At 47.0% G+C, this 279170-nt stretch overlaps 5 protein-coding genes across 9 annotated transcripts; 1 reads left to right on the forward strand and 4 right to left on the reverse strand.

Annotated features, from left to right (window-relative positions):
- Positions 1 to 3944: 3944 nt before the first annotated feature.
- On the reverse strand, positions 3945 to 28323 carry LOC141047125 (uncharacterized). 4 transcript variants are annotated; one of them, XM_073542084.1, is made up of 6 exons: positions 22268 to 23403; positions 22112 to 22192; positions 21852 to 21986; positions 15738 to 15897; positions 15529 to 15627; positions 3945 to 5209 (listed from the first exon to the last, which is right to left on the reverse strand). In XM_073542084.1, the coding sequence occupies exon 6, from the start codon at positions 5058 to 5060 to the stop codon at positions 4275 to 4277; it is 786 nt and encodes a 261-aa protein (XP_073398185.1). In that variant the 5' UTR covers positions 5061 to 5209; positions 15529 to 15627; positions 15738 to 15897; positions 21852 to 21986; positions 22112 to 22192; positions 22268 to 23403; the 3' UTR covers positions 3945 to 4274. The 4 variants fall into 4 exon arrangements, with proteins under 4 accessions (XP_073398185.1, XP_073398183.1, XP_073398184.1 ...); XM_073542082.1 differs by having other exon boundaries at positions 21745 to 21986; XM_073542083.1 differs by having other exon boundaries at positions 3945 to 5212; positions 21745 to 21986.
- Positions 28324 to 58370: 30047 nt separating this feature from the next.
- LOC141047128 (uncharacterized) lies at positions 58371 to 93129 on the reverse strand. The gene is made up of 3 exons (XM_073542090.1): positions 93000 to 93129; positions 70084 to 70241; positions 58371 to 59346 (listed from the first exon to the last, which is right to left on the reverse strand). Exon 3 carries the CDS (start codon positions 59195 to 59197, stop codon positions 58580 to 58582), a length of 618 nt encoding a protein of 205 aa, XP_073398191.1. The 5' UTR covers positions 59198 to 59346; positions 70084 to 70241; positions 93000 to 93129; the 3' UTR covers positions 58371 to 58579.
- On the forward strand, positions 93022 to 184661 carry LOC141047127 (uncharacterized). Of its 2 annotated transcripts, none has more exons than XM_073542089.1 (7): positions 93022 to 93133; positions 158343 to 158492; positions 158622 to 158801; positions 158884 to 159007; positions 159091 to 159188; positions 159387 to 159477; positions 183435 to 184661. In XM_073542089.1, exons 2-7 carry the CDS (start codon positions 158415 to 158417, stop codon positions 183869 to 183871), a joined length of 1008 nt encoding a protein of 335 aa, XP_073398190.1. In that variant the 5' UTR covers positions 93022 to 93133; positions 158343 to 158414; the 3' UTR covers positions 183872 to 184661. The 2 variants fall into 2 exon arrangements, with proteins under 2 accessions (XP_073398190.1, XP_073398188.1); XM_073542087.1 differs by lacking the exon at positions 93022 to 93133 and adding an exon at positions 158011 to 158173.
- LOC141047126 (uncharacterized) lies at positions 127767 to 138502 on the reverse strand. Its single transcript, XM_073542086.1, has 3 exons — positions 138455 to 138502; positions 138201 to 138256; positions 127767 to 128592 (listed from the first exon to the last, which is right to left on the reverse strand). The coding sequence occupies exons 2-3, from the start codon at positions 138205 to 138207 to the stop codon at positions 127841 to 127843; spliced, it is 759 nt and encodes a 252-aa protein (XP_073398187.1). The 5' UTR covers positions 138208 to 138256; positions 138455 to 138502; the 3' UTR covers positions 127767 to 127840.
- On the reverse strand, positions 139183 to 150544 carry LOC141047217 (uncharacterized). The gene is made up of 3 exons (XM_073542168.1): positions 150373 to 150544; positions 141892 to 142977; positions 139183 to 139300 (listed from the first exon to the last, which is right to left on the reverse strand). The coding sequence occupies exons 1-3, from the start codon at positions 150542 to 150544 to the stop codon at positions 139272 to 139274; spliced, it is 1287 nt and encodes a 428-aa protein (XP_073398269.1). The 3' UTR covers positions 139183 to 139271.
- Positions 184662 to 279170: the final 94509 nt, after the last annotated feature.

A 279170-nucleotide genomic window follows, 5' to 3' on the forward strand; every position in this document is an offset into this window, starting at 1 on the left:
TGCCGTACATATCGTTCTGCTCCCGATGCCGTACATATTGTTCTGCTCCCGATGCCGCACATATTGTTCTGTTCCCGATGCCGTACATATTGTTCCTCTCCCGATGCCGTACATATCGTTCTGCTCCCGATGCCGCACATATTGTTCTGTTCCCGATGCCGTACATATTGTTCCTCTCCCGATGCCGTACATATTGTTCTGCTCCCGATGCCGTACATATTGTTCTGCTCCCGATGCCGTACATATTGTTCTGCTCCCGATGCCGTACATATTGTTCTGCTCCCGATGCCGTACATATTGTTCTGCTCCCGATGCCGTACATATTGTTCTGCTCCCGATGCCGTACATATTGTTCTGCTCCCGATGCCGTACATATTGTTCTGCTCCCGATGCCGTACATATTGTTCTGCTCCCGATGCCGTACATATTGTTCTGCTCCCGATGCCGTACATATTGTTCTGCTCCCGATGCCGTACATATTGTTTTGCTCCCGATGCCGTACATATTGTTCTGCTCCCGATGCCGTACATATTGTTCTGCTCCCGATGCCGTACATATTGTTCTGCTCCCGATGCCGTACATATTGTTCTGCTCCCGATGCCGTACATATTGTTCTGCTCCCGATGCCGTACATATTGTTTTGCTCCCGATGCCGTACATATTGTTCTGCTCCCGATGCCGTACATATTGTTCTGCTCCCGATGCCGTACATATTGTTCTGCTCCCGATGCCGTACATATTGTTCTGCTCCCGATGCCGCACATATTGTTCTGTTCCCGATGCCGCACATATTGTTCTGCTCCCGATGCCGTACATATTGTTCTGCTCCCGATGCCGTACATATTGTTCTGTTCCCGATGCCGTACATATTGTTCCTCTCCCGATGCCGTACATATCGTTCTGCTCCCGATGCCGCACATATCGTTCTGCTCCCGATGCCGTACATATCGTTCTGCTCCCGATGCCGTACATATTGTTCTGCTCCCGATGCCGTACATATTGTTCTGCTTCCGATGCCGCACATATTGTTCTGCTCCCGATGCCGTACATATTGTTCCTCTCCCGATGCCGTACATATCGTTCTGCTCCCGATGCCGCACATATCGTTCTGCTCCCGATGCCGTACATATCGTTCTGCTCCCGATGCCGTACATATTGTTCTGCTCCCGATGCCGTACATATTGTTCTGCTTCCGATGCCGCACATATTGTTCTGCTCCCGATGCCGTACATATTGCTCTGCTCCCGATGCCATACATATTGTTCTGCTCCCGATGCCGTACATATTGTTCTGCTCCCGATGCCGTACATATTGTTCTGCTCCCGATGCCGTACATATTGTTCTGCTCCCGATGCCGTACATATTGTTCTGCTCCCGATGCCGTACACATTGTTCTGCTCCCGATGCCGTACATATTGTTCTGCTCCCGATGCCGCACATATTGTTCTGCTCCCGATGCCATACATATTGTTCTGCTCCCGATGCCGTACATATTGCTCTGCTGGCAGCTAAGAAATGTATCTTGAGACTCTGGGTGGAGAACATAGTAACATAGTAATATAGTTAGTAAGGCCAGAAAAAGGCATTAGTCCATCCAGTTCAGCCTATAAAATTCTGTCAGAATAAATCCCCAGATCTACGTCCTTCTACAGAACCTAATAACTGTAAGATACAATATTGTTATGCTCCAGGAAGACATCCAGGTCTCTCTTGAACCCTTCGACTGAGTTTGCCATCACCACCTCCTCAGGCAGGGAATTCGAGATTCTCACTGCCCTAACAGTAAAGAATCCTCTTCTATGTTGGTGGAAAAACCTTTTCTCTCCTCCAGATGCAGAGAATGCCCCCTTGTGACCGTCACCTTCCTTGGTATAAACAGATCCTCGGAGAGATATTTGTATTGTCCCCTTATATACTTATACATGGTTATTAGATCGCCCCTCAGTCGTCTTTTTTCTAGACTAAATAATCCTAATTTTGCTAATCTCTCAGGGTATTGTAGTTACCCCATCCCCTTTATTAATTTTGTTGCCCTCCTTTGTACCTGCTCTAGTTCCATTATATCCTTCATGAGCACCGGTGCCCAAAACTGTACACAGTACTCCATGTGCGGTCTAACCAGAGATTTGTACAGAGGCAGTATAATGCTCTCATCATGTGTATCCAGACCTCTTTTAATGCACCCCATGATCCTGTTTGCCTTGGCAGCCGCTGCCTGGCACTGGCTGCTCCAGGTAAATTTATCATTAACTAGGATCCCCAAGTCCTTCTCCATGTCAGATTTACCCAGTGGTTTACCGTTCAGTAAATAATTTTAAAAAAATAGAGATATACTTACCCTCTGTCAGCCCCCGTAGTCCTCTCGGTCCTTAGTGATGCTGCTAGCAACTTCCGTTCCCAGGGATGCATTGCGCGAATGATGTCTGATGACGTAGCGGTCATGTCACCGTGATGTTGCAAAGGTCATTTGTGCAATGCATCCCTGGGAACGGAACTTGCTGGCACGCCGCTGAGGGCCGGGAGGACTCCGGGGGCTGACAGAGGGTAAGTATATCCCGATTTTTTATTTTACTTCTATTTTTCACAGGAATATGGTACCCAGGGCATGGAGGAGAGTCTCCTTTCCTCCAGACCCTGGGTACCATCCGCACATGAAGCGCTCACTTTACGCATGGTGGGCATAGCCACATGCGTAAAGTGAGCATTTCAGTGCAATCCTATGGTGGCGCAATTGCCGCGATTCCACAAAATTAATGGACATGCTGCGGATTTTACCGCGATGTGATTCCGTAGAGAAAAAATATGCGGCATGGGCACAGCAATTGGTGATTCCCATAGGATTGCATGGGAATGCGTTTTTATAGCGTTTTTTAAGTTTTTCCGCCGAGGCAGAAACGCTTAAAAAATGCAACTTGGGGACACAGCCTCATGCTTGTAAGCAGCACATGGCAGGGACGTCATGCGTTGCTCATAAGCAGAGCACAGCTGCCGGAGTACTTACCGGGACTGTTCATTGGAGATAGCGGTGATTATTCATTGCTCTTCAGTAGCGCGCAGTGTCAGCCACTGGCTTCCTGCTGCTGCCGCCGGCGGTCACGTGTGCCGCTACTTAAGAGAAATGAATATTCATTGGATTCATTCATTCATCAGGAGACTATTTAATATTGAACTATATTCAAGCGGAACTAGACGAAGAAAACCCTGAAATCATGTATCATGTTAACCAAAACAGTCAGAAAACTAGCCTCATATTGGGCGACCTCAGACTATATACTGTGTAAGTTTATAAGCCCCTCCAGTGTCAGGAATAGATAGTATGTGAGAATACAGTATATACCACTCAGGGAACACTTACCTTTCAGAGATAATTTCCATATTCATACTAAATAATGGCACATATCTCCCAGACATTATGACTGCACATATCCCTAGTCTGTATAACGATATTGCACTCATTCCCTGACAGACCGCAGCATGGCCATTAGTTAGAAGCTGCTAATGATCTTTGGAGCAGGTAAGTTTTCCCTGAGTGGTACATATTGGGCCGTCTGAAGACTGAGTTTAGTCTAGGATAATTTGTCTGCACTACTAATTATCAGCAGTTACATTACCAAACTAGGGCAGTCCCTATAGGAGAAAACACAAGAATTATACTGTATTTTCACATACTATCTATTCCTGACACTGGAGGAGCTTATAAACTTACACAGTATATAGTTTGAGGTCTGGGATCTGCCAATATGTGTCTAGTTTTCTGACTGTTTCGGATAACATGATACATGATTTTAGTTTTTTTTGTCTAGTCTCGCTTGAATGTAGGTCAATATTAAATAGTCTCCTGATGAGTCACCTTTGGTGAGGACGATGAAACCTGTAGAAATGAGAGGCTTGGAGAGTGAGTATGTATACGTCACCTCACCCTATATACTGAACTGTGGGGTACATGTTTTTTCTATTAGTCACCTACTGACTAACCTTCAGGGGGTGAATTATGGGTATAGTTTTACATTTGGAATAAAGTTTAGTTTTATCCTTTTGTCAGCAAACATGAGGAATGACAAGAGACAACCCATTTAAGAAGATTCAGTTTTGGTTAAAATTATTCCAACACTATGAACATAAAAAAGGCTTCTCCCCATGTGAAGTCTCTGATGTTTATTAACAACTGATTTCCAAGTAAAACATTTTCCACATTAAGAAAATGAAAAAAGCTTCTCTGTGTGACTGCTCTGATGTCTAACAAGAAGCACTTTCTGGTTAAAACATTTCCCACATTAACAGGAAAAAGGCTTCTCCCCTGTGTGGGTTCTTTGATGGCTATCAAGACTTATTTTCCATTTAAAACATTTCCCACATTCTGAACATGAATATGGCTTCTCTGCTGTGTGGATTCTCTGGTGCTTAACACAATTTGATTTATTGTTAAAACATTTCCCACATTCTGAACAGGAAAAAGGCTTCTCTCCTGTGTGGATTCTCTGGTGCTTAACACAATCTGATTTATTGTTAAAACATTTCCCACATTCTGAACAGGAAAAAGGCTTCTCCCCTGTGTGAGTTCTTTGGTGAGTAACAAAATGTGATTTACGTGCAAAACATTTCCCACATTCTGAACAAGAATAAGGCTTCTCCACTGTGTGAGTTCTATGGTGATTAACACAATCTGATTTATTGCTAAAACATTTCCCACATTCTGAACAGGAAAAAGGCTTCTCCCCTGTGTGAGTTCTCTGGTGATTAACAAAATGTGATTTCTGGTTAAAACATTTCCCACATTCTGAACAGGAAAAAGGCTTCTCCCCTGTGTGTGTTCTATGGTGAGTAACAAAATGTGATTTACGTGCAAAACATTTCTCACATTTTGAACAGGAAAAAGGCTTCTCCCCTGTGTGAATTCTCATGTGGTTAACAAAATGTGATTTCCATGTAAAATATTTCCCACAGTCTGAATATGAAAATGACTTCTTTCCTGTAGGAGCAGTTTGTTTTTTATTGCCTCTTTTGTGACTTTGATTTTCTTTAGTAGTCGGTAATGAATCTGAAGATGGGACCTGTTTCATAGGATCAGATGACAGATCTTTGCTGTGAATGGATGATGGTATATCTGGAGTAATATCAATCACTTCAGTTGTATCTTGTAGGATCTCAAGATCATCAGATTTAAAAATTGAAGATGTCAGCTGTCCCTCTGATCTCCTGGTACAGTCATCTGCTAAGATAAAATACAATTATTATTTTTAATAAAATATCCCAGTTTTATATTTTTGAACATTTCTGCTTACACTGTCCATAAAAATGGCAAGTTATGTAAAAAACTTTATTTATTTTTATCAAGACCATGACAGTTCACAGTCTAATAGAAAACCTTGTTGGATGAACCAGAAGTGTGTGGTGTTTAACTGTTTGTTCATTCTGCCTCCCAAATATTGAATAAAAAGAAACCAATCAATGTTATGTGGGCGAAAATAATACCAATTCTCATCTCACAAAAAACAAGTCCCCACTCAGGTCCATCATCTGTCAATGGAAAAACAGAGGTTCCCACACTATTAGTGGCTCAAAGGCTGTTGAAAAGCAACAAGGTTTCCATAAACCAATCCAGCAAAATCCGCTCTCACTTCGGAGTCTTGCAGTGTGCGCAAACAACATTTAGGATCCCTGTATTTAGTAATATTATAGTGAGAAGAATCTGCTTAATTTGCGGTGTGTGTCTCCTGGAGCACAATCTGGGCACTATGTGCTGGGTAAGAAAATGGCAAATGTGTGATTTTCACTCTCCAACATCCACTGCGTACTCATTTCTGGAAAGTGGCTGTGGAGTCAAAATATTCACTCCTCCTACACACGTGGTCAAAGTTGTTGGTACTTCTCGCTTGATGACAGAAAAACCCACAATGGTCACAGAAATAACTTGAATCTGACAAAAGTAATAATAAATAAAAAATCTATCAAAATTAACAAATGAAAGTCAGACATTGCTTTTCAGCCATGCTTCCTCAGAATTTAAAAAAATAAAACTCATGAAATAGGCCTGGACAGAAATGATGGTTCCCTTAACTAAAATATTTTGTTGCACAACCTTTTGAGGCAATCACTGCAATCAAACGATTTCTGTAACTGCCAAGGAGACTTCTGCACCTCTCGACAGGTATTTTGGCCCACTCCTCAAGAGCAACTGTCTCATGTTTGAAGGTTGCATTTTCCAGACGGCATGTTTCAACTCTTTCCAAAGATGCTCAATAGGATTTAGGTCAGGGCTCATAGAAGACCACTTCAGAATAGTCCATTGTTTTCCTCTTAGCCATTCTTGCATGTTTTTAGCTGTCTGTTTTGTGTTGTTATCCTGTAGCAAGACCCATGACCTGCGACTGAGACCAAGCTTTCTGACACTGAGCAGCACATTTCTCTCTAGAATCCCTTGACAGTCTTGAGATTTCATTGTTCCCTGCACACATTCTAGAAACCCTGTGCCAGATGCAGCAAAGCAGCCCCAGAGCATAACAGAGCCTCCTCCATGTTTCACAGTAGGGACAGTCTTCTTTTCGTGATATGCTTCATTTTTCTGTCTGAGGACATAGAGCTGATGTGCTTTGCCAAAAAGTTCAATTTTTGTCTCATCTGTCCATAGGACATTCTCCCAGAAGCGTTGTGGCTTGTCAACATGTAGTTTGACAAATTCCAGTCTGGCTTTTTTATGATTATTTTCAACAATGGTGTCCTCCTTGGTCGTCTCCCATGAAGTCCACTTTGGCTCATATACTGATGGATGGTGCAATGTGAAATTGATGTTCATTGAGCTTGAAGTGCACCTTTAATATGTTTAGGAGTTTTTCTGGGTTCTTTTGTTACCATTCATATTATCCGTCTCTTTGATTTGTCATCAATTTTCCTCTTGCGGTCACGTCCAGGGATGTTGGCTACAGTCCCGTGGAGCTTACATTCCTGAATAATATGTGCAACTGTACTCACAAGAACATTAGCTGCTTAGAGATGGTCTTTTAACTTTTACCTGTAACATGTTTGTCTATAATTTTTTTTCTAATCTGAGACATCTCTTTCCTTCGCTTCCTCTGGTCCATGTTGAGTGTGATACACCCCATGTCACCAAACAGCACAGTGAGTATCTGTAGCCCTCTATACAGGCCATTCACTGATTCCAGGATTGTAGACACCTGTGATGCCAATTAGTGGACACACCATGATGTAACATGTCCCTTTTGTCACATTATTTTCAGGGGTTCCATCATTTCTGTCCAGGCCCATTTCATGTATTTTATTTTTTTTTAAAAAAAATCTGTAGAAGCATAGTGGAAAAGCAATGTCTGACTTTCATTTGTTCATTTTCATAGATTTTTTATTTATTATTACTTTTGTCAGATTCAAGTCATTTCTGTGACCATTGTGGGTTTTTCTGTCATTAAATGAGGGGTAACAACAATTTTGACCACATGTATATAGATTATAACCCTCAGTGAATTCATTTATAAAATGGAATCACTTTATGGGGATTTTGACTATTCTGTCAGGCTACTTTCACACTTGAGTTTTCTTGCTGCGCGTTTTTTGCGCATAAAAACGCATGGAAAAAACGCATACAAACGCTGCATTTTTTTCAAGCATTTTTAAGCGCATGCAGGAAAAAACGCAGCGTTTTTATGCGTTTGTATGCGTTTTTAGTGCGTTTTTAGTGCATATGCGTTTTTTCAAGATTGTTTGTCCACACCCAAAAAAAAAAAAAAAAACAATCTGCCAACACACCCGACCAATGGGACGTCAGTGGCGGTGTGGTATGTTAATATATAGACTCTGTCTACAGTATTCTTCACATTTGCTTGATTTTTCTCGTGTCAACATGGATCTGCGCTGGAAGAGTTTTCACTTCAACTTGGATTTGGACATCGCGATGGCTCAGGCGTATGCAGTTGCTTGCCATGAACAAAGGAAGAGAGAGAGGCAGTGAAGACGGCAACGGTGGCGTATGTGGATACATCCGATTGTTGAACTCCGGGAGAGCCATGGCGCATACCACACCCTCTACAGTGAGCTACAGGCAAACCCGGAGAAATTAACAGATTATATCCGGATGTCCCAAGAAAGCTTCAGGGATTTGCTTGGTCGTGTCCAAGAATCCATACGGAGACAGGACACACAGTTCCGTCGTGCGATTCCTCCTGAGGAACGGCTACTGGTGACATTACGGTACGTAATATTTTTAAAAACCAAGTGGTTGGGTCTGATAGTTTTTTTTTTTACATGTACTATTCAAAATCTTGGCTAATTATTTTTCGTGAATGTACTAATATTTTATTTTATAGTTTTACAAAACCATATACAGAAATATTAATTTTAATTCTTTCTCTGTTTTGCAGATTCCTGGCGACTGGAGAAACCCTATCTTCACTCCACTTCCAGTACCGTATTGGAATCTCTACCTTGTCTGGAATTGTTGCGGACACCTGCCGGGCTCTTTGTCCAGAATTTATGCCCCTGCCCACCACTGAAAAGTGGATGGAAATTGCTGACAAATTCTGGACAGGCTGCAATTTCCCCAACTGTTTGGGAGCTGTTGATGGTAAACACATCCGGATAATCAAGCCCAAAAGGACTGGATCTGAGTACTATAATTACAAAAAGTACTTTTCAATAGTACTCATGGCCATTTCGGAATCATAGAATCATAGAATCGTAGAGTTGGAAGGGACCTCCTGGGCCATTTGGTCCAACCCCTTGCTCAAAGCAGGATTCGCTAAATCATCCCAGTCAGATGTCTGTCCAGCCTCTGTTTGAAGACTTCCATTGAAGGAGAAGTCACAACTTCTCGTGGCAGCTTGTTCCACTCATTGATCACTCTAACTGTCAAAAAGTTTTTTCTAATATCTAATCTGTGACTCCTCCCATTCAGTTTCATCCCATTGCTTCTAGTCTTTCCTTGTGCAAATGAGAATAAAGTTGATCCTTCTACAATGTGACAGCCCTTTAGATATTTGTAGACTGCTATTAAGTCTCCTCTCAGTTTTCTCTTTTGCAAACTAAACATTCCCAAATCCTGCAATCTTTCCTCATAAGACAGGGTTTGCAAACCGGTCACCATTCTGGTCGCTCTTTTCTGAACTTGCTCCAGTTTCTTGATGTCTTTTTTAAAATGTGGTGCCCAAAACTGGACACAATATTCCAGATGAGGTCTGACCAAAGAGGAGTAGAGGGAAATAATGATTTCACGTGATCTAGACTGTATGCTTCTGTTAATACATCCTAGAATTGTATTTGCCTTTTTTGCTGCTGCATCACACTGTTGACTCATATTCAGTTTGTGATCTATTAGTATACCCAAGTCTTTTTCACATGTGCTGTTGCTTAGCCCTATTCCTCCCATTCTGTATATGCTTTTTTCATTTTTATTGCCCAGATGTAGTACTTTGCATTTTAACCTATTAAAAACCATTCTGTTAGTTGCTGCCCACTTCTCCAGTTTATTTATATATTTTTGAATCCTCTCTCTCTTCTCTAGTATTAGCTATCCCTCCTAGCTTTTTGTCATCAGCAAATCTAATCAGTTTACCCTCAATTCCTTCATCTAAATCATTGATAAAGATGTTGAACAATACAGGGCCCAGGACAGAGCCCTGTGGTACCCCACTTGAGACCTTCGTCCAACTGGATGTGCAGCCATTTACGACCACTCTTTTGGTCCGATCACTAAGCCAGTTATGAATCCACCTAACAGTTGCCTTGTCCATTCCATACTTAGTCATTTTTTCAATAAGGATTGTGTGAGATACTTTGTCAAATGCTTTGATGAAGTCAAGATATAATATATCTACAGCATTTCCTTGATCCATCCAATCAGTGATTCCGTCATAGAAGGAAATTAAGTTAGTCTGACATGACTTATTATTAGTTACAAACCCATGCTGACTCTGTTTAATCACTTCATTCTTATCCAGGTACTGACATACATGTTGTTTAATAATTTGTTCAAACATCTTTCCTGGTATAGAAGTCAGACTCACCGGCCTAGAGTTGCCTGGGTCCACCTTCTTCCCCTTTTTGAAGATAGGAACAACATTTGCTCTTCTCCAGTCTTCTGGGGCTTCTCCTGTTCTCCAAGAATTTTCAAAGATTATGGAGAGGGGTTCAAAAATTTCTTCTGCTATCTCCTTCAGTACTCTGGGGTGTAATTCATCTGGACCTGGAGACTTGAATTCATATAGGTTAGCTAAGTGTTTCCTCACTTTCTTTCTGTTTATAGATATCCTGGATTCTTCTATTCCCTTAATAGGACAGTGAAGAACAGTTGATGTTACATTTCCTTTCTGAGAGAAAACAGATGCAAAATAGGAATTTAAAATTTCGGCCTTCTCAACATCCTGTCTTACCATTTCATCATTTTCATCCTGTAAAAATCCTATAGCATCTTTGACTTTTCTTTTCCTTTTGACATATCCCCAAAATCCTTTATTATTGCTTTTGACATCTCTTGCAAGCCTCAATTCATTTTCAGCTTTAGATAATCTGATTTGTGCCCTGCAGGTTCTGCAGGCAGCATTATATTCTTCTTTAGATATGCCTCCCTCTTTCCATTTCATAAACATTTTTTTCTTCCTTTTTAGCATGTGCTTAAGTTCTGTGTTCATCCATCCTGGTTTCCTTAAATGCTTCCTATTCTTCCGTCTTTTCGGAATTGTTAACAATTGTGCTTTGAGAATTTCATTTTTCAAGATTTTCTGTATTGAGCTTATCTGTACATTCACCGTTTGTGTCCGAGGATCACCCTCTTCTGGTGAAGGAATGTAGTGAGGCTGATTTGGATGAAAGAAATCAAACACCTGATCAGGTGGATTGTGACTGGGTAACAGGAACTTCAGATTAGATATAAGGCAGCCGACGCCCTTCTGAGTGGCTGGTGATTTCTCTGCTGGATTCTTGGAGACCAGTCTGATTTCTGCTTCTCAAAGATAAGTTTTTGCTCTGCTATTGAACTTATTAGTTTTGGTTTTGTTTACCTTGTTTTTTGAGTTCAGCCATCCCCGGCTGGGGATGTGCTGTATTCTTATTCCTTGATCAGTGTTCTCTTTTGCTCTGCTTTCAGAATATTCTGAGTGCTGATATAGGGTTTGAAGTCTAGTGACTTCAGGATCCTTTTTGCTTATTAGTTGTGTAGGTAATATTTTTAGCAGGGCTTTCTCGGATTGCAGACAGCAGCTTTTCTGTCCTGTCCTTTTTAGTTAGCTTGGGCCCCATCGTTTGCTCAACCTATCTTTCTATCTGTGTTAGAGTTTTCATCTCATTTCACCGTCATTATATGTTGGGGGCTGCCTATTGCTTTGGGGTCTGCTCTGGGGCAGTCAGTTTTTCCCTTTTCTCTCTTTAGGCTTATTTAGATCTCCGGCTGTGACGAGGTGTCTAGGATCACCGTGGGAACGCTCCACGGCTACTGCTAGCTGTGTGATAGGATTAGGGGTCTGCAATCCGCTAGTTTCCAACCTCTCTGATTTTCTGGGCTGAGCTTGTGTTTTGTTTTTTCCTCCTCGGTGACTCAATCATAACAATTTCCCATCCTTCCTGGACATTTTTGTCTTTAAGGATATCCAGCCATTGGATCCCTCCAATTCCCTTTCTGAATCCCTTAAAATCTGCCTTTCTGAAATCTAACCTTGACGTCTGAGTCTTCACAGGTCTTCCTCCTCTAGTTATCCAAAATTCTAAAATAGCATGGTCACTACCTCCTAGGGTCCCAGCCACTTTTACCTCCTCAACCATTTCCTCCCTGTTTATAAGGATTAGATCCAAGGTAGCAGTTCCCCTTGTTTTCTCCCCTACCTTTTGGAAGATAAAGTTGTCAGCAAGAGAGGATAAGAATTTCCTTGACCTGTTAGTTTTGCCTGAGAGAGATTCCCAACAAATGTCTGGATAGTTGAAATCTCCCATGACAACTACGTCATATTTTTTGGAGAACTTGGCCATTTGATGCATAAAGAGTTCATCCATATCTTCAGCTTGCACAGGCGGCCTGTAGTAAATGCCTACAATGGTGTCCTTTCCATTGTTCTATCCTTGTATTCTTCCCTCTGAAGCTTCAATCTCTGTGCAGATATACGCGTTTCTAACATACAATGCAACACCTCCTCCTCGTTTATCAAGTCTGTTTCTTGCAAATAAGTTGTATCCTTCTAGTCTTGTATTCCAATCATGTGTATTGTCCCACCAAGTTTCAGTGATTCCAATGACATCATATTTCTTTTCCTGTGTTAGTAGTTCCAATTCTCCTTGTTTGTTGCCCATGCTTTGTGCATTAGTATAGAAACATTATAGTTTGTGATTGGTTTCTCTTTCTCCAATATTTTTATTAATTAGATTCTTTCGTCTTTGTTCTTCCTTTCCACTTCTAATAGCAGAGTTCTCAATAGCATTTGTCAGGTGTATGGCTTTTTCTGGTCTTTTGCTTCCCTTCCCATGTTGTTCTAGTTTAAAGCTCTCCTTACAAGTGTAGCAAGGCGACTTCCAAATACATGTTTTCCAGTCTTCGTAAGGTGCACCCCATCTCTAGCAAGTAGTCCATCGTAAAGGTAATTCACTCCGTGATCCATAAATTCAAATCGTTGCTGATGGCACCATCGACGTAGCCAGTTATTCACCTGCAGAATCTTATTCCACCTCCTTGTTCCATGGCCATCCACTGGGAGGATGGAAGAGAAGACCACCTGCGCTCCCAGTTCTTTCACTTTCTTGCCTAAGTCTTCAAAGTCTCTGCAGATGATTTCCAGGTCGTTTCTTGCGGTGTCATTTGTCCCCACATGTAGTAGCAGGAATGGGTAGTCATCTGTAGGTCTGAAGAGTCCTGATATCCTGTCAGACACATCTTTAATTTTTGCACCTGGAAGACATCCGGATGCCGGATGTATGTTTGTAGCAGTGGACATTGGAGCATTTGGCCATGGTAATGACTCACAGGCTTTTAAAAACTCAGACATGGGCCGGAGGTTGTATGGCAAACAATTTAATTTCCCTATGCCACGGCCTCTTCCCCACACCGAAGCTCTGCCACTGCCCTTTGTAATGGTTGGGGATGAGGCTTTTCAAATGTGCGCAAACCTATTGAAACCCTACTCCAGCCGGGACTTGGACCACACCAAAAAAATATTTAATTACAGGCTGACCAGGGCCAGAAGAACTGTCGAGTGTGCTTTTGGGATTCTTGTCTCAAGATGGCGAATTCTCGGCACAGCCATTAATCTTAAACTTGAAACAGTCGATGAGGTGGTGAAGGCCTGTGTGGTTCTACATAATTTTGTGATAGCTAAAGAGCACCCGACCTTTGAACTCCATGATGATGCTCCTAACCCATTGCCTGAATTCACTCAGCACCCTCTCAGGTCATCCGTTGAAGTTGGCCAAATGAGGGACCAATTTGCGGTCTACTTTGTCTCTGATGTAGGACGGGTGCACTGGCAAGATGAAATGGTGTAAATGTTTTTGTTTGTTAATGTTAATAAAAAACCTGATTTGCTACCAGTACCGAGTGCACTATGCTTTTTACACTCCAATAAAATAAAAAAATTCCCATGTATACCTGTGAATTCATGATGTTCTCACACCTGGGCAGGTAAATACACATATGAGTTAAAATGCAGCATCGCTAGTCTGCGTGAAATATATTGGTACGTAAGCAAAGCTGCAGGTTAAATATGATATGTGTATTAACCAGGCCATGATTGATCAATATAACCAGGCCATGATTGATAGATAAATAGTTATGATTATGACATTTGAGCGACTTTGGTAGGATCGGGTTTCAGGAAACCAAATTTTTTTCAAATGAAACTTGTAAAACTAGTGTTAAAAAAGGATTTGTTCAAAACCTAACCCGAATGCAAGTCAATGGGGAATAAAAGTCTGCATTGAGTGGATGAATGTAATCAGCTCAATTCCAACTTTTATTTCCCATTGTGGTAATGTTTCGCAATAAACTTGCCTTTTTTTGGCCCGAAAACCAGATCCTAGTCGTTAAAACTCTAGTTATAATACTAGGCCTTGGTATTTAACAATTATACTAGGCCTTGGTATGACTATACTAGGCCTTGGTATTTAACATATGATGTGTATTTTACCCATGAGTGGATTCAACACACAAGAGTATGTTGTTAATTACAAGGTATATCAATAATCCCCCTTGCCTAGAATCACAGTAAGTGAAATGAGGATGGTAAAAACAGCCAATCCTCCAAACATTTTTTATGACACCTTGCAAAGTTAAAGTCGCATTGTGTGTACGGTGCAGTGTGTGTGAGCGGCGCCAAAAACATTAATCAAACTTATGGTGAACCAGAAATTTTAATTTATTTTGAAACAGAAAAATTAAACAAAACTTTATTTTTTTCTGCGTTTGGGGGTAGATGGTTGCAAGTTGGGGGTATGCAGGGAAGATGCAGAACTTACAGTTGAAGAAGGTGTTCTAGGGGAAGGGGCAACAAAACTTGTGGGGGAAGGGAGTCCAGTTATGGGACTTGAAGTAGAAAAGGTTGAGGAGATGAAAGAGGTTCAGGTACATTGGTCCGAAGTGCTTGTTTACACAAACTTTTCTGCCTGGACCTATTTGGGCCCAATTCCCGCCTTGATTGTTGGCGCATTGAACTTAGAGCAAATAACGAATGTGGGTCCCCCATCTGCTGCTGTGGCTGCTGCTGCTGTGGCTGCTGCTGCTGTGGCTGCTGCTGTGGCTGCTGCTGCAGCTGCTGATGCTCTGTGGTGGCAGTGGCAGTGCTCGTCCTTGCAGGAGGACTGGTGGCGGCAGTGATGGTCCAGGTTTGCGGAGTGGTGGTGGCAGGGCTACTACATGTTGTAGTGTTTGTGGCAGGGCTGTTCCACATTTGCGTAGTGGTGGCTGTGCTCCAAGCATGCATGGGGGTGGCAGTGGTGCTCCAGACAGGAGCAGCGCTTGCCATGGTGGTGTTGGTGAAGTGACCAGCTGCACTCAGACTTGTGGTGGTGTAACGGTGGGTGTCCTGGCTTTGAATAGAGGTGTCCGTGCAGTGTTATGCAGCACAAGTCGGTAGTGAGGTGAAGCGAGTCAATGGTGGCACAGGTGGAAATGACACCACTGACTGCTGCCCATACCGATTATGCTGCATAGCCTGCAAGAAAGCATTGTTGCAGGCCTGCAGCACAATCAGCTGTTGCTCAGGACTAAGGTGTTCCGCCATGCCCTTTTCAATCTTACTAAAAAAATGGTGCGCTGGTCTGTTGAGGTCGGCCTCCAGACGGTCAAGGCGCTGTTCGACAGAAAGGAAGCGGTGTTGCATGTGGTTAAAACCACGTTCCATGAGTGAAAAACCGCTTTCCTATCTGTCGGACAGCGACTTGAGGCTGGCATTAAAGGCCTCGCTCAAGTGCATAAACTCAGGCAAGACATTCCTGTCCAAGGCCCTCTGCCGCTGGCAGGTAGTGCCTGCATAACCAGTGGCAGAGACCTGGGACAGGGGAACACCTGATGGACCAGCTTCCTGGTCACTAGCTGTCTGTGTGGCTGACCTGCAAGGTGCTTCCTGGCTGTCGGATGGCTGGGACAGGTCAGAGGACGTCCGATGAAGGACCGCTCCAGGGCCAGGTTGCAGGGTGCTGCTCCAGGTGCTGTGGAAGAAAGGAAAATCATTACTATCATGCCTTTACAAGAAGCATCAGCTGTGGATTAGAAAAACACAGATTAATATAAATAAAAACCCAAAAATTATAATACTTACGATCTGGTGGCAAGGACCGGACTTAGGAACTGCAACGCGTGATAGTGACGGTATCTTGTTCTTGTCCTTGACGCAGATCCACTGCGAACCTGGCCCTCAGCACGAACATCACTGTTGAAGCGGTCCTTGATCGAGCGCCAACGTGTTCGGACTTTGTCCACTGTTGGAAAAACAAACCAACAACATGAACAATTGTGTTTCATGCACGACATATGCTATCACTAAACCCAACAGTGCCATCAAGGACAATAGTCACAGTGGCACAATACAGCAATACAATACCCAAAGCAGTCACTGTTGAGCCAGATGACACTGTTGGGTTTCCTGCTAGAATATATCTAGCCCAAAACCCAACAGTGCCATCAAGGACAATAGTCATAGCGGCACAATACAGCAATACAATACCCAAAGCAGTCACTGTTGAGCCAGATGACACTGTTGGGTTTCCTGCTAGAATATATCTAGCCCGAAACCCAACAGTGCCATCAAGGACAATAGTCACAGCGGCAAAATACAGCAATACAATACCCAAAGCAGTCACTGTTGAGCCAGATGACACTGTTGGGTTTCCTGCTAGAATATATCGAAACCCAACAGTGCCATCAAGGACAATAGTGTCATGACACTGTTCGCACCAGGGTGTCCGGCAGATAGCGGAAAAACCCCATCCTACCACATGGTTCTCAGCGGTGCTGGTTGGTCTTTCGATCCGGCTTGGATTGGGTTAACCAGGTTGTCATTCTGGCTGAGGGCTTAGCCACGCCCTCTGTCTTTAAATTGCCCTGTGTGACTATGGGCGTCGCCGACTATAGCTCTTGCCTTGTGCTAAGCGATACCGGTCTGGAGTGGTGGTCTAAGGAGCATACGGTTGCTGGTGTAGTATATTCCATTGTTGCCATTTTGCCTCCCTGTGTTGTATTATTTGGTTGCCCTTGCACATTACTGTATTCCCCTGTATGTACGCGGTGTGGTGCATTTTCGTTATCCCTGTCCATACTTATTTGTGGGGTCTGGTGTTTGGTCTGCTCACTGGGTGGAGGGTGGTGGGTTCAGCTTAGGGCTGGACAGGAGACAAGGACAGGGTGGAGGCACAGGCAGGCACACCTTCAGTGTAAACCCTGGGTTGAGGGACAGACAGGGTTTCCCCTAGTCTGAGGGACACCGCAGGGGCCCCGGGGTTTCAGCCTAAAGTTACCTAGGCTTCCCATGACATTATAGTCGGCCCAAAAAAAAAAAGAAAAAAAAAAGAGGATTATTTACCATGGATCCTATAGTCTCCATAACCAAGCAGCTGGAGGCTCTGTCCATTCAGGTCACTGAACTGAGGGGGGCGGTCCAGCAACAAGGCCTCTCAGTTCCTGCTGTGCAAACTGAGACAGCAGTCAGGGCAGCTGAACCCAAGTTACTCTCCCTGAATGATTCTCTGGTGATCGCTGTAAGTTCGTTGTATTTCGTGAATCCTGCAAATTGTATTTTCGCATGCGTCCTCTCTCCTCAGGAAATGAGGCTCAGCGTGTGGGCTTGGTAGTTTCCTTGCTGGGTGGTGACCCACAAGCATGGGCGTTTTCACTACCTTCTGATTCACCAGCATTTGAGTCTGCAGACCTTTTTTTTCTGCTCTGGGTTTAATCTATGACGATCCTGACAGACTGGCGTTAGCAGAGTTTAAAATACACTCTCTACTCCAGGGTGAGCGACTGGCGGAGGATTATTGTACGGAATTTCGTCGCTGGGCTGTGGACACTCAATGGAATGACCCTGCACTAAGGAGTCAATTTTTGCATGGGGTTTCTGGAAGGGTTAAACAAACTCTGCTAATGTATGAGACTCCCGCCTCTCTGGAGGCTGCTATGGTACTTGTTGTACGCATTGATCGCCGTTTTCGTCAGAGGTCGCAGGAGACATAGCCTGTGGGGGGAGGGGCAGTCTCTGGTGAGGTCGCCCCAGGTGAATCCGTGGAACCTATGCAGATTGCTGGTATATCACATACACATAATAACAAGCATAAATGTCCCTTGCCCAGAAAGCAAGGGGTCTGTTTTTTTTGTGGCAAAAAAGGACATTTTATTACTGCTTGCCCCCTGGTACCTAAGAAAGACATGCCGGCGGAAAACTGCTAGGCTCAGAGGGTTTGGAGGAGTCTAGTCTGAGCCTTTGCATATCCTCCGTGGTGGTCTCCCAGTGTATGCTCCCTGCCAAGGTAGTTATCGGGGGCCAAGAGCTGTCGATTACTGTATTTGTAGATAGTGGTTCAGCCGCTAATCTCATTGATGAAAAGTTTGCGCGTACTGAGGGATTTAAGGTGGAGACGCTGCCTAATCCTATCCGGGTGGTTACCATCAATGCCTCCCCTCTCTCACAAGGGGAGATTAAAGAGTTTGTGGCTGATGTAAAACTCCACATTGGGGTCCTACACTCTGAGCGGGTAACATGTAAGGTGCTCAGTAATTTACCTGCTGATAGTTCTGGGGTTTCCATGGTTGTCTATGCACAATCCGGTGATTGATTGGAAAACCCAGGACATAATTCAGTGGAGCAGATACTGCTAGGAGAGTTGTCTGGCCACGTGTATCTCCGCTGTGACTCCCAGCATCCCGGAGCCACTGCTGGACTTTGCTGATGTATTTTCTCAAAGAGGTTGTTCAGAGCTGCCACCGCACCGACCCTATGACTGTGCTATTAGGTTAAAACCGGGGGCCAAGTTACCAAAAGCCAGGATGTTTAATATCTCAGGTCCTAAGAGGCAAGCTTTCAAAGAATACATTGCAGAAAGTCTAAGCAAAGGGAACATCAGGCCTTCATCATCTCCATTGGCGGCGGGGTTCTTCTTTGTCAAGAAGAAAGATGGCGGATTACGCCCGCGTCTGGATTTCAGGGAACTCAACCAGATTACGGTTCATGACCCCTACCCGATGCCACTGATACCCGATTTGTTTAACCAGGTGTCTGGTGCCAAATGGTTTTCCAAGCTTGACCTCAGGGGGGCGTACAATCTCATAAGAGTCCGTCAAGGGGATGAATGGAAGACGGCATTTAATACCCCTGAGGGTCATTTTGAGAATTTGGTGATACCATTTGGGTTGACGAGCGCGCCAGCAGTATTTCAACATTTCATAAATGATGTCTTTTCTCATCTCTTGGGGAAATTTGTTATTATATACCTTGATGACAGTCTTATTTACTCACGCGACCGTGATGCACACATAGAGCATGTTAGGCAGGTGTTGAAGTTGCTCAGGGAAAACAAGCTCTATGCCAAGCTTGAGAAATGTGTATTTGTCGTCCAAGAATTACCTTTTTTGGGTTATGTAATTTCCACCTCAGGGTTTAAAATGGACACCGCTAAGGTGCTGCAGTGGGATCGGCCTGATAATCTCAAGGCGCTTCAGCGATTCCTGGGTTTTTCCAACTATTATAGGAAATTTATTAAGAATTTTTCTATGATTGCTAAACCGCTCACCGACATGACGAAAAAAGGTACCAATTTTTTTGACTGGTCTGAGGCTGCTGTGCGCGCGTTTGAATTCCTCAAAAACAGTTTTGCTTCAGCTCCCATCTTGGTTCAGCCTGATGTCTCCCTACCATTTACCGTGGAGGTGGATGCATCAGAGGTTGGTGTGTGGGCGGTACTGTCTCAGGGTCCATCCTTGGGCGAATTGCATCCGTGTGCCTACTTCTCCAAGAAACTGTCGCTGGCCGAGCGTAATTACGATTTTGGTAACAGGGAATTGTTGGCCATCAAGTTGGCATTTGAGGAATGGCGACACTTCTTGGAGGGGGCTGTCCATCATATTACTGTTATAACAGACCATAAGAATCTGCTTTATTTAGAGTCTGCTAAACGCCTGTCACCTAGACAGGCTCGCTGGGCGTTATTCTTCACCCGGTTCAATTTTTTTGTGACACACCGACCAGGTTCTAAGAATACTAAGGCGGATACCTTGTCCAGATGTTTCCCGGGTGGAGAGCCACGTGAGGATCCGGTGCCTATCCTCCAAAAGGGAATTGTGGTCTCGGCTCTCACGACAGAGGTTGAGGCAGAGATTGCTGATGCTCAGGAGGAGGTACCGCCAGATCTGCCTCCTAATAAATCGTTTGTGCCACTACACCTACGCTTAAAAGTGTTAGGGGAACATCACGATACTGTCCTGGCAGGTCACCCAGGAGTTAAGGGCACTCTGGAACTTGTATCACGTCGTTTTTGGTGGCCCAAAATCCGGCAGGACGTGGCCTCATATGTGTCAGCCTGTACCACGTGCGCACGGGCCAAGACACCACGCTCCCGTCCTGCTGGCACATTGCATCCTCTCTGTGTGCCCAGTAAGCCATGGACTGAGATTTCCATGGATTTCATTACGGATTTGCCCTCCTCGGCTGGGAACACGGTCATTCTGGTAATAGTTGATCGGTTCTCTAAAATGTCGCATTTCGTTGCTTTGCCATCTTTGCCCAATGCGAAGACCCTTGCTCAGGTATTTATTCGCGAGGTGGTCAGACTTCATGGTGTCCCGTCTGACATTGTATCTGATAGAGGTACACAATTTGTGGCAAAATTTTGGAGAGCTTTTTATTCACGCCTAGGGATTAAATTGTCTCATTCATCAGCTTTCAGTCAAATGGGCATACTGAGCGTATGAACCAAAACCTAGAACAATACTTACGCTGTTTTGTGTCTGACAATCAGGAAGAGTGGTCGGCGTTTCTTCCTCTGGCTGAATTCGCGATAAACAATCATTATCAGGAATCGTCTGGGGAATCTCCTTTCTTTTGTGTTTATGGTCAACATCCCCAATTCTGTACCTTGCGCCAAGGGAGCTCTGCAGGTGTCCCTGAGGAGGACCAGTTGGGAGCACAATTGTCATCCGTTTGGAGGAGAGTAAAGCAGCGCTTGCTGAATGTAGGTTCTAGGTATAAACGTGTGGCTGACGGTAGACGTGTGCCTGGTCCGGACCTGTGTGTGGGTGATTGGGTGTGGTTGTCTACAAGGAACATCAAACTCAAAATACCATCGCTTAAGTTGGGGCCCAGGTTCATTGGTCCTTTTAGGATCATTCTCCGCAATTATTAACCCTGTGGCATTTCATTTAGAGTTACCTGCCGTATACAAGATACAATGTGTTTCACAAGGCGTTACTTAAGAAAGTCGTGGGTGCTGTTGATGTTTCTCCCGTGCCACCACCTCCCATCTTGGTGGATGGCACATTGGAGTTTGAGGTGTCCAAGGTGGTTGACTCTCGGGTAGTGCGTCGCACTCTACAGTACTTGGTCCACTGGCGTGGCTATGGTCCTGAGAAGAGGACTTGGGTGCCGGCCTCGGACATACATGCGGACCGACTGATTACAGTGTTTCATCGCCGCTATCCGGACAAGCCGGGTCCTCGACATTGTGAGGTTCCTGGGGTCCCTCGTAGAAGGCGGGGTACTGTCATGTCGGATACTGTTCGCACCAGGGTGTCCGGCAGACAGCGGTAATACCCCATCCTACCACATGGTTCTCAGCGGCGCTGGTTGGTCTTCCGATCCGGCTTGGATTGGGTTAACCAGGTTGTCATTCTGGCTGAGGGCTTAGCCACGCCCTCTGTCTTTAAATTGCCCTGTGTGACTATGGGCGTCGCCTACTATAGCTCTTGCCATGTGCTAAGCGATACCGGTCTGGAGTGGTGGTCTAAGGAGCATACGGTTGCTGGAGTAGTATATTCCATTGTTGCCATTTTGCCTCCCTGTGTTGTATTATTTGGTTGCCCTTGCACATTACTGTATTCCCCTGTGTGTACGCGGTGTAGTGTATTTCCGTTATCCCTGTCCATACTTATTTGTGGGGTCTGGTGTTTGGTCTCCTCACTGGGTGGAGGGTGGTGGGTTCAGCTTAGGGCTGGACAGGAGACAAGGACAGGGTGGAGGCCCAGGCAGGCACACCTTCAGTATAAACCCTGGGTTGAGGGACAGACAGGGTTTCCCCTAGTCTGAGGGACACCGCAGGGGCCCCAGGGTTTCAGCCTAAAGTTACCTAGGCTTCCCATGACATTTAGTCACTGCAGCATAACAGAGCAGGTAAAACGCCCTTTTGGAGGCTGCAGTGGCGCTGTCCCAGCCATCCATCAATGCTGCGGCCACCTCATTCCATAGCCGCCGGGTCACCACATTGTCCTTGTACAGCCGGTCACAGCTGTCCCACAACGGACCACGCTCCTGGACCAGGCGGATAAGCTGCTCATTATCCAGGCAAACGTCTTCATCTCGTTGTGGAACCTAGACAAAACACATTCATTAGAATATTCGAATTTTGAGTGAATAAAAAGTTATAAAAGAGATACAGAAAAGAGGAAATATAGAAGATAAAAAATAAAGAACATCACAAATAATTTGATACTTACATTACGTATCACCACCGGGACTTGGCTTGGCTGCTCCTGCTGTTCGCCCTCAGTAGTCACGTCCGCAGAAGATGACGATGTCTGAAAAAAAAAAAAAAACCGTAAGAGATTTGGAGAAGCAGCAGATATACTTACCAAACGCACGAAAATAATCACCTCACGGTCTGCTTGCGCCAGTTCCTGCCGGGATGGGGAATATTCAGATTCCGAAGACATACTGCATGTAAAAATAATAAAACGCATTAGTACATATACAATTTAAAAGGACAGGCATACATTATTATATGTAATAATACTCACATTCTTGACGCTGAAGCTGGGATTGAAGATGGGTTCGTTTCTTGCAGAATTTCTGCTCTCCAGTGTGTCTGTATAGTTGTGATACAGTGTTGGCAGACACCTCCTTTATATAGCCTTTTTTTAGGTTGGGAATTTTATAACTAGTCTAACTAGTGGACACCAAAAAAAACGCATGCGCCAAAAAAAGCATACATGCGCTTGCCAATGCGCACGTATGCTCATCCATAGGCCATAATGGTCAATTTTTGCGCAAAACGTGCGCATGCGTTTCTTTTTAAGCAGTTGGTCGGACCAAAAAATGCAACATGTTGCATCTTGAAATTAAAATCGCACACCCCAAAAAATGCAGCGCACAAAAAACGCATACGTGCGTATGCCAATGAGCACGTAAGCGCACCCATGTTAAATATAGGGGAAAAAACGCATGCGCACGTATGCGTTTTTTCCAGCGCAAAAAAACGCAAATGTGAAACCAGCCTCATTTAGTTATATTAGGGCTTCTGCATATAGTGTGTCTAATCTCATCTGGGATCTGTTCCTGCTGTCCAGCTGGAGTAATCTGCTCCCTACTTCAGCCAATTGGAAAGTACCACACCCTACTAAAGCCCAAAGCACATGGCCGGAATCTGCCAGATACAGCGTTGTTCTCCTCTGGTTCAGTCCTCTGTGCTCAGCTCCCGGCTTGTGTATTTGTTTTCTGCTGTGACCGTGGCCCGTTTACTGACAACTCTTGTGTCTTCTGATTCTGTATTCTGTCCTTCTGGGTCTGACCCAGCTACCTGACTATTCTTCTTGCCATCTAACACCACGGAATAGCAGGTAACACCATGGTCCAAGCCTAGGGGTCCCTGTGTAAGTCTAGGTCCATGTAACGGTGTTAAAGGGCGATGAGGAAAGCAATCCTTGGGATATGTAAAGCAGAGAAGGTAGTGCCAAGCATGTTCATGGTGGATATCTTTTGATGAGCGAGTATACTCATTGCTCGGATGTCCTCCAAGTATTTTGGTGTGCTCGGAGATTTAGTTTTTGTCGTCTCAGCTGCATGATTTGCGACTGCTAGACAGCTTGAATACATGTGGTAATGCCTGTTTGTTAGGGAATTCCCACATGTATTTGTCCTGTCTACAAGTCACAAATCATGCAGCTGAGATGACGAAAACTAGATCTCCGAGTACGACAAAATACTTGGAGGACACCCGAGCAACGAGTATACTCGCTCATCACTAATTGTGTCTGCAAACTATTTCAGCAAGATCTTTATTCAAATAGCTAAATGGAGCTCCTTCCCTTCTGAACACTGTCAGCACATTCTACGTACGCTGTTATTTGGCTTTGTAGTTTATAGATCTGAGCAGGTAACGGTATCATATAAATCTTACTTTAACCCCTTCCTGACATCAGACGTACTATCCCGTCCATGGGACCCGGGCCCCTATGCCCATGGACGGGATAGTACGTCTACCGCGATCAGTGGCGCCCACGTGGTGAGCGCCACTAATCGCGGCCGGGTGTCAGCTGATTATCACAGCTGACACCCGGCACAATGTGTCAGGGGCGGTCACGGACCGTCCCCGACACGTTAATCCCTTGCACACCGCGATCAAACATGATCGCGGTGTACCGGGGGTTAAAGGGAAGCATCAGCAGGGAGGGGGCTCCCTCCGTGCTTCCCTGAGCCCCCCACGGCAGCGCAATGTGCAGCGCTGCTGCGGGGGGCTCCTTTCCTGCAGGGCCCCGAATCCAAGATGGCGACGGAGGCCTTCGGGGGCCTGCAGGAAGCTGGCTTCCTCAGTGCCTGCAAAGCGCAGGCATGAGGAAGCCTTCTGCAGTGCCTGTGACAGATCGCTGATCTGTCACAGTGATCTGTGATGTGACAGATCAGCGATCTGTCACAGGACAGTGATGTCCCACCTGGGACTATTTAATAAAGTTAAAAAAAAATAAAATAAAGTTTTAAAATAAATTTAAAAAAATCGCCAAATAAATTAGAAAAAAGAAAAAAATATTCCCCCAAATAAATCCATTTTTTGGAAATAATAAAAAAAAAACAATAAAAGTACACATATTAGGTATCGCCGCGTCCATAACGACCCGCCCTATAAAACTGTCCCATTAGTTAACCCCTTTAGCGAACCCCTTAAAAAATAAAAATAAAAACAAAGCAAAAAATAATTATTTATTTTCATACTGCCAAACAAAATGTGTAATAACGCGTGATCAAAAAGACGCATATAAATATCCATGGTACCGCTGAAAACGTCATCTTGTCCCGCAAAAAATGAGCTGCCACACAGCATCATCAGCGAAAAAATAAAAAAGTTATAGCTCGCAGAATAAAGCGATGCAAAAATAATTATTTTTTATATAAAATAGTTTTCATTGCGTAAAACCGACAAAACATAAAAAAAACGACCTAAATGAGGTATCGCTGTAACTGTACTGACCCGAAGAATAAAACCGCTTTATCAATTTTACCGCACGCGGAATGGTGTAAACGCACCCCCCCAAAAGAAATTCATGAAACGCTGGTTTTTGTTCATTCTGCGTCCCAAAAATCGGAATAAAAAGCGATCAAAAAATGTCACGTGCCCGAAAATGGTACCAATAAAAACGTCAACTCGTCCCGCAAAAAATAAGACCTCACATGACTCGGTGGGTCAAAATACGGAAAAATTATAGCTCTCAATATGTGGTGATGCAAAAACTATTTTTTCAATAAAAAGCGTCTTATAGCATGCGACAGCTGCCAAAAATAAAAAACCGCCATAAATAGTAAATCAAACCCCCCGTTATCACCCCCTTAGTTAGGGAAAAATAATAAAATAAAAAAAATGTATTTATTTCCATTTTTCCATTAGGGTTAGGGTTAGGGCTAGGGTTAGGGCTAGGGTTAGGGCTGAGATTAGGGTTAGGGTGTGTTGGGGTTCGGGTTGGAGTTAGCATTGGGGATTTCCACTGTTTGGGCACATCAGGGGCTCTCCAAATGCAACATGGCGTCTGATCTCAATTCCAGCCAATTCTGAGTTGAAAAAGTCAAATGGTGCTCCTTCCCTTCCAAGCTCTGCCATGCGCCCAAACAGTGTTTTACCCCCACATGTAGGGTATCAGCCTACTCAGGACAAATTACCCTTAGGAAAATAAAAAATTGGGGGCAAAAATATAATTTTTGTGGAAAAAAATGATTTTTATATTTTCACGTCCGAGCATTATAAACTTCTGTGAAGCACTTGGGGGTTCAAAGTGCTCACCACACATCTAGATAAGTTCCGTGGGGGGTCTAGTGTCCAAAATGGGGTCACTTGTGGGGAGTTTCAATAGTTTAGGTACATCAGGGGGTCTCCAAACACACATGACACCCGCAGACCATTCCATCAAAGTCTGCATTCCAAAACGTCACTACTTCCCTTCCGAGCCCTGACGTGTGCCCATACAGTAGTTTTCTCCCACATATGGGGTGTCAGCGTACTCAGGGCAAATTGGGCAACAACTTTTGGGGTTCAATTTCTCCTGTTACCCTTGGGAAAATAAAAAAATTGGGGACTAATTGATCATGTTTGTGGAAAAAATACGATTTTTTTATTTTCATGCCCTGGCATTATAAACTTCTGTGAAGCCTTTGGGGGTTCAAAGTGCTCACCTCACATCTAGATAAGTTCCTTAGGGGGTCTAGTTTTCAAAATGGGGTCATTTGTGGGGGGTTTCCACTGTTTAGGTACATTAGGGGCTCTCCCAAGGCAACATGACACCCGCAGACCATTCCATCAAAGTCTGCATTCCAAAACGTCACTACTTCCCTTTCGAGCATCGACGTGTGCCCATACAGTAGTTTTCTCCCACATATGGGGTATCAGCATACTCAGGACAAATTTGACAACAACTTTCGGGGTCCAATTTCTCCTGGTACCCTTGGGAAAATAAAAAAATGGTGACTAATAGATCATGTTTGTGGAAAAAATACAAATTTTTTATTTTCATGCCCGGGCGTTATAAACTTCTATGAAGCACTGGGGGGTTCAAAGTGCTCACCACACATCTAGATAAGTTCCTTGGGGGGTCTAGTTTACAAAATGGTGTCCGAGCTCTGCCATGCGCCCAAATAGTGGTTTACCCCCACATGTGGGGTATCAGCGTACTCAGGACAAATTGCACAATAACTTTTAGGGTCCTGTTACCCTTGGAAAAATAAGAATTGAGGGTGAAAAGATCATTTTTGTGGAAAAAATATGATTTTTTTAATTGTGCGGCTGTATGTTATAAACTTCTGTGAAGCCCTTGGGGGTTCAAAGTTCTCACCACACATCTAGATAAGTTCCTTAGGGGGTCTAGTTTCCAAAATGGTGTCATTGGTAGGGGGTTTCCACTGTTTTGGTACATCAGGGGTTTTCCAATCGCGACATGATGTCCGATCTCAATTCCAGCCAAAAACGTCAAATGGCGCTGCTTCCCTTCCGAGCTCTGCCATGCGCCCAAATAGTGGTTTACCCCCACATGTTGGGTATCAGCGTACTCAGGACAAATTGCACAATAACTTTTAGGGTCCTGTTACCCTTGGGAAAATAAAAATTGGGGTGAAAAGATCATTTTTGTGGAAAAAATGATTTTGTAATTGTACCGCTGTACGTTATAAACTTCTGTAAAGCCCTTGTGGGTTCAAAGTTCTCACCACATATGTAGATAAGTTCCTTGGGGGGTCTAGTTTCCAAAATGGGGTCACTTGTAGGGGGTTTCCACTGTTTAGGTTCATCAGGGACTCTCGAAACGTGACATGGCGTCCGATCTGAATTCCAGCCAATTTTGCATTGAAAAAGTCAAACGGCGCTCCTTCCATTCTGAGCTCTGCCATGCGCCGAAACAGTCGTTCCCCCCCCACATATCAGGTATCAGCGTACTCAGGACAAATTGCACAATAACTTTTGCAGTCCAATTTCTCCTGTTACCCTTGGTAAAATAAAAAAAATTGAACCTGAAGTATTTTTTTTGTGAAAAAAAATTAGATGTTCATTTTTTTTTAAATATTCAAAAAAATTCCTGTGACACACCTAAAGGGTTAATAAACTTCTTGAATGTGGTTTTGAGCACTTTAAGGGGTGCAGTTTTTAGAATGGTATCACTTTTGGGTATTTTCTATCATATAGACCCCTCAAAGTGGCTTCAAATGTGATGTGGTCCTAAAAATAAAATGGTGTTGTAAAAATGAGAAATCGCTGGTCAACTTTTAACCCTTATAACTTCCGAACAAAAAAAAATTTTGGTTCCAAAATTGTGCTGATGTAAAGTAAACATGTGGGAAATGTTAGTTATCAAGTTTTTTGTGTGCAGTATCTCTGTGATTTAAGGGCATAAAAATTCAAAGTTGGAAAATTGCGAAATTTTCAAAATTTTCGCCAAATTTCCGTTTTTCTCACAAATAAACGCAAGTTATTTGAATGAAATTTTACCACTAACATGAAGTACAATATGTCACGAGAAAACAGTGTCAGAATCACCGGGATCCATGGAAGCGTTCCAGAGTTATGACCTCATAAAGGTACAGTGGTCAGAATTGTAAAAATTGGCCCGGTCATGAACGTGCAAACCACCCTTGGGGGTGAAGGGGTTAAGGGATCACCCTCACACTAATACCAGGAGGTAGGTGGATCCTCCAGGTCGTAAGTTCTATAGAAAAGGGCTTTCAATGCCCAAAGTCATTTGAACAGTTTTGGGTGGAGGAGAATGTTGTGGTCTAGAGGCAAAATGGTGATCATGGTAATACGGCCGGACTACACCACCGATAAAGCAGCCACAGCCGCTGACTGAGAGGAATCTGTGACTTCTCTGGATTCATTGTTTACTACTCACCTGGGTAGTCATATGTGGTTATCTCCTCTTTACACCACTCATCATCTCTCACATATGTCTCTGTAGTATTAATATGGGTCAGATCTTCACCCTGAAACAAATATTGTAAAAGTCACAGACAGATGGAGAAGTCCCATCTATGATCGGCTCTAATCCTGCCATCTCCACCGTTCTCATTACACAAGTATAAAACATATAATACTGGTGGATAAAACAAGACTGAGCACAAGACCTTCACAGCCGTCTACACATCATAGGGGAGATCTCCTGACACCTTCTCTCCATCTACCTGATGATCCTGAGGAGCACTGGGATCTTCTTGGTTACAGTCCTGTGGAAGAAGAGGACGGGGACATCTCTCTGGTGTTGTCCTCTTACTGGATAGATCTGGAGGAAACACATACAGGGACTGAATTCATTCTCTACATACAGATAATTATAGGCCGTGTGTATTTAGTCCTGTCTATTACCTGGAGATGTGAGGGGCTGGGGAACCTCCATTATGATGTTCTTGTACAGATCTCTGTGTCCTTCTAAATACTCCCACTCCTCCATGGAGAAATAGACAGCGACATCCTGACACCTTATAGGCACCTGACACATACAATGATACCGTCATCCCCCCGATCCCTTCATAGTGTTACTGTATAATGTCCCAGCATTCCCAGCAGTGTCACCTCTCCAGTCAGTAGCTCAATCATCTTGTAGATGAGTTCTAGGATATTCTGGTCATTGATGTCCTCATGGATCAGGGGGAGAGGTGGAGGTTCCGTGATTGGGCTCAGGGGTCTTCCACATCCCTCAGACACAGGGTCCTGACAGCGATCACTAGAGGTCTTCTTCACCACTGTGTAATCCTGGTAATGGAGAGACACATTAATAAATCTCACTACAGATATTTCCAGAGTCCTCACCTCTCTAGTTCTGTCCATCTATGTTAAGGGCTGGCGGAACGGTATGGTGGTATGTGGTGCGTTAACATCCCGGGGTCCACCGTGCAGAGAAGGAAACCTGCTGCGCTGTAATGGCGGTGACTATGCGGCAAATAATAAAGAGACACACGAGGGTTAGCGTCACCTAGTGTGTACAGGAGCGAGTTCTGTTGATTCACAGAACAGCACAATGTAGGTGCCGAAGCCTGTTAAACTCACAGGGCTTGGCCGGATGAGCACTAGTATACAGACACAGGACTCCGCCCCAAGGACACGGGGTTAGAGCCCCTCTAGCGCTCGGTGCCACTGTAGTGGAGCCAGCAAGAGACCAAACGAGAGATAACGCACCAGTGTGCACTGCACCAGTCTGGCGGAAGCTACTAACCACCGAGAGTGGGGAGGTAAGCGATAGCTTTGCGCATGGTGCCGCACTGGCGGTTACTGCTACCTGGCGTGGTAGGACAGTGCCCTAGGCAGAGAGGCACAGTCGGAAGCTAGCAAGTGCAGAGGACTGGGATGCACTGTGGCATATAGCTTGGCCACTGACAGACCTGACTTCAACCACTAGACCCTAACAACATACACAATCAAGGGTAGGGGTTTCATGAGTCATTCGAAGTAACAAGCATCCGTCATCATACACACCATAAGGCACAAGAGTCTATACTAGCACATGGCCGAGTGGCCATGCGACTCTTTTATAGCGGTGACCTTCCCAGTAGTGGACAAATCAGAGCAGGAACGGGACCTGCGCATGTGACCTCTGACCTCCAATGAGAGGTCGTCCCACAGGCATGCTCAGTACCCAAAAGACAGGACTTAGTCCCAGAAGTGTCTCCTTGCTGCTGACTCAAGCATGGAGTTATAGCAGAGCCAGAAGGAGAAACCAGATGCCTAGCATCAGCCTGGGCAAGACGCCTGGACCGATGCCTCTGCTGAGCAGGAATCTCTGTGGCTGCAGAGGAATGGGAGACAGCAGAGGACATGGCTTGAGATTCTCCCTGTACAGTGGGAGAAATTCGGCACCTAACAATGTGTTATTCCCATAGATAAGAATAATGTAATGTGACGTCATCAGAATCTCTCACCTCTCCAGTGAGACGGAAGAGGATCGCTAGGGTGAGGTGTAACATCCTCTCCACCATCTTGTCTCTGTCCATATCCATCCTTGATGGGTAAATCAGGAAAATTCTCTTCTGTAGAAGATCTTCACTGAGAGGATCCGATATTGTAGAGACCTGAATGAGAAGAAGATGATCTGATGTAACATCATAAGAATCCTGTGTAATAATACAATTACTGGCGATAATAAGGGAAACATATGAGGAGATTTATTATCTTACAGGGTTTAGTTTTCTTCCCTGACATCTACTAATAAAACCTATATATTTAGGCCACAGACAACAAGCAGTTTCCTCCTCGGAGTCGGCAGCTGAACACGTTCCTCATAGACTCATCTTCCATAACGCTAATTCTCGTCTCATTACCGACACTGGAATCGGCATTAGCAATACTGCAGGAGATATTCATTACACGCGACATGAGAAATAACTCCTTCATGATGAGGACGACATCTTCATCTTCTACTACGGCTCTGGAGACAGATTTGGCCAGAGTCGGTCACTGCCTCCATCCCCACCGGCCGTCTATATGAAGGTTTCCCGTCTTCCCCGCACTGGAATCTTCTATCCCGTTAGATCTCAGCTCTGAGTCACACACAGAAGTTTGAGGCTTTTAGAAAAGATTTTTTATTTTCACAAACACAACAGACAGAAATGATCTGATCCCAAAGTCTCCATGTAGAGTGATTTATGGGGTTTATTTCTGGCCTTAGTCTTTCCTTAGTCTTCAAGCAGAGGCCGGACAGACATCTGACTGGGATGATTTAGCGAATCCTGCTTTGAGCAGGGGGTTGGACCAGATGGCCCAGGAGGTCCCTTCCAACTCTATGATTCTATGATTCTATGATTCTATATTACAAGAAAAACTCCAGAAAAAGCCGATATTAAAATGTTTCTAAAGAAAATTGGCTCCAACAATTCTTGTAAGAAGAAAAAAAGCAGAAGACACAATTTATAATTTTTAACATGTTAAACATTTATTAAAAAGAAATGAATCTTTTTGAGCCCCAGAACATAGATGTACACCGCAGGGACGGCACAGATGAGGCTGCAACAAAAACCCTGACAGTTTAACCCCTTGCTGCTGTGAAAAGCAAACATGGCATCTAAGAAGGTGTGACAGAGTTTGGCTGAATGCCCCCCGCCTCCAAGTACTCGATAGTATGGGGCGGCCTAGTTACTACGATACTTACATGCCTAATAATGAGGTCTGGGCTGCAATGTATGAAGGTCTATTAGCCCAGGCCAGAGGCAGCGTCCAATAAGTTACCTTATAACGCCCCCATATACATTAGGCTAAAGTTCCATGAAAGCACTGATTTCGGGGGGTTTGGCCGACCATATAATGTATTTGGGGGCCTCCCGACAGATGATGTCAGGGCAGAGAAGGATCCGGCATCCTGAATTTCAGAGGATAATCTGTTTGTTCTTCCTGTAGATAATCCTCCTCTAGAGGAGTCTGGAGGCGACTCTCTCATATAGACCACAGGAAAGGTGGAATTTTTGTGTGTATGGCGGAGTCGGGAGAGATCGCCGTCTGCCAAATGACCGTTCAGCCAACTCTGATCTCATGTGTATGGGGCCGTTAGTATTACACTGACAGGCAGTGATGATACACGGCACTACAGTAGTACAGGGCATCACCGGAGCCATCAGAGGCTTGTATGTTGTATGATCGCACTGATCAGAGGGGTTTAAAAAAGGTTTAAAGTGGAAAAATATCACAGTTTCAGCAACAAGAAATATCCGTCACTATATGGAAAGCAGAGTCACTGCACAATGTTAGTTACGTCACGTCCATAACTACTTTATTATACTCTATTATCCTGTACACAGTGGAGTAGATAGAAATCACAGATCACACAGCAATAGCTGGAATTGGACCCTCCAATGCAAAGAAAAAAAAAAATCTATCTATCTATATACACGGTTCAAAAAATAAAGGGAACACTTAAACAACAGAATATAACTCCAAGTAAATCAAACTTCTGTGAACTCAAACTGTCCACTTAGGAAGCAACACTGAGTGACAATCAATTTCACATGCTGTTGTGCAAATGGAATAGACAACAGATGGAAATTATTGGCAATTATCAAGACACCCTCAATAAAGGAGTGGGGAACACAGACCACATCTCTGTACCAATGCTTTCTGGCTGACATTTTGGTCACTTTTGAATGTTGGTTGTGCTTTCACACTTGTGGTAGCATGAGACTTACTCTACAACCGACACAAGTGGCTCAGGTAGTGCAGCTCATCCAGGATGGCACATCAATGTGAGCTGTGGCAAGAAGGTTTGAGGTGTCTGTCAGCGTAGTGTCCATAGGCTGGTGGTGCTACCAGGAGACAGGCCAGTACATGAGGAGATGTGGAGGGGGCTGTATGAGGGCAACAACCCAGCAGCAGGACCGCTACCTCCCCCTTTGTGCAAGGAGGAACAGGAGGAGCACTGCCAGAGACCTGCAAAATGATCTTCAGCAGGCCACAAATGTTCATGTGTCTGCACAAATGTTTAGAAACTGACTCCATTAGGATGGTCTGAGGGCCCGACGTCAACATATGGGGGTTGTGCTCACAGCCAAACACCGTACAGGATGCTTGGCATTTGCCACAGAACACCAGGATTGGCAAATTCTCCACTGGCGCCCTGTGCTCTTCACAGATGAAAGCAGGTTCACACTGAGCACATGTGACAGACGTGACAGAGTCTGGAGACGCCGTGGAGAGCGATTTGCTGCCTGCAACATCCTTCAGCATGACCGGTTTGGCAGTGGTCAGTAATGGTGTGGGGGTGGCATTTCTTTGGAGGGTCACACGATGTTGGGCTGTGAGCACAACCCCCATGGAGACACAATTGTGCCTTTACCTGGAGATAAATTCCCAGTGGGGGCAATTTCCAAAATGCAATAATTTAAGTTGGGAATTCAGCTCTTTTCGTACTTAAGGGATCTGTATATGGAGTCTACAAACTACAGTGGGGGAAATAAGGATTTGTTACGCTGCCAATTTTGGGGCTAAAGTCACATTTTTGTGAGGAAATAAAGTAAAATTGTCATTTTTTCCTTCCACATTGCTGAAATCCCTGTTACACTATCCGAATTCAGATATTGTCCTGTCAGAAAGGAGAATACAGGGGGCGAAAGGGTTAATAGGACTCACAGGAGGAACCGGCCCAGAAAGCAGAAGATCCAGGAGTGTCTGCCACATATATGACTGCTCTGTGCACAGGACCTGTGATGAGGTCACAGGAGGGGAGGAGTCAGGGGTCACATGATCAGGGGCCTCAGTGTGTGCAGGACTCAGTGTGCTGGAGCGCTCCCGATAATCAGCTGCGTGTGTCGCGCTGTGTGATAGTCACAGCACCTGCATGGAGAGCGACACATGCAGCTGATTATCGGGAGCGCTCCAGGGATCCGGGGTCCCGATGCAGCTATTCGGTAAGCGATATTAGCCAATAACAACTTCTCCGACGATATTCGCTCATCTCTAGTAATAACAGCTCAAAGACATTCACCAAACTTTTCATTAAGTTTAATAGCGAGACCCTATTAAATATTGAGCACCAGTGGGATGAAGCATTGACAGCGGCATGTAAAAGTGTGGACGCCCCAGGTCAAAATGACTGTTATTGTGAGCAGTAGTAAGATGAAGATGAAATGATCTCTAAAAGGCCGAACCTCTAAGATGACACATGGCCTTTGTATTTTAGGCAACAATAATAATAAAACATATATTTATATAGACTTTTTTGCAATTTCATAATTGCAAAAAGAAAAAAGGGGCGATGCAAAACTTTGGGCACCCTGGGAGATTTGTGTACTGAGATAATTTTGACCAAGATTCCACATGTTAATTAGCTTGTTAGGATTACGGTGAGATCACATGGTGACCAGGAGCTACAGTCTGAGGAAAGGGCTAAAAAGCCTTCACTAGACCCCTGTTATGATTGGGTCACCGAGGAAGAAAGCAAGACCAAGCAAATCCACAGAAAACTAGAGAGGTTGGTAACTAAGCGGATTGCAGACCCCTGATCCTATCCACACAACTAGCAGTAGCCGTGGAGCGTACCTACGATGATTCTAGATGCCTCGACACAGCCGGAGAACTAAATAAGCCTAAAGCAAGAAAGGGGAAATCTAAACTGCCCCAGAGCAGACCCCAAAGGAATAGATAACCCCCAAACATATATTGTCGGTGAGACAAGATGAAAACACAAACGCAGGTAGGAAAATAGGCTGAGCAAACGATGGGGCCGAAACTAACTAGACAGGACAGGAAAGGAAAGACACTGTCTGCAATCATGCAAAAAACCCTGCAAAAAATGCCCAACACGTCTGATAGAAAAAATACTGAAGTCACTAGACTTCGCCCACTATATCAGCACTCTGGTATATTCTGAAAACAGAGCAAAGAGAGGTCAATCTAATAAGGGACAAAAACAAACTGGCACAAGCAGTAACATAATGAAGGAAATTCAGCACAGCCCCAGCCGAGACTGGCTGACCACACAAAACTGAAATAGACAAAACCAAATCAAATGTGAACAATAGCAAAAGAACACTTAGATTGAGCATGCAGGGACTGAGCTGGAAAGTTGGAAACTAAGACCTCAGGAGCAACCAGAGGTAGGCCAGAAAGTGAATTCACAACAGACCCCTGTACAGCTGCATAATGAGGTCCAGGCTTTATAGTGAAGGGACAGGAGTGAGAGCCTGTGCCCAGGAGCTACAGTCTGAGGAAAGGGCTAAAAAGCCTTCACTAGACCCCTGTACAGCTGTATAATGAGGCCCAGGCTTTATAGTGAAGGGAGAGGAGTGAGGGCCTGTTCCCAGGAGCTACAGTCTGAGGAAAGGGCTAAAAAGCCTTCACTAGACCCCTGTACAGCTGCATAATGAGGCCCAGGCTTTATAGTGAAGGGACAGGAGTGAGGGCCTGTGCCCAGGAGCTACAGACCGAGGAAAGGGCTAAAAAGCCTTCACTAGACCTCTGTACAGCTGTATAATGAGGCCCAGGCTTTATAGTGAAGGGACAGGAGTGAGGGCCTGTTCCCAGGAGCTAAAGTCTGAGGAAAGGGCTAAAAAGCTTTCACTAGACCCCTGTACAGCTGTATAATGAGGCCCAGGCTTTATAGTGAAGGGACAGGAGTGAGGGCCTGTTCCCAGGAGCTACAGTCTGAGGAAAGGGCTAAAAAGCCTTCACTAGACCCCTGTACAGCTGTATAATGAGGCCCAGGCTTTATAGTGAAGGGACTGGAGTGAGGGCCTGTGCTCAGGAGCTACAGTCTGAGGAAAGGGCTAAAAAGCCTTCACTAGACCCCTGTACAGCTGTATAATGAGGCCCAGGCTTTATAGTGAAGGGACTGGAGTGAGGGCCTGTGCTCAGGAGCTACAGTCTGAGGAAAGGGCTAAAAAGCCTTCACTAGACACCTGTACAGCTGTATAATGAGGCCCAGGCTTTATAGTGAAGGGACAGGAGTGAGGGCCTGTTCCCAGGAGCTACAGTCTGAGGAAAGGGCTAAAAAGCCTTCACTAGACCCCTGTACAGCTGTATAATGAGGCCCAGGCTTCATAGTGAAGGGACAGGAGTGAGGGCCTGTTCCCAGGAGCTACAGACTGAGGAAAGGGCTAAAAAGCCTTCACTAGACCCCTGTACAGCTGTATAATGAGGCCCAGGCTTCATAGTGAAGGGACAGGAGTGAGGGCCTGTTCCCAGGAGCTACAGTCTGAGGAAAGGGCTAAAAAGCCTTCACTAGACCCCTGTACAGCTGTATAATGAGGCCCAGGCTTTATAGTGAAGGGACAGGAGTGAGGGCCTGATCCCAGGAGCTACAGTCTGAGGAAAGGGCTAAAAAGCCTTCACTAGACCCCTGTACAGCTGTATAATGAGGCCCAGGCTTTATAGTGAAGGGACAGGAGTGAGGACCTGTGCCCAGGAGCTACAGTCTGATGAAAGGGCTAAAAAGCCTTCACTAGATCCCTGTACAGCTGTATAATGAGGCCCAGGCTTTATAGTGAAGGGACAGGAGTGAGGACCTGTGCCCAGGAGCTACAGTCTGAGGAAAGGGCTAAAAAGCCTTCACTAGACCCCTGTACAGCTGTATAATGAGGCCCAGGCTTTATAGTGAAGGGACAGGAGTGAGGACCTGTGCCCAGGAGCTACAGTCTGAGGAAAGGGCTAAAAAGCCTTCACTAGACCCCTGTACAGCTGTATAATGAGGCCCAGGCTTCATAGTGAAGGGACAGGAGTGAGGGCCTGTTCCCAGGAGCTACAGTCTGAGGAAAGAGCTAAAAAGCCTTCACTAGACCCCTGCACAGCTGTATATGAGACCCAGGCTTTATAGTGAAGGGACAGGAGTGAGGGCCTGCTCCCAGGAGCTACAGTCTGAGGAAAGGGCTAAAAAGCCTTCACTAGACCCCTGTACAGCTGTATAGTGAGGCCCAGGCGTTATAGTGAAGGGACAGGAGTGAGGGTCTGTGCCCAGGAGCTACAGTCTGAAGAAAGGGCTAAAAAGCCTTCACTAGACCCCTGTACAGCTGTATAATGAGGCCCAGGCTTTATAGTGAAGGGACAGGAGAGAGAAAAGTGGGGAAAGGAGCCAGAAGAGCCGGACTGCCCATCACTAACCTGCAGAGCCGCACTCCACATATATGGCTGCTCTGTGCACAGGACCTGTGATGAGGTCACAGGAGGGGAGGAGTCAGGGGTCACATGATCTCCGGAGTGCAGACCTCCATGGAGCCTTCTCCTCAGTCAGTGACAATACCGCCATTATTTGCCCCTCACTACTGGCACAATTACCCCGCGCCGCCTTCTCTACACAGTGTTATGTGTGGAATGTAACGTGTGGTTTCTCTGGAGGGAAATAGACCCCACACAGGAGGGAATTCTCCCCAGTTACCGGCCGTCTACTATATGGCGGCATATGATTGTGCTATCGACTCCACTCCAGGAGCTAAAATGCCCAAATCTCGGTTATTTCCCCCCTTCCAGAGTCCGGCTGAGGCCGGGGTCACACTTGGGAGAAATTCGCCCGAGTCTCGCTCCTCAGTGTCCTTGTGGATTGGCCTCTGTAGGGGAAACGACACCGGCTGTCAGGGACAGGGGGTCCCAACATAAATCGGATATTCGTTGTAAGAAAACCCAACCTGATGCCGCCATTCGGGGTAACCAATGCTCCGGCAGTCTGTGACAATGTCAGTAATTGTATTTTTCTCAGTGATTGGTAGATTTGTGGTAATTTTCCTGGATGATATAGTGATAGTGTTGAGCGATACCATCCGATATTCAGAAATATCGGATCGGATTGGATTGGCCCGATATCCCAAAAAGTATCGGTAACGCCAATTCCGATACCGGAAGTCCCATTCAAGTCAATGGGACAGAAATATCGGAATTAAAAAAAACCCTTTCTTGCCTTGTACATCCTGTTCGGGAGGGGGGAAGAGTGTGGGCGGTGCATGGACGGACACTGTGCGTGTCTGTGTGTGCGGGCGGGGTCTGTGTGGGCCTCTCGGGGGTGTGTGCCGACTGTCGGGGGCCTGTGCCGGCTGCTGGTGGTCTGTATGTGCCTCTCGGGCAGAGGCGTATCTAGGCTTTCTGGCACCCGGGGAAAGAATTCGGTTCGGCTCCCCCCCCCGCCCAAGTACATATGCGACTTGCACACTTAGCCATGTACCTGCGAGCTGCTCTCCCTAATGCTCTCAATGTTCAGTAAAAAACTGAAAGCAGGAAGAGAAGCTCGTTGTCACAGGACCATAAGTATGAAAATCGCATATGAGTGAAGTGTCCGTGTGACGACTACTGGAACCTGCAGAGCTGAATCCTGACATTGCAGCTTCTGAATTCTCACAACGAATGCATTGCACACTTTTAGGATTCTCCCTTGCCGATGTACAGACATGTCAGCACAAGTATGTGATTTATATACTTCTGGCCACATTCCGACTAGACGTGCCCGGCCTCGCTCCGTTCATTTTCATTGAGTGAGGCCACACACGTCTAGTCAGCATGTGACCGTATGTATGTAAATTACCAGCATGAGAGAATCCTGACAGCGTTCAGTGAGCACTGTGAGAATTCAGAAGTCTGCAGTCACAAGGAATGACTGCAGACTCAGCACAAACCTGGACAACCCCTTTAATGTTCCTGACAAATAAAAACATGAGAATTAGTCAGTATCACAAATAACATTTATATCCAGGTACCTTATAGATGACGTCGTCTCTGCAGTCAGTCACCTTTTCTTCTAGACCCCATGATGAGTTTTCTCATCCACATCTCTTTTCTGCAGACTTCCATCTTCTCCGGTCTTCTGCAGAAAATCTCCACACGACGCCCTTAAAGATAGAAGTGTCATTATAATGCTCCTAAATAAAAATGTCTGCAATATACTGTCACCTCACACTATTCCCCTCTAACATCCCACCTGTTCACCATACTGTCTCCTCATATATTTACCCCCTCACTCTCTATACTGTCTGTTCACACATATCCCCGACTCCCCATACTGTGTCCATCCACATACATTAACCCATTTGCTCCCCATACTGTCTGCACCAATCCCCCATACTGTTTCCTCATACATACTCTTTATTTTGTGTCCTCAAATCTCCCCACACATTAAATCCCCCCATCCCCAATCCCCCACACACATTAAGTACCCCCATCCCCATTCCAAATCCCCCCCACACATTAAATAACCCCCCATCCCCACTCCAAATCCCCCCACACATTAACCCAATCCCCACTCATTAACCCCCACCCCCACTCCAAATACCCCCAAACATTAACCCCAACCCCACTCATTAACGCCCCCACACATTAACCCCCATCCCCATTAATTAACCCCCGCACACATTAACCCAATCCCCACTCATTAACCCCCATCCCCACTCTAAATACCCCCACACATTAACCGCCATCCCCTCTACAAATCCCCCCCATCTCCACTCATTAACTCCCCCTGATCTCCCATCTTCGGTGGTTCTTCAGCTCCACAGAGGAGCACACTTACCACCAGCGTTTGCTTTGGGCGCCGGGGAGTGACGTCAGCAGCGTGATCACATGACCTGATCACGCTGCTGACGTCGCTCTGGCCCGGCGGTCAGAGCTTCAATTGTACTGGTGTCTGTATAGACGCCAGTACAATTGTTCCCTGGGAGCCGGCACGGCCTCCTTCTCTGCCTCGGCTGTCAGCTTGATAGCTGACACAGAGAACCGCCGACTCTCAGGCGGGGGGCGGCAGAACGCAGCCGCCAAGGAGGACACTGCGGACCGCTGCATTAGGCGGCCCGACTCCGCCCCCCTGCTGGCTGCGCCTGGGGCAACTGCCCCGGCTGCCCCCCCTAGATATGCCCCTGCTCTCGGGGGTCTGTACAAGCCTGTCGGGGGCCTGTGCCGGCTGCCGGTGGTCTGTACAGGCCTCTCGGGGGTCTGTACAAGCCTGCCCGGGGCCTGTGACGGCTGCCGGTGGTCTGTACGGGCCTCTCGGGAGCCTGTTCCGGCTGTCGGTGGTCTGTGCCGGCTGCTGGGGGCCTGTGGCGATGGTCTGTACGGGCCTCTCGGGGGCCTGTGCCGACTGCCGGGGGCCTGTGCCGGCTGCCAGTGGTCTGTGCGGGCCTGCCGGGGGTCTTGTGTGTGTGCAGGCATCATCCGATGGGACTACAAGTCCCATCGGGCGATGCCTGCTACAATGACAGTGATTGACACATTAGCCAATGATGGGACAGTAGTAGTCCCATCATCCGTCTAATTTGTTGAATGTAAAAAAAAAAAATACTACATACATACTACATATATACTACATTCATACAACATACATACATACTACATACATGCTACATACTACATATATACTACATTCATACAACATACATACATACTACATACATACTACATATATACTACATTCATACAACATACATACATACTACATACATACTACATATATACTACATTCATACAACATACATATATACTACATACATGCTACATATATACTACATTCATACAACATACATACATACTACATACATACTACATATATACTACATTCATACAACATACATATATACTACATACATGCTACATATATACTACATTCATACAACATACATACATACTACATACATGCTACATATATACTACATTCATACAACATACATACTGTACATACTACATACATGCTACATATATACTACATTCATACAACATACATATATATTACATACATGCTACATATATACTACATTCATACAACATACATATATACTACATACATACTACATATATACTACATTCATACAACATACATACATACTACATACTACATACATGCTACATATATACTACATTCATACAACATACATACTACATACTACGTACATGCTACATATATACTACATTCATACAACATACATATATACTACATACATACTACATGTATACTACATTCATACAACATACATATATACTACATACATGCTACATATATACTACATTCATACAACATACATACATATATACTACATACATGCTACATATATACTACATTCATACAACATACATACATACTACATACTACATACATGCTACATATATACTACATTCATACAACATACATATATACTGCATACATGCTACATATATACTACATTCATACAACATACATATATACTACATACATACATGTATACTACATTCATACAACATACATATATACTACATACTGTACATACTACATGTATACTACATTCATACAACATACATATATACTACATACATACTACATATATACTACATTCAAACAACATATATATATACTACATACATACTACATGTATATTACATTCATACAACATACATATATACTACATACATAATACATATATACTACATTCATACAACATACATATATACTACATACATACTACATATATACTACATTCATACAACATACATACATACTACATACATGCTACATATATACTACATTCATACAACATACATACATACTACAGACATACTACATACATACAACATGCTACAGACATACAACATATATACTACATTCATACAACATACATAGATACTACATACATACATACATACTACATACATACATACATACACACTACATACATGCTTCATATATACTACATTCATACAACATACATGCATAGTACATACTACTACAGACATACAACTTACATACAACATACTACATACATACTACATACAATGCATTCATACATTCATACAATACATACATATAGACATACAGTACATATAACATAGAGTACATACTCACCATCACTTGTCGCTTTGATCCCCAAAGCCAGTGTCATCTATAAAAAATTAGAAAATAACAAACAACCGATATACTTCCTGATCCGCAGAAATCCACGAGTGTCCCACGCCGATTTCCCGTGGAGAACAGCAGCATCAGCTGATGCGACCGCTCTCTAGGGGCTTCAATAATCCAATGATGGGAGGTAGGTATCCTTCCGCACTGTATTCCTCCGCCACTGTAAAAAAATAGTCCCTAGTCTCACTTTTGGCATTGCTGTGTGAGAAAGTTCCCACGCAGCTTTTGCCATAAAGTGAGACCAGGGACTATTTTTTTACAGTATGTATGTATGTTGCATGAATGTAGTATATATGTAGTATGTATGTAGTATATATGTATGTTGTATGAATTTAGTAAATATGTAGTATGTATGTATGTTGTATGAATGTAGCATATATGTAGTATGTATGTATGTTGTATGAATGTAGTATATATGTAGTATGTATGTATGTTGTATGAATGTAGTATATATGTAGCATGTATGTAGTATGTATGTATGTTGTATGAATGTAGTATATATGTAGCATGTATGTAGTATATATGTATGCTGTATGAATGTAGTATATATGTAGTATGTATGTAGTATATATGTATGTTGTATGAATGTAGTATATATGTAGTAGGTATGTATGTTGTATGAATGTAGTATATATGTAGTATATATGTAGTATGTATGTAGTATGTATGTATGTTGTATGAATGTAGTATATATGTATGTTGTATGAATGTAGTATATATGTAGCATGTATGTAGTATGTATGTATGTATGTTGTATGAATGTAGTATATATGTATGTTGTATGAATGTAGTATATATGTAGCATGTATGTAGCATGTAGTATGTATGTATGTTGTATGAATGTAGTATACATGTAGCATGTATGTAGTATGTAGTATATATGTATGCTGTATGAATGTAGTATATATGTAGCATGTATGTAGTATGCATGTATGTTGTATGAATGTAGTATATATGTATGTATGTTGTATGAATGTAGTATATATGTAGTATGTATGTAGTATGTAGTATGTATGTATGTTGTATGAATGTAGTATATATGTAGCATGTATGTAGTATGTAAGTATGTTGTATGAATGTAGTATATATGTATGTATGTTGTATGAATGTAGTATATATGTAGCATGTATGTAGTATGTTGTATGAATGTAGTATATATGTAGCATGTATGTAGTATGTAGTATGTTGTATGAATGTAGTATATATGTAGCATGTATGTAGTATGTATGTATGTTGTATGAATGTAGTATATATGTAGCATGTATGTAGTATGTATGTATGTGGTATGAATGTAGTATATATGTAGCATGTATGTAGTATGTATGTATGTTGTATGAATGTAGTATATATGTAGCATGTATGTAGTATGTAGTATGTTGTATGAATGTAGTATATATGTAGCATGTATGTAGTATGTAGTATGTTGTATGAATGTAGTATATATGTAGCATGTATGTAGTATGTATGTATGTTGTATGAATGTAGTATATATGTAGTATATATGTATGTTGTATGAATGTAGTATATATGTAGCATGTATGTATTATGTAGTATGTTGTATGAATGTAGTATATATGTAGCATGTATGTAGTATGTAGTATGTTGTATGAATGTAGTATATATGTAGCATGTATGTAGTATGTATGTATGTTGTATGAATGTAGTATATATGTAGTATATATGTATGTTGTATGAATGTAGTATATATGTAGCATGTATGTATTATGTATGTATGTTGTATGAATGTAGTATATATGTAGCATGTATGTAGTATGTAGTATGTTGTATGAATGTAGTATATATGTAGCATGTATGTAGTATGTATGTATGTTGTATGAATGTAGTATATATGTAGCATGTATGTAGTATGTATGTATGTTGTATGAATGTAGTATATATGTAGCATGTATGTAGTATGTATGTATGTTGTATGAATGTAGTATATATGTAGCATGTATGTAGTATGTATGTATGTTGTATGAATGTAGTATATATGTAGCATGTATGTAGTATGTATGTATGTTGTATGAATGTAGTATATATGTAGTATATATGTCCCTGATGAAGAAGGCAGTTTGCGCCTTCGAAATGCGTTGGTTTGCTTTTTGGCCTGTTTACTGCCCCGTACAGGCTGTGACGTCAAACGCCCAGGTACTCTCGGGTGGCCGTTTCTAAGCGGGTTTCCAGGGAAGCCTTCGGCCAGGGCTTTCCCTTCCCGCTCCTTTCACTTCCTGCTCTCCCCTGTGCCTTGTGCACACGCTTCTTGTTTTGGCAGCACGCCATCTGTGCACGGACTTCCTAAGTCATTATCGTCCTGTACTGTGCTCCAGTCACTTCTGCCTGGTATGTAACCCCTGCTGTCTTTGTAATATATGTCCTTGTTTATTCCGAGACACACTCAGCTTTTTTTCCACAGTGTTGTTTCATGCACAAATCAGCATTGTTACCGCCACTGTGTGATTGACCCTCTGCAGCTCTCATGACGTTGGTATTGTCAAGTATTTACCTCGTGGGGATAGCAAGCATCTTGACTTACCCCCAAAAACCCCACCGTGACCATAAAACCACCACCACCACCTCGGCGCCAACTAATACACAGACACCGGTATTTCTTTTGGAATTTTATGGCCACAGCAGCCTTTTATTATAACAACAAACAAACAATAAACACTGTATCATAAATAACATAAGTACAATGAATTTAACCCTGGAAGGAGAAGTCCTTGAAGCCACAAGATCATGGTGAAATAGTCCAAAATATTGTGAACAACCCCCGACCATTTGCTCCCAGCCGTTACCCCACAGGCTCGGGAGCACCAGCACACCAATAGATGTTGTCCACAAACTCCTTGGAGATCCGCCCTCTTCCGACGGAAAACTCCCCATCCACCTTTCACCAGATCACGACCAGCATACCTTTAAACAAAGGAGACCCTACCCACAGTCTCCAAAACCAATTTCCACCGACTTCAAGGACTCCCCCCTCCCCCAAAACCGCCATGACCCAAAATAGAATCACGCACCACTGTCCCAAAAGAAAAAAGGGAGGGTGGGACTGTTCTGGAGCTGGGAGAAACAGGAACAGAGGGCGGGCACCCCCCAGTCACCGTCTTAAATACCCCCTAGCTCCCCCTCCCCTTTAACCCTTCCCTCACTAAACTTACAACCCCCCGTCATGATGGCCTCTGCCCACGCCTCCTCCAGGGGGTCGGGAGGCTCACTCCGGCCATTTCTTCATCATCATCCCCCTTTTTTCTGCTGAGTGCATGCTTGTTTCCTTGATGATGAGTGTTTAGTGCTATTGTTTTATGTGTGATTATGTATAGTATTTATAGTTTGTACCTTTATTGAACTGGTACATGTTTACTTAGGTGCCTTTGTACATCATTTGTCCACTTTTGCTGCCTCTATTTAATCCTTTTAGTGCAGGTCTCTTTGTTTGTTTTGGATTAGTATATATGTATGTAGTATGTATGTAGTATGCATGTTGTATGTATGTAGTATGTATGTAGTATGTATGTATGTTGTATGAATGTAGTATATATGTAGTATGTATGTTGTATGAATGTAGTATATATGTAGTATGTTTGTATGTTGTATGAATGTAGTATACATGTAGTATATATGTGGTATATATGTAGTATGTATGTATGTTGTATGAATGTAGTATATATGTAGCATATATGTGGTATATATGTAGTATGTATGTATGTTGTATGAATGTAGTATATATGTAGTATATATGTATGTTGTATGAATGTAGTATATATGTAGTATGTATGTAGTATATATGTATGTTGTATGAATGTAGTATTTATGTAGTATGTATGTAGTATGTATGTATGTTGTATGAATGTAGTATATCTGTAGCATGTATGTAGTATATATGTATGTTGTATGAATGTAATATATATGTAGTATATATGTAGTATGTATGTATGTTGTATGAATGTAGTATATATGTAGTATATATGTATGTTGTATGAATGTAGTATATATGTAGTATGTATGTAGTATGTAGTATATATGTATGTTGTATGAATGTAGTATATATGTAGTATGTAGTATGTAGTATATATGTATGTTGTATGAATGTAGTATATATGTAGTATGTATGTTGTATGAATGTAGTATATATGTAGTATGTTTGTATGTTGTATGAATGTAGTATACATGTAGTATGCATGTAGTATGTATGTATGTTGTATGAATGTAGCATATATGTGGTATATATGTAGTATGTATGTATGTTGTATGAATGTAGTATATATGTAGTATATATGTATGTTGTATGAATGTAGTATATATGTAGTATGTATGTAGTATATATGTATGTTGTATGAATGTAGTATTTATGTAGTATGTATGTAGTATGTATGTATGTTGTATGAATGTAGTATATATGAAGTATGTAGCATGTATGTAGTATGTATGTATGTTGTATGAATGTAGTATATCTGTAGCATGTATGTAGTATGTATGTATGTATGTTGTATGAATGTAGTATATATGTAGTATATATGTATGTTGTATGAATGTAGTATATATGTAGTATGTATGTAGTATGTAGTATATATGTATGTTGTATGAATGTAGTATATATGTAGTATGTAGTATATATGTATGTTGTATGAATGTAGTATATATGTAGCATGTATGTAGTATGTATGTATGTTGTATGAATGTAGTATATATGTAGCATATATGTGGTATATATGTAGTATGTATGTATGTTGTATGAATGTAGTATATATGTAGTATATATGTATGTTGTATGAATGTAGTATATATGTAGTATGTATGTAGTATATATGTATGTTGTATGAATGTAGTATTTATGTAGTATGTATGTAGTATGTATGTATGTTGTATGAATGTAGTATATCTGTAGCATGTATGTAGTATGTATGTATGTTGTATGAATGTAGTATATATGTAGTATATATGTATGTTGTATGAATGTAGTATATATGTAGTATGTATGTAGTATGTAGTATATATGTATGTTGTATGAATGTAGTATATATGTAGTATGTAGTATGTAGTATATATGTATGTTGTATGAATGTAGTATATATGTAGTATGTATGTTGTATGAATGTAGTATATATGTAGTATGTTTGTATGTTGTATGAATGTAGTATACATGTAGTATGCATGTAGTATGTATGTATGTTGTATGAATGTAGTATATATGTAGCATATATGTGGTATATATGTAGTATGTATGTATGTTGTATGAATGTAGTATATATGTAGTATATATGTATGTTGTATGAATGTAGTATATATGTAGTATGTATGTAGTATATATGTATGTTGTATGAATGTAGTATTTATGTAGTATGTATGTAGTATGTATGTATGTTGTATGAATGTAGTATATATGAAGTATGTAGCATGTATGTAGTATGTATGTATGTTGTATGAATGTAGTATATCTGTAGCATGTATGTAGTATGTATGTATGTATGTTGTATGAATGTAGTATATATGTAGTATATATGTATGTTGTATGAATGTAGTATATATGTAGTATGTATGTAGTATGTAGTATATATGTATGTTGTATGAATGTAGTATATATGTAGTATGTAGTATGTAGTATATATGTATGTTGTATGAATGTAGTATATATGTAGTATGTATGTTGTATGAATGTAGTATATATGTAGTATGTTTGTATGTTGTATGAATGTAGTATACATGTAGTATGCATGTAGTATGTATGTATGTTGTATGAATGTAGTATATATGTAGCATATATGTGGTATATATGTAGTATGTATGTATGTTGTATGAATGTAGTATATATGTAGCATGTATGTAGTATGTTGTATGAATGTAGTATATATGTAGCATGTATGTAGTATGTAGTATGTTGTATGAATGTAGTATATATGTAGCATGTATGTAGTATGTATGTATGTTGTATGAATGTAGTATATATGTAGCATGTATGTAGTATGTATGTATGTGGTATGAATGTAGTATATATGTAGCATGTATGTAGTATGTATGTATGTTGTATGAATGTAGTATATATGTAGCATGTATGTAGTATGTAGTATGTTGTATGAATGTAGTATATATGTAGCATGTATGTAGTATGTAGTATGTTGTATGAATGTAGTATATATGTAGCATGTATGTAGTATGTATGTATGTTGTATGAATGTAGTATATATGTAGTATATATGTATGTTGTATGAATGTAGTATATATGTAGCATGTATGTATTATGTAGTATGTTGTATGAATGTAGTATATATGTAGCATGTATGTAGTATGTAGTATGTTGTATGAATGTAGTATATATGTAGCATGTATGTAGTATGTATGTATGTTGTATGAATGTAGTATATATGTAGTATATATGTATGTTGTATGAATGTAGTATATATGTAGCATGTATGTATTATGTATGTATGTTGTATGAATGTAGTATATATGTAGCATGTATGTAGTATGTAGTATGTTGTATGAATGTAGTATATATGTAGCATGTATGTAGTATGTATGTATGTTGTATGAATGTAGTATATATGTAGCATGTATGTAGTATGTATGTATGTTGTATGAATGTAGTATATATGTAGCATGTATGTAGTATGTATGTATGTTGTATGAATGTAGTATATATGTAGCATGTATGTAGTATGTATGTATGTTGTATGAATGTAGTATATATGTAGCATGTATGTAGTATGTATGTATGTTGTATGAATGTAGTATATATGTAGTATATATGTCCCTGATGAAGAAGGCAGTTTGCGCCTTCGAAATGCGTTGGTTTGCTTTTTGGCCTGTTTACTGCCCCGTACAGGCTGTGACGTCAAACGCCCAGGTACTCTCGGGTGGCCGTTTCTAAGCGGGTTTCCAGGGAAGCCTTCGGCCAGGGCTTTCCCTTCCCGCTCCTTTCACTTCCTGCTCTCCCCTGTGCCTTGTGCACACGCTTCTTGTTTTGGCAGCACGCCATCTGTGCACGGACTTCCTAAGTCATTATCGTCCTGTACTGTGCTCCAGTCACTTCTGCCTGGTATGTAACCCCTGCTGTCTTTGTAATATATGTCCTTGTTTATTCCGAGACACACTCAGCTTTTTTTCCACAGTGTTGTTTCATGCACAAATCAGCATTGTTACCGCGACTGTGTGATTGACCCTCTGCAGCTCTCATGACGTTGGTATTGTCAAGTATTTACCTCGTGGGGATAGCAAGCATCTTGACTTACCCCCAAAAACCCCACCGTGACCATAAAACCACCACCACCACCTCGGCGCCAACTAATACACAGACACCGGTATTTCTTTTGGAATTTTATGGCCACAGCAGCCTTTTATTATAACAACAAACAAACAATAAACACTGTATCATAAATAACATGAGTACAATGAATTTAACCCTGGAAGGAGAAGTCCTTGAAGCCACAAGATCATGGTGAAATAGTCCAAAATATTGTGAACAACCCCCGACCATTTGCTCCCAGCCGTTACCCCACAGGCTCGGGAGCACCAGCACACCAATAGATGTTGTCCACAAACTCCTTGGAGATCCGCCCTCTTCCGACGGAAAACTCCCCATCCACCTTTCACCAGATCACGACCAGCATACCTTTAAACAAAGGAGACCCTACCCACAGTCTCCAAAACCAATTTCCACCGACTTCAAGGACTCCCCCCTCCCCCAAAACCGCCATGACCCAAAATAGAATCACGCACCACTGTCCCAAAAGAAAAAAGGGAGGGTGGGACTGTTCTGGAGCTGGGAGAAACAGGAACAGAGGGCGGGCACCCCCCAGTCACCGTCTTAAATACCCCCTAGCTCCCCCTCCCCTTTAACCCTTCCCTCACTAAACTTACAACCCCCCGTCATGATGGCCTCTGCCCACGCCTCCTCCAGGGGGTCGGGAGGCTCACTCCGGCCATTTCTTCATCATCATCCCCCTTTTTTCTGCTGAGTGCATGCTTGTTTCCTTGATGATGAGTGTTTAGTGCTATTGTTTTATGTGTGATTATGTATAGTATTTATAGTTTGTACCTTTATTGAACTGGTACATGTTTACTTAGGTGCCTTTGTACATCATTTGTCCACTTTTGCTGCCTCTATTTAATCCTTTTAGTGCAGGTCTCTTTGTTTGTTTTGGATTAGTATATATGTATGTAGTATGTATGTAGTATGCATGTTGTATGTATGTAGTATGTATGTAGTATGTATGTATGTTGTATGAATGTAGTATATATGTAGTATGTATGTTGTATGAATGTAGTATATATGTAGTATGTTTGTATGTTGTATGAATGTAGTATACATGTAGTATATATGTATGTTGTATGAATGTAGTATATATGTAGTATGTATGTAGTATATATGTATGTTGTATGAATGTAGTATTTATGTAGTATGTATGTAGTATGTATGTATGTTGTATGAATGTAGTATATATGAAGTATGTAGCATGTATGTAGTATGTATGTATGTTGTATGAATGTAGTATATCTGTAGCATGTATGTAGTATGTATGTATGTATGTTGTATGAATGTAGTATATATGTAGTATATATGTATGTTGTATGAATGTAGTATATATGTAGTATGTATGTAGTATGTAGTATATATGTATGTTGTATGAATGTAGTATATATGTAGTATGTAGTATGTAGTATATATGTATGTTGTATGAATGTAGTATATATGTAGCATGTATGTAGTATGTATGTATGTTGTATGAATGTAGTATATATGTAGCATATATGTGGTATATATGTAGTATGTATGTATGTTGTATGAATGTAGTATATATGTAGTATATATGTATGTTGTATGAATGTAGTATATATGTAGTATGTATGTAGTATATATGTATGTTGTATGAATGTAGTATTTATGTAGTATGTATGTAGTATGTATGTATGTTGTATGAATGTAGTATATCTGTAGCATGTATGTAGTATGTATGTATGTTGTATGAATGTAGTATAAATGTAGTATATATGTATGTTGTATGAATGTAGTATATATGTAGTATGTATGTAGTATGTAGTATATATGTATGTTGTATGAATGTAGTATATATGTAGTATGTAGTATGTAGTATATATGTATGTTGTATGAATGTAGTATATATGTAGTATGTATGTTGTATGAATGTAGTATATATGTAGTATGTTTGTATGTTGTATGAATGTAGTATACATGTAGTATGCATGTAGTATGTATGTATGTTGTATGAATGTAGTATATATGTAGCATATATGTGGTATATATGTAGTATGTATGTATGTTGTATGAATGTAGTATATATGTAGTATATATGTATGTTGTATGAATGTAGTATATATGTAGTATGTATGTAGTATATATGTATGTTGTATGAATGTAGTATTTATGTAGTATGTATGTAGTATGTATGTATGTTGTATGAATGTAGTATATATGAAGTATGTAGCATGTATGTAGTATGTATGTATGTTGTATGAATGTAGTATATCTGTAGCATGTATGTAGTATGTATGTATGTATGTTGTATGAATGTAGTATATATGTAGTATATATGTATGTTGTATGAATGTAGTATATATGTAGTATGTATGTAGTATGTAGTATATATGTATGTTGTATGAATGTAGTATATATGTAGTATGTAGTATGTAGTATATATGTATGTTGTATGAATGTAGTATATATGTAGTATGTATGTTGTATGAATGTAGTATATATGTAGTATGTTTGTATGTTGTATGAATGTAGTATACATGTAGTATGCATGTAGTATGTATGTATGTTGTATGAATGTAGTATATATGTAGCATATATGTGGTATATATGTAGTATGTATGTATGTTGTATGAATGTAGTATATATGTAGTATATATGTATGTTGTATGAATGTAGTATATATGTAGTATGTATGTAGTATATATGTATGTTGTATGAATGTAGTATTTATATAGTATGTATGTAGTATGTATGTATGTTGTATGAATGTAGTATATCTGTAGCATGTATGTAGTATGTATGTATGTTGTATGAATGTAGTATATATGTAGTATGTATGTATGTTGTATGAATGTAGTATATATGTAGTATGTAGTATGTAGTATATATGTATGTTGTATGAATGTAGTATGCATGTAGTATGTATGTATGTTGTATGAATGTAGTATATGTGTAGCATGTATGTAGTATGTATGTATGTTGTATGAATGTAGTATATATGTAGTATATATGTATGTTGTATGAATGTAGTATATATGTAGCATGTATGTAGTATGCATGTATGTTGTATGAATGCAGTATATATGTATGTTGTATGAATGTAGTATATATGTAGCATGTATGTAGTATGTATGTATGTTGTATGAATGTAGTATATATGTAGTATGTATGTAGTATGTATGTTGTATGAATGTAGTATATATGTAGTATGTATGTAGTATGTATGTATGTTGTATGAATGTAGTATATATGTAGTATGTAGCATGTATGTAGTATGTATGTATGTTGTATGAATGTAGTATATATGTAGTATGCATGTAGTATTTTTTTTTTTTTTACATTCAACACATTAGCCGGATGATGGGACTACTACTGTCCCATCATTGGCTAATATGTCAATCATTGTCATTGTAGCAGCCATCGCCCGATGGGACTTGTAGTCCCATCGGATGATGCCTGCACACACACAAGACCCCCGGCAGGCCCGCACAGACCACCGGCAGCCGGCACAGGCCCTCGGCAGCTGGCACAGACCACCGACAGCCGGCACAGGCCCCCGAGAGGCCCGTACAGACTACCGGCAGCCGGCACAGGCCCCCGGCAGCCGGCACAGACCACCGACAGCCGGCACAGGCCCCCTAGTGGCCCGTACAGACCACTGGCAGCCAGCACAGGCCCCCGAGAGACCCATACAGACCACCGGCAGCCGGCACAGGCCCCTGACAGGCCTGTACAGACCCCCGAGAGGCATGTACAGACCACCAGCAGCCGGCACAGACCCCCGAGAGGCCCGTACAGACTACCGGCAGCCGGCACAGGCCCTCGGCAGCTGGCACAGACCACCGACAACCGGCACAGGCCCCCGAGAGGCCCTACAGACTACCGGCAGCCGGCACAGGCCCCCGGCAGCCGGCACAGACCACCAACAGCCGGCACAGGCCCCCCAAGTGGCCTGTACAGACCACTGGCAGCCAGCACAGGCCCCCGAGAGGCCCATACAGGCCACCGGCAGCCGGCACAGGCCCCCGACAGGCCTGTACAGACCCCCGAGAGGCATGTACAGACCACCGGCAGCCGGCACAGACCCCCGACAGTCGGCACAGACCCCCGCTGTAGGCGCAGACCCCCCGCAGTCAGCACAGACCGCGCATAATGATGACATCATTTCAGCAGCCAATCACAGCCACAACAGTGGCTCATTGCATTATGGGGACTTCCGATACCGGTATCCGATATTGAAAAAATATTGGTACTCGGTATCAGAATTCCGATACAGCGAATATCGGCCGATACCCAATATTTGCAGTATCGGAATGCTCAACACTATATATTAAGTTACTCGCGTCCTCCGGAGGAGCATGCTGAGCATGTCAGACAGGTTCTCCAAGTTCTACGTGACAACTATTTATTTCGTAACCTGGAGAAATGTCAATTTGTGGTCCAGCAGGTCCAGTTCTCAGGACATTTGGCTTCTGCATGGGGGTCTCAGATGGACCCCATTACGGTTCAAGCAGTCCCTTCATTGGTTTGTACTATAAGCCGCACTGGACCATAAGACGCACCCCAAATTTTCAGAAGGATAATAGGGCAAAAGTTAATGTGTCAAATGGGGGTCTGTCCCACAGTCTGAATTCAGTAAACCCGGGGGGGGATCGGCAGCGCTGGTGGAGCTGAGTCACAGGAGCTCCCGACGTCGATCAAAGCCAATTTATAACCCTCCTGCCAATCTATACCGGACACAATTCTCTATAAATCTCCGGTGTCCTTGATGTGAGCAGGTGCTATTCTCAGTAATGGTCTCAGACACCGGTCTATAAATGTAGAGAAAGATTCTGTTACTGATCCGACCCCGCACACTATCGGGCGGCCTGGTGGGGGCGCTGCGTCTTTGTGGACTTTAGGAATATAACACCAATGCGGCTTGTGTGGAAATTCAGGGAAGAGTTTCTCTGATATTAGACAATCGTCCCTTCTCTATGTGAAATCTCAGAGAAGATCTTAGTTGTTCCTTCTCGTTATTTGTGGGATCAGCGCTTGTTTTTCTCTGTGCTGCTCTCTGATCGCTGTCTTTCTGCTCCTTACTATATTGTCCATTGCTACTAACACTACATTATTGCCTTTATCGGCTTCTCTAATAACAGGATCTTGGCAGTTTTTATCTCCTTCAGTGCTCGCTGTTCTTTTTTGTTACATTATCTGTTGTTTTTGTACAGCACTGCCTGTGTGTCTTTTACCGCTCTGTAAAAAACATAAAAACAATTAACCCGATCAGTAAACACCGGAAATAGAAAAAATGTGAGAATTGCCAAAATTACGTATTTATAGTTGGCACAATTCCACAAAAAATGCTGTAACGAGCGATCACAATTGTACTAATAAAAACGTTATCTCGTCCTGCAGAAAATAATCCATCATACAGCTCCACCGGAGGAAAATAACAATGTTACGGGGCTCGGGAAATGGAGGAACTGCTCCAAAAATGTTTCTTTCCAAACCTCAGATTTTTTTTCTCCACTAAAAGAATAATAAAAACTGGACATGTTCGGTGTCGCCGTAATCATAATGATGAGGATAATCATATTACACGGTCAATTATACCACAAAATGTACAAAAACAATTCACAATAAACAATGTCAGAATTCTTTTTTTCACAATTTCGCCGCACTTGGAATTTTTTCCTCGTTTTTGAGTGCACTATGTGGTAAAACTAAGGGAGTCATTGAAAAGTACAACTCGCCCCGCAAACATCAAGCCTCATATGTCTATGTGGACAGAGAGATAAAGAGTTATGGCTCTGGGAAGAAGGGAAGGAAAAAATAGAAACAAAAAACGAAAATGGGCAGCGGCATGAAGGGGTTAATTGCGTCTTTCTGCCACTTACAGGGAAAGTTAGAAATTAGTTGTGTCAGGTCAGCGTTATGTTCATGGCTTCTGATTTAGAGGAGTTGACTATAAAACACATACCTGTGATTCCAGCTTACTCCGTGTCTCTGGCACCGATAGGGTCCTGGTTACCAATAGGGGGCGACTGGGAAAAGATCTGGTCACAATTAGAGACTAAATGGATCCGGCCATTAAATCCCTGACATCCCAATGGTGTAGATGAAGTTCTCCGCTTCTCCCCTTTCCTATAGGGGGTTTGGTGGAATTCGTTCTCTACACTCTTTATTACATAGAACAGTTTTCTCTGATCTCAATGTGTCTTATTTGTTTCTTATTTCCCCATAATACAACGGTCACAAGATCGCCGATCTGCACTTTACTCTCCGATGGTGACGATCCTCTAGACATCCGGACAGTCAGGAGCATTGGATCCCATCTGTGTCTCCCCACTATTCTAACAATGGACGCTCTCTCCGCCATCATTTCCTCCTCTATACGGTTATTACGGGGAATGACGCTGTGATGACTTCTCTTCTGGGAGAGACACAGATCACAGGTGACTAATATTGCAGTGTGAATAGAAACTTATATTTCCGGTATTTTTCTGCCCTTACATTGTGGGTTATGAGGTGTTTGGGGCTTGTTTTTTGTTCCGCCCTTTTCCCTTTGTTTTTATCTTTCCAGTTGGTAATTGGGATTCTAATATAAGCCCATATATCCCGGGAAGTGTCAGGTGCTGGGATCTCATTATATTATTAATAACAATTTCATTCCCGATTATTCCCGTCATTTATTGCTCGTTACATTCTCTCTATATAATAACAGATTCCTCTTTGTTACACGTCCTAATACTGATCATTTATATCTCTATATTGTAGAGGAAACATTTCTAGGAGTGTATACACTTCACCACAAACACTTCCCATAGATTTTATTATCCATCACTGTTATTAACCCCTTAACGACCGCCGATATGCCTTTTAATGGCGGTAATTAAGGGTACTAAAACCACAGCGCCGTTAATTCACGGCGCTGTGATTTAAGTGAATAGCGCCCCCCAGTGTCGGATTTTCTCCGGGATCTCGGCTGCTAGGGGTAGCCGAGACCCCAGAGAACATGAATCGGTCAGTTTTTACCGACCCCCACTTTTGTGATCGCCGTTATTAACCCTATAACGGCGACCGCAAAAAAAAAAAGCCGCGATTTTACATTTAATTTCTCTCTCATCTGATGTGATCGCACATCAGAGGAGAGAGAAATAGGGTCCCTGATCCCCCCCCGGTACCTCTCCGTGGCCCTCCATCCCCTCCCGGTGGTCCCACGTCCCGGCGGCATCCTCCGATGGGCGCCGCCATCTTGAAAAATGGCGGGCGCATGCGCAGTGCGCCCGCCGGGAATCTGCCGGCTCCGGCTGGCAGATTCCATTCATTATTTTGATCACTATGATAAACGATCATAGTGATCAAAATAAAAAAAAAGTACATAACCTCCCCGTTTATCACTCCCTTATAGAGGCCAATATAATGAAATAAAGAAAATATTTTTTTTTTCAGTTTTCCATTAGGGTTAGGGTTGGGCTAGGGTTAGGGTTAGGGTTAGGGTAGGGTTAGGGCTAGGGTTAGGGTAGGGTTAGGGTTGGGCTAGGGTTAGGGTTAGGGTTGGGCTAGGGTTAGGGTTGGGCTAGGGTTAGGGTTGGGCTAGGGTTAGGGCTAGGGTTAGGCTAGGGTTAGGGTTGTGCTAGGGCTAGAGTTAGGGCTCGGGTCATGACTAGGGTTAGAATTAGGGTTAGGGCGAACTAGAATTAGGGTTAGAATTAGGATTAGGGATTAGGGTTGGGATTAGGGTTAGGGTTGGGATTAGGGTTAGGGGTGTGTTGGGGTTAGGGTTGGAGCAAGAATTGAGGGGTTTCCACTATTTGCCAACTTTGGGGGTCTAAAAATTGGGGTCTAAAAAATCACTTTTGTGGAAATAAAAAAAGACTTTTTATTTTCACGGCTCTGCATTTATAAACTTTTGTGAAGCGCTTGGGGGTTCAAAGTGCTCACCACACATCTAGATAAGTTCCTTAGGGGGTCTAATTTCCAAAATGGGGTCACTTGTGGGGGGTTTCCACTGTTTAGGCCCTTCAGGGGCTCTGCAAGTGCAACATGATGCCCGCAGACCATTCCATCAAAGTCTGCATTCCAAAATGGCACTCCTTCCCTTCCGAGCTCTCCCATGCGCCCAAACAGTGGTTCCCCCCCACATATGGTGTATCGGCGTACTCAGGACAAATCGCATAACAACTGTGCGGGTATGATTTCTCCTGCTACCCTTGTAAAAATAAAAATTTGGGGGCGAAAAGATCATTTTTGTGGAAAAAAAATGGATTTTTTATTTTCACGGCTCTACGTTATAAACTTCTGTGAAGCACTTGAAGGTTCAAAGTGCTCACCACACATCTAGATAAGTTCCTTAATGGGTCTAGTTTCCAAAATGGGGTCACTTGTGGGGGGTTTCCACTGTTTAGGCCCATCAGGGTCTCCTGCCCGACATGAAATGACACATGGTTTACATATAGTTAACCATTTCATTTCATGTTTTGTTTTTTTTATGTCTATCACTAGTAATTATATGAGGGCTTGTAGGTTAAATTTTGGGCTTGTAGGGGTTCATTTAAGGGGTTAATTCGTTGTATTAAATTGCGGAGACTCCCGCTGACGTCACTGAGGCTGCAGAGAGTCCCCATAATTTACAACAAATTAACCCCTTAAATGAACCCCTACAAGCCCAAAATTTAACCCACAAGCCCTCATATAATTAATAGTGAGAGACATAAAATAAAAAACATGAAATGAAATGGTTAACTATATGTAAACCATGTGTCATTTCATGTCGGGCAGGAGCAGAATTATACAAAAGCCGGCTAATGTGTCAGCGGCTATTCTGCAATTAAGAACTGTATGAACTAGAAATATAGATATTAATGTGTCTCTATAACATGTATAAAATATATATATATATTTATTTAATGTGTCTATATCTATTAATTCGTTGCTTTATTTAACTGAACACTGTGATTTTACTGTCTTTAGGGAAAAAAAATTGCCGGCTTTTGGTGCGATTTTTATCGCAACTCACACATCGGTTCCGTTTTTACTTCCATTTTTTCTCGCCCCCATAGACATGCATTGTCGAATCCGATCCGAAAATCGGTGACAATCGCAGCATGCTGCGATTGTCTCGGTCAGAGGATCGGATGCGATAAAAAATCGCATGATGGGAGCTGCCCCATAGAATAACATGGGTTCGAATGCAATGCGATTTTTTATCGCATTGCATTCGACCGTTTTAATTGCTAGTGTGACCCCGGCCTTAGAGAGGTATTCACACAGTGTAGGTACCCATCAGATTTGAGGCTGCCTTGACGATGGCTGGTGGGCAGATATTTGGCCAAATTTTATGCTAAGAGTCTCATATATTTTTTCTATAATTCTAAAGCTGTATTGCAAATCTAATTACATATATTCCACATTGACATGCCTTAGCATGATAGAGTGCAACCATTCTTTGTATATAGTTTTATCCTTTTGTCAGCAATCATGAGGAATGACAAGAGACAACCCATTTAAGAAGATTTAATTGTGGTTAAATCTAGTCAAACATTATGAACAGAAAAAAGTCTTCTCCCCTATGTGACGTCTCTGATGTTTATTAACAGTTGATTTAAAAGTAAAATATTTCCCACATTAAGAAAATGTAAAAGGCTTCTCCTCTGTGTGACTGCTCTGATGGCGATTAAGAAGCGCTTTCTGGTTAAATATTTCCCACATTAACATGAAAAAGGTTTCTCCCCTGTGTGGGTTCTCTGGTGCTTAACACAATTTGATTTATTGGTAAAACATTTTCCACATTCTGAACAGGAAAAAGGCTTCTCCCCTGTGTGAGTTCTCTGGTGCTTTACACAATCTGATTTATTGTTAAAACATTTCCCACATTCTGAACAGAAAAAAGGCTTCTCCCCTGTGTGAGTTCTCTGGTGCTTAACGCAATATGATTTAGTGTTAAAACATTTCCCACATTCCAAACATGAAAAAGATTTCTCCCCTGTGTGAGTTCTCTGGTGGGTAGCAAAATCTGATTTATGTGCAAAACATTTCCCACATTCTGAACAGGAAAAAGGCTTCTCCCCTGTGTGAGTTCTCTGGTGGGTAACAAAATTTGATTTCTGTGCAAAATATTTCCCACATTCTGAACAGGAAAAAGGCTTCTCCCCTGTGTGAGTTCTCTGGTGTATAACAAAATTAGATTTCTTGTTAAAGCATTTCCCACATTCTGAACATGAAAATGGCTTCTTTGCTTTAGGAGCAGTTTGTTTTTTATTGCCTCCTTTGTGACTTTGATTTCCCTTAGTAGTCAGTAATGAATCAGAAGGCGGGACCTGTTTCATAGGTCCAGATAACAGATCTTTGCTGTGAATGGATGATGATATATCTGGACTAACAGCAATCCCTTCAGTTATATCTTGTAGGATTTCAAGATCATCAAATTTAAAAACTGAAGATGTCAGCTGTCCCTCTGATCTCCTGGTACAGTCATCTGCTAAGATAAAAAACAATTATTTTTTAATAAAATATCCTTGAGTTTTATATTTTTGAACATTTCTACTTAAACTGTCCATAAAAACGGCAAGCTATGTAAAAAACTTTCATTATTTACCAAGACAATGACAGTTCACAGTCTAATAGAAAACCTTGTTGGATGAACCAGTAGTGTGTGGTGTTCAACTGTTGGTTCATTCTGCCTCCCAAATATCAAATAAAAAGAAACCAATCAATGTTATGTAGGTGAAAATAATACCAATTCTCATCTCACAAAAACAAGTCCCCACTCAGGTCCATCATCTGTCAATGGAAAAACAGAGGTTCCCACACTATTAGTGGCTCAAAGGCTGTTGAAAAGCAACAAGGTTTCTATAAACCAATCCGGCAAAATCCGCTCTCACTTCGGAGTCTTGCAGTGTGCGCAAACAACATTTAGGATCCCTGTATTTAGCAATATTATAGTGAGAAGAATCCACTTAATTTTTGGTGTGTGTCTCCTGGAGCACAATCTGGGCACTATGTGCTGGGTAATAAAATGGCAAATGTGTAATTTTCACTCTCCAACATCCACTGTGTGTTAATTTCCAGAAAGTGACTGTGGAGTCAAAATATTCACTCCTCCTATAGATTATAACCCTCAGTGAATTAATTTATAACATGGAATCACTTTATGGGGATTTCTACTATTCTGGTTTTCTGTCATTTAGTTATATTAGGGCTTCTGCATATGGTGTGCCCAATCTCATCTGGGATCTGTTCCTGCTGTCCAGCTGGAGTAATTTGCTCACTACTTCAGCCAATTGGAAAGTACCACACCCTACTAAAGCGCAAAGCACATGGCCGGAATCTGCCAGATACAGCGCTGTTCTCCTCTGGTTCAGTCCTCTGTGCTCAGCTTGCGGCTTGTGTATTTATCCCCTGTTGTGACCGTGGCCCGTTTACTGACTACTCTTGTGTCTTCTGATTCTGTATTCTGTCCTTCTGGTTCTGACCCGGCTACCTGTCTATTCTTCTTGGCATCTAACACCACAGAATAGCAGGTAACACCATGGTCCAAGCCTAGGGGTCCCAGTGTAAGTCCAGATCCACGTAATGGTGTTAAAGGGCGATGAGCAAGGCAATCCTTGGGATATGGAAAGCAGAGAAGAAAGTGCCAAGCATGTTCATGGTGGACATCTTTTGAGCTGCCAGGTGACCATGAACAGTGCTCCCGATACATTATGCCTGCAAACTATTCCAGCTAGATCTGCATTCAAATAGCTAAATGGCGCTCCTTCCCTTCTGAACACTGCCATGTGCCCAGACAGTAGTGTACAACCGTATGTAGGGTATAGTGCGAAGCTGGAAAATAATTTGTAAGATCCATTTGTTTCCTATTATTGTTTGTGAAGAATTCCAAACTTACCACCACATAAAGTGACACACGTCAGATATTAATAATGGCGCCTGATTAGGAACTACTGAAATGATCAAACTCAACAGTCTTCATCAGTAATAAATGAGTAACTAGTGGTGAAACCTCTCTGGGGTAATTAGAGTATGGGTCTCGGAGACTTCACAATCTATACTATCCTAAGCTCCAATATTTCTGTCAGATGAGTTTCAAAAAGAAATATTAGGCAATTAAAGAGAACTGTGTATAAGGCCGGTTTCACTCGTCCTGATATTTCTGGTACCGGAGATGTCCATGTGTGTAACAATTGTGGCACATGTGTGTAACACTTGTGACATCCGTGTGCAGCATCAGTACCACATGGATGGCCACATGGAAGAAGCGGTACAGTAAGCGCTGTTCCCCGGTGGCGGGTGCTGAAGACGCTCTCATCATTCTCCTCTGCTCTGCCGGCAGGGAGAATGATGAGAGTTATATTAAAGTCAGAATGATGACAGCAGGTGGGGGCTTTTGGGACTATTACTCCCATCAACCTACACCTGCTGCTGCTAAGACCAGTGACAGCAGGAGCGGATGAAGGGAGTATTCCTCACCCACTGCCTGCACTATAACTAAATAAATGAATGAAAAAAACAGTGTGGATTCCCCTGTATTTTCTATAACCAGTCTGACAAAACTCACAACTGGGGGCTGTAACCCTCAACTGTCAGCTTCAGCAAGGCTGGTTATCAAGAATAGAGGGGTCCCAACACTGTTTTTTTAATTATTTAAATAATAATTTAAAAAAACAGCATGGGGTCCCACCCATTTTTGACAACTAGCATTGCTAAAGCTGACAACTGGGGGCTGGTATTCTCAGGCTTGTAAGGGGCCATGGATATTGACCCTCCCAGGATAAAAAAGCAGCTTGCAGCTGCCCAGAAAAGGCACATCTATGAGATGCGCCAATTCTGGCATTTTGCCTGACTCTTCCCACTTGCCCTGTAGTGGTGGCAAGTGGGGTTCATATTTATGGGGTTGATGTTACCCTTGTATTGTCAGGTGATATCAAGCCCACGGCTTAGTAATGGAGAGGTGTCTAGAAGACACCTCTCCATTACTAATCCTATAGTTATATGGTAAATAAAGACACAGCCAGAATAAAGTCTTTTATTAGAAATAAAACAAAACGCAGTTTTCATTTTTTATTTAAAAATAACACAGAGAATTCTCACGGTGATCTGCTGTGAAGTCACTTAGCTTGAACTGTGGTGACCTCATCACTGCCTTTTTCCTTCGGTCCTGAGGTCACTGCAGTTCAGCCTGGCTGGAAACCTCGATGATGTCACCGCTAGGGATGGGCGAATCCTGAAATACTTGGAATCGCTAGACTCTAACGAGTCTGACTCGGAAACTTGCTACTCGATGCGAGTCTAGCGAGTCCAATGTTAATGAATGGGGATGCGAGTATTGCAGCGATTCCTGTGCTGCCATCTTTTTTGTTCCGCTTACTTCCCGCATGTGGCTGTGCACACCATGCGGGAAGCAGAACAATTGCGGATGGTACCCACGGTCCGGAGGAGAGGAGACTGTCCTCCGGGCTTTGGGCACCATATCCCTGTAAAAAATAGAATTTAAAAATAAAAAATATTGTTATTCTCACCCTCCGACGTCCCGCGCAGCCTTCCCGCCTCTCCACGCATCCGTTCCCAGTACTCCTTTGCGAAAATGCCCGCGATGGTGTTCGTTCTCGCGGGATTGCGAAGTCTCGCGGTCATTCGCGCGATGCAGCCCCCAGCCGACAGCGGTACTGCTGTGTTATCCCTTGGAGGTAATTTTATCATTAGGAAAGGAATTTTTTTCTGTTATGCCGTTTGGCTATATGTTACCTAGGGTGCACAGGTGTTACTATCATAAGGAGATGAGGGTCTCATTTGAAATTGTCCATGTTATTATGGTATGATGTTGATTTAATTATTTATGGCAGACATTATCTCTCTTATATATTATATATTATTGTACCGTCTGTTGACTGGCTATGCACGTTTATTTATGATCATGGCGGTGAGCCTATAACCCACTCCCTTCTTTCCCCATATCTTGGCATGTGGTTTTAAATGGTTTTCTAATAAACTTACTTTGCTATATACAATTATTGCCTATAAATCATCTTTTTGTTGAGCTTCATCTGTATTTTGATGATGGGCGTATTTAATCCATATGCACATGACCCATGAGATTTATTGGTAAATATGTGTATTCGTCTGGTTTGTTGGTTATTAGGTATGGTATAGTGTTGATTTTTATTTTTATTACAGGAGAACGAGGTCTTCGGTGGAAATAGGCGTTAGGTGAGTATAACTGTGTTTGTTATTTTTAAATAAAAAAGGAAAACTGTTTTGTTTTATTTCTAATAACAGACTTTATTCTGGCTGTGTCTTTATTTACCACTAGCTGAAGGGCTCGGCGCTGCCCGGGCATAGTAACCAACTGTGGTTAGTTATCACAAATTATAATGATTATATTGCACATAAAAACATTTCACATCATATATTCAACACTACAGATTTGCAACACAAATTAACTAAGGCTATGTGCCCACGTAGCGTTTTAAAACGCACAGTGAAAATCGGACTCCTTCCCAGAAATCGCACGTTTTTTTTCAGCGCGATTTCACCGCGATTCTGCCGCGATTTTCGCGTGCGATTTTCTCAAGCACTTTCCAAGCGATTTGAAGCATCGCTTGGAAAGTGATTGACAGGTTGGTCACACATAGTGTTTGACAAGTGTGAGCAGCTTTTTACTATTGAGGCCGCCTATGCAGCATCAATAGTAAAAGACAGAATGTTAAAAATGATAAAAAAATAAAAAATCGGGGTATATTTACCTTCCGGCGTCCTGCGCTGCCATCCCGGGCCTCAGCGTTCCCAGTAATGCCTTGCGAGACCTGTGATGACGTTGGTCTCGCGTTACTATAGCGATCTCACGAGACCATGTCATCACAGGACCTTGCCGCAAAGCATTACTGGGAACGCTTAGGCCGGGAATGCAGCGCGGGACATCGGAAGGTAAATATACCCCGATTTTTTATTTTTTATTCTTTTTTTTTACAGGGGTATGGTACCCAGGGCCTGGAGGACAGTCTCCTCTCCTCCACACCGTGGGTACCAACCGCACATGAGACTCTTAACTTCCCGCATGGTGGACATAGCCACATGCGGGAAGTCAGCGATTCTCATGCATTCCTATGGGTGCGGAATCGCGGCAATTCCCTTTACTACTTATAACTTTTATTATTGACATTTGGGATTATTTAGCGTTCAGTCAGCTGATTATAGTATGCATACTGTTTAGAATTAGTGACATTTTGGTCTATTACCTTACATGGCATGGTATAATCAGTGAATTAGATGCACTGCTTTCCCTTTACTATTCACACCTCTTGCTATTGACTTTTGGGATTACTTAGCAGTCGTCTATTCAGCTGTTCATTGTAGTGAATACTGTCTATGCTAAGTGGCTGTTTGGTCTTTTGACCTTATATGATGTGGCACAATCAATGGAAAATAATGCCTTAATTTCGTTTTAGTCGAAGAATAATATATGTTTTCATATATCTGGCACTGTGCATTTTATGATAAACAATTATTTGCATATTTTTGGCATTAAACTTTGGATATATGGGCATTCATTACCTTTGTATTTTCCACTGATTTTTGCACGAGTTGTTCCGTCCTGATTTTTGAGGCATTCTGCTTAATTTTACATAAATTGTTGTTTTTAATATTTGAAACAAAAATGTTATTTTTATGGATCTCTTCTTTTGTCCTTACGTTATCATAAGGAAGGATTGGAGTTAAATATTTATGCTGAAGGGCCATATATCTTTATTGTCTCTTCTGGACATTTACTTGATGGTATATATATATATATATATATATATATATATATATATATACACACTCACTGGCCACTTTATTAGGTACACCTGTCCAACTGTGTGTTAAGACTTAATTTCTAATCTGCCAATCACATGGCGGCAACTCAGTGCATTTAGGCATGTAGACATGGTCAAGACAATCTCCTGCAGTTCAAACCGAGCATCAGTATGGGGAAGAAAGGTGATTTGAGTGCCTTTGAACGTGGCATGATTGTTGGTGCCAGAAGGGCTGGTCTGAGTATTTCAGAAACTGCTGATCTACTGGGATTTTCACGCACAACCATCTCTAGGGTTTACAGAGAATGGTCCGAAAAAGAAAAAAAATCCAGTGAGCGGCAGTTCTGTGGCCGGAAATGCCTTGTTGATGCCAGAGGTCAGAGGAGAATGGGCAGACTGGTTCGAGCTGATAGAAAGGCAACAGTGACTCAAATTGCCACCCGTTACAACCAAGGTAGGCAGAAGAGCATCTCTGAACGCACAGTGCGTCGAACTTTGAGGCAGATGGGCTACAGCAGCAGAAGACCACACCGGGTACCACTCCTCTCAGCTAAGAACAGGAAACTGAGGCTACAATTTGCACAAGCTCATCGAAATTGGACAGTAGAAGATTGGAAAAACGTTGCCTGGTCTGATGAGTCTCGATTTCTGCTGCGACATTCGGATGGTAGGGTCAGAATTTGGCGTAAACAACATGAAAGCATGGATCCATCCTGCCTTGTATCAACGGTTCAGGCTGGTGGTGGTGGTGTCATGGTGTGGGGAATTTTTTCTAGGCACTCTTTGGGCCCCTTGGTACCAATTGAGCATCGTTGCAACGCCACAGCCTACCTGAGTATTGTTGCTGACCATGTCCATCCCTTTATGACCACAATGTGCCCAACATCTGATGGCTACTTTCAGCAGGATAATGCGCCATGTCATAAAGCTCGAATCATCTCAGATTGGTTTCTTGAACATGACAATGAGTTCACTGTACTCAAATGGCCTCCTCAGTCACCAGATCTCAATCCAATAGAGCATCTTTGGGATGTGGTGGAACGGGAGATTCGCACCAGGGATGTGCAGCCGACAAATCTGCGCCAACTGTGTGATGCCATCATGTCAATATGGTCCAAAATCTCTGAGGAATGCTTCCAGCACCTTGTTGAATCTCTGCCACGAAGAATTGAGGCAGTTCTGAAGGCAAAAGGGGGTCCAACCCGTTACTAGCATGGTGTACCTAATAAAGTGGCCAGTGAGTGTGTATATATATATATATATATATATATATATATATACACACACACACACACACACACATGCACTACCATTCAAAAGTTTAGGGTCACTGAGAAATTTCCATATTTTTGAAAGAAAAGCAGTTTTTTACAATGACGCTAACATTAAATGATTCAGAAATACATTCTATACATTGTTAATGTGGTAAATGACTTTTCTAGCTGCAAACGTCTGGTTTGTAATGCAATATCGTCATAGGTGTATAGAGGCCCATTTCCAACAACCATCACTCCAGTGTTCTTATGGCACTTTGTTTGCTAACTGTGTAAGAAGGCTAATGGATGGTTAGAATACCCTTGAAAACCCTTGTGCAAGTATGTTAGCACAGCTGAAAACAGTTTGGCTGATTAGAGAAGCTATAAAACTGACCTTCCTTTGAGCTAGTTGAGAATCTGAAGCATTACATTTGTTGGTTCCATTAAACTCTCAAAATGGCCAGAAAAAAAGAACTTTCATGTGAAACTCTACAGTCTATTCTTGTTCTTAGAAACGAAGACTATTCCATGCGAGAAATTGACAAGAAATTGAAGATTTCCTACAACGGTGTGTACTACTCCCTTCAGAGGAGAGCACAAACAGGCTCTAACCAGAGTAGAAAGAGAAGTGGGAGGCCCCGCTGCACAACTGAGCAACAAGACAAGTACATTAGAGTCTGTAGTTTGAGAAATTGTCACCTCACAGGTCCTCAACTGGCAGCTTCATTAAATAGTACACGCAAAACGCCAGTATCAACGTCTACAGTGAAGAGGCGACTCCGGGATGCTGGCCTTCAGGGCAGAGTGGTAAAGAAAAAGCCATATCTGAGACTGGCTAATAAAAGGAAAAGATTAATATGGGCAAAAGAACACAGACATTGGACAGAGGAAGATTGGAAAAAAGTGTTATGAACAGACGAATCCAAGTGTGAGGTGTTTGGATCACACAGAAGAACATTTGTGAGACGCAGAACAACTGAAAAGATGCTGGAAGAGTGCCTGACGCCATCTGTCAAGCATGGTGGAGGTAATGTGATGTCTGGGGTTGCTTTGGTGCTGCTAAAGTGGGAGATTTGCACAAGGTAAAAGGGATTTTGAATAAGGAAGGCTATCACTCCATTTTGCATCGCCATACCCTGTGGACAGTGCTTGATTGGAGCCAATTTCATCCTACAACGGGTCAATGATCCAAAGCACACCTCCAAATTATGCAAGAACTATTTAGGGAAGAAGCAGATAGCTGGTATTCTATCTGTAATGGAGTGGCCAGCGCAGTCACCAGATCTCAACCCCATTGAGCTGTTGTGGGAGCAGCTTGACCGTATGGTACGCATGCCAATGGTCTGCAATGCTGGACTTGCTGCAAAGGGAGCATTCTTTGACGAAAGAAAAATTTGAAGGAGAAAATTATTATTTCAAATAAAAATCTTTTTTTCCAACCTTGTCAATGTCTGGACGAGATTTTAAATTAATTTGGCAACTCATTTGATTAATAAAAGTATGAGTTTTCATAGAAAACACAGTTGTCTGGGTGACCCCAAACTTTTGAACGGTAGTGTATATACATATATATACACACACACGTAATTATCCCTTGATTAGAAGATTCACTGACGAAATGATAAAACTAAACTTTATTAATTCCAAATGTAAAACTATAATTCACTCCCTGAAGGTTAGTCAGAAGGTGACTATTAGAAAAAACATGTACCCCACATCTCAGCATATAGGGTAAGGTGACGTATACACACTCACTCTCCAAGCCTCACATTTCTACGGGTTTCATCGTCCTCACCAAAGGCGACTCATCAGGAGATTATTTATTATTGATCTATATTCAAGCAGGACTAGATGAAGAAAACCCTAAAATCATGTTATCTGAAACAGTCAGAAAGCTAGCCACATATTGTCAGATCCCAGACCTCAAACTATATACTGTATAAGTTTATAAGCCCCTCCAGTGTCAGGAATAGATAGTATGTGATAATACCGTATATACCGCTCAGGGAACACTTACCATTCAGAGATAATTTCCATATTCATACTAAATAATGGCACAGATCTCCCAGACATTATGACTGCACATATCCCTAGTCTTTATAACGATATTGCACTCATTCCCTTCCAGACCGCAGCATGGCCATTAGTTAGAAGCTGCTAATGATCTTTGGAGCAGGTACGTTTTCCCTGAGTGGTACATATTGGGCCGTCTGAAGACTGAGTTTAGTCTAGGACAATTTGTCTGCACTACTAATTATCAGCAGTTACATTACCAAACTAGGGCAGTCCCTATAGGAGAAAATCACAAGAATTATACTGTATTGTCACATACTATCTATTCCTGACACTGGAGTGGGTTATAAACTTACACAGTATATAGTCTGAGGTCTGGGATCTGCCAATATGGGGCTAGTTTTCTGACTGTTTCGGATAACATGATACATGATTTTAGTTTTTTGTCTAGTCTCTCTTGAATATAGGTCAATATTAAATAGTCTCCTGATGAGTCGCCTTTGGTGAGGACGATGAAACCCGTAGAAATGAGAGGCTTGGAAATGTGGGATATATGTTTTGTCTATTAAGCTATGTGCACACGGTGCGTATTCTGCTTTGGAATTTTCCACGCAAAATTTACTAAATCCGCAGGTCAAATGACCTGCATTTTTCCTGCAGATTTAGTGCATTTTTTGTGCGATTTTACTGCATATTTTGTGCGGTTTTCCCCTGCGGTTTTCCACCTGCAGATTTCTAGAATGGAGCAGGTGGAAAACTGCAGCAAACCGGCACAAAAGAAGTGACATGCTGCATTTTTCATTCCACACCAAATCTGCACGGAAAAAAACGCAGCATGTGCACTGCGGATTTTGTTTTACATAGCCTTTAATGCTACTGTACATCACATGCAGTTCTGCTGCGAATCCGCAGGGCCAAATGCGCTGTGGATCTGCAGCAGAATTCGCACCATGTGCACATAGCCTCAATCACCTTCTGACTAACCTTCAAGGGGTGAATTATTTGTATAATTTTACATTTGAAATTAATAAAGTTTAGTTTTATCCTTTTGTCAGCAAACATGAGGAATGACAAGAGACAACCTATTTAAGAAGATTCAATTTTGGTTAAAACTATTCCAACATTATGAACAAAAAAAAGGCTTCTCCCCTATGTGACATCTCTGATGTTTATTAACAGTTGATTTCCAAGTAAAATATTTCCTACATTAAGAAAATGAAAAAGGTTTCTCCCCTGTGTGACTGCTGTGATGCTTAACAAAATATGATTTGTGCGCAAAATATTTCCCACATTCTGAACAGGAAAAAGGTTTCTCCCCTGTGTGGGTTCTATGGTGAATAACCAAATTTAATTTCCGGTTAAAACATTTCCCACATTCTGAACAGGAAAAAGGCTTCTCCCCTGTGTGAATTCTCTGGTGATTAACTAAATCTGATTTCTTGTTAAAACATTTCCCACATTCTGTACAAGAAAAAGGCTTCTCCCCTGTGTGGGTTCTATAGTGAGTAACAAAATTTGATTTCTCGTTAAAACATTTCCCACATTCTGAACAGGAAAAAGGCTTCTCCCCTGTGTGGGTTCTTTGATGGCGATCAAGACGTGTTTTCCCTTGAAAACATTTTCCACATTCTGAACATGAAAAAGCTTCTCCACTGTGTGAGTTCTATGGTGAGAAACAAGCAGTGATTTATGTGCAAAACATTTCCCACATTGTGAACATGAAAAAGGTTTCTCTCCTGCGTGAGTTATTTGGTGTGCAACAAGACTCCCTTTTTGGTTAAAACATTTTCCACATTCTGGACAGGAAAAAGGCTTTTCCCCTGCGTGAGTTTTTTGGTGTTGAACAAGATTCCCTTTCTGGTTAAAACATTTTCCACATTCTGAACAGGAAAAAGGCTTCTCCCCTGTGTGAGTTCTTTGGTGCTTAACAAGATTCCCTTTCTGGTTAAAACATTTTCCACATTCTGAACATGAAAAAGGCTTCTGCCCTGTGTGCGTTCTATGGTGTGTAGCACAAAGTGATTTCTTGTTAAAACATTTCCCACATTCTGAACATGAGAATGACTTCTTTGCTTTAGGAGCAGTTTGTTTTGTAATGCCTCTTTTGTGACTTTGATTTTCCTTAGTAGTCAGTAATGAATCAGAAGATGGGACCTGTTTCATAGGATCAGATGACAGATCTTTGCTGTGAATGGATGATGCTATATCTGGAGTAACAGCAATCACTTCAGTTGTATCTTGTAGGATCTTAAGATCATCAAATTTAAAAATTGAAGATGTCAGCTGTCCCTCTGATCTCCTGGTACAGTCATCTAAGATAAAAAAAAACATTTTTTTTAAATAAAATATCCTTGAGTTTTATATTTTTGATCATTTCTACTTAAACTGTACATAAAAATGGCAAGTTATGTAAAAAACTTTAATTATTTACCAAGACAATGACAGTTCACAGTCTAATAGTAACCTTGTTGGATGAGCCAGTAGTGTGTGGTGTTCAACTGTTTGTTCATTCTGCCTCCCAAATATCAAATAAAAAGAAATCAATCAATGATATGTAGGCGAAAATAATACCAATTTTCATCTCACAAAAAACAAGTCCCCACTCAGGTCCATCATCTGTCAATGGAAAAACAGATAAGGCATGTGATGTACAATGTCTGTGAGGTATGGGGTTTTGTCCACAAAATATGATGTTTTCTGTTGTAACTTTCCAGAAAGATCCGGCAGATATGACAATCCAGGCTGCTAGCTCTGCAGCTTCATTCCTCCTCCCTTCACACACACACAGAGCAGTGCCACCCCCCCTCCTCTACAGCCTGTGTTCGCACTAGTAATAGGAGACCCCCCTGCTGTTACAACCATTTGTTTCCTTCTCTCCTCTTCAGAGCGGGAAAAACTTCTTTGTTTGAAACGAATAAAACTATGAGAGACTATACCATAAGAACCAAATACCCTAGAGATATGAAAATCACATTTTTGTAATCCGGACGGTCACAGCGTCGCTACCGTGGTTCTGGCGAAGCGTAATCCTTTCAGAACCTGAGATATGTGTTCCAGCTAAACGGTGTATCAGAACTACTGCATATTTGGTCTTGAATTATTGTACTCAACAAATCACAACCAATGATGCCCTATATGTGTCTGTGCGGGCTGCCCCCACGGAGTTATGATTAGTATAAGTTTTCTAGTGTAATTCTACATCCAAAAGAGAGAGGTGGGATTAACCCAGCATGCATCTCTCCGTGATGTCACATAGCAAGTCTTTAAAGCATTTCCTGGACAAAACCAGAGCAGAACAGCTCAAGTCGTCGTGCTAGAAAGACCCAGATGAGCGGAGAAGTGCAGCTCCGCCTCCACCCACCTTAGCCGCATGGTCTGCCTAACAACAATATGGAACCGTGAGTATAATCTCTTTGTTTTCTCCACTTTTATTTTATACCTGTACTGTACATATTTTATGTCTCAATTTTATAGCAACTTTTATCTGTAATCACTGTCCTCTTTCGGAAAATAAATGAAATAATTATTTAGATCTGTCTCTATGCTCTAAGACTCGAACTATACGCCTTTGATAGATAATGGCTACTAATTCAAGGGGTGTGCCACGGACCCTCTTAATTTAACACTGTGAATTAAGTAACCGTGACTGGTGGCAGCGCGTTGTGCACGGCTATTGCGGCTTGCTGGCAGTCTAGAAGGGTCTTATAGAGCTGAATAAGGGTCTGCGGCACCAGCATTCATAATTCCCTTACTGCAGAAGCCTAATTGCCGGTTCACAACAGGCAGCCCGTCCGGCGACCAATTATCCTAGGTGCAGTTCCCTGACTGACCTGAGGGTAAGGGGGGTGCCGGAGAGCTGCAAGTTCAAAAGTGGAACTGAGAAAGTGGGATATACATAAATCCCCGCAGTACTTGGAAGATTGATAGCAGTGGTGGGGCATCCAAATTAAACTCCCCCTGCGGCAAATTGTAGAGCGAGATTAGCTTGCTGGATATTTTTGGTCACATGGTGCCAGTGTTGGGATAACTAAGATAAGCCCCACTGCGCCTGTGATAGCCGTGTGCCGGCATTGTGTCACGCCCCTCCGTCCGCTGATACACCGGTGTCAGTGGTGGGATTGTGACAGTGGTGACACAGGGTCCGCTGTCCGTCGCGTTTTGGTGGCAGCGGGACCCCCGTTAGTGTCGCCCGTAAGTGGATGAACGGCGGTGGGCTGTTCGTCACATATTGGTGGCAGAGCGGTGGGATAATCCTAGAGCATTAGTGATTTGGTTTGAGCAATCATTCCTCTCACTAAAGACCTGCACGGTTCCTGCGGGAATCCTGCATCATAGGTTTTGGAGAACAGACTCAGTGGTTACTAGTCCTGAGACATTAGTGTGTACTTGCAAGTATTCCCTCCCTTTTTCTCCGTTTTTCTTTTCTGTCTTTTATTTGGCAACCATGGCTACGATGGGAGCAGAGTGGTATAAGCAGCATAACAAGGCATCTCTTATTGCCCTCTGCGGGGTGTGGCGGATCGACACCACGAACAAAAAACAAAGCCCAAATGATCGCGGCTCTGGTGCAACGGGAAAACGACCAGAGCCCAGCGAACGCAGAAGCGGGCTCAAGTAACAATGGGGCTGCAGCAGAGGCTCCACTCATGAGCGCTGGCCCCACATTCAACCATAACGGGGTGGACCCCTATCTGCAAATGGCCTTGGACGAACTCCCTGCCGAAGACAGTGAGGGTCGTCTGACACTGATCCGGCAATATCGGCAGGAGGCCCAGGCCGAGCGTCAAGCCCAGGCTGAGAGAGCCGAACGTGAGCGTCAATCCCAGGCTGAGAGAGCTGAGCGCCATGCAGAAGCTCAGAGGGCCCATGAGCTGTAGATGCTCCAGCGGGGGTGGAATGCCCCCACAGCCCGAACCAGTGAGCCCAGCAGCGTCCAGACTCCTAAACCCCGGACAGAGCATTTTCCCGTGATGGAAAAGGACGGGGACTTGGACACGTTTCTGCGAGCCTTTGAGAAAGCCTGCAGACAGTACCGACTGCCTGAAGACCAATGGGCCAGGTACTTGACCCCAGGGCTAAAAGGCAAAGCTCTGGAGGCGTTTGCTTCTCTTCCGCAAGCGCATGATGATGCCTATCGCGCCATAAAAGAGGCGCTGATCGCCAAATATCGGCTGACACCTGAGGTATACCGAAAGAAGTTCCGACACCTCCAACGTGGCCCACATGATAGCTACAGTGATGTGGTGCAAGGACTCAGGACCCACTTTGACCAGTGGATCCATGGACTGTCCGTTGAAACCTTTGAGCAGCTACGGGACCTGATGATCAAAGACCAGTTCCTGCATCTCTGCCCAGCTGAGGTCCGACAGTTCATCCTGGACCGCGAACCAACGAACGCGGACAAAGCGGCGCAGATCGCCGACAACCACGAGGCCAACCGGAAGCCCGAGACGCGGAGGCCAGTCGCCACCAGCTGGAAAGGGGGTAAGCCAGCAACCAACCCCAATGCCCCAGCTAGCCGTCCCTCCGGAGGCCCTGTCCCTGTTGCCAACAACAGGCCGGCTACTGACAGTCGCCTGTGTCACCACTGCCAGCGGCCTGGTCACTTCTTTTACGCCTGTCCGAACAGGCCGAAGAACCCCCCAGCCAAGGCCCCCGGGCCCAACGCCTCTGTTCTTTTGGTGGGAGGTGTGGTTGGGAGGGCTGACGACAACGTTCAACTTGTTCAGGTGGGGGCCCATCTTGCTACAGGCCTCAAGGACACCGGGGCTGAACGAACCCTCATCCGTCCTGGACTGGCGGCCCCTGAAGAGTTTGTTGAGGGGAAAACCCTGACTGTCACCGGGATTGGAGGCACCCGTTGTCCTTTGCCAGTGGCACGAGTTTATCTCGATTGGGGTGCTGGGAGCGGGTTGAGGGAGGTGGGAGTGTCTGAAAACCTGCCCACTGATGTTTTATTGGGGACTGACTTGGGGCGGATGGTTGCATACTACGTCAGGAGTGGTGCTGTGCAGTGCATATATGCAGGACAGGAGTGGTACTGTGCAGTTGCGACGCCTCCTGTCTGATTTCACGGTAGGTCTAGAGGGAGTAGTCCTGCTGCCTAAGGCTACTTCTGTGACTATTTTTACCGTGACAGTTTCGCTGTTATTCTGTGTCCCCGAACAGACGTAGCGTGTCACTTTATTCTTTTCCCTGCAGCTCTGTGAGCATAACAGAGCTCTCTTCTGTGCACTTAGAGTGCAGTTAACCCCGTGCACATTACCGCCATAGTGCTCTGCCTCTCTAGCAGCGGTTATATCACCTGGCGCACGGTGGACCCCGGGCGGCGAACACGTTTATTTATATTTTTTTAAGCGTGTACCGCCGCCGTAACATAATACTAGCGCCAGGGTCTGGCTAGAGATGGCAGATCAGAAGCAGCTGTTACAGCTTGTGCGTCAGCTCGAGGCTCGTCTTGCTACCCTTGAGAGGTCTCTCGCAGCTGCGCAGGCCACAGATGCTGCCGTCCAGGCACTTACGGACGCGGTAGGGCGTATGTCCATGTCCACCCTTGCGCCGACAGTTACCCGCCTCCCGTTGCCCGATAAATATGCTGGGGATGGAGTCCCTCCTCCATCAGCGGACCCGGGTGCATCTGTAGGAGATGGTCGCGAGCATTTGATGTCGCTGGTTCGTTCGTCGGTGACTTCGTCTACGTGGCAAGCCTATGATGCCGTTAGACCGACTGTCTGGTTACTAGGACACTCCTACATATTTTGAGCAGCACAGCGAGCTGAGTGCCGCCCTGGGGGGAGGCATCTAGGTTTCCGTGACGTGGCCTTCATGTGGAGAGGCATCAGGGGCTTGCAATGGCCGCAAGTTCTACCGGAAGTGGTATCGATTGCAAGAGGAGCCAGGGGTCCTATAATTTTGGATTCTGCACGCGGGGGGAATGATCTATGATCGTACAGGTGGCAGAGCTTCTCACAATGATGCGGGCTGATATGGAACGTTTCCATGGTTTTTTTTTCAGGAATTGGTGCTAGTCTGGTCTGAGATTGTCCCGAGGGCGGTGTGGCAAGGAGCTAGGGATGGTATTGCCGTTGAGCGCACTAGGAGGACCATACACGCCTGTATTTCTAAGATGGTGCGTGAGAGGTTTGGTTGTTAGACACAGACAACTGGAAGGGGATAATGCTGCTTTATTGAGACCTGACGGGGTGCACTTGAACAATATCGGGCTCGATATCTTATCCGGTCTCCAAGATGGCATAGAGCAGGCATTGCTACTGATGGGTGGGGGTCGGAGTCCTGTTTGAGAAACAGGATCCTCCGTGGCGGTGGAGAAGTAATGGCACATAAGTTACGGCTTGCTGGCTGACTTGCCTGCGAATATGGAGTAGGGCATTAGGCAGCGAGCGCGTTTTTAAGAAAGCTAAGTGCCTTTTCAAATGGTTGGTAAGAAAACATTTAATAAAGCTGTGACTGACCTTCACCCATCACTTGGTCTCTGAGTTTTGATTTGTATGGTTAAGTGGGGCTGAGGAAATGCGCCAAGGGGTTGTTTAGCCCTATGTCAACACAGTCATACAGGAGGAGAGGTACTGTGCAGTATATACATATACAGGAGTGGTACTGTGCAGTGTATATATATACAGGAGTGGTACTGTGCAGTATATACATATACAGGAGTGGTACTGTGCAGTGTATATATACAGGAGGAGTGGTACTGTGCAGTATATACATATACAGGAGTGGTACTGTGCAGTGTATATATACAGGAGGAGTGGTACTGTGCAGTATATACATATACAGGAGTGGTACTGTGCAGTGTATATATACAGGATGAGTGGTACTGTGCAGTATACACATATATAGGAGTGGTACTGTGCAGTGTATATATACAGGAGGAGTGGTACTGTGCAGTATATACATATACAGGAGTGGTACTGTGCAGTGTATATATACAGGATGAGTGGTACTGTGCAGTATATACATATATAGGAGTGGTACTGTGCAGTGTATATATACAGGAGGAGTGGTACTGTGCAGTACATACATATACAGGAGTGGTACTCTGCAGTGTGTATATATACAGGTGGAGTGGTACTGTACAGTATATACATATACAGGAGTGGTACTGTGCAGTGTATATACACAGGAGGAGTGGTACTGTGCAGAGTATATATAAAGGAGGAGTGGTACTGTGCGGTATATACATATACAGGAGTGGTACTGTGCAGTGTATATATACAGGACAGGAGGAGTTGTACTGTGCAGTGTGTATATATACAGGAGGAGTGGTACTGTGCAGTGTGTATATACAGGAGGAGTGGTACTGTGCAGTGAATATATACAGGACTGGAGTGGTACTGTGCAGTGTATATATACAGGACAGGAGGAGTGGTACTGTGAAGTGTATATATATATATATATACAGGAGGAGTGGTACTGTGCAGTGTGTATATACAGGAGGAGTGGTACTGTGCAGTGTATATATACAGGACAGAAGGAGTGGTACTGCGCAGTATATATATACAGGAGGAGTGGTACTGTGCAGTGTATATATACAGGAGTGGTACTGTGCAGTGTATATATACAGGAGGAGTGGTACTGTGCAGTATATACATATACAGGAGTGGTACTGTGCAGTGTATATACACAGGAGTGGTACTGTGCAGAGTATATATACAGGACTGGAGTGGTACTGTGCAGTGTATATATACAGGACAGGAGGAGTGGTACTGTGCAGCGTATATATACAGGACAGGAGTAGTGGTACTGTGCAATGTATATATACAGGAGTGGTACTGTGCAGAGTATATATATACACAGGAGGAGTGGTACTGTGCAGTGTGTATATACAGGAGGAGTGGTACTGTGCAGTGAATATATACAGGACTGGAGTGGTACTGTGCAGTGTATATATACAGGACAGGAGGAGTGGTACTGTGCAGCGTATATATACAGGACAGGAGTAGTGGTACTGTGCAATGTATATATACAGGAGTGGTACTGTGCAGAGTATATATATACAGGAGGAGTGGTACTGTGCAGTGTATATATACAGGAGGAGCGGTACTGTGCAGTGTATATATACAGGACAGGAGGAGTGGTACTGTGCAGTGTATATATACAGGAGGAGTGGTAATGTGCAGTGTATATATACAGGAGGAGTGGTACTGTGCAGTGTGTATATACAGGAGGAGTGGTACTGTGCAGTGAATATATACAGGACTGGAGTGGTACTGTGCAGCGTATATATACAGGACAGGAGGAGTGGTACTGTGAAGCGTATATATACAGGACAGGAGTAGTGGTACTGTGCAGTGTATATATACAGGAGGAGCGGTAATGTGCAGTGTATATATACAGGAGGAGTGGTACTGTGCAGTGTATATATACAGGAGGAGTGGTACTGTGCAGTGTATATATACAGGAGGAGTGGTACTGTGCAGTGTATATATACAGGAGGAGTGGTACTGTGCAGTGTATATATACAGGAGGAGTGGTACTGTGCAGTGTATATATACAGGAGGAGTGGTACTGTGCAGTGCATATATATACAGGGCAGGAGGAGTGGTACTGTGCAGTGTGTATATGCAGGACAGGAGTGGTACTGTGCAGTGTATGTATACAGGACAGGAGTGGTGCTGTGCAGTGTAAATATACAGGACAGGAGTGGTACTGTGCAGTGCATATATACAGGCCAGGAGGAGTGGTGCTGTGCAGTGTATATATACAGGACAGGAGGAGTGGTAATGTGCAGTGTATATATACAGGAGGAGTGGTGCTGTGCAGTGTATATATACAGGACAGGAGGAGTGGTAATGTGCAGTGTATATATACAGGAGGAGTGGTACTGTGCAGTGCATATATACAGGACAGGAGGAGTGGTACTGTGCAGTGTATATATACAGGAGGAGTTGTACTGTGCAGTGTGTATATGCAGGATAGGAGTGGTACTATGCAGTGTGTATATACAGGACACGAGTGGTACTGTGCAGTGTATATATACAGGACAGGAGTGGTGCTGTGCAGTGTATATATACAGGACAGGAGGAGTGGTGCTGTGCAGTGTATATATACAGGAGTGGGACTGTGCCGTGTATATAGACAGGAGTGGTACTGTGCAGTGTGTATATATACAGGACAGGAGTGGTACTGTGCAGTGCATATATGCAGGAGGATGGGTACTGTGCAGTGTATATATAGGAGTGGTACTGTGCAGTGTATATATACAGGAAAGGAGGAGTGATGTCGTGCAGTGTATATATACAGGATTGGTACTGTGCAGTGCATATATACAGGACTGGAGTGGTACTGTGGAGTGTATATATACAGGAGTGGTACTGTGCAGTGTATATATACAGGATTGGTACTGTGCAGCGTATATACACAGGACAGGAGTAGTGGTACTGTGCAGTGTATATATATATAGGAGTGGTACTGTGCGGTGCATATAAACGGGACAGGAGGAGAGGTACTGTGCAGTGCATATATACAGGACTGGAGTGGTACTGTGCAGTGTATATATACAGGAGTGGCGCTGTGCAGTGTATAGATAAAGGAGGAGTGGTACTGTGCAGTGTACATATGCAGGACAGGAGTGGTACTGTGCAGTGTATATATACAGGACAGGAGTGGTATTGTGCAGTGCATATATACAGGACAGGAGTGGTGCTGTGCAGTGTATATATACAGGACAGGAGTTGTACTGTGCAGTGTATATATACAGGAGGAGTGGTACTGTGGAGTGTATATATACAGGACAGGAGTGGTGCTGTGCAGTGTATATATACATCACAGGAGGAGTGGTGCTGTGCAGTGTATATATGCAGGACAGGAGTGGTACTGTGCAGTGTATATATACAGGAGTGGGACTGTGCAGTGTATATAGACAGGAGTGGTACTGTGCAGTGTATATATACAGGACATGAGTGGTACTGTGCAGTGCATATATACAGGACAGGAGTGGTACTGTGCAGTGCATATATACAGGACAGGAGTGGTACTGTGCAGTGTATATAGACAGGAGTGGTACTGTGCAGTGTATATAGACAGGACAGGAGTGGTGCTGTGCAGTGTATATATAGATCACAGGAGGAGTGGTGCTGTGCAGTGTATATATGCAGGACAGGAGTGGGACTGTGCAGTGTATATAGACAGGAGTGGTACTGTGCAGTGTATATATACAGGACATGAGTGGTACTGTGCAGTGCATATATGCAGGACAGGAGGAGTGGTGCTGTTCAGTGTATATATACAGGACAGGAGTGGTACTGTGCAGTGTATATATACAGGACAGGAGTGGTACTGTGCAGTGTATATACAGGAGTGGTGCTGTGCAATGTATATATGCAGGAGTGGTACTGTGCAGTGTGTATATGCAGGACAGGAGTGGGACTGTGCAGTGTATATATACAGGAGTGGGACTGTGCAGTGTATATAGACAGGAGTGGTACTGTGCAGTGTATATATATACACAGGGCATGAGTGGTACTGTGCAGTGCATATATGCAGGACAGGAGGAGTGGTGCTGTGCAGTGTATATATACAGGACACGAGTGGTACTGTGCAGTGTATACAGGAGGAGGGGTACTGTGCAGTGTATATATAGGAGTGGTGCTGTGCAGTGTATATATACAGGACAGGAGTGGTACTGTGCAGTGTATATATACAGGACAGGAGTGGTACTGTGCAGTGTATATATACAGGACAGGAGTGGTACTGTGCAGTGTGTAAAGACAGGAGTGGTACTGTGCAGTGTATATATACAGGAGGAGTGGTACTGTGCAGTGCATATATACAGGACAGGAGGAGTGGTACTGTGCAGTGTATATATACAGGAGGAGTGGTACTGTGCTGTATGTATATGCAGGACAGGAGTGGTACTGTGCAGTGTGTATATACAGGACAGGAGTGGTGCTGTGCAGTGTATATATACAGGACAGGAGGAGTAGTGCTGTGCAGTGTATATATACAGGACAGGAGTGGTACTGTGCAGTGTAAATATACAGGACAGGAGGAGTGGTGCTGTGCAGTGTATGTATACAGGACAGGAGGAGTGGTGCTGTGGAGTGTATATATACAGGACAGGAGTGGTACTGTGCAGTGTATATACAGGAGTGGTACTGTGCAGTGTATATATACAGGAGGAGTGGTACAGTGCAGTGCATATATATACAGGACAGGAGGAGTGGTACTGTGCAGTGTGTATATGCAGGACAGGAGTGGTACTGTGCAGTGTATACAGGACAGGAGTGGTGCTGTGCAGTGTAAATATACAGGACAGGAGTGGTACTGTGCAGTGCATATTTACAGGCCAGGAGGAGTGGTGCTGTGCAGTGTATATATACAGGACAGGAGGAGTGGTACTGTGCAGTGTATATATACAGGAGGAGTGGTACTGTGCAGTGCATATATACAGGACAGGAGGAGTGGTACTGTGCAGTGTATATATACAGGAGGAGTGGTACTGTGCAGTGTATATATACAGGAGGAGTGGTACTGTGGAGTGTATATATACAGGAGGAGTGGTACTGTGGAGTGTATATATACAGGACAGGAGTGGTGCTGTGCAGTGTATATATACATCACAGGAGGAGTGGTGCTGTGCAGTGTATATATACAGGACACGAGTGGTACTGTGCAGTGTATACAGGAGGAGGGGTACTGTGCAGTGTGTATATAGGAGTGGTGCTGTGCAGTGTATATATACAGGAGGAGTGGTACTGTGCAGTGTATATATACAGGACAGGAGTGGTACTGTGCAGTGTATATATACAGGAGTGGGACTGTGCAGTGTGTAAAGACAGGAGTGGTACTGTGCAGTGTATATATACAGGAGGAGTGGTACTGTGCAGTGCATATATACAGGACAGGAGGAGTGGTACTGTGCAGTGTATATATACAGGAGGAGTGGTACTGTGCTGTATGTATATGCAGGACAGGAGTGGTACTGTGCAGTGTGTATATACAGGACAGGAGTGGTGCTGTGCAGTGTATATATACAGGACAGGAGGATTAGTGCTGTGCAGTGTGTATATACAGGACAGGAGGAGTAGTGCTGTGCAGTGTATATATACAGGACAGGAGTGGTACTGTGCAGTGTATATATACAGGACAGAAGGAGTGGTGCTGTGCAGTGTATGTATACAGGACAGGAGGAGTGGTGCTGTGGAGTGTATATATACAGGACAGGAGTGGTACTGTGCAGTGTATATACAGGAGTGGTACTGTGCAGTGTATATATACAGGAGGAGTGGTACTGTGCAGTGCATATATATACAGGACAGGAGGAGTGGTACTGTGCAGAGTGTATATGCAGGACAGGAGTGGTACTGTGCAGTGTATATATACAGGACAGGAGTGGTGCTGTGCAGTGTAAATATACAGGACAGGAGTGGTACTGTGCAGTGCATATTTACAGGCCAGGAGGAGTGGTGCTGTGCAGTGTATATATACAGGACAGGAGGAGTGGTACTGTGCAGTGTATATATACAGGAGTGGTACTGTGCAGTGCATATATACAGGACAGGAGTGGTACTGTGCAGTGCATATATACAGGACAGGAGTGGTACTGTGCAGTGTATATATACAGGAGGAGTGGTACTGTGCAGTGTATATATACAGGAGGAGTGGTACTGTGGAGTGTATATATACAGGACAGGAGTGGTGCTGTGCAGTGTATATATACATCACAGGAGGAGTGGTGCTGTGCAGTGTATATATGCAGGACAGGAGTGGTACTGTGCAGTACATATTTACAGGCCAGGAGGAGTGGTGCTGTGCAGTGTATATATACAGGACAGGAGGAGTGGTACTGTGCAGTGTATATATACAGGAGGAGTGGTACTGTGCAGTGCATATATACAGGACAGGAGGAGTGGTACTGTGCAGTGTATATATACAGGAGGAGTGGTACTGTGCAGTGTATATATACAGGAGGAGTGGTACTGTGGAGTGTATATATACAGGACAGGAGTGGTGCTGTGCAGTATATATACATCACAGGAGGAGTGGTGCTGTGCAGTGTATATATGCAGGACAGGAGTGGTACTGTGCAGTGTATATATACAGGAGTGGGACTGTGCAGTGTATATAGACAGGAGTGGTACTGTGCAGTGTATATAGACAGGACATGAGTGGTACTGTGCAGTGCATATATGCAGGACAGGAGGAGTGGTGCTGTGCAGTGTATATATACAGGACAGGAGTGGTACTGTGCAGTGTATATATACAGGACAGGAGTGGTACTGTGCAGTGTATATACAGGAGTGGTGATGTGCAATGTATATATGCAGGAGTGGTACTGTGCAGTGTGTATATGCAGGACAGGAGTGGGACTGTGCAGTGTATATATACAGGAGTGGGACTGTGCAGTGTATATAGACAGGAGTGGTACTGTGCAGTGCATATATGCAGGACAGGAGGAGTGGTGCTGTGCAGTGTATATATACAGGACAGGAGTGGTACTGTGCAGTGTATATATACAGGACAGGAGTGGTACTGTGCAGTTTATATACAGGAGTGGTGCTGTGCAATGTATATATGCAGGAGTGGTACTGTGCAGTGTGTATATGCAGGACAGGAGTGGGACTGTGCAGTGTATATATACAGGAGTGGGACTGTGCAGTGTATATAGACAGGAGTGGTACTGTGCAGTGTATATAGACAGGGCATGAGTGGATAGTGCAGTGCATATATGCAGGACAGGAGGAGTGGTGCTGTGCAGTGTATATATACAGGACACGAGTGGTACTGTGCAGTGTATATATACAGGAGGGGTACTGTGCAGTGTATATACAGGAGGAGTGGTGCTGTGCAGTGTATATATACAGGAGGAGTGGTACTGTGCAGTGTATATATACAGGACAGGAGTGGTACTGTGCAGTGCATATATACAGGAGTGGGACTGTGCAGTGTGTATAGACAGGAGGAGTGGTACTGTGCAGTGCATATATACAGGACAGGAGGAGTGGTACTGTGCAGTGTATATATACAGGACAGGAGGAGTGGTGCTGTGGAGTGTATATATACAGGACAGGAGTGGTACTGTGCAGTGTATATATACAGGAAAAGTGGTACTGTGCTGTGTGTATATGCAGGACAGGAGTGGTACTGTGCAGTGTGTATATACAGGACAGGAGTGGTGCTGTGCAGTGTATATATACAGGACAGGAGGAGTGGTGCTGTGCAGTGTATATATACAGGACAGGAGGAGTGGTGCTGTGCAGTGTATATATACAGGACAGGAGGAGTGGTGCTGTGCAGTGTATATATACAGGACAGGAGGAGTGGTGCTGTGCAGTGTATATATACAGGACAGGAGGAGTGGTGCTGTGCAGTGTATATATACAGGACAGGAGGAGTGGTGCTGTGGAGTGTATATATACAAGACAGGAGTGGTACTGTGCAGTGTATATACAGGAGTGGTACTGTGCAGTGTATAAATACAGGAGGAGTGGTACTGTGCAGTGTGTATATGCAGGACAGGAGTGGTACTGTGCAGTGTATATATACAGGAGTGGAACTGTGCAGTGTATATAGACAGGAGTGGTACTGTGCAGTGTATATATATACAGGACAGGAGTGGTACTGTGCAATGCATATATGCAGGACAGGAGTGGTACTGTGCAGTGTATATATACAGGACAGGAGTGGTACTGTGCAGTGCATATATACAGGACAGGAGTGGTACTGTGCAGTGTATATATACAGGAGGAGTGGTACTGTGCAGTGTATATATACAGGAGGAGTGGTACTGTGCAGTGTATATATACAGGAGGAGTGGTACTGTGCAGTGTATATATACAGGACAGGAGTGGTGCTGTGCAGTGTATATATACATCACAGGAGGAGTGGTGCTGTGCAGTGTATATATGCAGGACAGGAGTGGTACTGTGCAGTGTATATATACAGGAGTGGGACTGTGCAGTGTATATAGACAAGAGTGGTACTGTGCAGTGTATATAGACAGGACATGAGTGGTACTGTGCAGTGCATATATGCAGGACAGGAGGAGTGGTGCTGTGCAGTGTATATATACAGGACAGGAGTGGTAGTGTGCAGTGTATATATACAGGACAGGAGTGGTACTGTGCAGTGTATATACAGGAGTGGTGCTGTGCAATGTATATATGCAGGAGTGGTACTGTGCAGTGTGTATATGCAGGACAGGAGTGGGACTGTGCAGTGTATATAGACAGGAGTGGTACTGTGCAGTGTATATATATACATGGCATGAGTGGTACTGTGCAGTGCATATATGCAGGACAGGAGGAGTGGTGCTGTGCAGTGTATATATACAAGACACGAGTGGTACTGTGCAGTGTATATATACAGGAGGAGGGGTACTGTGCAGTGTATATAGGAGGAGTGGTGCTGTGCAGTGTATATATACAGGAGGAGTGGTACTGTGCAGTGTATATATACAGGACAGGAGTGGTACTGTGCAGTGTATATATACAGGAGTGGGACTGTGCAGTGTGTATAGACAGGAGTGGTACTGTGCAGTGTATATATACAGGAGGAGTGGTACTGTGCAGTGCATATATACAGGACAGGAGGAGTGGTACTGTGCAGTGTATATATACAGGAGGAGTGGTACTGTGCTGTGTGTATATGCAGGACAGGAGTGGTACTGTGCAGTGTATATATACAGGAGTGGTACTGTGCAGTGCATATATACAGGACAGGAGGAGTGGTACTGTGCAGTGTATATATACAGGAGGAGTGGTACTGTGCTGTGTGTATATGCAGGACAGGAGTGGTACTGTGCAGTTTATATATACAGGAGGAGTGGTACTGTGCAGTGCATATATACAGGACAGGAGGAGTGGTGCTGTGCAGTTTATATATACAGGACAGGAGTGGTACTGTGCAGTGTATATATACAGGACAGGAGGAGTGGTGCTTCCCTGAGGAAGTTGTTTTTCTAGCTCCGAAACGCGCGTCGGGGATAGGACCGACCTTGCTGCTTCCCCCCGTACTTCAGGTATAGTAATGCAGTTTATTAGGTCATTAGTATGACGTGTATTATACATCAATTTTGCATGTGCGCATTTGCACTTTGTCAGGGTATACTTCTTATGAAGGATTGTAGCACTTGCTGTATGATTTGTCTTATTATACTTTATATAACCCCTTAACTCTTATTAGCTATACCATCTAGCTCTGCATTTTACTATCCTGGCGGGGTGTTTGCAGCTTCGTTGGCCCTTCATGACCATTGTGTTCATTTATATGCTGTTCCTTTTCCCTGTCCAAACACTGTGTGTCCATATCTATTAATGTTTTAAATTATCTTTAATAAATATCATAGTTTTATGGATTTTTTGACTGCTTCTTTGTTTGGTACTTTCTATATACAGGAGTGGTACTGTGCAGTGTATATATACAGGAGGAGTGGTACTGTGCAGTGTGTATATGCAGGACAGGAGTGGTACTGTGCAGTGTATATATACAGGAGTGGAACTGTGCAGTGTATATAGGCAGGAGTGGTACTGTGCAGTGTGTATATATACAGGACAGGAGTGGTACTGTGCAGTGGATATATTCAGGACAGGAGTGGTACTGTGCAGTGTATATATACAGGACAGGAGTGGTACTGTGCAGTGCATATATGCAGGAGGAGTGGTACTGTGCAGTGCATATATGCAGGAGTGGTGCTGTGCAGTGTATATATACAGGAGTGGTACTGTGCATTGTATATATACAGGAGTGGAACTGTGCAGTGTATATAGACAGGAGTGGTACTGTGCAGTGTGTATATATACAGGACAGGAGTGGTACTGTGCAGTGGATATATTCAGGACAGGAGTGGTACTGTGCAGTGTATATATACAGGACAGGAGTGGTACTGTGCAGTGCATATATGCAGGAGGAGTGGTACTGTGGAGTGTATATATACAGGAGTGGTGCTGTGCAGTGTATATATACATCACAGGAGGAGTGGTGCTGTGCAGTGTATATATGCAGGACAGGAGTGGTACTGTGCAGTGTATATATACAGGAGTGGGACTGTGCAGTGTATATAGACAAGAGTGGTACTGTGCAGTGTATATAGACAGGACATGAGTGGTAGTGTGCAGTGCATATATGCAGGACAGGAGGAGTGGTGCTGTGCAGTGTATATATACAGGACAGGAGTGGTACTGTGCAGTGTATATATACAGGACAGGAGTGGTACTGTGCAGTGTATATACAGGAGTGGTGCTGTGCAATGTATATATGCAGGAGTGGTACTGTGCAGTGTGTATATGCAGGACAGGAGTGGGACTGTGCAGTGTATATAGACAGGAGTGGTACTGTGCAGTGCATATATACAGGAGTGGTACTGTGCAGTGCATATATACAGGACAGGAGGAGTGGTACTGTGCAGTGTATATATACAGGAGGAGTGGTACTGTGCTGTGTGTATATGCAGGACAGGAGTGGTACTGTGCAGTTTATATATACAGGAGGAGTGGAACTGTGCAGTGTATATAGACAGGAGTGGTACTGTGCAGTGTGTATATATACAGGACAGGAGTGGTACTGTGCAGTGGATATATTCAGGACAGGAGTGGTACTGTGCAGTGTATATATACAGGACAGGAGTGGTACTGTGCAGTGCATATATGCAGGAGGAGTGGTACTGTGCAGTGTATATATACAGGACAGGAGTGGTGCTGTGCAGGGTATATATACAGGACAGGAGGAGTGGTACTGTGCAGTGTATATATACAGGAAAGGAGGAGTGGTACTGTGCAGTGTATATATACAGGACAGGAGTGGTACTGTGCAGTGCATATATGCAGGAGGAGGGTTACTGTGCAGTGTATATATAGGAGTGGTACTGTGCAGTGTATATATACAGGACAGGAGGAGTGGTGCTGTGCAGTGTATATATACAGGACAGGAGTGGTGCTGTGCAGTGCATATATACAGGACAGGAGTGGTGCTGTGCATATATACAGGACAGGAGTGGTACTGTGCAGTGCATATATACAGGACAGGAGGAGTGGTGCTGTGCAGTGTATATATACAGGACAGGAGTGGTACTGTGCAGTGTATATACAGGAGTGGTACTGTGCAGTGTATATGTACAGGAGTGTTACTGTGCAGTGTGTATATGCAGGACAGGAGTGGTACTGTGCAGTGTATATATACAGGAGTGGGACTGTGCAGTGTATATAGACAGGAGTGGTGCTGTGTATATACATATACAGGAGTGGTACTGTGCAGTGTATATATACAGGAGTGGGACTGTGCAGTGTATATAGACAGGAGTGGTACTGTGCAGTGTATATACAGGACAGGAGTGGTACTGTGCAGTGCATATATGCAGAACAGGAGTGGTACTGTGCAGTGTATATATACAGGACAGGAGTAGTACTGTGCAGTGCATATATGCAGGAGGAGGGGTACTGTGCAGTGTATATATAGGAGTGGTGCTGTGCAGGGTATATATACAGGAGGGGTACTGTGCAGTGTATATATACAGGAGGGATACTGTGCAGTGTATATATACAGGAGGAGGGGTACTGTGCAGTGTATATATACAGGAGGAGGGGTACTGTGCAGTGTATATATAGGAGGAGTGGTACTGTGCAGTATATACATATACAGGAGTGGTACTGTGCAGTATATACATATACAGGAGTGGTACTGTGCAGTATATACATATACAGGAGTGGTACTGTGCAGTGTATATATACAGGAGTGGTACTGTGCAGTATATACATATACAGGAGTGGTACTGTGCAGTGTATATATATACAGGATGAGTGGTACTGTGCAGTATCTGTATCCAACATTCTGCCCCAGCTCACAGCCTGCCCCCATGTCCAGCATTCTGCCTCAGTCTCCAGCATTCTGCCCCATGTCCAGAATTCTGCCCCAGCGTCCAGCATTCTTCTGCCCCATGTCCAGAATTCTGCCCCAGCGTCCAGCATTCTTCTGCCCCATGTCCAGCATTCTGCCCCGTCTCACAGTCTGCCCTCATATCCAGCATTCTGCCACCAGCGTCCAGCATTCTGTCCCCAGCGTCCAGCATTCTGCCCCCAGCGTCCAGCATTCTGCCCCCAGCGTCCAGCATTCTGCCCCCAGTGTCCAGCATTCTGCCCCCAGTGTCCAGCATTCTGCCCCCAGTGTCCAGCATTATGCCCCAGGCTCCCTGGATAGCCGCTCTCAAAAAAAAAAATTCTTACCTTGTTATCTGGCTGTGCTCCAGCGGCGAGGCTCCCTCCCTCTCCCAGTCCCACGTGGCACACTGACTGAATGAGGAAGTGGAGGAGCAGAGCAGTGTGTGACGTCAGGTGAGGGCGGAGCTGTGGCTGGACCATTGTGCAGGGGGGGATTTCGGCACTGGCTGGACCATGGTGCGGGGGGGGGGCCTGCCCGAGGGGCCCGGCAGGCGCTGAGTCTGAATTTAAAATATAGCTGCAGAAGCCTGTATAAAATGTAGGGGGGCCCCAGCGCGGATCGGGCTGCCAGCATGGTCGGGCCCCCCTAATCACCGGGCCCCATACACATGTAAGGCCTGTCATGCCCTGATGGCGGCCCTGGTTTCAGGATGCTTGACAGTTGGCATGAGACAAGACTGGTGGTAGCGCTCACCTGGTCTTCTCCGAATAAGCCGTTTTCCAGATGTCCCAAACAATCGAAAAGGGGATTCATCAGAGAAAATGACTTTACCCCAGTCCTCAGCAGTCCACTCCCTGTACCTCTTGCAGAATATCAGTCTGTCCATGATGTTTTTTCTGGAGAGAAGTGGCTTCTTTGCTGTCCTCCTTGAGACCAGGCCTTGCTCCAAGAGTCTCCGCCTCACAGCGTGTGCAGAAGCACTCACACCTGCCTGCTGCCATTCCTGAGCAAGCTCTGCACTGCTGGTAGTCCGATCCCACAGCTGAAGCACTTTTCAGAGACGGTCCTGGCGCTTGCTGGTCTTTCTTGGGCGCCCTGGAGCCTTTTTGGCAACAAGGGAACCTCTCTCCTTGAAGTTCTTGATGATGCGATAGATTGTTGACTGAGGTGCATTCTTTCTAGCTGCGATACTCTTCCCTGTTAGGCCATTTTTGTGCAGTGCAATGATGACTGCACGTGTTTCTTTAGAGATAACCATGGTTAACAGAAGAGAAACAATGATGCCAAGCACCAGCCTCCTTTTAAAGTGTCCAGTGGTGTCATTCTTACTTAATCATGACAGATTGATCTCCAGCCCTGTCCTCATCAACACCCACACCTGTGTTAATGGAGCAATCACTGAAACAATGTTAGCTGGTCCTTTTTAAGGCAGGGCTGCAATGATGTTGAAATGTGTTTTGGGGGATAAAGTTAATTTTCTAGGCAAATATTGACTTTGCAAGTAATTGCTGTTAAGCTGATCACTCTTTATAACATTCTGGAGTATATGCAAATTGCCATTAGAAAAAATGAAGCAGTAGACTTTGTAAAAATTATTATTTGTGTCATTCTCAAAATTTTTAGCCATGGCTGTACAGACCAAAGTTTGGACACACCTTCTCATTCAAAGAGTTTGCTTTATTTTCATGACTATGAAAATTGTAGATTCACTCTGAAGGCATCAAAGCTATGAATTAACACATGTGGAATTATATAATTAACAAAAAAGTGTGAAACAACTGAAAATGTGTCTTATATTCTAGGTTCTTCAAAGTAGCCACCTTTTGCTTTGATTACTGCTTTGCACACTCTTGGCATTCTGTTGATGAGCTTCAAGAGGTAGTCACTGGAAATGGTCTTCCAACAGTCTTTAAGGAGTTCCCAGAGATGCTTAGCACTTGTTGGCCCTTTGGCCTTCACTCTGCGGTCCAGCTCACCCCAAACCATCTCGATTGGGTTCAGGTCTGGTGACTGTGGAGGCCAGGTCATCTGGCGTAGCACCCGATCACTCTCCTTCTTGGTCAAATAGCCCTTACACAGCCTGGAGGTGTGTTTGAGGTCATTGTCCTGTTGAAAAATAAATGATGGTCCAGCTAAACACAAACCGGATGGAATAGCATGCCGCTGCAAGATGCTGTGGTGGCCATGCTGGTTCAGTATGCCTTCAATTTTGAATAAATCCCCAACAGTGTCACCAGTAAAGCACCCCCACACCATCACACCTCCTCCTCCATGCTTCACGGTGGGAACCAGGTATGTAGAGTCCATCCGTTCACCTTTTCTGCGTCGCACAAAGACAAGGTGGTTGGAACCAAAGATCTCAAATTTGGACTCATCAGACCAAAGCACAGATTTCCACTGGTCTAATGTCCATTCCTTGAGTTCTTTAGCCCAAACAAGTCTCTTCTGCTTGTTGCCTGTCCTTAGCAGTGGTTTCCTAGCAGCTATTTTACCATGAAGGCCTGCTGCACAAAGTCTCCTCTTAGCAGTTGTTGTAGAGATGTGTCTGCTGCTAGAACTCTGTGTGGCATTGACCTGGTCTCTGATCTGAGCTGCTGTTAACCTGCGATTTCTGAGGCTGGTGACTCGGATGAACTTATCCTCCGCAGCAGAGGTGACTCTTGGTCTTCCTTTCCTGGAGCGGTCCTCATGTGAGCCAGTTTCTTTGTAGCGCTTGATGGTTTTTGCCACTGCACGTGGGGACACTTTCAAAGTTTTCCCAATTTTTCGGACTGACTGACCTTCATTTCTTAAAGTAATAATGGCCACTCGTTTTTCTTTACTCAGCTGCTTTTTTCTTGCCATAATACAAATTCTAACAGTCTATTCAGTAGGACTATCAGCTGTGTATCCACCAGACTTCTGCACAACTGATGGTCCCAACCCCATTTATAAGGCAAGAAATCCCACTTATTAAACCATAGTCATGAAAATAAAGAATACGCTTTGATTGAGGTGTGTCCAAACCTTTGGTCTGTAGTGTGTGTGTGTATATATATATATATACACACACACACACACTATGACTTATCTCGGCTAAGACAAAGCCTAGATCCTCAGGCTACATCCACATCATGGGCGTAGCCAGGATCAAACCTGGGGGGGGCAGAACCTCATACTGCACACCCCTACACTTGAAAATAAAGCCTGCACCTTAAGAAGATGTGGTGGTGAATGCAGTATATTTATTCCAACTATCAGTTGATGTTACTGAAGACGAGCAATGCCTGTCCTGGGCGTCCTTTTGGGCAGCTATGAGGTGGACCTGACTGGTGCTAAAAAAAAGGAGTGTTAGTCTGTGTGCTATCCGGCTTTCATTCTTTTTGGTACAGATATGATATGGATAGACAGATATATAAATAAAAGCAGATTAGAAATCTGCTCTGATATTGAAAACATTATCTATGAGCTCAAAAACCTTTCAGGTGATGCAGTTTTTAAAAAGCTGATCTGCTTTTGCAACTGAAAAACGTATCCTCAAAAAACGCAGCAAAAACGCTGTGTGTGAATGTAGCCTTAGATCAGGAATAGAACAGCCATTTATAGGACATTTCATAACTTTCCCAAATTCCTATGAAAAAATATTCAGCACATTCTGCATTGAACTACTGTACCCAATTTATTATATATTTTAGGAGTCGGAATCGGTCCATTTTATACCAACTCCGACTCCACCAAAATGAGCTCCGACTCCGACTCCACAGCCCTACATACTAAGGTTGTGTTTTATCTCCCGTCCACCACACTCCAGCTCCGGCTCCCCCCCCATGCTCAGCCTCTGCTCCCCCCCCATGCTCAGCCTCTGCTCCCCCCCCATGCTCAGCCTCTGCTCCCCCCCCATGCTCAGCCTCTGCTCCCCCCCCCATGCTCAGCCTCTGCTCCCCCCCCCATGCTCAGCCTCTGCTCCCCCCCCCATGCTCAGCCTCTGCTCCCCCCCCCATGCTCAGCCTCTGCTCCCCCCCCCATGCTCAGCCTCTGCTCCCCCCCCCATGCTCAGCCTCTGCTCCCCCCCATGCTCAGCCTCTGCTCCCCCCCCCATGCTCAGCCTCTGCTCCCCCCCCATGCTCAGCCTCTGCTCCCCCCCCCATGCTCAGCCTCTGCTCCCCCCCCATGCTCAGCCTCTGCTCCCCCCCCCATGCTCAGCCTCTGCTCCCCCCCCCCATGCTCAGCCTCTGCTCCCCCCCATGCTCAGCCTCTGCTCCCCCCCCCATGCTCAGCCTCTGCTCCCCCCCATGCTCAGCCTCTGCTCCCCCCCCCATGCTCAGCCTCTGCTCCCCCCCCATGCTCAGCCTCTGCTCCCCCCCCATGCTCAGCCTCTGCTCCCCCCCCATGCTCAGCCTCTGCTCCCCCCCCATGCTCAGCCTCTGCTCCCCCCCATGCTCAGCCTCTGCTCCCCCCCCCCCATGCTCAGCCTCTGCTCCCCCCCCCCATGCTCAGCCTCTGCTCATCCCCCATGCTCAGCCTCTACTCCCCCCCCATGCTCAGCCTCTGCTCCCCCCCCATGCTCAGCCTCTGCTCCCCCCCATGCTCAGCCTCTGCTCCCCCCCATGCTCAGCCTCTGCTCCCCCCCCATGCTCAGCCTCTGCTCCCCCCCCCCATGCTCAGCCTCTGCTCCCCCCCCCCATGCTCAGCCTCTGCTCCCCCCCATGCTCAGCCTCTGCTCCCCCCCCCTGCTCAGCCTCTGCTCCCCCCCCATGCTCAGCCTCTGCTCCCCCCCATGCTCAGCCTCTGCTCCCCCCCATGCTCAGCCTCTGCTCCCCCCCCATGCTCAGCCTCTGCTCCCCCCCCCATGCTCAGCCTCTGCTCCCCCCCCATGCTCAGCCTCTGCTCCCCCCCCATGCTCAGCCTCTGCTCCCCCCCATGCTCAGCCTCTGCTCCCCCCCATGCTCAGCCTCTGCTCCCCCCACTCTCTCCCCCCACACACCGTCTCCCTTCTGTCCTCTGCGGGGTGTCGCCGCTCCCTCCTCCGGGCTTTGTGTTGTGCCGCGCTCTTCCCCGCTGACAGCTCCGCTCCTCTGCTGCGCGCTCTCCACAGCAAACATTACGACACCACCGTCGCCTCCTCCATGACTCAGTCCGGCCTCCCACGTCTCCTCACCACACGTCACTTCCCCGCCCGGCCGCCATTTTAGTTCCTGTGGTGGCGGAGCACAGGCGGAAGTGCCGCCATCTGTAGCAGCGGCTGCGGTCCTCCTCACCGTGTCTCCGCCGAGTCAGGAGGTTTTCGTGAGGGGGAGATCTCGGCGGCCTGATACCATAATGCCGTCCCCCCCGCTCCGTGTGGCCGTGGTGTGCTCCAGAACCGCAGCATGGAGGCGCACAATCTCCTCAGGTAATGGCGGAGCCCCTTCTTCTTCAGTCTGTGCGCGTAGTTCGGGGCCGTGTGAGGCCGGTGATGTCTCTAGGCCTCTGTATGTGACGGAGGACCCTGGGAGCGGCCATACCTTCTTACACACACCTCCATGGTGGCCTTTTCCCCCTCAGATGTAGGAAAATTACACATTTGTAACTGAATGTGTTAGAAACTTTTTTTGGGTGGGAACTTGCGCCATATAGCAACTCTCCGGCCATTTTTTTTTAAATTCTTTTATATGACTGGGAAAGGATTAAAAGCATAACAGTAGTGGCCTTTTCAGTTACCGGGGCCGACTAGGCCTCACATGGGTTCTGGTCGGGTCGTCATCAGTCCAGTCTGGGCAGGTGGTGTATATATATATATATATATAATTTACTTTTCACCTCCCCAGTCTCTTCGCTAGTTTTAAGCTTCAGGGGCCTGAAGGTCCTGGAAACCCTTTTATTTCGAGTGATTTCTGGCCGAAGCAAACTTAGGTTTGTTTGTGTCTGGTGGAAACTGATTGCCTTCACTCTATTTTTTTTCTGTTTTTGGACTAAAAAAAAAAAATATATATATTAGGTTCTTTTCACACCAGGACGTGTACACTGAATATATTCTATAGGGTATAACATGCACCCGTCTGCCGAGAGAACGTCCTTCTCAAATCCATCTGACCACTGTACATCCAAAAAAACTTACCAGCTGATTCATCAGTTTAATTTTTTTTTTTTTTTTTAAGCCAAAAAATGTCTCGATGTTTTTACAGCCTCTCTGTTAACTTTGTGAAAAGTTGAATAAAATGCCTTTATCTACGATCATCTGATGTCTTGTTACAAAGAAATTAGACAGGGACAGAGTTTTGAATATTGGAATATTACAATTTTTTCTCATGTAGGGTGACCAGCCAATGTTACTGGGCACAGTGAGGCTACATGAAAGCTCCACATGTCCACTGTTAACTCCTGGTGGATTGTTTTATTAGTAATCTGTTCATTGTGGTATAAGTTGTATGCACAACTTTTTGTGTTTTTTGTGTTGTATTTGAATTCAAATGGAATTTGAATTCAGGGGGTCAGAGCCTGGCTGTCCATGGATAAAAGTGGTCCTTGTGGTGCAGGCTTGAGGGTGCACAAATGCCCAACAGAGCACCACACAGCCCCAAGAACTGCTCCCTCACCTCAGTCTGGTAATTAGCTTTCAAATGACATCCCAATGTCCCCTCTGGCTTTGCCAGAAGTCCCACCAGGGGCCCCAATGTCTGATTTGGACAGCAGATCTGTACTGAAGTCCCTGGTGGTGCAAACTCTTGTGTCACCAGGGAGCATGTCAGTGTCAGCAGTCAGGATGGCCTAGTGGTCTAAGGCACTGTGTTCAGGTTGCAGTCTCCCGTGGAGGCGTGGGTTCGAATCCCACTCCTGACAGCAGCAGTACTGGTCCCTGGAGGTGCAAGCTGTTGTGCACCAGGGAGCGTGTTAAGCGTCTGCAGTCACCACATGTGGAGGCGTGGGTTCAAATCCCACTCCTTGACAGCAGCAGTACTGGTCCCTGGAGGTGCAAGCTGTTGTGCACCAGGGAGCGTGTTCAGCGTCTGCAGTCACCACGTGGAGGCGTGGGTTCGAATCCCACTCCTGACAGCGACAGTTTTTTTTTTTGTTTTTTTTTAAAGAAAAGAAAATAAACCTAGTGGCAGCATGTGTAATAACAGTCTCCAGGTCTTATAGCCTAATGTATACACCATAAATATTTATATGTGTGTCTATACAGTTGGTGTATATATGTGTGAGTATATTTTTTAGCCTTAAAGTTTTGATTCTCCATCCTCATTTCTTTCTTTTCCAAATCAAAAAAACACTCGTGTGAGAGCAATCTGCATCCAAAAAAACTTAGGGATAGGGACAATTTAGTGAGTACGTCGGGCTCCCTTAAAAGGTCAATTCACCCAACGAACAAGGGTGCTGCTCAGGGTGGATTGATTTAAATCACGCCGATTTAAATCATGATTTAAATCACGATTTAAATCAAAAGATTTTTTTCTATTTAAATCGGATCGATTTAAATCATGATTTTAATCATGATTTAAATCACTGATTTAAATCAAAAGGTTTTTTTTTAATATAAATCACGATTAAAATGAGAAGTGAGAGCAGTGTGCATGTGCGCCCATAGTTACACGGACGAAACTAGGGGCAACGATCTAACGCCAGGGTGAGGGGGGGACCCCAAAGTAAGTAAAAATCTTTTTTGTTTTACTATATGGCAATAGGTAGGTGTTTAAAAGCAGCATGTCTTAATTGTATAAACTATTAATAGCCTCCACATTTTGTTCATACTGCCCCTTTAATTCCACACTTCTAGCTTGGTTTCAGATTTGGTTTAGTTTCTTTTTCCCTGCATTCAGTTGACATGCCCAAACTTGTTGGATAGTCAGCAGTACTTGGCTCAGGCTGGAGTAACATCAGCAGTGCTTGGCTCAGGCTGTAGTAACAAACTTCATAAGTGATCTGTGTGAGCCATGGCAGCAGGTCGTAAGAGAGACCCTATTTGGGTTCATTTTGTTGAGATGCCAGCAGCAGATCTTGGAAAGAAAGGTGCAAGAGCAAAGTGCAAATACTGTCAAAAGGATATCCAAGGACTTGTTTGCCGTTTGAAATCACATTATGAAAACGGCAATCAAATGATTTAAATCAAAAAAATCTGATTTAAATCAAAAAAATCTGATGTTTTTGATTTTTTTTAAAAATTCAAGATTTTTATCCACCCTGGTGCTGCTTGCTCGTCGGGTGAGATGGGCAGCACGATTATTATCATCTAACACGCTTTCCTAGGATAATCTGCCAACACAAATCTCTTCTTGAATGGACAATCGTTTCTTAAATGACAATTTATGCTGATAAAAAAAACCAAAAGCTCTAAATTAGGAAGGAGGCTGGAGGGGGGGGCGTCAGGGACTGGAGGGGGGAGACAGAGGCTGGAGGAGGAAGTGTGGTGGTGTAGACGGGGCTGTGTGGTGCTGTAGAGCGGGTTGCGGGAGGCTGTGTGGTGGTGTAGAGGCCTACAGGGCCACACAGCCCCCTGGTGTGACTTCCCGAGTGCCATGACAGCTGACTGTATATACATGTTTACACATACATGTATGTACATGTGCCATGACCGCTCCTTAGACCATACATACATGGATTGTCACTTACCCAAACCGAGGATGAAGAGGCTTAGCTGCTCCACATGATGATGGTGGCCGGAGAGCTGTGTTCCTCCATAGCGATGTCGTCCATTAGGCAAACTTGGTGTCCTTGTCCCGCCAGTTCTTGAGCCAGTTTAGTGTCCACGATGCCTTGTTACCTATTGGGAAAAAAAAGGGAAAAGGAAATTATTGAATTTTGACATAGAATAAAAATTAAGTCCTATGAATTGTACTGGTACATTAACCCCTTTTTCTACGAGCGTATATTGCCAGCAGACACACAGAGAGCGGGCGACTGCCCCAAGTGTTAACTACTGAGAGACAGAGAAATAAAAAAACAATAATTAATAAGGGAAATATTGCATTCATAATTAGTGTTCACAGCAGAGTGACAACACAGCCCCCCTAACCCTCCCCTACCCCACAGGGAACGCCTGTACCCCGCCATGCCCCCCACAGCTGTGCCCATACACTGTCCTCACCTCCCCCTGCAGGGACCACCTGTCTCCCACGCAGTGCCCCCCACAGCTGACCCCAAACACTCTGCAGGGACCCCCTGTCTCCCACGCAGTGCCCCCCACAGCTGACCCCATACACTCTGCAGAGATCCCCTGTCTCCCCCGTAGTGCCCCCCACAGCTGACCCCATACACTCTGCAGGGACCCCCTGTCTACCCGCAGTGCCCCCCACAGCTGACCCCATACACTCTGCAGGGACCCCCTGCCTCCCCCCACAGCTGACCCCATACAGGCATACAGTTACCGGCCGGCAGCTCCAAGGTTCAAATCTGGCGCTCAGGTGACGTCATTGTTGCTGCAGTTAGACCGAGAAAGCGGGGTGGGCTCGGAGCCACGTGACACAGAGCCCGGCCGCCCATCCCCCAGCCTCACTGTACTGCAAGCCAGGGAGAGACTGTTTGTGTGCTGCACGGCGCTGACTCCGCCCCCCCGAGCCAGGGGATGAGTCACAGGCAGCTCGGCGTGTCACACGACTCCTCCCTCTTCCACCTTCTATGCAGGCCGGATCTTGGTTCCCATAGCACAGTGACCCTGCCCACCGGCCAGTCACTGCCGCCCCTCCCCCACCACTAAGCGATCTTACACAGCAGCACAGAGTCGGGGAGGAGATGGGAGATGACCCCGCACCACACAGCGGAGCACTATGAGCCCTGGGGGTGCAGCGCTGACCCCGCCCACGCCGCACCACACAGCGCAGCGCTATAAGCCCTGGGGGCGCAGCGCTGACCCCACCCACCCCGCACCACACAGCGGAGCACTATGAGCCCTGGGGGCGCAGCGCTGACCCTGCCCACCCCGCACCACACAGCGCAGCACTATGAGCCCTCGGGGCAGTCTCCCGTAGAGGCGTGGGTTCGAATCCCACTCCTGACAGCAGCAGTACTGGTCCCTGGAGGTGCAAGCTGTTGTGCACCAGGGAGCGTGTTCAGCGTCTGCAGTCACCACGTGGAGGCGTGGGTTCGAATCCCACTCCACACAGCGCAGCACTATGAGCCCTCGGGGCGCAGCCAGGGGTGGGATTCAGCGGGTTCTCCCCGGTTCGGTGGAACCGGTTGTTAAAGCTATTGCTCTCATTTTTGGCACCATTAGCCGGCTCTCACTTTTGAAAATGAGATTTCAAATTTTGAGGTCTGCGGCAGATTCTTTCCGGCGTCCATGCTCCCAGAGGCCACTGCAACATGGCGGCGGCCAGCAAGGGAAGTGCGGGGGCCTCCGGGCTGCGAAGAAATCGCGGCGGAGCCGCCGTCCCTGTACCGGAGCACAGCCCGCTGCCACCACCGCACCGCAGAGCGCCGCCCCCTGCCCCAGCACAGCTGCCCCTGCCTCAGCGCTGCTGCTGCCCCCCCTGCCTCAGCGCTGCTGCTGCCCCCCCTGCCTCAGCGCTGCTGCTGCCCCCCCTGCCTCAGCGCTGCTGCTGCCCCCCCTGCCTCAGCGCTGCTGCTGCCCCCCCTGCCTCAGCGCTGCTGCTGCCCCCCCTGCCTCAGCGCTGCTGCTGCCCCCCCTGCCTCAGCGCTGCTGCTGCCCCCCCTGCCTCAGCGCTGCTGCTGCCCCCCCTGCCTCAGCGCTGCTGCTGCCCCTCCCCCAGCGCAGCTGCCCCAGCACAACCAACCTGCCCTAGCACAGAGCCGCCACCGCACGAGCCTGGACCACTGAATGACCCCTGTGACTACTTCACCTGTGCCAGATCCCTTCCCAGGTAAGCTGAATTCGGACTGTAAGACGGACCCCCATTTGACACATTATTTTTTTTCCCCCTATTTTCCTACTGAAAATTGGGGTGTTCTTATGGTCCGTTGCATCTTTTTTTTTTTAAAGAAAAGAAAATAAACCTAGTGGCAGCATGTGTAATAACAGTCTCCAGGTCTTATAGCCTAATGTATACACCATAAATATTTATATGTGTGTCTATACAGTTGGTGTATATATGTGTGAGTATATTTTTTAGCCTTAAAGTTTTGATTCTCCATCCTCATTTCTTTCTTTTCCAAATCAAAAAAACACTCGTGTGAGAGCAATCTGCATCCAAAAAAACTTAGGGATAGGGACAATTTAGTGAGTACGTCGGGCTCCCTTAAAAGGTCAATTCACCCAACGAACAAGGGTGCTGCTTGCTCGTCGGGTGAGATGGGCAGCACGATTATTATCATCTAACACGCTTTCCTAGGATAATCTGCCAACACAAATCTCTTCTTGAATGGACAATCGTTTCTTAAATGACAATTTATGCTGATAAAAAAAACCAAAAGCTCTAAATTAGGAAGGCGGCTGGAGGGGGGGGCGTCAGGGACTGGAGGGGGGAGACAGAGGCTGGAGGAGGAAGTGTGGTGGTGTAGACGGGGCTGCGGGAGGCTGTGTGGTGCTGTAGAGCGGGTTGCGGGAGGCTGTGTGGTGGTGTAGAGGCCTACAGGGCCACACAGCCCCCTGGTGTGACTTCCCGAGTGCCATGACAGCTGACTGTATATACATGTTTACACATACATGTATGTACATGTGCCATGACCGCTCCTTAGACCATACATACATGGATTGTCACTTACCCAAACCGAGGATGAAGAGGCTTAGCTGCTCCACATGATGATGGTGGCCGGAGAGCTGTGTTCCTCCATAGCGATGTCGTCCATTAGGCAAACTTGGTGTCCTTGTCCCGCCAGTTCTTGAGCCAGTTTAGTGTCCACGATGCCTTGTTACCTATTGGAAAAAAAAAGGGAAAAGGAAATTATTGAATTTTGACATAGAATAAAAATTAAGTCCTATGAATTGTACTGGTACATTAACCCCTTTTTCTACGAGCGTATATTGCCAGCAGACACACAGAGAGCTGGCGACTGCCCCAAGTGTTACCTACTGAGAGACAGAGAAATAAAAAAACAATAATTAATAAGGGAAATATTGCATTCATAATTAGTGTTCACAGCAGAGTGACAACACAGCCCCCCTAACCCTCCCCTACCCCACAGGGAACGCCTGTACCCCGCCATGCCCCCCACAGCTGTGCCCATACACTGTCCTCACCTCCCCCTGCAGGGACCACCTGTCTCCCACACAGTGCCCCCCACAGCTGACCCCAAACACTCTGCAGGGACCCCCTGTCTCCCCCCGTAGTGCCCCCCACAGCTGACCCCATACACTCTGCAGGGACCCCCTGTCTACCCGCAGTGCCCCCCACAGCTGACCCCATACACTCTGCAGGGACCCCCTGTCTACCCGCAGTGCCCCCCACAGCTGACCCCATACACTCTGCAGGGACCCCCTGCCTCCCCCCACAGCTGACCCCATACAGGCATACAGTTACCGGCCGGCAGCTCCAAGGTTCAAATCTGGCGCTCAGGTGACGTCATTGTTGCTGCAGTTAGACCGAGAAAGCAGGGGGTGGGCTCGGAGCCACGTGACACAGAGCCCGGCCGCCCATCCCCCAGCCTCACTGTACTGCAAGCCAGGGAGAGACTGTTTGTGTGCTGCACGGCGCTGACTCCGCCCCCCGAGCCAGGGGATGAGTCACAGGCAGCTCGGCGTGTCACACGACTCCTCCCTCTTCCACCTTCTATGCAGGCCGGATCTTGGTTCCCATAGCACAGTGACCCTGCCCACCGGCCAGTCACTGCCGCCCCTCCCCCACCACTAAGCGATCTTACACAGCAGCACAGAGCCAGGGAGGAGATGGGAGATGACCCCGCACCACACAGCGGAGCACTATGAGCCCTGGGGGTGCAGCGCTGACCCCGCCCACGCCGCACCACACAGCGCAGCGCTATAAGCCCTGGGGGCACAGCGCTGACCCCACCCACCCCGCACCACACAGCGGAGCACTATGAGCCCTGGGGGCGCAGCGCTGACCCTGCCCACCCCGCACCACACAGCGCAGCACTATGAGCCCTCGGGGCAGTCTCCCGTAGAGGCGTGGGTTCGAATCCCACTCCTGACAGCAGCAGTACTGGTCCCTGGAGGTGCAAGCTGTTGTGCACCAGGGAGCGTGTTCAGCGTCTGCAGTCACCACGTGGAGGCGTGGGTTCGAATCCCACTCCACACAGCGCAGCACTATGAGCCCTCGGGGCGCAGCCAGGGGTGGGATTCAGCGGGTTCTCCCCGGTTCGGTGGAACCGGTTGTTAAAGCTATTGCTCTCATTTTTGGCACCATTAGCCGGCTCTCACTTTTGAAAATGAGATTTCAAATTTTGAGGTCTGCGGCAGATTCTTTCCGGCGTCCATGCTCCCGGAGGCCACTGCAACATGGCGGCGGCCAGCAAGGTAAGTGCGGGGGCCTCCGGGCTGCGAAGAAATCGCGGCGGAGCCGCCGTCCCTGTACCGGAGCACAGCCCGCTGCCACCACCGCACCGCAGAGCGCCGCCCGCTGCCACCACCACAGAGCCCACCTGCCCCAGCACAGCTGCCCCTGCCCCAGCACAGCTGCCCCTGCCTCAGCGCTGCTGCTGCCCCTGCCTCAGCGCTGCTGCTGCTGCTGCCCCTGCCTCAGCGCTGCTGCTGCCCCTGCCTCAGCGCTGCTGCTGCCCCTGCCTCAGCGCTGCTGCTGCCCCTGCCTCAGCGCTGCTGCTGCCCCTGCCTCAGCGCTGCTGCTGCCCCTGCCTCAGCGCTGCTGCTGCCCCTGCCTCAGCGCTGCTGCTGCCCCTGCCTCAGCGCTGCTGCTGCCCCTGCCCCAGCGCTGCTGCTGCCCCTGCCCCAGCGCTGCTGCTGCCCCTGCCTCAGCGCAGCTGCCTCTCCCCCAGCGCAGCTGCCCCAGCACAACCAACCTGCCCTAGCACAGAGCCGCCACCGCACGAGCCTGGACCACTAAATGACCCCTGTGACTACTTCACCTGTGCCAGATCCCTTCCCAGGTAAGCTGAATTCGGACTGTAAGACGGACCCCCATTTGACACATTATTTTTTTTCCCCCTATTTTCCTACTGAAAATTGGGGTGTTCTTATGGTCCGTTGCATCTTATAGTCCGAAAAATACGGTAATTTATCCTGAGATTACAGAGTCTGCAACTTTTCTATCTAGCCAGTTAGAAGTGACTCATTGTAACACTTAGGGTACCGTTACACCTAGCGATGCACCAGCGATCCCGACTAGCGATATGACGCGGTCAGGATCGCTGGTGCATCGCTAGGTGGTCGCTAGTGAGCTGCTACACAGGCAGATCTCACCAGCGACATTGCTGGGGACGGGGATCGCTACTTACCTGTCAGACGCGGCGATCCTGCGTCCTCCCGCCCTGGGCGCCACAGGAAGCCCAGCAGGAAGTGGCCGACGAGGAATGGACCAGGAGCTTCTCGCGCGATCAGTGATAACCAGCGGGGGAGCCGGTCGGAGGTAAGTATCACATGCAGGGATATCGCTAGCAATATCGCTGCAACGTCACAAAATCGGTGACTTTACAGCAATATAGAATCGTAGAGTTGGAAGGGACCTCCTGGGCCATCTGGTCCAACCCCCTGCTCAAAGCAGGATTCGCTAAATCATCCCAGTCAGATGTCTGTCCAGCCTCTGTTTGAAGACTTCCATTGAAGGAGAACTCACCACTTCTCGTGGCAGCCTGTTCCACTCATTGATCACTCTAACTGTCAAAAAGTTTTTTCTAATATCTAATCTGTGTCTCTTCCCATTCAGTTTCATCCCATTGCTTCTAGTCTTTCCTTGTGCAAATGAGAATAAAGTTGATCCTTCTACAATGTGACAGCCCTTTAGATATTTGTAGACAGCTATTAAGTCTCCTCTCAGTCTTCTCTTTTGCAAACTAAACATTCCCAAATCCTGCAACCTTTCCTCATAAGACAGGGTTTGCAGACCGGTCACCATTCTGGTCGCTCTTTTCTGAACTTGCTCCAGTTTGTTGATGTCTTTTTTAAAATGTGGTGCCCAAAACTGGACACAATATTCCAGATGAGGTCTGACCAAAGAGGAGTAGAGGGAAATAATGACTTCACGTGATCTAGACTGTATGCTTCTGTTAATACATCCTAGAATTGCATTTGCCTTTTTTGCTGCTGCATCACACTGTTGACTCATATTCAGTCTGTGATCTATTAGTATACCCAAGTCTTTTTCACATGTGCTGTCACTTAGCCCTATTCCTCCCATTCTATATATGCTTTTTTCATTTTTATTGCCCAGATGTAGTACTTTGCATTTCTCCCTGTTAAAAACCATTCTGTTAGTTGCTGCCCACTTCTCCAGTTTATTTAAATCTTTTTGAATCCTCTCTCTCTCTTCTCTAGTATTAGCTATCCCTCCTAGCTTTGTGTCATCAGCAAATTTAATCAGTTTACCCTCAATTCCTTCATCTAAATCGTTGATAAAGATGTTGAACAATACAGGGCCCAGGACAGAGCCCTGTGGTACCCCACTTGAGACATTCTTCCAACTGGATGTGCAGCCATTTACGACCACTCTTTGGGTCCGATCACTAAGCCAGTTATGAATCCACCTAACAGTTGCCTTGTCCATTCCATACTTAGTCATTTTTTCAATAAGGATTGTATGAGAGACTTTGTCAAATGCTTTGCTGAAGTCAAGATATACTATATCTACAGCATTTCCTTGATCCACCCAATCAGTGATACCGTCATAGAAGGAAATTAAGTTAGTCTGACATGACTTATTAGTTAGAAACCCATGCTGACTCTGTTTAATCACTTCATTCTTATCCAGGTATTGACATACATGTTGTTTAATAATTTGTTCAAAGATCTTTCCTGGTATAGAAGTCAGACTCACCGGCCTATAGTTGCCTGGGTCCACCTTCTTCCCCTTTTTGAAGATAGGAACAACATTTGCTCTTCTCCAGTCTTCTGGCACTTCTCCTGTTCTCCAAGAATTTTCAAAGATTATGGAGAGGGGTTCAAAAATATTGCTAGCGATATCGCAGTGTGTAACGGGGTCTTTACAGACAATGGCGTTTACCATCTGTCTGCAGAACTAAAGTAATGAAAAAGAAGCTGGTAATTAGCTTTCAAATGACATCCCAATGTCCCCTCTGGCTTTACCAGAGGCCCCAATGTCTGATTTGGACAGCAGATTTGAAAAGACATTTTCAGTCTGGGGCAGTCTTGGGGGTTCTCAATCCCCTTAACTACTCTGCAGAAGGGGTCAGGCAAATCAAGCTTGGCAGGAACATCATCCAGGAGGCCACCTACATACAGCAACATCACTTGTCCCCCTGCTCCAAATGGAATTTGAATTCAGGGGGTCAGAGCCTCGCTGTCCATGGATAAAAGTGGTCCTTGTGGTGCAGGCTTGAGGGTGCACAAATGCCCAACAGAGCACCACACAGCCCCAAGAACTGCTCCCTCACCTCAGTCTGGTAATTAGCTTTCAAATGACATCCCAATGTCCCCTCTGGCTTTGCCAGAAGTCCCACCAGGGGCCCCAATGTCTGATTTGGACAGCAGATCTGTACTGAAGTCCCTGGTGGTGCAAACTCTTGTGTCACCAGGGAGCATGTCAATGTCAGCAGTCAGGATGGCCTAGTGGTCTAAGGCACTGTGTTCAGGTTGCAGTCTCCCGTGGAGGCGTGGGTTCGAATCCCACTCCTGACAGCAGCAGTACTGGTCCCTGGAGGTGCAAGCTGTTGTGCACCAGGGAGCGTGTTAAGCGTCTGCAGTCACCACATGTGGAGGCGTGGGTTCAAATCCCACTCCTTGACAGCAGCAGTACTGGTCCCTGGAGGTGCAAGCTGTTGTGCACCAGGGAGCGTGTTCAGCGTCTGCAGTCACCACGTGGAGGCGTGGGTTCGAATCCCACTCCTGACAGCGACAGTTTTTTTTTTTGTTTTTTTTTAAAGAAAAGAAAATAAACCTAGTGGCAGCATGTGTAATAACAGTCTCCAGGTCTTATAGCCTAATGTATACACCATAAATATTTATATGTGTGTCTATACAGTTGGTGTATATATGTGTGAGTATATTTTTTAGCCTTAAAGTTTTGATTCTCCATCCTCATTTCTTTCTTTTCCAAATCAAAAAAACACTCGTGTGAGAGCAATCTGCATCCAAAAAAACTTAGGGATAGGGACAATTTAGTGAGTACGTCGGGCTCCCTTAAAAGGTCAATTCACCCAACGAACAAGGGTGCTGCTCAGGGTGGATTGATTTAAATCATGATTTAAATCACGATTTAAATCAAAAGATTTTTTTCTATTTAAATCGGATCGATTTAAATCATGATTTTAATCATGATTTAAATCACTGATTTAAATCAAAAGGTTTTTTTTTAATATAAATCACGATTAAAATGAGAAGTGAGAGCAGTGTGCATGTGCGCCCATAGTTACACGGACGAAAGTAGGGGCAACGATCTAACGCCAGGGTGAGGGGGGGACCCCAAAGTAAGTAAAAATCTTTTTTGTTTTACTATATGGCAATAGGTAGGTGTTTAAAAGCAGCATGTCTTAATTGTATAAACTATTAATAGCCTCCACATTTTGTTCATACTGCCCCTTTAATTCCACACTTCTAGCTTGGTTTCAGTTTTGGTTTAGTTTCTTTTTCCCTGCATTCAGTTGACATGCCCAAACTTGTTGGATAGTCAGCAGTACTTGGCTCAGGCTGTAGTAACTATGTAGGTGACTATACAGTTTTTTTTTCTTGTATCGGAGGCAGCGGCAGCAGCAACATGTTGGGGCCACTAACTGTGCAGATAACTGGGGCCACTCACTGTGCAGCAAAGCTGGGGCCACTCACTGTGCAACATAACTGTGGCCACTCTGTGCAGCATTATCTGGGGCCACCCACTCTGCAGCATTATCTGGGGCCACTCACTGTGCAGCATTTTCTGGGGCCAGTCACTGTGCAGCATTATCTGGGGCCAGTCACTGTGCAGCATTATCTGGGGCCAGTCACTGTACAGCATTATCTGGGGCCAGTCACTGTACAGCATTATCTGGGGCCACTCACTGTGCAGCATTATCTGGGGCCACTCACTGTGCAGCATAACTGGGGCCACTCACTGTGCAGATAACTGGGGCCACTCACTGTGCAGCATTATCTGTGGTCACTCACTGTGCAGCATAACTGGGGCCACTCATTGTGCAGCATTATCTGGGGCCACTCACTGTGTAGCATTATCTGGGGCCACTCACTGTTCAGCATTATCTGGGGCCACTCACTGTGCAGCATAACTGGGGCCACTCACTGTGCAGCATTATCTGGGGCCACTCACTGTGCAGCATTATCTGGGGCCACTCACTGTGCAGCATTATCTGTGGCCACTCACTGTGTAGCAATATCTGGGGCCACTCGCTGTCCTCATTATCTGGGTCCACTCACTGTGCAGCATTATCTGGGGCCACTCACTGTGTATCATTATCTGGGGCCACTCACTGTGCAGCATTATCTGGGGCCACTCACTGTGCAGCATTATCTGGGGCCACTCACTATGCAGCATAACTGGGGCCACTCACTGTGCAGCATTATCTGGGGCCACACACTGTGCAGCATTATCTGGGGCCGCTCACTGTGCAGCATTATCTGGGGCCACTCACTGTGCAGCATTATCTGGGGCCACTCACTGTGCAGCATTATCTGGGGCCACTCACTGTGTAGCATTATCTGGGGCCACTCACTGTGCAGCATAATTGGGGCCACTCACTGTGCAGCATTATCTGGGGCCACTCACTGTGCAGCATTATCTGGGGCCACTCACTGTGCAGCATAACTAGGGCCACTCACTGTGCAGCATTATCTGGGGCCACTCACTGTGCACCCTCGGCTTATACGCGAGTCAATAAGTTTTTTTGTGACAAAATTAGGGGGGTCGGCTTATACACGGGTCGGTGTATATAAGGTAGTACCACAGCCCCAAGGGGTAAATTGCAATGCTATATACAAAAAAAACAAAAAATAATCAAAACATAAAATAGAATGATAAAAATAATAATTAATTATGATGGAGCAACATTATGATTAAGACCCCGGCGGGGTGAAAACATCAACAACTGTAGTTGCTTCCTCACATTGTAAATTATCGCTCCCTTGTGAAAACCCCAATAAATCTTTTCTATTTATGCATGAACACCCGGCACTGCCGCTGGCATTCGGACCAGAGCTTGCGGCTGCATAGAAATACATACTGCACACTCTGGTCCGAGTGTCGGCGGCAGTGCCCGGTGTTCATGCGAGAGACTCGCACGAGAATCATGAGTTTCTTGCATGTGTGTCCCCGGCCTTATCCTGGTCTAGGGCCTATATGGTCCATTACCCCAGCCCCTCACTTTAATTCTCACAGTGTGCAGGCTAATTCTAAATTTCACTGCATCTGTAGTTGCACAAAAACTCAACTAGCACCATTAACAAGCACGTCCACATCCTTGTCCCACCGCAGCGTTCAGTTGTCCACACCCCAGTCCATGGAACGCAAGTGTGGCGCCCCTGAGGCTGTTGCCACAGAGGTACTGCACCTTCTCCTAAGGTGTAGTGCCCCACCGCCTAGGTAAGTTGGGAACTCCTTTCCTCACTCCAACATCTGCATCCCACACACAGGATAGTTCAGCAGGACCACATTGCGGCTTCATGCTTAGAGGGTAGCAGAGCACCTTTCGTGGTTCCTGGCTTTATAACACGAGATGTGCTGGGAGGTGGGTGGAGTTGAGATACATAAAAGAGTGGGAAAGTGTAGGATTACAGGTCAGTCTGGCGGGAGGTCAGGCAAAAGAAGAAGGACAGTCAGTCAGGAGAGTCTGAGGATGGGTCCAAGAGGGAAGGAAGAAGGAGTGCTGCAGCTGCCTTAGTGATCTGAGACAGCTGGCATGGGAAAGGAACAAGGAGAAAGATGTAGAACTGCAACCTAAGCTTCCATTAGAGAGAGAAAGAACAGTACGGAACGAAGGAGTAGAGAACAGAGAGGAGTTGTGGGTTGGAAGAGGAACCCTGCCTATAGGTTCTCAGCGCAAGGCCGGGGCCCGGTCTCCGAGGTTGTATGGATACTTATGTGTTATGAATGAGTCACCGGAGGAAAAAACAAAAATGCAAGCTATGTCCAGAAAACCGGAGAGGTTGGTAGCTAGCGGATTGCAGACCCCTGATCCTATTCACAACTAACAGTAGCCGTGGAGCGTTCCTACGGTGGTCCTAGACGCCTCTTCACAGCCGAAGAACTAAATAAGCCTAAAGAAAGAAAGGGGAAATCTAAACTGCCCCAGAGCAGACCCCAAAGCAATAGACAGCCCCCAACATGTATTGTCGGTGAAAACACAAACACAGACAGAAAGAAAGGCAGAGCAAACGATGGGGCCCAACTAACTAGATAGGAAAGGACAGAAAAGATGCTGGCTGCAATCCACAAAAACCCTACCAAAAAATGTCCCAACACGTCTGATAGGAAAAACGGCCCTGAAGTCACTAGACTTCAAAATCCCTATATCAGCACTCCGATATATTCTGAAGACAGAGCAAAAGAGATTTAACCGATCAGGGACAAAAATGGAAATTCAGCAAAGCCCCAGTCGGGGCTGCCTGAACACAAAACTAAGCAAATCAGACAAAATCTCATAGAACAATAACAGAGCAAAACTTAGCTTTAGAAGACAGACACACTGAACATGTGGCATGAACTGGCTCTCTCTACTGCGCATGTGTGCTGTACTCATGGTCAAGGAGTGCACGGTGACTCGCTCTCTGGCGGTCACTGGGCACACGGCACCTCGCTAAATGGCAGTACCACTTTTACAGTTGTGGCCAAAAGTATTGACACCCCTGCAATTCTGTCAAATACTCAGTTTCTTCCTGAAAATGATTGCAAACACAAATTCTTTGTTATTATTATCTTCATTTAATTTGTCTTAAATGAAAAAACACAAAAAGAATTGTCCTAAAGCCAAATTGGATATAATTCCACACCAAACATAAAAAAGAGGGTGGACAAAAGTATTGGCACTGTTCGAAAAATCATGTGATGCTTCTCTAATTTGTGTAATTAACAGCACCTGTAACTTACCTGTGGCACCTAACAGGTGTTGGCAATAACTAAATCACACTTGCAGCCAGTTGACATGGATTAAAGTTGGCTCAACCTCTGTCCTGTGTCCTTGTGTGTACCACATTGAGCATGGAGAAAAGAAAGAAGACCAAAGAACTGTCTGAGGACTTGAGAAACCAAATTGTGAGGAAGCATGAGCAATCTCAAGGCTACAAGTCCATCTCTAAAGACCTGAATGTTCCTGTGTCTACCGTGCGCAGTGTCATCAAGAAGTTTAAAGCCCATGGCACTGTGGCTAACCTCCCTAGATGTGGACGGAAAAGAAAAATAGACAAGAGATTTCAACCCAAGATTGTGCGGATGTTGGATAAAGAACCTCGACTAACATCCAAACAAGTTCAAGCTGCCCTGCAGTCCGAGGGTACAACAGTGTCAACCCGTACTATCCGTTGGCGTCTGAATGAAAAGGGACTGTATGGTAGGAGACCCAGGAAGACCCCACTTCTTACCCCGAGACGAGTTTGCCAAAACTTACCTGAAAAAGCCTAAAACGTTTTGGAAGAATGTTCTCTGGTCAGATGAGACAAAAGTAGAGCTTTTTGGGCAAAGGCATCAACATAGAGTTTACAGGAGAAAAAAGAGGCATTCAAAGAAAAGAACACGGTCCCTACAGTCAAACATGGCGAAGGTTCTCTGATGTTTTGGGGTTGCTTTGCTGCCTCTGGCACTGTACTGCTTGACCGTGTGCATGGCATTATGAAGTCTGAAGACTACCAACAAATTTTGCAGCATAATGTAGGGCCCAGTGTGAGAAAGCTGGGTCTCCCTCAGAGGTCATGGGTCTTCCAGCAGGACAATGACCCAAAACACACTTCAAAAAGCACTAGAAAATGGTTTGAGAAAGCACTGGAGACTTCTAAGGTGGCCAGCAATGAGTCCAGACCTGAATCCCATGGAACACCTGTGGAGAGATCTAAAAATGGCAGTTTGGAGAAGGCACCCTTCAAATATCAGGGACCTGGAGCAGTTTGCCAAAGAAGAATGGTCTAAAATTCCAGCAGAGCATTGTAAGAAACTCATTGATGATTACTGGAAGCGGTTGGTCGCAGTTATTTTCGCTAAAGGTTGTCTAACCAAGTATTAGGCTGAGGGTGCCAATACTTTTGTCTGGCCCATTTTTGGAGTTTTGTGTGAAATGATCAATGTTTTCCTTTTTGCTTCATTCTCTTTTGTGTTTTTTCATTTAGGACAAATTAAATGAAGATAATACCAAAGAATTTGTGATTGCAATCATTTTCAGGAAGAAACCGAGTATTATCTGACAGAATTGCAGGGGTGTCAATACTTTTGGCCACAACTGTATTGGCAGGAGCTGACGGGAAGTCCTTTGCGGTGCCTGTGCTCTAAGGACAGAGCACGCCGCTCAGCCTCCTCTGCGCTGCTTGTCCACACCAAAAATCTCTGCTGTCGTGCCCTTTCTCTTAAGCTGGCCCCCTGCCTCTAGGTCACAGGGTCTGTCTGCTGCAGTTCGCTGCAGCGTCGGCACTTCGAGTGCATTGTGCACTACCCCCCTTGCTGCTCACACGCTCACAGCTGGGGACTCACTCCTGCTTTGTGTTTTTTTTCCCTCAGCTTCCGACCACGTTCCCTGTCTATACATGCCCCCTCTTCCTGGGTAATGGAGCCTGTCCATTCCCCTATTACTTCCCTCGGGAAACGCAGCCTTGACAGTTCCGAACCCGGCACAGCACAGGTACCCGCAGCACGGTCATCCTGACTGCGTACATATCTGGCCAATCAGTTCTTTAATGCAAAAATCATAGAAGGCATGTTCTTCCAATTTTCAAGAGAAAATTGTACATTACATCCAGAACACTTTCACTTTGAAGGACTTTGTGGCTCATATCAATCCACAAGATGACACTAGTCTCATACTTCAAAATTTCGGTGGTAAATCATTTCCCCACTGATAGGCTGGGTATGTTCTGACATATGTAACATCATTTGGGTGATAATAATTATTCATACCTATTTGCTTCACAATATATTCATCTTTTTCTTAAAGGCTTCGGAATCTAATGTAAAAGTGAAAGCAAGTTGGTGAAGTGTGTTTTAACTCAAATGTGAAACGAATTGTCATCTTTACTATTTCTCCATTCCGTGTGCGGCTAACCACCTCATTGATCTTATTGAGTTTCTTTGGCAAGAAAACAACAGCACCATCAATACCACGTGCTTTTCCTATTAATTCATTGTGCTGGTAAAGTAGAGGTGAGATTAGTGATCTAGATAACATCTGTGGACTGTAGTCAACATGACACTGTGCCAAGACCCACTGGGATCTAGCTACCAATTTGACAGTTTGTGCACAGCTGAACAGAGTTGTCAGAAAAACGATTTTGATTCAATAACATGTTGGATGGTTTGTCTAGTGGAAACACCCATATAGTATTATTATAATTATTTATTTATATAGCGCCATTAATTCCATGGTTCTGTACATGAGAAGAGGTTACATACAAAGTAATAGATATCGTTTACAGTAAACAAATTTACAATGACAGACTGGTACAGAGAGTAGAGGACCTTGTCCTTGTGGACTAACATTCTACAGGATAATGGGGATGAGACAGAAGGTCGAGGGTGCGGTGCCTCAGCTGGTGGAGAGGCAGCAGCTCATGTGGTGGTGTAGAAGTCACATCTATGACCACCACGCTCTCCAATTGACACCTCTTGAAATGCAGCCGAAATGTCAAAATCTCCGTTACAGAAAGTGCAGGGGCTCCTTTTTTACGTCATCATCCAACCAGTTCAGTATTAGTAGGTAATGGATTTTCAGATTGCGGCCCAGGAACAGCAGCCTTCAGTAGTTGCGAGTCCTGCTCTTCCGCGTGATCTTGCTCTGGCTCTTTCAGTCATGATTTAATCTAGAAGATTTTGCCTTTAAATTCAGAGACAGAGTACAACACCGCCCAAGCGTTAACCCTCTGCTCCTCAGACTTTCTATCTGCGCAATGAATGCCTCTAGGCAAAAGATGATGGTGGTAGTAGTTGGAGTATTTAAGACAGTCATGAAGCAGCCATAATGACTTGAAACAGAAGTATTTTTACCGAGATATCACACTGTTCAATATGTGGCCTGTATTTTTACCCCAAAATAGTGTAGAGGACTAGGGTATCTGACAGCAAATACAGTGGAATATTGGCCAGAATTGCCACAATTTGTATGCATATGATATGTATATACACACATAGAGTGCTTGCCGGCCTTGCACTAATATGTATAGAGCGACGTACACTCCCCTGTCCACATAACACTGCAACCTATATACTCCGGAATTAGTCCTTAGAAGGACTGTTGGTTTAGCTGGATGTGAGTATTTAGGATGGTAGACCCCACACTGACTAATAACTCCCCAAATCTGACCCTATCTCTGCAGCAGCTCTCCCTACACTATCTCAATCCAGAGTTGAATGCACCGATCAGGGTGGTGTCCGGTCTCTTATACCCTTGATGATGCTGTGTGGCCAGCCAATAACTGCACGACCATAACAAAGATGGCTGCGGCATTACAGTGCCTGGCAGACAATCCCTGCATGGTGATTGGGTCTCTAAAGACCGCCAAAAATGCTGGGTGGAGCATTTCCCGCCGAGTAGTCCCGGATATGCACTGTGCTCGCCGAGTACAGTGATACTCAGGCGAGTAACGAGGAATAGCAAGCACGTTCGCTCATCACTAATCAGAAAATACATAAATGTAATTTATGACAAACAAATGAATGTGATATTGAAAGGATACGTTATGATGTAGAATATCGATGAGGGCACTGTTTATTAAGTAGATATTATAATATATTGCGCAAAAAAAATAAAGGGAACACTTATACAACACGATGTAACTCAAAGTCAATCACTTCTGTAAGATAACCTGTCCAGTGATGATACAACACTGATTGTGAATCAGTTCCTCCTGCTGTTGTGCAAATGGAACAAACAACAGGTAGAAATGATCGGCAATTAGCATGACAACCCTATAAAGGAGGATTCTGCAGGGGGTGACAACAGACCATTTCTCTGATCTCATCCTTCTTGGCTGTTGTTTTGGTCACTTTTGCGTTTTGTCATTGCTGTCATCTCTAGAGCGTGTACAGTAGCATGAGGCAGTATCTACAACCCATAGAAGTTGCTCAGGTAGTGCAGCTCTTCCAGGATGGCACATCAGTGCGAGCTGTGCCGAGAACGGTAGCTGTGTTTGTCAGCAGTGTCCAGAGCATGGAGCAGATACCAGGAAGCAGGCCAGTACACCAGGAGACATGGAGGGGGCCATAGGAGGGCCACAATCCAGCAGCAGGACTGCTACCTCCTCCTTTGTGCAAGGAGGAATATGAGGAGCAGTGCCAGAGACCTGCAAAACGACCTCCAGCAGTCCACTAACATCCATGTGTCTGCTCAGACTGTCTGGCTTGGCTTTTATCCTAAGTCATGTAACAAGGCTCGTTAAAGGGTCGACATTGACTTTTAGGATTGCTACTTCCAATAGGTGGCACTAGAGTTCTAGTCCTCTTCCTCACTGATGAGACAATTTGCATAATTAGCTCAGACTGTCAGAAACAGACTCCATAAAGATGGTTTGAGGGCCCAATGTCCACAAGTGGGTGTTGTGCTTACAGCCCAACACTGTGCACGGTGATTGGCATTTGCCAGAGAACACCAAGATTGGCAGATTCAACATTGGTGCCTTGTGCTCTTCATGAATGACAGCAGGTTCACCCTGAGCATGTTACAGACGTGAGTCTGGAGACACTGTGGAGAAAGTTCTGCTGCCTGCAACATCCTCCAGCATGACCGGTTTGGCAGTGGGTCAGTAATGATATGGGAAGGCATTATTTTGGAGGGCCACACATCCCTTTATGTGCTAGCCAGAGGTACTCTGACTGCCATTAAGTACCGGGATGAGACCCTCAGACCCATTGTGAGATCATGGGCCCGTGCAGTGGGTCCGGAGTTCCTTCTGCTGCATGACAATGCTAGGCCTCATGTGGCTGAAATGTCATCAGTTCCTGCATGATGAAGGCACTGATGCTATTGACTGACGTGCCCATTCCCCAGACCTGAATCCAATCAAGCATATCTGTGACTTTGTATCTCGTTCCATCCACCACGTTGCACCACAGACTGTCCAGGAGTTAACTGATACATTAATCCTGGTCAGGGATGAGATCCCTGAGGAGAACATTCGCCTCATCAGGAGAATGCCCAGGCATTGTAGGGAGGTCATACAGGCAGATGGAGGCCACACACATTCCTGAGCATCATTTCTTTTTCTAGAGGACTTTCCACTGAAGTTGGACCAGCCTGTAATTAGATTTTTCTCCTTGATTTTGAGCATCATTCCAAATCCAGCTCTCCGTGGGATACTGTAATTTACATTGATCATTATGTTTTATTGTTATCAACACATTCCACTATTATTATTATTATTATTATTATTATTATTATTTATTGTTATAGCGCCATTTATTCCATGGCGCTTTACATGTAAGGAGGGGTATACATAATAAAAGTACAATAATCTTAAACAATACAAGTCATAACTGGTACAGGAGGAGAGAGGACCCTGCCCGCGAGGGCTCACAATCTACAAGTATGTAATGAACTGCTCAGCCCACGCATCTAAAGATTTCTGGAAGATGTAATTTCTCAACCAATGTGGCCTGAAGACTCTGACTACACAGATTTGTTTCTAGTCTGTTACCATAGGGCTGCATCTGAGCTGTTCACACCAACAAGCCGAGATCAAGCTGTTTTATTTTACATGTCTCTTTATTTTTTTTAAACTTTCTCCCAAATCATACACAGATGCCCTTCCAGTATTACCAATTTATGGAAATCTGCCATGAAGAATAAGAGCAAGATTTCACCACTTCTTTAAGATGAGTATCTCAAGGAGTTTTTGAAGAAAAAATTGAACAAAAAAAATTCAAAAACTTTAGTTTCAGCTCCAAAAAGTCAGGAAAAAAAATTAGGAAAAAATTAAAAACCAGACCTCAGACACTTCCTGCCTAGCCCCCACACACACTCTACTCTCTGCTTGATCCCCACACGCACTCTACTCTCTGCCTGACCCCCCACACACACTCTACTCTCTGCTTGATCCCCACACACACACATGCTAGGTTAGGATATGGGTTGAACTAAATGGACTTAAAGTCTTCCTTCAACCTTAATAGCTATGTTACTATGTTACTGACTAACCTGCAGGGGGTGAATTATGGGTACAATTTTAGATTTGGAATTAATAAAGTTTAGTTTTGTCAGCAAACATGAGGAATGACAAGAGACAACCCATTTAAGAAGATCCAATTTCCGTTAAAACTATTTCAACACTATGAACATAAAAAAGGCTTCTCCCCTATGTGACGTCTCTGATATTTATTAACAGTTGATTTCCAAGTAAAATATTTCCCATATTAAGAAAATGAAAAAGGCTTCTCCTCTGTGTGACTGCTCTGATGTCTAACAAGAAGAGCTTTCCGTTTAGAACATTTCCCACATTCTGAACATGAATATGGCTTCCCTCCTGTGTGAGCTCTCTGGTGGCTAACAAAATGTGATTTACATGCAAAACATTTTCCACATTCTGAACAAGAAAAAGGCTTCTCCCCTGTGTGAGTTCTTTGGTGTTTAACAAGATTCCCTTTATGGTTGAAACATTTCTCACATTCTGAGCAGGAAAAAGGCTTCTCCCCTGTGTGAGTTCTATGGTGATTAACCAAATCTGATTTCCGGTTAAAACGTTTCCCACATTCTGAACAGGAAAAAGGCTTCTTTGCTTTAGGAGCAGTTTGTTTTTTAATGAATCTTTTTTTACTTTGATTTTCCTTAGTAGTCAGTAATGAATCAGGAGATGGGACCTGTTTCATAGGCTTATATGACAGATCTTTGCTGTGAATGGATGATGATATATCTGGAGTAATGGCATTCACTTTAGTTGTATCTTGTAAGATCTCAAGATCATCAGATTTAAAATCTGAAGATGTCAGCTGTCCCTCTGCTTTCCTGGTACAGTCATCTGCTTAGATAAAAACAATTATTTTTTTAATAAAATATCCTTGAGTTTTATATTTTTGAACATTTCTATTTAAACTGTCTATAAAAATGGCAAGCTATGTAAAAAAAACTATAATTATTTACCAAGACAATGACAGTTCACAGTCTAACATAAAACCTTGAAGGATAAACGAGTAGTGTGTGGTGTTCAACTGTTTGGTTTCTTTATATTTGATATTTGGGAGGCAGAATGAACAATCAATGTTATGTAGGCGAAAATAATACCAATTCTCATCTCACAAAAAACAAGTCCTCACTCAGGTCCATCATCTGTCAGTGGAAAAACAGAGGTTCCCACACTATTAGTGGCTCAAAGGCTGTTGAAAAGCAACAGAGTTTCTATAAACCAATCCAGCAAAATCCGCTCTCATGTCGGAGTCTTGCAGTGTGCGCAAACAACATTTAGGATCTCTGTATTTTGCAATATTATAGGAAGAAGAACCCACTTAATTTGCGGTGTGTGTCTCCTGGAGCACAATCTGGGCACTATGTGCTGGGTAAGAAAATGGCAAATGTGTAATTTTCACTCTCCAACATCCACTGCGTGTTAATTTCCGGAAAGAGGCTGTGGAGTCAAAATATTCACTCCTCCTACACACGTGGTCAAAATTGTTGGAACCCCTCGTTTACTGACAGATAAACCCACAATGGTCACAGAAATAACTTGAAGCAAATGAAAGTCAGATATTGCTTTTCAACCATGCTTCCACAGTACTTTTAAAAAAATAAAACTCATGAATTAGGCCTGGACAGAAATTATGGTGCCTTTAACCCCTTACCTACAATTGACGTAATATTCCGTCCATGTGACCATGGACCTAATTACCATGGACGGAATATTACGTCATCGCGATCAGCGGCGCCCACGTGGTGAGCGCCGCTGATCGTGGCCGAGTATCAGCTAATTATCATAGCTGACACCCGGCACAATGTGTCAGGGGCGGTCACGGACCGCCCCCGACACGTTAACCCCTTGCACACCGCGATCAAACGCGATCGCGGTGTACCGGGGGTTAAAGGGAAGCATCGGCAGAGAGGGGGCTCCCTCCGTGCTTCCCTGAGCCCCCCACGGCAGCGGAATGTGCAGCGCTGCTGCGGGGGGCTCCTTTCCTCCAGGCCCCCGAATCCAAGATGGCGACGGGGGCCTTCAGGGGCCTGAGGAAGCTGGCTTCCTCAGTGCCTGCAAAGCGCAGGCATGAGGAAGCCTTCAGCAGTGCCTGTGTCAGATCGCTGATCTGTCACAGTGATCTGTGATGTGACAGATCAGCGATCTGTCACAGGACAGTGATGTCCCACCTGGGACAAGGTAATAAAGTAAAAAAAAAGTGTTAAAAATAATTAAAAAAAAATCGCTAAATAAATTAGTAAAAAAAAAAAAAATATTCCCCAATAAATCCATTTTTTCAAAATAAAAAAAAACAAAAACAATAAAAGTACACATATTTGGTATCGCCGCGTCCGTAATGACCTGCCCTATAAAACTGTCCCATTAGTTAACCCCTTTAGCGAACCCCTTAAAAAATAAAAATAAAAAACGAAGCAAAAAATAATGATTTATTATCATACCACTGAACAAAAAGTGCAATAACGCGCGATCAAAAAGGCAGATATAAATATGCATGGTACCGCTGAAAACGTCATCTTGTCCCGCAAAAAACGAGCCACCATACAGCATCATCCACAAAAAAATAAAAAAGTTATAGCTCGCAGAATAAAGCGATACAAAAATAATTATTTTTTATATAAAATAGTTTTCATTGCAAAAAACCGACAAAACATAAAAAAAGACCTAAATGAGGTATCGCTGTAACCGTACCGACCCGGAGAATAAAAATGCGTTATCAATTTTACCGCACGCGGAACGGTGTAAACGCACCCCCCCAAAAGAAATTCATGAAACGCTGGTTTTTGTTCATTCTGCGCCCCAAAAATCGGATTAAAAAGCGATCAAAAAATGTCACGTGCCCGAAAATGGTACCAATAAAAACGTCAACTTGTCCCGCAAAAAATAAGACCTCACATGACTCGGTAGGTCAAAATACGGAAAAATTATAGCTCACAATATGTGGTGATGCAAAAACTATTTTTACAATAAAAAGCGTCTTTTAGCGTGCGACAGCCGCCAAACATAAAAACCGCCATAAATCGTAAATCAAACCCCCCGTTATCACCCCCTTAGTTAGGGAAAAATAATAAAACTAAAAGAAAATGTATTTATTTCCATTTTCCCGCTAGGGTTAGGGTAGGGTTAGGGTTAGGGCTAGGGTTAGGGTTAGGGCTAGGGTTAGGGTTAGGGCTAGGGCTCAGATTAGGGTTAGGGGTGTGTTGAGGTTAGGGTTGGAGTTATAATTGGGGGTTTCCACTGTTTGGGCACATCAGGTGCTCTCCAAAGGCAACATGGCGTCTGATCTCAATTCCAGCCAATTCTGCGTTGAAAAAGTCAAATGGTGCTCCTTCCCTTCCAAGCTCTGCCATGTGCACAAACAGTGTTTTACCCCCACATGTAGGGTATCAGCCTACTCAGGACAAATTACAAAACAACTTTTGGGGTCCAATTTCTCCTGTTACCCTTAGGAAAATAAAAAATTGGGGGCAAAAATATAATTTTGCGGAAAAAAGTTTTTTTTATTTTCACGCCCAGGCGTTATAAACTTCTGTGAAGCACTTGGGGGTTCAAAGTGCTCTCCACACATCTAGATAAGCTCCGTGGGGGGTCTAGTTTCCAAAATGGGGTCACTTGTGGGGAGTTTCAATAGTTTAGGTACATCAGGGGCTCTCCAAACGCACATGACACCCGCATACCAATCCATCAAAGTCTGCATTCCAAAACGTCACTACTTCCCTTCCGAGCCCCGACGTGTGCCCATACAGTAGTTTTCTCCCACATATGAGGTATCAGCGTACTCAGGACAAATTGGACAACAACTTTTGGGGTCCAATTTCTCCTGTTACCCTTGGGAAAATAAAAAAAATGGGGACTAAAAGATGATGTTTGTTGAAAAAATACGATATTTTTATTTTCACGCCCGGTCGTTATAAACTTCTGTGAAGCACTGGGGGGTTCAAAGTGCTCACCACACATCTAGATAAGTTCATTAGGGGGTCTAGTTTCCAAAATGGGGTCACTTGTGGGGGGTTTCCACTGTTTAGGTACATCAGGGGCTCTCCAAACGCACATGACACCCGCAGACCAATCCATCAAAGTCTGCATTCCAAAATGTCACTACTTCCCTTCCGAGCCCCGACGTGTGCCCATACAGTAGTTTTCTCCCACATATGAGGTATCAGCGTACTCAGGACAAATTGGACAACAACTTTTGGGGTCCAATTTCTCCTGTTACCCTTGGGAAAATAAAAAAATGGGGACTAAAAGATCATGTTTGTGGAAAAAATACGATTTTTTTATTTTCACGCCCGGACGTTATAAACTTCAGTGAAGCACTGGGGGGTTCAAAGTGCTCACCACACATCTAGATAAGTTCCTTGGGGGGTCTAGTTTCCAAAATGGTGTCATTTGTGGGGGGTTTCTACTGTTTTGGTACATCAGGGGCTTTCCTAACGCGACATGGTGTCTGATCTCAATTCCAGCCAAAAACGTCAAATGGCGCTGCTTCCCTTCCGAGCTCTGCCATGCGCCCAAATAGTGGTTTATACCCACATGTGGGGTATCAGCGTACTCAGGATAAATTGCACAATATCTTTTAGGGTCCTGTTACTTTTGGAAAAATAAGAATTGAGGGTGAAAAGATCATTTTTGTGGAAAAAATATGATTTTTTAATTGTACTGCTGTACGTTATAAACTTCTGTGAAGCCCTTGGGGGTTCAAAGTTCTCACCACACATCTAGATAAGTTCCTTGGGGGGTCTAGATTCCAAAATGGTGTCATTTGTGGGGGGTTGCCACTGTTTTGGTACATCAGGGGTTTTCCAATCGCGACATGGCGTCCGATCTCAATTCTAGCCAAAAACGTCAAATGGCGCTGCTTCCCTTCCGAGCTCTGCTATGCGCCCAAATAGTCATTTACACCCACATATGGGGTATCAGCGTACTCAGGACAAATTGCACAATAACTTTTAGGGTCCTGTTACCCTTGGAAAAATAAAAATTGGGGGTGAAAAGATCATTTTTGTGGAAAAAATATGATTTTTTAATTGTACCGCTGTACGTTATAAACTTCTGTGAAGCCCTTGTGGGTTCAAAGTTCTCACCACATATCTAGATAAGTTCCTTGGGGGGTCTAGTTTCCAAAATGGGGTCACTTGGGGGGTTTCCACTGTTTAGGTACATCAGGGGCTCTCCAAACGCGACATGGCGTCCGATCTGAATTCCAGCCAATTTTGCATTGAAAAAGTCAAACAGCGCTCCTTCCCTACTGAGGTCTGCCATGCGCCGAAACAGTGGTTCCCCCCCACATATCAGGTATCAGCGTACTCAGGACAAATTGCACAATAACTTTTGCAGTCCAATTTCTCCTGTTACCCTTGGTAAAATAAAGAAAATTGAACCTGAAGTATTTTTTTTGTGAAAAAAAGTTAAATGTTCATTTTTTTAATATTCAAAAAATTCCTGTGACGCACCTAAAGAGTTAATAAACTTCTTGAATGTGGTTTTAAGCACCTTAAGGGGTGCAGTTTTTAGAATGGTGTCACTTTTGGGTATTTTCTATCATATAGACCCCTCAAAGTGGCTTCAAATGTGAAGTGGTCCCTAAAAATAAAATGGTGTTGCAAAAATGAGAAATCGCTGGTCAATTTTTAACCCTTATAACTTCCTAACAAAAAAAAATTTGGGTTCCAAAATTGTGCTGATGTAAAGTAAACATGTGGGAAATGTTATGTATTAAGTTTCTTGTGTGCCGTATCGCTGTGATTTAAGGGCATAAAAATTCAAAGTTGGAAAATTGCGAAATTTTCAAAATTTTCGCCAAATTTCCGTTTTTTTCACAAATAAATGCAAGTTATTTGAATGCAATTTTACCACTACCATGAAGTACAATATGTCACGAGAAAACAATGTCAGAATCACCGGGATCCATGAAAGCGTTCCAGAGTTATGACCTCATAAAAGGACAGTGGTCAGAATTGTAAAAATTGGCCCGGGAGTTAACGTGCAAACCACCCTTGGTAGTGAAGGGGTTAACTTAACCGCTTTGTGACCACCAATAGTACATAAATGTCGGCGCTAGCAGGGCTTTGTGCAGCACTGACGTTTATCTACGGTCGGCGGTTTTGTGCTCATCAGGCCCCCATGTACCTTATAACGAGGGGATTCCAGCGCACAACGTATCCTGTGACCCTCGAACTCATTGAGACCTGGTTGGTTCAGGTCCTTATGACGTCAGCATCACACCAGGCAACGAGACAAATCACTAGGAAAGTTTGTTGTAGCAGCGAACTTTCCCGGGCAATCTGCATCATAAAAACACTGTTTCTCCTCAGATCTCCTGTCAGTGAGAGATTAGAGGAGAAACAGTGTTACAAGTGCTGCTGGCACCAGCTGTGTCAGTCAGCGATTGTGCTATAAAGTAAAAAAACAACTAAGGCAGGTTAGGGTTAGTGCTATAGTTAGGGTTAAAGTTAGGGTTACTGTTGGGCTAAAGTTAGGGTTTATTCTAAAGTTAGGGGTAGGTGTTGTGAATTCTCTTACTTCTGGGTCAGGGCTCCCTCTGGTGGTTACTGGAGGTAGTGGAGCTGGCCGGATTGACAGAGGTCTGCCACCTGATGATGATGACGATTGGAGATCTGGGGTTACTGATTGGAGTATTTAAGTCAGCAGACTTCCTTCAATCCCTGGTGATGATTGCTTTCCTGTGCATTCTGAGGTCTGACGTCTCCTGCCCTGATCCTACAATGTTCAGCTAAGTTGTTCATATGCTAATCCTTTGCATCTGATCTGGTTTTGTCTCTTTCTGCTTGTTGTGAGGGTTCAGCTTGCTCCCTGCTGGGGGCTGTAAGAGACCACCGCTCCATATGTTACAGCTTGTGTCAGTTTGTTCAGTCCCCTGTTATATTAGTCTCTTTTGCTTTGCTTCCAGTTCATACCAGAATGCTGATATAGTGGGGGCGAGGTCGTGAGACCTCAGTGTTTTTTTGTACATCAGACATGTTGGATTTTTCAGGGTTTTGCGTGATTGCAGTGTCTTTCCTTTCCTATCCTATCTAGTCAGCTTGGGCCCCATCATTTGCTCAGTCTATTTTCTGCCTGTGTTTGTGTTTCATCTTGTCTCACCGACAATATATGTTTGGGGGCTATCTATTCCTTTGGGGTCTACTCCAGAGCAGTTTAGATTTCACGTTTCTTGCTTTAGGCTTAGCTAGCTCTCCGGCTGTGCCAAGGCATCAAGGGTATTGTAGGTACGCTCCACGGCTGCTGTTAGTTGTGTTGTTAGGACTAGCGGTCTGCAATCCGCTAAGTGACCAACCTTTCTGGTTTTCTGGTGGCCTAGCCTATTCCTGCCATCCTCCTCGGTGACCTGTTTATAACAGGTAGGCTAAAGAATTAGGCTTTTCTCAATTGTCTCCCCAATAATTAGGTCACGTCAGTCACGTCGTAGTTTTCTATTTACGGAAAAAAAATAAAAACGAATAAAATGGCCCGCCAGTATTATAGTGCAGAGGAGGCTTATGCACTTTTATGTTCTGACAGTGAAGAAAGTGCAGTGTCAGATGGCGATGAGGATGGCGAGGGCTTTATTAGCAGCCACAGTGATAGCTCAGAAATGAGCAGTGATTCTGGTCCATCCTCACACACAAGGACCAGTACAACAAGAAGGACAAATAGCGCTTCTGGAGAAATGTCTCCAACTCAGGGAACAATGCTCAGTACTAGCGTTGTCCCTAGTGCTCGCGAATTGGCGCACACCAATGTCCAAGGGGCTTTGCCTCTTGATGTAGCATTTCTCAGAAGGGAGGCTTCGGATTCGGCTACTCCATTCATCCCTAATTTTAATGCCACTCCTGGTATAAATGTGGAGGTGGAAAATTTTGGACCAATTAATTTTTTTAATTTGTTTATGACAGATAGCTTGCAAGAGCATATTGTCCTACAAATTTATATGCGTCCAAATTCATCAGCCAGAATCCACGATCCTATTATGCTAGGTCAAATTTATGGAACCAACTAATGTCCTAGAAATGAAAGCATTTTTAGGACTTATATTCGCTATGTGGCTTGTTAAAAAACGATCATTCAGTCCTATTTGTCCAACCGCCCTGTTCAAGCCACCCCTATGTTTTCTGCCATTCTTCCTAGGACCCGTTATGAAATGCTCATGAGATTTTGGCATTTTAACGTCAATAGTCAATGCCTGCCCAGAGATGTCCCAGAACATGACAGACTATTCAAAATCAGACCCATCATCGAAGACTTGACAGAAAAGTTCTTATAGCTCTACACCCCAACAGAAAACATTTCCATTGATGAGTCCCTTGTAAAATTCAAAGGAAGACTGCACCTCAAGCAATTTATTCCTTCTAAGAGGGCAAGGTTCGGAATAAAGCTCTATAAAATGTGCGAGAGTTCAACCGGATACACATCAGCTTTTCACATTTATGAGGGGAAAGATAGCCAACTAAACCCACCAGGATGCCCTACTTATCTGGGGACATCTGGAAAAATGGTTTTGATTACCAGGAAAAGATCACTGAAAATCTTGTTTTTGAAAATGTTGTCCCCGCCAATCCTTTAGAATCTGATGTCAGAAGACTCACTGAGCGACATTTTATTGCACTCATCTCAGTAACTGAAACAAGAAAGAACCCCCAGAGAAGATGTCGTGTATGTTCCAAGAGAGGAATGAGGCATGATACCCGCAATTATTACCCACAATGCCCATCATTGCCAGCCTTATGCCTCCATGACAGCTTTCAAAATAGTACACTATAGGAACAAAAAAGCACAAATAGGGTCTTATCTGGGTTAATAATATAAAAGAAATCCACTCACCTATTGCAGGAGAGATCAGGCACGTACGATTAGTAGTCAGCTGCTGCACGTCCAAAGGTCAAACAAGTGACCGCTGATATATCAATTCTTATGGAACTAATTTATGGACTTCCATGCACTGCTTGACAAAATACAGGAGGTGGCTCTTTTACTTAAAAACGCCTGAAGGGGGTGACAGGTTCCTTTTAACAATTTCCGGGGTAGGTCTCCAGAGACACAAATTGGGCACAATATATTGGGCACTACAATGACATTTTTGCAATTTTTGCTCTGAAACTTCTATGAGTTTCTGGAAATCATGTAGTGAAAATGGTCACTATATCCATAGATGAATTCCCAGAGGGGTGTCATTTCCAAAAAGGGTCACTTCAGGGGAAATTCTGGTGTTCTGGAACTTAGCGGCTCTCCAAAGTGCAACAACAGCAGAATCCCCCCTGAAGTGACCCCATTTTGGAAATGACTCCCCTGTGGGAATTGGAAATGACACCCTTCTTCGAATTCATCTATGTTATGAATGGGTCACCGAGGAGGAAAGCGCAAAAGGCTATGCCACCAGAACACCAGAGAGGTTGGTCACTCAGCGGATTGCAGACCCCTGATCTTAACACAACTAGCAGTAGCCGTGGAGCGTTCCTACGATGCCCTAGACGCTTCGTCACAGCCGGAGGACTAACTAAGCCTAAAGACAGAAAGGTGAAATCTAAACTGCCCCAGAGCAGATCCCCAAAGGAATAGACAGCCCCCAAACATATATTGTCGGGGAGACAAGATGAGACACAGACAGAAAATAGACTGATCAAATGATGGGGCCCACACTGACTAGATAGGACAGGACAGAAAAGGCACTGTCTGCAATCACGCAAAAACCCTAAAAATTCCAACACGACTGAAGCACAAAAATACTGAGGTTAGCACAACCTCGCCCCCACTAAATCAGCACTCAGGTGTGAAATGGCGGCTAGCAACAGGCTAAGGCTAGTTTCACACTAGAGTTTATTCGACGCAGCGCACGGCGCCGCTAAGCCCCGCCCCCTGCCGACTCCCTGCCCGCCCCATCCGGTCATCACCGCCTACTATCGCACATGGATGCTTGCGATCTGCGCACCCTATCTTTAGCTTTTAACCCTTATAACTTCCTAAGGAAAAAAATTTTGTTTCCAAAATTGTGCTGATATATATATAGTTGATATAGATACTACTGTGCAGGCGCCGCCATCGCCGGTGACATTGTGCTGGATGTAATTTTTTTTCTAAGCCTCACAATGACCACAATATTATAGGCATTATCACCAATAAATTATCACCAATAATATCAATGCTATTATATGCATTATGTAATAATGGGGGCAGGTCAGTGAGGGATCAGCGACCTGTCATAAGCCAATACAGATGCATGCGAGTATTATTTCTTCTCTTAACCCCCCTTTTATAAAACAACTGAAAATATGTCTTATATTCTAGGTTCTTCAAAGTAGCCACCTTTTGCTTTGATTACTGCTTTGCACACTCTTGATGAGCTTCAAGAGGTAGTCACCGGAAATGGTTTTCACTTCACAGGTGTGGCCTGTCAGGTTTAATAAGTGGGATTTCTTGCCTTATAAATGGGGTTGGGACCATCAGTTGTGCAGAAGTCTGGTGGATACACAGCTGATAGTCCTACTGAATAGACTGTTAGAATTTGTATTATGGCAAGAAAAAAGCAGTAAAGAAAAACGAGTGGCCATCATTCCTTTAAGAAATGAAGGTTAGTCAGTCTGAAAAATTGGGAAAACTTTGAAAGTGTCCCCAAGTGCATTGGCAAAAACCATCAAGCGCTACAAAGAAACTGGCTCACATGAGGACCGCCCCAGGAAAGGAAGACCAAGAGTCACCTCTGCTGCGGAGGATAAGTTCATCCGAGTCACCAGCCTCAGAAATCGCAGGTTAACAGCAGCTCAGATTAGAGACCAGGTCAATGCCACACAGAGTTCTAGCAGCAGACACATCTCTACAACTGTTAAGAGGAGACTTTGTGCAGCAGGCCTTCATGGTAAAATAGCTGCTAGGAAACCACTGCTAAGGACAGGCAACAAGCAGAAGAGACTTGTTTGGGCTAAGAACACAAGGAATGGACATTAGACCAGTGGAAATCTGTGCTTTGGTCTGATGAGTCCAAATTTGAGATCTTTGGTTCCAACCACCGTGTCTTTGTACGACGCAGAAAAGGTGAACGGATGGACTCTACATGCCTGGTTCCTACCGTGAAGCATGGAGGAGGTGTGATGGTGTGGGGGTGCTTTGCTGGTGACACTGTTGGGGATTTATTCAAAATTGAAGGCATACTGAACCAGCATGGCTACCACAGCATCTTGCAGCGGCATGCTATACCATCCGGTTTGTGTTTAGTTGGACCATCATTTATTTTTCAACAGGACAATGGCCTCAAACGCACCTCCAGGCTGTGTAAGGGCTATTTGACCAAGAAGGAGAGTGATGGGGTGCTACGCCAGATGACCTGGCCTCCACAGTCACCAGACCTGAACCCAATCGAGATGGTTTGGGGTGAGCTGGACCACAGAGTGAAGGCCAAAGGGCCAACAAGTGCTAAGCATCTCTGGGAACTCCTTCAAGACTGTTGGAAGACCATTTCTGGTGACTACCACTTGAAGCTCATCAAGAGAATGCCAAGAGTGTGCAAAGCAATAATCAAAGCAAAAAGTGTCTACTTTGAAGAATCTAGAATATGACATATTTTCTGTTGTTTCACACTTTAATTATATAATTCCACATGTGTTAATTCATTGTTTTGATGCCTTCAGAATGAATCTACAATTTTCATAGTCATGAAAATAAAGAAAACTCTTTGAATGAGGAGGTGTGTCCAAACTTTGGTCTGTACCGTATACATGTATACAGTGTATTACATATTTACAATTTATTAGTTTTTTGTGTTATAAAGTTGTATTCCAATAAATAGATATTATGTTCTATCTACATATCTTGATTATTGGATCATAGAAATGATTAAATGTCTGTTGTTCACATTGTACAACAATAAATTTTTCACTTAAATATAAGCAATATATGTGGGAGTTGGAGTCGGTGTAAGGGAAATTGAGGAGTCGGAGTCGCAGGTTTGGCTTACCGACTCAACAGCCCTGCTGTTGAGTTAATTTTCCCCTTCACCATTGAGGTCTGATGAACTCCCTCTTCTGTGAAGGAAGGTAGTGAGGCTGATTACCAAGCACCTGAGCAGGATGATGGTGACTGGAATTGCTGACTGGATATAAGGCAGCCGACGTCCTTCTGCCTTGCTAGTGATTTCTCAGAGGGATTCTAGGAGACCAGTCTGATTCCTGTTCCTCAAAAGCTAAGTTTTCTGCTCTGCTTTTTGCATTTGTGTTTTGGTTTTGTTTTGCCTTGTTTTTCTGGAATTCTGCCATTCCCTGCTGGGGTGAGCTGAATTCCTTTTTGCTCTGTCTTCAGAAAATACCTGAGTACTGATATAGTCTTTTGAAGCCTAGCGTCTTCAGGGCTTTTTTCCCTATCAGTCTGTTGGCTCTTGTTTTGATAGGGTTTTGGTGGATTGCAGACAGCAGCTTTTCTATCCTGTCCTATTTAGTTAGCTTGGGCCCCATCATTTGCTCAGCCTATCTTTCTATCTGTGTGAGTGTTTTTTCATCTTGCTTCACCGTCATATGTTGGGGGCTGCCTATTGCTTTGGGGTCTGCTCTGGGGCAGTTTAGATTTCCCTTTCTGTCTTTAGGTTATTTAGTTCTCCGGCTGTGATCGAGGGGTCTAGGGCACCGTAGGAACCCCCCACAGCTACTGCTAGTTGTTGTTGATAGGTTCAGGGGTCTGCAATCCGATAGCTGCCAACTTCTCTGGTTTTCTGGACTTAGCTAGTATTTCTGTTTTTGCCTCCTACGGTGACTCATTCATAACACCCTGCTATGAACATAAAAAAGGCTTCTCCCCTATGTGACGTCTCTGATATTTATTAACAGTTGATTTCCAAGTAAAATATTTCCCACATTAAGAAAATGAAAAAGGCTTCTACTCTGTGTGACTGCTCCGATGTCTAACAAGAAGAGCTTTCCGTTTAGAACATTTCCCACATTCTGAACATGAATATGGCTTCTCTCCTGTGTGAGCTCTCTGGTGGCTAACAAAATGTGATTTACGTGCAAAACATTTCCCACATTCTGAACATGAAAAAGGCTTTTCGCCTGTGTGAATTCTTTGGTGTTTAACAAGATTCCCTTTATGGTTAAAACATTTCCCACATTCTGAGCAGGAAAAAGGCTTCTCCCCTGTGTGATTTCTATGGTGATTAACCAAATCTGATTTCCGGTTAAAACGTTTCCCACATTCTGTACATGAAAAAGGCTTCTCTCCTGTGTGGGTTCTTTGGTGATCATCAAGATTCCCTTTCTGGTTAAAACATTTCCCACATTCTGAACAGGAAAAAGGCTTCTCTCCTGTGTGAGTTCTATGGTGAGTAACAAGCAGTGATTTATGTGCAAAACATTTCGCACATTCTGAACAGGAAAATGACTTCTTTGCTTTAGGAGCAGTTTGTTTTTTATTGCCTCTTTTTTTACTTTGATTTTCCTTAGTAGTCAGTAATGAATCAGAAGATGGGACCTGTTTCATAGGATCAGATGACAGATCTTTGCTGTGAATGGATGATGATATATCTGGAGTAATAGCAATCACTTCAGTTGTAGCTTGTAGGATCTCAAGATCATCCGATTTAAAAGTTGAATATGTCAGCTGTCCCTCTGATCTCCTGGTACAGTCATCTGCTAAGATAAAAACAATTATTACTTATTAATAAAATATCCTTGAGTTTTATATTTTTGAACATTTCTACTTAAACTGTCCATAAAAATGGCAAGCTATGTAAAAACTTTAATTATTTACCAAGACAATGACAGTTCACAGTCTAATAGAAAACCTTGTTGGATGAGCCAGTAGTGTGCGGTGTTCAACTGTTTGTTCATTCTGCCTCCCAAATATCAAATAAAAAGAAACCAATCAATGTTATGTAGGCGAAAATAATACCAATTCTCATCTCACAAAAACAAGTCCCCACTCAGGTCCATCATCTGTCAGTGGAAAAACAGAGGTTCCCACACTATTAGTGGCCCAAAGGCTGTTGAAAAGCAACAAGGTTTCTATAAACCAATCCAGCAAAATCCGCTCTCACTTCGGAGTCTTGCAGTGTGCGCCAACAACATTTAGGATCCCTGTATTCAGCAATATTATAGTGAGAAGAACCCACTTAATTTTTGGTGTGTGTCTCCTGGAGCACAATCTGGGCACTATGTGCTGGGTAAGAAAATGGCAAATGTGTAATTTTCACTCTCCAACATCCACTGCGTGTTAATTTCCAGAAAGAGGCTGTGGAGTCAAAATATTCACTCCTCCTACACAAGTGGTCAAAATTGTTGGAACCCCTCGTTTACTGACAGATAAACCCACAATGGTCACAGAAATAACTTGAAGCAAATGAAAGTCAGATATTGCTTTTCAACCATGCTTCCACAGTACTTTAAAAAAAATAAAACTCATGAATTAGGCCTGGACAGAAATTATGGTGCCTTTAACTTAACCGCTTTGTGACCACCAATAGTACATAAATGTCGGCGCTAGCAGGGCTTTGTGCAGCACTGACTTTTATCTACGGTCGGCGGTTTTGTGCTCATCAGGCCCCCATGTACCTTATAACGAGGGGATTCCAGCGCACAACGTATCCTGTGACCCTCGACCTCATTGAGACCTGGTTGGTTCAGGTCCTTATGATGTCAGCATCACACCAGGCAACGAGACAAATCACTAGGAAAGTTTGTTGTAGCAGCGAACTTTCCCGGGCAATCTGCATCATAAAAACACTGTTTCTCCTCAGATCTCCTGTCAGTGAGAGATTAGAGGAGAAACAGTGTTACAAGTGCTGCTGGCACCAGCTGTGTCAGTCAGCGATTGTGCTATAAAGTAAAAAAAACAACTAAGGCAGGTTAGGGTTAGTGCTATAGTTAGGGTTAAAAATGACAAAAATCTTGGCACTCAATATGTGAAATATTCAGACACTTTTATTTTGTGCATCCAGACAGAAAGGTTTAAACGTTTTCAGTCCAGCATAGGACCTTCATCAGAAAAATCTCGTTTACTGAAATAAATAAATCCTTCCAATGGTAGCCAAAAGAAGAACAAAGTAGAGCGCCTGGATGGCCAGTGGAAATGTTAAATGGCTGGCGTCTGGAAAGCGTATGTGGACTGAGCCGTCCAAAATTAGAACAGGCAGCTGTACAGCGTAGGGCTTCAGAAAAAGGACCTCTAGGGTCACTAAAATAAGGAGTGAAGACAGCACTGATAGCAGTGGTTATACAACCTCTAGAATTGAATTGCACTGGTGAAGCCCTGGTCCGTGGTCTGGCTGCCCTGTGTGTAAGACTGAAAACGTTTAAACCTTTCTGTCTGGATGCACAAAATAAAAGTGTCTGAATATTTCACATATTGAGTGCCAAGATTTTTGTCATTTTTGATTGATGGGTTGGATATCCGACTTGAGCACCAACAACCAAACTATTCCTGAGTGCCGTGCTCTCTTTATAGGATAGTTAGGGTTAAAGTTAGGGTTACTGTTGGGCTAAAGTTAGGGTTTATTCTAAAGTTAGGGGTAGGTATTGTGAATTCTCTTACTTCTGGGTCAGGGCTCCCTCTGGTGGTTACTGGAGGTAGTGGAGCTGGCCGGATTGACAGAGGTCTGCCACCTGATGATGATGATGATTGGAGATCTGGGGTTACTGATTAGAGTATTTAAGTCAGCAGACTTCCTTCAATCCCGGGTGATGATTGCTTTCCTGTGCATTCTGAGGTCTGATGTCTCCTGCCCTGATCCTGCAATGTTCAGCTAAGTTGTTCATGTGCTAATCCTTTGCATCTGATCTGGTTTTGTCTCTTTCTGCTTGTTGTGAGGGTTCAGCTTGCTCCCTGCTGGGGGCTGTAAGAGACCACCGCTCCATATGTTACAGCTTGTGTCAGTTTGTTCAATCCCCTGTTATATTAGTCTCTTTTGCTTTGCTTCCAGTTCATATCAGAAAGCTGATATAGTGGGGGCGAGGTCGTGAGACCTCAGTGTTTTTTTGTACATCAGACATGTTGGATTTTTCAGGGTTTTTTGCGTGATTGCAGACAGTGTCTTTCCTTTCGTATCCTATCTAGCCAGCTTGGGCCCCATTATTTGCTCAGTCTATTTTCTGCCTGCGTTTGTGTTTTATCTTGTCTCACCGACGATATATGTTTGGGGGCTATCTATTCCTTTGGGGTCTACTCCAGGGCAGTTTAGATTTCACCTTTCTTGCTTTAGGCTTTGCTAGCTCTCCGGCTGTGCCAAGGCATCAAGGGTATCATAGGTACGCTCCACGGCTGCTGTTAGTTGTGTTGTTAGGACTAGGGATCTGCAATCCGCTAAGTGACCAACCTTTCTGGTTTTCTGGTGGCCTAGCCTATTCCTGCCATCCTCCTCGGTGACCTGTTCATAACAGGTAGGCTAAAGAATTAGGCTTTTCTCAATTGTCTCCCCAATAATTAGGTCACATCAGTCACGTCGTAGTTTTCTACTTACGGGAAAAAAAATAAAAACGAATAAAATGGCCCGTCAGTTTTATAGTGCAGAGGAGGCTTATGCACTTTTATGTTCTGACAGTGAAGAAAGTGCAGTGTCAGATGGCGATGAGGATGGCGAGGGCTTTATTAGCAGCCACAGTGATAGCTCAGAAATGAGCAGTGATTCTGGTCCATCCTCACACACAAGGACCAGTACAACAAGAAGGACAAATAGCGCTTCTGGAGAAATGTCACCAACTCAGGGAACAATGCCCAGTACTAGCGTTGTCCCTAGTGCTCGCGAATTGGCGCACACCAATGTCCAAGGGGCTTTGCCTCTTGATGTAGCATTTCTCAGAAGGGAGGCTTCGGATTCGGCTACTCCATTCATCCCTAATTTTAATGCCACTCCTGGTATAAATGTGGAGGTGGAAAATTTTGGACCAATTAATTTTTTTAATTTGTTTATGACAGCTTGCAAGAGCATATTGTCCTACAAATTTATATGCGTCCAAATTCATCAGCCAGAATCCACGATCCTATTATGCTAGGTCAAATTTATGGTACCAACTAATATCCTAGAAATTAAAACATTTTTAGGACTTACATTCGCTATGGGGCTTGTTAAAAAACGATCATTCAGTCCTATTTGTCCAACCGCCCTGTTCAAGCCACCCCTATGTTTTCTGCCATTCTTCCTAGGACCCGTTATGAAATGCTCATGAGATTTTGGCATTTTAACGTCAATAGTCAATGCCTGCCCAGAGATGTCCCAGAACATGACAGACTATTCAAAATCAGACCCATCATCGAATACTTGACAGAAAAGTTCTTATAGCTCTACACCCCAACAGAAAACATTTCCATTGATGAGTCCCTTGTAAAATTCAAAGGAAGACTGCACCTCAAGCAATTTATTCCTTCTAAGAGGGCAAGGTTCGGAATAAAGCTCTATAAAATGTGCGAGAGTTCAACCGGATACACATCAGCATTTCACATTTATGAGGGGAAAGACAGCCAACTAAACCCACCAGGATGCCCTACTTATCTGAGGACATCTGGAAAAATGGTTTTAAGTACCAGGAAAAGATCACTGAAAACCTTGTTTTTGAAAATGTTGTCCCTGCCAATCCTTTAGAATCTGATGTCAGAAGACTCACTGAGCGACATTTTATTGCACTCATCTCAGTAACTGAAACAAGAAAGAACACCCAGAGAAGATGTTGTGTATGTTCCAAGAGACGAATGAGGCATGATACTTGCTATTACCCACAATGCCCATCATTGCCAGCCTTATGCCTCCATGACAGCTTTCAATATAGTACACTATAGGAACAAAAAAGCACAAATAGGGTCTTATCTGGGTTAATAATAAATATAAAAGAAATCCACTCACCTATTGCAGGAGAGATCAGGCATGTATGATTAGTAGTCAGCTGCTGCACATCTAAAAGGTCAAACAAGTGACCGCTGATATATCAATTCTTATGGAACTAATTTATGGACTTCCATGCACTGCTTGACAAAATACAGGAGGTGGCTCTTTTACTTAAAAATGCCTGAGAGGGGTGACAGGTTCCTTTTAACATTTTCCGGGGGTAGGTCTCCAGAGACACAAATTGGGCACAATATATTGGGCACTACAATGACATTTTTGCAATTTTTGCTCTGAAACTTCTTCTAAGAGTTTCTGGAAATCATCCATGTAGTGAAAATGGTCACTATATCCATAGATGAATTCCCAGAGGGGTGTCATTTCCGAAAAGGATCACTTCAGGGGAAATTCTGGTGTTCTGGCACTTAGAGGCTCTCCAAAGGGCAACAACAGCAGAATCCCCCCTGAAGTGACCCCATTTTGGAAATGACACCCCTCTGGGAATTGGAAATGACACCCTTCCTCGAATTTATCTATGTTATGAATGGGTCACCGAGGAGGAAAGCGCAAAAGGCTATGCCACCAGAACACCAGAAAGGTTGGTCACTCAGCGGATTGCAGACCCCTGATCTTAACAACACAACTAGCAGTAGCCGTGGAGCGTTCCTACGACGCCCTAGACGCCTCGTCACAGCCGGAGGACTAACTAAGCCTAAAGACAGAAAGGTGAAATCTAAACTGCCCCAGAGCAGATCCCCAAAGGAATAGACAGCCCCCAAACATATATTGTCGGGGAGACACAGACAGAAAATAGACTGATCAAATGATGGGGCCCACACTGACTAGATAGGATAGGACAGAAAAGGCACTGTCTGCAATCACGCAAAAACCCTACAAATTCCAACATGACTGAAGCACAAAAATACTGAGGTTAGCACAACCTCGCCCCCACTAAATCAGCACTCAGGTGTGAAATGGAGGCTAGCAACAGGCTAATACAGCAGGTGACTGAGCAAACAAACACAAGATACAAAAATACAGGGCAGGAGCCAGAAGCCCCAGGGGGAGCCAGCTGACTCCTGACAGCAAGGCAAAATCAGATGCAAAGGATTTAGCAAATGACACTTAGCTGGAAAATGCAGGATCAGGCAGGAGACAGATATCCTCACTATGCACAGACAGGAGTATCCCCGGCAGCCACTGAGAGAAGTCTGCTCGCTTATGTACTCCCAGTCTCTACCCCCACTTCTCCAATCATCCTCTGCAGCTGTTGGATTAACATCAAATTGACCAGCTCCACTACCAGCAGTATCCACCAGAGGGAGCCCTGCCTCAAAAGTAAGATTAAGAGAGTTCACAACACATCTATGTACACCCATAGTTTTACCTATGTTGACCATATACTTATCTACCTATTTTCCAATGTAAAATCTGGGCTTAAAACAACGTTTTAGCGGTAAAAATGTACCATATTTTTCGGACTATAAGACGCACTTTTTCCCAAAAATTTTTTAGAGTCGGAATATACTTACAAATGCTGCGGCGCATCGCAGCAATGGAGCTGTGGGGACTCCGGCTTTGACAAAATGGTGGCGGAGGCCCCTCGCAGCACAGAGCACTGCCGCCCCAGCACAGAGCATTGCCGCCGCACCAGCACAGAGCGCTGCCGCCGCACCAGCCTTGACCACCGAACGTCTGTGACCACTCATGCACCTTTGCTGATCCCTCCCAGTAAGCTGAATTCAGACTCTCCAAACGCGACATGGCAACCGCTAATTATTCCAGCAAAGTTTACATTCAAAAAGTCAAATGGTGCGCTTTCCCTTCTGAGCTCTGCCGTGCGCACACACAGTAGATTTCCCCCAAATATGGGGTATCAGCATGCTCAGGAGAAATTTCAAAACAAAACGTATCATCCATTTTCTCCTGTTACCCTTGCAAAAGTAAAAAAAAAATTAGGTCTACATGAAAATTTTTGTGAAAGAAAAGTAAATGTTTATTTTTTCCTTACACATTCCAATCATTCCTGTGAAGCACCTGAAGGGTTAAGAAACTTCTTGAATGTGATTTTGAGTACCTTTAGGGGTGCAGTTTTTACAATGGTGTCACTTTTGGGTATTTCCTGTCATACTGACCCCCCCAAACTCACTTCAAAGGTGAGGTGGTCCCTAAAAAAAATGGTTTTGTAAGTTTTGTTGTAAAAATGAGAAATCGCTGTTTAGCTTTTAACCCTTATAACTTCCTAAGGAAAAAAAATTTGTTTCCAAAATTGTGCTGATATATATATATATATATATATATATATATATATATATATATATAGTTGATATAGATGCTACTGTGCAGGCGCCGCCATCGCCGGTGACATTTTGCTGGATGTAATTTTTTTTATAAGCCCAACAATAGCCACAATATTATAGGCATGTACATATTTTAATTGTCTCCCATTGTAAGATCTTTTTATATCTCTGTAAACAGTGCCTACTTTTTGGAGTAAATATAAAATTTATTAGTTCCGTCTCCTTGTTCTGTGACGAATTCACGTGCCTATAAGCTAATTACGCTACTATTTGGGTTGGCTTCGGAACCCCTGTATTAATTTTAAATATTAATATAGAGAATCAGAAGTTGGTGGCAGCGGTGTGTTTTGGCTAGGTGGGTAGAGCTGGTAGTGACTGAGCGGGTTTTATAGGCAGATTGTGTAGCTGCGGCCAAAGCATTTATAATTCCCTCACTGCAAGTGGACCTAATAGCCATTGCACAACAAGTAGCCCGTCCGGCAACTTCCTAGGTGCAGTTTTCTGACTGACCTGAAGGTAAGGGGGGGCGCCTGCGAGCTCCAAAGTGGAACTGGAAAGTGGGATATACATAAATCTCGGCAGTTCGTGACATATTGTGGCAGCAGTGGGATATCTACAATAAACCCCTGCGGTAAATTGTTGGGGCAAGACAAGCTTGCTGCTTTCATCACATTGTTGACAGCAGTGGGATAACTAAGATAAGCCCCCCTGCACATGTGATAGCCGTGTGCGGTCAAAGGTCACACCACTGTCCCCTCCAACCTCCCTTATCTCTGCCGAGGAATTTGGCACACACTTCAAAAATAAGATCTACCAAACAAGCCAAGTCTTCATCATTCAACCAACACAACCCCTTTGTATACCAGACCACTGCCCAAACCCCATAACCTCCCTCTCCAACATCGCTGAAGGGGAGCTTAATTGTCTCTTCTCCAAATCGCACCTCACAACCTGTGCACTCGACCACATCCCATCCCCTCCCCAACTTCAACACCACACTTATCTCATCCCTAACCCACCTCTTCAACCTATCACTAACGTCTGGTACCTTCCCTTCTGCTTTCAAACATGCCACAATCACGCCTATCCTTTAAAAGCCAACCCTCGACCCAACCGCAATGTCCAGCTATCGTCCAATATCACTGCTCCCATTTGCTTCCAAACTCCAGGAGCAGCACGTCCACGCTGAACTTTCTTCCCATCTATCATCTAACTTGCTCTTTGACAATCTACAATCTTTATTTATGCCCCCATCACTCCACTGAGACAGCCCTGACCAAAATTACTAACAACCTAATTACAGCAAAATTAAATGGACAATACTCTCTACTCCTGCTTCTAGACCTGTCTTCTGCATTCGACACAGTTGACCACTGCCTCCTACTACATATCCTCTCCTCCTTTGGCATCAAAGACATCGCCCTATCCTGGATCTCCTCATACCTTTCCAACCGCACATTCAGCGTCTCCCACTCCCACACTACCTTCCTCATCCCACCCTCTCTCTCTGTTGGAGTCCCCCAAGCCTCTGTTCTAGGACCCCTACTCTTCTTAATCTATACACTTGGCCTGGGGCAACTCAAAGTCCCACAGATTCCAGTACCACCTTTATGCCGATGACACTCAGATCTACCTCTCTGAGTGGGTACATTTTGGGTACAACATTTTGGCCCAGATGTCACCTCTCTGCTGTACAGAATCCCGGAGTGTCTATCAGCCATATCCTCCTCCATCTCCTCTCGCTTCCTCAAGCTCAATGTGGACAAATCTGAAGTCTTCTTTCCTCCATCTCACAGATCTTCCTTACCTGACCTATCACGATTAATGACATCACGCTTTCCCCAGTAACAGAAGTCTGCTGCCTCGGAGTAACCTTTGACTCTGCCCTGTGCTTCAAACCTCACATCCAAGCTCTTTCTACCTCCTCTTGCCTCCAGCTCAAAAATATTTCAAGAACCCGTCCTTTCCTCAACCTACTAAAATACTTGTGCATGACCTCATCTCCCGCCTCGACTACGGCAGAATTCTTTTCTGTGGTCTCCCTGCTAACACCCTCGCACCTCTCCAGTCCATCCTTAACTCTGCTGCCCGACTAATTAATCTCTCTCCTCGCTACTCCTCCACTTCTCCCCTCTGCAAATCTCTTCACTGGCTCCCACTCCCTCAGCGTATCCAGTTCAAATTACTAATACTGACCTACAAGGCCATCTATAACCTGTCTCCCCCATATGCCTCTGAACTAATCTCCCGATACCTTCCCTCACGTAATCTCTGGTCCTCCCAAGACCTCCTCACCTCCACAATTATTCGCTCCTCACCCAACTGCCTCCAAGACTTCTCCCGAACTGCCCCAATTCTCTAGAATTCTTTGCCCCAACAAGTCCAAATATCAACCACATTTGGATCCTTCAGACGGAACCTGAAAACCCACCTCTTCAAGAAAGCCTACAGCCTGCAATGACCCCGCTACCTCTATCGGGGATATCCCGGGGATATCACCTCAACCAACACCGGAACTGCTACGACCCACCAACCTACTGTCTCCTTACCCACCATCCTGTAGCATGTAAGCCCTAAAGGGCAGGGTGCTCTCTCCCCTCTATCAATCTGTGATTGTTAGCTTGTTTACTGTGACATCTGCAATTTGTATGTAACCCCCTCTCATGTACAGCACCATGGAATCAATGGTGCTATATAAATAATAAAAAAAAATGTAATCAGAGCACCACATAAAGCCCCGCCCAGAGCATGAGAATCTCATTAACTGAAAACTACAAATACAGATTACACAACAGTAAACCAGAGTTGCATTCATTTATGGTGGCTCATTGGAGCTACTATGAATCCTGAGCAGAAGATTAGAGATAGTTTTGCTCCCCATTTCAGGAGAGATTGTGCAGTAATCTGAATTCCTTAGGATCAAAAACAATGTAATTGGTTGTAAGTTCTATAGAAAAGGGCTTTCAATGCCCAAAGTCATTTGAACAGTTTTGGGTGGAGGAGAATGTTGTGGTCTAGAGGCAAAATGGTGATCATGGTAATACGGCCGGACTACACCACCGATGAAGCAGCCAAAGCCAGTGACTGAGAGGAATCTGTGACTTCTCTGGATTCAGTGGTTACTACTCACCATTCATCACCCCTCACATATGTCTCTGTAGTATTAATATGGGTCAGATCTTCACCCTGAAACAAATATTGTAAAAGTCACCGACAGATGGAGAAGTCCCATCTATGATCAGCTCTAATCCTGCCATCTCCACCGTTCTCATCACACAAGTATAAAACATATAATACTGGTGGATAAAACAAGACTGAGCATAAGACCTTCACAGCCGTCTACACATCATAGGGGAGATCTCCTGACACCTTCTCTCCATCTACCTGATGATCCTGAGGAGCACTGGGATCTTCTTGGTTACAGTCCTGTGGAAGAAGAGGATGGGGACATCTCTCTGGTGTTGTCCTCTTACTAGATAGATCTGGAGTAAACACATACAGGGACTGAATTCATTCTCTACATACAGATAATTATAGGCCGTGTGTATTTAGTCCTGTCTATTACCTGGAGATGTGAGGGGCTGGGGAACCTCCATTATGACGTCCTTGTACAGATCTCTGTGTCCTGCTAAATACTCCCACTCCTCCATGGAGAAATAGACAGCGACATCCTGACACCTTATAGGAACCTGACACATACAATGATACCGTCATCCCCCGATCCCTTCATAGTGTTACTGTATAATGTCCCTGCATTCCCAGCAGTGTCACCTCTCCAGTCAGCAGCTCCATCATCTTGTAGGTGAGTTCTAGGATCTTCTGGTCATTGATGTCCACATGGATCAGGGGGAGAGGTGGAGGCCCCGTGATTGGGCTCAGGGGTCTTTCACATCCCTCAGACACAGGGTCCTGACAGCGATCACTAGAGGTCTTCTTCACCACTGTGTAATCCTGGTTATGGAGAGACACATTAATAAATCTCACTCCAGACATTTCCAGAGTCCTCACCTCTCCAGTTCTGTCCATCTGTTATTCCCATAGATAAGAATGATGTAATGTGACGTCATCAGCATCTCTCACCTCTCCAGTGAGACGGAAGAGGATCTCTAGGGTGAGGTGTAGTATCCTCTCCGCCATCTTGTCTCTGTCCATATCCATCCTTGGTGGGTAAATCAGGAAAATTCTCTTTTGTAGAAGATCTTCACTGAGAGGATCCGATATTGTAGAGACCTGAATGAGAAGAAGATGATCCGATGTAACACCATAAGAATCCTGTGTAATAATACAATTACTGGAGATAATAAGGGAAACATATGAGGAGATTTATTATCTTACAGGGTTTAGTTTTCTTCCCTGACATCTACTAATAAAACATATATTTAGGCCACAGACAACAAGCAGTTTCCTCCTCGGAGTCGGCAGTTGAACACGTTCCTCATAGACTCATCTTCCATAACGCTAATTCTCGTCTCATTACCGACACTGGAATCGGCATTAGCAATACTGCAGGAGATATTCATTACACGCGACATGAGAAATAACTCCTTCATGATGAGGACAACATCTTCATCTTCTACTGCGGCTCTAGAAACAGATTTGGCCAGAGTCGGTCACTGACTCCATCCCCACCGGCCGTCTATATGAAGGTTTCCCGTCTTCCCCATACTGGAATCTTCTCTCACGTTAGATCTCAGCTCTGAGTCACACACAGAAGTTTGAGGCTTTTAGAAAAGATATTTAGGTTCCACAATCACAACGGACAAATGATCTGATCCCAAAGTCTCCATGTACAGTGATTTATGGGGTTTATTTCTGGCCTTAGGCTTTCCTATATTACAAGAAAAACTCCAGAAAAAGCCGATATTAAAATGTTTCTACAGAAAATTGGCTCCAACAATTCTTGGCGCGCGTTCCACTTGCCGGATGTGGCGTTGGCGTGCGTTCCACTTGCCGGATGTGGCATTGGCGCGCGTTCCACTTGCCGGATGTGGCATTGGCGTGCGTTCCACTTGCCGGAGATACAAGGCTGTGGACCGTGCGCCATCAAGCCAACTTGGTTTCATATTCTACTTCTATGCGGTTCAAGAAACCGGAAGTTATTTTGGCGTGTGTTCCACGTACCGGAAACACTAGGTTGTGGAGCGCACGCCTCTACCTCATTGGACACAATTAGTAGCCCGCCTTCATTTGAGCGTGGTGGATTTTTTCCTTGCGGCTCACGCGCCTTTATAGCACACTGGCGTGCGTTTCAACCACCAGAAGTACCATGGTATGTTCTCCCCCTGCCTTTCTCTGGGGTAACACGCGTCTGTAAGACGTCCTAGTGATTGGAGACATAATGGCATGCACACCATATGTTCAGTGTTAACACCTGTGGGAATTCCTAATGGGAAGTGGTAATTAATTTCTCCTCATCTATGTAAAGTTAACCCTTTTTGTCCTGCCGTTCCTCACAGCTTCAGACAAGGAGTGGAGGGATTCATTCCTCTCTAGCTCAGCACTATGGCACCTCACCTCCTATCACAAGCAGAAGTCCCCTGATGACTCAGCTTGGAAGAAACGCGTTGGGCCCTTCCATGGGGGAATGCAGGGCTTGTTTAGCACAGGGGGAGCTGTGGACGGTCGGGGGGGGGGAGTCTTGGGGATAGACTACTGTTAGCCCTTTGGGGTCTTGTAGGGCATTTTCTTCCCCTTTTCCTGTATGGATCATCCTGGACCCAGGATCTCCTTTTCCTCCCGCACCGGCTTCATGAATTGCTGAGCTTGTGCCTTTCCTTCCTTATTGCTCTGGCATATTTCGGGTGGTAACTCTATAACTGTCATCCAGATTCCAGTCATTCCTGTTATATGCAGCCAGAATCTGTCAGTCGTTATTTGCGGGGTTCTGTGGGATTCTCCCAGATCCACAAGGTGAGATTCTGGGACTTGCTGATTGCAGTTCAGCCATTTCAAGTGGGAATCATTCCTCCTGATCGGGCTGTGCTCCTCACGCCCCTTTATTTGTGACTTCACCCAAACATTTATATTCATTCACTCTGGGGGACACAAAATTGTATTTATTCTACTATCTAACTAAAGGTTATGTTTTATCTCCCGTCCACCACACGCCAGCTCCAGCTCCGCCCCCGTCCACCACACGCCGGCTCCGCCTCCGCTCCCGTCCACCACATGCCAGCTCCGCCTCCGCTCCCGTCCACCACACGCCAGCTCCGCCTCCGTTCCCGTCCACCACACGCCGGCTCCGCCTCCGCTCCCGTCCACCACACGCCGGCTCCGCCTCCGCTCCCGTCCACCACGCGCCAGCTCCGGCTCTGCTCCCGTCCACCACGCGCCAGCTCCGGCTCTGCTCCCGTCCACCACGCGCCAGCTCCGGCTCTGCTCCCGTCCACCACGCGCCAGCTCCGGCTCTGCTCCCGTCCACCACACGCCAGCTCCGCCCCCGTCCACCACGCGCCAGCTCCAGCTCTGCTCCAATCCACCACGCGCCAGCTCCGCTTCCGTCCACCACGCGCCAGCTCCGCCTCCGCTCCCGTCCACCACGCACCAGCTCCGCCTCCGCTCCCGGCCACCATGCGCCAGCTCCGCCTACCACGCGCCAGCTCCGCTCCCGTCCACCACACGCCAGCTCCGCCTCCGCTCCCATCCACCACACGCCGGCTCCGGCTCTGCTCCCATCCACCACGCGCCGGCTCCGGCTCTGCTCCCGTCCACCACGCGCCGGCTCCAGCTATGCTCCCGTCCACCACGCGCCGGCTCCGGCTCTGCTCCCGTCCACCATGCGCCAGCTCCACCCCCGTCCACCACGCGCCAGCTCCGCCTACCACGCGCCATCTCCGCTCCCGTCCACCACACGCCAGCTCCGCCTCCGCTCCCGTCCACCACACGCCGGCTCCAGCTCCGCTCCCATCCACCACGCGCCGGCTCTGCTCCCGTCCACCACGCGCCGGCTACAGCTATGCTCCCGTCCACCACGCGCCGGCTCCGGCTCTGCTCCCGTCCACCATGCGCCGGCTCCGGCTCTGCTCCCGTCCACCATGCGCCAGCTCCACCCCCGTCCACCACGCGCCAGCTCTGGCTCTGCTCCCGTCCACCACACGCCAGCTCCGCCTCCGCTCCCGTCCACCATGCGCCAGCTCCGCCCCCGTACACCACGCGCCAGCTCCGGCTCTGCTCCCGTCCACCACGCGCCAGCTCTGCTCCCGTCCACCCCGCGCCAGCTCCGCCCCCGTACACCACACGCCAGCTCCGGCTCTGCTCCCGTCCACCACACGCCAGCTCCGCCTCCGTCCACCACGCGCCAGCTCCAGCTCTGCTCCCGTCCACCACGCGCCAGCTCCGCCTCCGCTCCCGTCCACCACACGCCAGCTCCGCCTCCGCTCCCGTCCACCACACGCCAGCTCCGCCTCCGCTCCCGTCCACCACACGCCGGCTCTGCCTCCGCTCCCGTCCACCACGCTCCGGCTCCGCTCCCGTCCACCACGCGCCGGCTCCGGCTCCGCTCCCGTCCACCACGCGCCGGCTCCGGCTCTGCTCCGGTCCACCACGCGCCAGCTCCGTCCCCGTCCACCACGCGCCAGCTCCGGCTCTGCTCCCGTCCACCACGCGCCAGCTCCGGCTCTGCTCCCGTCCACCACGCGCCAGCTCCGGCTCTGCTCCCGTCCACCACGTGCCAGCTCCGCCCCCGTCCACCACACTCCAGCTCCGGCTCTGCTCCCGTCCACCACGCGCCAGCTCCGGCTCTGCTCCCGTCCACCACGCGCCAGCTCCGCCCCCGTCCACCACACTCCAGCTCCGGCTCTGCTCCCGTCCACCACGCGCCAGCTTTGGCTCCGCCCCCGTCCACCACACGCCAGCTCCGCCCCCGTCCACCACACGCCAGCTCCGCCCCCGTCCACCACGCGCCAGCTCTGATCCCGTCCACCACGCGCCAGCTCTGATCCCGTCCACCACGCGCCAGCTCTGCTCCCATCCACCACGCGCCAGCTCCGGCTCCGCTCCCGTCCACCACGCGCCAGCTCCGCTCCCGTCCACCACGCGCCAGCTCCGGCTCTGCTCCCGTCCACCACACGCCAGCTCCGGCTCTGCTCCCGTCCACCACACGCCAGCTCCGCCTCCGCTCCCGTCCACCACGCGCCAGCTCCGCCTCCGCTTCCATCCACCACACGCCAGCTCCGGCTCTGCTCCCGTCCACCACGCGCCGGCTCCGGCTCTGCTCCCGTCCACCACGCGCCGGCTCCGGCTCTGCTCCCGTCCACCACGCGCCGGCTCCGGCTCTGCTCCCGTCCACCACGCGCCGGCTCCGGCTCTGCTCCCGTCCACCACGCGCCAGCTCCGACTCTGCTCCCGTCCACCACGCGCCAGCTCCGGCTCTGCTCCCGTCCACCACGCGCCAGCTCCGCCCCGTCCATCACACTCCAGCTCCGGCTCTGCTCCCATCCACCACGCGACAGCTCCGGCTCCGCCCCGTCCACCACGCGCCAGCTCCGCCCCCGTCCACCATGCGCCAGCTCCGCCCCGTCCACCACACTCCAGCTCCGGCTCTGCTCCCGTCCACCACACACCAGCTCCGCCTCCGCTCCCGTCCACCACGCGCCAGCTCCGCCTCCGCTTCCATCCACCACACGCCAGCTCCGGCTCCGCTCCCGTCCACCACACGCCGGCTCCGGCTCTGCTCCCATCCACCACGCGCCAGCTCCGGCTCTGCTCCCGTCCACCACACGCCAGCTCCGACTCTGCTCCCGTCCACCACGCGCCAGCTCCGGCTCTGCTCCCGTCCACCACGCGCCAGCTCCGCCCCGTCCATCACACTCCAGCTCCGGCTCTGCTCCCATCCACCACGCGACAGCTCCGGCTCCGCCCCGTCCACCACGCGCCAGCTCCGCCCCCGTCCACCATGCGCCAGCTCCGCCCCGTCCACCACACTCCAGCTCCGGCTCTGCTCCCGTCCACCACACACCAGCTCCGCCTCCGCTCCCGTCCACCACGCGCCAGCTCCGCCTCCGCTTCCATCCACCACACGCCGGCTCCGCTCCCGTCCACCACACGCCGGCTCCGGCTCTGCTCCCATCCACCACGCGCCAGCTCCGGCTCTGCTCCCGTCCACCACGCGCCAGCTCCGACTCTGCTCCCGTCCACCACGCGCCAGCTCCGGCTCTGCTCCCATCCACCACGCGCCAGCTCCGCCCCGTCCACCATGCGCCAGCTCCGCCCCGTCCACCACACTCCAGCTCCGGCTCTGCTCCCGTCCACCACGCGCCAGCTCTGCTCCCGTCCACCACACGCCAGCTCCGGCTCCGCTCCCGTCCACCACGTGCCAGCTCCGGCTCCGCTCCAGTCCACCACACGCCAGCTCCGGCTCTGCTCCCGTCCACCACGCACCAGCTCCGGCTCTGCTCCCATCCACCACGCGCCTGCTCCGGCTCTGCTCCCGCTCTGCTCCCGTCCACCACGCGCCAGCTCCGCCCCCGTCCACCACGCACCAGCTCCGCCCCCGTCCACCACGCGCCAGCTCCGGCTCTGCTCCCGTCCACCACACGCCAGCTCTGCCCCCGTCCACCACGCGCCAGCTCCGGCTCTGCTCCCGTCCACCACACGCCAGCTCCGGCTCTGCTTCCGTCCACCACGCGCCAGCTCCGCCTCCGCTTCCGTCCACCACACGCCAGCTCCGGCTCCGCTCCCGTCCACCACGCGCCGGCTCCGGCTCTGCTCCCGTCCACCACGCGCCAGCTCCGGCTCTGCTCCCGTCCACCACGCGCCAGCTCCGGCTCTGCTCCCGTCCACCACGCGCCAGCTCCGGCTCTGCTCCCGTCCACCACGCGCCAGCTCCGGCTCTGCTCCCGTCCACCACGCGCCAGCTCCGGCTCTGCTCCCGTCCACCACGCGCCAGCTCCGGCTCTGCTCCCGTCCACCACGCGCCAGCTCCGGCTCTGCTCCCGTCCACCACGCGCCAGCTCCGCCCCCGTCCACCACACTCCAGCTCCGGCTCTGCTCCCGTCCACCACGCGCCAGCTCCGGCTCCGCCCCGTCCACCACACGCCAGCTCCGCCCCCGTCCACCATGCGCCAGCTCCGCCCCGTCCACCACACTCCAGCTCCGGCTCTGCTCCCGTCCACCACGCGCCAGCTCTGCTCCCGTCCACCACACGCCAGCTCCTGCTCCGCTCCCGTCCACCACGTGCCAGCTCCGGCTCCGCTCCCGTCCACCACGCGCCAGCTCCGCCTCTCCCCACCCCACATTGGCAGCCTCTGCCTGTTACCCCATGCCCAGCCTCTGCCCCCCCACACTCTCTCTCCACAGACCGTCTTCTTTCTGTCCTCTGCGGGGTGTCGGCTGCTCCCTCCTCCGCGCTCTTCCCCGCTGAAAGCTCCGCTCCTCTGCTGCGCGCTCTCCACACTGCTCTCCTATGGTGAATGCTGGACAGTGTGGGCGGGGCCACAGCTTCCTCCCGTCTGCTCTATGGAGGAGGAGGCACCGCCCCTTCTGGTCACATGGGCATGACGTCACTACAGGTCCTGTGTGCACAGAGCAGCCATATATGTGGTGGACACTCCTGGACCTTCTGCTTTCTGGGCCGGTTCCTCCTGTGAGTCCTATTAACCCTTTCGCTCCCTGTCTTCTCCTTTCTGACAGGACAATCTCTGAATTCGGACAGTGTGACGGGAATTTCAGCAATGTGGAAGGAAAAAATGACAATTTTCCTGTTTTCCTCACAGAAATGTGACTTTCCCCCCAATGTATCATTGTCCTAAAGGTGACAGGAGCGCTGAGGCCGCACAGTGCGCCGTGTCTCCTGAGTGCCGATACCCCACAGGCTCAGGAGGGAAGGGGCGCCATTGTGACTGGGATAGACGGCGGACGCCGTGTAACGTGTGAAGAGCGCTGACACCAGAACAGCAGAGACCCCACAAATGGCCCCATGTTACCCCCTTCACCTCTAGGGGACAGGGAGGATTATTAACCCTCAGGGGAATCGCTTGTGTAACACACGACCGCTCCAAAGTTTGGGGTCACCCAGACAATTTTGTGTTTTCCATGAAAACTCCGACTTTTATTCATCTATTGAGTTGCCAAATTAATTTAACCACTTAAAGGGAGTCTGTCACCCCATTTTAGCACTATAAGCTGGGGCCGCCGCCATCAGGGGCTTATCTGCAGCATTCTGTAATGCATTCTGTAATGCTGTAGATAAGCCCCGATGTAACCCGAAAGATAAGGAAAACACGTTAGATTATACTCACCCCGGCGTACGGTGCCTCCCATCTTCATACGATGACGTCCTCCTCCTAACTTCTCCCTCGGCTCCTGTGCAGGCGTACTGATCTGACCTGTAGAGGGCAGAGTAAAGTACTGCAGTGCGAGGGGCCGGGAAGGGCACAGAGGTCCTGCGCACTGCAGTACTCTGCTCTGCCTTCTACAGGACCGATAAAGCACGCCTGCGCGGGAGCCGAGGGAGAAGTTAGGAGGAGGACGTCATCGTATGAAGATGGGAGGCCCTGGACCAGACTGCAACGCCCCCTGGTGAGTATAATCTCACGTGTTTTTCTTATCTTTCAGGTTACATCAGGGGCTTATCTGCAGCATTACAGAATGCATTACAGAATGCTGTAGATAAGCCCCTGATGGCGGTGGCCGCAGCTGATAGGGCTAAAATGGGGTGACAGACTCCCTTTAATGAACGGAGCTTTTTTCATTTTTCGCTCCCCTTATTTCCAGAGCCATAACTTTTTTATTTCTCCGTCAGTATGGCTGTATGCAGGATGAGTTGTGCTTTTGAACGACACCATTCGTTTTATCATGTCTTGTACTCAAAACCGGGAAAAAAATTCTAAATGCGGTAAAATTGCAAAAAAAGTGCAAACCCTCACTTTTTTGTTTGGCTTTTTTGCTAAGTTCACTAAATGCTAAAACTGCCCTGCCATCATGATTCTCCAGCTCATTACGAGTTCATAGACTCCAAACATGTCTAGGTTCTCTTTTATCCAAGTGGTGGAAAAAAATTCCAAAATTTGCTAAAAAATAAGCACAATTTTTCGAGCCCCGTAGCGTCTCCATTTTTCGTGATCTTGTGCTTGGTGAGGGCTTATTTTTTGCGTGCCGAGCTGATGTTTTTAATGATACCATATTTGTGCAGATACATTCTTTTGATCACCCGTTATTGCATTTTAATGCAATGTCACGGCGACCAAAAAACCGTAATTCTGGCGTTTTGATTTTTTTTCTCGCTACGCCATTTAGCAGTCGGGTTAATCCTTTTTTTATTGATAGATCGGGCGATTCTGAATGCGGCGATACCAAATATCTGTAGGTTTGATTTTTTTTTATTGTTTATTTTGATTGGGGCGAAAGGGGGGTGATTTGAATTTTTATGATTTTTATTTTCTTTAATTTTTAAACACTTTTTTTTTATTTTTGGCACGCTTCAATAGTCTCCACGGGAGAGTAGAAGCATGCCATACTTGATCGGCTCTGCTACATATGGGAGATGAGCAGATCGCTCATATGTAGCAGTAATACAGCATTGCTATGAGCGCCAACAACAGAGTGGCACTCATAGCAATCTGACGGCAACAACCATAGAGGTCTCTATGAGACCTCTGATTGTCATGGCAACGCGTCGCTGACCCCCCGATCACGTGACGGGGGTTGGTGATACGCTCATTTCCGGTTGGACGCCGGAAATACTAGTTTAATGCCCGCTGTCAGTGTTTGACAGTGGGATTTAACTAGTTAATAGGCGCGGGCAGATCTTGATTCCGCCCGCGCCTATTGCCGGCACATGTCACCTGTTTATAACAGCTGACATGTCGAGGTTTTGAAGTGGGCTCACCGCCGGAGCCCACATCAAAGCAGAGGATACTGACCGCTGATGTACTATCCCGTCAGCGGTCTGTAAGGGGTTAAAATCTCGTCCAGACATTGACAAGGTTCGAAAAAAAGATTTTTATTTGAAATAATAATTTTCTCCTTCAAATTTTGCTTTTGTCAGAGAATGCTCCCTTTGCTGCAATTCCAGCATTGCAAACCTTTGGCATTCTAGCAGTTAATTTGCTGAGGTAATCTGGAGAAATTTCACCCCATGCTTCCAGAAGCCTCTCCCACAAGTTGGTTTGTCTTGATGGGCACTTTTTGCGTGCCATACGGTCAAGCTGCTCCCACAACAGCTCAATGGTGTTGAGATCTGGTGACTGCCCTGGCCATTCCATTACAGATAGAATACCAGCTGCCAGCTTCTTCCCTAAATAGTTCTTTCATAATTTGGGTCATTGTCCTGTTGTAGGATGAAATTGGCTCCATTCAAGCGCTGTCCACAGGGTATGGTGTTGTGAGTTCATTTTTCCCTTCACCAGTGATGTCTGATGAACTCCCTCTTCTGGCGAAGGAAGGTAGTGAGGCTGATTACCAAACAGCTGAGCAGGTAGATGATGACTGGGTCACAGGAACTGATGACTGGATATAAGGCAGCCGACGCCCTGCTGCCTTGCTGGTGATCTTCCTGCTGCATTCTTGGAGACCAGTCTGATTTCTGCTTCTCAAAGCTAAGTTTTGCTCTGCTTTTTGTACACTTTAGTTCTGGTTTTGTTTGCCTTGTTTTTTGGGAGTTCTGCCATCCCCGGCCAGGGGTGAGCTGAATTCCATTTTTGTCTCTGATCTGTTGATCTTTGGCTCTGTCTTAAGAATTTACCTGAGTGCTGATATAGTCTTTTTGAAGCCTAGCGACTTCAGGGCCTGTTTCTCCTATCAGTCTGTTGGTACATTTTTGGATAGGGTTTTTGCGGATTGCAGACAGCAGCTTTTCTGTCCTGTCTTATTTAGTTAGCTTGGGCCCCATCATTTGCTCAGCCTATCTTTCTATCTGTGTTAGTGTTTTTCATCTTGCTTCACAGTCATTATATGTTGGGGGCTGCCTATTGCTTTGGGGGCTGCTCTGGGGCAGTTTAGATTTCCCCTTTCTGTCTTTAGGCTAATTTAGTTCTCTGGCTGTGATCGAGGGGTCTAGGGCACCGTAGGAACCCCCCACGGCTACTGCTAGTTGTTGTGGATAGGTTCAGGGGGTCTGCAATCCGATAGCTTCCAACTTCTCTGGTTTTCTGGACTTAGCTATTATTTTTGTTTTTTCCTCCTTCGGTGACTCATCCATAACAGTATGGCATGGCGTTGCAAAATGGAGTGATAGCCTTCCTTATTCAAAATCCCTTTTACCTTGTACAAATCTCACACTTTACCATCACCAAAGCAACCCCTGACCATCACGTTACCTCCACCATGCTTGACAGATGGCGTCAGGCACTCTTTCATCATCTTTTCAGTTAATCTGCGTCTCACAAATGTTCTTCTGTGTGATCCAAACACCTCAAACTTGGATTCGTCTGTCCTTAACACTTTTTTCCAATCTTCCTCTGTCCAATGTCTGTGTTCTTTTGCCCATATTAATCTTTTCCTTTTATTAGCCAGTCTCAGATATGGCTTTTTCTTTTCCACTTTGCCCTGTAGGCCAGCATCCCGGAGTCGCCTCTTCACTGTAGGTGTTGATACTGGTGTTTTGTGTGTATTTAATGAAGCTGCCAGTTGAGGACCTGTGAGGCGTCGATTTCTCAAACTACAGACTCTAATGTACTTGTTACTCAGTTGTGCAGTGGGGCCTCCTACTTCACTTTCTACTCTGGTTAGAGCCTGTTTGTCGTCTCCTCTGAAGGGAGTAGTACACACCGTGGTAGGAATTCTTCAGTTTTCTGGCAATGTCTCACAAATAATTCATTTCTAAGAACAAGAATAGACTGTCAAGTTTCACACGAAAGTCCTTTTTTCTGGCCATTTTGAGAGTTTAATGGAACCAACAAATATAATGCTCCAGATTCTCAACTAGCTCAAAGGAAGGTCAGATTTATAGCTTCTCTAATCAGCCAAACTGTTTTCAGCTGTGCTAACATACTTGCACAATGGTAATCTAACCATCCATTAGCTTCTTACACAGTTATCAAAGTACCATAAGAACACTGTAGCGATGGTTGTTGGAAATGGGCCTCCTTACACCTATGAAGATATTGCATTACAAACCAGACATTTGCAGCTAGAATAGTCACACGGTAGTGTACTTTAATATTGGCCCTATTTCCTGTTGGCAGGTATACCTTTTCTTTTAGGATTTGATAAAAACGGCCACCAGTGGAGAAGAAACCTCTTCTACTAATATTTTGCAGAACTCCCCTGGCAGCCCATCTGGTCCGGGTGCCTCGCTATTTTTCAGGGAGTTAATAGTGTCCACTATCTCTTCCTTTCTTATTGTAGAGTTGAATCTTTCTCACCTTCTGAGACTGTTGGGAGGGATAGTCTATCTAGGAATGTCTTCCCCTCTTCTCCATCTACTGGTTCTTGTTCATACAATGTGTTATAGTATTTATGCCAGATGTCATTTATGATTTTTGGGTCTGTTTGTGGTGAACCTTTGTGATCATTCAATCTACCTATAAATCTCATAGGTGTTCGGCTTTTTGCCAAGCGAGCCAATAATGAACCAGCCTTATTACCGTATCTAAAAAATTCAGATGTTTTTTGGTTCCCCCTTATTCTTTCTAGTCTGTCCAGCTAAAGGTCAAATTCTGCTTTAGCTTTAATCCATTTATGCCTATTTTCTAAATTGGGTCGGTTAAGTGCTTGGTGTATAGGCCGCTTAGCTCTTCACTTGCTGTGTTATAGGATAATGTAGTTTTAGTCCGTGTTTACCACAATGTCACACAGGTTGGGAAACACCGGCTTTTGTGCTGGGTATGTTCGGCTATATTTGGTGATTTAATCGATGATTAAATTGTTGAATATTGCAATTTCGGCGATCGTGAGCCGAACTTTAACCCCTTTCTGACATGAGACGTACTATCCCATCCATGGGACCCGGGCCCCTATGCCCATGGACGGGATAGTACGTCTACCGAGATCAGCGGCGCCCACGTGGTGAGCGGCGCTGATCGCGGCCGGGTGTCAGCTGATTATCGCAGCTGACACCCGGCACAATGTGTCAGGGGCGGTCACGGACCGCCCCCAACATGTTAACCCCTTGCACACCGCGATCAAACATGATCACGGTGTACCGGGGGTTAAAGGGAAGCATCGGCAGGGAGGGGGCTCCCTCCGTGCTTCCCTGAGCCCCCCACGGCAGCGCAATGTGCAGCGCTGCTGCGGGGGGCTCCTTTCCTGCAGGCCCCCGAATCAAAGATGGCGACGGGGGCCTTCGGGGGCCTGCAGGAAGCTGGCTTCCTCAGTGCCTGCAAAGCGCAGGCATGAGGAAGCCTTCTGCAGTGCCTGTGACAGATTGCTGATCTGTCACAGTGATCTGTGATGTGACAGATCAGCCATCTGTCACAGGACAGTGATGTCCCACCTGGGACTATTTAATAAAGTAAAAAAAAAAATTAAAAATGTTAAAATAAATTAAAAAAAATCGCCAAATAAATTAGAAAAAAAAAAAAATATTCCCCCAAATAAATCCATTTTTTAGAAATAAAAAAAAAAAAACAATAAAAGTACACATATTAGGTATCGCCGCGTCCGTTACGACCCGCCCTATAAAACTATCCCATTAGTTAACCCCTTTAGCGAACCCCTTAAAAAATAAAAATAAAAAACGAAGCAAAAAATAATGATTTGTTATCATACCGCCAAACAAAAAGTGTAATAACGCGCGATCAAAAAGACGCATATAAATATCCATGGTACCGCTGAAAACGACATCTTGTCCCGCAAAAAACGAGCTGCCAAACAGCATCATCAGCAAAAAAATAAAAAAGTTATAGCTCGCAGAATAAAGCGATGCAAAAATAATTATTTTTTATATAAAATAGTTTTCATTGCATAAAACCAACAAAACATAAAAAAAACGACCTAAATAAGGTATCGCTGTAACCGTACTGACACGAAGAATAAAAACGCTTTATCAATTTTATCGCACGCGGAACGGTGTAAACGCACCCCCCCAAAAGAAATTCATGAAACGCTGGTTTTTGTTCATTCTGCATCCCAAAAATCGGAATAAAAAGTGATCAAAAAATGTCACGTGCCCGAAAATGGTACCAATAAAAACGTCAACTCGTCCCGCAAAAAATAAGACCTCACATGACTCGGTGGGTCAAAATACGGAAAAATTATAGCTCTCAATATGTGGTGATGCAAAAACTATTTTTACAATAAAAAGCGTCTTTTAGCGTGTGACAGCTGCCAAACATAAAAACCACCATAAATAGTAAATCAAACCCCCCGTTATCACCCCCTTAGTTAGGGAAAAATAAAATTAAAAAATGTATTTATTTCCATTTTCCCGTTAGGGTTAGGGCTAGGGTTAGTGCTAGGGTTAGGGCTCAGATTAGGGTTAGGGGTGTGTTGGGGTTAGGGTTGGAGTTATAATTGGGGGTTTCCACTGTTTGGGCACATCAGGGGCTCTCCAAATGCAACATGGCGTCTGATCTCAATTCCAGCCAATTCTGAGTTAAAAAAGTCAAATGGTGCTCCTTCCCTTCCAAGCTCTGCCATGCGCCCAGTGTTTTACCCCCACATGTATCAGCCTACTCAGGTCAAATTGCAAATCAATTTTTGGGGTCCAATTTCTCCTGTTACCCTTAGGAAAATAAAAAATTGGGGGCAAAAATATCATTTTTGTGGAAAAAAATGATTTTTTTATTTTCACGTCCGAGCGTTATAAACTTCTGTGAAGCACTTGGGGGTTCAAAGTGCTCACCACACATCTAGATAAGTTCCGTGGGGGGCCTAGTGTCCAAAATGGGGACACTTGTGGGGAGTTTCAATAGTTTAGGTACATCAGGGGCTCTCCAAACGCACATGACACCCGCAGACCATTCCATCAAAGTCTGCATTCCAAAATGTCACTGCTTCCCTTCCGAGCCCCGACGTGTGTCCATACAGTAGTTTTCTCCCACATATGGGGTGTCAGCGTACTCATGACAAATTGGACAACAACTTTTGGGGTCCAATTTCTCCTGTTACCCTTGGGAAAATAAAAAAAATTGGGGACTAATTGATCATGCTTGTGGAAAAAATACGATATTTTTTATTTTCATGCCCGGGCATTATAAACTTCTGTGAAGCCTTTGGGGGTTCAAAGTGCTCACCTCACATCTAGATAAGTTCCTTAGGGGGTCTCGTTTCCAAAATGGGGTCATTTGTGGGGGTTTCCACTGTTTAGGTACATTAGGGGCTCTCCAAAGGCAACATGACACCCGCAGACCATTCCATCAAAGTCTGCATTCCAAAACGTCACTACTTCCCTTCCGAGCCCCGACGTGTGTCCATACAGTAGTTTTCTCCCACATATGGGGTGTCAGCGTACTCAGGACAAATTGGACAACATCTTTTGGGGTTCAATTTCTCCTGTTACCCTTGGGAAAATAAAAAAATTGGGGACTAATTGATCATGTTTGTGGAAAAAATACGATTTTTTTATTTTCATGCCCTGGCATTATAAACTTCTGTGAAGCCTTTGGGGGTTCAAAGTGCTCACCTCACATCTAGATAAGTTCCTTAGGGGGTCTAGTTTTCAAAATGGGGTCATTTGTGGGGGGTTTCCACTGTTTAGGTACATTAGGGGCTCTCCAAAGGCAACATGACACCCGCAGACCATTCCATCAAAGTCTGCATTCCAAAACGTCACTACTTCCCTTCCGAGCCCCGACGTGTGTCCATACAGTAGTTTTCTCCCACATATGGGGTATCAGCATACTCAGGACAAATAGGACAACAACTTTTGGGGTCCAATTTCTCCTGGTACCGTTGGGAAAATAAAAAAATGGTGACTAAAAGATCATGTTTGTGGAAAAAATACGAATTTTTTATTTTCACGCCCGGGCGTTATAAACTTCTGTGAAGCACTGGGGAGTTCAAAGTGCTCACCACACATCTAGATAAGTTCCTTGGGGGGTCTAGTTTACAAAATGGTGTCATTTGTGGGGGGTTTCCACTGTTTAGGTACATCAGGGGTTTTCCAATCGCGACATGGTGTCCGATCTCAATTCCAGCCAAAAACATCAAATGGCGCTGCTTCCCTTTCGAGCTCTGCCATGCGCCCAAATAGTGGTTTCCCCCCACATGTGGGGTATCAGCGTACTCAGGACAAATTGCACAATAACTTTTAGGGTCCTGTTACCCTTGGAAAAATAAGAATTGAAGGTGAAAAGATCATTTTTGTGGAAAAAATATGATTTTTTAATTGTACGGCTTTATGTTATAAACTTCTGTGAAGCCCTTGGGGGTTCAAAGTTCTCACCACACATCTAGATAAGTTCCTTAGGGGGTCTAGTTTCCAAAATGGTGTCATTTGTGGGGGATTTCCACTGTTTAGGTACATCAGGGGCTTTCCAATCGCGACATGGTGTCCGATCTCAATTCCAGCCAAAAACGTCAAATGGCGCTGCTTCCCTTCCGAGCTCGGCCATGCGCCCAAATAGTGGTTTACCCCCACATGTGGGGTATCAGCGTACTCAGGACAAATTGCACAATAACTTTTAGGGTCCTGTTACCCTTGGAAAAATAAGAATTGAGGGTGAAAAGATCATTTTTGTGGAAAAAATATGATTTTTTAATTGTACGGCTGTATGTTATAAACTTCTGTGAAGCCCTTGGGGGTTCAAAGTTCTCACCACACATCTAGATAAGTTCCTTAGGGGGTCTAGTTTCCAAAATGGTTTCATTTGTGGGGGGTTTCCACTGTTTTGGTACATCAGGGGTTTTCCAATCGCGACATGATGTCCGATCTCAATTCCAGCCAAAAACGTCAAATGGCGCTGCTTCCCTTCCGAGCTCTGCCATGCGCCCAAATAGTGGTTTACCCCCACATGTGGGGTATCAGCGTACTCAGGACAAATTGCACAATAAATTTTAGGGTCCTGTTACCCTTGGGAAAATAAAAATTGGGGTGAAAAGATCATTTTTGTGGAAAAAATATGATTTTTTAATTGCACCGCTGTACGTTATAAACTTCTGTAAAGCCCTTGTGGGTTCAAAGTTCTCACCGCATATCAAGATAAGTTCCTTGGGGGTCTAGTTTCCAAAATGGGGTCACTTGTAGGAGGTTTCCACTGTTTAGGTACATCAGGGACTCTCCAAACGTGACATGGCGTCCGATCTGAATTCCAGCCAATTTTGCATTGAAAAAGTCAAACGGCACTCCTTCCATTCTGAGCTCTGCCATGCGCCGAAACAGTCGTTCCCCCCCACATATAAGGTTTCAGCGCACTCAGGACAAATTGCACAATAACTTTTACAGTCCAATTTCTCCTGTTACCCTTGGTAAAATAAAAAAAATTGAACCTGAAGTTTTTTTTTGTGAAAAAAAGTTAGATGTTCATTTTTTTTTAAATATTCAAAAAAATTCCTGTGACGCACTTAAAGGGTTAATAAACTTCTTGAATGTGGTTTTGAGCACCTTAAGGGGTGCAGTTTTTAGAATGGTGTCACTTTTGGGTATTTTCTATCATATAGACCCCTCAAAGTGGCTTCAAATGTGATGTGGTCCTAAAAATAAAATGGTGTTGTAAAAATGAGAAATCACTGGTCAACTTTTAACCCTTATAACTTCCTAACAAAAAAAAAATTTTGGTTCCAAAATTGTGCTGATGTAAAGTAAACATGTGGGAAATATTAGTTATCAAGTTTTTTGTGTGCCGTATCTCTGTGATTTAAGGGCATAAAAACTCAAAGTTGGAAAATTGCGAAGTTTTCAAAATTTTTGCCAAATTTCCATTTTTCTCACAAATAAACGCAAGTTATTTGAATGAAATTTTACCACTAACATGAAGTACAATATGTCACGAGAAAACAATGTCAGAATCACCGGGATCCATGGAAGCGTTCCAGAGTTATGACCTCATAAAGGGACAGTGGTCAGAATTGTAAAAATTGGCCCAGTCATGAACGTGCAAACCACCCTTGGGGGTGAAGGGGTTAATCTGTAAGACCTGTAGCCACCATCTTTTAGCCACATTTAAAAAGCCATCCTGTAAGATTCCAGCCGCTTGCAAACTTAAGAAAATAATCATTCTCCTTCTCGTAAGCTAATCGGCAGCGTCCAGTCGGATGAGTGTCTATGGTCCCTGCTTAGCACCTCCTCTGACCCCACAATTGCCATCCTCCTGCCTTTACTGACGTGGCTGACGCCTCCTATGTCATCCAGTCTGTTGCGCTGCGCAGCTCCTGTTCCCTCCTGTGCAGGTGCGAGAGCTGGACAGACAGTGGATGACACAGGAGACGTCAGCCATGTCAATCAAGGCAGGAGAGACGGTGAATCAGGCCCATAGTGAGCAACAAAAACCGCTGTGCACATGATGCTGAAAATTCAGCGCGGAAACACAGCGGTTTATTTTCCACAGCATGTCAATTCTTTGTGCGGATTCCGCAGCGGTTTTACACCTATTCCATTATAGAGAAAACCAAAAACAAAACACAAAACAAATATCCTGGAATAAAAAAGTAAAAAAATATATTGCAAAAATTGCATGAAGGTAGTAATAATAGTAATAATAAGGGTATTTAGTTAACATAATTTTGATCAAAATAATGTAGAAGCCATCCCGCCACGTCACGGCAACCCTTGTGGGACAGTCCTAACTCTTGTATTTAAAACCTTTCCACTTGTCAAGTGACGTAAATGTGAACAAGGACAGAGGGACTGAACCACCAGTAATAGTGTAGGCCAGACAGGATGGATTTTCCAACTCAGAAGCAGGGCGGTCACACCCTTATATGCACAGAATGCGCAATGAAACAAATGAGAAACTGGGTCTGAGCAGAAAAAGTAAATTAATGTGCATGCAAATTGTAATTGCATATGAACACATGACCTTTACACAGAGAAAACCAAAAGCAAAACACAAAACAAATATCCTGGAATAAAAAAGTAAAAAAATATATTGCAAAAATTGCATGAAGGTAGTAATAATAGTAATAATAAGGGTATTTAGTTAACATAATTTTGATCAAAATAATGTAGAAGCCATCCCGCCACGTCACGGCAACCCTTGTGGGACAGTCCTAACTCTTGTATTTAAAACCTTTACCTATTCCATTATAGGAATCTGCAGGTGTAAAAACGCAGAGCAAATCCGCACTAAATCCGCAGGAACCTGCAGGTAAAACACAGGTCGTCTTACCTGCGGATTCTGCAGAATCCATGCAGAAAAATCCACAATGGAATAAGCAACGTGTGCACATACCCTTAGTCTCTGTCCAGCTTGCAGGATAAACAAGACATAAAAGTTTAAAGGGGTTGTCCACTACATTAAATTAACCCCCAAAGTATCCCCCCAGGCCCCTAATGAATTTTGTAAATACCTCATGTTGCCTATACTGCCTGTGAGTGGCGTTATCGCTGGCCGCTCACAGGCAGCACGTAACCCAGCGCTGATGTCACAAGTGAGGCGTGACTCAGCGCTGGGTCCCCGCAGTGGCTGCTGGGTTGTGGGCGGGGTTACCCCCGGGGTCACACCCAGCATCCACTGCGCGCTTTCTCAATGAATGGGCGCTTGGTGGATGCCGGGTGTGAAGCGGGGTGATAATCGCTCCCACAGCCTGGCAGCCAGCGCGGAAGGAGGAAGATGGACCCCCGGCTGCTGCCAGCACTTGTCGGGACGTCAGCGGAAGCAAGAGCCGGCTGCAGCCAGGGGTCATGTGCTGCCTGTGAGCGGCCAGCGATAGCGACGCTCACAGGCAGTATAGGCAACATGAGGTATTTACAAAATTCATTAGGGGCGCCAGGGGGATACATTGGGGGGTTAATTTAAAGTAGTGGACAACCCCTTTAAGAACCTTCATTGCTTTATATATCTGTATGTATATATTCGACCAACAGATTAGACATATCAAATAGTAAATGACATGTGCCAAGACACTCATCAGTCCTCATGCTGTGTCCAGTGTGTCCCTGGTCCTCAGTGTTGCTCCTAGCCTCCTTGGCTGTCAGGCTCCTTCCAGACAGAAGCAGAAGAGTGCAGACAGTGAGCTCAGCTCACAGTCAGAGGCAGAGCAAGCCCCGCTGCGTCCAGGCTTTTGGGGCTGATGACTTCTCTGCAGCAGGGAGCTTTGAAGGAGAGCGCGCTCATCCTGGATTGGGTGGGTAACCTTCCTTCCCCCTCTCCTCCACAAACTGCAGAAGAGTGGTTACATGACTCACTCCCTGCACTCTGATACATGTGAAGTAAAAACGCCAGCCCTGACAGTAGCTCCAGGTGGGCCCGCTCTCAAGCACAGTGTTACATCGCATCATCTTCTTCTCATTCAGGTCTCTACAATATCGGATCCTCTCAGTGAAGATCTTCTACAAAAGAAAATATTCTTGATTTACCCATCAAGGATGGGTATGGACAGAGACAAGATGGCGGAGAGAATGTTACACCTCACCCTAGAGATCCTCTTCCGTCTCACTGGAGAGGTGAGAGATTCTGATGACGTCACATTCTATCATTCTTATCTATGGGAATAACATATGGACAGAACTGGAGAGGTGAGGACTCTGGAAATGTCTGTAGTGAGATTTATTAATGTGTCTCTCCATAACCAGGATTACACAGTGGTGAAGAAGACCTCTAGTGATCGCTGTCAGGACCCTGTGTCTGAGGGATCTGGAAGACCCCTGAGCCCAATCACGGGGCCTCCACCTCACCCCCTAATCCGTGAGGATATCAATGACCAGAAGATCCTAGAACTCATCTACAAGATGTTTGAGCTGCTGACTGGAGAGGTGACACTGCTGGGAATGCCTGGACATTATACAGAAACACTATGAAGGGATCGGGGGATGACGGTATCATTGTATGTGTCAGGTTCCTATAAGGTGTCAGGAGGTCGCTGTCTATTTCTCCATGGAGGAGTGGGAGTATTTAGAAGGACACAGCGATCTGTACAAGAACGTCATAATGGAGGTTCCCCAGCGCCTCACATCTCCAGGTAATAGACAGGACTAAATACACACGGCCTATAATTATCTGTATGTAGAGAATGAATTCAGTCCCTGTATGTGTTTCCTCCAGATCTATCCAGTAAGAGGACAACACCAGAGAGATGTCCCCGTCCTCTTCTTCCACAGGACTGTAAACAAGAGGATCCCAGTGCTCCTCAGGATCATCAGGTAGATGGAGAGAAGGTGTCAGGAGATCTCCCCTATGATGTGTAGACGGCTGTGAAGGTCTTGTGCTCAGTCTTGTTTTATCCACCAGTGTTATATGTTTTATACCTGTGTAATGAGAACGGTGGAGATGGCAGGATTAGAGCTGATCATAGATGGGACTTCTCCATCTGTCGGTGACTTTTACAATATTTGTTTCAGGGTGAAGATCTGACCCATATTAATACTACAGAGACATATGTAAGAGATGATGAGCGGTGTAAAGAGGAGATTCCCACATATGACTACCCAGGTGAGTAGTAACCACTGAATGTAGAGAAGTCACAGATTCCTCTCAGTCACCGGCTGTGGTTGCTTTATCGGTGGTGTAGTCCGGCCGTATTACCATGATCACCATTTTGCCTCTAGTACCACAACATTCTCCTCCACCCAAAACTGTTCATTGATTTTGGACATTGAAATCCCTTTTCTATAGAACTTACAACCTGGTAGATCCACCTACCCCCTGGGATTAGGAGACGCTGACTGTTCCCTGCCCAGATCTGTAACTAAATCCAAATGACAGCGTACGTAGAATGTGCTGACAAGATAGAAAATCACTTGTAGAAAAATCTTATGCTGGGCCTGTAAGAGAAAGCGGAGGGTAATGATGCTGTTGGCTTCCTAGATCCCTGAGATCTTATCGGATGAATCTTCTCTCCCTTCTGTGCTGCTGAATGTCTCATGGTCCCTACAAGACCAGGTCCAGTCTTTCTGGCCAAACATCTCTTTTATGATCCACAACAGTAAATGTGCAGTGAGGCCAAGTGTGAATTTCTGTACAATAACAGCAGAGTTTCCCTTTATCCTGACTTTCCAATTTGTATTAAAACTACCGTATTTTTCGGACTATAAGACACACTTTTATCCTTCAAAAATGTGGAGGAAAATGGGGGTTGCGTCTTATAGTCCGGATGTACCGGCTCTGGCTTTGGTGTGGAGGTGAGGGAACTGCATCAGCGGAGCAGCGGGTCACAGGAGGCTGGAGCCGGTGACTGCGGCTAAATCTTGTTCCCGCTGCTAAAGAGAAATGAATATTCACTGCATTACACGCCCATGGGCTTGGAGGGCAATGAATATTCATTTCTCTTTAATAATAGTATCTTGAGATGATTAGCCCCTAACCCCGGTCCTGGTATGCATGGCCCCATCCTTATAATTGGCCCCCACCCCCGTCCCCATCCTGGTATGCATGGTCCCATCAGAAAACATTAAAAAACAAATCATTACACTTACTTACCCCGCGCTCCCTCGCAGCGTCCTGCTCCGGTGCCAGCAACTGCTATATGCTTGTAAGCAGCGCATGGCAGGGACGTGCACGCAAAGGGCAGTGAGTATTCATTGCTCTTCAGTAGCGCGCAGTGTCAGCCACCGGCTTCCTGCTGCTACCGGCGGTCACGTGTGCTGCTACTTAAGAGAAATGAATATTCATGAATGCTCACTGTTCTCAGCGCTGCTTACAAGCAAATAGCAGATGCTGGCACCAGAGGTAAGCGTAATGGTTTGTTTTTTTTTTAATGTTTTGTGATGGGCCATGCACACCAGGATAGGAATGGGGGTGGGGGCTTCTTATAAGGATGGGGCCCTACATACCAGGACGAAATAAGTCACTGAATACCAGGACGAGATGGGGTCCATGCATACCAGGATAAGGTTGGGGCCATGCTTTCCAGGATAGGGATGATGGGGCCATGCATACCAGGATAGCGATGAGGTGCCATGCATACTAGGATGAGATGGGGCCCTGCATACCAGGATGAGATGGGGCCATGCCTACTAGGACAAGATGGGGACCCTGCATACCAGGATTGGGATGGGACCATGCATACTAGAACGAGATGGGGACCCTGCATACAAGGATAGGGATGGGACCATGCATACTAGAACGAGATGGGGACCCTGCATACAAGGATAGGGATGGGACCATGCATACCAGGACAAGATGGGAGCTCTGCATACCAGGATAGGGATGGGATCATGCATACCAGGACAAGATGGGGACCCTGCATACCAGGATTGGGATGAGGCCATGCATACCAGGATAGAGATGAGTGGGCCATGTGTATCAGAATGGGTATGAGGGGACCATATATACCAGGATAGGGGATATTAAGTACAGAATTGACCACATTTTTTGCTTCAATTTTTTTTCCTAATTTCATTCTCTAAAACCTAGGTGCGTCTTATGGTCCAATAAATACAGTAATTTCAAGGAGGATTGTGATAATCTCCAGGACAAACATTCCACCTGTGCCATGATAGATCTCTAAGCTGTGTGTGGCTGATGGCTGTAATATACATTTATTCCCGCCTGCAGGAGATGTGTTGGCTCCAGCCCTGGTGTCATAGATTTACTAAACGTCATGAATTCCAATATGTTTTCCATCCTAAGGAATTCAGATAACTGCACAATCTCTCCTGAAATGGGGGCGCTAATACTTTCTCTACTCCTCCGGTCAGGACTCATAGTGGCTGCAATGGTCCACCATAAATGAGTGCAACTCGTTTAGTGTTCTCCCCTTGTACATACGTTGTTGGGGATGTAACATATTTTTTTATTCTGTGTCTTTTTTTTATAACCTGTTCATTCTGTATGATAGTTTGATTGTGGTGGGATCGGCCTTCCTGCCTAATGTGAGTCTGTAACTCCCTGATAGTCTTGAAAAAAATCTCTCCATTGCCTCTTCCAAATGCCTAAGATCTAAATTTAAAGGGATCCTGTCAGCCGGATTGTGCACAGTAACCTACAGACACTGTCAGGTCAGCGTCGTTATACTGATTACAGTGATACCTGGTGATGAAATCCGTCTTGTGGTTTGTTTAATCTGTATTTGTAGTCTTCAGTTAATGAGATTCTCGTGCTCTGGGGCGGGGCTGTGGGCGGAGCTTTATATGATGGTCTGTTTACATATGCATCTGTATTGGCTTATGACAGGTCGCTGACCCCTCACTGACCTGCCCACATTATTACATAATGCATATAATAGTGTTGATATTATTGGTGATTATGCCTATAATATTGTGGCTATTGTGAGGCTTAGAAAAAAGAAATTACAAATGACACTGGCGGCGCCTGGCCAGTAGCATCTATCTCTTACTTATAGATGGTACTGCGCAGGCGCCACCATCGCCGGTGACATTTTTCTGGATGTAATTTTTTATGTAAAATAGGGGGCAGGTCACTGAAGGGTCAGTGTCATAAGCCAATACAGATGAATATGTACGCAGAACACCACATAAGGCCCCGCCCACAGCCCAACCCACAGCCACTCCCACAATCCCACCCCGAAGCACAAGAATCTCATTAACTGAAAACTACAAATACAGATTAAACAATAACCAGCCCGCAGCTGCCCAGAAAACCCAGAAATTCCGACACTTTGCCCGGCTCTTCCTACTTACCCTGTGTTTTGTTTTATCTCTAATAAAAGACTTTATTCTGGCTGTGATTTATTTACCATATATCTATAGGATTAGTAATGGATAGGTGTCTTACTCTCCATTACTAAGCCGTGGGCTTGATGTCACCTGACAATACAACCCCACAAATATGAAGCCCACTTGCCATCACTACAGGGCAAGTGGGAAGAGCCGGGCAAAGCACCAGAATAGGCGCATTTAATAGATTTTCCTTTTCTGGGCAGCTGCAGGCTGCTATTTTTAGGCTGGGGGGTCAATATCTATGGCCCCTTACAAGCCTGAGAATACTAGCCCCCAGTTGTCAGCTTTAGCAAGGCTGGTTGTCAAAAATGGAGGGGAACTCACGCCGTTTTTTTAAATTATTTAATTAATTAAAAAAACTGTTTGGACCCCTCTATTCTTGAAAACCAGCCTTGCCAAAGCTGACAGATGAGGGTTGCAGCCCCCAGTTGTGAGTTTTTCCGGACTGGTTATAGAAAATAAAAGGGAACGCACGCCGTTTTTTCATTCCTTTATTTAGTTATAGCGCAGGCGGCGGGTGAGGAATACTCCCATCATCTGCTCCTGCTGTCATTGTTCTTAGCATCAGGTGTAGGTTGATGGGAGTAATAGTCATCATTCTTACTTTAATATAACTATCATTATTCTCCCCGCCGGCAGAGCAGGGGAGAATGATGTGAGCGTCTTCAGCACCCGCTGCCGGGGAACAGCGCTTACTGTAGCGCTTCTTCCCTGTCGGCCGTCCTTGTGGTACTGATGCTGCACTAGGGCGGCACACGGTTGTCACACATGTGCCACAAGTATTACACACATGGACATCTCCGGTACCGGAAATATCAGGACGTGTGAAACCGGCCTTATACACAGTTCTCTTTAAATGCCTAATATTTCTTCTTGAAACTCATCTGACAGAAAATATTGGAGCTTAGGATAGTATAGATTGTGAAGTCTCCGAGACCCATACTCTAATTACACCAGAGAGGTTTCACCACTAGTTACTCATTTAGTACTGATGGAGACTGTGGAGTTTGATCATTTCAGTAGTTCCTAATCAGGCCCCATTATTAACCCCTTCCTGCCATCCGACGTACTATCCCGTCCACGGTACCCGGGCCCGTATGACCGGGGACGGGATAGTACGTCGGGCCCTTTAATGCGATACCGCGACTAAAGTCGCGGTGATCGCATTAAAATTCCAACGCCATCTCACCTTAGAAAAGATGGCGTCGGCATCCCGGGCTGCGATCCCGCCCCCCCGGCATCCAGAGCGCTGTGATTGGCTGTTCAATTCTGAACAGCCAATCGCAGCGTTTCTCATTGTTTCAGCCAATCAGCTTGGCTGAAACAATGATGTCCTAGGCGGGGATCGAGTACCGATGTACTCGATCCTAGAGCCGGTGCCTGGCAACGCCAGGCACCGGCAAAAAGCACCCGGATTGGCGCGATCGCCGATCTGATCGATCGCGCCAATCGCAGTGCACAGCGGCGCTATATCGCCGCTGTGCCCTGCCAGTACCGGCCAGGATCGGTGCTATATTAGCACCGATCATGCTGGAGCCTGATGCAGGCCCAGTAGGGCCTGCAGGAGTTGGCTGGCGCGATCGATTAGATCGGCGATCGCGCCAACCACAGGGCACAGCTGCGGTCACCATGTGACCGCTCTGTGCCCTGCTGGTGACCTGGGCATGACCTGCCTAGTAATCGGAGCTGTGAGCTCCGATTCTAGGCAGTTGCCATGGTCACCAGGCAGATCAGGGATTGGTGGGATCGATGTAATCATTCGATCCCACCAATGACAGGTCACAGCAGCGATGTGACCGCTCTGTGACCTGCCCCCTGACCTGCCTCTGACCTGTCTGACCTGTCTGCAGGGGTCCTCACTCTAGCTGAGGATTCCTGCAGAGAAGTCGGACGCAGCAAGAGCTCCTGTGCTGGGTATTGTGGTGCCACAGCTTGTAGCATCACAATCCCTGCAGAAGAAAGAAGAAGAAGAAGAAAGAAAACTACAATTGTAAGTGTTAATTGATCCCTGATCCCCTGCCCAATCTATCTTCACCCCCCCAATCTATCTTCATCCCCCCATCCCCCCTCCACCCCCCCTCTTACCCCCCTTTTACCCCCCTCCACCCCACTTTTGCGTCACCTCCGTGCGCAGCCGGCGAGCGTTGATCGGTGACGCAGTTCACCGATCAACACTCGCGCTCGCTTTTTTTTCCTTAGCCCCCTTTGCGCCACTTCCGTTCACACATTCCGCAGCCGCAAAAGTTGGATAAGTGACACACGTCACTTATCCAAGCTTGTGCCTGCCGTTTTTCATTTTTTTCACCCCCCTTTGTGCCACCTAACTACAACCCTAACTGTTGATCCCTGCCCAATCTATCTTCATCCACCCCAATCCCCCCATCCCCCTTCCCCCTATTTTTACCCCCCTCCACCCCACTTTTGCGCCACCTCCGTGCGCAGCTGCCGAGCGTTGATTGGTGACGAGGTTCACCGATCAACTCTTGAGCTCGTTTTTTTTTCCTTAGCCCCTTTTGCGCCACTTCCGTACACACATCCCGCAGCCGCAAAAGTTGGATAAGTGACACACGTCACTTATCCAAGCTTGTGCCTGCCGCTTTTCATTTTTTTCACCCCCCTTTGTGCCACCTAACTACAACCCTAACTGTTGATCCCTGCCCAATCTCTCTTCTTCCACCCCAATCCCCCCATCCCCCTTCCCCCTATTTTTACCCCCCTCCACCCCACTTTTGCGCCACCTCCGTGCGCAGCCGCCGAGCGTTGATTGGTGACGCAGTTCACCGATCAACACTTGAGCTCGCTTTTTTTTCCTTAGCCCCTCCGTACACACATCCCGCAGCTGCGAAACTTGGATAAGTGACACAGTTCACTTATCAGAGTTTGCCGTTTTCCTTTTTTTTTTTTTCCACCCCCCCTTGCGCCACCCCGTGCGCACATCCAGCAGCCTAGTTTTGATAAGTGACACTTATCAGCTAGGGCCTGCTGTTTTATACTTTTTTCCACAGCTTTTTCTTTACAGAAAGTTTACACCAATCACTCCTCCCCCCTCACGTACACATACAGTTTTCAATAAAGTGTACACCCAAGCACCATATTTACACAAAAATGTCATCAAATTCATCCCAACAGCGCTATTCAGTGGAGGAGGCATATGCTTTACTTGCCTCCGAAACTGATAGCGATTTGGATGACGATCCGACTTTTCTTTATTTTTCGGATTCTTCATCCTCTTCTTCTTCCTCTTCTCCCTCCTCATCTTCCTCCTCGGGTCCTGCGGAACCGCCACGCAGACGCTCCAGGACAGAAGATGAGGCAGCGCCCACCATGCCCGCAGCTGACCCAGTGCTCCCCGTATGGACCTCGCCCCCCGAAAATTACGAGCCACTGATTCCTGATTTTGTGGCAGAATCAGGAATCAAGTTTGACACCACCGGCCTCACAGAAATTGACTTTTTCAAAGTCTTTTTCTCTGAGGATTTTGTTAACCTCATGGTGGAGCAAACTAATTTGTACGCTCGTCAATTTTTGGAGCAAAACCCGCGTTCAACATTTTCAAACTGGTCTCCTGTAGACGCAGTTGAAATGACGCAGTTTTGGGGCCTGGTCCTCCATATGGGGATACTGAAGAAACCGGAAATTCGGCAATATTGGAGTGTTGATATTTTATACAACACTCCAGTGTTCCGAATGGTCATGGCCCGGACGCGTTTTGAGGCCATCCACAAGTTTCTGCATTATACTGATAATGCAGCGTGTCCCGCACAAGATGACCCCAACTTTGACCGTCTGTTCAAAGTTCGGCCGGTCATCGAACACTTCAACAAAAAGTTTGCTGAAGTGTACGTGCCCCAAAGGGACATCTGCGTGGATGAGTCCTTGGTTCACTTCAAGGGAAGGCTGCGATTCCGTCAATACCTGCCCAGTAAGAGGGCCAGGTACGGAATCAAACTCTATAAGTTGTGTGAGAGTACCTCAGGGTACACCCACAAGTTTAGAGTTTACGAAGGGAAGGACACCCGGATTGAACCCCCTGAGTGTCCTCCTTTCCTGGGAGTGAGTGGGAAAATTGTGTGGGATTTGGTGCACCCACTGCTGGATAAAGGTTATCACCTCTACACTGATAACTTTTATACCAGCATCCCACTCTACAAATCCCTCTCTGAGCGACGTACCGCAGCCTGCGGTACTGTCCGCAAAAATCAGAGAGGCCTCCTGAAGACGCTACTTGGGCAGATGCTCCGAAAAGGTGAGAGCAGAGCCCAATGTAGCGACCACCTGCTGGTGGTCAAGTACAAGGACAAGAGAGATGTCCATCTCTTGACCACCATACACGGTGATGGCAGTACCCTCTGCACTGTACGGGGTACCTCTACACAGGTCCTCAAACCGACATGTGTAGTGGGGTACAACAAAAAAATGGGGGGAGTTGATCTCTCCGATCAACTCCTCCAACCGTACAATGCATTGAGGAAGGCCAAGGTGTGGTACAAAAAGCTGGCCGTGCACATCGTCCAAATGGCAATGCTCAAAGCATTCCTGCTGTCACAATGTGCATGCCCCAGCGATACGGCGTACCTTCATTTCCAGGAGGTAGTGGTTAAGGCCATGATGTTTGGCGCTCAAGAAGGAGCGGGCCCCAGTACTTCAGGAACTGAAGGTGCTCGTATTGTCCCAGGTCAGCATTTTCCGGGGGTGGTCCCGCCAACCCCAAGAAAAGGTAAGCCGCAAAAAAGGTGTCGAGTGTGTTACAAAAAAGGAATACGCAGGGACACCACTTACCAGTGCGACACCTGCCCCGAAAAACCTGGCCTGTGCATGAAGGATTGCTTCAAATTGTACCACACCTCCATGCACTACTAATTTACATTAGATTAGTTGGGGGCACATCTAGATTTGTTCATTGGGGGTCTAGTATCCAAAATGATGTCATATGTGGGTTTTTTTCCTGTTTAGGCACATCAGGGACTCTGCAAATGGAACATGACGCCAGCAGACCATCAAAGTCTGCATTCCAAAACAACACTACTTCCCTTTCGAGCCCCAACGTGTGCCTAAACAGTTTTTTCCCACATGTGGGGTACCAGAGTACCCAGGACAAATTGGACAACGACTTTTGGGGTCCAATTTCTCCTGTTACTCTTGGGAAAATTAAAAATTGGGGACTAAATGATCATTTATGTGGGAACAAAACAGGATTTTATATTTTCACGCCTGGGCATTATAATCTTTAGTGAAACACTTGGGGGTTCAAAGTGCTCACCACACATCTAGATAAGTTCCTTAGGGGGTCTAGTTTCCAAAATGGGGTCACTTATGGGGGGTTTCTACTGTTTAGGAACATCAAGGGCTCTGCAAATGGAACATGACGCCCGCAGACCATTCCATCAAAGTCTGCTTTCCAAAACGTCATTACTTCCCTTTCGAGCCCTGACGTGTGCCCAAACAGTAGTTTTCTCCCACATGTGGGGTATCAGGGTACTCAGGACAAATTGGACAACAACTTTTGGGGTCCAATTTCTCCTGTTACTCTTGGGAAAATTAAAAATTGGGGACTAAATGATCATTTATGTGGGAACAAAACAGGATTTTATATTTTCACGCCTGGGCATTATAATCTTTAGTGAAACACTTAGGGGTTCAAAGTGCTCACCACACATCTAGATAAGTTCCTTAGGGGGTCTAGTTTCCAAAATGGGGTCACTTATTGGGGGTTTCTACTGTTTAGGAACATCAAGGGCTCTGCAAATGGAACATGACGCCCGCAGACCATTCCATCAAAGTCTGCTTTCCAAAACGTCATTACTTCCCTTTCGAGCCCTGACGTGTGCCCAAACAGTAGTTTTCTCCCACATGTGGGAAATCAGGGTACTCAGGACAAATTGGACAACAACTTTTGGGGTCCAATTTCTCCTGTTACTCTTGGGAAAATTAAAAATTGGGGACTAAATGATCATTTATGTGGGAACAAAACAGGATTTTATATTTTCACGCCCGGGTGTTATAAACTTCTGTGAAGCCCTTGGGGGTTCAAAGTGCTCACCACACATCTAGATAAGTTCCTTAGGGGGTCTAGTTTCCAAAATGGGGTCACTTGTGGGGGGTTTCCACTGTTTAGGCACATCAGACGCTCGTCAAACGTGACATGGCGTCCAATCTCAATTCCAGCCAATTTTAGGTTGAAAAAGTCAAACGGGGCTCCTTCCCTTGTGAGCCCTGCCATGTGCCTAAACAGTGGTTCCCCCCCACATATTGGGTATCAGCATACTCAGGACAAATTTGACAACAACCTTTGGGGTCCAATTTCTCCTGTTACCCTTGGGAAAACAAAATATTGGGGACTAAATGATCATGTTTGTGGAAAAAATATGATTTTTTATTTTCACGCCTGGGTGTTATAAACTTCTGTGAAGCCCTTGGGGGTTCAAAGTGGTCACCACACATCTAGATAAGTTCCTTAGGGGGTCTAGTTTCCAAAATGGGGTCACTTGTGGGGGGTTTCCACTGTTTAGGCACATCAGACACTCGTCAAACGCGACATGGCGTCCGATCTCAATTCCAGCCAATTTTAGGTTGAAAAAGTCAAACGGGGCTCCTTCCCTTCTGAGCCCTGCCTTGTGCCCAAACAGTGGTTCCCCCCATATATTGGGTATCAGCGTACTCAGGACAAATTTGACAACAACTTTTGGGGTCCAATTTCTCCTGTTACCCTTGGGAAAACAAAATATTGGGGACTAAATGATCATGTTTGTGGAAAAAATATGATTTTTTATTTTCACGCCTGGGTGTTATAAACTTCTGTGAAGCCCTTGGGGGTTCAAAGTGGTCACCACACATCTAGATAAGTTCCTTAGGGGGTCTAGTTTCCAAAATGGGGTCACTTGTGGGGGGTTTCCACTGTTTAGGCACATCAGACACTCGTCAAACGCGACATGGCGTCCGATCTCAATTCCAGCCAATTTTAGGTTGAAAAAGTCAAACGGGGCTCCTTCCCTTCTGAGCCCTGCCTTGTGCCCAAACAGTGGTTCCCCCCCATATATTGGGTATCAGCGTACTCAGGACAAATTTGACAACAACTTTTGGGGTCCAATTTCTCCTGTTACCCTTGGGAAAATAAAAAAATTGTTGCTAAAATATTATTTTTGTGACTAAAAAGTTAAATGTTCATTTTTTCCTTCCACGTTGCTTCTGCTCCTGTGAAGCACCTGAAGGGTTAATAATCTTCTTGAATGTAGTTTTGAGTAGCTTCAGGGGTGCAGTTTTTAGAATGGTGTCACTTTTGGGTATTTTCTGCCATATAGACCCCTCAAAGTGACTTCAAATGTGAGGTGGTCCCTAAAAAAAATGGTTTTGTAAGTTTTGTTGTAAAAATTAGAAATCGCTTGTCAAATTTTAACCCTTATAACTTCCTAACAAAAAAAAATGTTGTTTCCCAAATTGTGCTGGTGTAAAGTAGACATGTGGGAAATGTTATTTAGTAACTATTTTGTGTCACATATTTCTCTGTTTTAAGGGCATACAAATTCAAAGTTTGAAAATTGCAAAATTTTCAAAATTTTTGCCATATTTCTGTTTTTTTTTCATAAATAAACGCAAGTTATAGCGAAAATTTTTTACCACTAAAGTGAAGTACAATATGTCACGAGAAAACAATCTCAGAATCGCCTAGATCCGTTGAAGCGTTCCAGAGTTATAACCTCATAAAGGGACAGTGGTCAGAATTGTAAAAATTGGCCCGGTCATGAACGTGCAAACCACCCTTGGGGGTGAAGGGGTTAATATCTGACGTGTGTCACTTTATGTGGTGATAAATTCTTCACAAAGGATAATAGAAAACAACTGGATCTTACAAATTATTTTCCAGCTTCGCACTATACCCTACATACGATTGTACACTACTGTCTGGGCACATGGCAGTGTTCAGAAGGGAAGGAGCGCCATTTAGCTATTTGAATGAAGATCTAGCTGGAATAGTTTGCAGACACAATGTATTGGGAGCACTGTTCATGGTCACCTGGCAGCTCAAAAGAAGTCCACCATGAACATGCTTGGCTCTATCTTCTCTGCTTTCCATATCCCAAGGATTGCCTTGCTCATCGCCCTTTAATACCATTACATGAATCTGGACTTACACTGGGACCCCTAGGCTTGGACCATGGTGTTACCTGCTATTCTGTGCTGTTAGATGGCAAGAAGAATAGTCAGATAGCTGGGTTAGAACCAGAAGGACAGAATACAGAATCAGAAGACACAAGAGTAGTCAGTAAACGGGCCACGGTCACAGCAGGAAACAAATACACAAGCCGCAAGCTGAGCACAGAGGACTCAACCAGAGGAGAACAGCGCTGTATCTGGCAGATTCCGGCCATGTGCTTTGCGCTTTAGTAAGGTGTGGTACTTTCCAATTGGCTGAAGTAGGGAGCAGATTACTCCAGCTGGACAGCAGGAACAGATCCCAGATGAGATTGGACACACCATATGCAGAAGCCCTAACTAGTGTTGAGCGATACCTTCCGATATCGGGAAATATAGGATCGGATTGGATCGTACCGATACCCCAAAAATATCGGGTATCGCCGATTCAGATACCGGAAACCCATGCAAGTCAATGGGGCACAAATATCGGAATGAAAATAAACCCTTTCTTTCCTTGCACATCCAGTTCGGGAGGGGGGAAGAGTGTGGGCGGAGGCTGTGCGTGTGTGTGTGTGTGTGTGCAGGCGGGGTCTGTGCGGGCCTGCCGGAGGTCTGTGCGGGTCTGCCGGGGGTCTGTGTGGGCCTGTAGGGGGTCTGTGCGGGCCTGCCGGGGGTCTGTGCAGGCCTGCCGGGGGTCTGTACGGGCCGGCCGGGGGTCTGTGCGGGCCTGTAGGTTGTGTGTGTGGGCCTGTCGGTTGTGTGTGTGTGCAGGCATCGTCCGATGGGACTACAAGTCCCATCGGGTGATGCCTGCTACAATGATAGTGATTGACACATTAGCCAATGATGGGACAGTAGTAGTCCCATCATCCGGCTAATGTGTTGAATGTAAAAAAAAAAAAAAAGCATACATACTACATATATACTACATTCATACAACATGCTACATACATACAACATACATACTACATACAATACATTCACATAGACATACAGTACATACAGTTGTGGCCAAAAGTATTGACACCCCTGCAATTCTGTCAGATAATACTCAGTTTCTTCCTGAAAATGATTGCAAACACAAATTCTTTGATATTATTATCTTCATTTAATTTGTCTTAAATGAAAAAACACAAAAAGAATTGTCCTAAAGCCAAATTGGATATAATTCCACACCAAACATAAAAAAGAGGGTGGACAAAAGTATTGGCACTGTTCGAAAAATCATGTGATGCTTCTCTAATTTGTGTAATTAACAGCACCTGTAACTTACCTGTGGCACCTAACAGGTGTTGGCAATAACTAAATCACACTTGCAGCCAGTTGACATGGATTAAAGTTGACTCAACCTCTGTCCTGTGTCCTTGTGTGTACCACATTGAGCATGGAGAAAAGAAAGAAGACCAAAGAACTGTCTGAGGACTTGAGAAACCAAATTGTGAGGAAGCATGAGCAATCTCAAGGCTACAAGTCCATCTCCAAAGACCTGAGTGTTCCTGTGTCTACCGTGCGCAGTGAACTGTATAACAGAGTACATACTCACCATCACTTGTCACTTTGATCCCCGAAGCCAGTGTCATCTATAAAAAATATTAAAATAACAAACAACCAATATACTCCCTGGTCCGCAGAAATCCACGAGTGTCCCACGACGATCTCCCGTGGAGAGCAGCAGCATCAGCTGATGCGACTGCCCTCTAGGGGCTCCAGGAATACAATGACGGGAGGTAGGCATTCCTCCGCCACTGTAAAAAAAATAGTCCCTAGTCTCACTTTTGGCATTGCTGTGTGAGAAAGTTCCCACGCAGCTTTTGCCATAAAGTGAGACTAGTGAACTATAGTAACCTCTCAGTGATGCACTGCAGGAGATCGTCGTGGGACACTAGTGGATTTCTGCGGATCACAGAGTATATTGGTTGTTTGTTATTTTAATATTTTTTACAGATGACACTGGCTTCGGGGATCAAAGTGACAAGTGATGGTGAGTATGTACTCTATGTTATATGTACTGTATGTCTATATGTATGTATTGTATGTTGTATGAATGAAGTATATATGTAGTAAGTATGTATTATGTAGTATGTATGTTGTATGAATGTAGTATGTATGGTTGTATGAATGTAGTATATATGTAGTATGTATGTTGTATGAATGTAGTATGTATGTATGTTGTATGAATGTTGTGTGTATATATGTAGTATGTATGAATGTAGTATATATGTAGTATGTTGTATGAATGTAGTATGTATGTTGTATGAATGTTGTGTATATATGTAGTATGTATGTATGTTGTATGAATGTAGTATATATGTAGTAAGTATGTATGTTGTATGAATGTAGTATATATAGTATGTATGAATGTAGTATGTATGCATGTTGTATGTATGTAGTATGTATAGTTTTTTTTTTTTTTACATTCAACACATTAGCCGGATGATGGGACTACTACTGTCTCATCATTGGCTAATGTGTCAATCACTGTCATTGTAGCAGGCATAGCCCGATGGGACTTGCAGTCCCGTCGGATGATGCCTGCACACACACACAACCCCCGGCAGGCCCGCACAGACCCCCGGCAGGCCCGCACAAACCGCGCATCATGATGACATCATTTCAGCAGTCAATCACAGCCATGCCATTAGTTAACATGGCTAACACAACTGGCTCATGTATTATGGGAACTTCCGATTCCGGTATTCGATAGTGTAAAAATATCGGAACTCCGATAAAGCGAATATCAGCCGATACCCGATATTTGCAGTATCGGAATGCTCAACACTAGACCTAACATAACTAAATGACAGAAAACCAGAACAATCGAAATCCCCATAAAGTGATTCTATTTTATAAATTAATTCACTGAGGGTTATAATCCTTAGGAGGAGTGAATATTTTGACTCCACAGCCACTTTCTGCAAATTAACACGCAGTGGATGTTGGAGAGTGAAAATTACACATTTTCCATTTTATTACCCACCACAGAGTGCCCAGATTGTGCTCCAGGAGACACACACCGCAAATTAAGTGGATTCTTCTCACTATAATATTACTAAATACAGGGATCCTAAATAGAGTTGAGCGACTTTTGGTTTTTTAGGGTCGCGTTTCGTTTCGTGAAACCCGACTTTTCCAAAAGTCGGGTCGAGCAAGATCGTCCGATGATAGGGAAAAGTCGGGGTCGTCCCGAAACACGAAACCCAATGTAAGTCAATGGGGAATAAAAGTCAGCAGTGAGAGGAGTACAGGAAACACACCAACAGTGCCCATTTGAATGCCAAAAGCATCAATTCTTCTTACTTAAGCTTGTCAACCTTAATTAACTTCATAATACAAGTTATGCACTGAAAAATGGGGGTTATTTGGCTACAGTTGTGGGGGGAGGGCTGGCTCCAGGTTTTCATGTGCCCTGGGAGAAAGAGCGCCCCTTTAACACATACCACAACTCATCATGCTCCGATACGGCAGAGAAATAGCGGTATATAGTACAATGAAAAATACTTCACTTTTTACATCTCATGACGAGGCCCATCTATTTCTCCATACAGAATCATTGGTCCCATATAATGTTTGAAACAGTATATGATGAGCTCCACATAATGCTACAGTATATGTTGGTCCCCATGGATGAAGCTCCACTGTCTTATGGGCCCAAATAATGCTCCAAACATAATGGGCCCCATTTCTAATGCTCTAGTGTATAATGGGCCCTGTAAATGCTGCTCCAGTGTCTGATGTCCACCTTTGGAATGTTCCAGTGTATGGTGGGCCCCATCTATCATTCTCCAGAGTATAGTGCTCCCCAAAAATTGCTGTCCCAACATTGAAAAAAATCAAATAAGTCTCCTCGCTAGGGAATCCCTGTACTTGTCTGGACTCCTCGTCGTCCCCATCTTCCATCTCACTGCACAGTATTTCAACTTTGCAAGTGCTGTGATCTTGAGCAAGCAGGGGGGGCCCACTCGTTGGCGACGGCACTGGCACAGAGCCCCTGATAGTACGGTGGTGTGTCTGATGGCGGGTGGGCCGAACCTGCACTTTCATCTTCAGCTTCCTCTTTGTCACCGTGTAAGATGGAACTGTATATGGGAAGGGTAACCTGAGTTTCATCAGGGTCAGATTCAGGCCGTGTAGCGTGCGAGGGGAATGTAGTGGTCTGGGTCAATGTACCAGCAGATTCATCGAGCAGTGGCTGGGCATCAGTGCACTTGTGTCGCCCCCAGGAGTACGGTCGCCACAGTGGCATTACCTGCTTCCTAGGGAGTGTGATGTCATGCTTGGGAGCAACGAACGATCTCTCTAGCAGGTTAACTGATTGGGCGGCGTTATTCCCACGAGTCATGACCCTCCAAACAGCGTTCATGAAGGCAAAGTGTTTGTTTTACGTGGGCAGTATGGTTGCAAAGCTGAACCTTAAAGGAATGTCCAGAAGGGCACCACCAGGAGTGGAGCCTACAGTTAAATTCGACTCCACCTGGGAAACCTCAACCATGCCAGCTACAGAACAGATGCACACATTGCAAGCTTAATTCCGTTAACGAACGAGACTCCGTCATGCCCCGCGGTCCAAGTCCGGCTTACTAGAGGGACACGTGAGGCTCTGGCACATGAGATTGGCCAATAACTGGTGTGTCATGCCATTACATGTCCGTGGCTGCATGTGCGCTACACTGAAAAGGCCAGCGTTTGTCGCTTACAGGTGCAGATAACCCGCTGAACAATGTTAGTGATGGGGATCTGTGATTACAATTATTACCCGCGAACAATGATTTCCCAGTAAGTGCAGGTCAACTGCAGTTCCGGAATTAGGCCTAACCGTCATTCCTGAAAAAATGAAAAACTTACGTGTGCAAACCACAGGTGCTGTAGCTTGCTTAACAGCTCGCCAGCCGTTCTCACGCCCAGTATGGATTGCATGTGATTGCACAAAGGTTAGAAAGGGTACCATATCCCCGGATAACATGTATGGATAGCGTACACATTCAAAATATATGTCTATACATCAGGAGGCAGGCTCAGACGGTGTTAGGCCCAGTATGGATTGCACGTGATTGCACAAAGGTGAGAAAGGGTACCGTATCCCCAGATAACATGTATGGATAGCGTACACATTCAAAATATATGTCTATACATCAGGAGGCAGGCTCAGACGGTGTTAGGCCCAGTATGGATTGCACGTGATTGCACAAAGGTGAGAAAGGGTACCGTATCCCCAGATAACATGTATGGATAGCGTACACATTCAAAATATATGTCTATACATCAGGAGGCAGGCTCAGACGGTGTTAGGCCCAGTATGGATTGCACGTGATTGCACAAAGGTTAGAAAGGGTACCGTATCCCCGCATAACATGTATGGATAGCATACACATTAAAAAGATATGTCTATACATCAGGAGGCAGGCTCAGACGGTGTTAGGCCCAGTATGGATTGCACGTGATTGCACAAAGGTGAGAAAGGGTACCGTATCCCCAGATAACATGTATCGATAGCATACACATTCAAAATATATGTCTATACATCAGGAGGCAGGCTCAGACGGTGTCAGGCCCAGTATGGATTGCACGTGATTGCACAAAGGTGAGAAAGGGTTCCGTATCCTCAGATAACATGTATGGATAGCGTACACATTCAAAATATATGTCTATACATCAGGAGGCAGGCTCAGACGGTGTCAGGCCCAGTATGGATTGCACGTGATTGCACAAAGGTGAGAAAGGGTACCGTATCCCCAGATAACATATATGGATAGCGTACACATTCAAAATATATGTCTATACATCAGGAGGCAGGCTCAGACGGTGTTAGGCCCAGTATGGATTGCACGTGATTGCACAAAGGTTAGAAAGGGTACCGTATCCTCAGATAACATGTATGGATAGCGTACACATTCAAAATATATGTCTATACATCATGAGGCAGGCTCAGACGGTGTTAGGCCCAGTATGGATTGCACGTGATTGCACAAAGGTGAGAAAGGGTACCGTATCCCCAGATAACATGTATGGATAGCATACACATTCAAAATATATGTCTATACATCAGGAGGCAGGCTCAGACGGTGTTAGGCCCAGTATGGATTGCACGTGATTGCACAAAGGTGAGAAAGGGTACCGTATCCCCAGATAACATGTATGGATAGCGTACACATTCAAAATATGTCTATACATCAGGAGGCAGGCTCAGACGGTGTTAGGCCCAGTATGGATTGCACGTGATTGCACAAAGGTTAGAAAGGGTACCGTATCCCCAGATAACATGTATGGATAGCGTACACATTCAAAATATATGTCTATACATCAGGAGGCAGTCTCAAACGGTGTCAGGCCCAGTATGGATTTGACGGCCCAGACTACACAGCGGAGGAGCAGGGAGAGGTAAAGATTGCAAATGCTGGGGCCCCGCCCAAGCAAGGGGGGCCCACTCGTGGGCGTCGGTACTGGCACTGGGCCCCTCATAGTACGGCGGTGTGTCTGACGGCGGGTGTGCACCACCACCGTCAGAGACACTTGATTGCACTATGAGGGACCCTGTGCCAGTGCCCGCGCCCAAGATTCGGCCTACCCACCTGTCCAGGGCAACGGCACTCGCACGGTGTCGTGCGCTAGGTGGTGACCCCGGCCATGGGGGGGGAGGCAGCACAGTTAGGGAGTTTTAGAAAGTGGCATATGTTGATGTTGGACATTCAGCTGATGCAAAAGGTGAAATAGGTCAAGACCCAGGAATAGGTGGACCAAAGCAAGCCATTTTTCTGTCACCCTATGTGTCATCAGGGGAAGGTGGGACAAAATCCTTGGAAACCCATGCGTGGTTCATTTTAATGAAGGTTAGATCATCCACATTTTGGGTTGACAGACGGGTCCTTTTTTCTGTCAGGATTGATCCAGCTGCACTGAAGACTCTTTCCGATAGCACACTTGCAGCTGGGCAAGCGAGCTCCTGTAAGGCATATTGTGCCAATTCAGGCCAGGTGTCCAGTTTAGCGGCCCAATAGTCAAAGGGGAATGACCTGTGTGGGAGAACATCGATATGGGAGGAAAAGTAGTTTGTAACCATAGTTGACAACTGCTGTCTCCTGTCACTTTCCATCGATGCAGTATTACCAGTTGTGTGAGCGGTACTTGAAAAATCAGTCCACAACATTGTCATGAAACCCCTGTCTCCAACGCCACTTCTGCTGTGTGCACCACGAACACCTCTGCCAAGCTGACCCCGGCCCGTACGGCTCGTGTGAGAACCATCACCGCTGCTGTGTGCTGGGAATGCCTCAAGCAACCGATTTACCAGAGTTGCTTGTTTATTAGCCAATATTAGGTCAAGGTTCTCCTGTGGCATGATGTTTTGTAATTTGCCTTTATAGCGTGGATCCAGGATGCTGGCCAACCAGTAGTCGTCATCGTTCATCATTTTGGCAATGCGGGGGTCCCTTTTTAGGATCTGCAAGGCATAATCTGACATGTGGGCCAATGTTCCCGGTGTCAATGATGCACTGCGAGTGCTGGTTGGAGGAGCACTTTCTGGCAAATCCACATCCCTCCAGTCATGCACAAACCCTGTACCAGACCTTGCCACGCCAACATTTTCACTTGCCCCACGAGATGCATCCTCCTCCCCTAAGTAATCATCCCCATCATCCTCCTCCTCCTCTTCTTCCTCCACCTCGTCCAGGAGAGGTCCCTGAGCAGACAATGGCTGAATGTCATCAAGGATTCCCTCCTCCTCTTCCTCCTCATCAACATTGGCTGCAGAAGCCTGCTCCTTAAGGTGCGTCAAAGTTTGCATGAGCAGACGCAAAAGTGGGATGCTCATGCTTAGGATGGCGTCGTCTGCGCTTACCAGCCGTGTGCATTCCTCAAAACACTGAAGGACTTTACAGAGGTCTTTCAGCTTTGACCACTGCACACCTGTCAACTCCATGTCTGCTCTCAAAGTGCCTGGCCGTGTATCCTCCCACAAATGCATTATGGCCTGCCTCTGCTCGCACAGCCGCTCCACCATGTGCAGGGTGGAGTTCCACCTTGTTGCAATGTCGATAATGAGGCGGTGGTTGGGAAGGTGGAGCAATCGCTGCAGCTTCTGCATACGAACGGAGTGTACAGGCGACCGGCGGATGTGCGCGCACAGTCTTCGCACCTTCTGGAGCAGGGCTGTTAACTCCGGATAATTTTTGAGGAAGCACTGCACCACCAGGTTCAAGGTGTGAGCCAAGCAAGGTATGTGGCTGAGTTTTGAAAGGGCTATGGCTGCCACAAAATTACGGCCGTTATCACTAACTACCTTGCCTGCCTCAAGATGTACACTGCCCAGCCATGACTCAGTTTGTCGCTGAAAGTACTCGGCCAGCACCTCGGCGGTGTGTCTGTCGCCCAAACACATCATCTGCAACACAGCCTGCTGACGCTTTCCACTAGCTGCTCGATAGGGGGACACCTCGTGTGCAACAGTGGCAGCTGCAGATGGAGTGCTCGTACGACTGCGCTCTGGACGAGTTTTCGCTTCTGGAGGAGGGTCGAACGCCTACAGCCAACTGTTTCCTATACCGTGGGCTAGGCAGCACTGTCCCACCACCGATGTCCCCTGTGGACCCTGCATCCACCACATTAACCCAGTGCGCAGTGATGGACACGTAACGGCCCTGGCCATGCCGACGACCATGCATCAGTTGTTAGGTGCACCTTTCCGCTCACTGACTGCTTGAGTGCATGGACAATGCGGTCTTTCACATGATGGTGGAGGGCTGGGATGGCTTTGCGAGAGAAGAAGTGGCGACTGGGTAGGTCATAGCGTGGTACTGCATAGGCCATGAGTTCGCGGAAAGCTGCGCTTTCCACCAACCGAAAGGGCATCATCTCAAACGAGATTAGTTTGGCAATGTGGGCGTTCAAACCCAGTGTACGTGGATGAGAGACTGAGTACTTTCTTGACCTATTCATAGTGTCTGGGAGGGTGAGCTGGACTTGAGAGCTGCATATGGTGGAAGTAGCGGTGGACAGGGCGGACTGAGAGAGGGTTGATGATGGTGATGGAGTTGGTGTTCTTTCTGATGGCCTAGAATCAGTCTTTCGTTGATATAACAGTGGGATTCCCTGACTGCTGTGGCCTTGCAACGACACCTCAACATTTGCTGCTGTGCTAACCGGTGGGCTTACAGTGGGGGAAACAATGTAGCGTTGCTGACTACCTTCGTTGTGATCAGTTGCACATGTGGCACTTGAGGTTTGGTGTTGTGTCCACGCTTGCAAGTGCATGCTGGCTAAATGTCTAAGCATGCAACTGGTATTCAAATTTTTCAGATTTTTCCCTCGGCTAAAGGTCTTTGCGCACTTCTTACAGATAACCTTGGCCTGATCATGAGGATTTTGTTCAAAAAAGTGCCACACTGCACTCTTCCTACTTTGGCAGACATTTTGCGGCCTAGCACGCTGTGATCTTTTGACCCTCTGGACAAGCTGTCCAGCAACTCTTTTGATTTTTGGAACCTGTCTTTGGAGTGCTCCGGGCCTGCCAGATAACAGCTGTTGCGATGTCGATGTCTGCTGTGGATGCTCCTCATCTGAGCTATTGGAAGCAGCACCCTCTTCCCCCAATGGATGCCAATCTGGGTCAACAACTGGGTCATCTATCACCTCCTTTTCAATGTCATGTGCACCTTCCTCTGTGTCACCGTGTATGGTGGTATAGTGTGCGGGAAGGGGCACCTGAGTCTCATCAGGGTCAGAATCTGGCTCTGTACACTGCGAGGACAATGTAGTGCTCTGAGTGAATGTACCAGCAGAATCATCCATCAGCGGCTGTGCATCAGTGCACTCCATGTCAGATTCATCTTGGCCTGGGTAATTCACCATTTGACTTGATAATCCAGGCATGGTATGTGAAAACAGCTCCATCGAGTAATCAGTAGTATGGCCTGCGTCATCCTTCAATCTTGGTTGGGGTGAAGGACACAAGGAAAGGTGTGTTTCATGAACATGAGCCTCCAATGACGACTCAGTGCTTTTACTTTTTACAACTGAAGAAGAGGAGGCGATAGAGCTGGAGGCTGAGTCAGCAATGTAAGACAAAACTTTTTCCTGATGCTCTGGCTTTAAAAGCGGTTTGCCAACTCCTAGAAAACTAAGCCTTCGAAGCCTTATGGAGCCAGACGATGACGCAGGCTCAACACCTGCATTTGGTCCTATTTTGCTCTTGCCACTACCATCAGATCCACCACCAACACCATCATTACCAGCTGCCAACCCCCGCCCAATTCCACGGCCTCTTCCACCAGCCTTCCTCATTTTTGGTAAAAATGTAGACAAAATCCAACAAACTATATAGTAATGTAAAACAAGGTACAAGGTGTCTATAGGACAGGGGAGATTTTGAATTTCTGCTCACACTAGTGGACACTGGACACTTTTGGATTGTGTGAGGCCCACTGAATATCTGAGCGCTATGTGACAGGCTCGATGGCACAGCTGTGACCAAAGTGACTAGAAGATAAGTGAGATTTTGAATTTCTGCAGACACTTGTGGACACTGGACACTTTTGGATTGTGTGAGGCCCACTGAATATCTGAGCGCTATGTGACAGGCTCGATGGCACAGCTGTGACCAAAGTGACTAGAGGATAAGTGAGATTTTAAATTTCTGCAGACACTTGTGGACACTGGACACTTTTGGATTGTGTGAGGCCCACTGAATATCTGAGCGCTATGTCACAGGCTCGATGGCACAGCTGTGACCAAAGTGACTAGAGGATAAGTGAGATTTTGAATTTCTGCAGACACTTGTGGACACTGGACACTTTTGGATTGTGTGAGGCCCACTGAATATCTGAGCGCTATGTGACAGGCTCGATGGCACAGCTGTGACCAAAGTGACTAGAGGATAAGTGAGATTTTGAATTTCTGCAGACACTTGTGGACACTGGACACTTTTGGATTGTGTGAGGCCCACTGAATATCTGAGCCCTTTGTGACAGGCTCGATGGCACAGCTGTGACCAAAGTGACTAGAGGATAAGTGAGATTTTGAATTTCTGCAGACACTTGTGGACACTGGACACTTTTGGATTGTGTGAGGCCCACTAAATATCTGAGCGCTATGTGACAGGCTCGATGGCACAGCTGTGACCAAAGTGACTAGAGGATAAGTGAGATTTTGAATTTCTGCAGACACTTGTGGACACTGGACACTTTTGGATTGTGTGAGGCCCACTGAATATCTGAGCGCTATGTCACAGGCTCGATGGCACAGCTGTGACCAAAGTGACTAGAGGATAAGTGAGATTTTGAATTTCTGCAGACACTGGACACTTTTGGATTGTGTGAGGCCCACTGAATATCTGAGTGCTATGTCACAGGCAGAAATTGGCTAGTGTATCACAAACTACAAGGTGTATGTAGAATTGGGCAGAGTAGGAATCTCCCTAGAGTACAGGTCTGTAAGAACGGAACATGTCCTCGACTTATTCTCACAGAGTGACACAGATAGCTTCACTGTGGCTGTGATAACAGCCGTTACACGGTACTGTGTGAGGAGCGTACACCGCTGTATGGTGTGAAAAAATGCACGCTCAGTACCTCAGCAGGACAAAAAAAAACAAATTGGGATTGCTTTTAAAAAAGCAGTTTGCAGCTCAGTACCTCAGCAGGACAAAAAAAAAAATTGGGATTGCTTTTAAAAAAGCAGTTTGCAGAGCAGTGGGTAAACAGCAACGCCAGCTGTCAGGAAGCCTTAGAAGGCAGCCCAACAACCAACACCACTGATACACCACAATATAGCCTCCCCTTGCACTGCACACACAGTGACTGGTGTGTTGTACAGGCACAATCGCTAGCAGCAGAAGCAGTTTTTTTTTCTTCCCTGCCTAACACTCTCCCTACAGAATCAGCAGCAACCTCTCCCTATACTGAGATCGGCAGAAGTAAGATGGCGGTCGGTGTGCACGCCCTTTTATACCCCCTGTGACGCCCACCAAAGCAAGCCAATCACTTGCATGCCCTTCTGAAAGATGGTGGTGACCCGTGCCTATGTCATCACGTTGCCCACAGTGTCCGTGGATCCTGATTGGCTGAAAAAGAGCGCAAAACAAACTTTTGAAACGCGACTTTGGCGCGCAAGTCGCCGACCTCGTGGCCGACCTCATCCTAGGGTCGGGTTTCGTTTCATGAAACCCGACTTTGCCCAAAGTCGGCGACTTTTGAAATTTTTCGACCCGTTTCGCTCAACTCTAATCCTAAATGTTGTTTGCGCACATTGCAAGACTCTGAAGTGAAAGCGGATATAACTGGATTGGTTTATGGAAACCTTGTTGCTTTTCAACAGCCTTTGAGCCACTAATAGTGTTTACAGATGATGGACCTGAGTGGGGACTTGTTTTTTGTGAGATGAGAATTGGTATTATTTTCGCCTACATAACATTGATTGGTTTCTTTATATTTGATATTTGGGAGGCAGAATGAACAAACAGTTGAACACCACACACTGCTGGTTCATCCAACAAGGTTTTCTATTAGACTGTGAACTGTCATTGTCTTGGTAAATAATTAAAGTTTTTTACATAGGTTGCCATTTTTATGTACAGTTTAAGTAGAAATGTTCAAAAATATAAAACTTAATATTTTATTAACATTTTTTTTTTTTTTATCTTCGCAGATGACTGTAGCAGGAGATCAGAGGGACAGCTGACATCTTCAATTTTTAAATCTGATGATCTTGAGATCCTACAAGATACAACTGAAGTGATAGCTATTACTCCAGATATATCATCATCCATTCACAGCAAAGATCTGTCATCTGATCCTATGAAACAGGTCCCATCTTCTGATTCATTACTGACTATTAAGGCCTGTTTCACACTTCCGTTTTTTCAAATCCGTCAAAATCCGTTGTTTTCCGTAAAAAAACGGATCCGCCATTTTTTGCAGGATCCGTTTTTTTTGTCCCATAGACTTCCATTACGGTTACCGCGGATCCGTCAAAAAAACGGATCCGTTTTTAAAAAAACGGATCCGTTTGCATCAGTTTCCGTCAAAAAAACGGAAACGGATCCGTTTGGCGGACACAAAAACGGAAGTGTGAAACAGGCCTAAGGAAAATCAAAGTCACAAAAGAGGCATTAAAAAACAAACTGCTCCTAAAGGAAAGAAGCCATTTTCATGTTCAGAATGTGGGAAATGTTTTAACAAGAAATCAGATTATGTTAAGCACCAGAGAACTCACACAGTGGAGAAGCCTTTTTCCTGTTCAGAATGTGGGAAATATTTTGCACAGAAATCAAATTTTGTTACCCACCAGAGAACTCACACAGGGGAGAAGCCTTTTTCCTGTTCAGAATGTGGGAAATCTTTTGCACAGAAATCACAATTGGTTACCCACTAGAGAACTCACACAGGGGAGAAGGCTTTTTCATGTTCAGAATGTGGGAAATGTTTTAACAATAAATCACATTGTGTTAAGCACCAGAGAACTCACACAGGGGAGAAACTATATTCATGTTCAGAATGTGGGAAATGTTTTGTACATAAATCACATTTTGTTATCCACCAAATAACTCACACAGGAGAGAAGCCTTTTTCATGTTCAGAATGTGGGAAATGCTTTAACAATAAATCAAATTTTGTTAAGCACCAGAGAACTCACACAGGGGAGAAGCCATTTTCATGTTCAGAATGTGGGAAACATTTTAACCAGAAAGCGCTTCTTCATCGCCATCAGAGCAGTCACACAGATGAGAAGCCTTTTTTATTTTCTTAATGTGGGAAATATTTTACTTGGAAATCAACTGTTAATAAACATCAGAGACATAACAAAGGGGAGAAGACTTTTTATGTTCATAATGTTGGAATAGTTTTAACCAAAATTAAATCTTCTTAAATGGGTTGTCTCTTGTCATTCCTCATGTTTGCTGACAAAAGGATAAATATAAACCTTATTAATTCCAAATGTAAAACTATACCCATAATTCACCCCCTGAAGGTTAGTCAGTAGGTGACTAATAGAAAAAAACATGTACCCTACATCTCAGTATATAGGGTGAGGTGATGTATACACACTCACTCTCCAAGCCTCTCATTTCTACGGGTTTCATCGTCCTCACCAAAGGCGTCATCAGGAGACTAATTAATATTGATCTATATTCAAGCGAGACTAGACAAAAAAAACTAAAATCATGTATCATGTTATCCGAAACAAAACTAGCCACATATATGCAGATCCCAGACTTCAAACTATATACTTCATACAGTTTTTACATCACGAGGGACACGGATCTATAATTCTATAGGAATCAATCTAGGGGTGACAGTGAGTGGTGTCAGGAAACAAAACAATGCATGTGAAAAGAGCCAAATGTGACACCACCAAGTGGCCAGTGAAAGTGCAACGGATAAGAAAAGAGAATAAAAAGTGATATGGTAAAGTTATAACGATAAAAGCAGCTTAAAAAACAGTGATGGATAATAAAATATATGGAAAAGTGTTTGTTGTGAAGTGTATACACTCCTAGAAATGTTTTCTTTGAAATATAAATAAATCAGTATTAGGATGTGTAAAAAAAGAGAAATATGTTATTTTGAGAAAATGTAATGAACAATAAGTTAAGTGAATAATCGTGAATGAAATTGTTATTAAAAAATATAATTAAATCCCAGAACCTGACACTTCCCAGGATATATGGGCTTATATTGGAATCCCAATTAACCAACTGGAAAGTTAAAAATAAAGGATACAAAAAAACAAGCCCAAAACACCTCATAACCCACAATGTAAGGTCAGAAAAATACAGAAAAAATATAAGTTTATATTCACACTGCAATATCAGTCACATGTGATCTGTGTCTCCCAGAAGAAAAGTCATCATAGTGTCATTCCCAGTAATAACCGTATAGAGGAGTAAATGAATGTGGAGAGACCGTTCATTGTTAGAATAGTGGGTAGACACAGATGGTATCCAATGTTCCTGACTGTCCGGATGTAATGCTAAGTAGATATGATTTTACGGAACATTCTAGTATCTCCCATTGCTACTCTACTGATGAGAAAATCTACCTGTCAGCTGAAAACCCCCCTTACTTACAGCTCTGTGTATGCATTAGTAATAGGACACCAGACATTTCCTGTTGCAAGCAGCTGTCTCTCTCTTCCCCCCTCCCTGCACAGCCAGGAAAGGAAGTCTTTGTTTAAACCATACGGGGCAAGCTTATGAATGAGAGATATTAAAATAAGCCTAGCGCAGGCTCCGGTCGCAACAGAAAAATGAAACAGACATTTCTGTGATCTGCGCGGACCCGGCTTCGCTACGGTGGCTCTTGCGAAGTTCTAGCACTCTCATAAACGGAGATATGGATTACTCCCAAATGTTGTGTCCTAACTACTGCATGTTTGGTTTTGTTTTATTGTATTCGATAAATGGGGAAAAACGATGCCATCTGCGTGTTTATGTGAGCTTGCCTCATCGAGATATAGTTAGTATAAATTTTACAGTTAGATTGTAACTTAGAGAAAGGGGGGCCAAACGTCTCCAGCAACCCCTTCTGTGATGTCACACAGCAGACGCCATAAGGCATGCTAGTAAACAAACCAGTCAGTTAAGCTGGAGTTTTCATGCTGAAAGGACCCACCAGATGTTAGGAGATGTCTGGCTGGCTGCCTGCCCATCTCCCAGCCACATGATTTGCCTAAAGATAATTGAGCAACTGTAAGTTTTAATTTCTGCTTTTCATCCCTGTTATTTTATATTTGCAATGTACATATCTAATGTTTCAACTTTGTAACAACTTTTTATCTATGTAATCACTGCCCGCCTTTGGGGAATAAATCATAAAATTATCAGTCTGTCTTCATGCTCTAAGAAACGAACACGTGCCTTTAGATAATTATGCTACCGAATTGGGTTGGCTTCGAACCCCTCTATTAAGTCTATAACTTAAGCAGAGAAACCAGGGGCTGGTGGCGGCGTGGTGTGTTTGGTTGGTTGGGCTAGCTGGCAGTACGCAAGGGTCTTATATGCTGATTGGGTGACTGAGGCCAGAGCACTGATAATCCCCTTACTGCAGCAGTCTAATCGCCTGTGCACAACAAGCAGCCAGTCCGGCGACTAATTATCCTAGGTGTAGTTCCCTGACTGACCTGAGAATAAGGGGGGCGCCGGAGAGCTGCAAGTTCCAAAGTGGAACTGAGAAAGTGGGATATACATAAATCCCTGCAGTTCTTGGAAGGTTGTTAGCAGTGTTGGGGCATCCAAAATAACCCCCCTGCGATAAATTGTTAGGGCAAGACTAGCTTGCTGTATTTTTGTCACATGGTGCCAGTGGTGGGTTAACTAAGATAAGCCCCCACTGTGCCTGTGATAGCCATGTGTCGACAGTGCGTCGCATTCCCCCGTCCGTGACATATCGGTGTCAGCAGTGGGATCGTGACATATTGGTGGCAGCGGTGATATCGTGACACCGGATGTCTAGAGGATCTTCACCATAGGAGAGTAAAGTGCAGATAGGCTATCTTGTGACTGTTGTTTTATGAGGAAACCTTTTAAATAAAAGGGAAATGAAAAACAAATAAGACACATGGAAATCAGATAAAACTGTTTTATTTAAAAAAGAGTGTAGAGAACAAATTCTACCAAACCCCCTATAGGAAAGGGGAGATGCTGAGAACTTCATTTACACCATTGGGATATAAGGTAATTGCCAGATCCATTTAGTTTCTAATTGTGACCAGTAGTGATGGGCGAACCCCCCCCCCCCCCCCCCCCCGATGATCGGGATCGCTGGGTTCGCCCGAGATTTTTTGTAAAGTTCAAGCTCGGGGCCGGAGATGACGCGAACTTGCGTCCAAACCCAGAGCTTGGACTTTACAGATATGGGGTGGGGGGGCTGTAAAAGCATAAAATTAATAATAAACATTATAATTATGCTTACTAGTCCAGTGACGCGTCCTCCCGCCTTGTCTCTCGGCTGCATCTACTTCCGGGGCCGCTCATTAACTTCCGGCTTATTCACTCCACTGCTCGGAAATTTTCAGCCAGTGTCAGTGGCGTTCGTGTGGTGACGTCAGGGTTCACCCCAGTTAATGCGCGGCCCCAGAAGCAGATGCGGCCAGGAGACAGCAGGATTGGAGGATGCGACCCAGGACAGGTAAGTATAATATTTATTATTAATTTTATGCTATTACAGGCTTTGGACCCCAACTGTAACAGGTATCCCATGGAAACCCATGTTCAGAACTTTGTGACCGAGCACTATGTGTTCGGTACGGGTCCAGAACTTTACAGTTTGGGTTCGCCCATCCCTAGTGACCAGATCTTTTTCCATTCGCCACCCCTTTTGGTAACCAGGACCCTATTGATGCCAGAGACACGTAGTAAGCTGGAATCACAGTTATGTTTTGTCTTGAAATGTCTCGGCAAGGGTTTTATTTGAGTCATGTCTTCAATCTTTTTAGAATTGTTGATGCTCAAGACATGTTCACTTAGGCTGGGTCACACTGCGTTATGGCAATCCGTTTAACGTATTGCGTTACACCGAGGCATAACACAGTGTAACGCAATCTGTTAATGCTGCCATTAACCCCCATTATTGGGCGCATCGCCAACTCATGCCATAATCAGCATGCGCTAGCGATGTGCCATTATTCTGTGATGGACCCTCGGACACGTGCTGCAGCATCTGAGCTTCCGTCACCGTTAGCGCATATGAAGCATCTGCACTAGCGGTATAGCATAACGCGATCGCGTTATGCTATAGTGTTAACGCAGCCCATCAACGCTATGCGTTGAACGGACTGCTTTAGCGCAGTAAGAAGCTGACCTTATTCGGTCTCTAGGTTTTCTAAGGTGTCACAGGCACTGCCTAGGGAGCGCTATCAGGGGGCACATGAATGAGCGCGGGGAGTGCAGGCAGAAGGCATGCAGCACACAAGGACCTGAGGCTAGGGCAGCAAGCACAGGACCCAGCACTAAGCGATCACGTGACCAGGGGGCAGAGACACCACACGTGAGTGCAGGGAAAGAAACTGAGCATGCAGAGCACAGGACAAAGACAGTAAACCTGGTCAAAGAGAGCCGAGGGTCAAAAGCCAGACGAGCGCGCAGTACCTAGCGACAAGACAAAGAGTAAACGGAGACAAGCCAAGGGGATCAGATAAACAGGAGAGACAGAGAAGTACAAAGCAGAATACAGAGGCAAAAGTCAGGGGACAAAGGCATACCTTTACGATGAGTCACCTGGGTCAGCGACCACAAACAAGGTATACAGAAGTATCACCGACACTAAATCCAGGAACTGCCAAGATTAAATAGCCGCCCCAAAACCAAAGAGAGGCAGACTAAAATTAACCCTGACCTGACCAGGATGGAGGCGGAACCATCCTGTCCAGAGTCATGACACGTGAGTCCTATATATTAGCTTGCAAGGACAAGTGGCAAAGTAAATGACAAACTCTGTGTCACATGTTCTGTGATGGATAATGTACTTGACACTTCCATTTCTCAAGCTAAATGTCAATCTCACCTCCATATTTGGGCAAGCTATACATTAACGACAAGGAGAAAAAATCACCATTTATTACCCTTCGTGCCAAAGTAGTTAGGTGTCTTGGCTAAGTTACTTGTGACACATAAGAACCAGCTGTGTGCTGAATGTATTACAAAGATCCTAAAGAAGGAGCAGACCTCATTCATGGCTGACATGAGGTCTATAATTAGGGAAGACGCGCTAAGCACAGTTTCCAGTCCAGTTCCCCCTCAGACAGTACAGGTCATGTCCCATCATAAGAGAGAAAGGTGGGAAATGGAAGTATCATCAGAGAAAGATGAAGGTTCTTATGATCGGTACCAATATCTGGAGGGTGGAGAGGAAATGCCTCAGGTTCTCCCAGAGGAAAGGAATAAAGATTATTTTTCATCCGACGATACAGAACGAGTACAATGAAAACTGAGGAAGCACAAATGGCTCACTCAATACAGGATGAAATGTTTAGGGGCTGTGAACCCAGAGAAACAGAGTCTTTCCAGCTAACAAACACATAAGAGCCATGATAATGGAAGAGTGGGAAGATGAAAAAATAGCTAAAAAGAGACCCTCCTACTACTTACAACAATTTTAATACTTTAAAAAGGGGGGCTTATCATATCAGAGGTACAGTGAGGAGAAGTTATCTAGCCATATTACGGCCTATCACTCAGCCCGCCTTGCCGCCGAGGTTGGCACCCTAAGATTGCGATATGGCGGCCCCACTCACTGCCGGTTTACACTCAATGACCTAAATACACCCTACATATATAGTGGTACGGAAAGTATTCAGACCCCTTTACATTTTTCACTCTTTGTTTCATTGCAGCCATTTGGCAATTTCAAAAAATTTCATAATTTTCTCATTAATGTACACTCTGCACCTCATCTTGACTGAAATGTAGAAATTTTTATTAATGTATTAAAAAAGAAAAACTGAACTATCACATGGTCATAAGTATTCAGACCCTTTGCTCAGACACTCATATGTAAGTTTCATGCTGTCCATTTCCCTGTGATCCTCCTTGAGATGGTTCTACTCCTTCATTGGGATCCAGCTGTGTCTTTTTAACTTTGTTTTTATTGAAAAAAAATCTTTCCTACATATATCCATGCAGATAATGTTTGAGGCATATGTAATGAAACCTCATTAGAGATCGCATCGGTACACAGAACAATAGATCAAGACAAACCTGAAAAACCGGGGAAGGGAAAAAAGGGAGAAGGAAGCGGGGGGCATGTCAAAAACAAGCATAATGTTTACCCATCAGACATCCAGCACATGTGTCCAATCTTAAGTTCAGGACCCACTGACACTAAAGTACACCCCAAACACCCCGAAGTGTCTCTCTGCAGCGGTTCACCCAGAGACATCAATGGACAGGTGTCTCCCCCAGTAGTAGTTGCTCCTGGTACCAGACTGTTGGCTGAAAACAGGTCTTAATATCGCTCTGGATGTGCTGTGGGAGCAGAGAGATGAAGCTTTCCCAAGTTTTGAAAAAGGCCTGCACCCTTCCCTCTTTATGTAAAGAGGCCTCAACCCAGTCCATTTGAAGCAAGAGCGACAGCTTCTCTAGAAAGATATTGAAAGGAGGGGCATGGTCGTGGATCCATGTCTGTAAAATGGCCTTAGTCCTGGCAGCCGCCACCAAATGCAGTAGTTTATGGGCCCCTGGAGAACAGGTGTAATTATCTGGTTTTAGGTATCCAAATATGGCCCATAAGGGTTCATCAGGAACAAAGTTTGTCAGATGTGTGGCAGTGTATTGCCGTACTCTTTCCCAAAATAGTCTAATGACCGGGCATGCCCACAAGCAATGAAACAGGTTGGCTTCTAGGGAATGGCATGTAAAACATTTAGAAGATGTGTACAACCCCATTCTATGACCTTTTGTGGAGTCAGGTAAGAGCCGTGACAGATTTTCAATCTCATTTCTAGGAAACGGGCTGAGGGGAGGAATTTGTAGGCTGGGTCTAGAGCTTTCAGAATAGTGCCACAGGACATGCTGGGGTCTTCAGTCTGCCATTTTGTTACTGGAAATTGGAATTGTGCATAATCCAGAGCTATATGGATGAATTTGTAATTAGTGGCTATTTGGACAGATGGAGAATTATATTTCGTGAGCCATCTAAGCACGGATGGTCTCCATTCATATTCAGAAAGATGTGCTAATACTTTTGTTCCATAGCTTTTACCTTGCAAGTATTGGAAGGGAGGGAATATGGCAGTGGGATATTTACATTTCAACTCCTCTATTGAGTAAATCCGTCGTTCCTCGGGGTGGACTAAGTGCTTAATAGATGTTATACCTTGGGAGTACCACTGGTAGAAGACAGGGTGAGAGTGCCCGTCCTGAAAGTGGGGGTTACCAATAAGTGGAACAAGAAGAGACATCCAGGCAAAGAGCTGGAAATGTCAACGTAGTTTCCGCCATACCCTCCATGTGGACATTAAAAGTGGGTTAGCTCTCACGAGTGTAAGATATGATGTCTTTCATGCTCCCCTTCCCTCTGATTGTCTTCCAGTTCTAAATGTTTACAGACGTGTTTTATGATAATTGCCTGCGATACTGCTACATGTATAACTATGTATTACTGCTCATTGCTTATGGTATTGCCACTTGAATGTGTTACCATTGTATAGAAAACTGTATATATTGACTTGCATTCCTGTATTATAATGCTTACATATTATGTGTTCTTTGTATATGTACAGTCAGGGATAGGTAGTGTATCCTTCTTGGGATATTAGAGAAGGACACTCTTACTATATAGTTTCCCCTATAGACCAGGTAGTTGTAATTATGTTGCGGACCACTAGAGGGGGTATACTAGTGGGGCCTGATAGGAGGTTCTTAGAGGGTTATTTGTAGGAGGGGCTGCTGAGAGTTAAGGTTAGTGATGAAGAGTGGTTTAGTCAGATGGGGCCAGGGTGCCCAAGTGTCCACATGGGCTATAGGGCCGGACAGCTCGGCAGTCACATAAAATTAAGTCGTTATTGTCCACGTTACCCACGGCCACTGCATGCCTAAGCAGTGGGTCAGAATCGGAAAAGGAAGATGTGGCATTTTACCGCCTGGGCCAATGCTTTTAGGGCATAAGTTGGCTGGACTAAGGAGATGAAAGGAGTTGGAGCTTCGACAAGATCAGTACAGACGGGCCGGATGCTTCACTAGGGGCCACCAAACATAGTGATTGATGAATTCATGTCTGGGGTGAAACAGGCTGAAGGAAATGTCATTATAGTGAGGTCAGGCCTGGAAGGAACTGGGAAGCAGTCTAGTACGGTCCAGTCCGGGCGTTTACTGCACAGAAGTGACAACAAGCAAAGGAAAGATCAGGAAGCAAGAAAATGTTATGATGTACCAACTGTGAATGTAACGTGCAAAATTCTAAGTAGAGAAAGTGTTAAAGTTGTCTCGGACTGTGTCTCCATTGATGGGGGTCGCCTAGAAGAGAGACTGCTATGGCCTGGGAAGTGCCTGGGTGAACCTGAATCTGGAGATGCAGGTATGCCGAGAATAGTATTGTTTCATGTAGGGAAAGGACTGGACACAGCTGTCACCGGAATACAGGTCACGACTACAGTCCTGTCCCTCCCTTATACTTCAGTCAGCAATTCCGTATAAGGGAGATGTAGAAGGGTAGGGAGAGCCAGTGCCGGGGTAAGACCGCTCCAGGTCATATTGGGCATAATAAGACATTCCTCTCAGCCAGTCCACCACCACCCGGTACAGGGATGCTAAGGTATAGTGTCAAATGTCAGGGAAATTTATCCCCCCGTTTCCCCGCAATCATTGGAGTATTTTGAAGGCTATACGGGGCATTTTTCCCTCCCAGATGAATGAGCGATACAGATAGTTAATTGGGATAGTATGGAAGAGGTAGAGGAGACGTGGAATTCCGTCATCTAAATTAAGTTGGCTCTGCCTAGATATGACAAGTTAAAATCTTTCCATTTCACTAAGGTAGATTCTAAGTTTTTAAGATATGTATCAATATTAGTTTTCTATAATTTAGCTGGGTGTTTTGTCACCTGTATTCCCAAGCATTTCAGTGAGCCATTAGTAAATTGACACGGGAACCTTAATGCCCGCAAAGGTTTGAAAGGTTTGAAATGCGAATATTTGCCACGCTGCTGCATCCCTGATTAAATCCTGTCTTAGCCTCACATAGGAGGCCATGTAGCAGCATCTGCAGTCAGTTCGCCAGGATCCTCACCAAGAGTTTATAGTCGTGGTTGAGGAGAGCTGCTCCATAAAGGCTGATGGCCCCATAAGATGCTCCATAGAATAATATGCCCCATATGCTGCTCCATAAAGGTTGATGGCCCCAATAGATGCTCCATAGAATATTATGCCCCATATGCTGCTCCATATGCTGCTCCATAAAGGTTGATGGCCCCATAAGATGCTCTATAGATATACACTCACTGGCCACTTTATTAGGTACACCATGCTAGTAACGGGTTGGACCCCCTTTTGCCTTCAGAACTGCCTCAATTCTTCGTGGCAGAGATTCAACAAGGTACTGGAAGCATTCCTCAGAGATTTTGGACCATATTGACATGATGGCATCACACAGTTGGCGCAGATTTGTCGGCTGCACATCCCTGATGCGAATCTCCCGTTCCACCACATCCCAAAGATGCTCTATTGGATTGAGATCTGGTGACTGAGGAGGCCATTTGAGTACAGTGAACTCATTGTCATGGTCAAGAAACCAATCTGAGATGATTCGAGCTTTATGACATGGCGCATTATCCTGCTGAAAGTAGCCATCAGATGTTGGGTACATTGTGGTCATAAAGGGATGGACATGGTCAGCAACAATACTCAGGTAGGCTGTGGCATTGCAACGATGCTCAATTGGTACCAAGGGGCCCAAAGAGTGCCAAGAAAAAATTCCCCACACCATGACACCACCACCACCAGCCTGAACCGTTGATACAAGGCTGGATGGATCCATGCTTTCATGTTGTTTACGCCAAATTCTGACCCTACCATCCGAATGTCGCAGCAGAAATCGAGACTCATCAGACCAGGCAACGTTTTTCCAATCTTCTACTGTCCAATTTCGATGAGCTTGTGCAAATTGTAGCCTCAGTTTCCTGTTCTTAGCTGAGAGGAGTGGTACCCAGTGTGGTCTTCTGCTGCTGTAGCCCATCTGCCTCAAAGTTCGACGCACTGTGCGTTCAGAGATGCTCTTCTGCCTACCTTGGTTGTAACGGGTGGCAATTTGAGTCACTGTTGCCTTTCTATCAGCTCGAACCAGTATGCCCATTCTCCTCTGACCTCTGGCATCAACAAGGCATTTCCGCCCACAGAACTGCCGCTCACTGGATTTTTTTTCTTTTTCGGACCATTCTCTGTAAACCCTAGAGATGGTTGTGCGTGAAAATCCCAGTAGATCAGCAGTTTCTGAAATACTCAGACCAGCCCTTCTGGCACCAACAATCATGCCACGTTCAAAGGCACTCAAATCACCTTTCTTCCCCATACTGATGCTCTGTTTGAACTGCAGGAGATTGTCTTGACCATGTCTACATGCCTAAATGCACTGAGTTGCCGCCATGTGATTGGCTGATTAGAAATTAAGTCTTAACACACAGTTGGACAGGTGTACCTAATAAAGTGGCCAGTGAGTGTATATGCCCCATATAATGCTGCATAAATGTTGATGGCCCCATAAGATGCTCCATAGATATATATATGCACCATATGCTGCTGTGATTTTAAAAAAAATGACATACTCACCTCTCGCCGCTGTTGGCCAGGTGACGGTGTCATGAGCAGGTGCGGATACTGACACGCTATGGGGGCCAGGTGCCAGTGTCGCCGCTTGCTCAGGGCCCCGACACCTGTGATATTCACCTGTCCCTGTTTCACCTCCACGCGCCACTTAATCTTGCTGTACCACGTGACAGCTGAACACAGGAAGATCTGCGGCACCGGAAACCATCTGAGAAGCAGGGAAGTGCAGAGACCGTGCCAGGAAGGGGTGAGTATGATCTGACAGCCGCCGACTCCTGTGCTCCCCCTCCAACGCCTACCCCCTGAGACAATGACTCGAGAATAAGCCGAGAGGAGCACTTTCAGCCTAAAAAATGGGTTGAAAATCTCAGCTTATACACGAGTATATACGGTAAAGAAATTTAACTCACGACTAGTGTTGAGCATTCCGATACCGCAAGTATCGGGTATCGGCCGATACTTGCTGTATCGGAATTCCGATACCGACTTCCGATATTTTTTCAATATCGGAATTCGGCATCGGAATCGGAAGTTCAGTTGATTGACGGCCTGACGTCATCATGATGCGCGGTGTGTGCGCATCATGATGCGCCGTCATTTCGGGCCTTCCGGGGGTCTCTGCCGGCCTGCCGGGGGGCTGTGCCGGCCTGCCGGGGGGCTGTGTGGACTGCCCGGGGTCTGTACCGGCCTACCGGGGGGCTGTGCCGGCCTGCCGGTGGTCTGTGCACCCTGTGGGGGTCTGTACCGGCCTGCCGGGGGGCTGTGCCGGCCTGCCGGGGGGCTGTGCTGATGTCCGGGGGTCTGTGCAAGCATCGTCCGATGGGACTACAAGTCCCATCGGGCGATGCCTGCTACCATGACAGTGATTGACACATTAGCCAATGATGGGACAGTAGTAGTCCCATCATCCGGCTAATGTGTTAAATGTTAAAAAAAAAAAAAAAAAAAAATAATACTACATACATACTACATGCATGCTACATACATACTACATGCTACATACATACTACATATATACTACATACATACTACATATATACTACATACATACTACATACATACTGCATGCTACATACATACTACATACATACTACATGCATGCTACATACATACTACATATATACTACATGCATGCTACATACATGCTACATACATACTACATACATACTACATGCTACATACATACTACATGCATGCTACATACATACTACATGCTACATACATACTACATATATACTACATACATACTAGATATATACTACATACATACTACATACATACTGCATGCTACATACATACTACATACATACTACATGCATGCTACATACATACTACATATATACTACATGCATGCTACATACATGCTACATACATACTACATACATACTACATGCATGCTACATACATACTACATGCTACATACATACCACATATATACTACATACATACAATACATTCATACAATACATACATAGACATACAGTACATATAACATAGAGTAACATACTTACCAATACTTGTCACATTGTTCCCCGAAGCCATTGTCTTTTCCGGGATAAATATTAACATAACAAACCACAAAAATACTCACCCACGATCCGAAGCAGTCCACGAGTGTGTCCCACGACGATCTTGGGTAGAGAACTGCAGCATCAGATGATGCTGCCGTTCTCTACGGGCTGCAGGAATCCAATGACGGAAGGTAGGTATCCTTCCGCACTGTATTCCTCCGCCACTTAAAAAAAAAAGTCCCTAGTCTCACTTTATGCCATTGCTGTGTGGGAAATTCCCACACAGCAATGGCATAAAGTGAGACTAGGGACTTTTTTTTTTTAAGTGGCGGAGGAATACAGTGCGGAAGGATACCTACCTTCCGTCATTGGATTCCTGCAGCCCGTAGAGAACGGCAGCATCATCTGATGCTGCAGTTCTCTACCCAAGATCGTCGTGGGACACACTCGTGGACTGCTTCGGATCGTGGGTGAGTATTTTTGTGGTTTGTTATGTTAATATTTATCCCGGAAAAGACAATGGCTTCGGGGAACAATGTGACAAGTATTGGTAAGTATGTTACTCTATGTTATATGTACTGTATGTCTATGTATGTATTGTATGAATGTATTGTATGTATGTAGTATATATGTGGTATGTATGTAGCATGTAGTATGTATGTAGCATGCATGTAGCATGCATGTAGTATGTAGCATGCATGTAGTATGTATGTAGCATGCATGTAGTATATATGTAGTATGTATGTAGCATGTAGTATGTAGCATGCATGTAGTATATATGTAGTATGTATGTAGCATGTAGTATGTATGTAGCATGCATGTAGTATATATGTAGTATGTATGTAGCATGTAGTATGTATGTAGCATGCATGTAGTATGTATGTAGTATGTATGTAGCATGCATGTAGCATGCAGTATGTATGTAGCATGCATGTAGTATATATGTAGTATGTATGTAGCATGTAGTATGTATGTAGCATGCATGTAGTATGTATGTAGTATGTATGTAGCATGCATGTAGCATGCAGTATGTATGTAGCATGCATGTAGTATATATGTAGTATGTAGTATGTATGTAGCATGCATGTAGTATATATGTGTTATGCATGTAGCATGCATGTAGTATGTATGTAGTATATATGTGGTATGTATGTAGCATGCAGTATGTATGTAGCATGCATGTAGTATATATGTAGTATGTATGTTGCATGTAGTATTTATGTAGTATGAATGTAGCATGTATGTAGTATGAATGTAGCATGTATGTAGTATGCATGTTGTATGTATGTAGCATGTAATTTTTTTTTTTTTTTTTTTTTTTACATTCAACACATTAGCCGGATGATGGGACTACTACTGTCCCATCATTGGCTAATGTGTCAATCACTGTCATGGTAGCAGGCATCGCCCGATGGGACTTGTAGTCCCATCGGACGATGCCTGCACAGACCCCCGGAGCCTGCACAGACCACCGGCAGGCCGGCACAGCCCCCCGGCAGGCCGGCACAGCCCCCCGGAGCCTGCACAGCCCCCCGGCAGGCCGGCACAGCCCCCCGGCAGGCCGGCACAGCCCCCCGGAGCCTGCACAGACCACCCGCAGGCCGGCACAGACCACCGGAGCCTGCACAGACCCCCTGGCAGGCCGGCACAGCCCCCCGAAAGGCCCGTACAGACCCCAGAGAGGCTGTACAAGGGCAGGAAAGGGTTTTTCTTATTCCGATACCGGAAGTCCCATAGACTTGAATGGGACTTCCGGTATCGGAATCGGCGATACCGATACTTTTTTTAAAGATCGGCCGATACCATCCGATACGATACTTTGAAGTATCGGACGGTATCGCTCAACTCTACTCACGACCTGATTTGACATTTTCATGAAAAAAATCACTGATAATATAAATTCATTGGAAGACAATATAATCAAGACTAAAATGTCATGGTGTGTTTTGGGTAGGTCGTGAAGGAGTTAACTCTGAGAGCCTCTCTGTGGATCTGGGGAGGGTTTTTATAGCTTCAGGGGAGAGCCATCCCCTGTCACTTATACTCCTATGTGAGTGTGCCCGACCCTGCTTTGTCCGTGCGTCACTCATTGTCAATCATTGTCCATCTGCCTGGTATTCTGACCCTGCTCTGTTATGGTTTATGTCTCTGGTTTGCTGACTCTGTACCTGCTTTGCCTGTGCTGTGTATGACCCTTGGCTTTGTCTGACCTCCCTCCTGAATATCCCTCCTGTACCTCGCTTGCCCGTACTGTGTATGACCTTCGTTTTGACTGACTCTGAGTTTTTGGATAATGTCCTGCCATCTCTGAAATCAGGATGCTAAGCCCCGCCCCCTTGCAGTCACATGACCATAGGTCCTGTGAATGCTTGCAAACTTCAGCATCCACAGGTCCTGTGCATCTGTACTTTCCAGCTGTACCTGACACCGGGCCCCCTACAGTGTGGGTGAGTCCCTGCTCAGCGGAGGCTGCATGCCGGCGCTGTCAGGATCCTGACATAAAAAATCTACGTTTTCCAGAGACACTATGAACTATAAAAACAACAAAGTATATAGTTGGAATAAATCTTCTTTTCATGGTTCCTCTAAAAAATCCATCTTGAGAAATAATGTGAACGCTTCCAAACCTGGTTATAAACACAATAAAACGGTCTATTTTTCTTCATCTGAATACAATAGCTCGGATTAGGACACTGGTCATTCCTCACGTAGGAGGGCTGTGGATACACGTGACCCTCGTAATTTTTCCACTGTTGCAACAAAAAACGCAATTTGCGTAGGAGAGGAGGACGGAGACAGAGAAAACCGTCCATGGAGACGCTATCCTACGAGGCACAGGAAAACAACTTAGTAAAAGCCATTGATAGTTTTTCTTATGTCCTGATTCTGGCCCCTGTGGTTTTATCTCAAGCACAAATGGAAGTTTTATCAAAAGGACTGAATTCTGTACCGAGCAAAAAGTTCAACTTATTCCAGACCATCAAAGATGTTAATAAACTTACGAGGTTGTTAACCATCAAAAGACACTTTTTCTCTGTGGATCGGCAATGTAATTGACCAACATTTGAACCCGCTTCATCACCTTTGACTACCGCATTATTTTCACTTGAGGAACAGAAAGCCATTTGTACATTATCATCTCTTCAGGATCCAAAATGCAATCCATGTTCTGTTCAAGACAATGACATTTTTGTTTCTACTCAGAATTCGACTTATTATAGTGGTTTGAAAAAACCACTATACTGTAATCCGAACGCTGCTAACTTCTTCTTATTATTATTATTTTCCAGTTGATTTCCGCAATTAATGCGGCTCGAACCGCTACACGCACAGACTCCGTTGAGGTGTCGTTTCGAAGCCAGCGTCCATGTGAGGTGTGCTAAGTATTTTTCGTGTTGATCGGATTTGTAGTTTTTGCGCAATTTGCGTTTGAAAATTTTTTTTCCTGTCATTGGAATGCACTGTCTCCAATGCTTTTCAATAGGAAATGGCAAAACGTGCCCTGAGGCGATTGAAATGGCAGTTAAGCTCATTGATATGCGCAGGCACACCCAGTTACTATGCCAACGATACCCCGAAACAGCTGTCTGTGGATGGATACTATGTTTTGGCATAGGTGGTTTCCTTCATTGGAGACTGCCCTTCCCGTGGTTGTTCCTTCCCGATGAAAGACCTGGCTAGTCATTGCTTGCATTGAGAAACATGTGATGGTGTCTCCGCAGTGTTGGATGTTGATCTCCATGAGGTCACTCATCCTCATTTTTTCATTGATATGCGCAGGCAGACCCAGTTACTATGCCAACGCCTACGAACATCACATGACGCCCCCAGGACAGAGCTTCTGCCACATAATATCAGCTCTTAAAGCGAAACCCACAGCACAAATGCAAATCTAGCTTCATCACATGACACATGCCCCTGAGAGAGAATGTGCGCCAAAGTTGATTTAGAAGAAGCCCAGTGAGCCAAAATAGCTCTTAAAGGGCCAACGCGCCAATGTGATTGTTAAAGGGCCGGCGCACGGAAATGAGTCTTAAAGGGCCGACACATCAAATCGAAAGCTGAGTGACCCCAGGCTCCAAATCGGAGGCTGAGCCACCCCGGCCTCCAAATCGGAGGCTGATCGTCCCTGACCTCCAAATCGGAGGCTGATCCACCCCGGCCTCCAAATCGGAGGCAGATCCACCACGGCCTCCAAATCGGAGGCTGAGCCACCGCGGTCTCCAAATCGGAGGCTGAGCCACCCCGGCCTCCAAATCGGAGGCTGAGTCACTCCGGCCTCCAAATCGGAGGCTGATCGACCCCGGCCTCTAAAATGGAGGCTGAGCCACCCCTGCCTCCAAATAGGAGGCTGAGCCACTCCGGCCTCCAAATAGGAGGCTGAGCCACCCCGGCCTCCAGATCAAAGGCTGAGCCACCCCGGCCTCCAATTCGGAGGCTGAGCCACCCCGGCCTCCAAATCGGAGGCTGAGCCACCCCGGCCTCCAAATCGAAGGCTGAGCCACCCCTGCCTCCAAGTCGGAGGCTGAGCCACCCAGCCTCCAAATCAGAGGCTGAGCCACCCCGGCTTGCAAATCGGAGGCTGAGCCACCAGGGCCTCCAAATCGGAGGCTGAGCGACCCCAGCCTCCGAATCAGAGGCTGAGCGACCCCAGCCTTCAAATCGGAGGCTGATCGACCCTGGGGTCCAAATCGGAGGCTGAGCGACCCCGGCCTCCAAATCGGAGGCTCATCGACCCCGGCCTCCAAATCGGAGGCTTAACTATCCCGGCCTCCAAATCGGAGGCTTAACTACCCCGTCCTCCAAATCGGAGGCTCAACGACCCCGGCCTCCAAATCGGAGGCTCAATGACCCCGGCCTCTATATCGGAGGCTCATCGACCCCGGCCTCCAAATCGGAAGCTCATCGACCCCGGCCTCCAAATCGGAGGCTCTTTGACCTCGGCCTCCAAATCGGAAGCTCAACGACCCCGGCCTCCAAATCAGAAGCTCAACGACCCCGGCCTCCAAATAGGAGGCTGAGCGACCCCAGCCTCCAAATCTTACCCAGAGTGGCCCCACCCACCAAATCGGAGCCAGAGAGGCCCTGCCCACCAAACTGGACCCTGAGGGGCCCCGCCCACCAAATCGTACCCTGTGGGGCCACGCCCACAAAATCGGACCCAGAGTGGCCCCGCCCACCAAATCGGACCCTGAGAGGCCCCGCCCACCAAATTGGACCGAGAGTGGTCCCGCCCACCAAATCGGACCCAGAGTGGTCCTGCCCACCAAATTGGACCCAGAGGAGCTCCGCCCACAAAATCAGACCCTAAGGTGCCCCACCCACAAAATCGGACCCTGAGGGGCCCCTGCCACAAAATCAGACCCTGAGGGGCCCCAACAAAATCGGACCCTGAGGGGCCTCAGCCACAAAATCAGACCCTGATGGGCCTCAGTCACAAAATCGGACCCTGATGGGCCCTGGCCACAAAATCGGACCCTGAGGGGCCCCAACCACAAAATCGGACCCTGAGGGGTCCCAACCACAAAATCGGACCCTGAGGGGCCCCGGCCACAAAATCGGACCCTCACGGGCCCCGGCCACAAAATCGGACCCTGAGGGGCCCCGGCCACAAAATTGGACCCTGAGGGGCCCCACCCACAATATCGGATCCTGAGGGGCCCCACCCACAAAATCGGATCCTGAGGGGCCCCACCCACAATATCGGACCCTGAGGGGCCCCACCCACAAAATCAGACCCTGAGGGCCCCGGTCACAAAATTGGATCCTGAGGGGCCCCAACCACAAAATCGATCCCTGAGGAGCCCCAACCACAAAATCGTACCCTGAGGGGCCCCACCGACAAAATTGGACCCTGAGGGGGCCCACCCACAAAATTGGACCCTGAGGGGCCCCACCCACAAAATTGGACCCTGAGGGGCCCCTGCCAAAAAATTGAACCCTGAGGGGCCCCACCCACAAAATTGGACCCTGAGGGGCCCCGGCCACAAAATCGGACCCTGAGGGACCCCGGCCACAAAATCAGACCCTGAGGGGACCCACCCACAAAATCGGACACTGAGGGGATCCGGCCACAAAATCAGACCCTGAGGGGCCCCGGCCACAACATCGGACCCTGAGGGGCCCCACTCACAAAATCGGACCCTGAGGGGCCCCAATCACAAAATCGGACACTGAGGGGCCCCAACCACAAAATCGGACCCTGAGGGGCCCCGGCCACAAAATCGGACCCTCACGGGCCCCGGCCACAAAATCGGATCCTGAGGGGCCCCTGCCACAAAATCGGACCCTGAGGGGCCCCGCCTACAAAATTGAACCCTGAGGGGCCCCAACCACAAAATCAGATCCTGAAGGGCCCCACCCACAAAATCGGATCCTGAGGGGCCCCACCCACAATATCGGACCCTGAGGGGCCCCACCCACAAAATCAGACCCTGAGGGCCCCGGTCACAAAATTGGATCCTGAGGGGCCCCAACCACAAAATCGATCCCTGAGGGGCCCCAACCACAAAATTGGACCCTGAGGGGCCCCACCCACAAAATTGGACCCTGAGGGGCCCCACCCACAAAATTGGACCCTGAGGGGCCCCGGCCAAAAAATTGGACCCTGAGGGGCCCCACCCACAAAATTGGACCCTGAGGGGCCCCGGCCACAAAATCGGACCCTGAGGGGGCCCAACCACAAAATCGGATCCTGAGAGGCACCGGCCACAAAATCGGACCCTGAGGGGCCCCGGACACAAAATCGGACCCTGAGGGGCCCAACCCACAAAATCGGACCCTGAGGGGCCCAACCCACCAAATCGGACCCTGAGGGGCCCCGCCCACCAAATCGGACACTGAGGGGCCCCGCCCACCAATTCACACCCGGAGGGGCCCCGCCCACTAAATCAGATTCTGAAAGGCCCCAACCACAAAATCGGACCCTGAGTGGCCCCACCCACAAAATCGGACCCTGAGGGGCCCCGCTGACCAAATTGAACTCTGAGGGGCCCCACTCACCAAATCGGACCCTGAGTGGCCCCGCCCACCAAATCGGACCGAGTGGCCCCGTCCACCAAATCGGACCCTAAGGGGCCCCACCCACAAAATCGGACCCTGAGGGGCCCCGGCCACAAAATCAGACCCTGCGGGGCCCTGCCTACAAAATTGAACCCTGAGGGGCCCCAACCACAAAATCAGATCCTGAGGGGGCCCACCCACAAAATCGGATCCTGAGGGGCCCCACCCACAATATCGGACCCTGAGGGGCCCCACCAACAAAATCAGACCCTGAGGGCCCCGGTCACAAAATTGGATCCTGAGGGGCCCCAACCACAAAATCGATCCCTGAGGGGCCCCAACCACAAAATTGGACCCTGAGGGGCCCCACCCACAAAATTGGACCCTGAGGGGCCCCACCCACAAAATTGGACCCAGAGGGGCCCCACCCACAAAATTGGACACTGAGGGGCCCCGGCCAAAAAATTGGACCCTGAGGGGCCCCACCCACAAAATTGGACCCTGAGGGGCCCCGGCCACAAAATCGGACCCTGAGGGACCCCGGCCACAAAATCGGATCTTGAGGGGCCCCAACCACAAAATCAGACCCTGCGGGGCCCCGCCTGCAAAATTGAACCCTGAGGGGCCCCAACCACAAAATCAGATCCTGAGGGGGCCCACCCACAAAATCGGATCCTGAGGGGCCCCACCCACAATATCGGACCCTGAGGGGCCCCACCCACAAAATCAGACCCTGAGGGCCCCGGTCACAAAATTGGATCCTGAGGGGCCCCAACCACAAAATCGATCCCTGAGGGGCCCCAACCACAAAATTGGACCCTGAGTGGCCCCACCCACAAAATTGGACCCTGAGGGGCCCCACCCACAAAATTGGACCCTGAGGGGCCCCACCCACAAAATTGGACCCTGAGGGGCCCCGTGCAAAAAATTGGACCCTGAGGGGCCCCACCCACAAAATTGGACCCTGAGGGGCCTCGGCCACAAAATCGGACCCTGAGGGACCCCGGCCACAAAATTGGATCTTGAGGGGCCCCAACCACAAAATCAGACCCTGAGAGGCTCCGGACACAAAATCGGACCCTGAGGGGGCCCAACCACAAAATCGGACCCTGAGAGGCACCGGCCACAAAATCGGACCCTGAGGGGCCCCGGACACAAAATCGGACCCTGAGGGGCCCAACCCACAAAATCGGACCCTGAGGGGCCCAACCCACCAAATCGGACCCTGAGGGGCCCCGCCCACCAAATCGGACACTGAGGGGCCCCGCCCACCAATTCAGACCCGGAGGGGCCCCACCCACTAAATCAGATTCTGAAAGGCCCCAACCACAAAATCGGACCCTGAGGGGCCCCACCCACAAAATCGGACCCTGAGGGGCCCCGCTGACCAAATTGAACTCTGAGGGGCCCCACTCACCAAATCGGACCCTGAGTGGCCCCGCCCACCAAATCGGACCCTGAGTGGCCCAGTCCACCAAATCGGACCCTAAGGGGCCCCACCCACAAAATCGGACCATGAGGGGCCCCGGCCACAAAATCAGACCCTGAGGGGCCCCGCCTACAAAATTGAACCCTGAGGGGCCCCAACCACAAATTCAGATCCTGAGGGGGCCCACCCACAAAATCAGATCCTGAGGGGCCCCACCCACAATATCGGACCCTGAGGGGTCCCACCCACAAAATCAGACCCTGAGGGGCCCGGTCACAAAATTGGATCCTGAGGGGCCCCAACCACAAAATCGATCCCTGAGGGGCCCCAACCACAAAATCGGACCCTGAGGGGCCCCACCCACAAAATTGGACCCTGAGGGGCCCCACCCACAAAATTGGACCCTGAGGGGCCCCACCCACAAAATTGGACCCTGAGGCGCCCCGGCCAAAAAATTGGACCCTGAGGGGCCCCACCCACAAAATCGGACCCTGAGGGGCCCCGGCCACAAAATCGGACCCTGAGGGACCCCGGCCACAAAATCGGATCCTGAGGGGCCCCAACCACAAAATCGGACCCTGAGAGGCTCCGGACACAAAATCGGACCCTGAGGGGCCCCAACCACAAAATCGGACCCTGAGAGGCACCGGCCACAAAATCGGACCCTGAGGGGCCCCGGACACAAAATCGGACCCTGAGGGGCCCAACCCACAAAATCGGACCCTGAGGGGCCCAACCCACCAAATCGGACCCTGAGGGGCCCCGCCCACCAAATCGGACACTGAGGGGCCCCGCCCACCAATTCAGACCCGGAGGGGCCCCGCCCACTAAATCAGATTCTGAAAGGCCCCAACCACAAAATCGGACCCTGAGGGGCCCCGCTGACCAAATTGAACTCTGAGGGGCCCCACTCACCAAATCGGACCCTGAGTGGCCCCGCCCACCAAATCGGACCCTGAGTGGCCCCGTCCACCAAATCGGACCCTAAGGTGCCCCACCCACAAAATTGGACCCTGAGGTTCCCCGGCCACAAAATCGGACCCAGAGGGGCCCCACCCACAAAATCGGGCCCTGAGGGGTCCCACCCACAAAATCGGACCCTGAGGCCAAAGTGGCCCCTGAGAGGCACCCACAGTTAAAACGGATCCTGAGTTGAAAGTCTTGCAGGGGCAGCAGGCAAGTCTCTCTTAAAGGGGCAGCCCGGGCACCATTTCAAACCACTATCTGTACTTCCTTCAGGAAATACACATCTAGTATTATTATTACTATTCAGTTGATTTCCGCAATTAATGCGGCCTGAACTGCTACACGCACAGACTCCGTTGAGGCCTTGTTTCGAAGCCAGCGTCCACGAGTGGTGTGCTAAGTATTTTTCGCGTCGATCGGATTTGGAGTTTTTGCGCAATTTGCGTTTGAAAAAACATTTTCCTCAATGCATTTCAATGGGAAAATGTTGCCTTAGGGAAAACATGGGACAGTCGTGAGGTGGCAGTTAAGCTCATTGATATGCGCAGGCTCACCCAGTTACTATGCCAACGCCTATGAACGTCACATGACCTCTCCAGGACAGAGTTTCTGGCAGATAATTTCAGCTCTTAAAGCGAAACCCACAGCATAAATGCAAATCTAGCTTCATCACATGACGCATGCCCCTGAGAGAGAATGTGCGCCAAAGTGGATTTAGAAGCCCAGTGCGCCAAACTGGCTCTTAAAGGACCGACGCGCCAAATTGAGTCTCAAAGGGCCGGTGCGCCAAACCGAAAGCTGAGTGACCCCAGGCTCCAAATCGGAGGCTGAGCCACCTTGCCCTCCAAATCGGACCCTGAGGGGCCCCGCCCACCAAATTGGACCCTGAGGGGCCCCGCCCACCAAATCGGACCCTGAGGGGCCCTGCCCACCAAATCGGACCCTGAGGGCCCCACCCACAAAATCAGACCCTGAGGGGCCCCAACCACAAATTCGGACCCTGAGGAGCCCCACCCACCAAATCGGACCCTAAGGGGCCCCAGCCACCAAATTGGACCCTGAGGGGCCCCGACCACAAAATCGGACCCTGAGGGGCCCCGGCCACAATATTGGACCCTGAGGGGCCCCGGCCACCAAATCGGCCCCTGAGGGGCCCCGGCCACCAAATCAGACCTTGAGGGGCCCCACCCACCAAATCGGACCCTGAGGTGCCCCGGCCACAAAATCGGACCCTGAGGGGCCCCGGCCACAAAATCAGTCCCTGAAGGCCCCACCCACCAAATCTGCCTCTGATGGGCCCTGGCCACCAAATCGGACCCTGAGGTGCCCCACTCACAAAATCGGACCCTGAGGGCCCCACCCACCAAATCAGCCTCTGAGGGGCCCCGGCCACCAAATCAGCCTCTGATGGGCCCCGGCCACCAAATCGGACCCTGAGGTGCCCCACCCACAAAATCGGACCCTGAGGCCAAAGTGGCCCCTTAGAGGCACCCACAGTTAAAACGGATCCTGAGTTGAAAGTCTTGCAGGGGCAGCAGGCATGTCTCTCTTAAAGGGGCAGCCCGGGCACCATTTCAAACCACTATCTGTACTTCCTTCAGGAAATACACATCTAGTATTATTATTACTATTCAGTTGATTTCCGCAATTAATGCGGCCCGAACCGTTACACTCACAGACTCCGTTGAGGTGTCGTTTCAAAGCCAGCGTTCACGAGAGGTGTGCTAAGTATTTTTCGTGTCGATCAGATTTATAGTTTTTGTGCAATTTGCGTTTGAAAAAACATTTTCCTGTCATTGGAATGCACTGTCTCAATGCATTTCAAATGGAAAATTTTGCCATAGGGAAAACATGGGGCAGTCATGAGGCGATTCAAATAGCAGTTAAGCTCATTGATATGCGCAGGCACACCCAGTTACTTTGCCAACGCCTACAAACTTTTCATGACCCCTCCAAGACAGAGTTTCTGGCAGATAATATCAGCTCTTAAAGCGAAACCCAGAGCACAAATGCAAATCTAGCTTCATCACATGACGCATGCCCCTGAGAGAGAATGTGCGCCAAAGTGGATTTAGAAGAAGGCCAGTGAGCCAAACTGGCTCTTAAACGGCCGACGCGCCTAAGTGATTCTTAAAAGGCCGGCGCACCAAAATGAGTCTTAAAGGGCCGGCGCGTCAAATCGAAAGCTGAGTGACCCCAGGCTCCTAATCGGAGGCTGATTGACCCTGGCCTACAAATCGGAGGCTGATCGACCCTGGCATACAAAACGGAGACTGAGCCACCCTGGCCTCCAAATCGGACCCTGAGGTGCCCCGCCCACCAAATCAGACCCAGAGTGGCCCCGCCCACTAAATCGGACCCTGAGGTGCCCCGCCCACCAAATCGGACCTTGAGGGGCCCTACCCACCAAATCAGACCCAGAGTGGCCCCGCCCACCAAACCAGACCCTGAGGGGCTCCGCCCACAAAATCGGACTCAGAGTGGCCCCGCCCACCAAATCAGACCCATAGTGGCCCCACCCACCAAATCAGACCCAGTGTGGCCCCGCCCACCAAATCGGACCCAGAGGGGCCCCGCCCACCAATTCAGACCCTGAGCGGCTCCATCCAGCAAATCGGACCCCGAGGGGCCCCGCCCACCAAATCGGACCCTGAGGGTCCCCAACCACAAAATCGGACCCTGAGGGGTCCAGGCCACAAAATCAGACCCTGAGGGACCTGGCCACAAAATCGGACCCTGAGGGGCCCCACCCACAAAATCGGAGCCTGGGGGCCCCACCCACAAAATCAGACCCTGAGGGGCCCCGGCCATAAAATCGGACCCTGAGGGGCCCCGGACACAAAATCATACCCTGAGGGGCCCCACCCACAAAATCAGACCATGAGGGGCCCCACCCACAAAATCGGACCCTGAGGGTCCCCACCCACAAAATCGGACCCTGAGGGGACCCACCCACAAAATCGGACCCTTAGGGGCAAACACCCACAAAATCCGACCCTGAGGGGCCACACCCACAAAATTGGACCCTGAGGAATCCCGGCAACTAATTCAAATCCTGAGGAGCCCAGGCCACCGAATCGGATCCTGAGGGGCCCCACCCACCAAATCAGACCCTGACGCCAAAGTGGCCCCTGAGAGGCACCCACATTTAAAACGGATCCTGAGTTGAAAGTCTTGCAGGGGCAGCAGGCAAGTCTCTCTTAAAGGGGCAGACCGGGCACCATTTCAAACCACTATCTGTACTTCCTTCAGGAAATACACATCTAGTTCTTCTTCTTATTATTATTAAGTTGATTTCCGCAATTAATACAGCCCGAACCGCTACACGCACAGACTCCGTTGAGGTGTCGTTTCGAAGCCAGCGTCCATGAGAGGTGTGCTAAGTATTTTTCGTGTCGATCGGATTTGTAGTTTTTGCGCAATTTGCGTTTGAAATTTTTTTTTCCCGTCATTGGAATGCACTGTCTCCAATGCTTTTCAATGGGTAATGGCAAAACGTGCCCTGAGGCGATTGAAATGGCAGTTGAGCTCATTGATATGCGCAGGCAGACCCAGTTACTATGCCAACGCCTACGAACTTCACTTGAACCCCAGCACAGAGCCTCTGCCACATAATATCAGCTCTTAAAGCGAAACTCACAGCACAAATGCAAATCTAGCTTCATCACATGACACATGCCCCTGAGAGAGAATGTGTGCGCCAAAGTGGATTTAAAAGAAGCCCAGTGAGCCAAACTAGCTCTTAAAGGGCCAACACGCCAAAGTGATTGTTAAAGGGCCAGCGCACCCAAATGAGTCTTAAAGGGCCGACACACCAAATCAGAGACTGAGCCACCCCGGCCTCCAAATCGGAGGCTGATCCACCCCGGCCTCCAAATCGGAGGCTGATCCACCCCGGCCTCCAAATCGGAGGCTGATCCACCCCGGCCTCCAAATCGGAGGCTGATCGACCCCGGCCTCCAAATCAGAGGCTGAGCCACCCCGGCCTCCAAATAGGAGGCTGAGCCACCCCGGCCTCCAAATCGGAGGCTGAGCCACCCCGGCCTCCAAATCGGAGGCTGAGCCACCCTGGCCTCCAAATCGGAGGCTGAGCCACCCTGGCCTCCAAATCGGAGGCTGATCGACCCCGTTCTCCAAATCGGAGGCTGAGCCACCCCGGCCTCCAAATCGGAGGCTGAGCCACCCCGGCCTCCAAATCGGAGGCTGAGGCACCCCGGCCTCCAAATCGGAGGCTGAGCCACCCCGGCCTCCAAATCGGAGGCTGAGCCACCCCGGCCTCCAAATCGGAGGCTGAGCCACCCCGGCCTCCAAATCGGAGGCTGAGCCACCCCGGCCTCCAAATCGGAGGCTGAGCCACCCCGGCCTCCAAATCGGAGGCTGAGCCACCCCGGCCTCCAAATCGGAGGCTCATTGACCCCGGCCTACAAATCGGAAGCTCATCGACCCCGGCCTCCAAATCGGAGGCTCTTTGACCTCGGCCTCCAAATCGGAAGCTCAACGACCCCGGCCTCCAAATTGGAGGCTGAGCGACCCCAGCCTCCAAATCTTACCCAGAGTGGCCCCACCCACCAAATCAGACCCAGAGAGGCCCTGCCCACCAAATCGGACCCTGAGGGGCCCCGCCCACCATATCGGACCCTGTGGGGCCACGCCCACCAAATCGGACCCTGAGAGGCCCCGCCCACCAAATTGGACCCAGAGTGGTCCCGCCCACCAAATTGGACCCAGAGGGGCTCCGCCCACAAAATCAGACCCAGAGGGGCCCCTGCCACAAAATCAGACCCTGAGGGGCCCCTGCCACAAAATCAGACCCTGAGGGGCCACGGCCACAAAATCGGACCCTGATGGGCCCCAGTCACAAAATTGGACCCTGATGGGCCTCGGCCACAAAATCGGACCCTGAGGGGCCCCAACCACAAAATCGGACCCTGAGAGGCCCCGCCCACCAAATTGGACCCAGAGTGGTCCCGCCCACCAAATTGGACCCAGAGGGGCCCCACCCACAAAATCGGACCCAGAGGGGCCCCTGCCACAAAATCGGACCCTGAGGGGCCGTGGCCACAAAATCAGACCCTGAGGGGCCGCGGCCACAAAATCGGACCCTGAGGGGCCCCAACCACAAAATCGGACCCTGAGGGGACCCAACCACAAAATCAGACCCTGAGGGGCCCCTGACACAAAATCGGACCCTGAGGGGCCCCGGCCACAAAATCGGACCCTGAGGGGCCCAACCCACAAAATCGGACCCTGAGGGGCCTTGCCCACCAAATTGGACCCTGAGGGGCCCCGCCCACCAAATCGGACCCTGAGAGACCCCACCCACAAAATCGGACCCTGACGGGCCCCGGCCACAAAATCAGGCCCTGAGGGGCCCCACCCACAAAATCAGACCCTGAGGCCAAAGTGGCCCCTGAGAGGCACCCACAGTTAAATCGTATCCTGAGTTGAAAGTCTTGCAGGGGCAGCAGGCAAGTCTCTCTTAAAGGGGCAGCCCGGGCACCATTTCAAACCACTATCTGTACTTCCTTCAGGAAATACACATCTAGTTATAGTGGTTTGAAAAAACCACTATATTGTAATCCGAACGCTGCTAACTTATTCTTCTTCTTATTATTATTATTAAGTTGATTTCCGCAATTAATGCGGCCCGAACCGCTACACGCACAGACGCCGTTGAGGTGTCGTTTCGAAGCCAGTGTCCATGAGAGGTGTGCTAAGTATTTTTCGTGTCGATCGGATTTGTAGTTTTTGCGCAATTTGCGTTTGAAAATTTTTTTTCCCGTCATTGGAATGCACTGTCTCCAATGCTTTTCAATAGGAAATGGCAAAACGTGCCCTGAGGCGATTGAAATGACAGTTGAGCTCATTGATATGCGCAGGCAGACCCAGTTACTATGCCAACGCCTACGAACGTCACTTGAACCCCAGCACAGAGCCTCTGCCACATAATATCAGCTCTTAAAGCGAAACCCACAGCACAAATGCAAATCTAGCTTCATCACATGACACATGCCCCTGAGAGAGAATGTGTGCGCCAAAGTGGATTTAAAAGAAGCCCAGTCAGCCAAACTAGCTCTTAAAGGGCCAACGCGCCAAAGTGATTGTTAAAGAGCCAGCGCACCCAAATGAGTCTTAAAGGGCCGACACACCAAATCGGAGACTGAGCCACCCCGGCCTCCAAATCAGAGGCTGAGCCACCCCGGCCTCCAAATCGGACAATGAGCCACCCCGGCCTCCAAATCGGAGCCTGATCCACCCCGGCCTTCAAATCGGAGGCTGATCGACCCAGGCCTCCAAATCAGGGGCTGAGCCACCCCGGCCTCCAAATCGGAGGCTGATCCACCCCAGCCTCCAAATAGGAGGCTGAGCCACCCTGGCCTCCAAATCGGTGGCTGAGCCACCCCGGCCTCCAAATCGGAGGCTGATCGACCCCGGCCTCCAAATCGGAGGCTGAGCCACCCCGGCCTCCAAATCGGAGGCTGATCCACCCCGGCCTCCAAATCGGAGGCTGAGCCACCCCGGCCTCCAAATCGGAGGCTGATCCACCCCGGCCTCCAAATCGGAGGCTGATCCACCCCGGCCTCCAAATCGGAGGCTGAGCCACCCCGGCCTCCAAATCGGAGGCTGAGCCACCCCGGCCTCCAAATCGGACAATGAGCCACCCCGGCCTCCAAATCGGAGGCTGAGCCACCCCGGCCTCCAAATCGGAGGCTGAGCCACCCTGGCCTCCAAATCGGAGGCTGAGCCACCCCGGCCTCCAAATAGGAGGCTGAGCCACCCCGGCCTCCAAATCGGAAGCTGATCCACCCCGGCCTCCAAATCGGAGGCTGAGCCACCCCGGCCTCCAAATCGGAGGCTGAGCCACCCCGGCCTCCAAATAGGAGGCTGAGCCACCCCGGCCTCCAAATCGGAGGCTGAGCCACCCCGGCCTCCAAATCGGAGGCTGAGCCACCCCGGCCTCCAAATCGGAGGCTGAGCCACCCCGGCCTCCAAATCGGACAATGAGCCACCCCGGCCTCCAAATCGGACAATGAGCCACCCCGGCCTCCAAATCGGACAATGAGCCACCCCGGCCTCCAAATCCGAGGCTGAGCCACCCCGGCCTCCAAATCGGAGGCTGAGCCACCCCGGCCTCCAAATAGGAGGCTGATCGACCCCGGCCTCCAAATCGGACAATGAGCCACCCCGGCCTCCAAATAGGAGGCTGATCGACCCCGGCCTCCAAATAGGAGGCTGATCGACCCCGGCCTCCAAATAAGAGGCTGATCGACCCCGGCCTCCAAATCGGAGGCTGATCCACCCCGGCCTCCAAATAGGAAGCTGAGCCACCCCGGCCTCCAAATCGGAGGCTGATCCACCCCGGCCTCCAAATCGGAGGCTGAGCCACCCCGGCCTCCAAATCGGAGGCTGATCCACCCCGGCCTCCAAATCGGAGGCTGAGCCACCCCGGCCTCCAAATCGGAGGCTGAGCCACCCCGGCCTCCAAATCGGAGGCTGAGCCACCCCGGCCTCCAAATCGGAGGCTGAGCCACCCCGGCCTCCAAATCGGAGGCTGAGCCACCCCGGCCTCCAAATCGGAGGCTGAGCCACCCCGGCCTCCAAATCGGAGGCAGAACCACCCCGGCCTCCAAATCGGAGGCCGAGCCACCCCGGCCTCCAAATCGGAGGCCGATCCACCCCGGCCTCCAATTCGGAGGCTGAGCCACCCCGGCCTCCAAATAGGAGGCTGAGCCACCCCGGCCTCCAAATCGGAGGCTGAGCCACCCCGGCCTCCAAATAGGAGGCTGAGCCACCCCGGCCTCCAAATCGGAGGCTGAGCCACCCCGGCCTCCAAATCGGAGGCTGAGCCACCCCGGCCTCCAAATCGGAGGCTGAGCCACCCCGGCCTCCAAATCGGAGGCTGAGCCACCCCGGTCTCCAAATCGGAGGCTGAGCCACCCCGGCCTCCAAATCGGAGGCTGAGCCACCCCGGCCTCCAAATAGAAGGCTGAGCCACCCCGGCCTCCAAATCGGAGGCTGAGCCACCCCGGCCTCCAAATCGGAGGCTGATCCACCCCGGCCTCCAAATCGGAGGCTGAGCCACCCCGGCCTCCAAATCAGAGGCTTTTTGACCTCGGCCTCCAAATCGGAAACTCAACGACCACGGCTTCCAAATTGGAGGCTGAGCGACCCCAGCCTCCAAATCTTACCCAGAGTGGCCCCGCCCACCAAATCGGACCCTGTGGGGCCCCGCCCACCAAATTGGACCCAGAGTGGTCCCGCCCACCAAATTGGACCCAGAGTGGTCCCGCCCACCAAATTGGACCCAGAGGGGCTCCGCCCACAAAATCAGACCCAGAGGGGCCCCTGCCACAAAATCAGACCCTGAGGGGCCGCGGCCACAAAATCGGACCCTGATGGGCCCCAGTCACAAAATTGGACCCTGATAGGCCCCGGCCACAAAATCCGACCCTGAGGGGCCCCAACCACAAAATCGGACCCTGAGGGGACCCAACCACAAAATCAGACCCTGAGAGGCCCCGCCCACCAAATTGGACCCAGAGTGGTCCCGCCCACCAAATTGGACCCAGAGGGGCCCCACCCACAAAATCGGACCCAGAGGGGCCCCTGCCACAAAATCGGACCCTGAGGGGCCGTGGCCACAAAATCAGACCCTGAGGGGCCGCGGCCACAAAATCGGACCCTGATGTGACCCAACCACAAAATCGGACCCTGAGGGGCCCCTGACACAAAATCGGACCCTGAGGGGCCCCCGGCCACAAAATCGGACCCTGAGGGGCCCAACCCACAAAATCGGACCCTGAGGGGACCTGCCCACCAAATTGGACCCTGAGGGGCCCCGACCTCCAAATCGGACAATGAGCCACCCCGGCCTCCAAATCGGACAATGAGCCACCCCGGCCTCCAAATCCGAGGCTGAGCCACCCCGGCCTCCAAATCGGAGGCTGAGCCACCCCGGCCTCCAAATAGGAGGCTGATCGACCCCGGCCTCCAAATCGGACAATGAGCCACCCCGGCCTCCAAATAGGAGGCTGATCGACCCCGGCCTCCAAATAGGAGGCTGATCGACCCCGGCCTCCAAATAAGAGGCTGATCGACCCCGGCCTCCAAATCGGAGGCTGATCCACCCCGGCCTCCAAATAGGAAGCTGAGCCACCCCGGCCTCCAAATCGGAGGCTGATCCACCCCGGCCTCCAAATCGGAGGCTGAGCCACCCCGGCCTCCAAATCGGAGGCTGATCCACCCCGGCCTCCAAATCGGAGGCTGAGCCACCCCGGCCTCCAAATCGGAGGCTGAGCCACCCCGGCCTCCAAATCGGAGGCTGAGCCACCCCGGCCTCCAAATCGGAGGCTGAGCCACCCCGGCCTCCAAATCGGAGGCTGAGCCACCCCGGCCTCCAAATCGGAGGCTGAGCCACCCCGGCCTCCAAATCGGAGGCAGAACCACCCCGGCCTCCAAATCGGAGGCCGAGCCACCCCGGCCTCCAAATCGGAGGCCGATCCACCCCGGCCTCCAATTCGGAGGCTGAGCCACCCCGGCCTCCAAATAGGAGGCTGAGCCACCCCGGCCTCCAAATCGGAGGCTGAGCCACCCCGGCCTCCAAATAGGAGGCTGAGCCACCCCGGCCTCCAAATCGGAGGCTGAGCCACCCCGGCCTCCAAATCGGAGGCTGAGCCACCCCGGCCTCCAAATCGGAGGCTGAGCCACCCCGGCCTCCAAATCGGAGGCTGAGCCACCCCGGTCTCCAAATCGGAGGCTGAGCCACCCCGGCCTCCAAATCGGAGGCTGAGCCACCCCGGCCTCCAAATAGAAGGCTGAGCCACCCCGGCCTCCAAATCGGAGGCTGAGCCACCCCGGCCTCCAAATCGGAGGCTGATCCACCCCGGCCTCCAAATCGGAGGCTGAGCCACCCCGGCCTCCAAATCAGAGGCTTTTTGACCTCGGCCTCCAAATCGGAAACTCAACGACCACGGCTTCCAAATTGGAGGCTGAGCGACCCCAGCCTCCAAATCTTACCCAGAGTGGCCCCGCCCACCAAATCGGACCCTGTGGGGCCCCGCCCACCAAATTGGACCCAGAGTGGTCCCGCCCACCAAATTGGACCCAGAGTGGTCCCGCCCACCAAATTGGACCCAGAGGGGCTCCGCCCACAAAATCAGACCCAGAGGGGCCCCTGCCACAAAATCAGACCCTGAGGGGCCGCGGCCACAAAATCGGACCCTGATGGGCCCCAGTCACAAAATTGGACCCTGATAGGCCCCGGCCACAAAATCCGACCCTGAGGGGCCCCAACCACAAAATCGGACCCTGAGGGGACCCAACCACAAAATCAGACCCTGAGAGGCCCCGCCCACCAAATTGGACCCAGAGTGGTCCCGCCCACCAAATTGGACCCAGAGGGGCCCCACCCACAAAATCGGACCCAGAGGGGCCCCTGCCACAAAATCGGACCCTGAGGGGCCGTGGCCACAAAATCAGACCCTGAGGGGCCGCGGCCACAAAATCGGACCCTGATGTGACCCAACCACAAAATCGGACCCTGAGGGGCCCCTGACACAAAATCGGACCCTGAGGGGCCCCCGGCCACAAAATCGGACCCTGAGGGGCCCAACCCACAAAATCGGACCCTGAGGGGACCTGCCCACCAAATTGGACCCTGAGGGGCCCCGCCCACCAAATCGGACCCTGAGAGGTCCCACCCACAAAATCGGACCCTGACGGGCCCCGGCCACAAAATCGGACCCTGAGGGGCCCCACCTGCAAAATTGGACCCTGAGGGGTTCCGGCCACAAAAATCGGATCCTGATTGGCCCCGGCCACAAAATCGGACCCTGAGGGGCCCCAGCCACAAAATCGGACCTTGAGGGGCCCCACCCACCAAATCAGACCCTGAGGGGCCCTGGCCACCAAATCGGACCCTGAGGGGCCCCGGCCACCAAATCGGACCCTGAGTGGCCCCGGCCACAAAATCGGACCCTGAGAGGCCCCACCCAAAAAAATCGGACACTGAGGGGCCCCACCCACAAAATCAGGCCCTGAGGGGCCCCACCCACAAAATCAGACCATGAGGCCAAAGTGGCCCCTGAGAGGCACCCACAGTTAAATCGTATCCTGAGTTGAAAGTCTTGCAGGGGCAGCAGGCAAGTCTCTCTTAAAGGGGCAGCCCGGGCACCATTTCAAACCACTATCTGTACTTCCTTCAGGAAATACACATCTAGTTATTAAGTTGATTTCCGCAATTAATGCGGCCCGAACCGCTACACGCACAGACTCCGTTGAGGTGTCGTTTCGAAGCCAGCGTCCTTGAGAGGTGTGCTAAGTATTTTTCGTGTCGATCGGATTTGTAGTTTTTGCGCAATTTGCGTTTGAAAATTTTTTTTCCCGTCATTGGAATGCACTGTCTCCAATGCTTTTCAATAGGAAGTGGCAAAACGTGCCCTGAGGCGATTGAAATGACAGTTGAGCTCATTGATATGCGCAGGCAGACCCAGTTACTATGCCAACGCCTACGAACTTCACTTGAACCCCAGCACAGAGCCTCTGCCACATAATATCAGCTCTTAAAGCGAAACCCACAGCACAAATGCAAATCTAGCTTCATCACATGACACATGCCCCTGAGAGAGAATGTGTGCGCCAAAGTGGATTTAAAAGAAGCCCAGTCAGCCAAACTAGCTCTTAAAGGGCCAACGCGCCAAAGTGATTGTTAAAGGGCCAGCGCACCCAAATGAGTCTTAAAGGGCCGACACACCAAATCGGAGACTGAGCCACCCCGGCCTCCAAATCGGAGGCTGAGCCACCCCGGCCTCCAAATCGGAGGCTGAGCCACCCCGGCCTCCAAATCGGACGCTGAGCCACCCTGGCCTCCAAATCGGAAGCTCATCGACCCCGGCCTCCAAATCGGAGGCTCATCGACCCCGGCCTCCAAATCGGAGGCTCTTTGACCTCGGCCTCCAAAAAGGAAGCTCAACGACCCCGGTCTCCAAATTGGAGGCTGAGCAACCCCAGCCTCCAAATCTTACCCAGAGTGGCCCCACCCACCAAATAAGACCCAGAGAGGCCCTGCCCACCAAATCGGACCCTGAGGGGCCCCGCCAACCAAATCGGACCCTGTGGGGCCCCGCCCACCAAATCGGACCCTGAGAGGCCCCGCCCACTAAATTGGACCCAGAGTGGTCCCGCCCACCAAATTGGACCCAGAGTGGTCCCGCCCACCAAATTGGACCCAGAGGGGCTCCGCCCACAAAATCAGACCCAGAGGGGCCCCTGCCACAAAATCAGACCCTGTGGGGCCGCGGCCACAAAATCGGATGATGGGCCCCAGTCACAAAATTGGACCCTGATAGGCCCCGGCCACAAAATAGGACTCTGAGAGGCCCCAACCACAAAATCGGACCCTGTGGGGACCCAACCACAAAATCGGACCCTGAGAGGCCCCGCCCACCAAATTGGACCCAGAGTGGTCCCGCCCACCAAATTGGACCCAGAGGGGCCCCACCCACAAAATCGGACCCAAAGGGGCCCCTGCCACAAAATCAGACCCTGAGGGGCCGCGGCCACAAAATCAGACCCTGAGGGGCCGCGGCCACAAAATCGGACCCTGAGGGGCCCCAACCACAAAATCGGACCCTGAGGGGCCCCTGACACAAAATCGGACCCTGAGGGGCCCCGGCCACAAAATCGGACCCTGAGGGGCCCTGCCCACCAAATTGGACCCTGAGGGGCCCCGCCCACCAAATTGGACCCTGAGGGGCCCCACCCACCAAATCAGACCCTGAGGGCCCCACCCACAAAATCGGACCCTGACGGCCCCGGCCACAAAATCGGACCCTGAGGGGCCCCACCCACAAAATTGGACCCTGAGGGGTTCCGGCCACAAAAGTCGGATCCTGAGTGGCCCCGGCCACAAAATCGGACCCTGAAGGGCCCCAGCCACAAAATCGGACCTTGAGGGGCCCCACCCACCAAATCAGACCCTGAGGGGCCCCACCCACAAAATCGGACCCAGAGGGGCCCCTGCCACAAAATCAGACCCTGAGGGGCCGCGGCCACAAAATCAGACCCTGAGGGGCCGCGGCCACAAAATCGGACCCTGAGGGGCCCCAACCACAAAATCGGACCCTGAGGGGCCCCTGACACAAAATCGGACCCTGAGGGGCCCCGGCCACAAAATCTGACCCTGAGGGGCCCTGCCCACCAAATTGGACCCTGAGGGGCCCCGCCCACCAAATTGGACCCTGAGGGGCCCCACCCACCAAATCGGACCCTGAGGGCCCCACCCACAAAATCGGACCCTGACGGGCCCCGGCCACAAAATCGGACCCTGAGGGGCCCCACCCACCAAATCGGACCCTGAGGGCCCCACCCACAAAATCGGACCCTGACGGGCCCCGGCCACAAAATCGGACCCTGAGGGGCCCCACCCACAAAATTGGACCCTGAGGGGTTCCGGCCACAAAAGTCGGATCCTGAGTGGCCCCGGCCACAAAATCGGACCCTGAAGGGCCCCAGCCACAAAATCGGACCTTGAGGGGCCCCACCCACCAAATCAGACCCTGAGGGGCCCTGGCCACCAAATCGGACCCAGAGGGGCCCCGGCCACCAAATCGGACCCTGAGTGGCCCCGGCCACAAAATCGGACCCTGAGGGGCCCCACCCACAAATTCGGACCCTGAGGGGCCCCACCCACAAAATCAGGCCCTGAGGGGCCCCACCCACAAAATCAGACCCTGAGGCCAAAGTGGCCCCTGAGAGGCACCCACAGTTAAATCGTATCCTGAGTTGAAAGTCTTGCAGGGGCAGCAGGCAAGTCTCTCTTAAAGGGGCAGCCCGGGCACCATTTCAAACCACTATCTGTACTTCCTTCAGGAAATACACATCTAGTATTATTATTACTATTCAGTTGATTTCCGCAATTAATGCAGCCTGAACCGCTACACGCACAGACTCCGTTGAGGTGTTGTTTTGAAGCCAGCATCCACGAGTAGTGTGCTAAGTATTTTTCGTGTCGATCGGATTTGTAGTTTTTGCGCAATTTTGCGTTTGAAATTTTTTCTCAATGCATTTGAATGGGAAATGGCAAAACGTGCCCTGAGGCGATTGAAATGGCAGTTAAGCTCATTGATATGTGCAGGAACACCCAGTTACTATGCCAACGCCTACGAACGTCACATGACGCCCCCAGGACAGAGCTTCTGCCACATATCAGCTCTTAAAGCGAAACCCACAGCACAAATGCAAATCTAGCTTCATCACATGACGCATGCCCCTGAGAGAGAATGTGCGGCAAAGTGTGCCCCCCGCCCACCAAATCGGACCCTGAGGGGCCCCACCCACCAAATCAGACCCTGAGGGGCCCCGCCCACCAAATCGGACACAGAGGGGCCCCGCTCACCAAATCGGACCATGAGGGGCCCCGCTCACCAAATTGAACTCTGAGGGGCCCCGCTCACCAAATCGGACCCTGAGGTGCCCCGCCCACCAAATCAGACCCTGAGGGGCCCCGCCCACCAAATCGGACCCTGAGGGGCCCCGCCCACCAAATCGGACCCTGAGGGGCCCCGCCCACCAAATCGGACTCTGAGGGGCCCCGCTCACCAAATCGGACCCTGAGCGGCTCCACCCACCAAATCGGATTCTGAAAGTCCCCAACCACAAAATCGGACCCTGAGGTGCCCCGCTCACCAAATTGAACTCTGAGAGGCCCCACTCACCAAATCGAACCCTGAGGGGCCCCGCTCACCAAATCGGAGCCTGAGGGGCCCTGCCCACCAAATCGGATTCTGAAAGGCCTCAACCACAAAATCGGACTCTGAGGGGCCCTGGACACAAAATCGGACCCTGAGGGGCCCCGGACACATAATCGGACCCTAAGGGGCTCCACCCACAAAATCGGACCCTGAGGGGCCCCAACCACAAAATCAGACCCTGGGGGCCCCGCCCACCAAATCTGATCCTATGGGGCGATGCTGACCAAATCGGACCCCGAGGGGCCCCGCTCACCAAATTGAACTCTGAGGGGCCTCGCTCACCAAATCGGACCCTGAGGGGCCCAGCCCACCAAATCGGACCGTTAGGGGCCCCGCCCACCAAATCGGACCCTGAGTGTCCCCGCCCACCAAATCGGACCCTGAGGGGCCCCAGCCACCAAATCGGACCCTGAGGGGCTAAACCCACAAAATCGGACCCTGTGGGGCCCCGGCCACAAAATCGGACCCAGAGGGGCCCCATCCACCAAATCGGACCCTGAGGGGACGCACCCACAAAATCGAACCCTGAGGGGCCCTACCTACCAAATTGGACCCTGAGGGGCCCCGGCCACAAAATCGGACCATGAGGGTCCCCAATCACAAAATCGGACCCTTAGGGGCCCTGGTCACAAAGTCAGACCCTGAGGGGCTCCAACCACCAAATTGGACCCTCTGGGGCCCCGGCAACAAAATCGGACCCTGAGGGTCCCCACCCACCAAATCAGACCCTGAGGGGCCCCGGCCGCTAAATCGGACCCTGAGGGGCCCCACCCACCAAATCGGACCCTGAGGGGCCCTGGCCACTAAATCGGACCCTGAGGGGCCCCACCCACAAAATTGGACCCTGAGGCCAAAGTGGCCCCTGAGAGGCACCCACAGTTAAAACGGATCCTGAGTTGAAAGTCTTGCAGGGGCAGCAGGCAAGTCTCTCTTAAAGGGGCAACCCGGGCACCATTTCAAACCACTATCTGTACTTCCTTCAGGAAATACACATCTAGTATTATTATTACTATTCAGTTGATTTCCGCAATTAATGCAGCCCGAACCGCTACACGCACAGACTCCGTTGAGGTGTCGTTTCGAAGCCAGCGTCCACGAGTGGTGTGCTAAGTACTTTTCATGTCGATCAGATTTATAGTTTTTGTGCAATTTGCGCTTGAAAAAACATTTTCCTGTCATTGGAATGCACTGTCTCAATGCATTTCAAATGGAAAATTTTGCCATAGGGAAAACATGGGGCAGTCGTGAGGCGATTCAAATAGCAGTTAAGCTCATTGATATGCGCAGGCACATCCAGTTACTATGCCAACGCCTACAAACTTTTCATGACCCCTCCAAGGCAGAGTTTCTGGCAGATAATATCAGCTCTTAAAGCGAAACCCAGAGCACAAATGCAAATCTAGCTTCATCACATGACGCATGCCCCTGAGAGAGAATGTGCGGCAAAGAGAATTTAGAAGCCCAGTGCGCCAAACTGGCTCTTAAACGGCAGACGCGCCTAAGTGATTCTTAAAGGGCCGGCGCACCAAAATGAGTCTTAAAGGGCCGGCACGCCAAATCAAAGGCTGAGTGACCCCAGGCTCCAAATCGATTGACCCTGGCCTACAAATCGGAGGCTGATCGACCCTGGCCTACAAAACGGAGACTGAACCACCCTGGTCTCCAAATCGGACCCAGAGTGGCCCCGCCCACCAAATCAGACCCATAGTGACCTCGCCCACCAAATCAGACCTAGAGTGGCCCCGCCCACCAAATCGGACACAGAGTGGCCCCGCCCACCAAATCGGACCCTGAGGGGCCCTACCCACCAAATCAGACCCAGAGTGGTCCCGCCCACCAAACCAGACCCTGAGGGGCTCCACCCACAAAATCGGACTCAGAGCGGACCTGCCCACCAAATCAGACCCAGAGTGGCCCAACCCACAAAATCGGACCCTGAGTGGCCCCGGCCAGAAAATCAGACCCTGAGGGGCCCCGCCTACCAAATCAGACCCAGAGTGGCCCGACCCACAAAATCGGAACCTGAGGGGCCCCAACCACAAAATCGGACCCTGAGGGGCCTCGGCCACAAAATCAGACCCTGATGGGCCCCAACCACAAAATCGGACCCTGAGGGCTCCCAACCACAAAATCGGACCCTGAGGGGCCCAGCCCACAAAATCGGACCCTGAGTGGCCCCGGCCAGAAAATTAAACCCTGAGGGGCCCCGCCTACCAAATCAGACCCAGAGTGGCCCCACCCACAAAATCAGAACCTGAGGGGCCCCAACCACAAAATCGGACCCTGAGGAGCCCCGGCCACAAAATCGGGCCCTGAAGGGCCCCACCCACAAAATTGGACCCTGAGGGCCCCGGCCACAAAATTGGACCCTGAGGGGCCCCACCCACAAAATCAGACCCTGAGGGGCCCCGGCCACAAAATCGGACCCTGCGGGGCCCCGGCCACAAAATCGGACCCTGAGGGGCCCCACCCACAAAATCGGACCCTGAGAGGCCACACCCACAAAATCGGACCCTGAGGGGCCACACCCACAAAATAGGAGCCTGAGGGATCCCGGCCAACAATTCAAGCCCTGAGGAGCCCAGGCCAAGGAATCAGATCCTGAGGGGCCCCACCCACCAAATCACACCCTGAGGCCAAAGTGGCCCCTGAGAGGCACATACAGTTAAAATGGATCCTGAGTTTAAAGTCTTGCAGGGGCAGCAGGCAAGTCTCTCTTAAAGGGGCAGCCCGGGCACCATTTCAAACCACTATCTGTACTTCCTTCAGGAAATACACATCTAGTTATTATTATTCAGTTGATTTCCGCAATTAATGCGGCCCGAACCGCTACACGCACAGACTCCGTTGAGGTGTCGTTTCGAAGCCAGCGTCCATGAGAGGTGTGCTAAGTATTTTTCGTGTCGATCAGATTTGTAGTTTTTGCGCAATTTGCGTTTGAAAATTTTTTTTCCTGTCATTGGAATGCACTGTCTCCAATGCTTTTCAATGGGAAATGGCAAAACGTGCCCAGAGGCGATTGAAATGGCAGTTAAGCTCATTGATATGTGCAGGCACACCCAGTTACTATGCCAACGCCTACGAACGTCACATGACGCCCCGAGGACAGAGCTTCTGCCACATAATATCAGCTCTTAAAGCGAAACCCACAGCTCTAATGCAAATCTAGCTTCATCACATGACGCATGCCCCTGAGAGAGAATTTCCGCCAGAGTTTATTTAGAAGAAGCCCAGTGAGCCAAACTAGCTCTTAAAGGGCCGACGCGCCAAAGTGATTGTTAAAGGGCCGGCGCACCGAAATCAGTCTTAAAGGGCCGACACGCCAAATCGAAAGCTGAGTGACCCCAGGCTCCAAATCGGAGGCTGAGCCACCCCGGCCTTCAAGTCGGAGGCTGATCAACCCCGGCCTCCAAATCGGAGGCTGATCGACCCCGGCCTCCAAATCGGAGGCTGATCGACCCCGGGTCATCCCGGCATCCAAATCGGAGACTGAGCCACCCCGGCCTCCAAATCGGAGACTGAGCCACCCCGGCCTCCAAATCGGAGACTGGGCCACCCCGGCCTCCAAATCGGAGGCTGATCGACCCCGGCTTCGAAATCGGAGGCTGATCGACCCCGGCCTCCAAATCGAAGGCTGATCGACCCTGGCCTCCAGATCGGAGGCTGAGCCACCCCGGCCTCCAAATCGGAGGCTGATCGACCCCGGCCTCCAAATCGGAGCATGAGGGATCCCAGCCAACAATTCAAGCCCTGAGGAGCCCAGGCCAAGGAATAAGATCCTGGGGCCCCACCCACCAAATCAGACCCTGAGGCCAAAGTGGCCCCTGAGAGGCACTCATAGTTAAAACGGATCCTGAGTTGAAAGTCTTGCAGGGGCAGCAGGCAAGTCTCTCTTAAAGGGGCAGCCGGGTACGATTTCAAACCACTATCTGTACTTCCTTCAGGAAATACACATCTAGTTACCCTTTACAATCAAGGGTTCCTTCTCTTGATGTTTTCCAATCATTGGTTGAAAAAGAACCGAAAGCACTGGATGCCGAAATTGACATAAATCATGTTAATAATTTGTCTATTAATCTAATGCTGTTGAGGAAATACAGTGCAACTCCAACATTGTGATACGTCAATCTGACAAAGGGGGTTGTAGTGTGGAAAAGCCACACGTGCCGGCATCATAAATTCTAAAGTCAGCAAATGGCTATTACCAGATCATGAGATTATTCCTGGTTTTCATGGTCTACCCAAGAGTCATAAAAATGTCTTTCCACCACCTTTACGTCCTATCATTTCTAGAATTGGATCTTTACATGAGAATTTGAGTTCTTGTGTCCAGAATTCCGGGGATTTCCAGGATACCTTGTCGGTCTTGCAGGTTTTTGAGCATTTTCATTGGCAAGAGGATTTTCAATTTTTTACATGTGACGTTGTTATCCTATATTCTTCTGTTCCCCACAATTTGGCTGTACGTGCGATTATTCACCATTTAGATTGTTACAGCAATGATTCTGATCGTCTTAAGTCATTTATCATTGATTCTCTTACATATTTGTTAAAACATAATTTTTTCCTGTTTAACAATGATTTTTTTTGTTGCAGGTCCTTGGTGCCCCAATGGGCTCAAAATTCTCCCCAACATTAGCCTTTCTCTATATGGCTTGGTGGGAGGAATTATATTTATTTTCTGATTCCAATCCTTTTTGTATAAATCTTGTTTTTTCTGGTAGGTATGTGGATGATTTACTGCTCATTCGGGGAGGTTACCATCTGATTTGTCTTCCCTTCATAAGTATCTGAATTCTAATATTTTGAATCTTTCTTTTACTGTCAGTAATATAAATACCCAAATCTGCCTCTTGGACATTTTTCTTATGGGCGATCCCACCCTCCATTGTATTCACACCACTATCCATAGGAAGGAGAATTCTGGTAATTCTCTGTCACTTTCTTCATCTTCTCATCCCCATCATACAACTAAGGCGATCCCTTACGGTGAATGTAACGGAGCGGAGCGTATATGCTGTGATCAGTGTTTGTTCTATAAGGAGAGTGAAATTATCAGTAAACGTCTACTTCACAGGGGTTATAGTAACCTGAACATCAAGCGTGCATTTAATAACGCTTCCAATAAACCCAGCGCATTAGAACCGACTAAAACATCATCCGTTATTCATTTTCATTCCGACTCTATTATCACCTTTTCCGCGCCTTACAGCCCCAATATAATTGAATATCTATAATTAAGAAATATTTACCAATATCAGGACGACAAATTGCGGCATATTATCAGTACAGGCTGCGGTCCATGGCCAGACGGGGTTGCAGTTTAGCTAATGCTCTTTCCCCTACTCTTTTAAAGCCAATGTCTACTCCTAAATCTTGGTCGTCCATTTCTGGTTTCTATAAATGTGCTGGTAGTTAGTAGGTGCAATGTTTGCACGCATGCGATAGACAGAAAAAAGGTTTTTCAATCATCAGACGGCAAATCGTATGACATCACCTCATTTATCAATTGTGACCCCCAATCCGTAATTTATTGTATTTCATGCACATTGTTTGGGATAAATTACATACGCGGAAAATAAAAACAAACGTATTGCCGAGCACTTGACCAATCTTCCCAATAAGAATGTGGCTTATTCGGGGGCTGCCAAGCACTTTGTTAATGTTCACAGAGGAGATGGTTCTAATTTTACCTTTTATGCGTTTGCGAAGGTTTATAATCCGACCAGAGGAGGCAATAAACACAAACTTCTGACTATACGTGAAGCCTATTGGATCTTAAAGCTTGACACTAAACACCCCAGAGGCATGAATTTGAGACACGATTTGTTTTATATTTATTAATTTTCCTGCCATATTATTTTACGTTTTCTTTTCATGGCTGTACAATTATCATGTTAATAATTTTTATATCATCAGTTTTTGTTTTTCACGTTATTTAAGACAGGAACAGTGTTGGGTCCATTGACTATTGTATTGTGTCTTTCCATTCCCAAGTTCATTGATTCACAACTGGTGCATAATTAATGCCATTATTCACATGATTTTGATTGCTTTTCTGTTGTATATAATGCTTATGTCAGTTTGTTTTTTTCATATCCTATGAGTAAGGGCTCTTGTAACGTGTTAAGTGTTTCCAATGTTTTTAAACCAGTTTCACATGCTGCAATAAAGGTTTTCTTTTATTTTTACATGGTTGGTGTGCCGAATCCTTTCCTCGTTTCTTGTTACGATGTACACTCACTGGCCACTTTATTAGGTACACCATGCTAGTAACGGGTTGGACCCCCTTTTGCCTTCAGAACTGCCTCAATTCTTCGTGGCAGAGATTCAACAAGGTGCTGGAAGCATTCCTCAGAGATTTTGGACCATATTGACATGATGGCATCACACAGTTGGCGCAGATTTGTCGGCTGCACATCCCTGATGCGAATCTCCCGTTCCACCACATCCCAAAGATGCTCTATTGGATTGAGATCTGGTGACTAAGGAGGCCATTTGAGTACAGTGAACTCATTGTCATGGTCAAGAAACCAATCTGAGATGATTCGAGCTTTATGACATGGCGCATTATCCTGCTGAAAGTAGCCATCAGATGTTGGGTACATTGTGGTCATAAAGGGATGGACATGGTCAGCAACAATACTCAGGTAGGCTGTGACGTTGCAACGATGCTCAATTGGTACCAAGGGGCCCAAAGAGTGCCAAGAAAAAATTCCCCACACCATGACACCACCACCACCAGCCTGAACCGTTGATACAAGGCTGGATGGATCCATGCTTTCATGTTGTTTACGCCAAATTCTGACCCTACCATCCGAATGTCGCAGCAGAAATCGAGACTCATCAGACCAGGCAACGTTTTTCCAATCTTCTACTGTCCAATTTCGATGAGCTTGTGCAAATTGTAGCCTCAGTTTCCTGTTCTTAGCTGAGAGGAGTGGTACCCAGTGTGGTCTTCTGCTGCTGTAGCCCATCTGCCTCAAAGTTCGACGCACTGTGCGTTCAGAGATGCTCTTCTGCCTACCTTGGTTGTAACGGGTGGCAATTTGAGTCACTGTTGCCTTTCTATCAGCTCGAACCAGTATGCCCATTCTCCTCTGACCTCTGGCATCAACAAGGCATTTCCGGCCACAGAACTGCCGCTCACTGGATTTTTTTTCTTTTTCGGACCATTCTCTGTAAACCCTAGAGATGGTTGTGCGTGAAAATCCCAGTAGATCAGCAGTTTCTGAAATACTCAGACCAGCCCTTCTGGCACCAACAATCATGCCACGTTCAAAGGCACTCAAATCACCTTTCTTCCCCATACTGATGCTCGGTTTGAACTGCAGGAGATTGTCTTGACCATGTCTACATGCCTAAATGCACTGAGTTGCCGCCATGTGATTGGCTGATTAGAAATTAAGTCTTAACACACAGTTGGACAGGTGTACCTAATAAAGTGGCCAGTGAGTGTTATATACTCCACTTCATACTATATGTTTGAAGTCTGGGATCTGCCAATATGGGGCTAGTTTTCTGACTGTTTTGGATAAAATGATACATGATTTTAGCTTTTTTTGTCTAATATCGCTTGAATATAGATCAATATTAAAGAGTCTCCTGATGAGTCGCCTTTGGTGAGGACGATGAAACCCATAGAAATGAGAGGCTTGGAGAGTGTGTATACATCACCTCACCCTAAATACTGAACTGTGGGGTACATGTTATTTTCTATTAGTCACCTATTGACTAACCTTCAGGGGGGGAATTATAGGTATAGTTTTACATTTGGAATTAATAAAGTTTAGTTTTATCCTTTTGTCAGCAAACATGAGGATTGACACGAGACAACCCATTTAAGAAGATTCAATTTTGGCTAAAATTATTCCAACATTATGAACATAAAAAAGGCTTCTCCCCTATGTGACGTCTCTGATGTTTATTAACAGTTGATTTGCAAGTAAAATATTTCCCACATTAAGAAAATGAAAAAGCTTTTCATCTGATGGCGATCAAGAAGAACTTTCTGGTTACAATATTCCCACATTAAAAGGAAAAAAGTTTCTCCCCTGTGTGAGTTCTCTGGTGACTAATCAGATGCGCTTTCCGGGTAAAACATTTCCCACATTCTAAACATGAAAAAGGCTTCTCCCCTGTGTGAGTTCTTTGGCGGATAAGAAAATGTGATTTATTGTTAAAACATTTCCCACATTCTAAACATGAAAAAGGCTTCTCCCCTGTGTGAGTTCTCTGGTGACTAATCAGATTCACTTTCTGGTTAAAACATTTCCCACATTCTGAACAGGAAAAAGGCTTCTCCCCTGTGTGAATTCTCTGGTGACTAATCAGTTGCGCTTTCCGGGTAAAACATTTCCCACATTCTAAACAGGAAAAAAGCTTCTCCCCTGTGTGAATTCTCTGGTGACTAATCAGTTGCGCTTTCCGGGTAAAACATTTCCCACATTCTAAACAGGAAAAAAGCTTCTCCCCTGAGTGAATTCTCTGGTGTGTAACAAGACTCCATTTCTGATTAAAAGATTTCCCACATTCTGAACATGAAAAAGGCTTCTCCCCTGTGTGATTTCTATGGTGAGTAACAAGCAGTGATTTATGTGCATAACAATTCCCCCATTCTGAACAGGAAAATGACTTCTTTCCTTTAGGAGCAGTTTGTTTTTTAATGCCTCTTTTGTGACTTTCATTTTCCTTAGTAGTCGGTAATGAATCAGAAGATGGGACCTGTTTCATAGGATCAGATGACAGATCTTTGCTGTGAATGGCTGATGCTATATCTGGAGTAACAGCAATCACTTCAGTTGTATCCTGTAGGATCTCAAGATCATCAGATTGAGAAGCTGAAGATGTCAGCTGTCCCTCTGATGTCCTGGTACAGTCATCTGCAAAGATGAAAAAATTATTTTTTAATAAAATATCCTTGAGTTTTATATTTTTGAACATTTCTACTTAAACTGTCCATAAAAATGGCAAGCTATGTAAAAAACTTTATTTACCAAGACAATGACAGTTCACAGTCTAATAGAAAACCTTGCTGGATGAGCCAGTAGTGTGCGGTGTTCAACTGTTTGTTCATTCTGCCTCCCAAATATCGAATAAAAAGAAACCAATCAATGTCATGTAGGTGAAAATAATACCAATTCTCATCTCACAAAAACAAGTCCCCACTCAGGTCCATCATCTGTCAGTGGAAAAACAGAGGTTCCCACACTATTAGTGGCTCAAAGGCTGTTGAAAAGCAACAAGGTTTCTATAAACCAATCCAGCAAAATCCGCTCTCACTTCGGAGTCTTGCAGTGTGCGCAAACAACATTTAGGATCCCTGTATTTAGCAATATTATAGTGAGAAGAATCCACTTAATTTGCGGTGTGTGTCTCCTGGAGCACAATCTGGGCACTATGTGCTGGGTAAGAAAATGGCAAATGTGTAATTTTCACTCCAACATCCACTGCGTGTTAATTTCTGGAAAGAGACTGAGGAGTCAAATTATTCACTCCTCCTACACACATGGTCAAAATTGTTGGTACCCCTCGTTTAATGACAGAAAAACCCACAATGGTCACAGAAATAACTTGAATCTGACAAAAGTAATAATAAATCAAAAAATCTATGAAAATGAAGAAATGAATGTCAGACATGGCTTTTCAGCCATGCTTCCACAGAATGAAAAAAAAAATTAATCTCATGTAATAGGCCTGGACAGAAACTATGGTACCCTTAACTTAACCGCTTCATGACTGCCAGCGGTAGATAAACATCAGCGCTAGCAGGGCTTTGTGCTGCGCCGACATTTGTCTATGGTCGGCGGTTTCGAACTGATCGGGAACCCCACGTATCTTATAACCAGGGCCGGCGTTAGGGGCAGGCAGACCAGGCCGCTGCCTAGGGCCCCCGTTCCCCCAGGGGTCCCCAGCTAGCGGCACATCACATAGCCGCTTTGAGGCCCGTGAGGCAGGGGGGCCCACCAGCGCTGACCCACCGCCACATTGAAATATACCGGCGTCTGCCGGTACAGTTCAAAGCAATGATGGGGGAGAGAGCGGCAGCTGATGCTCACTCTCCCATCATTCCCTGCCTCTGACACTGCGGGTGCAGGCAGTGCAGAGGCAGCTGCTGAGACAGGAGCCAGGAGCAGCGCAGGCACGAGGAGAGGTGAGGATAGTGGGGTTTTTTTACTATAAAAGTGAATACTTGACTGTGAGGCCATTCTTGCGGGGAGATGTGGGCTGTGCTATATAAACTATGCGGGCTGTGCTATATACTATGAGGGCTGTGCTATATACTATGCGGGCGGTGCTATATACTATGCGGGCAGTGCTATGTACTTTTAGGACTGTGCTATATACTATGAGGGCTGTGCCATACACTATGTGGGCTGGGTTATATATGTGGGCTGGGTTATATACTATTGTGGGGTATATTATATTCTATGAGGGAGGCTGTGTTATATACTATGGGCGGTATATTTTATACTATGGGGGGCTGCATTATATACTATGGGGAGGAGGGCTGTATTATATTCTATGGGGGGCTACATTATATTCTATGGGGGCTGTATTAGATTTTATGAGGGAGGATTGCATCATACTCATTGATGGGGCTACATTATATTCTATGGGGAGGTGGGCTGTATTATATTCTATGGGGGCTGTATTAGATTTTATGAGGGAGGATTGCATCATACTCGTTGATGGGGCTACATTATATTCTATGGGGAGGTGGGCTGTATTATATTCTATGGGGGGCTGTATTAGATTTTATGAGGGAGGATTGCATCATACTCGTTGATGGGGCTACATTATATTCTATGGGGAGGTGGGCTGTATTATATTCTATTCGGGGCTACATTATATTCTTTGGGGGACAGTATTATATTTATATTCTATGAGCGGTGATTGCATCATACTCTATGAGGGGGCTGCATTATACTCTGTGGGGTGGCTGCAAGAAAAAACGAAAAAAAGTGTACTAGTCCAAAGAGTTTTTTCAAAATAATGCACATATTTTATTGTTTAAAATTTCATACAAAACATTATTATGCTAAAAAAAAGACACAGGGGAAAGAACATGAGGGAATGATGGATAAGAAATGTGCAAAATATGCAGCTGTTGATTTAAAGGACACACCACCCCCTTGGAAAAGCAACCATGAGAGCTATGCTGTATATATCACAAGGGGAGAAAATATCTCAGTGCTATGGATAGAGCCAAATAACATGGACGACAATAATTAATAGACAAAGACCAACCCACATCTATAAGTGATTGCTATTATGCTAATATAGTGTATGGGCATGTGAACAGTATTACCTGTATATCCAATCAGGCTCAGCTACCAAGGATGATCCATGGCATAATAATGTTTTGTATGAAATTTTAATAAAATATGTACATTATTTTGAAAAGCGAAAAAAGTGGTTTGGTACCATGTTAGCCAGTAGAAAAAATATACAGTCATATGTAAAAGTTTGGGCACCCCTATTAATGTTAACCTTTTTTCTTTATAACAATTTTGGTTTTTGCAACAGGTATTTCAGTTTCATATATCTAATAACTGATGGACTCAGTTATATTTCTGGATTCAAATGAGGTTTATTGTACTAACAGAAAATGTGCAATCTGCATTTAAACAAAATTTGACCGGTGCAAAAGTATGGGCACCCTTATCATTTTCTTGATTTGAACACTCCTAACTACTTTTTACTGACTTTCTGAAGCACTAAATTGGTTTTGTAACCTCATTGAGCTTTGAACTTCATAGCCAGGTGTATCAAATCATGAGAAAAGGTATTTAAGGTGGCCATTTGCAAGTAGTTCTCCTATTTGATTCTCCTATGAAGAGTGGCATCATGGGCTCCTCAAAACAACTCTCAAATGATCTGAAAACAAAGATTATTCAACATAGCTTTTCAGGGGAAGGATACAAAAAGTTGTCTCAGAGATTTAACCTGTCAGTTTCCACTGTGAGGAACATAGTAAGGAAATGGAAGAACACAGGTACAGTTCTTGTTAAGCCCAGAAGTGGCAGGCCAAGAAAAATATCAGAAAGGCAGAGAAGAAGAATGGTGAGAACAGTCAAGGACAATCCACAGACCACCTCCAAAGACCTGCAGCATCATCTTCCTGCAGATGGTGTCACTGTGCATCGGTCAACAATACAGCGCATGCATAACGCCTTTTTGTATGACCAAACAACTCAATCTTTCTTTCATCAGTCCACAGGACCTTCTTCCAAAATGTAACTGGCTTGTTCTAATGTGCTTTTGCATACCTCAGGTGACTCTGTTTGTGGCGTGCTTGCAGAAACGGCTTCTTTCGCATCACTCTCCCATACAGCTTCTCCTTGTGCAAAGTGCGCTGTATTGTTGACCGATGCACAGTAACACCATCTGCAGGAAGATGATGCTGCAGGTCTTTGGAGGTGGTCTGTGGATTGTCCTTGACTGTTCTCAGCATTCTTCTTCTCTGCCTTTCTGATATTTTTCTTGGCCTGCCACTTCTGGGCTTAACAAGAACTGTACCTGTGTTCTTCCATTTCCTTACTATGTTCCTCACAGTGGAAACTGACAGGTTAAATCTCTGAGACAACTTTTTGTATCCTTCCCCTGAAAAGCTATGTTGAATAATCTTTGTTTTCAGATCATTTGAGAGTTGTTTTGAGGAGCCCATGATGCCACTCTTCATAGGAGAATCAAATAGGAGAACTACTTGCAAGTGGCCACTTTAAATACCTTTTCTCATGATTTGATACACCTGGCTATGAAGTTCAAAGCTCAATGAGGTTACAAAACAAATTTAGTGCTTCAGGAAGTCAGTAAAAAGTAGTTAGGAGTGTTCAAATCAAGAAAATGATAAGGGTGCCCATACTTTTGCACCGGTCAAATTTTGTTTAAATGCAGATTGCACATTTTCTGTTAGTACAATAAACCTCATTTGAATCCAGAAATATAACTGAGTCCATCAGTTATTAGATATATGAAACTGAAATAGCTGTTGCAAAAACCAAAATTGCTATTAAGAAAAAAGGTTAACATTAATAGGGGTGCCCAAACTTTTACATATGACTGTATAAAGTGCTCTCAGTGAGAGAAACAAAATAGGAATCTTGTGGGTATGATACCTTTTAATGGCTAACAAATAGTGAATGTTGTTACAAAGCAAGCTTTCGGGACTGCTTACGTCCCTTCCTCAGGCTGATATAACAAAATATTTGAAGAAACCTTTTTTATATACAGTTTAAAGCACATGCTGGTGTGATACATGGACATTTAAATAGACAATACAATCTCAATAAACAAATACTGAGCTTGAAGGGAAAATCCTTAATTAGGTAAGATTACATCAGAGGTGTGAAAATTCTGTGAGATCAAAGGGCTGTTTGAAGCAAGTAGCTCAGATATGGTAATAGGCCATAAAACCTTCTGACAAATTGAGTCCTGTGTGAATAGAATCAAAGATTTTAATGAATTTCTGCTCCCACACTCTCCTGTGTTTCTGTGATTTAAAATTGCCTTTTAAAATGACAACTTTCATATTGTTTATGTTGTGTCCTGGACCACAGAAATGTTTGGCCACAGGTAAATGGGTTTTTTTGTCTGTAATTGTATGAGGATGAGACCTCATCCTTGCTCTCAGTCTCTGTCCTGTTTCTCCAACATAGAGGCCACCCACAGGACATATATTGCATAGAATTAAATACACCACATTGGAAGAGGAACATGTGAATGTCCCTGGGATCTTATAGTCCTGCTGTGTTGGGAATTCGGATTTTGTCTTTGGTCTCTATGTGAATGCAGGTTTTGCATCTTCTCCCATTGCAAGGATATGTTCCTCTTGGTGAATCTGAGGGCACTGAACTTCGGATAATGATGTTTCTTAGATTGGGAGGTTGTCTGTAACATAGCAAGGGGGGGTCTTTGAATAGTGTTTTTAACCGGTCATCCTTGTGTAGGATATGTTTGTGATATACAATGTCTGTGAGGTACGGGGTTTTGCCTACAAAAATATGATGTTTTCTGTTGTAACTTTCCAGAAAGATCCAGCACTATAGGACAATCCAGGCTGCTGGCACTGCAGCTTCACCCCTCCTCCCTTCACACACACAGAGCAGTGTCACCCCCCCTCCTTTGCAGCCTGTGTTCACACTAGGAATAGGAGGCCCCCTGCTGTTACACCATTTGGCTTCTCTCAGCCTCAACTGAAAGGAAAAAAGTGCGGGGGAAAAAACTCTTTATTTGAAATCAGGAGTTAGAAGTAAACCTTTAAGAGCCTGCCCTGCGAAAGCCCTATAACATAGATATATAATAACCATATCTCTGTGATCCGAGCGGTCCTAGCTCCGCTAGTCACAGCACCTGCATGGAGGGCGACACATGCAGCTGATTATCGGGAGCGCTCCAGGGATCCGGGGTCCCGATGCAGCTATTCTGTAAGTGATATTAGCCAATAACAACTTCTCCGACGATATTCGCTCATCTCTAGTAATAACAGCTCAAAGACATTCACCAAACTTTTCATTAAGTTTAATAGTGAGACCCTATTAAATATTGAGCACCAGCGGGATGAAGCATTGACAGCGGCATGTAAAAGTGTGGGCGCCCCGGGTCAAAATGACCGTTATTGTGAGCAGTAGTAAGATGAAGATGAAATGATCTCTAAAAGGCCGAACCTCTAAGATCACACATGGCCTTTGTATTTTAGGCAAAAATAATAATAAAAAAATATATATAGACTTTTTTACAATTTCATAATTGCAAAAAGGAGAAAGGGGCGATGCAAAACTTTGGGCACCCTGGGAGATTTGTGTACTGAGATAATTTTGACGAAGATTTCACACCTTAATTAGCTTGTTAGGGTTATGGTGAGATCACATGGTGACCAGGAGCTACAGTCTGAGGAAAGGGCTAAAAAGCCTTCACTAGACCCCTGTACAGCTGTATAATGAGGCCCAGGCTTTATAGTGAAGGGACAGGAGTGAGGGCCTGTGCCCAGGAGCTACAGTCTGAGGAAAGGGCTAAAAAGCCTTCACTAGACCCCTGTACAGCTGTATAATGGGGCCCAGGCTTTATAGTGAAGGGACAGGAGTGAGGGCCTGTGCCCAGGAGCTACAGTCTGAGGAAAGGGCTAAAAAGGCTTCACTAGACCCCTGTACAGCTGTATAATGAGGCCCAGGCTTTATAGTGAAGGGACAGGAGTGAGGGCCTGTGCCCAGGAGCTACTGTCTGAGGAAAGGGCTAAAAAGCCTTCAATAGACCCCTGTACAGCTGTATAATGAGGCCCAGGCTTTATAGTGAAGGGACAGGAGTGAGTGCCTGATCCCAGGAGCAACAGTCTGAGGAAAGCTAAAAAGCCTTCACTAGACCCCTGTACAGCTGTATAGTGAGGCCCAAGCTTTATAGTGAAGGGACAGGAGTGAGGGCCTGTTCCCAGGAGCTACAGTCTGAGGAAAGGGCTAAAAAGCCTTCACTAGACCCCTGTACAGCTGTATAATGAGGTCCAGGCTTTATAGTGAAGGGGCAGGAGTCAGGGCCTGTTCCCAGGAGCTACAGTCTGAGGAAAGGGCTAAAAAGCCTTCACTAGACCCCGGTACTGCTGTATAATGAGGCCCAGGCTTTATAGTGAAGGGAGAGGAGTGAGGACCTGTGCCCAGAAGCTACAGTCTGAGCAAAGGGCTAAAAAGCCTTCACTAGACCCCTGTACAGCTGTATAATGAGGCCCAGGCTTTATAGTGAAGGGACAGGAGTGAGGGCCTGTGCCCAGGAGCTACAGTCTAAGGAAAGGGCTAAAAAGCCTTCACTAGACCCCTGTACAGCTGTATAATGAGGCCCAGGCTTTATAGTGAAGGGACTGGAGTGAGAGCCTGATCCCAGGAGCTACAGTCTGAGGAAAGGGCTAAAAAGTCTTCACTAGACCCCTGTACAGCTATATAATGAGGTCCAGGCTTTATAGTGAAGGGACTGGAGTGAGGGCCTGATCCCAGGAGCTACAGTCTGAGGAAAGGGCTAAAAAGTCTTCACTAGACCCCTGTACAGCTATATAATGAGGTCCAGGCTTTATAGTGAAGGGACTGGAGTGAGGGCCTGATCCCAGGAGCTACTGACTGAGGAAAGGGCTAAAAAGCCTTCACTAGACCCCTGTACAGCTGTATAATGAGGCCCAGGCTTTATAGTGAAGGGACTGGAGTGAGGGCCTGTGCCCAGGAGCTACAGTCTGAGGAAAGGGCTAAAGAGCCTTCACTAGACCCCTGTACAGCTGTATAATGAGGCCCAGGCTTTATAGTGAAGGGACAGGAGTGAGGGCCTGTGCCCAGGAGCTACAGACTGAGGAAAGGGCTAAAAAGCCTTCACTAGACCCCTGTACAGCTGTATAATGAGGCCCAGTCTTTATAGTGAAGGGACAGGAGTGAGGGCCTGTGCCCAGGAATTACAGACTGAGGAAAGAGCTAAAAAGCCTTCACTAGACCCCTGTACAGCTGTATAATGAGGCCCAGGCTTTATAGTGAAGGGACTGGAGTGAGGGCATGTGCCCAGGAGCTACAGTCTGAGGAAAGGGCTAAAGAGCCTTCACTAGACCCCTGTACAGCTGTATAATGAGGCCCAGGCTTTATAGTGATGGGACTGGAGTGAGGGCCTGTGCCCAGGAGCTACAGTCTGAGGAAAGGGCTAAAGAGCCTTCACTAGACCCCTGTACAGCTGTATAATGAGGCCCAGGCTTTATAGTGAAGGGACAGGAGTGAGGGCCTGTGCCCAGGAGCTACAGTCTGAGGAAAGGGCTAAAAAGGCTTCACTAGACCCCTGTACAGCTGTATAATGAGGCCCAGGCTTTATAGTGAAGGGACAGGAGTGAGGGCCTGTGCCCAGGAGCTACAGTCTGAGGAAAGGGCTAAAAAGCCTTCACTAGACCCCTGTACAGCTGTATAATGAGGTCCTGGCTTTATAGTGAAGGGACAGGAGTGAGGGCCTGTTCCCAGGAGCTACTGTCTGAGGAAAGGGCTAAAAAGCCTTCACTAGACCCCTGTACAGCTGTATAATGGGGCCCAGGCTTTATAGTGAAGGGACAGGAGTGAGGGCCTGTTCCCAGGAGCTACAGAGGAAAGATCTAAAAAAGCCTTCACTAGACCCCTGTACAGCTGTATAATGGGGCCCAGGCTTTATAGTGAAGGGACAGGAGTGAGAGCCTGTTCCCAGGAGCTACTGTCTGAGGAAAGGGCTAAAAAGCCTTCACTAGACCCCTGTACAGCTGTATAATGAGGCCCAGGCTTTATAGTGAAGGGACAGGAGGGCCTGATCCCAGGAGCTACAGTCTGAGGAAAGCTAAAAAGCCTTCACTAGACCCCTGTACAGCTGTATAGTGAGGCCCAAGCTTTATAGTGAAGGGACAGGAGTGAGGGCCTGTTCCCAGGAGCTACAGCCTGAGGAAAGGGCTAAAAATCCTTCACTAGACCCCTGGACAGCTGTATAATGAGGCCCAGGCTTTATAGTGAGGGGACAGGAGTGAGGGTCTGTTCCCAGGAGCTACAGACTGAGGAAAGGGCTAAAAAGCCTTCACTAGAACCCTGTACAGCTGTATAGTGAGGCCCAGGCTTTATAGTGAAGGGACAGGAGTGAGGGTCTGTTCCCAGGAGCTACAGACTGAGGAAAGGGCTAAAAAGCCTTCACTAGAACCCTGTACAGCTGTATAGTGAGGCCCAAGCTTTATAGTGAAGGGACAGGAGTGAGGGCCTGTTCCCAGGAGCTACAGTCTGAGGGCTAAAAAGCCTTCACTAGACCCCTGTACAGCTGTATAATGAGGCCCAGGCTTTATAGTGAAGGGACAGGAGTGAGGGCCTGTGCCCAGGAGCTACAGACTGAGGAAAGGGTTAAAAAGCCTTCACTAGACCCCTGTACAGCTGTATAATGAGGCCCAGGCTTTATAGTGAAGGGACAGGAGTGAGGGCCTGATCCCAGGAGCTACTGTCTGAGGAAAGGGTTAAAAAGCCTTCACTAGACCCCTGTACAGCTGTATAATGAGGCCCAGGCTTTATAGTGAAGGGACAGGAGTGAGGGCCTGATCCCAGGAGCTACAGTCTGAGGAAAGGGCTAAAAAGCCTTCACTAGACCACTGTACAGCTGTATAATGAGGCCCAGGCTTTATAGTGAAGGGACAGGAGGGAGAAAAGTGGAGAAAGGAGCCAGAAGAGCCGGACCGCCCACCACTAACCTGCAGAGCCGCACTCCACATATATGGCTGCTCTGTGCACAGGACCTGTGATGAGGTCACAGGAGGGGAGGAGTCAGGGGTCTCATGATCTCTGGAGTGAAGACCTCCATGGAGCCTTCTCCTCAGTCAGTGACATTCCCGCCATTATTCGCCCCTCACTACTGGCACAATTACCCCGCGCCGCCTTCTCTACACATTGTTATGTGTGGAATATAACGTGTGATTTCTCTGGAGGGAAATAGACCCCACACATGAGGGAATTCTCACCAGTTACCGGCCGTCTACTATATGTCGGCATATGATTGTGCTATCGACTCCACACCAGGAGCTGAAATGCCCAAATCTCGGTTATTTCCTCCTTCCAGAGTCCGGCTGAGGCCGGGGTCACACTTGGGAGAAACTCGCCCGAGTCTCGCTCCTCAGGGCCCTTGTGGATTAGCCTCTGTAGGGGAAACGACACCGGCTGTCAGGGACAGGGGGCCCCAACATAAATCCAATATTCGTGGTAAGAAAACCCAACCTGATGCCGCCATTCGGGGTAACCAATGCTCCGGCAGTCTGTGACAATGTCAGTAATTATTTTTTCTCACTGATTGGTAGATTTGTGGTAATTTTCCTGGATGATATAGTGAGTTACTCCCGTCCTCTGGAGGAGCATGCTGAGCATGTCAGACAGGGTCTCCAGGGTCTACGTGACAACTATTTATTTGGTAACCTGAAGAAATGACAATTTGTGGTCCAGCAGGTCCAGTTCTCAGGACATGTGGCTTCTGCATTGGGGGTTCAGATGGACCCCGTTACGGTCCCAGCAGTCCCTTCATTGGTTTTATCCAAGTAACCTGAAAGTGTTACAGAGATTTCTTGTAGTCGAGATACTGAGGAACAAACAAGCGAAAAATAGGGTCTTACCTGATAACCAGATATAATGAGAGTAGGGGAGTATTACACTCACCTGATGGAGTGGCGCCTTTACACCATGCTCAATGCATAAATCAGCTGCTGCAGGACCCGGGGCCAAAGACCGAGCAGAAGAGCTGATCCGGGTATAATGTGTCTGTACCTGCGCTGCTGATGGAGACGATCGGAGATGGAGATTTTCATTAAAAATGTTTATTTACTTATATTCCGCAGCGCTTTACAGGTTGCACACATTATCATCGCTGTCCCCGATGGGGCTCACAATCTAAATTCCCTATCAGTATGTCTTTGAAATGAAAAAATGCCAACAAATCACAAAATGTCAAAGTTCATGAGAAAGTCCGTCACACAAAGATAAATTATAGTTCATGAGAAAACAGAACACACTTACATACAATAATTATATTATAAAGTGCCTATGAATGAAGTGAGGTCACCTAAAAGAATGAATAAAGATATACTGTATCTTTCGGACTATAAGCCGCACTAGACTATAAGAGGCACCCCAAATTTTCAGAAGGATAATAGGGCAAAAGTTAATGTGTCAAATGGGGGTCTGTCCCACAGTCTGAATTCAGTAAACCCGGGGGGGGGGGATCGGCAGCGCTGGTGGAGCCGGGTCACAGGAGGTGTTCGTTGATGATCTGACTTATCCCAGGCTGGTGCAGCAGGAGCCTCTGTAACATCTGTAATCTCACTGAGGCCATTTGGAGTAAGGGGGTTTAGTTTATAAATCCAGAAGATTTCTTCCCGATGTAGATATCCAATGCGATTCTGACCCTGTGGGGGAATCTCCTCTGTGGGGAATATTCTCAGTTGTGTGGAATCTTTCTTGTGTTTGATGGTGCAGTGACGTGAAAGCCCATGTTGGAGAAAACCCTATGGAGTATTGGAACGGTGTGAGTTCAGCCTTTTGTGGAGGGGTTGGGTCGTCCTTCCCACATATAATGTCTGGTATGAGCATATAATCACGTGTGTAACATAACTGGTGGAACATGACATGGGAGTTTTGATCGGGAAAATTTCACCAGTAGAAATAAGGGTGAATTCAGAGAGACCATGGCAGATCGAGTCACAGCAGAGGCAAGTTTTCAGATTGCATGTAATGAGTTTATTCGGGAGACAGGCAATTTTTAGCAAATCTTCCTTCTTCTCTTTTGTGTTTCTTGGTGCTAGGACATTTTTCAATTATGGAGGTCTTCAAAATGTCAAAAAGGGATTGCTGGGTAATGTTTTTCCCACTCCAGCTGTCTGACATGCTCTTGATGCTCCTGCAGAGGACGTGAGTAACTCAATATATCATCCAGGTAAACTACCGCAAATCTACCCATCGGTGAGAAAAAAAAAATGACATTTTCAAAGACTGCCGGAGCATTGTTTATTCTGAATGGCATCACCAAATTTTCAGTATGACCCTCCGGTGTATTGAATGCGGCCTTCCATTCATCACCATTGCGTATACGTATAAGAGTAATCATAAGAAATTGAAAGAATTGTCACCCAGATCCTTCTTGCAATTTTATTCCATGGTGAAACGAGACATGAAACCATATTAGAGTGTGGCGTGCAGGTAGCAGGGAGCTATACAGATTAGAGAGCCTGACGGACTATGGCCGTTTCGCTCTTGCTTAGCACTTCTGCCGGTCCATGCTTGTCAGGGGGTTACACCACTTCGTTTTAACAAGGGTTAGGGAATGGTTAACTGAGAAGTGCAAAACATTTACAGCGAGTACAGAGAAATGACTAATATAAAAAATTAAAAGAAATATAGATCATAGCCACACGGACATATTCAATTTATCATTGAGGCCAAGGGGAACTTGTGCATCGCAATCCACAATCCATGCTGCTTCTCTTTTTAGTAGCCCCACGGCTCCTACATACCCGCTGTTTACCCTGGAAACCAGCGTGCACGCTCATTTCCAAGGTAAACAGCCGGTATCCAAGAGCCGTTGGGCTCCTAGTTACCTGACGTTTACATTAGAAACCAGCGTCACTGATCGCTGGTCTCTCGCTGCCACATGCAGCGATGCGCGCTGGGCAGCGGGAGACCAGCATTCAAAAAATGGCCCGGGACATTCGACGACGATCAGCGATAACGAGCAGGGGGGCCGGTCGCTGATCCCCGTCACACACAGCGATCTTGCTGGAGAGATCACTGATGTGTCACAAAATCAGCGATCTCGCTAGCAAGATCGCTGTGTGTGACGGAGCCTTAAGTCTGGGATGAGGGGAAGCGGGTAAGTGTTCCTAACCGTTATCTTGTTAAGTTCCTGAAAGTCAAGGCACGGCTGCAAACCACCATCTTTCTTCTTCACAAAGAACCCTGCTGTCACGGGTGAAACAGAAGGCCTGATATGCCCTTTGCGGAGACTCTCAGCTATGTACTCCTTCACGGCTTGGCACTCTGGCCCAGACAAATTGAACAACCGAGCCTTAGGTAACTTGGCTCCAGGTAGTAAATCAATGGCACAATCGTATGGTCTATGTGGTGACAGCGCCTCAGCTTTGCTTTTGGAAAACACATCTTCGAAATTCTTCAGGTATTCCGTAATACCTTCCAGACCGACAGATGACACAGATATGGATTTAACAAAGTTAACAAGAGGTCTCAGGTTATAACATTTATCCTTGCATCCCCATTGAGTGAGCTCCCCCGTTACCCAATCAATGGTAGGATTATGGCGTTGAAGCAAAGGCATCCCCAGTACCAGTCCCACAGGCAAGTTATCTAACACAAGACAACTTAGTTTTTCCACATGAGTGGGACCCACTTTCAGAGAAAAAAGTTCAGACCTGAAACAGATACCATACTGGGTAAGAAGGGACGAGTCAATTGTCACAAGTTTAACAGGATCCTGCTGACTGTCCCTATCTTATTAAGAGTCATAATATGGGTATCAATCAGGTTAACAACAGAACCACAGTCAACAAAGGCGGTAGTCTGAACAGGACCATCAAGTTCCAGTTTCAACTGAAGCACAATTTTTGCAAGTGAGGAAAAGTGTACCTGAATGTCTTGGTAGCCTCCTCGACTACTACCCAGACTTAGTCATTTCCCGCCACCTTGGAGGACGACGGACAGGAAGGGCAGTCCTTCTTCCAATATCCAGATTCCCAACAATAGAAGCACAACTGCTTCTCCCGGCGGCATCTTATTTCCTTCTCCTCACAGGTGACAGCACTCACCTCCATAGCCACAGGAGGAGTCCGGGTATCACCTCGACTGGAGAATAACGATGTTTTGAGTTGCATAACGCCTCTTGACCACAGTCTGCTATCCATACAAACAGCTTGGGTCATGGCATCCTCCAGGGAGTCAGGTGGAGGATGAAGTGCAGGGCATCCTTCAGACATTCACACAGGCCTCTACGGAACAACCCCCAAAGGGCGGCATCACTCCAAGAAATCCCAGCTGCCCAACGTCTAAATTCAGAACAGAACCACTCAGCCGAGTGCTTCTGTGGCACCCCCTGGAGTATGGTCGCCACAGTGGCATTACCTTCCTCCTAGGGAGTGTGATGTCTTGCTTGGAAGCAATGAAGGATCTCTCTAGCAGGTAAATCCAGCACACAGCACAGTTCCCACTCCAGGCCAGCACAGGGAGCTCTGAACCCAAACTGCTGAGGAGCTGCTCTCTGTGGCCAGGAAAGGGAAGTTAGTGAGTTCGTGTGGAGATGGCAAAGTGTGTGGATGTGGGAGAGATGAGCTGGAGGATTGAGCGGAATTCAGGCTCACTTCTAGCTGTAGCGCATGGTCCGGAGTCTGGTCTCCGAGGTTGTATGGATGCTGATGTTCCTGCAACAGAAACCGGAGGAACAGGAGGCTGTAAATGCTCTGTTCCCACATAAGACTCGGAGGCACAGCAGCAACGAGTGTGAGCCATAGAAGGAGGAGTGTTATGATTGAGTCACCGTAGGAGGCAAAAACAGAAATGCAGCTAAGTCCAGAAAACCAGAGAGGTTGGAAGCTATCGGATTGCAGACCCCTGAACCTATCAACACAACTAGCAGTAGCCGTGGGGGGTTCCTACGATGCCCTAGACCCCTCGATCACAGCCGGAGAATTAAATAGCCTAAAGACAGAAAGGGAAATCTAAACTGCCCCAGAGCAGACCCCAAAGCAAAAGGAAGCCCCCCACATATAATGACGGTGAAGCAAGAAGAAAGAACACAACACAGACAGAAAGATAGACTGAGCAAAGACGGGGCCCAAGCTAACTAGATAGGAAAGGACAGGAAGGCTGCTGTCTGCAATCCGTGAAAAACCCTATGAAAATAAGAGCCAACAGACTGACAGTGAAAAAGGCCCTGAAGACGCTAGGCTTCAAAAAGACTATGTCAGTACTCAGGAATATTCTGAAGACAGAGCAACAGGCAAAAGAAGAATCAGCTCACCCCAGCAGGGAATGGCAGAATCCAGAAAAGCAAGGCAAACAAAAACAAAACACAAATGCTAAAAGGCAAAGCAGAAAACTTAGCTTTAGAGGAGCAGGAATCTGACTGGTTTCCTAGAAGTCCACAGAGAAATCACCCGCAGGGCAGAAGGGCATCGGCAGCCTTATATCCAGTCCGTGACTCCACTCAGCCAGTCATCATCATTAGACTCAGGTGCCTGATAATCAGGCTCATTACCTTCCTTTACCAGATAAGGGAGTTCACCAGACCTCAGTGACGAAGGGGAGAATGAACTCACAACAGAGGAGGCTACGGCTGTCTGCCATACAAGGGTAGTTCTAAAAGAGAGCAAGCAAGGGGAACTTCAGTGTAACTCAGTACTGCAAGTACCTCAGATAAGCGCTAGGAAGGAGACTACACAACCCATCTGCATAAAGAGATTCCTAAGTTGCTTCCAGGCTGATTAACTCCTGTTCCATCTGTAATCTGGATCCTCGACTGCACTTACAAAGCAAAGTAAAGGTAAAGGAAACAGCACCCTGTTGTGCCATTGCCTCCTTCCTGCAACCCCTTCAGCACTGCTACATCTCTGTGCCTAACACTGCACCCTCTCCCTCAACACCTATTACCACTGCCCTGGGACTACAGCTCTACCTGTGGGGAGCTCTTACACGTTGCTGCCTTATACCATCTGTCCCAGAGGATCTGCCTGCAGTGTCGGCTTAGCCCCTTCATTGCCGAGCACCACAGGTGGCGTCACGTATCATCCACCTATAAACTTTATTCAGCCACATTTCACCCCTTTTGCATGGACTCCTAGGGCCACAGACCGGGTCCCCGCCACCGTGACACGTCCCTCTGAGACACCGGCCCGGTACCGAGTAACCCCACTGCCCTGGCAGGCGATCCATTTTGGCGTCACGAACAGGATTTACGAAGTCCAGTGCTACCAGGTCCTGTGTGCCAGAGACTGTATTGTGTGCCATAGACTTATTTTGCAATTGCCGCCATTACCCCATTTGGCGTGTGCGGGAAGCCAAAGGGGTGTGCCTTCATGGGTGGAGCCTGCAAGAGAGCGCGAAAAGTGAAGTGCTGCGCGGGAAGAGACCAGCGGGCGGGATGTGAGGAACTGAGGCCTGCAGTCCTGGCATCCCCGATCATCCAGCCCCTGGAGCGGCAAACGGTAAGCCAGTGAAACACGGGGCCTGGCAAACGTTAACTAGGGGGGAAGAGAAGATGCAGCGGTGGACGCCACTGCACCCCCCACAGCGCCGCAAGGTGCAGGGGCCAGCGCAGCTGCGGCTTCAATGGCACCGCAGAATCCAGCACCGCCTCCAGAGCACCTCAAGAACCAGCGCAGCAGTCCCCATAATGCCGCTGTCCATGCCCTATATACCGGGAGTGGCCTGGTTACCGCAGTACTCAGGGGAGTCACATACCCTGAGTGAATTCAAAGAGACTGTGCAGCTTGTTTGAGGTGTATCCTCTGTCTGAAAACCAAAAAGTGAACATCCTTATTGGGCAGCTAACTGGTGCAGCGCAAAGAGAAGTAAAGTCCTGGCAGGACACTGATAAAGAGCCTGTTAAAAAGATTCTGGCTAAGCTAAGAAGCACCTTTGACACCTGCTTTGCAGCTGAAATAAAAATGAGATTCTTTGGGTGTAAGCAAAGAGTGCAGGACAGTATATGGGACTATGCTCTTAACTTGCAGGAGGCGCTGCGAGCCATAAAGCAGATTGACTCAGACAGTGTGAAAGATGGAGACAGGTTGTTAAAGGACCAATTTACTGAGGGACTCCTATCCAGCACCCAGAGCACAGCTGCGCATCATAGCCCTACAAACCCCTGATCTAGACTTTGCAGACTTTAAAGACAGGGCTAACCGGGTGCTGAATGAACCAAATGTCAGCCGTCCAGCACCCCCTAGGCGCCCAGCAATCACATACCACCAAGAAGCAGCATCTTTCCCTCGGAGGCTGACGCACAGACTTTGGATAATGATCCATCTACAGAACTGCGCCTTCAGGTCCAAGAGCTGACCAAAAATATGGCTGCACTCGCCAAAACTGTGCAGTCCATACAGATGTCCTCAAAGGAGAAGATCCAGCTGGCCTCCACTCCAGAGGATGTCCCATGGCTACGGAAGAAGAGGATCCTGCCACTCCGAGGGGAGTGACAACGATCGCTATGACCAGGATGGACGTCCCATCTGTCGTCACTGCTGCAAGGCAGGCCACATCGCAAGATTCTGTTATTTAAATGAGCAACCCCTGGGGCAGAGGACCATCCCCCCAGGAGTAGGACCACAAGGCCCAAAGAAGTGGCGAGCCAAGTATGTTGGAGGGCGACCGGTCCTCCCAGTGGTGATTGACGGCATCCTGTGGAAAGAGCTGAAAACTGCTGTTCAGAAACGATCTCCATCCAACCTCACTGAGCTCGAGCTGTTTGCCAAGCAAGAATGGGCAAGAATTTCAGTCTCTCGATGTACAAAACTGATAGAGACATACCCCAAGCGACTTGCAGCTGTAATCGCAGCAAAAGGTGGCGCGACAAAGTATTACGCTAAAGGGGCCGAATAATATTGCACGCCCCACTTTTCAGTTTTTGACTTTCCACAAAAATTTAAAATAACCAATAAATTTCATTCTACTTCACAATTGTGTCCCACTTGTTGATTCTTCACCAAAAATTTACATTTGGTATCTTTATGTTTGAAGCATGATATGTGGGAAAAGGTTGAAAAGTTCCGGAGGGCCGAATTCTTTCGCAAGGCACTGTGTTTGTGTCACTGACATGTATATATATTTATGTACCGTATTTTTCGGACTATAAGACGCACCGGACCATAAGACGCACCCCAATTTTCAGAAGGAAAATAGGGAAAAAAATAATAATGTGTCAAATGGGGGTCCGTCTTACAGTCCGAATTCAGCTTACCTGGGAAGGGATCCGGCACAGGTGAAGTAGTCACAGGGGTCACTCAGTGGTCCAGGCTCGTGCGGTGGCGGCTCTGTGCTGGGGCAGGTTGGTTGTGCTGGGGCAGCTGTGCTGGGGCAGGTGGGCTCTGCGGTGGTGGCAGCAGGCGGCTCTGTGCTGGGGTAGGGGCAGCTGCGCTGGGGCAACTGCTGGGGCAGGTGGGCTCTGCGGAGGTGGCAGCGGGCGGCTCTGTGCTGGGGCAGCTGTGCTGGGGTAGGGGCAGCTGCGCTGGGGCAACTGCTGGGGCAGGTGGGCTCTGTGGTGGTGGTGGCAGCGGGCGGCTCTGTGCTGGGGCAGCTGGGCTGGGGCAGCTGTGCTGGGGCAGGTGGGCTCTGTGGTGGTGGCAGCGGGCGGCTCTGTGCTGGGGTAGGGGCAGGTGGGCTCTGCGGTGCGGTGGTGGCAGCGCGCGGCCCTCGGCGGTGCGGTGGTGGCAGCGGGCAGTGCTCCGGTGCAGGGGCAACATGGCGGCGGCCAGCAAGGGATCTGCGGGGGCCTCCGGGGTGCGAAGAAATGCCGGCGGAGCCGCCACCCCTGCACCGGAGCACTGCCCGCTGCCACCACCGCACCGCAGAGCCCCGCCCGCTGCCACCAGCTAGGTTAGTTTCTTGTATTGCGACCATAAGACGCACCCCCCACTTTCCCCCAAAATTTTGGGGGAAAAAAGTGCGTCTTATGGTCGGAAAAATACGGTATTCTATGTGTATATACTGTATCTATTCTATCTATTCTTTTCTGAGCTGTCAGTGTGATTTTACAATAGCTGGACATGAATTGCCGGCTTTTCAAAGGACAGCGGTGCGTATAAATCGGACAGCATTCGCATGGTCTGAGTGCTGTCCGATTTTTTTATCGTACCCATTGACTTCTATTGCAGGATGCGATCCGATTTGTGATTACAATTGCAGCATGCTGCGATTTTTTTCTCCAGCCTGATCTTGATCCGATCTGAGCTGGAAAAATACGCAGATGAGCACACCATCATAGAGTAACATTGGTACAAATTCAATTTGATTTTTTTATTGGATTGAATTTGTCCGATTTCACCGCAAGTGAGCATGAGCCCTTATCGCACCCCACCAGGCCAAGACTTATGTTCAGCAGCCCCAACCACTCATCGGTCTCTTGTTTAGTCACTGTCCACAGCTCCTGCGCAGTAACGTCCCTGCCCGTGCTTACTGTTCCGCCTATCGGTAGTTATCTGGACCTTGCCACTGATGGTGTTGCACACCTGATTTTGGCTGCAACATGTGTGTGCTGGACACTGATGGCCCCGCTTGAAAAATTAGTGGTGCATGGGAACCACGTACTGCACAACAGCCACCACAATCACTTTTTTAAAACTGTTTTTCTCCATTAGATGGAATGGCAGCGTTTCAAAGGCCAGGAATCTGTACATGCTGTTATTCAGGGCCAGTGGGTGAGTAGTGTATTTCCTCTTTCTGTCTAGGGTTTGGGTGACGGAGAGCTGGACACTTCCATGGGACGGGGTGCAGATGCTCGGTGACACTGCTGGTGGTGGTGCTGTTGTACGGACGAAGACTGGGCTGCAGGTACCTGTACCGAGCCTGGTCCAGAACTGTTGAGGCTGCCTCCCATGTTGCATGGGGCCGTAATGAGGAGCTGGACCGACCTCATGACCCAGGATAAAAGGAAAAGCGCGCGCTACAGCAGTCAGTTTGGCGATAACCAGCAGCAGCGCACAGCTGAGAGCAGCTCACTCCGTCTACCGAGTATCGGCGCTGCGGCAGGCTGCGTTCGCTGTCCACAGCGGGACCGCGGGAGATAAAGGTGCCTTGGGCCCCATGACAGAAACAGAGAAAGGTGCTGTGCACACCGTGACTGTGAGTACCGCACACGTGCAGAGCAGGGAAAGCTGAGCACTGGACAGTCACTTGCGGCCTTCCCTGCCACTTGCTGCACGGCCTTTTACGCTTCACTCTGGGAGCGCTGCGGTTTTGTTTCGGCTGCATGTGTTTATGGACTAGAGGCTCAGCGGAAGGTGCCGGAGACCGACCGCTGCCACCAGAAGACGGACCATCGTTTAATGGACCCCATGGACTATGGAGTTTTGGAGATGTAAGATGGGGACATTGTGGACTGAGGACATTACATGTCGGCCATCTACATGGATTTGTTGTACAACGCTGGATTTATGGAATAAGAATAGTTGCATCGGTGACCTGCCTCGGTGATTATTACACCCCACAACCTCAGATCTCCACAGGGAGGAATTGTTCTCACTTCTCATTATTGTGCTAGCCCAGTTTTTGTTAATCATGAGCTATTAATCTTTTACAGGACCACTTTCCATATTACAGAATTGTATCTTTATAAATGTCGCACTGATGGGCCGGATGGCAGCCAATGTTTTCTGCTCAGACCCATCTGAGTTCAGTCACATTGCGAGTCCAGATGAGAAAACCCCCCCGATCTGCCCGGCCTGATAGAAGAACATTGCTCCGAGTGCAGGCCAATATGCAGAGGATCGCATTCAGCTGATTATTATGCCAGCATGCGCGAGACTCAGGATGTGAAGAGTCACATATTCTACAGAACAGGCAGGAAACAAGGGAAGCAGAACTATCAATATGGGAGAGTGATACACAGCTGTGGCTAGAAATATTGGGGCAGTTCATAGATAAGGAGGGGGAGGTTTTAGGGTCTGTGCACACGTTGCGGATTTCCTGCAGATCCACAAGTGGTTTACAGTACAATGTTGTTCTACGGAGAAAAAAAAACCCGCTGTGCACATGCTGCGGAAAAATCTGCGCGGAACCGCAGGATGTCAATTATTTGTGCGGATTCCGCAGCGTTTTTACACCCATTCCATTATAGGAATCCACAGCTGTAAAAACGCAGGCCAAATCCGCACTAAATCAGCATAAAAAACGCAAGGATTTTGACCTGCGGATTCTGCCAAAAGATGCAGATTCCCCACGGAAAATTCCGCAACGTGTGCACATCCCATTGTTGTCCTGTGATGTTAGGTCTGATCCAGGGTTGTGGTCTTCAGGAGGTCTGAGGAGCACATTCCTTCATTGATGGAGCAAGACATAAATCCACGCGACACATTCATTCCAGCTCTGTCACAGGTCGTCAGAATTTTGTAAGCCATTAGTATCTAAAAAATAAACCGTGAATATTGCCTAACATTACAAAGATATTTTTCCTCTGGAAAATCTACCATCGCCTGTCCCATCAGTGGTGACAGCAGCAGTCTGACCCTCAGCGCGGAGCAGCTTAAGAAAGAAAAAACAATTATAGACAAAAAAATACAAAACATACAGCTGGTCCGGCTGTACGGGCTCCATGGAAGTGCGGGTCTGGTCTACTGGTGAGGACTTCCCTGCAGGTAGTTCCCCCAATAAACCGCAAGGTGTGGACACAGCCCGATACAGATCCAACTGCGGTTACTGGATTTTTCGGAGAAAAATAAGGAAAAAATATTTTTTAATAAAATGGTGGTGCTTCTTAAAATCCATGCGTCTTATTGCTTATCGGGGGGTGGTGGCTGCGATGAAGCGGTGTCCCAGGGTCACTGCTGGAGGAGGCAGGAGTGGGGTGATTCTGCAGATCGCAGGCAGGGATGAGGGGGTGCTCCGATGTGCGGCGCTGGTGCGGGGGTCTCCGGTGGTTGCTGGCCGCTGCTGCTGGTCTCTCCAGTGCCCAGCGGTGCTGCGTGGGAGTCCAGCGTTGCCCGGAGTTCTGCCAACACTTTGCGACATGCCAGAGCCCCGATACTTCCACGTTTCCCTGTGCGTGGGCAGTGGACTCCGATAATTTGTATGCCGCCGCAGTGGCGGCGCATGCGCAGACGGTGATCTCGGGACCAATATCTTGAGAGAGATTTCAGCGCTGAGAGCTCATCTCTCGAGATCTTGGTCCTGAGATCATTTTCTGCGCATGCGCCGCCGCCGGCTATATTCCCGGAGTACACAGCACACGCACAGGGAAACATGGAAGTACTGGGGCTCTGGCATGTCGCAAAATGTCGGCAGAACACCGGACACCCACGCAGTACCGCTAGGCACCGGAGACACCCACAGCAGCATCCAGCAACCGCCAGGCACCCGGACACCCCCCTCATCCCAGCTTGCGGCCAACACCCACAGCATCGGTAAAGCATGTACGCTTTGTAAGACGCACCCCCATTTTTCCCAAAATTTTTTTGGGGAAAAAGTGCATCTTACAAAGACTAATGTCACACCGAGCTTTATCATTCTAGAAATGAAAATTCAACTCGTATCTGTCACACTATTTTATTACAAGTCAAATAGTTAGAACTAAAATATTTAAATCTATGCATACATACAAATGAATGATAATGAGTTTTTTAGAAATCAAAACAATGAATTAACCCCTTTACCCCCAAGGGTGGTTTACATGTTAATGCCCGGGCCAATTTTTACAATTCTGACCACTGTCCCTTTATGAGGTAATAACTCTGGAGCTTCCATGGATCCCGGTGATTCTGACATTGTACTTCATGTTAGTGGCAAAATCTCTTTGATATGAAATTTGGTGAAAATTTCGCAATTTTCCAACTTGGAATTTTCTTAATAAGTAACATTTCCCACATGTTTACTTTACATCAGCACAATTTTGGAACCAAAAATGTTTTTTGTTATGAAGTTATAAGGGTTAAAAGTTGACCAGCGATTTTTCACTTTTACAACACCATTTTATTTTTAGGGACCACATCACATTTGATGTCACTTTGAGGGGTCTATATGATAGAATGGTGTCACTTTTGGGTATTTTCTAAAAACTGCACCCATCAAGGTGCTCAAAACCACCTTCAAGATCATTAACCCTTCAGGTGCTTCACAGGAATTTTTTGAATGTTTAAAAAAAAAACAAAAAAACATTTAACTTTTTCACAAAAAAAATTACTTTAGGTCCAATTTTTTTAATTTTCCCAAGGGTAACAGGAGAAATTGGACTGCAAAAGTTATTGGGCAATTTGTCCTGAGTACGCTGATAAGTGATATGTGGGGGGGAACCACTGTTTTGGCGCATGGCAGAACTCAGAAGGCAAGGAGCACCGTTTGACTTTCTCAACGCAAAATTGGATGGAATTGAGATGGGGCGCCATGTCACATTTGGAGAGCCCCTGATGTGCCTAAAAAGTGCGAACGCCCCACAAGTGACCCCATTTTGGAAACTAGACCCCCCAAGGAACTTATCTAGATGTGTGGTGAGAACTTTGAACCCCCATGGGCTTCACATAAGTTTATAACGTACAGCCATAAAATTAAAATTCTTTTCACCCCCAATTTTTATTTTCCCAAAGGAAACAGGACACCAATAGTTATTGTGCAATTTGCCCTGAGTATGCTGATACCCCATATGTGGGGGTAAACCACTATTTGGGCGCATGGCAGAGTTCAGAAGGGAAGCAGCTCCATTTGACTTTTTTTGGCTGGAATGGAGATCGGACCCCATGTTGCATTTGGAGAGCCTCTTTTGTGCCTAAACAGTGGAAACCCCCACAAATGACAGTATTTTGGAAACTAGACCCCCCAAGGAACTTATTTAGATGTCTGGTGAGCCCTTTGAACCCCCAAGTGCTTCACAGAAGTTTATAACACCTGGGTGTGAAAATAAAAAAATTATATTTTTTCCACAAACATGATCTTTTAGTCCCCAATATTTTTATTTTTCCAAGGGTAACAGGAGAAACTGGACCCCAAAAGTTGTTGTCCAATTTGTCCCGAGTAGACTGGTACCCCATATGTAGGGGTAAACCACTGTTTGTGCGCATGGCAGAGCTCGGAAGGGAAGGAGCACCATTTGACTTTTTCAGGGAAGAATTGGCTGCAATTGAGATCAGACGCCATGTTGCGTTTGGAGAGCCCCTAATGTGCCCAAACAGTGGAAACCCCCAATTCTAACTCCAACCCTAACCCCAACACACCCCTAACCCCAGCTCTAACCGGAAAATGGAAATACATTTTTTAATATTATTTTTCCCTAAGGGGGTGATAGCGGGGGGTTTGATTTACTATTTATGGCGGTTTTTATTTTTGGCAGCTGTCGCACGCTAAAAGACGCTTTTTATTGTAAAAATAGTTTTTGCATCACCACATTTTGAGAGCTATCATTTTTCCATATTTTGACCCACTGAGTCATGTGAGGTCTTATTTTTTGCGGGACGAGTTGACGTTTTTATTGGTATCATGTTCGGGCATGTGACATCTTTTGATCGCTTTTTATTCTGATTTTTGGGACCCAGAATGAACAAAAACCAGCATTTCATGAATTTCTTTTGGGGGGGTGCGTTTACACCGTTCCACGTGCGGTAAAATTGATAAAGCGTTTTTTTCTTCGGGTCAGTACGATTACAGCGATACCTCATTTGTCTTTTTTTATGTTTTGGCGCTTTTATGTAATAAAACCAATTTTATATAAAAAAATAATTGTTTTTGCATCGCTTTATTCTGCGAGCTATAATTTTATTATTTTTTCGCTGATGACGCCGTATGGCGGCTCGTTTTTTGCGGAACAAGATGACGTTTTCAGCGGTACCATGTTTATTCATATACTTTTTTTATCGCACGTTATTGAACTGTTTGTTCAGTGGTATGATGATAAAGCATTGTTTTTTTGCTTTGTTTCTTTTTTTTTTAAAGGGGTTTACCAAGGGGGTTAACTAGGGGGACAGTTTTATAGGGCGGGTCGTTACGGACGCAGCGATACTAAATGTGTGTATTTTTATTGCTTTTTTTTCCCAAAAAGTGAATTTATTAGGGATTTTTTTTTTATAAATTAATTTTACACTTTTTTTTTTTTTTAACTTTATTAGGCTGGTTTCACATTTGCGTTTTTTAGCGCTGGAAAAAAACGCATACGTGCGCATGCGATTTTTCCCCTATATTTAACATGTGTGCGCATACCTGCGCACTTGTAAGCGCATGTATGCGATTTTCATGCGCTGCGTTTTTTTGGGGTGTGCGTTGGTATTTTCCAGACGCTGCATGTTGCATTTTTTGGCCCTTGAAAAAATCGCATGCGCACGTATGCGCACGTTTTGCGCTAAAAATGGCCATTATAGCCTATGGATGCGCATACGTGCGCACTGGCATGCGCAGGTATGCGCTTTTTTAGCGCAGCGTTTTTTGGGTGGTGTCCACTTTTTATCCTAGTTAGAATCTTCTAAAGTCCAAAAAAAAAAGGCTATATAAAGGAGGTGCCTGCCAAAACTCTGCCACTACTACACTAGACAGATTGAAGAGCAGACATTCAACCAAGAACACATTATATCAGCGAAGAATGTGAGTATATTACATTATATGCCTGTCCTTTTAAATTATGTATGTACTAATGATTTTTATTATTTTTACATGCAGTATGTCTTCAGAATCGGAGTATTCCCCATCGCGGCAGGAATTGGCGCAAGCAGACCGTGAGGTGATTATTTTCGTGCATCTGGTAAGTATATCTGCTGCTTCTCCAAATCTCTTACGTTTTTTTCAACTTTCAGACATCGTCATCATCATCTGCGGACGGGAATAGTGAGGGCGAACAGCAGGAGCAGCGAAGCCAAGTCCCGGTGGTGATACGTAATGTAAGTATCAAATGATTTGTAATGTTTTTTTTTTTTTTTTATCTTCTATTTTTACTCTTTTTTTTTTTTCTTTTTTTGTAACTTTTTAGTCAATTTAAATTTGATTATTCTAATGAATGTGTTTTGTCTAGGTTCCACAACGGGATGAAGACGTCTACCTGGATAATGAGCAGCTCATCAGCCTGGTCCAGGAGCGTTCGCCGTTGTGGGACAGCCGTGACCGGCTGTACAAGGACAATGTGGTGACACGGCGGCTATGGAATGAGGTGGCCGCAGCGTTGATGGATGGCTGGGACAGCGCCACAGCATCCGCCAAAAAGGCGTTTAGTGAGTATTTCCCTGCTCTGTATTGTGCCGCAGTGACTGTTGTCCTTGACGGCACTGTTGGGTTTCGTGCTAGGCGTATTCTAGCAGGAAACCCAACAGTGTCATCGTGGTCAACAGTGACTGCTTTGAGTATTGTATTGCTACATTGTGCCGCAGTGACTGTTGTCCTTGACGGCACTGTTGGGTTTCGTGCTAGGCGTATTCTAGCAGGAAACCCAACAGTGTCATCGTGGTCTACAGTGACTGCTTTGAGTATTGTATTGCTACATTGTGCCGCAGTGACTGTTGTCCTTGACGGCACTGTTGGGTTTCGTGCTAGGCGTATTCTAGCAGGAAACCCAACAGTGTCATCGGGGTCTACAGTGACTGCTTTGAGTATTGTATTGCTACATTGTGCCGCAGTGACTGTTGTCCTTGACGGCACTGTTGGGTTTCGTGCTAGGCGTATTCTAGCAGGAAACCCAACAGTGTCATCGGGGTCTACAGTGACTGCTTTGAGTATTGTATTGCTACATTGTGCCGCAGTGACTGTTGTCCTTGACGGCACTGTTGGGTTTCGTGCTAGGCGTATTCTAGCAGGAAACCCAACAGTGTCATCGTGGTCTACAGTGACTGCTTTGAGTATTGTATTGCTACATTGTGCCGCAGTGACTGTTGTCCTTGACGGCACTGTTGGGTTTCGTGCTAGGTGTATTCTAGCAGGAAACCCAACAGTGTCATCGGGGTGTACAGTGACTGCTTTGAGTATTGTATTGCTAAATTGTGAAGCAGTGACTGTTGTACTTGACGGCACTGTTTTTTTTTATCAACAGTGGACAAAGTCCGAACACGTTGGCGTTCGATCAAGGACCGCTTCAACAGTGATGTTCGTGCTGAGGGCCAGGTTCGCAGTGGATCTGCGTCAAGGACCAGAACTAGATACCGTCACTATCACGCGTTGCAGTTCCTAAGACCGGTCCTTGCCACAAGATCGTAAGTATTATACATTTTGGGTTTTTATTTTTATTAATCTGTGTTTTTCTAATCCACAGCTGATGCTTCTTGTAAAGGCATGGTAGTAATGATTTTCCTTTCTTCCACAGCACCTGGAGCAGCACCCTGCAACCTGGCCCTGGAACGGTCCTTCGTCGGACGTCCTCTGACCCGTCCCAGCCATCCGACAGCCAGGAAGCACCTTGCAGGTCCCACACACACACAGCTGGTGACCAGGAAGCTGGGCCATCAGGTGTTCCCCTGTCCCAGGTCTCTGCCACTGGTTATGCGGGCACTACCCGCCAGCGGCAGAGGGCCTTGGACAGGAATGTCTTGCCCGAGTTTATGCATTTGAGCGAGACATTTAATTCCAGCCTCAAGTCACTGTCCGACAGAGTTGAAAGCGGTTTTGCACTGATGGAACGTGGTTTTAACCACTTTGAACACCGCTTCAATTCTGTAGAACAGCGCCTTGACCGTCTGGAGGCCGACCTCAACAGACCAGCACACCATTTTTTTAGTAAGATTGAAAAGGGCATGGCGGAACACCTTAGTCCTGATCAACAGCTGAATGTGCTGCAGGCCTGCAACAATGCTTTCTTGCAGGCTATGCAGCATAATCGGTACGGTCAGCAGTCAGTGGTGTCCTTTCCACCTGTGCCACCATTGACTCGCTTCACCTCACTACCGACTTGTGCTGCATACCACTGCACGGACACCTCTCTTCAAAGGCTGGACACCCACCGTTACACCACCACAAGTCTGAGTGCAGCTGGTCACTTCACCGACACCACCATGGCAAGCGCTGCTCCTGTCTGGAGCACCACCGCCAATCCCATGCATGCGTGGAGCTCAGCCACCACTAGGCAAACATGGAACAGCCCTGCCGCTACAACATGTAGTAGCCCTGCCACCACCACTCTGCAAACCTGGGCCATCACTGCCGCCACCAGTCCTCCTGCAAGGACGAGCACTGACCAAGAAGAGCAGCATCAGCCACCTCAGCAGCAGCAGCCAACTCAGCAGACGCCACCTCAGCAGCAGCAGCCACCTCAGCAGCAGCCGCCACCTCAGCAGCAGCAGCAACCACCTCAGCAGCAGCAGCAACCACCTCAGCAGCAGCAACCACCTCAGCAGCAGCTGCCACCTCAGCAGCAGCCGCCACCTCAGCAGCAGCCGCCACCTCAGCAGCAGCCGCCACCTCAGCAGCAGCCGCAACCTCTGCAGCAGCAGCCGCCACCTCAGCAGCAGCAGCCATACCAGCAGACGGGGGACCTACATTCCATATTTGCCCCTACTTCAAGGCGAAATCAATCAAGGCGGGCATTGGGCCAAAGTCGGTCCAGGCACACAAGCCTACGGCGACATGCCATTACAACTAATGTAACTGAACAGATTTCCTCTCCTACAAGTGTTCCAAGTTTAATTCCCTTAACTGGACTACCTTCCCCCACAAGTTTTGTTGCCCCTTCCCCTCAAACACCGTCTTCAACTGCAAGTGTTGCATATTCCCTGCACACCCCCAAATTGAAACCATCTGCCCCCAAACGCCGTAAAAAATAATTTTTAAATTTTTTTTTTGTGATAAAAAATAAATTTACATTTGTGGTTCACCATTAATAAGTTTCATTAATGTTGTTTGCGCCGCTCACACACACTGATGGGTAAATACATGTTAAAAACCAACCCAAGGGCTAGTATAGTCATATGTGAAATAACATGGACTAGTATAGTCATTCAAAGGCCTAGTGTAATAACTCTAGTTTTACAAAATAGAATCTGGTTTCATGAAAAACAAACTGTTGAAACTTGTCTAAAAAATAAGTTTCTTTCTAGTTTCACCAGTTTGTTTTTGGTGAAACAAGATGCTAGTTGTTAAAAATCGAGTTATTACAGTAGGCCTTGGTATGACTATACTAGGCCGTGGTATTTCACATATACTACTAGCCCCAAGGCCTAGTATACTCATATTTGAAATACCACGGCCTAGTATAGTCATTCCAAGGCCTAGTGTAATAACTCTAGTTTTACCAAATAGAATCTGGTTTCATGAAAAACAAACTGTTGAAACTTGTCTAAAAAATAAGTTTCTTTCTAGTTTCACCAGTTTGTTTTTGTTGAAACAAGATGCTAGTTGTTAAAAATCGAGTTATTACAGTAGGCCTTGGTATGACTATACTAGGCCGTGGTATTTCACATATACTACTAGCCCCAAGGCCTAGTATACTCATATTTGAAATACCACGGCCTAGTATAGTCATTCCAAGGCCTAGTGTAATAACTCTAGTTTTACCAAATAGAATCTGGTTTCATGAAAAACAAACTGTTGAAACTTGTCTAAAAAATAAGTTTCTTTCTAGTTTCACCAGTTTGTTTTTGTTGAAACAAGATGCTAGTTGTTAAAAATCGAGTTATTACAGTAGGCCTTGGTATGACTATACTAGGCCGTGGTATTTCACATATACTACTAGCCCCAAGGCCTAGTATACTCATATTTGAAATACCACGGCCTAGTATAGTCATTCCAAGGCCTAGTGTAATAACTCTAGTTTTACCAAATAGAATCTGGTTTCATGAAAAACAAACTGTTGAAACTTGTCTAAAAAATAAGTTTCTTTCTAGTTTCACCAGTTTGTTTTTGTTGAAACAAGATGCTAGTTGTTAAAAATCGAGTTATAACAGTAGGCCTTGGTATGACTATACTATGCCGTGGTATTTCACATATTACTATACTACTAGCCCCAAGGCCTAGTATACTCATATTTGAAATACCACGGCCTAGTATAGTCAATTCAAAGGCCTAGTGTAATAACTTTTAATGGAGCAGATTACATTCATCCACTCAATGCTGACTTGTATTCCCCATGGACTTTCATTGGGGTTGGGTTTTGAGTGTTGTGTTTTGAGAAAATCACATACTTTGTTTTAAACTATTTGCACAATTTTATCTTGAAAAAAAATGGTTTCCTGATTCATGGCCTGCAGCTTTGCTCATTCCAATATATTTCACGCAGACTAGCAATGCTGCATTTTAACTCGTATGTGTATTTACCTGCCCAGGTGTGTGAACATAACAAAATTCAGTTATACATGGGAAGTTTTTTAATTAATCGGAGTTTAAAAAATATAGTGCACTCAGTAATGGTATCAAATAAGGATTTTTATTACCATAAACAACAACATTACACCATTTCATCTTGCCAGTGCACCCGTCCTACATCAGAAATAAAGTAGGCCGCAAATTTGTCCCTCATTTGGCCAACTTCAACGGATGACCTGAGAGTGTGCTGAGTGAATTCAGGCAATGGGTTAGGAGCATCATCGTCCAGTTCAAAGGTCGGGTGCTCTTTAGCCATCACAAAGTTATGTAGAACCACACAGGCCTTCACCACCTCATCGACTGTTTCAAGTTTAAGATTAATGGCCGTGCCCAGAATTCGCCATCTGGAAACAAGAATCCCAAAAGCACACTCGACAGTTCTTCTGGCCCTGGTCAGCCTGTAATTAAAAATTTTTTTGGTGTGGTCCAAGTCCCGGCTGGAGTAGGGTTTCAGTAAGTTTCCGCACATTTGAAAAGCCTCATCGCCAACCATTACAAAGGGCAGTGGCGGAGCTTCGGTGTGAGGAAGAGGCCGTGGCATAGGGAAATTAAATTGGTTGCCATACAACCTCCGGCCCATGTCTGAGTTTTTAAAAGCCTGCGAGTCATTACCACGGCCAAATGCTCCAATGTCCACTGCTACAAACATACATCCGGCATCCGCAATTGCAATGAGTACTATTGAAAAGTACTTTTTGTAATTATAGTACTCAGATCCCGTTCTTTGGGGTTTGATGATCCGTATGTGTTTCCCATCAACAGCTCCCAAACAGTTGGGAAAATTGCATACTGTCCAGAATTTGTCAGCAATTTCCATCCACTTTTCAGCGGTGGGCAGGGGCATAAATTCTGGGCAAAGAACATTCCAGAGAGCCCGGCAGGTGTCAGCAACAATTCCAGACAAGGTAGAGATTCCAATACGGTACTGGAAGTGTAGTGAGGATAGGGTTTCTCCAGTCGCCAGGAATCTGTGAACAGACAAAGAAGTAAAATTAATATTTATGTATATTATTTTTAAAAACTATAAAAAAAATATTAGTACATTCACGAAAACTAATTACACAAGGTTTTGAATACTAAATTTACAAAAAAAAACATCAGACCACACCCCTTTGTTTTTAAAACATACCGTAATGTCACCAGTAGCCGTTCCTCAGGAGGAATCGCACGACGGAGCTGTGTGTCCTGTCTCCGGATGGATTGTTGGACACGAGCAAGCAAATCCATGAAACTTTCGTGGGACATCCGGATATAATCTGTAAATTTCTCCGGGTTTGACTGGAGCTCGCTGTAGAGGGTATGGTATGCCCCACGGCTCTCCCGGAGTTCAACAATCGGATGTATCCACATACGCCGCCGTCTTCGCTGCCTCTCTCTCTTCCTTTGTTCATGGCAAGCAACTGCATACGCCTGAGCCATCGCGATGTCCAAATCCAAGTTGAAGTGAAAACTCTTCCAGCGCAGATCCATGGTCACGAGAAGAATCAAGCAAATGTGAAGAATACTGTAGACAGGGTGTATATATATTAACATACCACACCCACAATGAAGTCCCATTGGTCTTGTGTGTTGTTGAATGGTTGTTTTTTCTTTTTTGTGGGGTTTTTCCAAAATCTGTAAAAAAACGCAAACGCACAAAAAACGCATACAAACGCGCAAAAACGCTGCGTTTTTTTCCTGCATGCGCATTAAAATGCTGGAAAAAAACGCAGCGTTTGTATGCATTTGTATGCGTTTTTTTAATGCGTTTTTTTGCGGGAAAAACGCGCTGCAAAAAAAAGCAAGTGTGAAACTAGCCTTACATTGTCCCGGGGGGACATCACTGTCATGTGTCTGATCACTGATCTGACAGGCACTGCTGCAGGCTTCCTCCGTGCCTGCACTCCGCAGGCACTGAGGAAGCCGCCTCCCTGCAGGCCCCCGCGGCCATATCGGATCTGGAGGCTTGCAGGGAGGAGGACCCTCGGAGCGACGCAGAACATAGCATCGCTCCGGGGGTCTCAGGGAAGCACGGATGGAGCCCTCTCCCTGCACGCTTCTCTCCTATGTCCCAGTAAACTGCGATCATGTTTAATCACAGTGTGCCAGGGGTTAATGTGTCGGAGGCGGTCCGTGACCACCCCTGACACAGTGCCGAGTGTCAGCTGTGATAATCAGCTGACACCCGGCCGCCATAAACGGCGCTCCCCCCGTGAGTGCTGCTGATCGCGTTAAATGTACTATTCCATCCTTGGGACTTACTGTAAGTCCCAGGTCAGATGGACGGAATAGTACATCTAATGTAGGAAAGGGGTTAAGGCACATTAGAGATTAATGAGAAAAAAAAAAACGTTTTGTACCAAAGTCCCCTGTTCTTTAGCTGCAAAAAATGTATTGAGGTACTTAACACAAAATTCCTCTCTCATTGAATCCACTATAGGACACGAGGATGGGTAAAGGGAAGAGGACCTGTTGTGAATTCTCTCTCTGGCTTCCCTCTGGTGATTACTGAAGATAGTGGAGCTGGTCAGATTGACAGAGGGGTTGCGAGTTCTTTCTGGATTCCCTCTGGTGGTTTCTGGAGGTAGTGGAGCTGATCTGATTGACAGAGGCTTGCCACCTGATAATGAGGAAGACGACTAGAGATCTGGAGTTTCTGATTGGGATTTAAGATAGCTGACTCCCTCTATCCCTGCTGGTGATTTTCTTCCTGTGCCTCCTGAGGTCTGATGTCTCCTGCTCTTTCCCTGCATGTTCAGCCAAGTGGTTTATATGCTATTCTGTTTACATTTGATCTGGTTTTGTCTATCTCAGTTTTGTGTGGGTCAGCCAGCTCCGGCTGGGGCTGTGCTGAATCACCGCCCATATGTTACTGCATGTGCCAGGTCTCTTTTGCTTTGCTTTCAGAATATACCAGAGTGCTGATATAGTGGGGGCGAAGTTGTGCGACTTCAGTGTTTTTGTGCATCAGAAGTGTTGGACTTTTTGCAGGGTTTTTTGCGTGATTTCAGACAGGGTCTTTCCTGTCTAGTCAGTGTGGGCCCCATCGTTTGCACAGTCTATTTTTCTGCCTGCGTTTGTGTTTTCATCTTGTGTCATCAACAATATATGTTTGGGGGCTAGCTATTCCTTTGGGGTCTGCTCCAGGGCAGTTTAGATTTCCCCTTTCTTGCTTTAGGCTTAGTTAGCTCTCCGGCTGTGCTGAGGCGTCTAGGATCATCGTAGGTACGCTCCACGGCTACTGCTAGTTGTGTGGATAGGATCAGGGGTCTGCAATCCGCTTAGTTACCAACCTCTCTGGTTTTCTGTGGTTTAGCCTGGGCCTGCTATCCTCCTCGGTGACCCATTCATAACAGAATCACCAGCCTAACTGTAGACTCTATGGTACTCTAAAGAAGGAAAGAATTAAAAAAAAAAAGTGTCAGAATTTTTTTTTCATATATTTTTTCCTTTTTTTCTGGGCCGTAAGAGGATATTTTTTGTCTCAATGGAGACTAAGCAATTGTCCTATCATGTTGAGCAGCTCGCTGCTGAAGTGCGGGGAATTTCTGCCTATCTCGCTCAATCTTCTGCTGTTGATCCAAAAATCCCTACTCCTGATGTGTTTTCTGGGGAGCGGTCTAAATTTCTGAATTTTAAAAATAATTGTAAATTATTTCTTGCCTTGAAGCCTAACTCCTCGGGGAGCTCGGTGCAGCAGGTTAAAATTGTCATCTCCCTGCTGCGCGGCGATCCCTAGGATTGGGCTTTTTCTGACACCTGGAGATCCTATTCTGGCTAATGTGGATACATTTTTTCAAGCCTTGGAGTTGTTGTATGATGAACCTAATGCTGTTGATCAAGCTGAGAAAACCTTATTGGCATTGAACCAGGGTCAGGATTCTGCAGAGTTATATTGTCAAAAATTCCAAAAGTGGGCGGTCCTTACTAAATGGAATGACGATGCCCTAGCGGCTCTCTTTCGGAAGGGTTTGGCAGAAACCGTAAAAGATGTTATGGTGGGATTTCCTGTCCCCTCTGGTCTTGACTCCATGTCATTGGCCATTCAAATTGATCGGCATTTACGTGAACATAAAACTACACGAGAGGCGTTGCCGCCTTTCGAACGAACTTCTGAACCCATGCAATGTGATAGGGTTTTGCCTAGGGCGCAACGTCAGGAGTTTAGAAGGTGTAATAAGTTGTGTTTTTTCTGCGGTCACGCCTCTCATACTATTGCTGTCTGCCCTAAACGAGAAAAGCGTTTTGCTCACACATTTGCGGTGGGCAGTGTACAACCTAAGTTCCTTTTGGCGATTACCCTGATCAGCTCCTTGTCTACATTTTCCGCTAAGGCTTTTGTAGATTCAGGAGCAGCTTTGAATCTGCTGGATTTAGACTTTGCTAAGCGTTGTGGTTTTCCCATGATACCCCTGTGGACTCCTATCCCTTTGAGGGGTATTGATGCTACTCCTTTGGCGGAGAATAAACCTCAGTTTTGGACCCAGGTGATAATGCGGGTCATCCCAGACCACCAAGAAAATTGAAAATTTTTGGTGTTGCACAATTTGCATGACACTATTGTTCTGGGTTTCCCTTGGTTGCAAACTCATAATCCTGTTTTAGATTGGAAATCTGTGTCTGTGGTGAGTTGGGGTTGTCAATGTGTTCTTAGTGACACTCCTGTTTTCTCCACCTCTCCCCAGTCTCATGATATTCCTATTTGGCTGATTTTTCTGATGTATTCAGTGAGAGTAAAGGGGGTTTTACACTAAGCAATATCGCTAGCAATATCGCTAAATTGTCACTGGTTTTGTGACGTTATAGCGATATTGCTAGCGATATTGCTAGCGATATCGCTATGTGTGATACTTACCAGCGACCGGCTCCCCCGCTGCTCATCGCTGATCGCGCGAGAATGTCCGGCTCCATTTCTCGTCGGGCGCTTCCTGCTGGGCTTCCTGCTGTGACGTCCAGCGACGCGTGGAGGCGGGCGGGAGGACGCAGGATCGCTGTGTGTGAATGGTAAGTATCGTGCGCTGCGTCGCTGCTGCATCGCTGTGAGATCTTTCTGTATGAAAGCTCACTAGCGATCATTTAGCGATGCACCAGCGATCCTGACCGGGTCGGATCGCTGGTGCATCGCTAAATGTAAAAGGGCCTTAAGTCTGCGTGTTTGCCTCCTCACAGGAGTTATGACTGTGCAATTGAGTTAATGCCCGGGTCTAAATTTCCCAAGGGTCGGCTTTTCAACTATAGGTACCCGAACATGATGCTATACGATCTTATATCAAGGAGTCGTTGGAGAAGGGTCATATTAGACCATCCTCTTCACCTTTAGGTGCTGGCTTTTTTTTGTGGCCAAGAAAGATGGTTCATTAAGGCCATGTATGGACTATCGTTCCCTTAACAAGATCACTTTTAAATATCAGTACCCGTTACCCCTGATTTCTGATTTATTTTCCAGAGTTAAAGTGCCTGTTGGTTTGCCAAGCTTGACCTCAGGGGGGCGTATAATCTTATTTGCATAAAGCACGGGGATGAATGGAAGACAGCATTTAATACTCCAGAGGGACATTTTGAGTACCTGGTGATGCCTTTTGGGCTAATGCCCCTTCTGTCTTCCAGTCTTTTATGAATGATATTTTCCGGGACCTTGTGGATAAGTTTTTGATCATTTGTCTGAATGATATTTTGATCTTTTCCAGTGATTGGGATTCTCATGTGGAACATGTCCAGATGGTGTTCCGGATTTTGAGGGAAAATTCTCTGTATGTTAAGGGATCAAAGTGCCTCTTTGGTGTACAGAGGATTTCATTTTTGGGATTCATTTTGTACCAGTCTGCTATTGAAATGGACCCGGCCAAGATACAGGCCATTTATGATTGCGTTCAGCCTACTTCTTTGAAGGCTCTCCTGAAGTTTTTGGGTTTTGCTAATTTCTACCGTAAATTTATAAGTAATTTTTCTGGTATTGTTAAACCACTGACTGATTTGACCAAAAAGGGCGCTGATGTGGTGAATTGGTCTCCAGAGGCAGTTTTGGCATTTCAGAAGCTTAAGCGGAGATTCACTTCGGCTCCAGTTCTACGGCAACCTGATGCCTCACTCCCATTTCAGGTGGAGGTAGATGCTTCTGAGATTGGTGCAGGAGCCGTTTTGTCCCAAAGAGATCCGGTGACTTCTAAGATGAATCCCTGTGCCTTATTTTCTCGAAAGTTCTCCCCATCTGAACGCAACTATGACGTGGGGAATCGGAAATTGTTGGCCATGAAATGGGCATTTCAAGAGTGGAGACATTGGCTGGAGGGAGCTAGACATCAAGTTGTGGTCCTCACTGACCACAAGAATTTGATTTATCTTGAATCAGCCAAACGCTTGAATCCTAGACAGGCTAGGTGGGCCTTGTTTTTCACGCGTTTTAATTTTGTGGTCTCTTTTCTTCCGGGCACTAAGAATGTTAAAGCGGACGACCTTTCTAGGAGTTTCTTTGCAGATTCTTTTGATGTGACCGAGCCTACTACCATTCTAAATGAGGGTGTAGTTCTTTCCGCCATCTCACCCGATTTGAGACGTGCCCTGGAGGAATTTCAGGAGAACAAACCTGAACGTTGCCCTATGGGGAAATTGTATGTCCCTGACCAGTGGAGGAAAAGAGTAATGTCTGAAATTCATTGCTCCGCATTGGCTGGTCATTCAGGTATTTTTGGTACCAGAGATTTGGTGAGTCGGTCTTTTTGGTGACCTACCTTATCTCGTGAAGTCAGGAATTTTGTGCAGTCCTGTGGGACTTGTTCTCGGTCCAAGACCTGTTCTCATTCTAGTGGGTTGTTGATGCCCCTGCCGGTGCCCAGGAGGCCATGGACTCATATCTCAATGGATATTATTTCTAATCTTCCTGTCTCTCAGAGAATGACTGTTATCTGGGTCATCTGTGATAGATTTTCTAAGATGGTCCATCTTGTACCACTCCCAAAGTTGCCATCTTCTTCTGAGTTGGTGCCCTTGTTTTTACAACAGGTGGGTTCGGTTGCACAGGATTTCTGAGAACATTGTGTCGGACAGAGGAGTCCAGTTTGTTTCCAGATTTTGGAGAGCTTTTTGTTCCAAACTGGGAATTCAGTTATCTTTTTCCTCTGCATTTCATCCTCAGACCAATGGGCAAACTGAGAACACAAACCAGACTTTGGAATCCTATTTGAGATGTTTCCTATATGCTGATCAGGATGACTGGGTCTCATTTTTGCGCTTGGCCGAATTTGCGCTAAACAATAGGGCTAGTACTGCCACTTTGATGTCGCCCTTTTTCTGTAACTTTGGGTTTCATCCTCGATTTTCGTCAGGGCAGGTGGAATCTTCGGCCAAGTGTGGATTCTGTGGTAGAGAGAATGCAGCAGATTTGGGACCAAGTGGTGGATAAGTTGTCCCACTCAAGAAAAAGGCCAACGGTTTTCCAACTGGCATAGGACTTTTGGTCCCAGGTTTAAAGTGGGTGATATGGTTTAGTTGTCTTCAAAGAATATTCCTATGAAGGTTGCGTCTCCAAAATTCAAGCCAAGATTCATTGGACCTTATAAGATTTTGGAAATCCTTAATCCCGTTTGGCTCTTCCAGTTACGTTTAAGATTCATAACGTGTTCCATAAATCCTTGTTGAAGAGGTTTGTAGAGCCAGTAGTTCCAATGGTGGCACCTCCTGACCCTGTATTGGTTAAAGGTAATTTGGAGTATGAGGTAGAGAAAATATTGGATTCTCGTTTGCTAGACGGAGACTCCAGTACCTGGTCAAATGAAAGGGTTATGGCCAGGAGGATAATTATTGGGTCTCTGCTTCTGACATTCATGCCGAAAGATTGGTTTGTGCTTTTCACCGGGCCCATCCTGACCGGCCGGGTGGCGTGGATGAGGGTTCGGTGACTCCTCCTCAAGGGGGGGTACTGTTGTGAATTCTCTCTCTGGTGATTACTGAAGATAGTGGAGCGGGTCAGATTGAGAGTTCTCTTTCTGGGCTCCCTCTGGTGGTTACTGGAGGTAGTGGAGCTGATCTGATTGACAGAGGCTTGCCACCTGATAATGAGGAAGACGATTGGAGATCTGGGGTTTCTGATTAGGATTTAAGACAGCTGACTCCCTCTATCCCTGCTGGTGATTTTCTTCCTGTGCCTCCTGAGGTCTGATGGCTCCTGCTCTTTCCCTGCATGTTCAGCTAAGTGGAACATGTGCTATTCTGTTTGCATTTGATCTCGTTTTGTCTCTGCTTTATGCGGGTCAGCTAGCTCTGCCTGGGGCTGTATCACCGCCCATATGTTACTGCACGTGCCAGTTTGTTTTGTCCCCTTTTATATTGGTCTCTTTTTGCTTTGCTTTCAGAATATACCAGAGTGCTGGGCGAAGTTGTGCGACTTCAGTGGTTTTGTGCATCAGACGTGTCGGATTTTTGCAGGGTTTTTTGCGTGATTGCAGACAGTGTCTTTCCTTTCCTGTCTAGTCAGTGTGGGCCCCATCGTTTGCTCAGTCTATTTTTCTGCCTGCGTTTGTGTTTTCATCTTGTCTCACCAACAGTATATGTTTGGGGGCTAGCTATTCCTTTGAGGTCTGCTCTGGGGCAGTTTAGATTTCCCCTTTCTTGCTTTAGGCTTAGTTAGCTCTCCGGCTGTGCCGAGGCATCTAGGATCATCGTAGGTACGCCCCACGGCTACTGCTAGTTGTGTGGACAGGATCAGGGGTTTGCATCCGCTTAGTTACCAACCTCTCTGGTTTTCTGTGGCTTAGCCTGGGCCTGCTATCCTCCTCGGTGACTAAATTTTATCAAGGACCTAGGTGGGCCCTGTGCCATATATAACAAGTCCTTGGATGACCCCAAAAAAACCCCATAAAACAAAGCCCCGAAAAAATAGAGAGAAGCATGACAGTACAGAGAGTATGTACAGCAGATAAGGTAAAGGTGAGAAATAAATATTGGACAAAGGAAATGAAAAGGTGGTAGACCCCCAAAGGACCAACCCTAGCAAGCCACAAGAAGTGGAAAGAGGGGACGGGAACTTCGGAGATCTTAGACTCATCTATCTGACATCGGAGGGGTGTTGGGTCACACCAATTTTGGCAGAACACGGATGGTGGAGGCACCAGCACTCCACTTGGTGGAGAGAGGGCACATGATGAATTGCCATCTAAAGAAGTCACTACTGTGGAGGGCACGGTGAAAGAAGATGGAGGAAACCCCCAACACCTAGAAGAAAACAAAGAAATTTATATAAGAAAAATCCTGCCTAAATTGTACAAAAAGCCATGGCCGCCCCTCCCAATATTCACACCGTGATCTAATGCCCATCAGCAACAATGTACAACCTGAACATGAGGTTATTACTTTACATTCTGATAAGCCTGTATGAAGCCCACTACCACGTCACAGTTACCAAAACAGGGGGCCCTAGCTTTGAAGGGAATCTGTGTTCCCATTTTTGGCCTATAAGCTGCGGCCACCGGCATCAGGGGCTTATCTACAACATTCTGTAATGCATTCTGTAATGCTGTAGATGAGCCCCGGATGTAACCTGAAAGAAAAGAAAAAAAAGAGTCAGATTATACTCACCCCGGGATCCGGTCCGATGGGTGTGGCGGTTCGGTCCGGGTCCTCCCATCTTCATGTGATGCCGTCCTCCTTCTTACTGCTGCAGCAGCGCAGGCCCTCTCTGACCTTTCCCAGTGCCTGCGCACTGCAGTAATTTACTCTGCCCTCAACAGGGCAGAGCAGTACGCCTGCGCAGGAGCCGCAGCAGAAGTAAGAAGGGGAACGTGATCACATGAAGATGGGAGGACCCGGACCGGACCGCGACACTAACCGCCCCCGGTGAGTATAATATAACTTGTTTTTCTTATCTTTCAGGTTACATCCGGGGCTTTTCTACAGCATTACAGAATCTTTTAAAGGTGCGACCTTGGTTACAGTGGCAGCGCCCCTGGCAGGAAGAGCGGTAGCGCACTTCCTTCCCTAGGCAGACTCCAAGCACGCAGTCCCATGCAAGCAATATTACCCCCTTCTCCCGAGGTAGACACCCCTCCAGCATGCGCATGCAGCCCCATGCAAGCAACATCACCCCCTTCTCCCCAGGCAGACCCCCCCTCCAGCCCCATGCAAGCAACATCCCCCTTCTCCCCAGGCAGACCCCCCCCTTCAGCATCCAGCCTCATGTAAGCATCACTCCCTTCTCCCCAGGCAGACACCCCCCTCCAGCATCCAGCCCCATGCGACCAACATCACCACCTTCTACCCAGGCAGACCCCCCTCCAGCATGCACATGCAGCCCCATGCAACCAACATCAACCCCTTCTCCCCAGGCAGACCCACCTCCAGCAACATCACCCCTTTCTCACCAGGCAGACCCCCTCAAGCATGCACATGCAGCCCCATGCAAGCATCACCCCCTGCTCCCCAGGCAGACCAACCTCCAGCATTCACCCCCTTCACCCCAGGCAGACGCCCCTCTCCAGCATGAACATGCAGCCCCATGCAAGCAACATTACCCCCTTCTCCCGAGGCAGACTCCCCCTTCAGCATGCACACGCAGCCCCATGCAAGCAACATCACCCCCTTCTCCCGAGGCAGACCCCCCCCTTCAGCATGCACACGCAGCCCCATCCAAGCAACATCACCCCCTTCTCCACAGGCATACCCCCCTCCAGCATGCGCACACAGCCCCATGCAAGCAACATCACCCCCTTCTCCCCAGGCAGACCCCCCTCCAGCATCCAGCCCCATGCAAGCATCACGCCCTGCTCTACAGTAAGACCCCCTCCAGCATCCAGCCCCATGTAACCATCACCCCCTGCTCCCCAGGCAGACCCCCCCGCTCCTGCATGCACATGCAGCCCCATGCAAGCAACATCACCCCCTTCTCCCCAGGCAACCCCCCCGCTCCTGCATGCACATGCAGCCCCATGCAAGCAACATCACCCCCTTCTCCCCAGGCACCCCCCCGCTCCTGCATGCACACGCAGCCCTATGAAAGCAACATCACCCCCTTCTCCCCAGGCAGACCCCCCCTCCAGCATGCACACGCAGCCCCATGCAAGCAACATCACCTCCTCCCCAGGCAGACTCCCTCCAGCATGCACACGCAGCCCCATGCAAGCAACATCACCTCTTTCTCCCAGGCAGACACCCTCCAGCATGCACATGCAGCCCCATGCAAGCAACATCACCCCCTTCTCCCCAGGCAAACCCCCCCTCCAGCATCCAGTCCAGCCCCATGCAAGCATCACACCCTGCTCTACAGTAAGACCCCCCTCCAGCATCCAGCCCCATGTAACCATCACCCCCTGCTCCCCAGGCAGACCCCCCTCCAGCATGCACATGTAGCCCCATGCAAGCAACATCACCTCCTTCTCCCCAGGCAGACCCCCCTCCAGCATCCAGCCCCATGCAAGCATCACGCCCTGCTCTACAGTAAGACCCCCTCCAGCATCCAGCCCCATGTAACCAACATCACCCCCTGCTCCCCAGGCAGACCCCCCCCGCTCCTGCATGCACATGCAGCCCCATGCAAGCAACATCACCCCCTTCTCCCCAGGCAACCCCCCTGCTCCTGCATGCACATGCAGCCCCATGCAAGCAACATCACCCCCTTCTCCCCAGGCACCCCCCCGCTCCTGCATGCACACGCAGCCCCATGAAAGCAACATCACCCCCTTCTCCCCAGGCAGACCCCCCCTCCAGCATGCACACACAGCCCCATGCAAGCAACATCACCTCCTTCTCCCCAGGCAGACTCCCTCCAGCATGCACACGCAGCCCCATGCAAGCAACATCACCTCTTTCTCCCAGGCAGACACCCTCCAGCATGCACATGCAGCCCCATGCAAGCAACATCACCCCCTTCTCCCCAGGCAAACCCCCCCTCCAGCATCCAGTCCAGCCCCATGCAAGCATCACACCCTGCTCTACAGTAAGACCCCCCTCCAGCATCCAGCCCCATGTAACCATCACCCCCTGCTCCCCAGGCAGACCCCCCTCCAGCATGCACATGTAGCCCCATGCAAGCAACATCACCTCCTTCTCCCCAGGCAACCCCCCCCCCGCTCCTGCATACACACGCAGCCCCATGAAAGCAACATAACCCCCTTCTCCCCAGTCAGACGCCCCCTCCAAAATGCACACGCAGCCCCATGCAAGCAACATCACCCCCTTCTCCCCAAGCAGCCCACCCTCCAGCATGCACACGCAGCCCCATGCAAGAAACATCACCCCCTTCTCCCCAAGCAGCCCCCCTCCAGCATGCACACGCAGCCCCATGCAAGCAACATCACCCCCTTCTCCCCAGGCAGACCCCCCCCTCCAGCATGCACATGCAGCCCCATGCAAGCAACATCACCCCCTTCTCCTCAGGCAGACCCCCCTCCAGCATGCACACGCAGCCCCATGCAAGCAACATCACCCCCTTCTCCACAGGCAGACCCCCCTCCAGCATGCACACGCAGCCCCATGCAAGCAACATCACCTCCTTCTCCACAGGCAGACCCCCCCTCCAGCATGAAGCCCCATGCAAGCAACATCACCCCCTTCTCCCCAGGCAGCCCACCCTCCAGCATGCACACGCAGCCCCATGCAAGCAACATCACCCCCTTCTCCACAGGCAGACCCCCCTCCAGCATGCACACGCAGCCCCATGCAAGCAACATCACCTCCTTCTCCACAGGCAGACCCCCCCTCCAGCATGAACATGCAGCCCCATGCAAGCAACATCACCTCTTTCTCCCCAGGCAGACCCCCCTCTAGCATGCACACGCAGCTCCATGCAAGCAACATCACCCCCTGCTCCCCAGGCAGACCCCCCCCCCGCTCCTGCATGCACATGCAGCCCCATGCAAGCAACATCACCCCCTTCTCCCCAGGCAACCCCCCCGCTCCTGCATGCACATGCAGCCCCATGCAAGCAACATCACCCCCTTCTCCCCAGGCACCCCCCCGCTCCTGCATGCACACGCAGCCCCATGAAAGCAACATCACCCCCTTCTCCCCAGGCAGACCCCCCCTCCAGCATGCACACGCAGCCCCATGCAAGCAACATCACCTCCTTCTCCCCAGGCAGACTCCCTCCAGCATGCACACGCAGCCCCATGCAAGCAACATCACCCCCTTCTCCCCAGGCAAACCCCCCCTCCAGCATCCAGTCCAGCCCCATGCAAGCATCACACCCTGCTCTACAGTAAGACCCCCCTCCAGCATCCAGCCCCATGTAACCATCACCCCCTGCTCCCCAGGCAGACCCCCCTCCAGCATGCACATGTAGCCCCATGCAAGCAACATCACCTCCTTCTCCCCAGGCAACCCCCCCCCCCGCTCCTGCATACACACGCAGCCCCATGAAAGCAACATAACCCCCTTCTCCCCAGTCAGACGCCCCCTCCAAAATGCACACGCAGCCCCATGCAAGAAACATCACCCCCTTCTCCCCAGGCAGACCCCCCCCCCTCCAGCACGCACATGCAGCCCCATGCAAGCAACATCACCCCCTTCTCCTCAGGCAGACCCCCCCTCCAGCATGAAGCCCCATGCAAGCAACATCACCCCCTTCTCCACAGGCAGACCCCCCTCCAGCAGGCACACGCAGCCCCATGCAAGCAACATCACCTCCTTCTCCACAGGCAGACCCCCCCTCCAGCATGAACATGCAGCCCCATGCAAGCAACATCACCCCTTTCTCCCCAAGCAGCCCCATGCAAGCAACATCACCCCCTTCTCCCCAGGCAAACCCCCCTCCAGCATGCACACGCAGCCCCATGCAAGCAACATCACCTCCTTCTCCCCAGGCAGACCCCCCTCCAGCATGCACACGCAGCCCCATGCAAGCAAACATCACCCCTCCTCCAGCTCGTGCATGAACATCCACTTACCTGCCATGACACCGGCAGCTTCCTGTCTGCTGCTCTGCTCTATGGAGGAGGAGGAGGCCCCGCCCCTTCTGGTCACATGGGCATGACGTCAGCACAGCTCCATGGCGACTTGGATTTAGCCGCCCTCTACCTTTTTTTTTTTTTTTAAACAGCTGCAACCGGAAGTAGAAGCGGCTCACTTCCGGTATCGATCTTGTGGAGCGACAGGAGCAGAGCTGTCATCGGAGGAGGGAGCGGCCGACACCCCGCAGAGGACAGAAGGGAGACGGTGTGTGGGGGGGCAGAGCCGGAGCTGGCGCGTTGGGGACGGGGGTAGAGCCGGAGCTGGCGGGGGGCGGACGGGGGTAGGACCTGAGCTGGCGGGGGGCGGACGGGGGCAGGGCCGGAGCTGGAGGGGGGCGGACGGGGGCAGGGCCGGAGCTGGAGGGGGGAGGGGCAGGGCCGGAGCTGGAGGGGGGCAGGGCCGGAGCTGGAGGGGGGCGGGGCAGGGCCGGAGCTGGAGGGGGGCGGGGCGGGGCCGGAGCTGGAGGGGGGCGGGGCCGGAGCTGGAGGGGGGCAGGGCCGGAGCTGGAGGGGGGCAGGGCCGGAGCTGGAGGGGGGCAGGGCCGGAGCTGGCGCGTGGCGGACGGGGGCAGGGCCGGAGCTGGCGCGTGGCGGACGGGGGCAGGGCCGGAGCTGGCGCGTGGCGGACGGGGGCAGGGCCGGAGCTGGCGCGTGGCGGACGGGGGCAGAGGGTACGGGGTTCCAGACTTGAGTGACACCCACCCTGGCGCAACTTGAAGTCTCCCTTGGGCCACAGGCTATTGGGTACTATATCCAGCACCTCCTTGAGTAGGCTTGCACCGGTTGTTCGAGGCTCTTGAAGGGCAACCAGCATGATGGATTCTTCTTGGGTCAGAGGTGGAGAAAATGTCATGTCAATTTGTCTCATCAGGTGGGGTGGGCTGGTCTCCACCATAAACTGAAACAGGATGGAGTGTCCTGGCTGTGTCCACACGCTCAGGGGCTTGTAAAGCCCCCATCACACATAGCGAGATCGCTGCTGAGTCACAACCTTGGTTACCCGCTGCCTGCATCAGCACGCTGGTAACTAAGATACAATGCGGGTAACTAAGCCACGTGCGTCGCTTGTTACCCGCGTGTCGCTGGTACTGATCGCTGGTGAAGCTGCCTGACAGCTCACCAGCGATCATTTAGTGACACACCAGCGATCCTGACAAGGTGATATCGTTGTCGGGATCGCTGGTGAGTCGCTATGTGTGACGGGGCCCTAAGCTGGGAATGTCTGACTTGACCTTCAATCCCCACACAAGACAGTGTTCTGGTGGGGTCGGGGAGTTCCACATGCCTCATCAGACTGCACCAGTGTCCACAAGGAAAGATATGACAACCCCCGGAGATTTGAGGTATTGGGTCCGCTGATGGAGTTTTACATGTCAGGGGCGTGATGTCTTGCGGACCTGGCTTGCCTCTGTCCTATAGACAGGGTTCTTCACTGTTTTCTGTGTTTCTTGCTTGGCCTATTCCCCTGCGTTTTGTCCTGGGCTGCCGGGGTGCTGTGCACTGGTTCCGGAAATGACCAAGGTTGCCACAGTTGTAACACCTGATGGGTCTCCCGTCCCTGCAGGGTGGGTGCTCTTCCACATCGGTGGCCACCATAGGAGGGTCTGTCTTCCGCACTCCTGGGTGGGACTGAATTCTTCTGGCTACTGCGAGCAGGGCATCTACGGCTATTGACCTGTACTCAGGCCTGGTCACTATCAGCAGCTTCTTGATTGGTTCTCTTCGTCCAAGGCTAAAAGCCTCTGCCAACATTTGTCTGTGTATCTGATCATGAATAGTGAAGCCTAAGTCTTGGAATACTTGCCTCGCTCTGCCATGAAACTTGTCTACAGACTCTGTCTCGGCCTGGCTCATGTTATGTAGGCTGAGTGCTTGTCTGGCTTCGGCCCACTCTCTGAGCAGCTCAATTAGCTTTGATCCTGACTTCCAGGAGTGCACATCTAATTCTGATGGAAGCTTGAAGTGTTCCTTCATGATTGGCCAGAGTGTTTCACCTGCTTTTAATTCCATTATGGACCAGAGATCAATCCAGATTGCAGATATGTTTGCTGGCTCTGCTGCATTCTTCAGTAAAATGGCATGGGGTCCATATCTGGGTCTGGCAGATTTTTCAGAATACTGAACACCTGACTAGGGGTGAAGGGCACATAGTGTAAGAGTTCTGGCTCTATCTGCCCCTGCCTACTTGGTGTCTGTGGGTTTCTTCACCTAGTACTGGGCAGCATGTATGATGTCCCCTCTTCATATTCATCAGAGGAGGAACTGTGACATTGTGTGGGTGCTCCCCCCTTCTGAGGTTGCAGGTCTGCCTGGCACTTAGGATCCTCATTGTAAGACCCAGCAGCTGCAGACGCTGATGACTTGCACCTCCCTTCTGCTAGCTGTTGTATTGGGGGGGCACCTGTGGTGTTATGTGTAGGGAGTGTTTCACTTTCTTATCCTGGTATCAGCTGGCTCTTTAGAGAGGGTGCCCTGTGGCGATAAGGACACCTCATTTTCTGGATTTGACACTGGCCCAGCTGGTGACAATGAACTGAGAGGTGGGAGAGAGGGTGAGGAGCAGGGAGGGGTAGAGGAGAGAGTGGAAAGGTTGGGAGATGAAAAAAGAAAGAGGGAGGAGAGGAGGAAGGTGATAGAAGAGGAGGGGAGAGAGAAGACGAGGGGGATGAAGGAGGATGAAAGACAGGGAAAAGATGAGGGAGGAGGAAAAATAGATGAGGGAGGAGTGGAGAGGGAAGGAGCAGCGGACTCCTTCCCCTTTTCTGCAGTCAGAGAAGGCATGCTTGGACTTGTGCCTTCTCCCAGGGGGGGGGGGGAGCGGGGTGCCTCACAGACGGCACAGCTTAGAATTCCGCTGAAAACACTTTTTTCTCTCTTGTACACGTAAAAATAATCCTTTCCTGTTCACCTAACTCTCAGTACTTCTATGCTGTAAATCCGCTGCCACTTTATAAAACGCGGACTTCAATTCAGCTCAACTAACTAACTTCCCTTTTTTCTTAATGCATTATGCCATGCTGCAGCTTAAAAGCTGCCCCTGTAAATCTACATACTTAACTTTCTGAATAACACTTACTATGTCTATTCCAAAAACTTAAAAAAAAAGGTGATTAAAACTTCATAACCCTTTTTAAACTTGCTTAAAAAGGAAAGGAAAAAAGCAAAAAAAAAAAACCAAAATATTTATAAAAACTTCAAAAGGAAATGGAAAACTAATAAAAACTCAGAAAATGGAGAAAAAAGAAAACAAAAAGAATAATCAGGAAGTTGGTAAAACTTGGAAAGAACACTCCAAAAAGAAATAAAAAATCCAAAATTCAGTAAAACTTCCAACAATAAAATGTCCGTGCACAAATGGAGGATACACACACTTCCCCTTTCCTCTGCCTGCGTCTCTCAGTAAAATCTTCTGAGAACAATGGAAACAAAAGAGCAAACTGAGACAATGGTATATATTCAACAACCCAGCATTCCCAAAAATTCTCACACTACAGTAAAAAAAACTTCCACCAAATGCAAGATAAAACAAGGGAAAAGCAGAGTACAGAACAAATGTGACAATATGAAAAATATCAGAGACGCACCCCACGGGCAAAAGAGGAAGTGTAAAAGGAAAGGAAAAAAACTTTCTGCTTCAGATCTTCATGGAGAACAGCAGTGAATTTATAGGTTGATGCACATGTAGACGTCCGGGGAGAAATCGAGGCCCTCTTTAGTGACACGTAGCACAAGCAGCTCTGGTAACCGACAACTGCCAATCACACTGGGTGTACTGCGCTCGGTCACCCGGGAATGTTAACACACTCGTCCCGCCGGTAACAGGAATCAGTGATAACTCCCACAAAATTGCCACCATCTGTACCTGGCCGGCCTCTCCTGTCCTTCCGATGTACAGGTGAATCGGTGGCAACCTGTCAAGTGATTTGGCTTGCGATATCTCCCCCAAACTAAACACCACCACGTGCCTGGCGATCTGGGTGCTCCTGTCCCTTCCGATGCATGGGTGTATATGTGATGGCTTGATAGGAGACTCGACTAGTGATATCTCTCTAAGCCCCCACAACTCATACCTGGATAGGCCTCTCCTGTCCTCCTTGTGTACAGGTTTATTTGTGAGGACTTAGCAGGGGAAGTTGAATCTCTCAGATATCGGTTTCCCAGCAACCACATGCACAATCAATCACCGTTCCACCAGCTTTCTCCCGGATCTAGACACAAACAGGACACAAAGCAGACACCTTGGCTTATCCCAGGGTTTGGATAAGGGTGTGGACTTTTACACTACCTGGGAATGCGGTGGTGACCACACCTGACCCGCTAGAGGTACAGACCCGGACTGGGCACAGGGGACATTCATGTAAGATAACCAGATTTTCTTACCTTATGGAGTTGCGCAAATCTCCGTCCCCATGAGTCAAGGCCTTAGTCGGCACCTCCGTCTCTCTGGTCAACAGGGTCCCCGTGCGTTTTGTCCACAGCCCCGCGTCTCTGCGCCAGATGATATGGAAATTTGGATATATCTCTGTGTGCTGCGGCCTGTCCTAATTAGAACAGTCTCATTGAGCGCTCAACAGAAAAGACACCCTAAACACCTTGTTAGCAGTATCTCCAGTCTGATGGTTTATTGCACATATATGGTTTTTTCATTACATACAGAAAGGAGTGGTTAGTCAATTAACATAAGGCTTGTGTTTTAATGCTATTGGCTATTTGAGTAAATGAACTTATATGGCAGTGTCCGACATGAGGGTGATTTAGCATCATATGGTTTACTCTTATGCATTGTCTTGCAATGTCAGCAAACCTCCGATATCAGCTAGTGCATCTGGTCCAACTTCCTCCTTTCCCATGGCTGGCTGATATATCACAAGACAATGCTACCACGAGACTATGCTGGTTCTCCAGACTGGCTCATGGGGTTAGTAGGTCATTTTCAGCAATTGATTATAAGGTTCAAGATAGCTATGAAAATGTGTCTATCAGTATATAAGGATATATGCAAGTGAGATCTGTATGAAATGTATATATTTCCATCACAGCTGGAGTGTGGTGGACAGGAGATAAAACATAACCTTTAGTAAGATAGTAGGATAAAAACAACTTTGTGTCCCCCAGAGTGAGTGAATATAAATGTTTGGGTGAAGTCACAAATAAAGGGGCGTGAGGAGCACAGCCCGATCAGGAGGAATGATTCCCACTTGCAATGGCTGAACTGCAATCAGCAAGTCCCAGAATCTCACGTTGTGGATCTGGGAGAATCCCACAGAACCCCGCAAACAACGACTGACAGATTCTGGCTGCATATAACAGTAATGACTGGAATCTGGATGACATTAATAGAGTTACCACCCGAAATATGCCAGAGCAATAAGTGAGGAAAGGCACAAGCTCAGCAATTCATGAAGGGGGTGCGGGAGGAAAAGGAGATCCTGGGTCCAGGATGCTCCATATAGGACAAGGGGAAGAAAATGCCCTACAAGACCCTAAATGGCTAACAGTAATCTATCCCCAAGACTCCCCCCTGACCGTCCACAGCTCCCCCTGTGCTAAACAAGCCCTGCACCCCCCATGGAAGGGCCCAAAGCGTTTCTTCCAAGCTGAGTCATCAGGGGACTTAAGGCCCTTTTACATTTAGCGATGCACCAGCGATCCGACCCGGTCAGGATCGCTGGTGCATCGCTAAATGATCGCTAGTGAGCTTTCATACAGAAAGATCTCACAGCGATGCAGCAGCGACGCAGCGCACGATACTTACCATTCACACAGCGATCCTGCGTCCTCCCGCCCGCCTCCACGCGTCGCTGGACGTCACAGCAGGAAGTCTCAGCAGGAAGCAGGCGACGAGAAATGGAGCCGGACATTCTCGCGCGATCAGCGATGGACAGCGGGGGAGCCGGTCGTTGGTAAGTATCACACATAGCGATATCACTAGCAATATCGCTATAACGTCACAAAATCAGTGACGTTTTAGCGATATTGCTAGCGATATCGCTTAGTGTAAAACCCCCTTTATCCTTGTGATAGGAGGTGAGGTGCCATAGTGCTGAGCTAAAGGGGGGGTATGAAATACATACCATAGTACTTCCGGTGGTTGAAACGCA

Source organism: Dendrobates tinctorius, unplaced genomic scaffold, assembly GCF_039654945.1.
Source record: "Dendrobates tinctorius isolate UK_male_01 unplaced genomic scaffold, ASM3965494v1 ptg000126l, whole genome shotgun sequence".
Lineage (NCBI taxonomy): Eukaryota > Metazoa > Chordata > Amphibia > Anura > Dendrobatidae > Dendrobates > Dendrobates tinctorius.

Bases quoted from the DNA above. Each gene is read 5' to 3' on its own strand.
- LOC141047125 (XM_073542085.1), bottom strand. From the start codon at position 5,060: ATGAAACAGGTCCCATCTTCAGATTCATTACCGACTACTAAAGAAAAT.
- LOC141047128 (XM_073542090.1), bottom strand. From the start codon at position 59,197: ATGAAACAGGTCCCGCCTTCTGATTCATTACTGACTACTAAGGGAAAT.
- LOC141047217 (XM_073542168.1), bottom strand. From the start codon at position 150,544: ATGAGATTTATAGGTAGATTGAATGATCACAAAGGTTCACCACAAACA. The intron at 142,978-150,372 runs GTGAGAAAGATT...GGACGGGATCAG, and splicing joins CCTCCCAACAGTCTCAGAAG to AGCTGGCGCGTGGTGGACGG. The intron at 139,301-141,891 runs GTAGGCGGAGCT...CTTCTCATTCAG, and splicing joins GGGAGCGGAGATGGCGCGTG to GTCTCTACAATATCGGATCC.
- LOC141047127 (XM_073542087.1), top strand. From the start codon at position 158,120: ATGACTTCTCTGCAGCAGGGAGCTTTGAAGGAGAGCGCGCTCATCCTG. The intron at 159,008-159,090 runs GTAATAGACAGG...TGTTTCCTCCAG, and splicing joins CCAGCGCCTCACATCTCCAG to ATCTATCCAGTAAGAGGACA. The intron at 159,189-159,386 runs GTAGATGGAGAG...TATTTGTTTCAG, and splicing joins GTGCTCCTCAGGATCATCAG to GGTGAAGATCTGACCCATAT.